Source organism: Vidua macroura, chromosome 10 (assembly GCF_024509145.1).
Source record: "Vidua macroura isolate BioBank_ID:100142 chromosome 10, ASM2450914v1, whole genome shotgun sequence".
NCBI classification, from domain to species: domain Eukaryota; kingdom Metazoa; phylum Chordata; class Aves; order Passeriformes; family Viduidae; genus Vidua; species Vidua macroura.
In genome coordinates, this window is record NC_071580.1 from 2,085,633 (window position 1) to 2,373,990 (window position 288,358).

Below are 288,358 nucleotides of genomic sequence, written 5' to 3' on the forward strand. Positions count from 1 at the left end.
ATTCTTGCAAAGCAATGTTTTTATGGCTGCTCTTTCGGAACAGTAACTAATTACGTTGAAAGGATTACTGCTGTCATTTTAAGAGCAGCAAAACGATGATAAAGTACAAAAATGGGGAGAGAGTTTGTGATTTGCAGTCTCAGAAGAGCAAATGGAATTAACTTGAAATAACTCTTTACATTGCTACAGTCAAAAATGGGCAGGGTGTGCTATTTCCACAGAAGCTGCAGACTTTATTTGGTTTGTTGCTTGATTTGCTCTCGCTCTGATTAAATTTGAATGTGGCTGTGCCTCTTACATAAGTAAATATTGCTCAGCAGAAGACCCACAGATGGTGGCCCCTTGTTAAAGGCTGGAAGATGCCGCTGTGCGGGTCTCAGGAAGGTTTCTAAGGGAGATAAAAGGGGATTTTTAAGGGATTCAAGGTGTTTTTCATGCTCAGTTTGAGCTGCAGGGTCCTTTGGCAGCTCTTTGCACACCTTGTGTGTGGGGTTTGGATGCTCTGCAGAGCCCAGTCCTTTATGGGCCCGGGCTATTCCCAATCCCAGTCTTTGCTGTTCTATTCCTCACTCTTTCCTGAGGAAAACCAGCGTGGATGGTGCCTTTGGACTTGGAGCCTGCCCTGCTCTGGTCCTGGTTCTGATTTTTGGTGGGGCAGGAATTAGAGATTCTTTCCATGGCAGGGACCAGATGGATTTGGGCTTGTGGCTGTTCTTCACTCGGCACCCTTGGGTTGTGACCTTCAACCTTCTCAAGAGGGGGATGTTTGCTGTGGCCAGAAAAGAGGGATTTTGCCTTCCAAAAACCTCCACAATTAGAGGAATTCTCCTCCTCTGTGCTGGACTTGTGTACCTGATGGATTTGGGGGTCTGATGGCTCCAGGTGGATTTGGATGCAGACTCAGAAGTGAATTTGAGGGTTATTCCAGCAGCTCCAGCAGGTGTGGCAACGTGCAACCTGCTCACCTGGAGGCTTTTGATTTTAATTCACACCTTCCTGAACAAAACTGAGCTCAAAGAAGTGAACAGATCCCATCAGCTTTTGAAGAAAGACCTTGAGAGCTTGTGAGGAGAATTAGGAGAAGATGAAAGAGGCAGCGTGGGGGGTGTTGAGATGGAGATGAACTGCAGGGCACTTCTCTAATTAGTTTAAGGAATTAATATTTTTTTCCTATTTATGAACTTTTAATATAAATCTGCGGCAACAGATCTGAGGGTCTGGAGGACTTTTTGGAATTTTTAGCTTCCTCCCCACCCTCCTTATATGTTTTAGGTCAAAAGGACACTTTTGTTCTATTTGGAGCAATGGCTTGGTGTTAGGATATAAAGGGATAATCATAATAATAAATACCTTGCTTAGAGCGTGCTCAGAGAGAGCCTTCCCAGGATTTTCTCAGGACCTTAGAGCTTGAATTGCCAGCTCTTCTCTGGAAGATTGCTCCATGGTCAAATGTACCCTGAAGGACAATGAATTTTTCATTGGGTTTTAAATGTTGTGGGTTTTTTTTTTTTCCTCCAACTTAAAACCATGCCTGATCACCAAACCATGCATCCTGTTGGACTGATTCATGCATAAAAATGCATTTTTAGCTGCATTTGCTACACTAAATGCATTTCCTTCCCCTCTTGCCAAAAGCTGATGCAGACCTGTGCTAAATGTTTTTCCAGGCAATAGAAACACTGCGATGATGCATAATTGTGAATAAAAACCATTATGTTAATATAATGGGTGTAAAGGCACTGGTTTGATTTGAGGAACCTGAGGGGGAAAAATCCATTTCAAAGAACTTGTGGCAGCGCTTGTTTGTGTGCAAGAACCTCATCAAAAATACTGCAGCTAATTACACCCTGTTTTGTGAGACTCCTACACTGGAATTGTTAAACTGCACCCTGGGCTGCACTGGGGGTGCTGCTTTTGTCATGTTCATGGAAAAATGGTGCATTTTGTTTTTTTTTCAAATGCATCAGACTGTCCCTGCTAAGATAATGCCAATGGAATGGGACCCTGTCAGGGGATAATGGCCCTGCCCTGGATGCTGTGGAGGGAAAGCTGGGACATTTATCAGAAATAAGCATTGAGGTGAAGTACAGACATTTATTTCCAAAGCCTTTTATCCTGTCCAAACTGTCTATAGGATGCTTTTCCCATATTTCCCCCCCCCCCCTTTAGCTGCATCTACACCAAGTGAGTGATGGGCAGGATTCTGGCATTTTGCTTTAATGGTGCTGCAGGATTTTGTGCTGCTGAAAAGCTGTGCCCTGGTTGGGTCAAAGAACAGATTCACAATTTGGGAATGGAAGATGCAACCATTTCTTGAGAAATCTGGGAATCACAGCAAGATTCCTGCTCGTGTGCAAGGGCTACTCAGTTTTCCATACAGGGGGAAGAGGTTGCCATGGAAAGAGGGCAGGGTCGGGTGGGATATTGGGAAGGAAGAGACAAAGAACTCGCAGGGTTTTAAGCAAAGTTTTTTGGGTTTCAGCCCAAAAATGGGGCTGCAAATGATGAAGGCAATCCCTGCGCCATTCCTGCCCTCCAGGACTGGGACATGGGCACGTCCCTCCTGGGGAAACGCCAAGCTGAGCGTGGGGTGTGGGGAGGAGAAGCAGCAGGATGGGGATCCTGGTGTCCCCCTGCGCTCTCCTGCTCCCGTGGGACATGGACCAGGGCTGGCCTTGGCTGGGCCAATGGCTGGACTCAGCCTTAGAGGGCTTTTCTTACCCAGACAACTCCATGGGTGCTGTTCCTCAGCCTCTCTGAAGTTCTTCAACCTCTCTGAGGTTCCTCAACCTCTCTGAGGTTCCTCAACTTCTCTGAAGTTCCTCAGCCTCTCTGAGGTTCCTCAGCCTCTCTGAAGTTCTTCAACTTCTCTGAGGTTCCTCAACCTCTCTGAGGTTCCTCAACCTCTCTGAGGTTCCTCAGCTTCTCTTAAGTTCCTCAACTTCTCTGAAGTTCTTCAACCTCTCTGAGGTTCCTCAACCTCTCTGAGGTTCCTCAGCTTCTCTTAAGTTCCTCAACTTCTCTGAAGTTCTTCAACCTCTCTGAGGTTCCTCAACCTCTCTGAGGTTCCTCAGCCTTTCTGAGGTTCCTCAGCTTCTCTGAGGTTCCTCAACTTCTCTGACGTTCCTCAACCTCTCTGAGGTTCCTCAGCCTCTCCGAGCTTGGCTCTGCAGTGAGCTTTTGAATTGTTTTCCAGGACATTCTGTGCTGACGTTTCTGTTGTTATTTCTCCCATGCTCTACCCCATTATCCAGCAAACTGCTGGAGATTTCCAGTGGGAAACTTCACCTGTGCCACTGGAGCTGCCTCTGGAGCAGCTGGCTGAGGAGATCCCACTGCGGCCGGACAAAGGGCTTTAAACTCTGAGTGGATTTATGGTGGATATTGGGATGAAATTCCTCCCTGGGAGGGTGGGGAGGGGCTGGGATGGAATTCCCAGAGCAGCTGTGGCTGCCCCTGGATCCCTGGCAGTGTCCAAGGCCAGGTTGGACAGGTCTTGGAGCAGTCTGGGACAGTGGAAGGTGTCCCTGCCCATGGCAAATCCTCCAAGATTGATTCCACTTGTCATGGAAAAGGGCAGCCCTGAGATTGGACCCAAAAAAAACCCAGCAATGAGAGACACTTGAACAAAATATTTAAAGATTAAGCCAAACCCATAAATAACCTTATTAAAACTATTTAATTAGTTAATTAATCCTTAAAAAATCTTATAACTAAAAATCTTAAGACCTTCTGAACTGTGTAGGGAAGATGTGATTCCTTCCTATATAAAAACAAGAAAAATAAATCACATCATCTAAACCAACTTGGTATTGTAAATGCAGGTGAACCTGGTGGGAAGAAATGCTGATGTCTGACTCCAGTTCAGGAGGCTGAATGATTTCTTTATTATAACTGCTATAATACATTAATATACTATTTAAAGGAGATACTAAGACTACAAACCTACTTTTCTAACTCCCATATCTAACTCACTCACAACTCGTGCGTCTCTCTGAGAGTCCAGCCACAGGTGGGTTGGATTGGATTGGGTTGGATTGGATTGGATTGGGTTGGATTGGCCATCAGGCCCAAACAATCCTCACCATGATCCAACTAAGCAACCACCCCAGGTAAACAATTCTCCAGGCACATTCCACATGGGGAAACAAGGAGCAGAAATAGAAATTGTTTTCTCTTTCTTCTCTCTGTGCACCTCTATGAAAAAATCCTGAGAGAGAGAAGAATGTGCCTACCACAAACTCAGAACTCTAATCGTCTCTAATGCCTTCAAAATTCCTTCACCAATCCTCACACTCCAGAGCTTTTGCTGTTCCAGGGGTGCCAGCAGCCCGGGATGGAGGGGGCACCTCCAGGCTTGGCACTGCTCCTTGTGCAGTGATCCCGAGGGCACTCGGGGTTTAATTGATGCTGTGAGGCCCCACAGGCCTTGTTGAGGTCAGCTCGAGGATCCCAGCTTGTTCCAGAGAGGATTGGATCAGACCCCAGCAGCTGAGAGGTTTTTATTTTCTCTGGTATGCACCTGCCAAGACTGGTGGAATAATGGGAAGAGGCTCCTTGACCCCAAACTCTGCTGCTGGCAGCATGCTTGGGAGGAGAGGGGTGAAAAATTTGCATTTACATGAGGTTTCCTGCTCATGAATGCATCACCCAGCAATTCTGGGTAGATAAGTGGTGGTGAGTGTTTATCTGGCCAGTGTACAGAGTGAGGAGTTACTGCTGGAAGGAAAAATAAGTGTAGGAAAAACGCAGGAATTTGGTAGGTGTGAGCAGTGCTGACTTTGGGAATAACTTTCAGCTCATCTGCTGCCCAGTTTGGGAAATATTGCCCGATGTGTGATGGACCCTGCAGCTCAGACCTCTGCCCCAAAGCCATTCCCATTTCTCCATGTGGGAAAAAGTGAGCCAGGGGTTGAACCTTGAGGAGAGCTGTGGATGGGGGGGGGGCACTGGGGTGACCTCACCTGGAGTCCCGTGAGCAGTTTTGGGCAATGGAAGAAAGAGATTTAACTGTTAGAGAGTGCCCAGAGGAGGTCGGTGAAGATGGCCAAGGGTCTTGAGGGGAAGCGGGATGAGGAGCACCTGAGGGCACTTGGAATGTTCAGCTGGAGAAGAGGAGACTGAGGGGAAACTCGTTGGGGTCTGCAGCTTGCTCGTGAGGGGAAGAGCAGGGACAGACACTGAATTCTCCTCTGGAATGGCTGGAGCTGTGCCAGGGGAGGTTTAGGTTGGATATCAGGGAAAGATTCTTCCCCCACAGGGTGTTCAGGCACTGGAACACCCAGTGTTCCTTTCAGGGAAGGAAAAAGATAAAATTAATAATTGATTATCGACTGTTCCCACCTCAGAGCAACGTGGGTGCAGCATCACAGCACGCAAAACCTGCCTTGTCCTCTCCCAGGCTGAAGAAATAGATTTTGTTTTCTCATTAATGAAATATTAATTGCGTGTTTATATTTTGGTGTGGCCTAAAGTGAATATTAGAGTGCCTATAAATAAAACATTGCCAACTTTAATACAGGACGGGGTTTTCTCACATTTGTCTTAAATGAGCTCATTATAGTGGAGAAGGTAATAAATATTTGATTCCGGGGCATGTTAATGAGGTGCTTGCTCGTGAATTCAAAGTGTTTAGCAGAATTTTCTCTCCCCTTCAAACATGTTATATAGTGCAAACATTTTGAATTATTTAATCAGGAGGATCTTTAAGCACTCCGGTGCTGTGTTTAAAAACCTAAACCCACAAAGCCACAGAAGCAATTAATGGCTGCAGCTTCCCAAACAGATGATAATTTGGTGAGTAATATTGTTTGTTTTCAGTTCAGGGTTTCCATGGAGGGCTTCCCTGCCTTTGGAGCTCTCCCTGCATGCAGTGTGGCACAGCAGTGCCAGGACATCCCTCTGGCTGCCCTGGTGTCTCCAGACCCTGGCAGGGGGCTCGGGGACCTTGGCACGAAGTCAAAACCACCTGTGGCTTCCATTTTAGCCCATGGGAAAAGCTGCCAACTCTGTGTGAGGAATTACAAGCCACAAGGGTTTGAGCAGTGTGGTAGTTGAATTAACACAGGGTGAAAAAGTGGAATTTTGGGGTTTTTACAATGGGGTTCAAGGGGACAAGATGGAGGGATTTGGGCATGTCCTGACTTCCTTCTCCTTCTCCTTGCCCTCCATGTCTCGCTGTGCTGGTGACACTTTTCTGATGGTTTAAGGCACAGACACACTGTCCAACATCAATGACAGACATTGGCACGTTATTGTAACCACGGCACACGGAGTTTTTGGTATAAAATGTGAACACTGCCCTGAGGGCAGACAGAATGCCATGGCCGAGCTGCTGGACAGAGCTCAGCAGGGCAGAGAGAGAATGTTCTAGAGAAGGGAAAATAAACAACCTTGAGAGGCTGATCCTGCACATTCAGACTCCTCCTGTCGCTGCTCGGGCTGGGGAATGAAGACTTTTACACTCTTGGGGTCATCCCCACACCCAGACCCCGAGACAGCAGTGGCACTCAGCCCGTGTGGGTACACTTCCAACAGGTTTTATTGGCATTTTTACCCACTGGGTTGTGCCATCAAGACTGTTTTAATACAGATGCAAACTGTGGGATTCACGTTTGCTGTTAAATCCATATTTCTCACCAGTCACCCCCACATTCTCGTGGAAATGCTGCAGGTGTTGGAGAGCAGAAGTGAAGTTGGGAGGGTCCAGCCTGGTGGAATTTGGTTTCTCTCCCTTGCAGTTCTTATTCTCTCTTCCTGGCCTGGTATGAAATTTACATATTGTAACACTCTGCGGTGGGTTGGGTCTGTTTAGGTTGTTGTAATTACACATATAATTATGATTATGCCTGGATTATGGAGGGAATTCCTCCCTGGGAGGGTGGCATGGAGGGCAGGAGCTGGGATGGGATTCCCAGAGCAGCTGTGGCTGCCCCTGGATCCCTGGCAGTGCCCAAGGCCAGGCTGGATGGGGCTTGGGGGCACCTGGGACAGTGGGAGGTGTCCCTGCCATGGCAGGGGTGGGATGGGATTTCAGGCCCCTTCCCACCCAAACCCCTCCATGGTTCTATAAAGATGCAACACCCCACTAAAAGTGGTGATCCCAAATATTTCTCCTCACGTGAACCTGTTGTTTAATTTAGCCACTACAGTAATGCCACATTTTTCCTCATTTCGTTCCCACTTTGCATCTCTGACAGTGAACTTTGGGGTGCTTCTGGTTCCTGCACTTCCCTCAAAGCCCCTCCAGTCGATGCAGAGGTGGGAGCAGCTCTGGAAGGGGTTGATGGTGATACCATCACTCGGTGGGCAAGTCCAGGGCTCAGCAAGAAGCAGATTCCTTTGGTTTGTGGTTTGTGGTTTGTGGCTGGGCATTAAAAGGGGAAAAAGGACTGCAGGAACTTCTATAATTCTTCTCATAATTTGGGTCATCTTCCTTCATCAAGGAAACCACGAGGGGAAAACCGCGGAACTCCGAGCAGATATTTTGGAACAGCATTTGAGAAAAATTCCTTTTATTAGGAAAGGAGGTGAACCTTGACGTGGTTTCACCACTTTTTAAAAAACAAATTCAATTCCTGCCTGCTGGCCCTGAGCTGGCAATTCCCTTGTTGGAAAAAGAGTGGGAATGTTGGGGAACACCTGGAATCAGGTCCTCAAAATGTCCCTACCAGCACCTTCCCATACCTGTCCTAAAAGGCTCTTCCCAGCTGCAACCATGGAAGCTCTGCCTCCAAACCATCGTGTTCCTTGCTAATGGCTGAGCTAGGGAAAAGGAATTGAAAAGCAGGAATGTCAAAAAAAAGGAGATTGCCAAAATCCTGAGGAGCTTTCATCTCCCTCAAAGCCAGGAGAAGCATGGACTTTTGAGGAAGGGATATCTGGAAAGTTGGGAGAGGTGAGAAATGTTTCCACTCTCGCTTTTTCTAGCTTGTAATTATCTGTTTTTTAAATTTATTTTCTTTCCCTTTCCTTTTCCTTTTCCCTTTCCCTTTCCCTTTCCCTTTCCCTTTCCCTTTCCCTTTCCCTTTCCCTTTCCCTTTCCCTTTCTCTCCTTCTCCTTCTCCTTCTCCTTCTCCTTCTCCTTCTCCTTCTCCTTCTCCTTCTCCTTCTCCTTCTCCTTCTCCTTCTCCTTCTCCTTCTCCTTCTCCTTCTCCTTCTCCTTCTCCTTCTCCTTCTCCTTCTCCTTCTCCTTCTCCTTCTCCTTCTCCTTCTCCTTCTCCTTCTCCTTCTCCTTCTCCTTCTCCTTCTCCTTCTCCTTCTCCTTCTCCTTCTCCTTCTCCTTCTCCTTCTCCTTCTCCTTCTCCTTCTCCTTCTCCTTCTCCTTCTCCTTCTCCTTCTCCTCCTTCTCCTTCTCCTTCTCCTTCTCCTTCTCCTTCTCCTTCTCCTTCTCCTTCTCCTTCTCCTTCTCCTTCTCCTTCTCCTTCTCCTTCTCCTTCTCCTTCTCCTTCTCCTTCTCCTTCTCCTTCTCCTTCTCCTTCTCCTCCTTCCCTTTCCCTTTCCCTTTCCCTTTCCCTTTCCCTTTCCCTTTCCCTTTCCCTTTCCCTTTCCCTTTCCCTTTCCCTTTCCCTTTCCCTTTTTCTTTTTTTTTTCTTTCCTTTTCTCAGATTTGCCACTTTTCCTCCAAGGAATTCATTCCCCAGGGAGCAGATAATGGAGAGGGGCCTGTCAAGGTATCCCAGTGCTGTTTCACCAGGCTTAATCTCAGTTTTAAACCACTTTTCCCTTCAGGAAATGGCTGCTGAAGCATTTTGAGCAACGCGGACTCAGCTTTTAAAGGGCATGAAAGTTAAAATGCAAAACTAAATTCAATTAAATATTAAATTTAAAGCCACTTGCACTGAAAACACTGAACTGTGAGGAAGCAAAGCCAGCTCTGGAAATTGAGGTGCTGAGGTGTGGGTCAAGATTCCAGAGTTTTTTCTTCCAGGAGCTGGGATCAGCCCTGATTTAGGAAATATTCAGGGTTCATCCCAGGAAAACAAGACCCTGACTTGCTAAAAATTAAGTAAATGAGGCTTAGTCTGGAATGTTTATTAGAATAATAACCAAAAAAAAAAAAAAAAAAGCCCCAAACCCAAGAAAACCCAAAAGATATTGCAGTGATGGATGGTTTTAATTAGAAGTAAGTAAAGGCCACTTTAAAAAAGCTTTAATTTCAAGCACTTTCTGTATTTTAGTGCTCCTGGAAGGCAAAGAATATTAATTCCTGGAGCAAGAATTGGAGAAGTAATTTGGCTTGGCTTTAATTTAGTAATGATACAATCTAGCTATAATTAAATGGGAGCAAAAAAAAAAATCTGGGGAACAAAATTCAGTTAATTTAGGTCCAAACTTGGTTTGTTCCTCTGTAGTTAATTTGCTTTTTAAATTGGGAAGCATCACCATTTTCAGGTAAATAGAAGTGCTATCAACAACCCATAAATTCCACAGTATTATTTAAGTAGTTTGTGAGGGAAAAAATGGTAGGAAAATCCTTAAATTAAGATTATCCTGGAACATAAACTTCTCTCTAGTTGAGAGGCCTGATTGTGACAAAAGTTAAACCGTTGTGATTTATGTTATTGACTTTGAGATTTGACTCTGTTGTTTTTTAAATAAGTGTTGCTAGATTAAATTTGACTTTTTTGATTTCCCAGTCCATGAAGATTGTTGATACGTTCAGAAACACAAAATCAAATTTCAAAACAATTTGCTAAATCTTCCACAATATCCTTGAAAAATAAAATTTTAAAGCTTGGAGGAGCCACGTTCAAATTCCTTTCTTTATGAAGGTAGAAAGATGCCCATCCACAGCAGACATTTCGTAATGAGAAATTATATTTATTAACTTTTAAAATGAGTCTCTGCATGCATCTGGATAATTTGGCTCTGTCAATATTGATCCCTGCTTTTTTTGTTGTTGATCCCTCTGGGAAATGGATTCTCTCTGTAATATTCCCGGGGCTGATGTTGGTTGTTGATTCTGCAGTTTTATTCCAGAATAAATAATGCTAATTTCATCTTTCTAAGAAGGAGGAGAAACTTCCTTAATCCCAGGCAGAGATAGAAATAGAAGTGACAGCTAAAAATAAAAATAAAAAAAAAAAAAAAGAAAATAAATTGGAATTTCCTGCCCTTCTCCAGCTCTTGGAATAGTGCTGGTGCTGAGGAGGGAGGGTAAGCCTGTGGCTCTTTGAAGAGCTTTATCAGTGCTCCTCAAAAATATCAAAGGAGAAACTTATTCCCTGCAAACAGAGTTGTGCTTGCAGCCTCTTGGGCTGGATCTGACACAGCTCCCGTGCACCATGAGGTGACTTCCTGAATATTCGGTGGAAAATGGCATTTTCAGGGATGACATCCTTTTTCTGAGGCCGTTTTTAACTTCCATGACCATTTTTCAGTTTTGTGTTAATTTTATTCTGAGGGCCGTGGGCTCCTCCTTGGCTCCTAGGCTGTAGCACAGTGGTAAACCCCAGTTTTAGGAGTTTAAATCCTACAAATTTCCATTGAACAAAGTTTAATTTTGCAGTGGTTGTGAGTGCCTCCAGTCGCAGAGTTTTGATGCCATGCCTCCCAAATTGGCAGCTTTTTGTTTGATGAAATGTTCAGCCCTGCTCATCCTCCTCTGATTACTCACTGTTATCTCCTTGGGTGAATTTGCTTCTTCTGGATGTCCTTTGGAATTAGTTATTTTGTTTAAAATGAGAGAAGAACAGGATCCTATTTCACCTGAACAGGTTTCTAAATTATTGAGAAAAAGGAATTTATGCAATTGTGTTTTCAGATCCCTCCTCCTGGTCATTTTAAAATGACTTTATAGTTGGTGTAGAAATACATTTTCAACAACTTCTGTAAAGAAATCCTCTTTTGTGTCTGTCTTAATTACTGGCTTATCTCTTATTTTTATTTTACTGCTCTTTCTATTTCATTCCCAATCCTCCATCCATCAAAAATCTTTCTAAACAGCTGAATAAAAAGTGCACATTTTTCTCCTGTTTAATGCAAGCCAGGCTGTGATGGCTGTGACATCTCTTACTAAGAGAGAACAAAGAAACCACTCAACTCCAAATAATCCAAGTCTGCCTTGTCAGAGCTGGGGTATGGGGCCTATTAAAGCTTTCTTGCAAAAGCAGTGGTGCTTAATCAAACTTACAGACCTTTGTGGGCCTGGTTCTGCATTGGCAGAAATAAAGAAAAAAAAAAAAAAAAGAAAATATTAAATAAAAATCTTTAGAAAATGTTCCAGTGCTGCCTCTGAGCTAGCATGAAATAATTCTGCAGCAGTTTCCTGTGATCATCTGCTGCTGAAGGAACCTGAGAGAGGCTGGACTGGCCAATTTTGGCAGATCATGGCAAAGGCTTTTCCTTCCCTTTGGCAGATGCTCAGGGAAGTGATTCCAAGAGCTCTTGATGGTTTTTTGGGATCCTGAGCCAAGCCTGCCCAGCACCATCAAGGTCGTAGGCTGCATTCAAAGAGCCAGGGAAGGATCCAAAGAGATTTGCAAAAATGTGGTTTATTTTGCATATCCAAGTGGGAATTTGGGAATGGGAATATGGATGTTGGCACCTCAGCCTGAAAGGACGGACCGTTAACGATCAGGTTTGCACCAGGGTTTTATTCCTGACATTTTAGTGCAGGTCTGATTTATGGGGTTTATTATTCCCCTTTAAGGGATGATGTGTCTGCATCCAAACCCAGGAGGTGCTCTGGGAGCTTAAAAAGAGGAAAGGGAAAATGCTTCCTTTTTTGGAAGCCCAATTAGGGGGATAAATGGCACAGATGACTTCACTGATTTGTGTTCCCTGTGATTTCTGGGATGAAACACAACCCACAGGCTGCTCCTCTGCTCCTCGGGGCTTTGGGTAGTTTACTGTTTGTGCCTGTAAAAACACAACAGGGAATACCTGAACATATGCTGGAGCTACATGGGAGCTGGGAAACATCAAATGCCTCTTCCTGAAGTGTTTGTGTGCAGAAGAAAAGAGCTCTGACTCTCTGATTTCCAAACCCTGTTGGAACACGATTTTGGAAAACACTTCACCAGAGGTGCTGCCTCTTAAATACCTGAATCATCCTAAAAATCATCCTGAAAATCTCTTCTTGTTCATTAAAACAAACTTCCCCCTCGATGGGTTCATCTGTCAGGGCAGGGCTCCACTGCCCACAGGGTTCCTTGGTTATTTAACGTTTCCTTCAATATTCGAGGAGGAAAATAAAAAAATAGATAAATAAAAAAGGGAAATGATTCCACAGCTCTTGCAGCTCTCATCTAATGAAACATTTTCCTGCAAAATATTGAAGTGCCAGCACTCAGGGAGCTCTGGGTAAGGATGGGCTGAGCACCTGAAGTGGTTCCTGCTGGGATGAGCTGATCCAGCCCAAATCCAGCGTTCCTGGGATCTGCGGATGAGCTCCTCAGGGATTCTCTGTCTGAATCCCTCTGAACAAAATGTTATTTAAAATATGATCCTAACAGGGAATCCGCCCAGTGATGGCTCCTGTGCTGAGCTGTAGTAAAATCCTCAAATGTTTTGGCTAAAAGGAGGAAGGTTTTCAAATTTATGGGAAATACTGGGTTCCTTTGGGATTTTGGGAAAGGGAAGCTTGCCTGAAATGACTGAAATTCTCTTTCCTTATGCTAAAAGGTGGAAATCTCAGAATTAATCTGATTCACAGAGAATTTCCAGAGTGAATTTTTTGTTTCTTGTTCAAGATATTTAGGGTAAATTTTAGATTTTAGATTAATTTTGAAATATCTGGATTAGATAGTTTGAATTTTATCCATTTTCATGGCTTTGCTGTTTCATTTCCGTTTAAGTGGATTTAATGATAAGAAATCCTTTAAAAATGATCTCAAGGTGTCTTTTAAGGACTCATTAATTAATTTCTTTGGCTTTTGAGATGTGACAGCCTTATTTGTGCATTTTCCTTGCTGCTGTGATAGTCTAGGAATGCTAAAAATGCTAAAACTAAATTACATCTCACTTTGCTCGGTTGACTTTGGCTCAATTGCTTTTATCAGCCAGCAGATGACACTTGCAGGTCATTTGTCCTCATTGGGATTCTGAAGTGGCTGAGCAATTTTTTATTCATTCTGGAAGTATTTATTTTAATGATATTTTTGCCTGTTTTACTGTGGTTTTCAGTAAAGGGCGTTATGTAGGCATTAAAACTAACAGACAGTTCAAAAGAGAAAAAGACCCAGTTTTATTCACACATCTGGTATTTATAGAATTCCAAATGTGACCGTGGATTGGAGGATGGAATTACCACCTCTCCAACCACACTGGTCCAAAGATCAACCAATCATTTCTCTCCACCCACAGAGAAATATGGAAACTATTCTATTTATACACGAAATTTGTGGGAATTCCGGCTCTCAAATATGTAAACATTATTAGAAGGCTAAAGAAATTTTATGAGAACTTTAAAACTTTGAAAAGAACTATAAAAGAAAACTTAACACTTTTAAAAATCAGGGCCACAAGTGACCAGTGTAATATTTATGGAACCCTCTGTGCCACTAAAGTTTCTCATTTGGTGGATGCAAAGTTTCTTCCACCAGTGGAATCCATCAAGATTCTGATGGCAAACATCACGTTTCTAAATCCAGCTGCAACTTAAGGGATAAAATTAACATATTTTGGCAGAGGTCGTGCTCTGAAAATTTCCTGTTTCTCTTATTAGCTAGATAATGAGTTTTTGTGGGATCTCAGACTGGTTTGGGTGGGAAAGGGACCTTAAAGGTTTCATTCCAGGCTGGCAGCAGATGGATCTGGGAGCAAGGAATGTTGGTTCAATCCAATTCCAGCCATGGAATCACAGAAGAGTTTGAGTTGGAATTGGCCTCTGGTGATTGTCTGCTCCAACCCCTCTGCATCCAGAGCATCTTACACAGGAGCACATCCAGGTGGGAATTTCCAATAAGAAAATCATGGAGAGCAAACAGCAAAACCTCATCAGCACCAAACTGCTCCTGTACATGGTGAAATTGTTGTTATAACAAAGTTCTCTTGGAGAGGCTGAGTAAAAACTGATTTTTATTTATGTTTTTTTCCAGATATTTGCTTTGGAAACCCTTCCCAGCCTGCAAATGGGAGCACTTCCCAAAGCTCCAGGAATGAGGCAGTCAGGTAAATTTTACTGGGGGATGAAATGGATGAATTTTGGCTTTGAAGCTGTGGGAGGAAAAGAAAAAGAACTCTTGTCAGACACCTGTAGTTCAAAGCCAATTCACATGCCCTGACTCTGCCTAAATCATCCTCATTTGCAATTCAGCTCTCAGGGATAAGGAGTTTCCTTCCATTTGGGCTCCACATGGGGTTCTCAGGAAAGGCTGAAGTCAGCTCAGAGAATCACTCGAGTTAATGCAGAAATGAGGCCCAGGGGTTCAAACGGAGCCACAGGACGCAGCTTTTGAGATGGAAAGGCAGGAGGCCAAAATCAGATTTAAAGGATATTTATTGGGGGGAATTGGGCCTTTATTAAAGATCTGCATTTCCAGATCACAGAGTGATTGCTGCTTTTTAAAGGGGCATTGAGCATGGAAGATTAGAGAGATTTTGGAATTTTTTGGGTGTGGTTTTTATATGTTAAAAGGAACGTGGAATCACAGAATGATTTTGGGCAGGAAGGGACATTAAAGCTCATCCCATTCCACCCCTGCCATGGCAGGGACACCTCCCACTGTCCCAGGCTGCTCCAAGCCCCGTCCAACCTGGCCTTGGACACTTTCAGGGATGGGGCAGCCACAGCTGCTCTGGGAATTCCATCCCATCTGGGAATTCCATCCCAGCCCCTCCCCACCCTCCCAGGGAGGAATTTCATCCCAATATCCACCATAAATCCACTCAGAGTTTAAAGCCCTTCGTCTGGCCGCAGTTGGATCTCCTCAGCCAGCTGCTCCAGAGGCAGCTCCAGTGGCACAGGTGAAGTTTCCCACTGGGAATCTCCAGCAGTTTTGCTGGATAATGGGGTAGAGCATGGGAGAAATAACAACAGAAACGTCAGCACAGAATGTCCTGGAAAACAATTCAAAAGCTCACTGCAGAGCCAAGCTCAGAGAGGCTGAGGAACCTCAGAGAGGCTGAGGAACCTCAGAGAGGCTGAGGAACCTCAGAGAGGTTGAAGAACTTCAGAGAGGCTGAGGAACCTCAGAGAAATTGAGGAACCTCAGAGAGGCTGAGAAACCTCAGAGAGGTTGAGGAACCTCAGAGAAATTGAGGAACCTCAGAGAGGCTGAGGAACCTCAAAGAGGTTGAGGAACCTCAAAGAGGTTGAAGAACCTCAGAGAAGTTGAAGAACCTCAGACAGGCTGAGGAACCTCAGAAAGGCTGAAGAACCTCAGAGAGGCTAAGGAACCTCAGAGAGGTTGAAGAACTTCAGAGAAGTTGAGGAACTTCAGAGAGGCTGAGGAACCTCAGAGAAGTTGAGGAACTTAAGAGAAGCTGAGGAACCTCAGAGAGGTTGAAGAACTTCAGAGAGGCTGAGGAACCTCAGAGAGGCTGAGGAACCTCAGAGAGGTTGAAGAACTTCAGAGAGGCTGAGGAACAGCACCCATGGAGTTGTCTGGGTAAGAAAAGCCCTCTAAGGCTGAGTCCAGCCATTGGCCCAGCCAAGGCCAGCCCTGGTCCATGTCCCACGGGAGCAGGAGAGCGCAGGGGGACACCAGGATCCCCATCCTGCTGCTTCTCCTCCCCACACCCCACGCTCAGCTTGGCGTTTCCCCAGGAGGGACGTGCCCATGTCCCAGTCCTGGAGGGCAGGAATGGCGCAGGGATTGCCTTCATCATTTGCAGCCCCATTTTTGGGCTGAAACCCAAAAAACTTTGCTTAAAACCCTGCGAGTTCTTTGTGTAATAGTTTGGAGCTCTGTCTTGGTGCTGGAGCTCGGCCTCTTGCACTCAGGGGAGTCTTTAAGGTACCAGGGCATTGAGAGAGGCTTGGGTTGAAACTTGTCAGGGGGAAATAACAACCTGCAATTGCTCAGCTTCCTGATTAAAAACCCACAACAGTGGCTGAGTGAGAGCAACGTTTTCTCAAGCATTAGCAATACTTTAATTCAACACTGCAGCAACAACAACAACAAAAAAGGATTTTATTGCTCTCTATTTTATGGATCATGAATTTAACTGAGCTAAATAGACAAAGTCCAGGTGAATAATGCTGCTTTAGTGAGCTGCTGACCACATTTCCTCCTGCATTTCACTAACGATTTATTTTTTGTTCTGCTTACTCAGCTTTTCACATTTTGACCTCCAAAGAACAGCAAGGAAACCGAGGCTCCGTTTGCCTTACAAGGTTTGGTGCACCTGCTCTGGTAGGTTTTTTCTCTTCTGAATGGATTTCAGTCAAACTTTGAAGAATATTTGTTTTTAGGGCCCACTTTGGTAGCTCTGTCAAATGAATTTGTTTATGATGGTCCCTGTTCCCTTTTCCTTTTCCTTTTCTTTTCCTTTTCCTTTTCCTTTTTCCTTTTCCTTTTCCTTTTTCCTTTTCCTTTTCCTTTTCCTTTTCCCCTCCCCTCCCCTTCCCTTTTTTCCTTTCCTTCCCTTTTTCCTTTCCTTTCCTTTCCTTTCCTTTCCTTTCCTTTCCTTTCCTTTCCTTTCCTTTCCTTTCCTTTCCTTTCCTTTCCTTTCCTTTCCTTTCCTTTCCTTTCCTTTCTTTCCTTTCCTTTCCTTTCCTTTCCTTTCCTTTCCTTTCCTTTCCTTTCCTTTTCCTTTCCTTTCCTTTTCCTTTCCTTTCCTTTCCTTTCCTTTCCTTTCCTTTCCTTTCCTTTCCTTTCCTTTCCTTTCCTTTCCTTTCCTTTCCTTTCCTTTCCTTTCCTTTCTTTCCTTTCCTTTCCTTTCCTTTCCTTTCCTTTCCTTTCCTTTCCTTTCCTTTCCTTTCCTTTCCTTTCCTTTCCTTTCCTTTCCTTTCCTTTCCTTCTCTCCTTTTCCCTTCCCCTTCCATCTCCCAGGATTTTGCCTTTTGGGGGGCACAGTATGGACAGCAAAATGTCTTCAAGTGGTTTCTTTGATGAAATGTTACCTCTGTTTCCCAGCCCTAAATTGAATAAATAATAAACCATAAAAATGGAATGACTGTAAAGCCAGTGCATGATTGGGTTTTTGGGATTTGGCTGCTCTTCCATCCCCGCTGTCCCTGCTCTGGAGCTGGGATGTTTGAGTGGTGATTCATGGCTCCATTACTGCCTTTACTCCTTCAAGAGCACCTGGAGGGAAAATGTTTCACCATTACCCTGAAGAGCTGAGCTGCTTTTTTGCGTAGTTCCAAATCTTCCATTTAATTCCACTTTAATTTAAATGTTTCCTGTTAACTTTCTACATTATTTTGTTGGCTTAAAAGAAGTTTCTTTGTTTTTTTTACCCTCTAAACTTCACCGAGGGAATGTGAAAGCTCCAGTTTTATTTTGTTCCGCTGTAACGTTTCCTTCCTGACATTAAATTATTTTGTTTATAGGAGTTGCCAAGTAAATTCAACTCCATGTTTCAGCTGGAAAAGGTGGCACATTCCTGGTGTGCAAAACACCCTGCTCCCACTTTTCCTGAGCAGTTCCCCAAAAGATGGAAACAGCCTTTTTTGGGGGTGGTGAAAATAATTAAGGCAACGTTTCTGTTGCATTAAAGTATTTTAATTTGGAGGGATCAGCTCCTTAACCAACATGTGGGGTAAATATCCCAAAAAGCCTCAAATTCTGTTCTTTTGCTGAGTCCTACCAGGAGATTTTGTGGTTTTCTGGGAGGGGAAGTGTGATGGGATGAGGTTGGTGGTTGTGTGTGCAGCTCACGGCTCAGTAATTCCACATCTCCCAAAATATTTTGGGAATATCAAACCTTGGAGGGGAAGATAATTGGATTAACTGCTCCCAGCTGCATTGTGTGCCTGGCTCCACTAAAATCAAAACTATTAACTCCCAAACTTTGGGAAATGGATCTGTTATTGCTAAAATTTTAAATGAATTAACGTTCAGTGACGTGTGAGGTCAGTTCCAATAAGAGCTCTTAAAAAGGGGGGAAAAGCCATGAGCAATCTTCATAATTTTGTAATTAACACACAGGATCTGAAACAAATTTAATCGTTTAAAGCTAAATTTTCATGAAGGAGCAAGAGAAAAGAGTGTCCCAGAGAATAGATCATTATTTCAATTTAAAATTTTTGATTTTGAGCGCTGGAAAACTTTCTGCACATTTCTATGCTCAAACCATTTCTGTGTTTTCACCTTAAATTTGGGCTGTTCAGGGAGGAAAGGGAAGAGGGAAAGGTGTGAGAACCCTGAAGGGAGTGGCTGTGGATGCACCAGAACATCTTTGAAGCCCTCAGGACACCTCCAGAAGGGTTTTATAGAGAAAACAAACCCCGTGGGATCCTTTTCTGTTGCTGTAAGGTAGAAAAATGATAAAAAAGGGCTTCATAAAATCAAGCCTGCTCTCCTAAAATCAGTGCCTGGCCTTGTCAGGCTGGCGCTTTGCAGGTTCCCATGTGAAAGCAATCCTGGTGTGAGCATTTCTTTAACACAGCAATCTATTCCTGGGTGAAAAAAACAACCAGCACCTGTATAAACTGCTTTTACACCGTTAGAAAAATGAAAACTCACAAACAACTTTTCAGCACGTGGTTTGAGTGACCAATGAATACAGAATAACAGCTTGTTATTAATTAATAAAGTAATTGGCAAGAAAGCTGCTGAGCAACTGCAGTCACCCACGAGTTCTGTAAAACTGGATAAAAATGTGAATAAAGAATGGGCTTTTCCCACCATGAAGAAAATGGAGTCCATGTGATTTATTCCCACACTTGTCCATGGAATATTTGGCTTTTCCCAGGAGTTTGTCTCCCATTCTGGCTATTCCTGTATCAGTCACAGCCAGGATTGCTCCGGGCCAGGGGATGAGGCTTGAGCTGCAAGGAACACACAGAGAAAATGTGTGGAAAATCACAGTGCCAGGGGTTTGTTCCTTGCTGGATTGAGATAAAGAGGAGCAGCAGCACTGACCAGACAGCCCTCGGGACATTTCTTGGTTTTTTTTCTTGAAATCTCCTTGCTTTACCATCATTATTATTATTATTTTATAAGGCACTAATGGCATTTAAAAATACTTTAAATTAAGAAATGTAAAGAAATCATTGTAGGAGGGACAAGAGGTAAAATGAATCGATAAAACTTTAAAATAAGTGAATATTTATAATGATTTTGCTGATAATACTGTTGCATTACTGGATGCAGTGACTGGAGTAATTAGTACAAGCTGCAAGTAAATTGGTGTGAAATAATAATGCTAAAAGATGGTTTTAATTGCTTTCATCTTCTATTAAAATGATTTTTCCAGGGGTATTCTGTGATTTCTTATTGAATCTTCCAGATTTATTTTACTTAAAATGAATGGTGTAATTTTAAAGAATTTAAATAATTCATTCCTATTTTGTGGGACACTCTTTCCTCCTGCTCTTTCATAAAATATTAGCTTGAAAAGCTTAAATTTGTTTAATATCCCTGCATGTTAATTAGGAAATGATGAAGATTTTCCAGGCAGAAGCATAAATTTTAAAATGGTGCTGAAGTCCTACCCACAGATAATAAATCCCAGTTATATCACCAATAATTGAGTATTAAAATTGATACTTTCAATCACTAATAAAGCAATAAATTTGGCACTGAGGCTGAAATAAGAACAACATTTCCTTCTTCTCTTTTGGTTTCATAGGGGTTTAATGAAATATTTGCATGGTGAGCTTCAGGTGCAATAATCCCATAAATCAGGTGGGGATTAGGAGAATAGGGGACAGATTTTAAGGCTAAATAGGAATTTCTTCCCTCCCTGGAAAATGGGATTTTGGGTTACCAGAGGTGCTCAGGAGTGTCTGTGCCCTGCTGAGGGTAAGGACAGGATGGTGCCAACCACAACGTGGTTTCCATGAGAAAATGGGACTTTTTGGAGTTTTTCATGGAAATATTTGAAGAACGACCCCAGAGGAGGCACCAGGATGATCTGAGGGGTGGAGCAGCTCTGCTGGGAGGAAAGGCTGGAGAACTGGGATTGTCCAGCCTGGAGAGGAGAAGCTTTGGGGTGACCTCACTGTGGCCTGGAGGAGCTGCAGGAAAGATGGAGAGAGACTTTGGAGAAGGGATGGAGGGACAGGACACAGGGAATGGCTTCAAATGGACAGAGAGCAGGGTTAGGTGGGATTTGGGAAGGAATTCCTGGCTGTGAGGATGAGGAGGGGACTAGGATGGGATTCCCAGAGCAGCTGTGGCTGCCCCTGGATCCCTGGCAGTGCCCAAGGCCAGGCTGGACATTGGGGTTGGAGCACCTGGGATAGTGGGAAGCGTCCCTGCCATGGCAGGGCTGGGATGGGATTTCAGGTTCCTTCCATCCCAAACCAATCCATGATTCTCTCATAAGAAGAATTCCCACTAGCCAGGCTCCAGTTTCACCAGTGCTTCACAATGTTCCATCCTATTTTGGTTTAAGGATTGTTTAAATGAATAAAACTTGAAAGCAATTGAACCAAAGCTGCGAGTGCTCCGAGTTGAACGGGGAGGTTTAAATTCAGCAAACATTCATGGAGCTCCTAAATTCCCCATTCCTTTTTTTTTTTCCTATTTCATTGTTTCCAGGCTTTTACAAACAGCAATTGTCACGCTGGTAATTACAGCACTGCAGATTTTCCAAATGCCCTTATTTTTTGTCCTTTTGCACTCGAGCACAGCCCTCATCCCTTCTCCTTTGGGATGTTATAACGTGGGAAAATTGGTCTGAAAGATTGCCCTGTTTTAAGGCATTTTCTGAAGCACCTCTAGTTTAAAAAAACATCATTTTGTGGGAATGACAGCTTGATGCTCTGTGAATATCCCTGCTCTCATCCCCCACCGCAGCAGCCTCCAGCAGTTTTATTTACCACGCACTCCCAAGGATTTTGGATTTTGTAGCCTGCAAGGACAGGTGGAAGCCAAGCTGGGATGCAGCACCCTCGTTTTTCCTTGAAATTTGGGAGAGCAAAGTGGTTTTTTTTTTTTCTTTTTGGGAGTCACAGAATTCTTTGGAAAGGATCTCTGGGATCCCTGAAATGCCACATCCACAGGGCTTTCAAATCCCTGCAGGGATGGGGAGTCCAGCCCTGCCCTGGGAAACTGTGCCAGGGCACAGTTTCTCCTTTCTGTGGAGAAATTTTCCATCATATCCAACCTAAACCTCCCCTGGCACAACTTGAGGTCATTTCCTCTTGTCCTATCACTGATTCCTGGGGAAAAACTGACCCCAACCTTCCTTCAGGTGATTGCAGAGAGAAATAAATTCCCTTCTGAGCCTCCTTTTCTCTTGGGATGCAGAATCTGTGTTTCCTTCAGGTTTTTTTTTTGGTTCCTTCAGGTTTTTCCAGCTTCCTTCAGGCTTTTCCAGGTTCCTGAAGGTTTTTTCAGGTTCCTTCAGGCTTTTCCAGGTTCCTTCAGACTTTTCCTTTAGGCTTTTCCAGGTTCCTTTAGGCTTTTCCAGGTTCCTTCAGATTTTTCCATGTTCCTTCTGGCTTTTTTAGGTTCCTTCAGGTTTTTCCAGCTTCCTTCAGGCTTTTCCAGGTTCCTGAAGGTTTTTCTGTGTTCCTTCAGGCTTTTCCTTCAGTCTTTTCCAGGTTCCTTTAGGCTTTTCCAGCTTCCTTCTGGCTTTTCCAGATTACTTTAGGTTTTTCCAGGTTCCTTGAGGTTTTTTGGGGTTCCTTCAGGCTTTTCTAGCTTCCTTCAGGTTTTTCCAGGTTCCTTCAGGCTTTTCCTTTAGGCTTTTCCAGGTTCCTTCAGGCTTTTCCAGGTTCCTTCAGGCTTTTCCAGGCTGGGATGCAAAGGCAGAAGTCTCTGAGAATGAATTATTCAGCACAAATCGTGCTCGAGGTCCATGGCTGCAGAGCTGCTGGCTTGACCCAACAGCCTCTGCAGTTCCTACAAATTATGTGAAAAATCAAACAGAAAAGCGTGATAGCTGGGGTTGACCAAAAGGTTGAAATTTCCCTTAAAAAATAAACAGGGAAACAGATTCAGAAGGGTGGGTTTGGCTGTGTCCATCCCTCAGAGGGAGGTGCCTGATCCTGCCTGATGTGGAATCTGGAAAAATAAATTGATCTCATTTGCTGCTTCTGAAAACAAAGCTGTGATTTATTCTAGTAAAGCTACTTAGAAATATTTGGAAAAAAAACCAAAAAAACAAACAAAACCTCATCAAACTTCATTATTGTACTGGGAAAAATGGCATTAAGAACGAGTTGATGGCTGAGAATTAAAGGTCTCATGGATTGATCCAACTTTCCTCCATGAGGGACATTCCCAGGGTGGTTGGCCCAGCTGAAGATCTCAAATGGGGCTTGAAGGATTTAATATTCTGCAAGATTCGTTATTTAATGTTTAATATGTCTTGAAATTGCCTTGTTTGTCATTTAAGAAGATGGCACATTGTTTTATTTCTCATTTTTTACCCTTTAGGTTGTGCCTTGGGAGATAAACTCTGCTCAGATCGCAGCAGAACAGCTCGGAATGGCTGGGTTGGTGTAATTAAAATCTGTGCTAAATTAACCTCATTAGCAGCTCTTTTCATATTTCTCCTTCCTATTAATAAGAGGTTAAATTTCCAGCAGATTACACTGGATTATCATGGGTAGAATACTTTAAAAAAAATGGCTTTGTTCTCTGTAAGTTCTTTTCCCCCACTTTTTTCCTGGTTATTTAACCACCAGTTGTTTTTCCCCGCTTTTTTTTTCTGGTCATTCAACCACCCTAAAAATGAGATTTGAACACGAAAGAAACAAAATTATGCACAAAGCAAGATTTTGATTCATATAGGACTCATATCCTGTTGGATTAATTCCTCCTTTTTTAGAACTTGTGTTTCTAAAACATTGCAGGCTCGCAGGTGACTTTTAAAATTTGCTTAAAAGAAGGAGGATTTTATACATTTACATTTTAAAAACAAAATCAGTTCCTAGCACAAGTGAAAAGCCAATTTTGTCCAGAATTTCTTGCACATGCAGCATCTAAAATAGCTGCACGAGGATGGAGCAAAGTTTAAATGCTTTTTTTTTTTCCCCCCCTCTGCTTCTTCACAGTTATATTTTTGAGCTCTCTGCTCTCTCTCTCTCCCCTGGAAAATTTTTGGGAAATGGAGGAGGGTAAAAAGTGATGAATTCCAGGTCGTGAGGGCACTGAGTTAAATACAGGCAGAGAGTTCTTCCTGAAATATTCTCCTGTTTTCCAGACAGATTGGTTATGGGGTGAGCTCAGGTTCTCAGGGGGATTTAGCAAGAATTAGGGATGCTTGAGAATTCCCAGCTGCTTCACTCAGGCAGGAATTATCAGTTTTTATGGCATTGCCATGGCTTCCTTCTCTGGAAGGTGTGGAGCAAGGAGCTGAATCTGCACCCCACAGCCTGCAGGAATTATTTATCCTCTGGAATTTGGTCTGAATTCTGTAGCCATTCCCGTGGTTTTGCCTTAGAGATTCTGTAATTATCCTGAATTAATATCAGCCCATTTAGGCACTAATGGCGTTAAGCAGCAGATGAAGTACAACCATTAATGGTAAACAAGCAAGAGGGGGGGGAAAAAGGGATTTATTCAATTCCCAGCATCCCAGTTTATCCATTCCTGGGTAATTCCCTGCTTCCACAGCCAGCAGAAAGCAAGGAATCATTTGACTTATTAATATAATGAAGATCAATGCAATCTGTGAGCACAAGGTTGAGGGAACAACATAATTACCCTTCATTTGTTGATGCAAGGAGCAGAATGGTTTCAATTAGTGCCTTAAATTGGGAAGGAGCTGGAAAGAAAGCGGGAGCTTTGCCTGGAGCTGGAATTTGTTCTGGGGGATTCTGTTGTGGGATTCTTTTCCTCCTTTAATGAGTAATGATGATGTGTCAGTGGTTGTGTTGAGCTTAATCAGGAAAGTAGAGGAAAAATATAGAGTGGGAACATTTGGATGTCCCAAAACACATAAACTTCCGATTTTTTTTTTTCCTGGATCCCTTCAGGAGAAGGTTTTGGGCTTTTGAAGGGGGAATAAAACCAGCAGCAGCTTGGTCTTGAGCAGAAGGTGCCAAAAAGCAACACTTTGCCAGCAGAAACCTCATTAATTTCTTATTTTCTCTGGCCATGGTGTCCTGTCCTTGCTGATTATCCAGGGAATGGCTGAGCCAGGCAGGTGTGCCTGGATCTGCCACATTTCCAAATTCCCTCTTCTTGCATTGTGGAGTGCTCAGCTCCTGAAGGGGAGAACCTGGAGCAGAAAGTCAGGGAAGAAACTTCCATTATTTCCTGTGGGTTTTTATTTGCCTCTCAATGATCCTGTTGATAAAAATGAGCTCCCTGCTCTGCTCCCCAGCAATACTGGTATTTTTGGGATTTTTCCATTAGGTTTGACATCCACACTTGGCCAATTCCATGCCCATTTTTGCCGGGATGTTTTCCTAATTAAAAGTACTCTCCAGAGGATGGCAGATCCCTGCCTGAGCCCTTTAGGATACCTAAAAAATTGTGAATTTTTGCATTTCGGGGAGGCTGCCTCAGCCTCTGTATTGTTTATCGTGAAATGGAGGTGCTTTTCTTTCCTTTCATGGTTTATTTTCTTCCCTTGCTTTCCTTGCAGGAAGCAGGAAATTCCGGGTGAAAGCAGCTGAAGTGAAAGAGCAGCTCTGACTCATTTGAACTGATCAGGACAGGGTAGGAGACAACATCTTCCCAAGTGGAGTTATTTACCAGCTTCATTCCAGGATTTCTTAAGAAACATGAAGATTTACCAAGGCCTTGGCAATGAAAAACAGGATTGAAGCTCACCCAGACCTTTGCACCCCAATATTGCCCAAACTGTGAGTATTGTTGATATTTCTAAATGTTTCTGTCTCTCTGGTTTTCCTCCCCAGAGGAAGGGAGTGCTCCGGGGGTTTTCCAGAACAATTCTCTGCTGTGTTTCCAGCTGTTAAATTTTGATTTTCCTCAGGGGTCTGGCAGGTGTGGGGATGAACACTGAGCACTGACCTCACTGCTCCCACCCACTGCAATCTCTGCGTTTACCAAGAGCCACGAAATTAATGCTGTTGGTTTTTATAACCCTGCCTTTGTCTAAATGTTAATTACCCTGATTATCTTGTCTCGGGCTGCTTAATTGTTGAACTGAAAGGCCATTTTATCCTGTCTCAGGCTGTCCTAGCTCATCCTCAGGGGCTGTGGAGAAGTTTTTGAATTATTTTGGGGCAATTTTTTGGTCAGAGTTTCACGTCGGAGTAGCTCAGAATTCCTCGGATCTGAAGGAAACTCTGAGGAAGATGGAGAGGAACTGGCAAGGGGAAAAGGCTTCAAACTGGCAGAAAGGAAATTTAGGTTAAATATGGAAGAAATTCATCCCTGTGAGGGTGGGGAGGGGCTGGGATGGAATTCCCAGAGCAGCTGTGCCTGCCCCTGGATCCCTGGAAGTGTCCAAGGCCAGCTTGGAGAACCTGAGGCAGAGGAAGGTGTCCCTGCCATGGCAGGGGTGGAGTAAAATGATTTTTAAGGTCCCTTCCAACCCAAATCATTCTGTGATTCCATGATCTTTTTAACATGGAAAAAAACCCACCCAAAAAAAAATCCCAAATCCTTCTAGTCTTCATTGTTGAATGCAAATTTAGAAAGCACCCATCACTCTGTAATCTGGAAATGCAGGTCTTTAATAAAGGCCCTAAATCCAAGAATAATTTATAATAAACTTTCTTCTGGCAGAACATTCCTACAACACACACAGCAATAATTTTCCTTAATCCCATATTGGAAGGGTTTCCTGCCTTTGGGATTTCTCCCGTGGGACTCTTCCTCTTGAAAAAGCTGATTTTGTTGATTTTTTTTTTTTCCCCCCCCGTAGCCTGATCAAAACAACTTTTCGATGTTTTCTTGCCGCATTAACAGGCTGAAATTGCTACTAAAAGTATCAGCCAATTAGCAACTCTTTAATCTCCTGCATTGTTTGTCACCACGGTGTGACAAAGTGACAGCCTGCCACGCTAATTAGCTGCCTTCTGCGAGGGGAAAATTGCTCTTGTTTGACAAATAATTCAAGTTGGAGAAGGACGAGGAAGTCTGAAAACAAAGTTATTCATGCAAAGACACATCAGAGCGCGCCCAGGGCTCAGGTAATTGGGGAGGGCAGGGAGGACCTCTCACCTTTCTGTAATAAATCAGAAAATTATTGAGTGGAAGGGATGAGGTGATTTTTAACAGCTTGAAATGAGCGCAGGGTTCAAAGTGTCGTTTCAGGAGCTTCACTCGATGCTGGGGAAAGTTGGGTTTCCAGAGGTTGTTGGTGTTTATTCAGCTTGAAAAGCATCCGAGCTGCTCCTGACCTCCCCTGTGAGCCTTTTAAAGGTGACTTTTCACCTCAGAATTCAGCGTTCCCATGGAAAACCCCAGGCCTGGAAAGAAGAAAGATTCAGGAACATCAGCAAGACAGAAGGGAGCTCCAGAGCTTCCCCCCAAAAGTGTTTCTTAAAGCTTCAGATGAGCCTAAATCAGTTTGTGTCCATGAGAAAACTGCTTTGGATCTGGTCACAGCCTGAATGAGGAGTCCTTGGAGCATTTGTTTTGGTGAAATGAGAAGTTCAAGGAGCTGAGCAAAAATATCCAACAGGAATCAGAGAGCAAATCATGAATTTTTTTTTTTTTTTTGTTGTTTGTATAGCAATCAAATTGCTTCTGTCATCTTTTCTCTTTTTTTTTTTTTTTTTGAGATAAAATGCAGCCAATTCAATGAAGTTTGATGTTTCCAGCTTTTTTTCAAACCTAAACTTCTTGCAAAAAAAAAAAAAAAAAAAAAATCTAGAAATTAATTGAGAAGAAAATAACCCCTAAACATCTGCAAAACTGATTCAGTGATTTTCAAACTTTAGGTGCTGGAATTTGAACTGAAAAAACGGCAAATAAAACAATTCTGATTTTGAATACTTGGTAAAAGAGGAGGAGTTTGTTTTTCTGGATTGAGCTCCTGTGCGAGGGCAGGTGAAACGCTGCATTCTCAGCTGAGCACTCCAGTCTGGAAAATTTGGGAAAAGCAGGATGGCATTCCCAGCAGAGCAACAAAAATGATGAAAGGGCTGAAGAGATTGATGGCTTGATGGGTGAAGAATTATTAAGGGAGCTTAAATCTGAATTTCTTGCCCATGGAAATGATGGATCCCAAACATTCCGGGAGCTCTCCTGAGTCAGTGATGGATTGGGAGGGATGAAGGAAGAGGATGAAAAGAGTGATGATCTGCTGGGGTAGCAGGAACAGCGATTTTGGATGAGATCAGCAGGATGGGAGCAGCATCTCCTCTCTGGCAGCTGATGCTCACAAAAAAAAAACCAAGGCAAAGAAATCTCCGTTGGATAATTATGGATTTATCTGTCTGAGGAGAGGAGTTTATAGCTTTAAGTCTGTGGATGGGAAGGTGGAAAGTAATTAGGAGAAAAGTAACTTTTAGACAAGGTTTGCTAATTTGTATGGCTGCAGAATCCTTGGTTAATTCACCAGATCTAACCAGGAATTTTAAGACTTTGGTGCCCAGCTCTGACAGATTTGGGATACAGCTGCTGGAAATTTGCTGTAAAACATTCCAGTACACACAGTGAAACCACAGCCTGATTGGGATTTGCACCAAAATGGATTTTGGGTGCCAAAATTTCAGTTTCTCTGCAGGTTGTCTCTGGATTGTGACATTTGGATCCTTAGAAGTCAACATCAAAACTCCCACGGACACCACTGAGGCCTGCATTCCCTGAAAAATAAAATGGGAATTTGCCCAAGTGGAAAGTGAGCAGAAACCCAAGGAGGAGTGTGGGAAATGGATTTGTAAAGAATTTTTCAGCTAATAAGCTGAAAACCATTTATAAAGTATTATAACCAAGAAATAAGTTCACTTCTGATGAAAGAGCATTAAGTTTTACATCTCTTGTGTCTCACTATTCAACGAGACTGGCAATAAAGTAAAATCTTTTAAAACACCTCTCAGTTACCCCATCTCCATAAAAACTTAGAGACCCAAGAAGGAGTTCAGGGATTTTTCCCTGCCAGCTGTGAGGATTTAACTGAAGCTGTTGGGCACAAGTGTCCTTGAGCTCAGAGACAAAAACCTCTGATGTATTTATGACTTTTTAATTATTTAATGAGTTCTGCTGCAGTCCTCACCCTCTTTTCTGATGAGCCCTGTAGGGTCAAGGCCTCCTAGTCCTGCTGGAGAAATACCTGGAGGTGCTGGAATTTCATCCAAATCCTGTAAATTGGATTAATTACTGGAAGAATCCACAAGCATCTCCAGTTTTAGCTGGAGCCACGCTCAAACGAAATTGTTTTTGTTCCTATTTCCCTTTCCCTGCGGGCAATCTGCGAGTGCATAATGTGAAATATCAGCAGGAACCGCTCCTCAGAGTTATTCAGGATTCTTTTCCAGCTTCTGCTCCCAATTTTCAGTCAATCACAGACCATAATAGGCTATTTGTCACCACGGATATCTGTATACATAAAAGATAAGTAGGTGCTGAATATCTGCTTTTACCAATGTTCCGAGCACTGCCAGTGATATATTATTTTCTTTTATCTCCTCTGTGTATCTCTGTAGCAGGGGAGTGTCTCTGGGTGTATCCCAGTGAAACAGGATGGATTTTAATCAACTGCTGGGAAAATGAGATATTACAGGAGGATGAGAACAGCTGCTTGATAAAAACACCCCTTTAAAAGTAAAATTCTGCAGCGTTCTGGGGTTTGGCACCGGTGTCAAGCGCTGAATAAAAATGGCATTAAAAACCATAATGGAGCTTCAGGTATTTTTCTCAGGGTAGAAAAATGAGGAGCCATTCCAGCCAAAAAGAGGCTTCTTGGGACATCCAAGGTGAAAATAGGAATGAATTCTCTAAAAGTGCTGTAAGTTAAAAAGGTGCAAAATGACTGTGAGAGAGAAACTTGTGTGCTGATGCTTAAGAAAATGCGCTTTTTTTTTTTTTTTTTTTTTTTTTATTTTTTGTAAAACATCTCTTTGTAAAAGCTGGGTTTGAGGGAAATGTTTTTTTGCTTCCATTCTCCTTAAGGAATCTGCTCTGGAGCTGGAAGGCTTCCAGTGCTTTCTAGAAAAAAACTACCCACAAAACGAAATAATGATGATTTGTTATTCTCATTTGGGGTTCAAAAGAAAAGGATGAATTCAGGAATGGAGCAGTTTCCAAGGTCTCTTTCCTGAATCCATGAAAATCTCTTTCCTTTAGGAGACATCACTGGCGAAATGAGGCTGTTGCCACCAAAGGTAAAAAGCAGATTTTCCTCTGTGTTTTTTGAGCATTCATGAAGAGTAATGAGTGTACTCCGGGCTGGATCGGTGCTCTGAATTCACCCCAACACAAAGACAACTTCCCCAGCTCCAGGGAAAACAAGAGTTTATTCCTCCAGCTGGATTTCCCATTTGTGTGAGGAGGAGAGGTCCCTGTTTGACACAGGAGCAGGGGAGAGGCTCAGGGAGGGCTCTCCCGCTGGAATTTGGCTCGGGACACTTCTCTGGAATTCTCCAGGAGAGCTGTCAACTCCACTTTCCCCTGGTGCAGTGAGAAGGACAAAAGCTCTGCGATAGAAGTTGGATTTTGTTTACCTTTGTGAGAGGCTCCAGGTGGTTCTGTTTGCTCCTGATAAGTCTGGGGAGTTTGAGCTGGGTGAGCCCAAAATCCTGGCTTTGGATACACAGGGATGGCTGTTTTCCCAAAGAATAATGCACATTTTGCATGCAGGGATGCTGAAAATGCTGTTTTGGAGGTGGGGATCGCAGCCTCTGCAGCCCAGGTTAAATTCAAGGAAATGAGTTTCTGGTTTGGGCCTAGTTTAAAATTCAGCATTTGGTCCACACAATTTGTGAAGATTTTTTTCATACCCAGATGTTTTTAACAATATCCCTGAGCTGTTTTGCTCTTCTTTCCAACTGTCCAATGCTTCCAGGTGCCTGCTGGCTGTAGGAGGAAACTTTTCCTTTTTAATTAAATCACTGAGATGGGAACTGAGGGCTATGAGCTCAGAAAGGATTTGTTTTCCTGGCAATCAAGATCATGGCCAGTCTGACAAAAGCTTAAGGAGGGTTTTAGGGATGCCAGCCTTATTTTTCTCATTCCCAGGAAGCCGAGAGAGTTATTTTTGGGAGGTGGATGCTTTCTGTGCTGTGGTTTTTTGGGTCTTTGCTCCCAATCCCGTGTGGGTTGAGGACACAAGGTTGTTACTGGAAAATTGATGGGCAAATCCACGGGTGGGTCGGGCAGATGTGGGGCTACACTCAGTTAGTGGGGCCTGAGGGTTCATAACTTAGCTCAGCTCCAGAAAAAAAAACAATCTATGGAAAAAGGCTAGGGAATGCACTGTGAGGGGAAGCTGATGCCTAAAGAGCAGAGGCTGGGCAGAGTTAAAGGAATAAAGCAGGGATTTATGAAAAGGCCTTCACAGGACACACCTTGGGCAGTACAGGAGCCCGGCTGTGGCTCTGCCCAAGATGGACCCTGAGTCCCGAGTTTTCACACTTTTACAAGTTTTGGTCCATTTCCACATTGGGGTTCAGTGCCCAATTCCAGCTCCAGGTGCTGCAGCCCCACCCTCCCAGGTTGCTCTCCTCCATTCCCTGCTGTTTGCACTTTTTGGGCTGGAGCTGCAGCCGTGTCCTTGGTTCTGGGGCTGGAAAAGGATTGTTGTGTGTGCCTGGGCTGTGAGGAGAGCTGCTGGCACTCTGTGTGGAGTTCAGGGTTATACACAGTTATAATTCAGTACAGAATCTGGAAAATACAAAGCTAAAACTGAAGGCATCACAGCAACGTGCTCGACACCCCACCTCGAAGGCCTCACCCCCAGCAGCTCCTTGCCCTGGTCCCCCCCAGCCGGGTGACCCCAGAAAACATCACTTTGAACAAAAGTCGAGCCCGGGCTGTGATTGCAGCCAGAAAAGTCCTGCCAGGTCCGTGGGAGCCCAAACTCCTCAGCACTGGAGATATGAAGCAGCAACAGCCCTCATTTCACCCTTGACAGAGTTCATCATTCCAGCGCAGCGTTCCCTCAGCAGGACACGACAGCAAAAAGGAAAAGAATTGTTTCTCCTTGTACAGCAACGCTCTGAGAAAAGGCCCCTGGGACTACTCCCAGCAAGCCCAATTTTCCCAACCATATCTAGGAAGAGTTTTACCATCTGCTTTTAGCACATCATTTATCCAACGGTTAGGCAGAGACGCAGGAATAAAAACCTGCTGCCCCCTCCTGGGGAAAGGTGCCTCTTAAAGAGGATTGGTGACCCCACTGCTCCCATTTGGTCTGGAATTATTGCTTGGATATTGGAAATTTTCCGTGCAGGAAGCAAAGAAGAGAGGCAACAAGAGCAGAAGTTGTTTTTCCTTCAGTTCTTGCTTTTTTCCCCTTTATCTAAAAGATTTGTTATTTAAGAGAGAATATATAAGAAAATTAAACTGAAGCTGTAAATTAAATTTTGTGACTTAGAGCAATGTAATATTTTTTATTGTATTTTACATGTTTAATAGTACCTTTGAAATAATAACTGACTTTATTTTGATATGTACAAACCCTTTAACAGACAGCAAAATCCAGGCTGCTGGGCAAGAGACAGAAGTGCCACATTTAAACTGATTGGCTACAAAGATGAAGAGAAAAATGGTCAGGAAGGTGAGAGGGGACAGAGAAGGGATTTAGGCAGCACATGATGGGTGGAAAGTGTTTTGTCAGGGCTCAGCTCTCAAACATTCCCACATCCCATCCATGTTTTAGGAATGCACAGAAAGATTTGCCCACAAAGGTGCAGCTGCAGTGCCAGGAGCACACAAATTTTCACTCGGGTACTTTCAGGGGGTTTTGTGGTTCAGGATGAGGAAAGTGAGGCCTGAGAGGCAGTGGCAAAGTCGTGGGTGCTGCTAAAGCTGGGTGGGAATTCAGGCAAAGGGGAATTTGGGGGTTTGGCAGTGACAGCCACAAAGTTACAGCAGCTCTGAAAAACCTGGTGTGAAAAATAGTGTCAGGAATGAGGGACCTGTGTCAGGAATGAGAGATCTGTGTCAGGAATGAGGGACCTGTGTCAGGAATGAGAGATCTGTGTCAGGAATGAGGGACCTGTGTCAGGAATGAGAGATCTGTGTCAGGAATGAGGGATCTCTGTCAGGAATGAGGGATGTGTGTCAGGAATGAGGGACCTGTGTCAGGAATGAGAGATCTCTGTGGTAGATGCTGGCGAACCCAATGGGAAGAAATGCTGATGTCTGACTTAGTTCAGAAGGCTGAATGATTTCTTTATTTATATAATTATAATTATGCTGTAATACATTAATATACTATATAAAAGAAGATACTGAAAACTACATGCTGCTTTCTCTATCATATCTAACTCCTTACAACTGGTGACCCTGTTCTCCAGAGTCCAGCCACAGGTGGGTTGGATTGGATTGGATTGGATTGGATTGGGTTGGATTGGATTGGATTGGATTGGATTGGGTTGGATTGGATTGGATTGGATTGGATTGGATTGGATTGGATTGGGTTGGATTGGATTGGGTTGGATTGGTTTGGCCATCAGGTTTAAACAATCCATGATCCAACCAAGTGATCACCCCAGGTAAACAATTTTCCAAGCACATTCCACATGGGAAAAACAAGGAGCAGAAATAGAAATTGTTTTCTCTTCCATTTCTCTCTGTGCACCTCTATGAAAAATCCTGAGAGAGAGAGAAATGTGCTTGCCACAGATCTCTGTCAGAAATTAGGAACCCACGTTAGGTATTAGGAACCTCTGTCAGGAATCAGGGATCTGTGGCAGAAATGAGGGATCTCGGTCAAGGAATGAGAGATCTGTGTCAGGAATCAGGGACCTGTGTCAGGAATCAGGGATCTGTGTCAGGAACCAGGGATCTGTGTCAGGAATCAGTGGATGTCCTGGCACTGCTGAGGCTCCTCCAGCCCTGGGGCACTTTTGGGTTCCTCACAAGGACCTGGAGGGGCTGGAGCGTGGCCAGGGAAGGGAATGGGGTTGGGAACGGGGCTGGAGAATCCTGAGGGAGCTGGGAAGGGGCTGAGCCTGGAGAAAAGGGGGATCAGGGGGGACTTGTGGTTCTGCACAGCTCTTGCCAGGAGGGGACAGCCGGGGGGATTTGGGATCTTATCCCAGGGAACAGGGACAGGAGGAGAGGGAACGGCCTCAGGCTGGAAAATAAGGAAAGGGGTGTCCAGCCCTGGCAGGGTGGAGTCCTCATCCCTGGAAGGATTTAACAGCCCTGTGGATGTGGCACTTGGGGACATGGATCAGAGCTGGCCTTGGCAGTGCTGGATAATGGATTTGATGATCTTAGAGGGTTTTTCCAACCTAAATAATTCCATCATTCCATGATTCCATGATGCTTAGAGTTTGTGAGAAACCCTGCACTAAACACTCCTTGATCCTCACTGGCTCATCCTGAGATATTTCTCTATTCCAGCTGTCAACTTCCAATCAACCTTTCCCAGCCCATATTTTTTTAACAGCTAAGTTGGAAAGAGAGGGAATCTTTTCGGTATAAAGATCACAAATCAAAATTGTATTTTAACAGCTTTGTCATTCCTTTGTTGAGCTTTTCCTTAGCAAAACTCCTTCTAGGCAGAGGAAGGAAAGGAGCAGGGCAGTGAAATTCCAGCACATTTTGATCCTTGAATTAGGAAGGGTTTTTCCCATTCCTGTCACCTCTGGCACTCGAGGGAAAGGGGATATGGAGAAGAACGTGGTGGGCATGAGAGGTAAGATGAAATACCCAGTCAAAATAATTCCAGATGCTGAGCTTGGCATTTCCAGAATTCCCTTGCCTCTTTCCTCCCCTTCCATAAGCAACACGGGCCTGAGTTCAGCATATTAAAAAGCGTCCACTCAGATAATTGCCCTTAATTATTAATTCTTTCCCATGATCAGCTTGGGTGGCAATGGTGCAGAAAAAGCCAAGCTTTGGGTATTTGCAATCTGCTGCAGTTTGGCACCTTCTGTGTTTACCCAAGACTGGAAAAAAAAAACAAAAAAAAACGACAAAACCAGCTGTTTTTTAAAAATTGTTTATTTTCTTCCAACTTTTCCAGTCACTTCCTTTAATGCACGCTCAGGCTTGAGATGCCCTGGAGTTGCCAGGCTCTCAAGAGCCCACATGGGCTGATGCAGCTGAATTTTACTGAATTGTTACTTTTTATTTGAAGCTTTACCAGCCCAACAACTTAGGAACTTTCTGGAACTCTCAGAAAGAAACTGCAGGTTAGTTTTAAACAAACGAGTCTTTGCTGCCTGGTGTAGAACAGCTCAGCAGCAGTGAATTTGCATTGAGATTATCCTTAAGGTAATTTAAATGCTTGGGAGCAGATCTGCCCCTCAGATATAGGTGGGACTTGGTGCCTTCTATTTGCCAAAGATCTGATTTTTAAATTTATTTTATTTATATTTATAAATATATAATATATAATATATAATATATAATATATAATATATAATATATAATATATAATATATAATATTATATATTGTATTATATAGGTTATAGCTATATAATATACAATATAAGATATATAATATATTATATAATTATATAATTATATAATTATATATTATATATATATTTATATATATATATTTTTTTTTTTTTTTATTACTTTTGGGATTTTTACCTTTGGAGCTGCTCCTTGCTTGGCTTTGACACCAGAACCAGCTCAGGGTTGGCTGTTTGGGGCTTTTATTCCTTGCAAATCCCTGCAGGACCCGGAATGTGCTGTGGGAATTGTTGCTCTTAGGTGAAATAGGAATTTAAGGAAAGGTTTAGGAGGCTCCAGGCTCGGGGAGGAATAAAATATGAACTAGAAAGAGCTGAGAATTTTCTCTGCGTGGCTGCAAATTTGAGCCTGTCAGTGCTGAGCAGCCTGGTAATTTTTGTGTGTTATCAAAGATGCTCATCCCAGCTTTTTGAAGTCACTTAAACTGATAAACTCTGCTTCTTACTCAGAGCACAAAACTGCCAACATCAATTTTGGACACCAGGGGAAGGAGGGAGTCGGAGTTTCGCTGGGGAAAAAATATTCTCTGCTGAAGATATCTCACATGCCAAGTTCTGGCTTACAGCAAAGGCTCAGGCCACTTGTGACCCTGTGGAAAATGTCCCTTAAAATGCTCATTTAAAGCACCAGTGTTTACAAAGTGACTTTGAGAAGGACTCAGAAGAAGCCCTGGGAGTTTGACCGCTGAAGGATTTAGGTCAGAGCCCATCTGGAGCCCAGTGGTTCCTGCATGGATGGAAAAAGTGGCTGCAGTGGGGCTGTTTCTGTAAGATCTTCAAAAATACTGCAAGTATTTCACATAAAAAAAGCTCTAATTGAGAGGGCTTTAAAAAGTAAAGTGCTGTGGTTAATAAACGATTACCAGAAAAATCAAGAGGTTTAAAATTATTCAAAGCAATTTGGCTTGAGAGAGATTTCCGTGTGAATTGATGTTATAAAATAAATTACATGAAATCTGTGGCAGATAAATTGTGCTAACTTAGTGCACAGCATTATTTTTTTTTGATTCTTTAAGTACCATAACAGCATCAGAAGTCTAAATAGGATTATAATTTTCCCGGATCATTCTTGATATTTGGATCATCTGACTGGGCCCATCTCCTTCCAAAGGGAGCAGCACACCCAGGGCACCAACGAATTTCTGCTTTTCACGGCTGTTCCAGGTTGTTTTGCTGTCTGAATAATTCAGCTTGGTGATGTAAACACAGGTTATTCCTGTGTTCCTGGCAGCTGGAATCTACACTGATCCCAGAGTGTCCCAGTGTGGAACAAGAACTGAAACATCCCTGATGGGAAGGTGCTCAGGAAAGGAAAACTTCTGTTAACACAATTTTGCACTTCACTCACGGAGGCAGCAAAATCCTGTACTGAAGGCACCTCCAAATCCGTGGCAAAACCAAGGAATTTAAGCTTAGCCTCCACATTTTGGAGGTGTTTATTTTCCCCCAAAGCCGTGTTAAAAGCAGGAGAGTGATAACACAATGTTCCAGGCAGAATTGCCACAGAACATTCGGAATGCTAATTACTGCAAAACTTATTTATATCCAGGTTTAACTTCCAAGGCTTGGTCCTTAACTCTGGAAAAGTAGCTGGGTTTGCTGCTTGGACATCTGAGTCCATCAGTTGGAATTTCAGCAGGTTCTCCTGGATTTCATAAATCAGAGTTTCCCCAGATGAAGGAATTTTGCCTGGGAACTGATGGAACTCGGGCACCTGAAGCTGCTCCTTAATTCTCTGTATCCCACCAGCTGCAGGGCTGGTCAGCTTAATGAAAGGAAAAGAAGGATTAATCAATCCATCCATATTTTTTACTTAATGAAATTTGTCAGTATTAATACATTCCCCAACAGTTCTAAAAGAGATTTGGCCCAAACAGAATCCCAAAATGTTGTTTCACATTTCTGAATGGCACCAGATGAATTTCCCAGTGTCCCAAACCTCAGGAGAGGATCTGTGGGATGTGTGGGAAAGCAGGAATCAGGAATATCATTGGGGCCAAATAAATAAATCCAACTAGAGCTGGAATGAGTCTCCACCACAGGAGTTGTGAGGGGAGGTGCAATGTCAGGGAAGAGAAGGAAGCAAACACCATTTTCCAGCTTCAAAGACACTGGAACTAATGTTGCAGGGACATTAATTAGATGGAAAAAAAAAATTTAAAAGGCTCAAAATACACTTGACAGAATCCCTTTAAACTAATATAGAGTTAGAGTCTGATAATGGCTTCTGGCTCCAAGAAGTTTCCAGGATTTTCTCTTTATTTAAGTCTTAAACTCCCCAAATTAAATGCAATTGGAAAATCAGTTATCGTGCTTTGCTTTATGCTCTTGCTAACTCAGCATCATTCCATGATCTTGTTTTCCAGCCTCCAAGTTTTCCCTCTCTGGCACTGCCACAAAGTTTTGTTAGGGCACAGCTGGGAGAATGATCCCTGTATTAAAGTGGGGGTTTAATTTCAGAATAATCTCACTTTAAACTGCATCAGAACGGCCTTGGAAATCTCCAAAGGAATTCACGGAAAGGCTGAGAATGGTTTTGCTCTTTTAGAGGCCGTGGAGCATCTCGGAGTTACGGCAACGAGCTGCAACACCTCCAGCCATAAACCTGTTTTTATTTGCAGGGAATATAGAAATGCTCAAAGTCAGAAAAAATAGAGGCAAAAAAACCACCCAAAACCCACCAAGCTAAAGTCAAATTAAATTTTATATTTGTGGGAGCAACATCGTGGAATGTGCAGGCCTGCCTCAGAAAACATCATGGATACAGCCTAAAAAAAGGGCTTTGCAGAGCAGCCTCTGGAAAACATGGATTAAAATAAGAGTATCACCATTCCCAAATATTCTTTTTTACATCAGGCTCGAGAGTATTTAAGGCTGTTTCTTGTGTACTCACTCTAATGGGGCTGCTAAGGAGGATGGAGCAGAATAATTAGAGATAAGGCACTTTTCAATTAACTGCTACCTGCTGCTGCCCAACAGTGGACATCAATTCCTGGCAGATAATTTTATCCTTGTGTTCCTTGAGAACCTTTGGACATCGTGTGCTTGACCTAAATTTTTAATGACATTATGAAGCCCTAGTTAAATATAAAAATAATGGTTTTGGAGCGCAGCTCTTTATTAAAGTTCCTTGGGCTGTGGTTTTTCCTGCATGCAGCTCAGCATGGGAATGTTTTTGTGTCCTGCTTTGGCTACAGAAATTCACTTTTAAACTCAGGCATGGACTGGCTGATGTAACCCATTGGAAACTGCTTTGGAGAGTGGGATGTAACCCAATTTTTTGTGTTTTTGACAAAAAATGAGGAGGTTAACACATCCAGAGGGATAAATTCTGGAGGGTGATGGAGGACAGGGCTGGTTTGGAGCAGAATCCTTGGGAAACATCTCCCAAACCCACATTTCCACCACTGCAAACAAAGGATTCCCACCAGATGGATGGAAGAGCAGGGAAAAATGAAAATTATGGAGAACTGGCCCAAACTTTTCAATTTGTCCTCCTTTTCTTGAAGTTTTGAGACTCTTTGTATGAATTTTTTTGCTGTGGGAGGTAAAGCAGGCCCCAGGCAAGTCTGAGCTGCAGGAGCAGCACTCGCCGACCTTGGCAGCAACACAAAGGTCAAGTTTAACTTTTCATCCAAGGACAGACTGAACAAGGACTGCAATGTATGAGGAGTAACAAGGATTTTATTTGCCATCTCTTGTGAGGATTTCTTCTTTTCATTCATTTCTCCCCTCAGAGAATATGCTGATTTCCCAGGAAACAGGTTCCCTTCACGAGGCCGCTGATTCCTGGTCACCCCTCAGGGAGAAGCAGCTGATGGCTGGAGTTTAAATGTGAATTTTATGGAAAAAAGACACAAAAAAGCAACAGATAATGGGAAAAACATGCTGTTAAATGCTTGTGCCATGATGTCCTGAACCTCTGCCTGCCTGGCTGAGCTCCAGGCATGGGAATCTCTGCTGGACATTGGCACTTTTGGGCTGTTCCTGCAGGGACATGGAATGGCTGGGGCTTCATTAGTCCTGAGGGGATTAGGACTGTGCAGGAACAGTTGTAATTCAGTTTTCTCTTATTTTCAAGCAGGAGATTTTTGTTATCTGCTGCTTTTTTTATTTACAGTGCAAACAGCATTGTTTCTTGCTTTTGATAATAACTGAGCTGATAAACTGATCTGCTTGGTTCAGCAGCCTGGGATAAAGGCCTGCAGGGAGGAAAGCTGGATAATATTTAAGGATTAGCTCGTCCCAGCTCAGGAGCACTGAATCCCAACAGGATTCAGCCAGGGAGGGTCCCAGCATTGGTGTTTTACAGCTTGGCTGATACAGAGGGACTTTGGATGAGGGATGGAGTGACAGGACACAGGGAATGGCTTCAAACTGGCAGAGGACAGGGCTGGAAGAGAAGAAGGAAGGAATTCCTCCCTGGGAGGGTGGGGAGGGACTGGAGTAGGATTCCCAGAGCAGCTGTGGCTGCCCCTGGATCCCTGGAAGTGTCCCAGGCCAGGCTGGACAGTGTTTGGAGCAGCCTGGGACAGTGGGAGGTGTCCCTGCCATGGCAGGGGTGGCACTGGATGGGCTTTGAGGCCCCTTCCAATCCAACCCCACAATGTTTCTCTGAGCTTGTGGAAGGAGTTATTGCCTTTTAATCAGCATTTTCTGCATGCAAACAAACACTTTAATGAAGTGGCAGTAGGTGCTAAGCCACAGCTTTGTGCAAAAGTGCCTAAATTATTTTTTTACCACATTTTAACCTGCATGAGGTTGTAGGGTTCAGATTGCTGAGCACAATAAACCACAAACTCACAATAAACTCCAAACCTCACGATAAACCACAAACTCACAATAAACTCCAAACCTCACAATAAACCACAAACTCACAATAAACTCCAAACCTCACGATAAACCACAAACACAGAATAATCTCCAAACCTCACGATAAACCACAAACTCTCAATAAATTCCAAACCTCATAGGAACCACAAGGTGAAGGTTTGGTAGCACCCATTTCCCAAGCAGTGGGAATACTCAGGTCTGTGACAGCAAATTAAAACCAGCTCTTAAGACAATGCTCTTTATTTCCTAATGAAACATTCTGGAATTGTGCATTTTCAAGGTTGTTTTGCCAAAGGCCTCCTGGAGCTGCACGTGCTGCTGCCTTGTCTTGCTTTTGTGCCTTCCTGAATTCCATGGAAAGCCAAGCCTGTCCCGCTGGCCCCTCGCTGACAGCACCTGTCAGTCTGTCACTGCAGCTCAGGGCAGGCAACGTGGAGCTGCATTTTGGCAGGGTTGAGCAGGAAAAGGGAAGGGAACAAATCTCGGTGTTTTGGTTTGAAAAGCCAGGTGTCTGCTAAGGAAGGAAGGAAGGAGCATCTCTTGAAATGGAAAATGCAAACCCCCTCCCTCCCTCTGAATTATTATCGTTTTGAAATTAAGGGGCTCTCAGGTAAAGATATGGGAGTAGGAATAACAGTTCTTGACTAGGAAAAAATAAAATTAAAATACAAATGCAGCAATACAAACCAGCACTGGCAGAGTCAGAGCAGGCCCTGGCAGGCTGTGGGTCAGGGTGGTGGCAGCAGTGCCATTCCATGGGGGCTCAGCCCTCCTGCAGTGCCAGCTGTGCTTCTGCTGGAGCAGGATCCTGGACAAGGCTGGAGTTTTCCTCTGGAGCTCCAGGGCTGCTGGAGATGGGCCTGGGCTTCCTCTGGGAATGCAGTGGGCAGAAAGCTGCTCCTCTGGGAATGCAGTGGGGCAGAAAGCTGCTCCTCTGGGAATGCAGTGGGGCAGAAAGCTGCTCCTCTGGGAATGCCCTGGGCAAAGGCTGCTGTGGTGTTCCCAAGGTCAGATTGTATCCAGGTAGGAATGCTTGGCTCCTCCCCTGGGCGGAGCCTCTCCTCATGGGATGATGGAATTTTCTCAGCCATGCAGGGACACTCGCTGGCCATGAACAGAAGATAATTAATAATTAATGGCCCATGAACAGGAGATATCTCCTGGAGGGAGGATTGGCTGTGGGAGAGATAAAGAAAAGTGCCCCATGAACAGCAGAGAACTGCCCCAGCTCTGACAGATGGGGACAGAACAACAGCCCCAGTTCCACCTTTCAGCCTGAGACTCTGGGGCACCTGCTCTGCACGTGGAGGGGTGGGATTGGTATCGCTGCAAATGAACCCAAAGTGCTGCTCCAAGGCAGCCCTGAACCAGTGCTGGAGCGCTCAGCAAAGCTGCTCAGGGTCTTCGTGGGTTTTCTGACTTTTCCTGTTTTTTTTTGTTGGTTTTTTTTTTTTTTTTCCTCCATTGGGAATATTCCCATGTGAACACCCCAGAAGTGAAGAGAGTCATGTAAATGGAAAAATGGAATCACAGGATGGTTTGGGTTGGCAGGGAAGTTAAAGATCACCTCATTTCCTGCCATGGGGACACTTTGCTCTGTCCCAGGCTGCTCCAAGCCCTGTCCAGCCTGGCCCTGGACACTCCCAGGGATCCAGGGGCAGCCACAGCTTCTCTGGGAATTCCATCCCAGCCCCTCCCCACCCTCACAGGGAGGAATTTCTTCTGTATTAACCAAAATTTCCTTTCCGTTTGAAGCCTTTCCCCCTTGCAGTGTCTCTTCTGCTCCTTTCCATCTTCCTCATCGTTTCATTTGGATCCTGGAAGGAACCATCCCTCTGGGAATGTGCATTCCTGGCTGATTAATTGGCATTAACCCAACTCCTCCTGGTGACCCTGCAGAGAGAGCAACAAGTGCTCCTTTAATCCCCAGAGATTCCATTTGCCTTAGAAGGACTCTTAAAAGGATTAAGGATTAATTGTGAGATATTTCTAAATTTTTTTTTTCTCCTCGGATAAAAAGGTTTATTATTGTTCTGGGTATGTAAATGGAGAGAAAACATCTTTTCTGCAGAGGTAAAAGATTAAATGGATTGAAAGCAAACACTCCAGATACTTTTTTGGGGTTTTTTTTGGGAAAATGTGTGGTATCTCTCTCTGCTTGTGTTTGGAATCTGAGCAGACATAATTCCAATGATTATTCCTCAGTGCCTTGCATGCTCAATGAAGCCTGGGAGAAAACAATTTACAGTTTCATCTTCATTTCTATTGTAAATCTTCCCTTGGTTTCAGTCTTATTTCACTCAGGTGAAGGGAGAAGGAAGTGGGAGAGCTCTCCATGAATCCTGCAGTGTCTGGGGTGGGATGTGACTGCCCAGACCTCCTGCAAGCCGCTGGGGAAGTGGGGATTTAACGGGAATTTCAGCATCCCAGGTGGTTCTTGCCCTGCTGATGGGCCAGGGTTTAGGAAGTCTCTTAATAAAATTAGGGATATCATCTTTAAATACAGACAAAATGAGAGAAAACAGAGTGGAGGGAAGGGAGAAACAGCAGAGAAATTCCAGCTGAGCAGAGCACATCCTACATGGATTATTTTCAGAGATTTAGGTTTCAAATTCAATTTAGTTCTTTTATTTCCGGAAATTATTTGTTATAAACCTGTTACTGCTCATTCTGACACAGAATTTTGTAGAACCATAGCATACAATCCACCTGTGGTGGGTTTGTTTTCAATTAGGGCTGAATTTATCAATCAAACTGGACTTTTTTCAGTCTGGAATGTTCTGATCTTGCTCCCCCTCCATGGAAGTTGTGGTAAATTGAGAGGTGATTTTGCATCAACAGCTGAATGTCAGGACCTGGGGCACATCCTGACTCCCAGATCTTCCATGTGGTCACAACTTTGATTTAGTTTTCTATTTATTTCCTTCTAAAACACAGCTCCCTTATTAAATATTGAGACTTTTTTTCTTTAAACTTTATAAATATCTCAAGATCAGCCCTTCAGCTTTTCTGCCTTCTTAAATTTTTCTCAGCTGTGCCTTGCCAGGAAACCCAAACTTAATTCCTGAGCAGTTTGGTGTTAAAACCCCATCATTTTTTCTGCAAACCCACAATTTCCAACTCCTGATTTCTGCTAAAGTAAAAAAAATAAAATAAAATTTCTGGTAAAATAAAGAATCTGAGCAACTCTAATTCCCCTGGGGTTCATCCTGTTGGGAGAGGGATGAGGAGGGTGACGGCACAGCCAGACCTGCATCCCACTGGAGGAACTGGATTTTACAGTAAACCCCAAGAATTCATTGTGTAAACAGCTCGTATTTATAAATCTCCAGATTTATTTACTATGAAATGGCTTTGCTGGTGTTTCAGTTTGCCAATAATTCAGTGTTGAACGATACAAACACCTCTCCAAGCATTTCCACCGTGAGCAGGAGCTGCGGTTTTGAGGAATTTGTGAGGGGAAAAATTCCTGAAATGCAGTGTGTGAACACAAGATGGCACTTGAACCCCAAGGACCCAACAGCAGCACTTTATTTATATTTCTTTTTGAAAAAACATGAGAAATTATCAAAAAACAAGGGCTCATCTTGTCTGATTTGAAGGATTTAATATAAAACTACAGAACTTGTGTGAGCTGGGAACTGAAACTGCTTGGAAGGGGAAATGCAGCTCCAGCATATTTTTTCAAGGTAAATTTAGAATCTCTCTACTTGAAAATAAACAAGGCAAAACTCTGGGAAGTTAACAGGGGAAAACCCCCAAATTTCCTGCAAAATGTAGGACAAAAAAAAGGGAAATATTCACCTCTTCCCATTTAAAGTGGCAGGATTTGAATGATAAAGTAATAACCTGATCTCACACAAAAATTTAACTCCCAATAAAAGAGGAAAAGTGGATGGTGGTGCTTTCACATCAGCATTGAGTTATGTCATGCTCACCTATTACAATAAAAAGACAGGAAAAAAAAAAAAAAAAGAAAAAAAAAAAAGGAAATTCCAGTTCCAAAATTGCTGTGCAATTGTTGCTCCTCAGCAAAATTGCTGTGCTGGAAATTTGATTGGGCTCTAACTTCCCAACAATTATGAAAAGAATTCTGCATTTTTATTAGGCCTTGTCAGTGATGGAAGGATTTACTGCTGGGTTGTGAGAGAGGGGGAGACATGGTAAAGATCCTTAAAGTTCTCACCATAGGGGGAAACAGTGATTGTCCTTATCCTAATTAAACAAAAGGGAAAGAAAAGAGGAAAAAAGGAGGAGGAACGGGGAAAAGGAGGCAGGAAAAAAAGAAAAAAGGAATACTCTGAACTACAAAAGCTCTTCTTGTCAGGGTAAAAATCTGATTTGAAATTATGATTATATATAAGAATATTATGCAATATACTCTCTCTATATACTTATATATATATAATATAATATTATATTATGCAATGTAGTCTATATATTTATATCCATTTAAATTATATAATATGTTTTATATATGTATATATTAATTTATTCAATCATCAGCACCCCCACAAAAATTCAAATCCCAAGTCTATTAATTCATTCCCAAAATTGTCACAAATCTCAGCACCCATTTTGTAATTCCAGGATGGCAAAATTAAAATGAATGAGAAGTAAAAAATAGGCAAAGAATTGGGAATTTTTTCCCTGAAGGCAGAAAGTTGACCATAAATCCTATTAATTCTGCATTAAATCCTACCTTGATATTCAATGTAAGACCTAAACATTCATTTACAGCAATAAAATTTAGGGAATTAGGGAAGAAAACTTCCTTTTCTCCTTCACTCTTTCCTATTTGAAAAGAAAAAAAAAGTCCCATTTTTTAAATGGGCCCTTGAATTGAAACCAGAACGATTGGCTTTAATAAAAATGGTATTTTGAAAGAGAATGACTCAAAACAATAAGATAAAGACTCATGGAATGACTTTTTATAGAATATGGAATTTTTTAAGTCTTAGAACCACTTACAGAAAAGAAAGACAAATGCTGGGGGAATCAGGGAGTTCTTTTTTAATGGTTTTTCTTGTTTCCTCCATTCCCAGAGGAAAACTGAATCCTGGTCTCATCTGCACCTTCCAAAAAATCCCAGCCCAGTTTGGGAAGCAAACACTAAAAGCACTCTGCTTGTGTGCCACGTGGAAAAGGATGAGAAATCACCACTGGATTTTTCCCTGGGAGAACTGGAGCAGCAGGGATGACACAGCCCCGGTCTGGGGTTGATTTCCATAAAGACAGGGAGCTCTGGCTGCTTGATTAAACCAAACTTTTGTATGGATTGTTCTCAGCTTGGAGGTGTTTTTCCAGGTTATGATCTTATTGCTAGCAATTTTCCTTTTCCTTTTTTTTTTTTTTTAATTCCCTTGGGATTTGTACACACTGCAGCTGCTGACACAGGGAAAGGCAAACCCTGCCATCATTTCCCTCCTCCAGCTTTTCATCCTCTTCTCCTCACCAACTTTATACTCACTGGAAAGTGTCATTATTATATGGAACCATGGAATAGTTTGGGTTGGAAAGTATGGGAATAAATCACATGGACTCCATTTGCTTCATGGTGGGAAAAGCCCATTCTTTATTCACGTTTTTATCCAGTTTTACAGAACTCGTGGGTGACTCCAGTTGCTCAGCAGCTTTCTTGCCAATTACTTTATTAGTTAAAAACAAGCTGTTATTCTGTATTCATTTGTCACTCAAACCCCGGGGTGCACGTGCTGAAAAGTTGTTTGTGAGGGATAGTTTTCATTTTTCTAACGGTGTAAAAGCAGTTTATACAGGTGCTGGTTGTTTTTTCCCCAGGAATAGATTGTTGTGTTAAAGAAATGCTCACACCAGGATTGCTTTCACATGGGAACTTGCAGAGGGCTACCTTGACTTAGAAGAAAGGACAGGCCAGCCAGAGCAGGCCTGATTTTATAAGGCTTTTCTTCATAATTTTTCTACCTTACTGCAACAGGAAAAGACCTTAAAAAATTCCAGTTCCATGGGTAGGAACTTTCCACTATCCCAGGTTGCTCCAAGCCCTTCCAACCTGGCCTTGGACACTCAATAATAATATTATATTATTATATTACCCCAAAAAACAACAATTCTGGCCCAAAATGAGGTCCCAGATTGTCCCTCTTGGGTGTTCCCATGGAGATGGAGTTCATGGTGGTTGGGAAAACTGGGATACAGGTGGGATATCTGCAGGAATTCCCGGGAACAGGGCAGGCTGTGCCCCAAATGAGGGAGAGCCTGGGACTGTGCTGGGTTATTTCTGTCCCTATTCAGGATTCCTTTTGTTTGAGGCAGGCAGAGCTCCTGCTGGAGACAATGGGAATTTCTGGCAGCAGGGAATGCTGAGCAGGGCCCTCCCTGGGTAAACTGCAGCTCTTTTATTCCAGCCCCGAGCTGGGTGCCACCGATATTATCAGGAATATAAAGAGCTGTTCTTTCAATTACAACCTCGATTTAAAAACCCCACATTTAGCTGGAATATCAGCACTTTTCCCTCTCTCTGGCCACAGGTATCCCTGGCAGATTGGGAGTCCCAGGGGTGCTGGGTCCCCATCCCTTCTCCCCAGGCCTGCTGAAGTCATTCCTGGGAGCAGCCTCGTGGAGATTTGCTGCCAAACCTTTCCAGTCTGATCCTCGATGATCCAAGCCCGGTCAAGAGCCCTCTTCACATGAAATATTTGCTGCTCCAGATGGCAAAGCCTGAGCCCGAGCCAACAGCAGGGTAAAAATACATTTATTTCCATGGCCAGCCCTCAGCCAGCCCAGCTCCCTGCGTTTGTCATGGACAAGAGGTTTCCTCCACAATGCTCCAAATTCATGCAGGGAGCACATGGATAAAAACGTCCTGATTTATTCCAGTGTCCCCGTCAGGCAGCACAATCCATGCTGGGGGTCAGGGAATGGGCACCAAGCTGGGGCTGGGCTCTCAGTTTGTCTATTGCTCTCCATCCTCAGATGCTCTGGTATCTTTTATAACTTTCCTTCATCTCACGGAAAAATTCCAGATTAGGATTTGTTTATCGCCCCCCCTTTCAAGTCTGATTTAGAAAATGATCATTCCCTTTGTGCTGCTGCTCCTTCCCAGGAAAATGAAGGAGTGTGAGGGTGTGGGGACCAAGGGTAGAGCTCCTTCCTGCTGCCACCTTCCCTGCCTGCAGAACAACCTGGAATTTCCTCCGCAGACAGCGGGATCCGAGCTGGAATGGCACGGAGGGAGCAGCATCCCAATCTCTGGGGAGCCCAAAGGAACAATCAGAGCTGGAAACTGACTTTTAACAGAGTGAACACAGTGATGAGGAGGCATTTTTGCATAATTAGGAGAACACCAGCAAATTTTCTTCCTGACACCACATTTTCCATCACTCCAGTTGTTGGGATGAGCAGGAGGTTTTTCTGCTTAGCAAATACCTTCAGCCTTCTGTGGAATAAACATTTTCTGTGTGAGAGGAGGGAAAATGGATTCTCCTCACAGAGAGAAACTTTGCAGGATTTTTCTTGTGCTTCCTGCATTATCCTTCCTGCTGGAATTATGGATGAGGAGTAAGGAGCTCATACTGGTAACAGGAAAATACAGCCCTGGAATCAGTCCAGGCTTCTCTTTCTAACTTTACCATTCTACCCTCAAATCCACAATGTAAACAAAAAGAATATTTAACTTCACATGTGTGGATTGCAGTGATGTCCCTCAAAAATACCAAATCCAGGTGGGAGAGGGGTGTTGTGCTCAGATATCCAATGTTACAATTTAAAGGGGATCAGGCCTGGGGGAGTACAAGGATCATGGAATCATGGAAGAACCATGGAATGATGGAAACCAGAAGGGTTTGGGGTGGGAGGGACCTCAAAGTTCATCCAGTTCCATGGGCAGGGACACCTTCCACTATCCCAGGTTGCTCCAAACCTTCCAACCTGGCCTTGGACACTTCCAGGGGTGTTGAAATCCTTGAGTTTGCCTGAAGCTGGAGGGTGGTGTGGGTGTGATTCCTCCTTCAATGGTTCCATTCAGACTCTCATTGCAGTTTGAGCATATTTTTGCTGACTGTGGCATCTTCTTTGGCACACGATGTGCCTGGGAAGCTGCAAAGCTCCCAGTCCCCAATTTTAGGTCATTCTCAATATCTTGCAACACTGGAGCCTTTGAGTTTGACATTTTTCCCAACCCTCCTGCCCAGACAAAGATTGAATTTCCCAACACGTCACCCCATGGCGATGCCCTCACAATTCCCCTGTGCTGCTTTGTCAAAACCCCTTTCACTTCCAGAGGTAAAATACCTGATAGCCACATTTATCAAAATATTCTCCAGGTTTGGGTTTTTTTTTCCCCCTAAAAATGTTATTTCCACCGTCTGTCCCTTTTTAATGAAAAGTGGCAAGCAGCTGTTGGAATGTAATAACATCCCAAACCACTGCTTTCATGCATCAGTGTGTGCAGGCATAGGGAGAGCTTTAATGGAATAAAAAATATTCCTAGGAAATGGACTCTCAGGCTCCAGTTATGAGAAAATGTAAAATTACATCCGCATTTTAACAAGAAAAAACAACTTTTTCTCTTCTTATCTTTGTGATGGTTTTTCTTAATGCCATGGGAAGCTGTATTTTATTTTGTTCCAAGAAGTAATTTGGGTCAGGAGTCATCCAGATGCTCAGATAAATCAAAATAATAATAAGATTTCTTATTATATTGCTTTCTACAAGGGCAGGTTCATATTTTTCTCTGATATTTCTATATTTTATGGAATTATTTGGGTTGGAAGGGACCTTAAAGCCCATCCAGCCCCACCCCTGCCATGGCAGGGACACCTCCCACTGTCCCAGGTGCTCCAAGCCCTGTCCAACCTGGCCTTGGGCACTGCCAGGGATCCAGGGGCAGCCCCAGCTGCTCTGGGAATTCCATCCCAGCCCCTCCTCAATTCCTTGCCAAGATTCAATTTAAATCTGGTTTTGAAGATCTCCCATTGGAAAGATTTCTCCCCCATGAAGCTGCAATAATTTTCTTTGGAATTGTGACGGTTGCAAAGAAGAAAACAACATCAACAACAACAAAAAAAGCAGCTTTTCAAATGATCAGGACAAATTCTCTGATTAACCTCACCATGCTGATCCCCCCTGCAAATTTCATTAATGGTTTTTCTGAGACTGGTTTAAATTCACCATCAGAAATGAGAATACTTCCCCGAAACAGGAAAACAACTCCGATTTCTGAGGAAGCTTGAGCCCCTTTAACTTGCTCTGCGTCTCCCAGGTGCTGAGGAAGCACCTGAGTGGTGGCATTTCACATCCCAGGGACAAGAGCAGGATTCCCAGACAAACCCAGGGAAATTGTGCTGCTCTCCTGCAGTCACCACCCTGTAATGGGAAGCAGAATTAGTGCCCAAATTAGCTGAAATTAATCTGGTGCTAACGTCCCTGGGCTGATTTAGCCAATAGATGCAACTCAGGGATCGCTCACCATTAATGCAACAAAACTGGGGTTTAATGCAAGGTGAGAAAGGCTCTGCATTTCCAGTTCCCTGCAACTGAGGCCTAATTAAATTTCTTTAATGCGGCCAGAAATTAAAGGGGAGCCTCATTAGTGGTTTTTGAGGGGGAGGTGGAGTTTGAGGTCAGGGCAGGAAGGGTTTTGTGCTTCCAGCCCCAGCTCTCAGCTGGTGTTATAGGGTTAAAAAGTGGCAGAGGTGTGAAAAGTGAATTATTTCACTTAGAGAAATGCCAGATTTTGATCTGGTCCAGGAGGGTAAGTTGTGATAATTTTCCAGCACTTTTGGAGTATTCCGCGATAAACTTGGTTAATATGTATATTTATTAGCATGTGTATATTTATTACTTCTCACATATATTTATATTTTAAAATAATCTTAGAAAATGTTTAAAATAACATTTAGATTATAAAATAGAATTTATGTAAAATTATTAGAATTATATTTTATGTATAATAAAAAATTTCAAATAGAAGTTATATAAATATAAATATATAAAAATAATATGCATCATATATTAGTTTCATGGTAATTATATTATAAAATAGAAATAATTAAAAAATAACATTTTATATTATGTTAATGTGCATATTTATTGCTTTTTAAAGTGGTGCTAATTCAAGCATCTCGTTTATATTTCAACTGTTATTTAAATGTGCCATTTTAAAATGTTGTGGTTCTACAATCCAGCCTATCCCATGGGAAAAACAACATTAATCCTTCTATCCCAAATCTGGTGCCTCATTAACACAGGAATTCTGCTCTGAGAGAAAGTGACCTTACCAGGAAGGCCACAAAGTTGGGGTTTTACTCTGGACCTCACTTAAAAAGGAATCTTTTATAAAACATACAAAGCTTACTGATTTTTTGGTGAGTGAGGATTTCCTTGGAACCACAAATTGTGATTAACTACGTTTAATCACCTGTAAGGTGCTTTCCTTAATTAAAATACGATTGTAAACAGATTTTGAATGTTCATTTTCAGTTTGGAGCTCAGTTATTGACCTGAAACAGAGTAACCAATGTGGGAAACCAAGCAGGGAATGTCCCTTTGATTTCCTGGTTTCTGGCAATACTCTGCATTAATTACCATGGAAAATGGGTTGTTTCATTACTTTCATCATAAAGAAAAATACCCCAAATTTAAATAATAATCCTGAGGCTCAATTAAGGTAAAAAATGGGGGTATTGCCCTCCCAATACACAATTTAAGTTTATTCTTAAATTCTGACTCATCTCCTGCATCAGCTGCTTAATATTTTGGTTTTTCAAGTGCAATCCTTCCATATTTCCTTCTCACATCTGACCTTTTGCATTTTTATTGTGTTTTAATAACACCTGGAGTGTTGGAGTAGAAACTTTAATAAGGGGACGGTGGAAATGATTTTCCTCTCCTCTTTCTTGTTCTGTTTAATTTCCTTAATGCTATAAGGGGTAAGTCTTAGAAAATGCTGTAATTAATTATTGAGTGAGTCATGAGCTGTTTCATTTAGGGCTTGAGGTGATGGTGTGGTTGGGGTAGACTCTGCAAGCTCTGGGGCTCCTTTTCCACAATAATTTTAAGGAGTTGTCTGTAACTTCTGGAGAGATTCATTGCAGATCCAAAATATCCCGAGCATTCAGTGACTTTTTTCTTTAGGAAGCTGTGGTTCAAGAAAAATACAGTGGATATTTTCAGATATTTTCAGGGAAACGGAAGAGTCTCCCTGGAAGCATTTGGAAAACTTTGGGTTGTTCAGGGTGCTGATTTCCTGCCGATTTTAAGTCTCAATTCTCAAATTTTGGTAAAAAAGGATAGAAAAGGTGTGGAAATATTGGATTATTTCTGGGCAGAGAGAATGGAATGGGAGGAGAGCAGCCAAGTCCATCCCTTGGACAGGGTTAAAAGCTGTTGATCCCATTTTTTTCACTCGTCCCAGCAAATCTTTGCTCAGGAACAATCTCGGTTACAAACAGTTAGGGCCAGTATGGGGAATTGTGTGGATAATCCTAATTAATATCTGAAATTAGCACTGTAGGATTTCACAGGCTACAAATACAAAGAAATTATTCTCCTTATCCCTAAAGGAAAGCCCAGCTCTATATTCCCTCCCCAGACACCTCAGGCCCACTAAAATGATTTTACTGTTAATCAACATTATTTACAATTATTTCCCTTAAATCTGTGGCTTTCTGGGGTAATTTTTGAGGGAAAAAAAAAAAAAAAGGTCAAGTTGGAGACAATTGCAGCAAAACTTTCTCCATGTGTCCCCAGCCAGCAAGAGGCTCTCCAGGTAAGGCATAATGAGCTATCTGAATCTTTTGGAATTAATAAATACTCCTGGAGCAGCCTTTCTGTAAGGCCAGAGATGGCTCTCCAGATATCCAGGAGGGAAGATTGATGGGCCATGCAGATGCTTGTGCCATTAAAAAGACCTTCAGAAAGAAACAAGCAGGACTGCTCAAAGTGTTGTTTTAAATTAATGCCTGACTTTGAAAACAAATTGATGCCCCCCTGAGATAATTGGAAGAGTTAGAAAACAATCAGGGGAGAACAAATTGAGACTTTGGGATGGACAAAAACTCCAGATAAAGGAAGTCTCTAAATTCTGCTTCCAGAGGGTGAAAGACATTTTCCTATCTGAGGGTGTTTTTTTTTGGTTTTTTTTTTTTTTTTTTTTTTTTTTTTTTTTTTTTTTTTTTTTTTTTTTTTTTCTTCAATTTCCTTAATTTATTTTTTCTCCTTCAGAGGACAAGCCTTGCCTTTGGCATGGGTGGGACAGAAAGGAATGTTCTGGATGAGGATTAAGGAGGGAGGTGGGGCAGGATCTTTCCCAGGTACCCACACCAGGAACTTTGTTATAAACATGTGGTACAAGGGCAGGGAAGTGTTGGCAGTCAGGGAAGTTGGGAATGTTGTGGTTTAGGACAAGTGGGAATTGCTTTAAAAATGACCAACTACAACGTGTTTCCCATGCGAAAATGGGACTTTTTGGAGTTTTTCATGGAAATATTTGAAGAATGACCCCAGAGGAGGCACCAGGATGATCTGAGGGGTGGAGCAGCTCTGCTGGGAGGAAAGGCTGGAGAACTGGGATTGTCCAGCCTAGAGAGGAGAAGCTTTGGGGTGACCTCACTGTGGCCTGGAGGAGCTGCAGGAAAGATGGAGAGAGACTTTGGAGAAGGGATGGAGGGACAGGACACAGGGAACGGCTTCAAATGGACAGAGAGCAGGGTTAGATGGGATTTGGGAAGGAATTCCTGGCTGTGAGGATGAGGAGGGACTGGGATGGAATTCCCAGAGCAGCTGTGGCTGCCCCTGGATCCCTGGAAGTGCCCAAGGCCAGGTTGGACATTGGGGTTGGAGCACCTGGGATGGTGGGAGGTGTCCCTGCCATGGCAGGGGTGGGGTTGATGCCTTTTTTCTGGGGCTACCTAAAACCAGAGGCCAGACAGAGTGAAGGGAATAAAAAGCAGTTCTGTTTATTGAAGAGCCTTCAGGTACATTCAGGGCAGACCAGGCCCAAAATGGACCATGAGTCACAGGGACTCATTGTCCCTGTTTCACACTTTTGTAAATTTGTAAAATTTTGTAAAAAAGTGTTTCACGCTTTTGTAAATTTGTAAAATTTTGTAAAAAAGTGTTTCACACTTTTATAAATTTGGTCCATTTGCATATTGGGAGTTAATCTCCCAATTCCAGCTTCAGGTGATGAAGTCATTGACCCCCAGTTTGCTCCCCCAGCTCACTTTTGTTCCCATCTCTCTGGCCTGAGGCACTGAGGTGTCCTTGACTGCCAGGCCTGGAGAGGAATTGTTGTGTCTGCCCCAAATGGGGAAGCAGCAGCTGACACTGGGTGTGGAGTTCAGAGTTACACACCAAAGAACTGCAGGGTTACACATGGATGGAAAATAGAAAAGCTCAAATCCTGAGGCATCGAGATGGGATTTAAGGTCCTTCCAACCCAAACATTCCTGGGATTGTGGCTTTGGGGATGTTGTGCCCCACATTCCAGCTGTTCCCAGCTCCTTCCCACCCTCCTGGCTGTCAGAGCCCCATTTTCCTTCAAACCAGGCCCAAATCTGATTCCTGGGGCACTGCCTGAACAGATCAGCCACCCCATCAGGCAACTCCTTCAATAATTAGGGCCACTTCTTGTGCACACCGTGGTTTCGTGGCTCTCCTCTCAGTATGAAATGTCAGCCTGATGGAGTTGTCTCTTCAGGTTTTATAATTAATGATTAATGACTGATATTCTCCTGTTCATAAAGCTGAATTTTCCCAGTTAACTGTTAAAGATTGCCACTGAGTGCACTGTTGCGATAGACTCTTGTCTAATCTAATATCAAAATGATTAAAAAAAACCCAACCAACCCAAACCCAACTCCATTCCACGACCTTGTAATTTTGAAATATTTTGATAAACCTCTCTCTGTCACTGACAGCTAGGGTATGATTAGCTTAATCCTGATATTTTATGACAATAAAATTCCCATTTAATTTTTTTCTGTGTCAATACAAGCTCTCATCACCACCAAAATTTGCTTCTGGGCAAATCCTTTCATGCAATAAATAAACTCTCGGGGTGAACTTGTGAGCTATTTTATCATGACTGCCAATAATCATTATGGAATCAAATATTTACATGCCAGGGTGGCATTTAAATAAATGCAGCGCTACTAAAATGTCAGTTTATTCCAGCAGGAGGGGAAGGATTATAAATCTTCCACAGGAACTGGGATTTCTTTCCACTTCTCAAGTTCTCACTTTTGTCACTTTTGTGGGATGAAAAATCTGGGGCATTCCCAGTATCCCACGGGCTCTGCAGGTGCCCCGTCCTTTCCCAACTCCAAGTTTAACATTTTCCAGGTTTTATTTCTTTGCAAAACGAAATGTTTGTCTCAGCTCAGGCTGAGATTTGAGAGCATCAGCGCTTTTAAAAGTCTGAGGGTTACCTGAGGCAGGGCCCGATGGAAAGGGAATATTTTCATTTATCCTCTACAGTAACAGCAAATTTCATTTCTGTACTAATTTAACCCCCCCCCAAAAAAGAGGGAGCATGCACTTTAACCTGGCCTTCAGCTCTTGGAGAGGCCTGGCGTGGTTTTTATGGATTTACAATGGGTGAAAAACAATTTTCCAGGCTGCGAATGTCCTTGGAAGGGGGAGCTGAGAGTGTGCTGGAGGCATGAAGGCAGCTTAAAATCAGGGTGCTCCAGGAAATAGCCTAAAAAATGTGTCAGGGGACTGCTAAGGAGTTGTGCTGAGTAATCCCCACAAAAGCAGTATGAACTACTTGTGTGCTTATTTCTAAATGCATTTTTTTGCATCCACCCCACCACCTTGGGGGAATAGTTTAATTTCCTATTTAATTTCAGCCATTGCAAACGCCTGGAGGTTGTTCCAAATTATGGAGGTTGTTCCAAATTATGGAGTAAAAGTTACGGGTTTTATTCCATGCTGGGCGTGGGCTTCACTGAGTTAAACCTGCTGGAAAGTCACAGTTCAGCAGGGCAGGAGCTGGGGCTTGTCTGGCTCTGAGAGGTGGGGAGGGTTTTGTGTCGGTCTTGGTTTGAAAAGCCAGGTGTCTGCTAAGGAAGGCAGGAGCCTCTCTTGAAGTGGAAAATGCAAAGCCCCTTCCTCCCTCTGAATTTTTATAATTTAATTTAAAATTTTTAAATAATTTTAATTTAATTAAATTAAGGGTCTCTCAGGCAAAGATATAGGAATAGGAATAACAGTTCTTTACTAGGAAAAAATAAAATTAAAATACAAATGCAGCAATACAAACCAGCACTGGCAGAGTCAGAGCAGGCCCTGGCAGCCTGTGGGTCAGGGTGTGGCAGCAGTGCCATTCCATGGGGGCTCAGCCCTCCTGCAGTGCCAGCTGTGCTTCTGCTGGAGCAGGATCCTGGACAAGGCTGGAGTTTTCCTCTGGAGCTCCAGGGCTGGTGTGGATGGGCCTGGGCTCCCTCTGGGAATGCAGTGGGGCAGAAAGCTGCTCCTCTGGGAATGCAGTGGGGCAGAAAGCTGCTCCTTTGGGAATGCAGTGGGGCAGAAAGCTGCTCCTCTGGGAATGCAGTGGGGCAGAAAGCTGCTCCTCTGGGAATGCAGTGGGGCAGAAAGCTGCTCCTCTGGGAATGCCCTGGGCAAAGGCTGCTGTGCTGTTCCAAAGTCAGATTGTATCCAGGTAGGAATGCTTGGCTCCTCCCCTGGGCGCAGCATCTCCCCATGGGATGATGGAATTTTCTCAGCCATGCAGGGACACTCACTGGCCATGAACAGAAGATAATTAATAATTAATAGCCCATTAACAGGAGATATCTCCTGGAGGGAAGATTAAAAATGGGAGAGATAAAGAAAAGTGCCCAAAGAGCAGCAGAGAACTGCCCCAGCTCTGACAGAACACACAGCCCCACTGACATCTTTCTACCCAAGACAGGGTCTCTTGCAGAGTTATCTCCGTGTAAAACAGCTCCTGGGGAATTCCTGATTATTTGGGAGGAATTCAAACAAAACCGAGGCTCAAAATTCTGCCTCTGGGCTTGTACAGATGATGGTTTCTGGAGTTTGCTGCTTTTCTGTAGCCAGTACTAATATTAATGCTTATATTCTAATTATAACCCCAAATTCTGAACCTCCTGGCTTCAGAAATACAATACATTGCATTATACACAGCAATTCCACTGCCTTTTGATGAATTTAGGGTAACTGCAGTTTTTACAAGTTTGACCTTGTGTCAAGGCATTGAAACTGAAAATTTGTCTCTCTTCAAGGTTCTTTTTCCTTCTACGAACTTTTTTTTTTTTTTTTTTTTTTTAATGATGTAAGGAGAATGAAATCAGGGTGGGTTTCTCATGTGGGAATGAAAACATGAACTAAAACCTGGATAATCAGAGCTTAGAAATCCCAATGAAGCTGCTATGTGAGTACACATTTCATTTGCTTAAAAAGTTCTGGCTTTCTGTTTTTCTTAAAGAAAATACAATTTTAAAATATCTGAAATGCAATATCAGAGAGTTTTCTTAGCTCTTTATGAAAGGAGAAGTACAAAACTCTTTTTTTTTTTTTACTTCTAGCATTCTTCTGTTATGAAATGTTAGGATGAGCTCAGTGACAAAATAAGAGGGAACTGCTCTTGCAAAAAAAAAAAAAAGGTCAGCTTGAAACATTTTCATCATCCAGGAAGGCAAAATAAATGGCAGTATCCTGATGCCTCCATTAGGCAAAATCTGATTTTTGTCACTGCCAGCACAGGTTAAGCACCTTGATCAGTGGAGAATCTTCCTGGGGTCAAGAAAAGCTTTTTCTTCCACATTTTATTGTGGCAGCTCTGTGCTCCTGAGTGCTCCAGTGCCACAGGAAATGATGTGAGGAAATGGTGGGGCAAAAATCCTCTGGAAACGGAAGTGGCTGCTGTGACACCACTTCTGAAGGCACAATGCAGCCATGAGCATTTTTAAAGTTGCAAAAATCTGTATCTGGAGAGCTGGGAGATCCAACTTCCCTGGATAAATCCCTCACAGCACAAGATATGATCTTCCTTGGGCCTTGTCAAGGCTGGAAACAGCGTTTCCTGACCCGAAGTGACAATTTTATTGTGTGTTCTGGATTAATGAGTCCTCTCAGATCGTTTAAATAAACAGATGCTGTCTGCTAGGATGGCTGAGAGCATTTGTTAGTGGTAAATGATTTAAATCCATCCTTGATGGAATAGTTCCTTGGAATGTGGGCTGGGAATATTCGTGGCAGGAAGGGCCGGCAAGAGGAGCAGCTCCAATGGAAGGGGAAGGAAAGTAAATAGAATTAGTGTTTAATGATTTATTAATGGTTTATAAATACCTGAACTAGATTGTTAGGCTTGTATCAATGGCTGGAGGCAGTTAAAGGAGCCAGGACTGTGGATTTGGATTAATGCTGGGAATTCCTGCCTTGGGAGCTGCTTCCAGTAACCCAGGGGACCACAGGGCTGGGGCTGGGGAGCAGAAACTCCTCCAGAAGTGGTGTGGTGTGTCCTGCAGCCTCAGGAGTCACAGAACTGTGGAATTTCAGGTTGGAAAAGTCCTCTGGGACTGGGTCCAGCCACTGCCCCAGCTCTGGCATCCTCACCACTCACCAAATCCCCAAGTGCAGCATCTCTGTGGCTTTTCCATCCCTCCGGGAGTGGGGACTCCACCACTTTCCAGGCAGACTTTTGCAATCTGATGCCATGAGAAGGCAGAGGTGTTTCACAGAAGCTCCTGCAGATGATCCGTGTGTCTTCATTAAGGGGAGAACAGCTCAGGCAGTTGCCTGCACGTTGGGCACTGGCTTCCTGAAATAGAAATCCTGCTTTTCCTGTTGTTGCTCCTTTGGATAATTCCACAGCACTGGAAATTCCTCCCAGGCCAACTAAACAATCAGAAGAGTAACCTGGAGTTAATGAAACACCTCAGTGATGTCCCACTCCCCCGGAAATGTGCAGTAAAAACGGCCCTGCAGCGTTTGCTCCTGGAGGATAGAATGGCTTCGATTTTTCAGACGCTTTGCAGAGCATGAGGTGACCCAGAGAGGCTGAGGCACAGAATAAAACACCACCAATTAGGGTGTGTGGGTTGCTTAACGAAGTGAAGTTTCCAGCTTACATGAGGTGGTTCTTGCAGGCCCCAGCAGCAGCGTGAGGCAGGGGCTGACTCAGAGCCTGAGTCACTGCTGATGTCTGACCCATCCCACAGCGAAATATCCAGGATCCAGTGCCTTCCAGCACACCATCCCAACTCTCTTTGCCTCCTGGTCAAGCAGCCCTTAAGTAATTAATTTCTTCTTGGTCTCCACTGGCAGAGTGGGGACCATTTCCATTAAACCCAAAAGGTTTGGATTGATAGAGACCTTTACAACTCATCAAATTCCACCCCTTCCACTACCCCAGGCTGCTCCAAGCTGGCCTTGGGCACTCCCAGGGATCCAGGGGCAGCCAGGGCCTCACCTCCCTCCCAGGGAACAATTCCTGCCCAGTGTTTAATCTAAATCTCTTACCAAGTGGTCACTATTTAATTTTAATTTACTGGCAGGGATAAGCTTGGTACGTGGTGCTTGACCTGGTGAGTGCAGGGTTTTTATTATATTTAGCATTATATTTAGCATTATATTTAGCATTATATTTATTTGGCATTATATTTTTTATTATTACATTTATCATTATAGCATTTTTATTATCTTTATTATAATATCGTTATTATTTTATTATAATATCTTTCATTATTATGTTATTATACTTATCACTAATTCTTATTATTATATTTATCACTATATCATTTTTATTACATTTATCACTATATTTTTATTACATTTATCATCATATTTTATTATATTTATCACTTTATCATTTTATTACATTTATCACTATATTTTTATTACATTTATCATCATATTTTTATTACATCTATCACTATATTTTATTATATTTATCATTATAATATTTTTATTATTATATTTATTCAGCTCACACCTTTTTGCCTAACAACCAGTGCAAATCAGTGTAAATCAAATTAATCAGACATAAAGAGGCCAGACACGGGAAGGGCTGTGAAGAGGATGGATGTGTTGTGAGTGGCTCTGGACTCTGTTTGTTGGAGACGCTTGAACAAAACTCAGATTCCTTAGGATTTTCCAGGGAAAACATGGTTTTCCTGAGTTTGGTGAGTGCAGTGAAGAGCAGCCCCACCCCAATTTCCAACCCTCACTCCCACCCCAGTCAGCTGTGCAGGGTCAGGAGCTGGACTCGATGATCCATGTGGATCCCTTCCAACTGAGGATTTTCTGCAATTCCAGGAGCCCGTTCTGAGCAGTTTCCTGGTTCCTGCTCAGTCTGTTCTCCCCTCAGCACGTGCCAGAGCTGCAGATGAGCCCAAATCCCTCGGGATTCAGCCTGACACCACCTGGAGCATGCCAAGGGGAATAATGCAGACAGATTTGGTTGGGATGAATGGTTGGGACCATCCCAGGATCCCTCTCCCTGTGCCGCTTCCCTGGATTTTGACTGCACGCTCTCCAGCCCAAGCTGCATCCCGCAAGGAAGGTTGACTTCAACATTTTATTGGTGTCATAAATTTTGGCAACTAAGAGCTGAGTGAGTCAGCAGCTGCCGTTAGGGAGGGGAAAAAACCCCTCTGAGAGAATTCCCTTTGAACACTGACTTGGATCGTGATGTTTTAAAAATAGAATTAGTTCTGGTCATTTTTCTATACGGAGTAAATATAAAGCCTAAGGCATGAGGCAATTTTTGGATTTTTTTTTTGGCAAAACTCTTGATCTGATCTGAGGAATGTGTGGGTATTGTCCTGTTGGATGCAAATCCAGCTGCTTGCACTGAGGAATTCCCCACTGATGCAAGCAGACAGTGGATTTATCCCAGGGAATAAGGTCCTACAGCAGAATTTAGGGAATGATGAGCTGTGCAAACACCTTGGTGGGTGATTTAGGCACTCCTTGGTGCTGCAGATGTTCCAGTGGGATGAATCCATGTAATTTGTCTGAAGGAATAAGCAGGAATCTGGTTCAAACCTCCCTGACAAAATGGTTGTCAAAGGTAAAATAATCCTATTGATTACCAGGGATGAGGGAAAAATTGATTTTTAAACATCTCCAGTGTGATTTGGAGAGATTGGCATTGAGTAATTTGTATTCAACATAAAAATGGGGAGGATAAATAAGAAACCTCTCTAGACCAATTACCCAGGTTCCATTTTTGGCCTGTGATAAATTCCAGGTTACTCTTCAGGAAAAATACAGTTTATGGAGCTGTAATAGATGAGTAAGGCTGGATTAAAAAACCCTTCCTGCACCTTCTCTGGGCTGGGAGGCTGAAGAAAATTCAGCTCATTCTGGGTGTATTTCCATTTAAAAAACAGATGTGCCCTGAGGAGAGGCTGCCTGGATGTGTTGCTGTGGTTATCATGGAATGTGTCTGACAGAAATATTCCTGTGTTTGTGCCTAATTGCTGGAGCTAACTTCTGATGGGAATCTGAGCCATAGCTGCCCTGAAATATCCACGGAAAATGCCTCAGAGGGCAAAAAACTTAAGCACAGCTTTTAGAAATTTGACTATTTATTTATTTTTCTGTGAGGAATCAACAATTTCTGAAGTGCTTTCATTTTTCTAATTTGGTTTTCCAAAATTGTGAAGGAATGGGGATGAAAGCCGTGCTCTAGCCAGCTCTAATATAAATAAGGCTGTAAAATGCAACTATTTTTGAAGCAAACTCTTCATTTTTTTTTTGTACAGAGCAGGTTGGTTTTGAGCACGGCGACAACTTGATCCTCTCATCAGCAAAAATGTTGTCAAAACATTCACGGCAGGCAAATCTGGCACTGCTCATTTCCAGCCAGCCCTGAAAGGTCAAGGGCTGAATCTACAGCTAAAAAAGAAATAGCTAAACAGCAAATATTGAGTGTGTTTCTCTCACAGAGAGGGGGACACGAGCTCATGTTGGATAAACACAAATCTCTGGGAGTTGTGGTGTTGATGCATTGAGAAGGCTGAGCTGGAGCAGAGGCTGGGCAGAGTCACAGAATAAAGCAGGGATTCATTCAAAGGATCTCCTCCATGGATCCACCTTGGGCAGCACCAGAGCCCAGCCAGGGCTGCAGCCAAGAGGAACCAAAATGGTCCCAAAATGCACGAGCGCTCCCAGGGGCTCTCACTGGGATCAGCTCTGCTCCATTTGCACCTTGCAGTTCATTGTCCCATTCCAGCTTTAGCCCAGGCACTCCCATCCTACTTGTTTTTCTCTCTCCAGCCCACGCTGTTTGTGCTCCTGGGCCTGAGGTTTGGATCATTTGTCCTTGGTGCCCAGCTGGAGCAGGAATTGTTTTGTCTCCCTGCTCTGTGCAGAGAGCTCACCATCCCATAATATGAAGCCCAGACCCACACACCAAAGCAGCAGAGAATCTGAGAAATAGAAAAGCTGAAACCTGAGGTATCAGTGTCAGATCAGGCTTGCCCATCAAATTGTGTTGTGTCACATCCCATAATGTGACATGACAGCCCCACTTCATGTGTCACAGCACGGTGACACTCCTGGGGTGGCTGAAAATGTCGTTTTTAACCAAAGTTTGGGAAACTCTGCTTTGAGAGGGGCAGTGTGGGATGAGGGAGAAAGGAAACCAAAGAAATGTTGGTTGGCTCAGGTTTTAATAGCAGGGTGCAGAGGTGAAGTTTTTCTTTTTAGATTCTTTCTCTGGTTTAAATTGGGTTAGAACTTCCCAAGTTAGACTTGAGATCTGTAAGGACAGAGACTGGGTTGGGCACTGAAGGTGGGCAGTGAAAGGAGATGACAATGGCAACCCTTGGCAAATGGAAGGAAAGCTTGGGAAGATTCTTCATGAATCTGGAGAGGGTTTGTGGTGGGAGTAAAGAATGGAAACTTCCACAGCCTCAGCTTGAACTTTTTGGGGTTTTCATCCCCTTTTAAATCACTCTGAGAACTTTCATTTCTCCTCTGTTGAGCCTCCAATGCATCACTTGGACTCTGATATTGAGGGAAATTTCCCAAACGCTCCTGATCACGTACAGTTACAATAAATACATGGATGGAGCTGGAAGTTTGATTTTCTCTTTGTTTCTTTGGATTTTATAACTCATTAAACTCCAACCCGACGTCCTTCACTTACATCAATTTTACTGCAGTCTTTACTGAGCTTGCCTTTATTGATTCCAGTGGAGTTCAACAGGCATAAAAAAATGAAACTAAAAGGAGAATCAATTCCACATTAATTAGCCAGCACACATGATTTTATGCTGCTTAATGACTCTTGTAATCATCTACAACTGTACCAAAGCGAGCAGCAGTCGGAGCCAGGCAGAGCTGGACAGGAACAAAACCCTCCAGCAGTGAATTCCCACAATTTGGACCCTTTAGAGAGTGCAGTGTTTGCCATAAAATCAGATCTAGATTAGAAATGGTGGCAGGGAAGGAGAGATTAGAAATTAATGAGCTCGGGCTGGGGTTTTTTCCCCAGTAAAAAATCCCATGGAATTTTTTACCCAGTCCCTTCCTGAATTCCTCAGTTTGGGAAGGACTTGCAGGATAAAACTCTTGGGCCCTCCCCTAAATACCACTGAAGAAAGGGAAAGATTATTTACAGCCCATTTTAGTGATTCCTATGCTTGTTTATTTATTTACATTTGACTTTTCAAACCAGTGCAACACTGTGGAAGGTTTTGCACTGCAGGAAGAGCCTCAGGGTTCACACCCAGGAGCAGTGGGGGTTGAAACTGTGGTGTCTAAAAACCTTTGGACCTGGGTCTGTAACCAAATCAGTGCTTTTACACCAAAATCACGGCAGAGGGGAGGCTTCTGCCTTTGTCTCTTGGATGGCATTTCCCCTTATCTGTGCCCTGATGATTATTTTATTTGAGGACTAGCCTTCATTATTTACTTTATAATTCTAAAATTACTTTTTATATCAGTCACTCCTTCTTCCCTTAGTGCTGTAGGACTCACTTAACCCTAGGCTTGGCCTCTGGCTTAGTGAATAGATAAGGAAATGTCTTTCAAGCATTTTCCATGCCGTGCTGTTCAGACCACACCTGGAATCCACAGCTGAGGATGCTGTTTCACTGTGTTGGGCACACTCCCATCTAAGGGCTCCTGCTCTGGGATCTTTTTGTGGGAAATGATCCAGGATTATTGCCTGCAGGGATGTTTAATTTCTGGCTGCAGAGTAGGTGGGATTCAGTATTAAACAGAACTTAATTCCCATGTCTGTAGGCTTAAGTAGAAATACAGTGAGTGAGTGGATTTTGTTCTGAAATGGACATTCCTGAATGCCTGTAAAACCACAATCCCTTTTCTGTTTAATATTTACCTCTCCTTTACCCCAGGACCACAATGGAAATGATTGCTTGGCTACAGATGACATTATGATCTGTCTTTGCTGTACTTTTTCCCCCTTTAACTGTGCATTTACACATGAATGGGCCATTGGTTCTAAATGGTAAGGAGATCACAGTGAATTATATTCACTTTAGTGATACAGTGTCAAACTCAATCTAGGAGAAAATTCCACATCCTTTCAAATGGAGGGAACCATTTTAATTTGGATCGTCAGCAGCTGAACTTTCCCTTTCAGATTTCCACTGGTGGCACAAGTGGATGGGGCTGGGAGCTTCAGACACAAAAATCAGACTTCTCGGAAAGCCAGGGTTAGTCTGGGGGCTTAAATAATACAAAAGAATCTGCTTTTCAGTATCAAATATTTAAATAGAAAGGAAACTGATGTGCTTGATTGCAGGAAAAACTGAGAAAGTTGATGCCCAGAGAATTTATCAGCAGGACAAATTAAGAAAATTGTTGCTGAAAGTATTTTTCTAGCAGCTCTGTGCTGTTATCTCATCTCAACACTGCCCTGGCTCTGATTATTTATGTGTGACTGAGCTTCTCAAGGCATCAGGTTCAGATAAATATCGTGTTCATGTGGGTGCATTGTTCCCTCAGAGCTCCTGTTTGTCCTGGAGGCTTTCACATCCCTTCTGCAAGGACTAAATATCTGATTATTCAACACCTGGGTGACCTCGTGGAAAGGAATGGGCTCCTTTGTACTTAGGGGAAATTTATTTATGGACTTTCCTGGATCGGGATTTTTAGCTGTGAGGTGGATAAGAAATAAATGTAGGACTGCTTGAAGTTTATTTTGTCACAGCAGAAGCAGTTGGATGATGCTGTCAGGTGTGACCCTTGCTGGCTGCAGCCTGTGCCAGTCCTCATCACCCTCCCAGGCAGGAATTCCTTCCCAAAATCCCACCTAGCCCTGCCCTCTGGCAGTTTCAAGCCACTCCTCTTGTGCTGTTGCTCCAGACCCTTGTGGAGTGGAACTGTGAGGGAGAAGGGACTTATTGGGAAATTCCAGGCAGAGGAAGTGGGAAAAGACTTGGAAATGGGAGATGGGAGATGGGGAGAACCAGGAGAAAGAGCCCCGTGGCAGTCAGAGCTATAAAATGTTACCCTGATTTTTAAAAGTGGTAAGTTTTCTTTTATAGTTCTTTTGGAAGTTTTAAAGTTCTCATAAAACTTCTTCAGCCTTCTGATAATGTTTACATATATGAGAGTCAGAGTTCTCACACAATTTAATGTATAAATAGAATAGTTTACATATTTCTCTGTGGGTGGAGAGAAATGATTGATTGATCTTTGGACCAGTGTGGTTGGAGAGGTGGTAATTCCATCCTCCAATCCACGGTCACCTTTGGAATTCTATAAATACCAGATGTTTGAACAAAACTAAGTCTTTTTCTCTTTTGAACTTACCCAGCTTTTGTGTGCTCATTTCATGTCCAATAGCGACAATAAAACAGGGAAATAAATGATTATTTTTCTGGAAGTTCTGTCAGGAAAAGGGATTTGCCCCCACTGCACAGTCCTTTGCTGCTCTGCTCAGGTTCAGAGGTGAAGTTTTAAATTTTAAATTAGTTCTAAGGTTTAAATTGGGTTAGAACTTCCCACTACAGGACTCTGGTGTTATCCATGGGGCTGTGAAGCAGGATAATAAACCAGGCTGGGATAAAGATTTGATTTCCATGTGCCCTGGAGCCCCATTTAAGCACAGAGGCTCTTCCAAAGCTCTCACAGGGGGATGAACCACCCTGGGTGGAGGGCAGGAACATCCCCCACACCCCTCATCCCACAGGCTGAATGTCCTTCCCTGCAATTTTGGAGGCTGAAATGAATCCCCACGTTTGATGGGCTCACATCCAGCTCTCCTCTCTGATTCCTCCTTGACTCCACAGCCCTGCCAACAGCAAGAGGAGAAAACCCCACAAGTTTAATTGTGGGATCAATTCTGTCACTTTAATTCCCGTTTTTCCCCAGTGGTTTTGGGGATGTGTCACTCCAGTGGCTCCCCACAGCAGGGAACACAAAGTTTTTCTGTGCCCATGGATTGCTTGGACGTGGTTTGTGGTGTGGGGAGCTGGGCTGTGGCACGGCTCCAAACCTTCATCCCATTGATTTTGGCTGCTCTGGCTCAGAGCAGCTCCGTGGAGGAGCTGGTTTCATTTTCATTCCTGGTTTTGGGAATTGATTTAACATCAGACAGCAAAACCCCAACTTTATTTTATCTGGATTGCTGCTAGTCTAACAAGTAACTGCAGCACTCATTAAAAGTATCCTAACCCCAAATACTCCCACTTTTAGTGCCCTAATTCTGATGTTTTTTCAATTTATCCCGTTTTGGTATTTTCAGAATAACCTGCAGCCCACTGGCTGTGGGGTGAAGGAGAAAACCACTTTTCCATTTTAATAGAATTATTGATCTTTGTGCTGTTGCTATAAATCCATTTATCCACTGCAACAACATATTCATAAAGACTTCTTAATTTTAAGCCTCTTCTTTTTGCCTTCATTTAAATGTCACGACCGAGTGATTTATCAGGGAGGAATTTCAGCAGCAAAATTAGACTGTGGTACCACCTCAAGAAACAATACATCAAAGACAACCAGCACACTTTATTTTTTTTTTTTTTCATCCCTGCAACTTCATTATCTGTCAAAATCTATTAGGAGTTTGTTTTCTCCTTATAGTTAAGGACTAAACAGTAAGGACTAAGAGATTTTTATCTTTTCCACACTTCAGAATGTCTATTTATCATTATCTTCACAACATTCTGGACAAGGCGTCTAAAAATGTCTCCTAGTGTTTGTCTGAGCTCATTGTTGGGAGGCATTAATGACATTTCACTAATAGGAAAAAATTTCAGTAATTAACTGTGCTATTAGAAGATTTCCTATGCATTAATAATTTTTTTTTAAATATGGAAAAAGGGTATTTTTGTGCTCAAAACTTCAGCAAAATATACATCAGGTGAACTAAATACACCAGGAATGTTGGCATTGCCTGACGCAGTGAATGGGATGTGATGATCCTCGTGGATAACAGGAAAATAGAGAGGAAATTGGGCAAATAAGAACATTTTGGGAACCTCTGAACATGGTGTTGACAAATACACACATTTCTGTGAGTCACCAAGGTGATTTCGCCCCAGATTTGCCATTTTTCTATGATCTTGTAAACTTTCAATAGGCTCAATGTTCTTTATAGCTATAATTATCTGAATTTGTGCCTGAAATTATAAATCCTCAGTGTGAGGGGATAATTCTACAGCCCAGCATTGGATGGCCTTGGAAAATTCTGTTTTAGCCACTGGCTGCTGTTTATTTTGTCCCTTTATTTTCCCTTCACTGTGGTATTATCACTGCAGTGGTATCACTGTAGTTTTAGGAAAGGCTTCTATTTCTGAACTTAGGGAAAAAAAAAGGGAAAATAGGTTATTAAAATGGATTTTGAGGACCTGGAAGGCTCTAGTAGCCAGTTGTGAATTTAGGAGAAATATTGTGGTGTTGGGTATAGTTCAGCACTGTTAGGGGAGTCCTAATTTATCATAATATGTGTTTAGGATGATTTAAGACTGCAGGAACCCTAAACAGGGATGGATTTGTGTGTCATGGAATTTTCTGCCAGGGCTGGTCTCTACCTCTGAAGGCATCACAGGAAAAGGGATGGTTTAGGGACAGAGCTGTTGGATTGGGCCTTTCTCAGCCCAACAGACTCCTTTCCATGCTTTATTCCAGAAAAGGAAGCAAACACTTCTGCTTCTCATTTATTCACTGCAGGAGATTTGATCAGCTTTGTATTATTCAGTGAATCTTGATTTAGGCTTCTTTGGAAGCATAGACAGAAGTTTTTGTGTGCTTTAAGACAGCACAGGCAGAGATTGAAATACCCTGTGATGGAAAACTCAGCTTGAGAGTTGTTTGATCGAGGATAAGGGGAATGGTCCCTAAGGAGAACATTTTGGTATTGTTGATTATTTGTGCTCCTGAAAGGCGGCAGGAAGGGAGAAGTTCAATAGAAATATTTTATTTTTAAAATTCTGATCCATGTTCTGGATGTGACCTTTCTCAGCAGATTGGTTAAGAGTGAACATAATTCATGGAAAGCGAGTCTCTTCTGCTGAACACGGAATTTTTTTGGCAGTCAATTCCGTGTCTGTGTGGTCGTGACTTTTCCTGCCTAAATTCCCACACCATTCCCAACTGATGAACTAAAACCATTCAACTCATAAAAAAAGGCACAATTATGCAAGAAATCTCAATCAATTATGCATGAGGATAAATATATTAAATGGAAGCACTTTGGATGAGCTGTGAGCCAGTTAGGGACGTGTTTGGTGCCAGTGTTGGAGATCCACATCCATGACAAACAATGCAATCTGCTACGTTGGGAATGGATGGATTTGCATCCCATTATCACTTTCTGTTGAAGAGTCAATCTCATTTTCTGCTGTTTGAGGAACTCCGGGGTGTGATGTGTAAACATGGTGAAATTTAATCAGATGGCATTAGGTTTGCAGAAGTAAACAAAGCTCGGCAATAATCATGGGATATTATGGATTTCTGATTATTGCCATCATTTAAATTCAGTCTGATGCTGTGGAGCTCATTGCTGAAGAGAAATTGGGGATTTATTCCGTGAGGGGTTATTCAAGCTTGGGATAAATCCTGTGTCTGTTCTAGAGAGGATCTGGTGAGGAAATCAGGGCAAACTGGACGTGTTCCTGGTAGGCACAAAGTGGGGGACTCAAGTACACCTGGAATTCGTGCCAACTTCCAAAGAACATCGTGGATTGATTCGATCTGACACTCACACACCTTGCACTGCTCCTCTCCAAAGACTGGCAGGAAATGGGGCTGGGAGAGAGCTTTTCTCCTGCCCAAATTTTTAATTGAGGTGTAATAACTCTCTTCCACAATCAGAGATTTTTTCCCAGCTCCATCCAGTGTTTGCTCCTGGGGTAAATGTAGGTGGCCACTAGTGAAGTGAAGGGAAAAAAGAATACAAACAGAGGATTTTTAAAATTTTATTGTTTAATTACATATTCAGGCACAATGTTAAGAATTTTGGAGTACCTACAAGGGAATTTAAAGGTTATCCCACATGCAGTGAAGTGCAGGAAGGGGAGAGAGCTGGAGAGGCACTGGGGACAAGGGATTCAGGGACAGGACAGAGGGAATGGCTTCCACTGCCAGAGGGCAGGGATGGGTGGGAGATTGGGGAGGAATTCTTCCTTGTGAGGGTGGGGAGGGGCTGGGATGGGATTCCCAGAGCAGCTGGGGCTGCCCCTGGATCCCTGGCAGTGCCCAAGGCCAGGTTGGACACTGGGGCTGGAGCAGCCTGGGACAGTGGGAGGTGTCTCTGCCATGGCAGGGGTGGCACTGGGTGGGCTTTAAGGTCCTTCCAACCCAACCCATTCTGTGATTCCAGGCAGGGAGAAAAGCCCCTCAGTGGCTCAATTCCATATTTTGGAGTGGTTTTATTTCCACTGAGCAGAAGAGAGGTGCATTCCAAGGAGTATTTCAGTTTGTCTGCAATGAGTATAGAATGAACAGAAATGCGTGGATTGATTTTCATTGTGGCAGAGAAAAACCCAAATTCTGAGTTACTGCAAAAACCTTGCAGCTTAAGGCACTGCAAGAGAGCTATTCTTGCTCTAGTTTCACTGGTTTGTGTGTTTTAGCTGAAGTTCTGCTTGGTACTTTTGAGAAAGAAGCAGGGCTTGTGCCTCTGTAATGCAAAAGAGAAGTAGGCTGTTCATCATTGTCCTCAGAAGAAGTTTATTTTAATGCTAGGTTGATTTTTCTGCATGTTATATAAAGTCCTTTTTCTTTTTTTTTTATTTTCAAGAACTACCAATGTGAAAATATTCCGTGAATTGAGAGACTGAAATATTTAACCCATTTTTAGAGAACAAAGTAAAATTTGAAGAAAATCCCTTACCTGTTGGAAGTAAATTCATTCATGCCTCTGATTTAAAGCTGTAATTTTGATGTAACCTTTGATTTTTGGGAATTGAAGCATGGAGGGGGTTTGGATGGTAAAATATTTGCTATTAAACTCAACATGATGGTGTTTAACTGCTGAGCACTGATGGAGGTACTACAGTACGCACAGGGTTGTTTTCTGAAGTTTGGAGCAGGAATTTAAATCATTGATCCCAACGATCCCAGGAGGCTGCTGGGAGCCAAAGGAGCCAGGTTGATCATCCCAGGGCACAGGGGATGTGGTGCTGCCCAGTAGCTGCGTTTCTCCCCATGTGATGTCTTTTCATCAGAAGATGGCAGCAGAATCTTGTTAACTGCAACTCTGGCTCTCCTCACACATTTCCATCGGCAGGGGCTGTGGGATGCTGGGCAGGGTCTGCTGGAGCCAGCTTTGACCCCATTTCCTTCTCCAGCCACCCCAGACAGAGCCTGATGAGGTAGATAAGATGGGCTGGATGCTCTCCCTCCCTTCATTTCACAGGGCAGCTGCTGGAAAGGTGCTTCCAGAGTCACTCTCTTCGTGCTGGATGGGAAAAACAGATCCCAAAAATGTCCTTAGCCCGTAGCCAGGCTCTGCTCCGTGGGGCCCAGCAGCAGGAGGAGAGGCAATGGGCAGAAATGGATGCACAGGGAGTTCCACCAGAACGTGAGGAAAACCATCTTTACTGTGGGCACAGAGGGGTGTGGAGTGTCCCTCACTGGGATATTCCAGACTCCTCTTGTGCAGACTGAGCTAGAGCAGAGGCTGGGCAGAGTCACAGAATAAAGCAGGGATTCATTCAAAGGATCTCCTCCATGGATCCACCTTGGGCAGCACCAGAGCCCAGCCAGGGCTGCACCCAAGAGGAACCAAAATGGTCCCAAAATGCACGAGCGCTCCCGGGGGCTCTCACTGGGATCAGCTCTGCTCCATTTGCACCTTGCAGTTCATTGTCCCATTCCAGCTTTAGCCCAGGCACTCCCATCCTGCTTGTTTTTCTCTCTCCAGCCCACGCTGTTTGTGCTCTTGGGGCTGAGATTTGGATCATTTGTCCTTGGTGCCCAGCTGGAGCAGGAATTGTTTTGTCTCCCTGCTCTGTGCAGAGAGCTCACCATCCCATAATATGAAGCCCAGACCCACAGACTAAAGCAGCACAGAATGTGAGAAATAGAAAAGCTGAAACCTGAGGCATCACCTCTGGACACAGCCCTGTGCCACGTGCTCTGGGATGGCCCTGCTGCAGTGGGGAGGTGGCGCCTGTGACAACCTGTGGGCTCTCCCAGCCTGACCCATCCTGGGATGCCAGGACCACGTGGAAGCTCCTCTCACCCAGTTGGGGGCACTGGTGGAGCTGGGAATGCTCCGCTCTGGGGACCCCAGCCGTGGCCAAGGCCCTCTGTGACACCCTGAGGGTGACATCCTTGGCCACGGGGGGGAAGGCCCAGCTCCGTTTTGTGTCACTTGGCTGCACCAGCCGTGTTTTGGGTGGTCTCTCTTTGCTGGGATCACTTGGGATGGACTTTTCCTGTGGGGTGACCACCTGTGGGGTGTGGGTGGTCCCCTGTCCCTGCCCTTGCCCCTGCTGAGCGCTGGGCTCCCCGCGAGGGGTTCCGGAGCCAAACCTCAGATTTTTACCTCCACATTGCCTCTGCTTTCCAGCCACCAACCTTTGCTTTGCTCCAACAGTGCTGAATTTTGCATTTTGGTGTCTGTCCCCTCAGTTTCTGGGCGCTGCAAAGGCCCTGCTGAGGAGCTGAGGTTCAGCTGGAGTCAGCCCCACGTGTTTGCTGGTTGCTTTAATCTCTTTAATCTTCCCTTGGCTCCCAGTTGCTTTCTGGGAGCTGAGTGCTCCTCTTGGAGCTCAGGCTTTCCTGGAGGGCTTTGGCTGCACGCTGATGTCTGTCTTTCTATAGAAAGAACATATCCAGGGGCACCTTTCCTTTCTCTTCCCAAAGAAAATGCTGTCTGCACGGCTCTTCCTCTGCTGCTGCCACACAGAAGTGACATATGTTTTTAGATATTTTAATAGGAAGTAATATTTGTGTACAATAATGCCTAGCAGCATCTGAAATATCATCATATGTAATTCATACAGGAGGCATGAGTTGGGCCCAAAATATCTTCTTTCTTTTTTTTTTTTTTCTCTTTTTTTTTTTTTTTAACCAAAATGGTCTTAGTTTAACTTCAAAATAGGCATTGAATTTCTCTATGGCATTCTGGGTATTTTCTTGCTAAAGAAGTGTCTGTAATTTCTGATCTGTAATTAGAACCCAATTTAATAATTACATGTCCTGCAAGGAAATGTTTCTTGAGCGGGGCTTTGTTCTTATGCAGCTGCTGGAAGCACAAAGATGGGGATTATAAGAAATAGTTCAGATGAAAACGAACTGGTGAGGGCAAAGTACCTTCAGAAGTGATCAGAGCTGCTGAAGGATGAGTGGAGTTGATCAAATTCACTTTTTATCATATATAGTGTGGAGATGTACATCTCATAAGCATGCATGGCTTAAATCACTCTGGATGCAGAAAGATTAATTTTTGTGAGTGCTAATGACAAATTTTTATATGAAATTTAGCAGATCAAAGGAACTGTTTGAATGGCTTGTCTTTCCTCTGGGAAATTCCATCATAAAAAAAGCTAAACTAAAAATTCCACAGGAGTTTTCCTAGGGTTTCTTTCCACGAAAACCTTTATCAAGCATATTATTAACTTAAGGCTAATTCAGAATCATTCTAGCCTTAAACATGAATAATTTCAGACTGACCTGATGACAGGTTCAAATTCTTTCCTAAACTATGAAGCTTAGCTAAAGGATCATATACTCATTTCATTAACTTCTTCTTCCAGGCAATATTGTACCTTGGAAATGACTTAATTAGTTGAAATTCATGGCAAAGGTATTTTGGAAAGCTGCCTGGACCAGGAGATGTGTGCAATACGGATCTGTATTTCTAGTTTGTGCTGGATGAATTGATCATATAAAAGGGTTTATTTCTTGGGAAGATCTTCAGGGAATGCTGAGGAGTTTAAAATCTATGGAAATGGCCAATTTCCATAATTGTTGGAGAAAATTGCAGAGCTGATTCCAGATCTCCCTACGAGCTGTGCTCCCCTGCTGTGCTGTAGTGTTGATAAAAGGGGACAGCTTTGGGCTCAGGTGATTGGGAAAGGGCAAACAATTTCCATTAAGAAATTCAGCTGGTTTCATTTTTTAGCTTAATTATAGAGTCATTAAGGTTGGAAAAGCTTTCCAAGACCATCGAGTCCCAGCTGTGCCCGATGCCCACCTTGTCCCCATTCCAGAGCTCTGAGTGCCACATCCAGGAATTCCTTGGGCACCTCCAGGGATGGGCACTCCAAACCTCCCTGGGCAGCTCCTTCCAAAGCCTGACCACCCTTTCCATGGGGAAATTCCTCCTGATTTCCATCCTGAACCACCCCTGGCACAGCTGGAGCCTCTGTCCCCTTGTGCTGCCAGATGGTCACTGATTTCCTCCACAAAACATTCCTCAGTGTCATTCCTCATCTGACTGGTGATGATGAGGATGTTGGTCACAGCTGGCCCAGGCAGGTGGTGCAGTTCCAGGCAGATGTTTGCAGCTGTAAAGCACAGCTGGACACAGCCCCACATGTGCCTGGGCAAGAAAGCAGCTCAGCAGAGGATTTCCAGGTAGGCAGAGAAGTGTGCTGGAAACTCTCTTGAAGGACTTGTGCTTAAATGTGGTCTGAAATATTAATGTGACCTCCTTTTCAGGCCAGGGGGCCTTCTGTAGCACGTCCATATGTTGGAGTCCCTGGGGAGGCTCAGGCTGGGTCTGGATGAACATGACAGTGTTGAGATGTTTGACCTCCAGCACTGAGATGAGTCCAGGCTCTGGCACTTTCCTCCTTTGTCATTTCTTCCTCAGCTTTTCCAGAAGGACATGTGAACTAGGACAGTCAGGTTTGATTTTTTACCTCCTATCATGGGCTGAGGAGTCAAATGTACCTGTTCCTACTCTTCAAAAGATTAAACAGAGCTTGCTTGAAATAAAAAGCAGCAGCCCAAGCTGATAAATCCAAGAGGATGTTCCTGTCCTCCATCATTAAAGATGGATGTGCTCAGTCTGATTCTCCCTGGGATGGGAATTTGTTATTGGGCCTCTGCTTGGACTTCCAGGGATTGTAGGCTCATGGCATGTTACCAATCCAGGTCTTCCTGCAGAGATTCCTTCAATTTCAGAGACAGACCCACCACCTCCAGCACTTTTTGGGCTTTTCCTGGTGTGTTCCATGGCAAAGGGCTGCGTGAGCCTGGTGCTCTGTCCAGCTGCGTAGGGGATCTCCTGCAGAACTTGGGATCTTGGCAAAAAGGGGAGGCTGGTGTGACTTTATGGGGGTGTCCGTGGTGTCCTCTGCAGGTCTGGCCCTGGAGAACTGACTGTGACACTTGGGGTTGCTCTTGGTACGGATCAAACCCCACCCAGCCCTTCCTTGTCCAAATAAATTGACTCTGAAGTGCTTTAGGTGTAGTTGGTCACCTCCAGCGTGGCTTTTGAAGCAGATTTTGGTTTAGCTGGAGCCACCTTGGGAAAATTCCAGCCTTTTCCCAGCCCCAAAACAGAGTTGCAGGTGGGTTGTGAGGACAGGAATTTGTCACATCAGGCACCTGCAACACCAGCACGCGGCGACATTTTCGTGGCACTGCAGGAAAATCCTGAGGGATTTGGAGGAGGAATCTCCTCCTCCCTGCTGACAGCCAAATTGCAGAGTGCCGTGGCTAATTGCACGCTCCAAGCGTCTCCAACATTGCAATTCCATGTAAAAAATTGCCATCCTTGCCCTGGGAACATCACAAAGCCGTGCTCAGCAGTCGAGGCATTTTATACCTCTCAATGAACAAAAAGAGTTGCTTGTCCCCAAAAAGATGATGAATATGGAGTGCTACAACAGAGTGTTTTGGTCCTGTGAGAAGATTGATGGATTTGGTGGTTTTTTTTCTCTCCCTACAACCAAGTTCTATTCAAAATCCTCCCATTCAGCACCTCCTGAGAATTAATTGAGCTGCTTTCTGTGCCTTGGACTTATTTGCATATTTCAGCCTCCCCTTTCTCAAACCATTTAAAAACCCAGTCACTCTGGGAATCACAACATCCAAAGGCTGGGAATCCACCAGGTAAACACTCCGGTGTTATTTCCATGGAAATATTTCATTTTATTGTAATTGAGCAAGAATTAGGATAATTTTTAATAGTGACATATGGCAATTACCACTCAAAACATTTCTGAGAGACTTCTGAGTTGTTTATACCATTGCTGGAAGTGTTGTAAAAACAATGTGAAACTCCTCAGGAATTGGATTATTTGTTTCTATCCAGGGGATAATTTCCTGCAGCAGAAGTAAACTATTAAATTAATCACGCCATATTTAAAGGGCAGCATTTGCATTGGTCTGACCAATGAATCATAACCAACAATTCCCTTTTTATAGCTGAAAGGAGAGGAGAACACACAAAATATTAGGAAATGATCCATAAACAGCTCTCTCCTACAAATGACAGCTGTACATTGGAATTTTTCATTTAGGAGAACCAAAAAACAAATCCCAGCTTGGTGAAGGCCCCTGGAAAAGTCCTGGCCCTTGTTCTCTTTTGTGAGTAAATTTCATTTCCTGTTTGCAAATTCCTTTTTAGGGATGGAAAAGGAAAGGGATGGCTGGTGTGGTGTCCCAGACTGTGGCTTGGGTCTTAGTGGGTTTTTCGTGGCATTTGGGTTGTTTTTAATGAATTCAGCACTTGTGCCTCTTGGGAAAATCTGGTTATTTCAGCATTAAAAAGAATTAATGTGTGGAATTCTTTCCCAAGTAGTCACGTGAGAATGGCTATGAACATTAACCACATCAATTATAGCTGAAGGATTCTTAATCCAATGGGCTCAGACCACGAACTCCTTAAATTCTGCCATAAATTCTGAGGTTGCCATGAATTATTGCCGTTATTTTCATGAGCTGGTGTTGGCAGCAGCGTGAGAGATGTTCTGCTTCTCCCAGTGACTCACTCCTGGCCTCAAGCGAAGCACTTAAAGTGTCCATGGCTCACCTGAAAAAGGGACAGCAGCGCTTTTCTCCGAGGTGGAACTGGTGCCAGCCCTCCTGAATCAATGTCTGAGAGGTGCCTGAAGTTCCCAAAATAAAAGATGCCTTCAAACAATTCAGCATTGCCAGGGTAAATCATAATTCCTTGCAGTTGATGCAAAAGGAGTTTGAGGTACTGCAGTCACCTTCTGTCAAGCGCAGAGAATTCCCAGGTTTCCTAAAAATATTGAAGGGATAATTGATTATAATTTTTTTTTTTTTTTTTTTTTTTTTTTTTTTAGTTAATGCTGGAATCAAAGGAAGCTGACAGCCTGAATTTGTTCTATCAGAGACAGTTTCCAGCTCTGAAGTCACTCAGTGTCACCTCTGGGAGAAATGATGGCTTTTAGTGACAAATCTTCGCATGCTCCTGGTCATGGAAATGCTGCTTTTGGTGAGCACAGCTGCCCAAACTTCCTCTCCAAAGCCCCTGAGGCTTGCTGGTCCCCTCTGAAGGTGACAGTGGCTCTGGTGAAAACACCTCCAGATGTTCCAAGGGATGCAGCAGGAGGCAGGGAATTCCCACTGGGATGGAAGGAATGGTGCTAAGGAAGAGTTTTCTGAGCAGAGCCACCAACCCTCCTGCTCCTGCTTGATTCCTTTGGCAGAAAATAGGATTGTTTGGGGTTCAGATAAATCAGATCTTGGCTGTCTCCTGGCTGGCTGCTTCTGTGGGGATGTGGCATTGGAGAAGCTCTTCCCTACGCTCTCCCTGAAGGTGTCCAAGCCTTTTGTGGCTTCCCAAATCAGTGCTGTGCAGTTTTGTACCAGTTCCCAAACAGCACTTAAGAGTCCAGGTTTCAATATTCTGCTTTTTGATCGTTTCTGGTTTACTTTGGGTTTTTTTTTTTTTTTTTGTGTTTGTTTTGTTCCATGCACCTCCTGGGGAAGGTGAAGAGCGATTATGGCACAATCAGATTGGCGCTGATGGCACCAAAGAACAGCTCAACTCTCAACTTTCCTGCTTCAAAAAAAAAATGACCTAAAAAGTCAGGCTAAGATTTTCTGTGGATAATCTCCAGCATCAGTTAAAGAACCAAATTCTTAAAAGCAGAATACAGGGAGAATTAAAAAAAAAATCCTCTTTTTTGCTAAGTGAGTGAGATAAATAGAATTATAGAGTGGTTTGGGTTGGGAGAGACCATCAGGACCATCTCGCTCCAAACCCCTGGACACCTTCCACTATCCCAGGTTGCTCCAAGCTTCATCCAACCTGGCCTTGGGCACTTCCAGGGATCCAGGGGCAGCCACAGCTTCTCTGGGCACCCTGTGCCAGGGCCTGCCCACCCTCCCAGGGAGGAATTCCTTCCCAGTATCCCACCCATCCCTGCCCTCTGGCAGTGGGAAGCCATTCCCTGTGTGCTGTCCCTCCATCCCTTGTCCCCTGTCCCTCTCCTGGAGCCCCTTCAGGCCCTGCAAGGGGCTCTGAGCCCTCCCTGGAGCCTTTTCTCCTCCAGGCTGATCAATCCCAGCTCTCCATAGGTGAGGTGCTGTCAGTCATTGCTCATTCCCAACACGACACCAAGGTCTGTTCCCAGCACAGGCACTATCAGATGTTCATCCCAATATTCTTATCCACCCGTAGGACTTTTTAATAATCCTTTGGAAAGGAATATTGCACCTCTCCACAGAAGACCAGGAAAGTCCTTGAGATAAGGCCTAAAATGCACTGAACAGACTTTCCAGAGGTGCTGCTTCCCATCCCAGGTTAGCTGAGAGAGCTTTCCCAGATCCAGGGCAGACCAGAGATGCTCTGCCAGGCAGGAGAGCTGAGACTCCTCACTGGAAATTCCTGTGCGGAGTTAACCCAGCACATAAACTCTCCTTGTCTCTTCCAATAAAACATGAGAACCACCTCAGATTCTGTTAAATCCCTGCCTTGGGATGAGAGCAGCCACCTGATTCCAATAACCCTTGATCAGGATCATGCATGCCCAGAGAGTGTCTGAGGAGAAAAACTGTATTATTGGTAAAACTAGAATTAAAAAAAAAAAAATAGAATATAGAGCATTGCATTCCCCCCCCACCCCCAGATTAATATTTTTGAATTGTTTTTACCCTCCTTACCTTTCCTTCCAACTTTCTGAAATCCTTTTGGCTTTTTAATTATGCTCCAAATCCTCCCGACTGCATCAGCAAAAAGTGGCCTTTGGTGTTTGCCTCTCGTGGAGCTGGGGAGAAGCCAGACTCTGTCACTTGTGGAGGTAACACTTCTGGCAGAGCTTAAGACAGAATCCTGAAATATCGAATAATTGACATTCTTAGTTGCAAGAGGAGATTTTTTGTCGATAGGAGGTGGCTGCTCTGTTTGATGATTGTGGAGTGTCTGACCAGGGAGCAAATCCATGTCTGGGGCCCTGCTGGAGAAGCTGGTGCAGATGGAAGGTGGGATGCAGACCTGGAAGGCAGGGATTTTATTCAGCAGAGGGGACAGGGGCAGCAAAATTTGGCTGAAATTGAAAATTAGGGCGTTATTTAAATGTTTTCATATGTATAAAATTGGTTTAGTGCATAAAAACATTGTGGGAAGCAATGCAAGGGGACAGTGAGAGCTGGAAGATGAGCACAGGGAGGGATTGAAAGGAATAAAACAGAACTGGTGGTGGGTCAGTATTTGTAACAGAAATTATTTAAATTTGGATTAATTACATTCATTTTGGATAAAATATATCTCAGCCTGCTAAGCAAACATTGTTCATATGAAAATCTGAATGTCATTTGACTGGAAATGCTGATAAATTTGTTTGGTCCAACCCCATTTCTCTACAAAGAACTAATTTGGATTCTCAATCCATATTTCTTGCTGTTTAATTTCATGTATCATAGGAAAAGCCATTTTTATTACAGATGACTTCCTGGTATTTGGATTCTTTTAATTCAAAAATATATTTTTATATTTCAGGTGTTGATCAAGCACACCCCACTCCTGAGCAGAAAAGCAGAATTTAAAAGGAATTTTCAGGTGATTTTTGCCTACTTATAGACTGCATGGAGCTATTTAACTGGGAGGCAAACAGATGAGCTGAATAATTAATAAAGTCAGTTTTTCCTGGCCAACTTTCTTAAGGCACTGCCTGCAAAACTTTGCCTTTGAGGGCTGACTTTGTCTTGCAGAGGAGCTGTTTACTGAGCCCTTTTCAAGCTGCTGTCGGCGCCTTTGACACAAACAGGGCTGGATTGATCCAGCCTGTCCTGGGTGCCCAGGGCTGATCTAAATTCACCTGAAACCCCACTGAATGAACAGAATATCCACGTTGTGACACCAAATTCCCATGGAAAAGCTGGAATTGCCTCTGGATTTTGTCAGCCCATAAAAAGGCACCACAAGCAGGAAGTGGCTGGGTGTGAGTTGGGACTCAATCGCTGCTGGTTGAAATTATTGGGACAGGTTTTGTGCAAAGCCTGCCCCTCCCAAAAAAATTACTCTTTTTTTTTTTTAATATTATTCTTATTTTGTATTTTTAACATGCCCTTGATGTATGCCAAAGGGCTGGAGGTGTAAAACTATTGGAATTCATTCCTCCCCTTGCAGAGCAGATTCTCCCTCTGAGCATCCCTCCAATCCTCCCTCCCAGCATCCCGAAAATCCCACAGATTGTGGATGATAGGACACCGAGAATCCTGGAGTGGCTCGATGGGATTGAAAAGCAAACATCAGCTTAAACAGCAGCTCTGAGCAATAGATTGATTTCCAAAGGGGACAAAATAGATCTTTTTATACAATCTCAGGCTCCTTGTTTGGTATTTAAACCCATTTTCCAATAATTGAAAAATCAACTTGAGGGGATTCACTCTCATGTGCACAGGAGGTTTCACACAGCCCAGCTGGCTTGGGCTCATTCCTGGGCTCCAGATCTTGTCCCAGCTGGGGAGGAAATCCTTCACAATCCTTTCTGATTGCCAGAAACGATGAGGCAAAGTCCTGACAGAGTAGCTGAGGGAAGATAACAGCAGTGCAGCTCAAACTGGGAGACAAGGCTGGAAAAGGAACACAGGGACAGCGTGGAGTCTCTTACAAGAGCATTGACCAAAAATATTTCGTGCCCCCCATGTTCCTGGAGGCTTAAAATGCTTTGGCAGGGAAATAGGAGCAGATTTGATCAAAAGTCTGAAAGGTGGAAAGTGGCAAAAGACAAACTAGGAAATCACAGGGTGATTTTGGTTGGAAAAGCCCTCCAGGATCATCGAGTCCAAGCTGTGCCCAATCCCAACCCTGTCACCCTGCCCAGTCCAGTCACTCCTTGGACGCCTCCAGGGATGGGAACTCCAAACCTCTCTAGGCAGTCCTTGAAGGGGAAAAAAAACCCAATTAGAACAGCTTAGAAAACCACAAATCCCCTTGAATTGTGAAAGTGAGCAGATGGCATGAAGTCCTTGTGTCCTGCCTTTTCTGCAGGGAACCTTTCTCACCTGAGACCTCTTCATGATGTCCTCACTTTTCTGTCACCTGTCCCTTCCAAATCTGCTGTAGATGAGCAGTGGCCCTTAATTTTAGCTTTTTTCTGATGTAGCAAAGGGGAAAGGCAGAGAAAAGGCTGGGGAAGTTCCAAATTGATCTGGAAATAACGCACAGAAACATTTCCAGAGGAGAACTTGCCTCCCAAATTCTGTGTGTTAATTCCCCACTCCCGCGTTTCCTCTTTAACTCGCGAACTGCATTTCCCGTCAGCCGTGATTCTCTTTGGGAAAGCTTTGAAACAGGCAGAGAAAAGCCTCTTTTCCCTATTTGCTCCCAAATCAAGGCAGTTTGGAGGAGACAGAAGGGGATTCAATTTAGCCAACTCAGCTCGTGCAGCAGACGTCAAAGCACGGAGTTCGTTTGCCATCAGCCTTCGTGGAGGAAAGTTTGCTCTCAAAATCCACTGAAGAAAACAACCTTGCTTGTGTAACAAGCCTCGTTGGCTGCTGGATTTTCAAGCAGATGCCTCCTTTCCTCAGATCAAATAGTTGAAATATCATCCCTCTCCAGGTAAAGGGAATAAAAACTTCATTGTCTGCATCTTTTTCAAATACAGCTGAAAAGCGCTTCGGGTTCTGCGTGGGCTTTTTTTTCCCCCTGCGTTTTCAGATCACTGCCTGTGCTGCTCTGGCACTCCCAGGATCAGTGATAACAAGCAGGTCTAGATAAGACATCCAAATTTCTTTTTGCTGGGAGTTATGACTTGGTAGAGCTGCAGTGCTCCCAGGATGTTCACTGGTACATATTCATTTATGGAGCATTTTTATTTATTTATTTGTCTTTATGGAAAAACAGAGTGTATTTATAAAAAAAAAAAACAACAAAACAACAAAACTTTCAGGGAGGATTTCTAAAAACTAACGCAGTTTTGTGCCTTTTGCAGTGATTTGACAGTTTTGGACTGCTGTATTTACACAGTTGATTCATGACCTTTCATGAGGTTGGACTTGATGATTTCCGAGGTCTTTTCCAGCCTAAATAACTCCGTGATTTTGTCATCTGTGGGGCTCTTTGCTGAGTAAAGGAGCTCCAGGTCTTAAATCCCATCCTTCATTTCCTGTGCTTTAATCACCTGTGACCTGGAGTGATTCAGTGTCACTTAAGAAAGAAAAGGTGCTTTATAAATAAATTATTTTCCTCCCTAGAGTCCCAAAACATTGGTTTCACATCCCATTATCAACACAGGGTCGTGCTGTCCAAAAGACTTTTAAGGCACCCTGAATTCTGTGTGTTTTTATTATAAAGATAATGAAGTGCAGTTCTTTCAGCTAATATTGTTTGCAGGGAGTCACTCCAGTAAATTATTGGGGAATAATTTCCTTTCAAACGGAGGTAAAACACAACCCAAAGAGATTTCATTTGTGTCATTGAAGCCCGTTTGAAGGTGTTATCTCCACAGGTTTTATTGGAAAAGGGGGAGTTGTTGTTGCACCTGGAGGATGGTGGTTGTGCTCTCCAAGCCCTGGCTCAGGAATTGGGCTGAACTCTGGATTTGGGAAGAGTCAGACAGGTAAGGTAAGTGAAGCTAAAGCTGAAGGAGTGTGGACATGAAGGTCCAAACAAAATCCAGCCCTCAGGGAATGAGTTATTAGCATGGAGGTTGGTTTTGCTAAAAGCCAAACCACTGCTGTACGTTTTCATCCTCGAATAATTAATTTTTTTCTAATATTAAAATTCAACAAACCAAATCCTCTGGTGTGACCCATAAAATTTAAGGTAATGGAGAGCATGGAGACAGATGAAGATTTATTGGGCTGCTGGTTTGGCTGGGAGCTCCAACACCTCTGCAGGAACCCATCTGACTCTGGCTCGTGGGGGAAGCATCCCAAGTGTGGAAAAATTTGCATGCAAGAAAATTAATTGCTGGCTGTGGCCTTCCTGAGCTTCCCCTGAGAGGTTCAGCGAGCTCTGGGCTGTGGGACTTGAGTGAAAATCACTGGGAGAATTTTCTCTGCTGGGGAAACGTCCACACGAACCCAACAAACACCAGGAGCTCTTGGAAATCTGCCTCTCTGGGCCTGTCTCACTTGAACGCAGTTGGAAGGTAAAAACAAACTTCAAAATGTCCAAATAATCCTAAAAGCTTCTCAGTGCAGAGCCCCCAGATTCTTGATATAACAAAATTCACACTGGATGTTAAAGCCCAGGAACTGATTTATAGTTGCATTAAATCCAGGGCTGTCCTGGAACAGAAATCCAAGGAATAGACACTTTCTGCAGGCTGTAATTGCAAGGATTTTCTCCTTCTGTCTTTTTGGAAGTAAAATGAATTTTGGAGGTAATTTTGTAAATGTTTCAATTAATTTTTCCCTTGTACAAGTTGATTTTAAACTTACCCAAGTTAATTATTACACATATAAACGTTTGAAACCTTTCACTACACCAGGCTGCTCAGTTAAGTTGGATAATCATATTTCTAAAATGTTTTTAGCATGTCACATTGTAGTCAACAATTACTGAGTGGCTTTGCCATGGTCAAGCGCCACAAACTGGTAGCACAAACAAAAATTTCCTAAATTCATCTACAAATGCATTGTCCTGAAAAAGTAGGCTAAAACCCAAGGCCATTTGTACATGAGAAGGTTCCCTACCGGAGCTGCTAGATCACTATTAATTTATTTGACAGCTTTTAGGCTGAGTTCAGATATTAGAGCTGTCATTGTAAAATACTTCCATTTTTCCTTCAACGCTGCTTTGAGATGCTGCTGCTTTGAAGCTGTGTCAAAGTAGCTCTGAATCAGGAGAAACTTTCCATTTTATTTTTTTTTTTTTTTTTTTTGTAAGTTGAAAGTCTGAAGAGCCTCAATATGCTGTATAAAATTGTTCTGAGGATCGAACCTCCTCCTATGGTACCCTGGAGCATTCAGTCACTTTCAATAAATCTCTTTTAATAATTTCTCACTTGTCCTTATTATTACTAACAGCCAGAGCATCTCAAGGCAATGTCAGAGTAAAGGCTTTGGCTGCATGCAGGAGGAAGGCTTATTTGAAAGTTAACATGAAGGAAAAGTAATCCAAATGTGAACTTTTTGGCAGAAAGTGGCTGGTTTTTTTTGTTGTTTTTTTTTTGCATGAATTTACAGATGGTGTCGATTCTGTCAAAAAAGTCTCAGTTCCTTTGATTTAAGAAGTTGTGTTACAGGGTAAGGATGTTGAGAATGGAGTTTGGGAGGTCTGTTTTTCTCGTTTTTAAAGCTTTGCTTTGATTAGTTTTCTTTCATTATCTCTGGAAAAGCTGTGTTCAGCATCTGCTGGGAATATCTGCCATTAAATAATTCCTGAGATATGGATTTGGGCTACTTGACTGTCTCCTCATCTTTTAACAAAAATAATCAACCACAGCTTTCCATTAAAAGCATCCTGTGAGTTTGGGGAAGGCTTTTCATCTGCTTTATCTTGAGTTAATTGTAACCCCCTTTATTGATCCCCACGATGTGGACGAAGAATCCCAACTGGACAATGCTCCCTTTGTCTTCAGCTGGATGTCAGACTGATTTCCGATGGATTTATCCAGGGAGTGATAAAAACCAAATTCCAAGTGATTATCTGAATTAATAAATGTAATTCCCCATGTGGAGTGAGCTGGATCGAAGCAAAACCTTGACCAACAAATCTTTCAGCACCTCTTGTGCTACTCCCAAGCTTTCTCCTTCCAGCAATCTCGTTCTTGTGGCTCTGTGATCCAAACTGCATTCTCTGCCCCAAAACCGATTTCCTCATGAGCTTTTTGTTTGAAAATGTGGCAGCTGAAGGGACCCCCCCGACCAAGGCACTGCCTCACCCTTGAGCCAACGTGAAAAGATTTAATCTCAGGACTACCCCGCTACTGAACGTGCACTTCCTTCCCTGAAAACGTTCCCAATTCCCACTGAAGCCATATCATCCTGCAGGAGGTGATGCTTCTTGTATCACCTTCCTTGTTTGATAAGGAAGGACAAAATCAGGAAGAAAACATTCATTTCTTTGTGGTTTTGTGCTTTTTTGTTGTTGTTGTAGGACTGCCAGGAAGAGTTTTCAAACAAGGTTTGGGGAGGGCGAGCGAGGCCAATTCTCTCTTTATGGTTGTTTTTTTTCCCTCATAAACCAACCCTCAGCTTTGCTACCAGTCTATCATGGAGGAGATTTAATCTCTATAAAGCTCTTGACAACTGCAGTGATAATTTCAGCCTCCCAGTTTATGAGATTATAAAAGGCACTTTTCCCTCACCAGAGTGAAGAGCTGGGTTTAGCCAAGCTGCAGTCGATGATTCAGACCATTCATTTTGTGCCTGAGAGAGATCCTGAAGCCTGGCAGTGCCTTGTGACCGAGTTATGTGGTGTGGTTTGCAAAAAAGAACCAATTTTATAGGAATCACTGGTCCTGTAACACAATGAAAAGGATCTTTTCAAAGTGTAGCTTTCAAAATACACCCATAAAACAGTGCTGGTGGTTACAGGGTGACAGGAGCATGGGCAGAGTAATCCCTAGGCTGCATTTAATGTAAAATAATAGAGTTTTTAGGAGATTGGGACAGAAAACAGAAGTTTTTTTACCTACAATGAGCCTTTTAATGGAGCACAACGGAATTTGGAGGTCAGCCTCTTCTCCCAGGGGATAGCACAAGGGCAAATGGCCTCAAGGGAAGGTTCAGGATGGAGTTTAGGAAAAGATTTCTTCACTGAATGGGTGATTATGCATTGGAAGGGGGCCATGGTGGAATCACCAGCCCTGGAAGGGTTCAACAATGAGCAGATGTGGCACTTTGTGATGTGATTGATTGACAAGGTGGTGTTTGGCCAAGTCTGGACTTGATCTTGGAGATCTTTTCCAACCTTAGCGAGTCCACGAGTTCTCGGAGCCTGGGAGCTCCGTGGCTGTTCCTTGCAGCCAGAGGTGTTGGTGCAGAGCAGGGGAGCCCTCACCGTGCCTGGTGAGGGACACAGGGTCAGCTCTGTCACCCTCGGCAGCTGGGCCAACATTCCCAGCAGCCATTCCTGGGAGCAGGAGGAGAACAGCAGTGACTGCGGAGGTCATGGAGCAGAACCTGTTTTTCTCTGCTCCTGTCAGTCCTTGGTGCTTCCGAGGGGAAAAGTGCCATTATTGGACACGAAATGAGTGCACAGAAGCTTGGTGAGTTTAAGAGAGAAGAAGACTTAATTTTATTTCTGACTTTGTAATATATATAATTCCAAAAGTGACAGAGGATGGAATTGCCACCTCTCCAACCACATTGGTCAAACCAACAGCCCATCAATTCTCTCCTCCCACAAAGAACCATGCAAAACTATCATTATTTACATGGGCAGTGCGTGAGAGCTCCAGTAGAAATATGTAAACATCAGAAGGCATAGAAAACTTTTAAGAGAACTTCAAAACTTTCAAAATAACTATAAAAGAAAACTTAACACTTTTAAAAATCAGGGCAACAGAAAAGAGCTGGGAAAGAGCAGAGCCTGACTCTTGAGCCACCGGTTTTGCTTCCCTTCCTGGGGTTCTGGGTGAAGCTCTTGGATCTTCCAGAGTTTTTGATTCAGAGGTCTGAGGAGTAAAAGCAGGAATCTCATTCTGAGGCCTCAGGAGGGAGGGCATCAATGCACAGCCCTTTTCTGTGCCCACACGTGAAACCAGGAGGAAAGAAGTTGTGCTTCCTGGTCGGTCAAACTTGGCTGAATCTGGTGGAGGACTCCAAAGGGAAGAGGGGAGTGCTCCAAAGGGAAGAGGGGAGTGCTCCAAAGGGAAGAGGGAATATCTGTGGGACTGCCTGCTTCTCAGTTTCTCAGCAATCAGGGTAAGAAGACATCAGTTCTCCCCTCAGGGTATCGATTTCCTGAGGGGAAGGTGAAGTCTGAGGTTTGGGTCCTTTCCTGGGTGGTCGCACTCCAGCCCATGATGAGAACAGACAGAGGAGGCTGGGAAGGCTCCCAGAAGGTCCAGAGGTAGAACTGGAGTCCTGACAACGCTGCAGATGCTCCAGAAACATGACAATAGAAACAGATAAATCTTTTAATTAAATATTTCACATATCAGTCGTAATTACTTCCAATTAGCACTAATGAAGTAAGGACGGTGCAAACAAGCAATATAATCTGGTGATAAGCATTTTTTAATTAATATGAATGGCATGGATGGCACTAATTGACTCAGTTTGGGTTTGATTTTCTTTTTAATTCTTTGGTGTTGAAAGAGTCTCTTTTATTTTTTTGAGCTCCTTTTCCTCTCTTTCTCTTTCCTTTCCTTTCCTCCACTGCAGCATTTTTTGCTACTTGGAATTAAAGTATTTTGAGTATCTTAAGCTCAATTTTATCCAAGAATGTTTACTGTCTCAAGTTTACATTTTATGTATTTTATATAGTGATGAAATTAAATCCCTGCCTCATCTCCATCGCTGCAGTTCCCATTATTAACAATACCACTGAAAATTGGATGTTTGTGAGGCATTTTCCAAAAGCAAATGCACCATGCAGGAAGGAGATAAGTTCAAATGCCAAACCCATCAAACCAAATTTCAAATCTTCTCATACTCTCAAATATTGACATTCCTTATCAATATTTAAGATTCTTTTTAGGAATCCCAGACACAGAATATTTAGTAGATTACTCTGATGAGGAATCCAAAGGAGAGTGTGAGCTGCTACATTAAAGACAAACATTGATTTAAAATATTGTATATTTTTTTTTTTTTGGTGCAGCCTCATTTAGTCTTTTAAAAGCCATCAGAGAGGATAATTCCATCATGCCCAGGATCCAAGGCTGATCCAGATCCTTTGCTCTCCCTGGAACCTGTGACCATCAAGAACATTTCAACATCAGCCCTTGCATAGGAGACTGCAACTCTTTCCATTCCGAAAATTTCATATTTTTAAGACACATTAGGAGACAGTGCTTGAAGAGAGGAAAAATAAATGAAAGCATAAAAGTGAGTAACAATTATTTTCTCTGCCCATTTGAGGTGAGCAGCGAGCAGTCATTAGCCTCATAAATCACCAAGTGTCCAATTTTGGGAGCAACAATTCAAGGAATTTCAGCCAGCAAAATGAACTAGGAGAGAGCAGCGGTTTTATGAAACATTTCCAAGACAGATTGTGTGGTTAACTGGCAAATTGGGGAGTCTATAAATAAAATATGGAAGGAGCAGCCAACTACGAGCTCCTTGTTTTACACACAGCTTGTCCCCATCAGTAAATCTGTTTTAAAAGCTGCTGGGTGGTTGATAAGAATTGTATTTTCTCTTTGAAATGATATCGTGTCATCCCAGCACCCAATCTCCTTGTGCTGGTGGCGTTATTGGGTGATTTGTTATAATAAATGTATTTGCTGCTCACTTTATGCTTGTAAGGACACATTTTCCTCTTGGTGGAGGTAATTAGACCTGAAATTCTCTCTCTGAGTGACAGCTTCTCCACAGCTCAGGAAGTGCTGAGGTACCACTAAGGATGAATTTCATCTTGTCATAAAAAATTGCTAAAAGTACTTTATTTTGCAGGAGGCTCACAAATCCCATCTACCTAAATGAAACTAGGCTGGCGAAGAGGTGGAAAATTACCTGGAATTTGTGATTTTTTTTTTTTTTTTAATACTATGAAACTTTTTGCTCGTTTTCCCTCATGGGTTTGATTAAGTTTTGCTGAGAAACTTAAGGAGGGAACTCAGCCCTTCTTTTTTTTTTTTTTTCCTGGAAGGGTTCAACAGCATCCTTGTCTCTCTTCATTAAAGCCAAATTTTACATGCTATTAAAGCTGAGTTTGTTTGCTGCTGGTCTTTAATATGGGCAAGAAAAAAGCTGCAAAACCAGGCCAAAAAAAAAAAAAAAAAAAAAAGACTTAGCAACAAAAATCAGATTTAGGCAGAACAGAAGATCTTAGACAACCTGCCCAATTAAAATTACATTTAAAGAAGGCATTTGAAGCTGAGAGAATGGAGACTTTGAGTTACAAAACAACCCAACTCCTTGAGAAGAACACAAAGCTGCAAAATTAAGGATCAATCCAAACTGGGACAGGGTTTTCCAAAGCCTTCCCTCTTCACTGAGCTGCTAGAGCCTATTTCAGGAGTCCTGCGGATTTTCCTCACACAGTGGATGGCCCAGGCCTGAACCTGGAAACAATGCCCAGCAGAAATAGCAGAAATTATTGCTGTTAATTCCGCACCATTGAGGCTGTTCCATGATCCAGGTTCAGCTGAGCAGGGCCAGGAACTGGATTTCCATTTGGGGTTTGTGCCATAGCTCAGCCCTGTCAATGAGGGATGGAGATCAGGAACTTCCCAGAGTCATCCCAAGCTGGGAATTAAAGGATCCTGAACAGCTTTAATGTTGCTTAAAAAGTGCTGGTTAATTGGGAGTATCCTTAATAATAATAGTAGCAATTTGGGTGTCCTTATTACACCCAAATGGGAGGTTTTGGGAACGTGATCCAAGGATAAAGGGCCAATTCCCAACATTTTTAGGTAGGAAAACTTAAATCTGACAGGCTCAGCTGAGGTCAAGTTCTAGGTGGAGGAATTAAGAGCCTCAACAAAAAGAGAAATTTGAAACCTTAAAGAAGAGAGAAATTAAAAGGTTTTAAAAAGAGAAATTTGAAGGATTAAAGAAGAGACAAATTTAAAGGCTTTAAAAAGAGAAGTTTAGGCTGTTTAATAGATGTCTCCTTTGGATTTTGGAGCCCTGTGCTTCCAGAGGGCCCTGTTCCCTGTCCCTGCAGTTGGTGGGATGCTCCCAAATGAGCGTGGCCCAGGTGCAGCCCACTCTGAGCTGGGTTTTTGGAGGCTGCTCCCTGCTCCTGGCACAGCAGCTGGATCACCCAGCACAGCATTTAACTGCAGCTGGAGCTTGGATTTGCCTTTCACCCATGAGCCAGGAGCTGCAGCCCCATCCAAACCTCATGGATGAGAGCCCATGGGCAGAGCAGGAGTCTCCCTGGCCCTGCTCCACTGCAGCAGGATCAGGGCTGGAGCCAGAGCAGCTGCTGCCCTGGCTGGCTTGGAGGCAGCACTGACTTTATCCCTCTCCCCACCCGTTATTCCCAAAACCTCAGCACTCCGTGTTAACAGGCAGCTCCGTGCTGGTGCTGCAAATGCTGTGCAGGAACATGAAAACAGATTTGGAAATAGAGCATCTGCTCTCAGGGCTAGAGAGGAGTTGCCAAGCGTGAACTCTCTTTTCCTGTGTGGCTTGAAATTCCATGGAGTCAGTGGTTTGAAGGGATCATTGAGTCACAGAATGGAAGGGCCTTAAAGATCATCAAATTTCACCCCTGCCATGGCAGGGACAACTTCCACTGTCCCAGGCTGCTCCAAGCTGTGTCCAACCTGGCCTTGGGCACTTCCAGGGATCCAGGGGCAGCCACAGCTGCTCTGGGAATTCCATTCCAGACCCTCTCCACCCTCCCAGGGAACAATTTCTTCCTAATATTTAATTTAAATCTACCCTGCTTGCTCTTAAAGCCATTTCCCCTCATCCTACAACTGCGTGCCCTTGTAAAAAGTCCTTTTCCAGTGGAAAGAAACAGGAGAAAGCAGATGAAAGTGTCAAACAGGAATATATTTCAATTTGATTACATTGCCCTTACACTGGCAATGTATTTATATGTGCACTGTTAGAGGAAGGGCACTGCAACTCCAGAGTGATTTTACTTTTGTAAAAAAATCTCCATTTACTCCAGTAGGAGGGAAATTCTGCACTGCTGCAGCTCTATGGCGCCGTGTCAGTGTTATTTGGGAATTTCTGCAGGGGTTTATTCCTATAGAATCTGAGTGGCAGAGTTTGTGTAGCTCTGCCAGCCACCCCTCAGAATTCCAGAATTTTATATCATAAAATAAAAACCCACCTTCAGCTGCTCACCATATTTCTCCCAGAGAATACCAGAATTTCTCCCAGAAATTTCTCCCAGCTCTCCTACAACCAGACCTTTCCCAAAGTCTCTCAGGCTTGCAGAAAACAGGATGGATTTAGATCCAGAGGACCTGAGGTGTTGGTTCCAGCCTTTTCTTCTGACAGGGATTGGGATTTGCCCCATCCTGGCCTGGAGTGTCTCACTTAAACCTTCCCTGGGGAGGCACTGTTTTGGGCTGGAAATGCAAGCTGTGCCTGGGGCTGTGTGTTCTGTCCCCATCTGTCAGAGCTGGGGCAGTTCTCTGCTGTTCATGGGGCACTTTTCTTTATCTCTCCCACAGCCAATCCTCCCTCCAGGAGATATCTCCTGTTCATGGGCTATTAATTATTAATTATCTTCTGTCCATGGCCAGTGAGTGTCCCTGCATGGCTGAGAAAATTCCATCATTCCATGGGGAGAGGCTCCGCTCAGGGGAGGAGCCAAGCATTCCTACCTGGATACAATCTGACCTTGGGAACAGCACAGCAGCCTTTGCCCAGGGCATTCCCAGAGGAGCAGCTTTCTGCCCCACTGCATTCCCAGAGGAGCAGCTTTCTGCCCCACTGCATTCCCAGAGGAGCAGCTTTCTGCCCCACTGCATTCCCAGAGGAGCAGCTTTCTGCCCCACTGCATTCCCAGAGGGAGCCCAGGCCCATCTCCAGCAGCCCTGGAGCTCCAGAGGAAAACTCCAGCCTTGTCCAGGATCCTGCTCCAGCAGAAGCACAGCTGGCACTGCAGGAGGGCTGAGCCCCCATGGAATGGCACTGCTGCCACCACTCTGACCCACAGGTTGCCAGGGCCTGCTCTGACTCTGCCACTGCTGGTTTGTATTGCTGCATTTGTATTTTAATTTTATTTTTTCCTAGTAAAGAACTCTTATTCCCATATCTTTGCCTGAGAGCTCCTTAATTTCAAAATTATAATAATTCAGAGGGAGGGGGTTTGCATTCTCAGTTTTCAGAAGAGGCTTCTGCCTTCCTTAGCAAACACCTGGCTTTTCAAATTAAGACAGGCAGCACAAGATTTTTGTGCAGACCCAGCTTGGAAAATGGATCTGGGAGGTCACCCTGTGATGCTTTTTGCCACCTCCAAAACGAGAAAACAAACACCTTCATTTCCTGCCACTTCAGTCCAGAGTTTTGCCCTGAACCCCTGCGATCTCCTGGGGTCAAACCAGGTAACCAGGAACCGGGGTGTCAAAAGTGCAGCGCGAAATTTCAGATAACTTTTAATTAATCTAATTAAAATTAATTGCTTCTGCTTCTTTGGAGAGTCTGGACCGGGATGAGCATTTCCATCTTCCACATGCAGCCCTTCATCTCTGCTCGTGTGCTTTGAAGTGAGTTTTTCCAGCTCTGCCATCAGCTGAGAGGTCTATATTAAGTAAGTGGAGAAGCTCTGCTTGTCTCTCACATCCCAGGATGTTTGGCTGAATTTCAGCATCACAGCTTCAGTAGGAAATGATTCATTTAAGGGGAGATGCAATAAAAAAGGTAAAATGTGTGAACGCTCTCAGGTATTTTTACTTTCCTCTTTAATGACTGTTCTAATATGACCATTGACTCTTTATTTTTTTCCCCTATTAACAGATTTTTTTATTAATTTGAGGTCAAATGGAGTGAAAACCCAATGTGTTTAATATTGTATCTCTATTTGTGTTTAAGTAAAACTCTGACTTATTTAAAAATAAGGCTGTTCCAAAGGACTGACAGCTGCTCCAGCTCCCATTAAACTCTTTGGAAAGGCTCAATCCTGGCTGAGGACAGGATTATCTGTGCTGGTGTCCATCAAAAATCAGAGTTTGCCACGAGTTCCCCTGGGAGCTGTGCAGTTCCACAAGCAGGAGCTGATTCCTGTCACATCTGGGCAGTTGTTGAAGGCACAATCCTGATCTTGGAGGGGAATTATTGTCAGCCAGCTGCCCCAGAGTGCCTCTCACAGGATGGAATTATGGAAATAACAATAATCCACCATCTACACGCCTTAATTATCATTGTTTCACCTTTTAATTATTGAAAGGTTTGATGACAAGATATTCCTTAACATTTACTAAAGTGAAAATTGTTGGGATGAGACACAATAATTGAAAATATTCATGTTGCTCTCATTGCATTTATTTAATTGTCTTGTTTCTTTATTTGGGTTATTACAAAAGGGGGGAAAAAATCTGTTTTTAAAGGCATCTTCTTTTGCCAGCCAATATTTCACCCTCAGTGGTCCTGCAGTGAATGAATTATTGGGGACTTATGAACATATTAATCATCTCCATGGAAACAGTTTGCAATTTCACAGCGCAGGAGTTTGACTTCCCTGCATGACAATGAAAAAAAAGGAAGGATCTGAAAAAGAAGAAGCTGAGGAGAGATGAAAACCCCTCCAAATTTAGACTCAAATTTAGCAATAGCCACTCCTGCTCTGGGAGAGGAATCAGCATTTGCAGTGCCCCCAAGACCTTTGGAATTTGCAGCCAATTCAGGTCATGGATCCTTCAAAAGACTCAACATGCCCTCCATGCAGGGCTTTGTAAAGGGAGTTAATTCCTTTTTTTTTTTTCACCTGCAATGGTGTTATTTAAGGAATCAGCTCTCTGGGATGTGTTTGGCAGTGGTTTGAACGTGGAGACCTCAGTAAACCAGAGAGATTTTGCACTGAGGAAAAGGTGTTGGGTGCGAGGCTGAGTGCAAGTGTGGATCAATAACACAAATATCAGGGGCTTGGGGAAAGAGAGGGAAAGGAACTAATGAAACTTTAAAGCCATTCTGTAATACAGCAAAACTCAGAGACAGAGGAAAACCAGGAGCACAAACAGACAATTTTTTAAACTGTGATCTACTGGAATATTGGAGCTTTGTTGGAACACTGGTGGCTTCCTCCAACAGGTCCATGTCCCTCCTGTGGGAACCCAGAGCAGGATACAGCACCTGCTCCTGCTAAACCTCCTGAGATCCCATGGAATTCCCAGTTATTCCACTTAGATCCAAGCTTTTATCCTTAAACACGCCCTGCAGAGTGTCAGGAGGGGCTCTATGTGCCAGGAATTCCAGGGGTGCCTGGAATTCCCAAACTCTGTAGGAATTCCCTCTGTTATCCCTCCCATCTGTGGGATCTGTGCTGCAGACCAGGAGCAGCTGCTGCCCCTTGGGGAGGAGGTGCTGTGGGAAGGGAATTTAGCAGAGAAGGAAGGGAGAGAGGAGGGAAAGATGAAGCAGAGTTGTTTATTGGGGTGTGGAATCCATGTAATCCATGGATTGATGGACACAAAAGGATTGGATATTCCTGCAGGCCTGTTCCTGGGAATGGGACAATTGCTGCTTTCCAGGTAAGGAGTTTGGTTTGGTTTTTTTGTGTTTTTTTTTTTTTTTTTTTTTTTTTTTTTTTTTTGGTTTGGGTTTTGTTTGTTTGTTTGTTTTTGAGTTTTTGTTTGTGGAGTTTTTTGTGTGTGGGTTTTTTTTTTTTTTTTTTTTTTTTTTTTTTTTTTTTTTTTTGTTTGTTTTTTGTTTTTTGTTTTTTTTTTCCTGGAAAAATGTTTCTCTGAGCAGGAGATTGAGAGATTGAGGATATTTTCCCCCCTCTCTGGGATGTTACTGCCTGGTGGCTGCTGCAGGAGGGATGTCCTGCCCGGGGCTGCTAAATTCAGTTATTCCAGTGGCTCTCAGCATTCCCAGGCTCTGTGCCAGGAGATCCTGGAGCCTCCTGGGTCTCTGTGTGAGCTATCAGACAGGAGCTGGGTGCTGCTTTCTCCTCTGCTGTGGGAAGGAGGTTTCCCTTTTGTGGTTTCCCACCAAATTTTGCCTTTCCTGGGCTGGAAGGAGCTGTAGGAAGGGGGCTGGAGGTGGAGCAGTGGCCTGGTGATAAAAAGTGTTACCTGCACGTGCAGTGTTCTTGTCACTCAGCTTTGTGATGAGGCAGAGAAAGGAAAATGAGGGAAAAAAACCCATGATCAGGATGTAGAAAAAGCCTCATGTGGACACAGTAAAGTGCAGAGCAGTCCCTTGCTGGGTTCTTTTTCATGGAAAAATGCCTATAACAGCAAAGCCACTGCCTTTATTTTTCTTCTGCACTTATTCCCAGCTGGGAGCTTTCAGGCACTGCACATGCAGTGAGAATCAGAAGAATTGACTCCTTCCCAATACAATTCCCTTCCTTTAGGTCCCCAAAATTGGGAAATAAGTCTCCTCAAGTCCTGGTGGAGCAACATTTAACTTTGGAGGCTTCAGAGCACAAGTTCAGCTTGGGCCATGGCTGCTGGGCCCAGGGGAGCCCTCCTGGCTCAACATCACAGCATCCAACTTCTCCCTCTGATGTTTGGAGAAACATTTGCTCTTCCTGCTTTAAGTGGGACTGGACCATCTGGTGGTTCCACAAAAATCATCTGTGCCATAGAAGATTTCCTAATAAATGGAGAGTTCTTCTGAAGAGAAGGAGATGGGACAGGCATGAGGTGTTTTGCTCAGAGGTGGATTGAATTCCCTTGGCTTGTCAGCTGCTGGAGGATCAGCCTCTTGTCCCATGAATGAAGAATTTGCTAATTATGAACAGTGTAGGAGCAGGGGAAAAAAATGACTGAAAAAATTCGGTATTTTGAATTCCTGAGGAATATTTGAGGACTTATTTGAGGCTCTTGGCTTAATGTTTCAAAAGCCACTGGCAATTTGTGGCATCTTGCTGCCATTGATCTTTGGGAATCTATTTTTTGGGATTAGCCTGCTAAAATCTCCTGCCCTATGAACCTATTTCAGTAGAGTGGGTATTTCTGTAGCATCTTTAATATATTTCCTCAAGCTGCCCAGTAACTGGATGTGCTGTGATGCTTTTCTCTGTGAGTGGTAATGGAGAAATATTTATCTGGAAGTCCTTCTGATTTCACCTCTTGTTTATGCAGATGTTTTACCTCAGTTTAGGCTGGGGGAAATAATCTGTAATGCACTTTACTTGCCAGCTTTGTCTAGCAATTTGTAGATCTCTTTGGAGATTTCTGTGTCATGTTTTCGGTGTTTTAGCACGAGGAAATTCCACATGAAGTTAGGAGGAATTGGCCTATATCAGCCAGAGCAGCTGCTGTGATGAAGGCAGGCAGAGAGATGAGAGAAGAATTTTGCTGAGGTGAATGGTTAATATGCTTTTGTGATAATAAGGGGCTTATTTATGCTGCATTAATATTTTGTACCACTGCTGTCTGCTTTAATGTTTAATCTCTCTGCTGAAAGCAATGAGAAGCCCTTTTTAGCACAGTGGTTTTTGCTGTGCTGGGAGGGACAGGGCAGCTTTTCCTGAGCCTGGAGAACTCGGGGAGAGCTTTGGGGCTGGGATTTGGCACCTCTGTTCAGCCCTGCTGTGGCTCCTGGGCATTGCTGGGGCCTCATCCCAGCTCCTCACCAGCAGGAGCAGCTCTTGGGATCATGCAGGGAGCAGGAGCAAGTCTCACACTGGATCACAGATTAACCACGGGCTTGGGGGTGGGTTTTGCTGCCCTGCTGGCTCATGTGCAAGGGCATCTATTGGAATGAATCACATGGACTCCATTTTCTTCATGGTGGGAAAGGCCCATTCTTTATTCACATTTTTATCCAGTTTTACAGACCTCGTGGGTGACTCCTATTGCTGAGCAGCTTTCTTGCCAATTACTTTATTGGTCAGTAGCAAGTTGTTATTCTGTATTCATTGGTCACTCAAACCCCGGGGTGCACGTCCCTGGTTGTGTTTCCAGGGCTGCTTTTCCTCTGTGTTTCCCTATTTTGACAGTCCTGGGCAAAAACTCATGTCTTGAACTGCATTTAGTAAATTTACAATCGATACAAACTTATCTTTTTAAAGAGACTTTCCTTTTCCCTTGCTTTAACTGTGTTAAACTCTGCACATTTTCCTGTGTTGAACCTCAGTGCCTGCCTCCCTTGCCAAAGGGACTTTGCATTCCTTGACAGGGCTCAAATATTTGTTCTTTAGGAATTAGGTGGACTTCATTTGGACTTGCCATTTAGTTTGTAATACCAAGAGAACTCGATTTTACAGACTAATCAGGCAGTTGTGTATTTAGCTCTACCTTGGTGCTGCAGCTTTTGGGAGCTGATGGTGCCCTGAGGCACAGATGGGATCCTTCCTCTAAGGAAAATAGGAAAAAAAAAAAAAGCCCAGTTCTTCTTTCTGAGGTCTTGAATCTGTAAAAAAAACCCACATTTTTTGGGTCTATTAACATAGATTTCTTTTAGGAACTGGGAATAAGGAAAAAGCTACCACAGAACAGAGGGGAATTGGAAAAGCTTGTCAAGAGGGTTGAAGAGGGGAAGACTTTCCAAGTCTTCCAAGAAGGATTTAAGGTGGCATCTGAAAGAGTGCTGCTCTCATAATGTGATTAAAAAGCAGTTTGCACCTGGTATTTAAAGAAAAAAGAAGGGAGCTGGGGATTAAAAAGAACTGAGGCAAGGGAACAAGAAACCCAGGAATAACCTTGTGTTTGGGGAGCAAGAACCCAGGAATAACCTTGTTTTTGGGGGTGCTTTTACAGCAAATCCCAGGATGGGTCAGGTTGGAAGGGCCCACAGTGATGTCCTGGTGCCACCTCCCTGCTCAGGCAGGGTGATGGCACAGGATTGTGTCCAGAGGGCTGTGGGATATCCCCAGAGAGGGAGAGTCCATGAATTGGAGCCTTAAATGAGCTGGCAAAACTGCAGACCAGAGCAAAGCCAGCTGTGCTGGAGGTGTGGGATCTAAACCCCAAACCAGAGCAAAGCCAGCTGTGCTGGAGGTGTGGGATGTAAAACCCCAAACCAGAGCAAAGCCAGCTGTGCTGGAGGGATGTAAACCCCAAACCAGAGCAAAGCCAGCTGTGCTGGAGGTGTGGGATGTAAAACCCCAAACCAGAGCAAAGCCAGTGTAAACCCCAAACCAGAGCAAATCCAGCTGTGCTGGAGGGATCTAAACCCCAAACCAGAGCAAATCCAGCTGTGCTGGAGGGATGTAAACCCCAAACCAGAGCAAATCCAGCTGTGCTGGAGGTGTGGGATCTAAACCCCAAAGCAGAGCAAAGCCAGCTGTGCTGGAGGTCTGGGATGTGTCTTTCGGGTGTCCTGCAAATCTGGGAGTTCAGACTGTCCCACTTGTCTGCTCAAGAGTCACAGACCATAAAGTTGATTCCCCCAGAAACCCTGGAGTTCCTTCAGAGAAGGGTGATGAGAACCTTCAGCCTCCTCGTGATTTTAGCTGCGTGCTCAGAGCCCTTTGTCATGAGGGAGCTGCTTCTGGATGTCTGCTCAAGAGGGGTGAAGTAGTTGGGTATTTTTAGCTCTTTTCCGTGCCTGTGGTTTTTTATATGCTAATCTGTTTGTTTCTTTCCAGTCTTTGGAATATTCATTCCACAACATCTAAAATTTGACACCTGCTGTAGCTTGTATTATCACTTTCACCCTCAGAAACCCAGAAATTATTAAGGTGGAGTAATTGCTATCCTATTATATAATAACTACTTTAATCCAGCAATCATAACGTGATTTGAAATGAACCCTTTTGTGCCATTGATTTTGCAATAATTACTGTTATATTGTACTTCTGCAAGAGTTATTCTCAGTTAACCACTTGAAAATAATACGCTCTACTTATTGAAAAAAATAAATCTGATTATCCCCCAAAGCTCGATGTTCTTTCTCCATCTGTGCCTCAATTGTCTGCTGGTGACCTGAGATGCTCAAACAGGCTCCTTTCTGTAACTACTCCAGGAAATATCTGTGGGCCAAATACCTCCTTCCAAGCAGCCTTTTTTAGTGGGGGTTTTTCCCTCCGAACCAGGGATGTGGTCACTGTTCAGCCAGGGTGGGCCTGACAGTTGTTTTATCAGGAAAGAGTGACAAAGACTCAAGGAAAATACAGGATTTTTTTTTCCTCTTCCTGCTTCCAAAATCTGATTTTCATTTGTCTCGCTATATACATAAACATTTCTAATAAAACCATCAAATTTGGTCAAATGAGGTTTTGTCCCTTTGAAACACGGCTGATCTGGAAGGAGGTGCTGTCCATATTTAAAGAGATGAAGAAAAATGTCCTGTGGTTGTTGGTTATCCATGGGAGCACTGCCATTTTCAGTGTTTTGTCCTTCTGGATTTCTAAATTCTTGTTGGGAGAGGGGCTTTTTCAATAGGGAAATTGTGGAAAAATTGTACATTTTCAGCTTTTTCTGATTTCATGGAAGCTGTGGTGTGGCCTCTTCCCTCCTGTGTTGCAGAATGGAGAGGAGGGAAGATGTTTGACATTTATTTCCTTTGTATCTTTCCTTGCTGGGAGAGCAGGGATGAGTTTGGCTCCTTTAGTTACTCACAAACCTTTGTTGAAGAGATCAGAGGTGTGACATTCTCTGTCTGAAAGTTAATGAAACATTGATAAATTAAAAAAAATACAGTGGAAACAATGTCAGAACTCTAATATTTTCCCCAAACATGCATTTATCTGGGGCTAATACCCAGAATGAGTGAACAGCTTTGTGTCATGGAAGACCCAAAATGAAATCCCAGCTGTTCTTTGAGTCACCTTTGTAGTGGCTACAGAAGAGATTTGTTAAAAAGAGATCTCAGTTTTCCAGATTTGATTCTACATGGACAAGATTGTCACATCTTTTCAAGGCTGCTCTTTTCAGGGAGCTCCAGAATATGGGTCAGCAAACTTGAGAGCACATGAGCAGGCTGATAAAGCAGAAGTGAAAGACTCGCTAATGTGTCAAGTATTGATGTTGCTGCAAGCTTTCCCTTGTCTCCTGGTCCGTGAGTAAATAATTCACCAAACTCCTGTTAGTCCTCGTGGTGATACTGAAGGGTTTTTTCATTAATTTATACATTTCATCTGGGAGGAGTTGCTGATGATTTCAGAGCTGTGGTGGTGGGGTGTGTGTTCCTTCCTTGGGTCTGTCCAGTTTTGCGTAAGTGGTTTCCTTCGCTTTTTTGAGGTGTGCAGATCTGCTGTTGGCTCTTCCTGAGAGGTCAGGCTGGAAATTCAAGTGATTGAGCAAAATACAGCGTATTTTAAAGCACAGCTCCAATTGTTAAAGAAATGGGAGCTGAATCATGATTGAAAGTGCAAGGGAAATGCTGATGGAGTCTCACTTCTACTTTTCCTCCTGCGTGCAACAAAAGAAAGCGATATCAATCTCATCCAAACCCATAATCCTTTTATAGACCTACACCTTCCCCCTTACTGCTGCAGCACCGGGGTGATGTTTTTAGGACACTTCAATCCCCCCGTGAATTTGGGATCCATGGGGCGTTGACATTCCCACCCAGTCCGTGGGAAGTCCGCAGTGGCTGCTCCTCCTCCGTGTGCTCTGTCTCTCTGGAATGTGGTCAGCGGCACGGAGGGAGGTCCAAAAGCCTTCCCACTTTTTGTCCTGTTTATCCCTGCGTGGCCCAGGTCGCTGCCAGAGGCAGGCAGGGTATTTATAGCTGGAATGTTTGATGCTCGTGTCGCCTTCCCGAGGCCATGTCTGATTCCTTCGGGTTCAGCGGGCTCCATGAGACTTCTCCTGGTTTTTGTGCTGCAGGCACAGCTCCCCGAGTCAGTGCCAGCCTTCCCTTGGTGCTCGCAGTGGATTTTCCTTTAAAATATGCATTGCCCTTTGGATTTTGTGTAGGATCAGCACCTCCTGCGTCTGGCGCCCTGAGGAAGTTCAAGGAATGGCTCGTTTTGGATCTTCATCCCCTTGTTTCTTTCCCAAAGCCCTTCCACTGAATTAACCATGGAATTATTTATAGCAGCCCTTTTTGAGCCAGGCCAGCCTCCAGCGCTCAGGAATTATTGCAGAGCTGCTAGGAATCTGTGTGGTGGGAACTCTCTGGATTTGGGAGAGGTGGGAAGCACAGGGATATCTGTCCTTCAGTGCTCCCCTGGAGCCAAACCCTGGGATGGAGATAAGCCCTTTTTGGCGTGTCCTCACTGACCCTTCCTGCTGGATTTTCTGCTTTTCCAAAGGAAAGAGTGCAAACTGCCTCATGGGAATTTCTTGGGTGTCAGGGTTTTTTTTTTTTTTTTTTTCCCCTTAAAAAAATACATCCATTAAGTGAAAGTGTCTGGGCCAAATGGGTTCATTGGTGTTCAGAATTTAATTTAAATTCGTGTTTGTTCAATCTTCCCATGAAGACAATGAATTCAAGTTTCAATGCACTCTGGAAGCCAAGGATCACATCCTGTTTTCCTTTTGTCCCTGTCATATTCCTCACTAATTTCCTTGACTTTAATCACCATTTCAGTCCTTTCCTTGGGTTTTATTTCACTTGTCAGGAAAAGGAGAAAACCAGCTTCCCATTATTCTGTTGATTCCTGAAAATTGTGGGAGATAGGTAATAAATAGGCTTTAGGATAAGGAATTTCTTCTTTTTCCATGGATAGATAGGAAGAGGTTGATGTGTTTGGGTTTTTAATCTTCCTTTTTTGCTTTACTTTCTTTTTACTTTATCCTGATGCTTTTTTCTCTTTTCCTGCCAGAACTTTGGAATTTCTTGTGCTGGTGCCAACATATTTAGGCTCAAGTTTAACAAGAATTAAGTGTTAATTTGGTAATGGAGACAAAGACCTACTGAAGCCCAAACTTGATGAAAGGAGTTGTTGGTGACCAGGGAGGATCAGGGCCCTCAGGGCAGTGGGAATTGATGATTTTTGGCCAAGACAGGTTCTCCCAGGCCATCTCCACCTTTGAAATGCACCGGTTTCCTCATCCCAAATCCTGGAATTGCATTCATCAGCCTCCTGTACCTTGCCCATTTTTTTTTCTTCAGCAGTGCCCAGAAGCATCTCTGGAATAATCATGTTCAAAATTCATTGCTTTGTGTTTTTTTACTTCAACCCTGAAGTGCTGAGACAGCTCAATGTGTCTGGAGCCACTCTCTGAATCCCAATCATTCCAACATCTGACCCATGACTTGGTCAGCATTTATCTCTCCAATGTTTTTGCAAGGAAAAGTTGTCTCTAACTCTATTCTAGGCAAGGTTTACAAGGTCTCATGATTAAAAATGCATTTTTATGCTGTTTCCAAAACACCACTTTCATTTTATTGCTAAAGTGGTATAAATTCCACGGTGAGCACTCTATGAAATGCTATTTATAGAAGAAATAAATGTAGCTGCAGCACTGTGCTGGGGTTTGCTGGCTCAAGATGAGCTGTATTTTATACCTGGCAATTATGCACAGAAAAGCAAGAGGGAAAAAAAATGCTGTTTGAAATGATTGTGGGCTTTGTGTGTCCCTGTGAACATCCAGCAGTGGCTGGTGAGACCCGCCAGGATGATCTGAACTAAAAAAATCAGGGTGGCAGTAACAAATTGTCCTTTTCTGCTGCCTCTGTAATTCAGTGAACCATTATTGCTGCAATGGGGATTCCAGAGGAGGCTGCAGCCTTTGCTGGGAAAGTGGGCTTGGAGATATTCCTGGAATGATTTAGGGGCTGAACTCTGAGTCAAGTAGAGGAACCAGAGATTTCCACCTTGATCCTGTCTCCTGAGCACGTGGAAGCACCTGAGGAGAGGAAGCAGCCTTGGGTTGCACCAGATTAGGTTGAATAGAAGGAAAAATTCCTCTTGTCTACTGGAATAAATCACATGGACTCCATTTGCTTCATGGTGGGAAAAGCCCATTCTTTATTCACATTTTTATCCAGTTTTACAGAACTCGTGGGTGACTCCAGTTGCTCAGCAGCTTTCTTGCCAATTACTTTATTAGTTAAAAACAAGTTGTTATTCTGTGTTGGTTGGTCACTCAAACCCCGGGGTGCACGTGCTGAAAAGTTGTTTGTGAGGGATAGTTTTCACTTTTCTAACGGTGTAAAGCAGTTTATACAGGTGCTGGTTGTTTTTCACCCAGGAATAGATTGTTGTGTTAAAGAACTGCTCACACCAGGATTGCTTTCACATGGGAACTTGCAGAGGGCTACCTTGACAAGGCCAGGCACTGATTCCAGGAGAGCTGGATTGATTTTATGAAGCCTTTTTTTATCATTTTTCTACCTTACAGCAGCACTTGTCCAGCCCCAGCAGAGCTTCCCAGGGCAGTGGTGGAATCCCCATCCCCGGAGGGATGGAAAAGCCACCAGGATGTGGCACTTGGGGACAGGGGTGCGTGTTTGGATTGTGGATTGTGGAGGCTTTTCCCACCCAAATGAATCCATGATTGCCTCAGCAAACCGGAATTTTGCTCCAAGGAGCGCTAAAATTCCAGCTGGATTGGGCTCAGGTCTGGGCTGCAGGAGATGTGCAGAGCAGGGCATACAATGCTTCTGTCACAAGGGGATATTTTATTTCCTTCCACCTTAGGTTCAGAATTTGGTGCTGTACCAAAGCATTTGCCCCTTAGTGACAATTCCCCTTTAACATTAAATGGATTTTCTTTATATATGGAAACAAATCCATCTTTTTCATGTCTTCAGTGAAACCACACAACATCCAGAGCACTGGAGAGCAATTTAAATTTAAAGTCATTTTCTTAAGTGAAATCATGCAAAATTTTGGAGAGCAATTTAAAGTCAGTAGGTTTGGGAGTTACTGGGCAATGACTTGTATGGTTTGATACAGGTTAGGAAAGAGAAGAACTTAATTTTGGGAGATTTCTTGCAAATCTTGAAATGATAATTTGAATAAGCTCATGAAAACAATGCCTGAATCTTCCTCTTCAGTATATTAATATATATAGAAGTATATCTGAACACTGTTTTTAATTTAAAAATTCTTGTCCTATTATTCTCGCTCATTTAATGTGGTTTTTATGACGAGGCTGTAGGACTTCTGCTGCACTTGGGAAATCAAAGAAAACAAGGGTTTGGGAGTGTGGGGAGCCAGCCTTGTCCCAAGAACACCACCCTGGTGTCTGAGAAGTTTCGGTGCAGCCAGGTTTTATTTGAACGTGCAAAATGTGACATCATGTGTGGAGGAAGGTTTTAAAAGCAAATTAAATTATGGCAGCTGCTTTTATAGTCACTTAATGCACAAGGTAACTATTTGTACATGTCTTGTTGAAGGAGAAGAATCCATTAAAATACAATTTTCTCTTTATTTCCTTAAAAAAAAATATATCTTTATTTCAATGGCAGATTTGCTGCAAAAAAAGGAAAAGCCATGCTCTAAAGAGAGCCTCTGTTCCCAGGGACTGGAGGTCAGGTGTGGAAAAATCCCTCTGGAGAGGATGGGTGAGAAACTTCCATGGAAGTCAGGTGGCAACAACTTCAAGCCAATAAATCCCCTGTTAAACTCCCCAAACTCGCCTGTCAAACCCTTGAACTTAATTTTTTGAACGCATGTTTAATGCAAAAATAAATCTCTCTTCAGAGAGTAGCAAACTTGCCAGACTGAGTTAGACACATGCAGCTGGGCCAGACTGGTTGAATATTTAATAAGCTGGCACCAGATTTTTGGTCTTGTTTGATTTTTTTTTTAATTATTTTTAATTTTATTTTTTTCCTGCTATAAAAAAAAAACCAAAAAAAACAAACCAAACCCACATCCTGTTGTCTGAGGAAGGAGGAGAATTGAGGCTCGAGTACTTTGCAAGTTTTTATCTTCACCTCAGTGTCTTAAACATGTTTTTGGATTGCCTGTGCTGAAAAGGAATGTGATGTCAGAAATTATTTGTTAAAACTTCTCTCAGCTGCTCAAAACAGGAGTAATCTTTGATAAAATTTTGAAGAACATCTGTCATCTGTACTTTGGTGGCTGGCAAAACTGATGTTATTTATTTTTTTAATTTAAATTGATGCTCTTTGGGATCCTGATGAAGCATGAATTATCCTGCCTTTGAATCAAGCCAATTTAGTGCAAAAATAGTGCAAAAATAAAGCACATTAGGAGGGAGTGCAGCCACTGGGACTGATGAGTGGAAAATGGAGATATTGGACAGGCAGCCTGGGAGTTTTGGGAGTGGGATAAATGCAGTTGTAGCATCTGAGGGGAGAAGCCAAGGGTTATTTACTGCTGGCTGGATTTATCTGGGGTGTTTCCCTGTGAATTGGGCTCGATAAATGTGTTATTTTTAAAGAGCCCCCAGGGCCTTTGGGATGTGGAGAAAATGGGGAGGATGATCAAATTAAAAGTGGAGCTGTGACATAAAGTGGATAAATGTTAGGATTGGGTGACATAGCCATAAATAAGTGCTGGTAATTCCTCCTGACGTGCTCCGTACAGATATTTTACCCAGCTCTCCTGAGAAGCAGTTACAAGTTCCCTGGAGTGTGGTTCGGTGCAGGCTGTGAATAGGTTTCTTTTTTTATTTGGCCATTTATATTTCCTGCATTTCTGGGGTTTTCTGCTTTAACACAGAAAAGGAAAACATACAAAACGCTTGGTTTGGGAAGGCTGCTGAGGTGCAAAGCCTGGCCTCAACGTGTGGCAGAGGGATGAACTTTTATAAGAGTTTTCCTCACCAAGAGTGGTGTCAAACATTGGCCCAGCTGCCCAGGGCAGTGCTCTGTTGGAACCCTGCTTCTGAGAATTTCGGACTTTCTGTGCTGCCAGGCACTGACCCCCAGGAGAACTCTGCACTGACCTGAGGCCGTGGAGAAGCTTCCAAAACGGAATGATGGAACTGGGATTGTGGGTGTGGAGTTTGAACAGAAGTGTGTGACATCACAGGGTGAAAACTCAGAGTTTAAGGGTTTAGAATATGGTAATATATATAAAGTAAGATGGAGGTTTTAGCGTGGTGGCTGGTCCTTCTTCTTCACCTTCTTCTTCACCTTCTCCTTCTCCTTCTCCTTCACCTTCTCCTTCACCTTCACCTTCTCCTTCTCCTTCTCCTTCACCTTCTCCTTCACCTTCACCTTCTCCTTCACCTTCTCCTTCACCTTCTTCTTCACCTTCCTCTTCACCTTCTTCTTCTTCACCTGTTTGGGTGGTTTTGTGTAATTGGATAAAAAGCCCCCATTGTGGGGCACGGGTTGTTGGTTATTGGGTAAAAAGTAGAAATAATTTAGGTGTAATTTCTTAATTGGACAGTTTATCCTTAAAAGGCCTTGTAGAGAGAGAGATGGGGCTCCATTTTTCGTTTGTCGGAGTGAAGTGCTGCAGAACTCAGGGTTTGTGAGACTGTGGCATGGAAAAGAACTAACAAACAGCTGAGTCTGAGCGAGAAATACAGTCTCGAACACTTTCCATCCTGACCCTGACCAAGGCAGAAAAAGCAGATAAAGAACCGCCAGTGTTCCCATTCCTGGAGGGATCTAAAAGCCACCAGGATGTGGGACATGGGGCAGGGGTGGCCTTGGCAGCGCTGGGAATGGCTGGATGTGATGGTCTTGGAGATTTTTTCCAAGTTTTCTAAATGATACTGTGGTTTTGCTCTTTGTCCCTTCCTCAGGGACAGCTGGCTGCACCTCAGGGGGAAAAAGAAATAATTATTATTTTTTTTGCAGTTATGGTGGTGATGAACATTTAATTTATAAATTCCAGCCTGTGGCCAAGCTCCATGCAAGGAACAGGATAAAAAAAAGAAAGGAGTAATTATGTTCCCTAATGGTTGAAATTCTTCTCTGGAGCCTTCTCTAGGATAACTTTTGAAGTTGGGATTTTCTTCCTAAATTCTTGGAGGAAAAATTGGAATTGGTCAGGAATCTTGGATTGGGAGTTAAGCCAACTGGAAATGCATTAGGTCAAGTCTCCAATTATTCAGGAAGAGAAGGAAACACCAGAATATTTCTGGGGTTTTTGTGGCATGAATTAATCATCACATAAAAATTCTCCCTTTATTTATCTTTTTTTTCTGTGGAGTGAAACTTGGATGTATATTTTTGTGGGTGACAGATGTTGGAATAAATTTTTGAAGAGGTGAAAATACAAAATGTCTTGGCTTAATTTCCAAAATTGGTCAGCTTGGTGTGAATTCTTCTGCTTTTTTCTGTAGTAAATGTCTACTTTTGGGCTCTAAGGTATTGTGGTGGGAAGGGGAGAATGCACTGAGAAATTCAAACTATATTGCAAATCTTATCTAGATGGAATTGAATTATTCACCCTGACACAGCAGAAAATGCAGGGATATCACCTCAGGATGTGTGATTAGGCTGAGGTATTTTTCATCACAATATCTTGTTTTTTGATGGAGTACAAGCAATCAGAAATTGCTCTGTATTTTGTAAACGGCTGCATTTCCTATTCCACACTTTTGGTCTGCAGTATTTTTAACACCACAGACTTTTTACAACATAGAAAACTGAGAATATTTTTTTTTTTTTTCCTGCGTTTGTGAGACTTCTCCCCTCTCAAAATCACAAAACTCAATTTTCTATCAGAACCACTGAAGTCACAAATGAAGACTGATCCTCTCTCTGAACTCCCCTTCTGGTGAGCCACGACGTGGGGTTGGCACAATCTGTTCCTCAAACAGGGAAAAGCTGGAGAACAAAGCTTGGTTTGATGAAGAATCCAGCTGGATGCGACTGTGGATCGTTGGAATAATTTTAATTTAGTAATGCTAATGAATCTTCTCCCTCGTCCTGGGCTTTTTTTGGTGGGAGGGTTGGAAATTAAGGGAAGCAGATATTGGAATTACCCAGCAATCAGGCTTCATAATCGCCACCCAGCAGAGGATTTTATTTCAGCAGCAAACAGGAAATATTCAGGACAGTGGCATTAATATTTTTGCTTTGAGACAGGCCCAAATTAACCAATTCTAGGCATATAAGAAACTAAAAATCACAGATACCCAGAGCATTTGCTGCAGCCCAGATGACGAATTCTAAGCTCAAGGTAGGATCCTTACAGATATTTCACAGAATTCACAGAATCACCGGGTTGGAAGAGAACTTCAAGATCATCGAGTCCAGCCCAGCCCCAACACCTCAACTAAACCAAGTGCCACATCCAGTCTGTCGTTTTTACTCCTTTTTTTCTTTTTTTTTTTTTAGGCTCCTTCCATCTGAAAACTTTTGGAATTGGGAACTTAATATGGATTTTTGTTGTTGTGTTTGGCTTGCAAGGAAATTTTTTTATGTACTTAAGTGAAAGAAAACTTTGTGAGTCCATGTGCTCCGAATAAACCAAAGACTTCTAGGGACAGAAAAATGGCAGTTTGAATCAGAACTCACATCTGTTGATGGAACTCTTTTGTCACTTGTGTGGGGTTTTGTTGGGTTTTTTGCTGTTTTATTTCCCCGCTCAGCTTGGAGCGGGTGCAGATGGGGAGAAGCGTGGCTCTTTCTGATAATGACTGTGTGGATCCTTCCCACAAGAGCAGCGAGGAGAGGCTGGGAGATGAGACAGAAAGGGTTGAGGGGCAGCCTCGTGGCAGGGTTTGTTCTCCCTGGCTTTTAGAGTCAGTTGCAATATGTGATTATATTTTCTCTCGTAGAACTTTAAAACTACTCTGGGCGCTGCATTTTCATTTTTATTTCTCCTTTTACTCCAGTCGTGTTCTTGGAGTGCTTGACTACTTTTTTTTTTTCCCTTCATTTATTTTTCTGGAAATGGTTCAAAAGACATTTAGAGGAGTTAATGAGACAATTTGCAATTTATCTTGGTGGGTTTTTTTTTTCCTTTTGGGGGCGATCCAAAGCCATTTGGAGGCAATAGAATGGTCTCAGTGACTCTGAGGAGCTGTGGGTGAGGCCCTTGATGAGAATTGTTGTGAGTCTATTGACAATTAGGTGATGTCTCCATATGTGAAATGATAAAATACAAGTGTAAATGTTATAGCTCAGAATGTTTTAGTGCTGCTTTGCAGCTCTGTTTTTGCAGCACGCTGCAGATACTCTGGTGGGGCCCAAACAGTGTTTGGGTGCAGGAACCACTTTAAAACAACCAGAGGCTGCTGGAATGATCAAAACTGGTCCCAAAAAAAAAAGAAAAATAAGAAAGGAAGATCAAACCCAGTTTTTTTTACTCCAATGGGGGTGTTGGAAATAAGGGGAGCAAGGCTCCTTTTGGGTCAGTGTTGGGTCAGTGTTGGGTCAGTTGTAAGGCCCCTTCAGAGCGGTGCTTAATGCACATTAATTATACATTAACACATTTCTGTGATGCCAGAGCAGAGGGTAAATATGGATACGAGGGAAGAAACTGAGATAAAAGACGAGTGGAGAGGAGAATTGAAATTGGTCTCCCTGGTAAACAAGGCTCAAAGTCACCCCCTGTATTTGCTGCCTGCTGAAGGTGGGGAGGGAGATGGGCGTTTGTACCTGTGTCAATATTGGCACTTTAAAAATGGAAGATAAACCAGAACTGAGCTGGGGTTTTTTTCCCTCTGGGTCTGCAGCTGTGCTGCTGAGGAGTTTTGGGAAGGGCTCACCTTCCCAAAAGGTGTGGGTGTTTCCCTGGCACGCAGCAATGATCCCAGTGCAGATCCACGAGTGTGTTCCCAACACCTCCTGGAGCAGCATCACAGGAGAGGTAGGCACAGGGGCAGATGTACAGCCTGGGTGTTGGAGCCCTGGGGGCTGAGAACTTTAGACTTTCTGTGCTGACAGACTCTGATCCCAAAAATTGGAAATCTTTGGCTCAGTGAAAATGGATTTTTGCAAAATATTTGATTTTCCTGGGTCAAAAATTTCTAATTCTTGAGGTTCATAGGGTGCTTCAGGGAAAAATTTGGTCCAGACACCTCATCCCTCACCTGGGAACTGTTCCAGATCCACGTTTGAACCAGTCCATCCCTCTTTTCACAGGCAGCAGCCCCAGGGAAGCTCTGACAAAGCAGGTCAGGAAGGTGCTGCAGCACCTGGTCATTGGCAGCATCCTCGATGAGCAGTGCCTGGAAACTCCCCCAGACTGGAATTTTCTCAAAGTGCAGCTGGTTTATTTACTAGGGTGGCTTTGCTCCGATCTGAAGTGGCTGTAAATGCAATTTTACTTTTGTCTCATTAACGATTTTCTATTTTATCTTTAACTGACAAAGCAATCGAGGTTTGTGGATCTTATGTCTACACTTGGGCTTCTTTAATCATAGAATCATGGAATGATTTGGGTTGGAAGGGACCTTAAAGCCCATCCAGTGCCACCCCTGCCATGGGCAGGGACACCTTTCACCATCCCAGGTTGCTCCAAGCCCTGTCCAACCTGGCCTTGAACTCTAAATTTACTTTTGGAGTCAATCCATACAAGTTTGGTTATCTTTCACTTAATAAGGTTTCAATGTGGGGTGGAGGCAAATGTGAGACCCCCACCCCTGTGCACATATTAAATGTTTGGTCCTCTCTCTTCATGCTAAGAAAAGTTGTACATTTCTCAAGCAGATCTGAGAGCAGCCAGCTCATCCTACCATCACAAACCTCAAGTTTATCAGAAATAAAAGGAAATGACTCTCCTGATATAATTTTCCCCCCCCTCCCCCAAAGTAGCATCCAGGTGCTGACTAATATCTGGCCGTGGCTGCGATGGCTTTGGTGGGAAGTATGAATTCTTTATGTCACCTCAGGGGGCTGCATAACAGCTTTATCAGATAATTACAGTGCTGGAAACAATGTGTGATGTGTGCTGTGGTGTGGGGATTTGGGATGCACCCCGTCTCCCAGGGCTCTTGGCATTAATATCTTCTCTCCCCTCATCCATTTCAAACAGCACAGCACGAGCTGGAGCAGATGGAGGTGCCTTGTCCCCTTTGTCCCAGCCCAAATCCCAGCCCTTGCTGTTGTCCCCTGGCGCTCTGAGGAGAGCTCTGTGCTACAGGCACTGCTCCAGCACTTGGGAAAGGTCATCCCTGCCTCTTCCAAGGACATCTGACAGGATCAGGGACTCTCTGCTCCTCTGAGGGAGGGACTGAGTGGTGGATGGCACATCCAGACTCAGGGGAGGCTTTGGTGGAGTTCGGCACCCTTGGTGCTGGAATGAAAGCTCAGGGTCCTTTTTGAATAGAATCCACTTATTTTCTGTGGAGATTTTTGGGTTTAGGATGCAAACCACGAGGCTCCTGAGCAGCCTCAGGGACGCTGCTTCATTCTGGGAAGGCTGAGTCACAGTTCCTAAATGTGACAAGTTAATATTAACAATAAGGGGGGTCAGAAGCAGGAGGGAAGAAGCTGAAAATCTGGGAAGTTCTCTCTTAACCTTTTCAGGCTGGTAACACAACTCCTTGTAGGATGAACCAGTCTTTATTAGAGGGCCTGAAATCCAACCTTAAATTCAGTGTTTGGCTGAAGTTAAACCTTCTGCTGTAGAACTCCCCAGGGGCTGGAAAACTTCTTTTCCAAGGGGGTGGAAAAAGTGGACAGGGACCTTTTGACCACCCTCTCCAGCCACTCCTTGCTCCTCTGTGCCCTCCGTGTGACTGAGCCAGGTGCGAAGGTTTCGTCAGGCGGGATCCTGGGTGCTGAACTTTGTACAGAATTCCTCATTTTTGGCTCATCAAAGGCCTCTGAGAACAGAAGACGATGCTAATCATGTGTTTGTGCACTTAGAAATATCAACTCATCGACTTGCAGAGCCAGAAGATGGAGGAAAACCTGGAGGAGCGAAATATAAAATTCTCTTCCATCATCAAAGTAGCAGCATCAAGCCATGACCTCTCTGTGTTCAGACACGCTGCAAGCCAGAAGCAGAATTTAAATGGGCCTGGCCTCCGTGCTGCTTAAAAAGGGAGAGAAAAACAAGTAAAAAATTACTTTTACCAACTTTCCAAACCCAGCTCAAAGCTGCTCTGTGGAAAAATGTAGGCAGGGGTTGCTTTTCACTGATTTTTGCCTTTTATCTCCATATGTACCAGTGTCCAGGTGTCCAAGACCTGAAAAACACCTTGGAACCCTCCTCAGTGCCACCCTCAGCCTCCTGAAACGACCCAAATGCACCTTCTGCAAGGGAATATTTAATTTTTTTTTTTTTTTTTTTCTGGAGATAATCATAGCTTCTGCAGGAATTTTGTAGGAGCCATGGGGATATTTGATGTTTAAACTAGAAACTCCTCCTAGAAACAGCAAACTGGTGACATCTTGAATTTCTTGGCTGACTCTTCAAGGACATGGTGTGGCCTCTCTGCTGGGAGTTCCAAGTGTCACTTGTCTCCATACCTGCACTTCAACACGTCCCCTGACATGGAAATGATGAGCCACAAGCTGTCCCATCAGTCTGTCTGAACATTTAACATCACAGGCTGCTCAGCCCAGGGTCTTCACAGAGAGCAAAATCCAAGGGCTTCGTGGTATGGACAGTCATTTCCTGCTAGATGTATAATTTATTCTAGTCAGGTCAGGCTGTGTTCCTTACATAACAGCTCAGCCTAGAAAAAAGGAAATTTATTGAAAATTTTTGCACCTTCTATAAAGTTAATGAATGAATTAAAGGAGGTGTTTTACTGCAGCACAAGATATTCAGCTGTGATTATGCATCGTGGCTGTGATGTGAAGTAAATAGACTTAAGCTGTTTGGACATCAGGAAATTTGGGAATTGGGTGTTCCTATATATCCTTCCCATAGGCCTGGATTATTCCTGTTAGTCACATTCATATGTATGTATCTATATCTATTTTATATATATATATATATATATATATATATATATATATATATATATATATATAAAATAATGGGACTCTTTGTTCTTTTAGTCAATCCTTGCAGCTGTATAAAGATTTATATATATATCCAACTAATTTTAGGAGTTAATTTCTACTCTGGAAGTGTCCTGAAGCACTGACTGCACAATTTACAAAGCTCATCAGGAAAGAACATGGCACAGACCATCCTTCCTGTGGGAGGCATCTGAAAATGAGGGATTTTTTGAGGAATCTCTCTGTTCAAATCTCTGTGTCCTACCCCAAAATGTTTTGTGAAGTTAAGGGTTTTTATAAAATCAAGGAGATAAATCAAAATTTAGGATAGCAGTGGCTGCTATGACCTTTCATTTGGGGAAAATGGTTGAGCTCCCAGTCCTCATTTTTTAAAAAAGCCTGGAGTTATTTTCCTTGGGGAAGGACAAATTTTCAGTCGCACATCATCAAATATTGAATATATTTGCTGCTTATGTAAAGGAGCATTTTAGCCTGGTGAGAGAGAGGAGATTAAAACAAGCAGGCTGCATCCCTAAATTCAATTGTTTTCCTGGGAGATGCCACTCAGCCTGGCAAGAGATTGACACTGTGTCAACTCTGCTTCTCTCAAATTGCCCTCAAACGAGGTGCCCTCTAAATCCGTCCCCGAAAACCGCGGCGGCCGAGGCGCCACCTGATGAAATTAGGGAATTAAATTTCTGGGAAAGTCTTATGCGAGCGCAGGGAGCCCTTTTCCAATGGGGTCATTTGTTTGAACGTTAAATTAAGCAATCTCCCCTCCCCAGAGCTCTGAGAAGCGCTGGAAGGGGCCGGCAGTGAATCTTCTGCTCCCTCTGGAGGGAAGCACCTTTGCTTTTCCTGTTGGCTCCCCACTCCATCATTGACCGCTTGGCCACGGGTGTATCCGCAGTAAAGTGACAAATTTAGGAGGATGTTGTTCCTGCAGGTAAAGTTAGCTCCGTGTCACAGGTCTTGGGATAAATGGTGGCACCCGGTGAGGAGGTGGCGGCTCCCGCCTCGGGCAGTCGCGGTTTGACGGCGCTAACGGGGAATTTGATGGGAATTTGATGATGGCTGGGAGCAAACGCAGTCAACAGCCAGGAGATCCTGCTGAAACCTCGTTTTCCTCTCCGTCCTTTATCAGGCTGGACACTGCCAGGAGAGGGGTGGGGATCAGATCCAGATTAGACCCCAGGGTTCTCTTATCACCTCCAACGCTGTCACAGCAAAACGCTCCAGCCCACCCGGCAGGGCAAGCCCAGCATTAGAATTTAATATAAAAAGTGGGATCAGAAAAATGATAAAATGCTTGTGCTCCTTGGAAATATCCTTTTCTTTCCTGGCCTGTCTCCTTGCGTGCAGGTCATGTGAGACTCTTGGGTTTGGCAAAAAGTAAAAATATGTGAACAGCAGCAGGGTGGCACAGCCTGGAAGCTGGGGATCCTTAGGGCTTTAGGAGTAGAAAGGAATTATTTGCCTTAATTATTAAAACGTGAGCACCACTGTTTGCTGGTTGGTTGATGAAACTTTCCAAAGGTTAGTAAGTAACAGCAATGTACGTTTTAATAACAGGCTTTTGCACATGGGGATGTGCAGGATCCAAAATACAGATTATTTTCATAATAAATTTGACATTAAAAATTTTACATAATAATGCAATGGGGCTAAGGGGATCCTGATTTTGGGCATTGGTGGATGAATTTTAAGAAAAATAATAAGGAAGTCAAATATCTTGGATGAGGAATTTGGCCATATTTCCTCAGCTTGAGGAGTATTTTTATCCTTTTCCCCTCTGCCCTAAAAATTTTAACCAGATTTTGGGTTTTCAAGGCTGGAAAAACACAGGAAGAGCGTGATATTATTTGATTTTTGCGTGTGAACTCTGTGTGGTCTTAGCAGCCATTTAGGGCTGCAATTTCATTTAATTTATACCCAAATCTCTGGTACTTGATGAGTGTAAAGCTGGTGATGAGCTCTGAAGAACAAATATCTGAAGGGTGTTTCTGAGGAGCGTTTCCTTTCCAAAAAGTGCTGCCAATTAGCTTTAGGAGCAGGGAAAGAATGACAGCCTGGAGAATGCCGTGTCTGAGGCAGATCTGGCTGGGCTTTAAAGAAATGCAAACAGGTAGGAATTAAAATTAGCAGCCAAAAGTCAAACTCCCCTGGTGTGGTGCTGTGGGTGAAATCAAAACCTCGGGAGTTAATGACGCCTTTTGGTGGTGTTTTCGTCAAGTGTAATGTTTGTGGAGGATAGACTTTGTTTTTTAGTGATTAACCATCAACAATTCATGGAAATGAGACCTTGAGGTGTAAATACACAGGTAATTTCAGGTGTTTTTGTTGCTGAAACCCAAATTTTTCTATTCTTGCACTCGGAGAGGAGCTGTGATTTTCGCCAGTGTAAATTCCCGAAGTCGATGACGCCGTGCTGGAGAGCTGCATTTCCCTTCTAGGGCACACATGGGGCTTTTGACCAAGAATGCTAAAAATCAAATCAAGTTTTCAGCCCCTTGGGGTGTTACAGGGATTCTTTAAGCTCAGCTCAAAGCCTCTGTAGGTGTTGGTGGTGGCCTTGGTGCCAAAAGTCCCCTACAGGTGGCAAAGGTCCCAGGAGGCTCCTGACCTGGTGGGATGCTCCCTCCTGAATAATCCCTTAGCTCTGATCTTTGCAAAAGACCCCAAAAATCATGGAAAAAGTGGATTTCAGGCAGCAGGGATCAGAAGTTTGAGTGTCCTTCCCAAAAGCAGGGTTCTTGAGCACTGTGAAAATCTGGTGTTCCCTCTTGGACGTGATGACTTGTGCAGATATGTTGTGAAGATTCTGCTATTTTTAATTGATTTTAAAGGGACTTTAGTTCATCCACGAAAATGAAAAATCTCCTGTAGCAGCAGCATCTACAAATTTGTTTTCATGTTTGTTTTGAACTTTGCTTCACATCAGAAAACCCCCAACTTCTGAAGGGAAATATTTGCAAGAGAGCAAGAACTGGAAAATCCATTTGGTTTAAAATAGGTGATAATTATTATTAATTTTATTATTATGATTTAGGCTTGACAAGTTCTGTTACACAAACCTGCCTCCGCTTGGATTTTAACCACTTAAATGATTGGGAAAAATTGTGGTCCAAGTGGCTAAAAAAAAATACCCTAAAGACCCAGTGCTTCATTCCATATTAACTGATGTTTCTTACTGTGAAAAGTGAGTTCTCTCTTAGCAAAATGTCTTTTCTGTTCTGCCAGGCAATTTAAAATTAAAGCTTGACAGGCCATGCTAATGAAATAAAGCAATAAACATTTTCTGACAGGTGCAAAATACAGCCCTTGTTCGATAAGATGATATTTGGGGGAAAAATTTGCTTGGTAAATCTAATTTGTGTCAGCTCAATATTGGCTTGAGCATCAAATTCTAATTTATTGAAAGCACCAGCAAATACTAGAACCATTTGTTTAGCACAAAGCATTCAATCTATAAGGACCAACTCCATGAAATTTAATTTTCTGAGCCAAAAAAGACAATCAAAGTAGGAAAAGCAGGAAACCCACCCCCTCATGTTGGAATAAAGGGAGCTGCAACTTTAGAGGGTGAAAATATTTGATTTGCCATGAAAAAAAGGGGAAAACCTCTATGAAATGAAAAAATCTGTCAGATTTTTAAAGCTGTGGCTGATTTTTAATTCTGTTTTCCCTCTTTTCAGTGGAAACACTGATATTCCAACCTTTTCCTGGCCGCTCTTGCAGAGGTTTTTATGGATTGACAAGGAAACGTTGAGCAGTTGGGATGAGATGAGCTTTAAGGTCCTTTCCAACCCAATCCATTCTGTAATTCCATGATCCTCCAGTGTTTAAATCTCCACCAGTTTCCCCAGTTTGCCATTCTCAAAGCTGACTGGGATGGGGATAAATTCGGGAGGGAATTTCCCTCCCATCTATTTAATATTGGAGTGTAATATTGGACCTGCTGAAGTGGTGACTGCTGCATTCAAATGATGGAATTCCAAATATCCCAGCTTTATTATGATAATAATTTTTATTATATCCCCATTTTGGTTTATTTTTTGAGGGGAATATTTAAGGAACCTCAGTGAAAACCAGGAGCAATCATCTCTCCCAAGGTCTCAGGTCTTGGATCGGATTCCTGTAAAATTGTTGATTGAAAATCAGAGATTCTTAGCATCTTTTGGGGGGACTGGAAGTCCTGTAAGTATTTTGGCCTTCACTCTTTGACTTGCAGAAATATAACATTTTTTCCCCTAATAATTGCAGAAATTGAACATTTTTTTCCTCTTTACAATGATCTAATTGGATGAAACAATTATAGATTAATCTGGCTGCTAATTAAGCATGAGTCTGGGTTTATAATGAGTTTCCTTATTGGATATTGCACAAGGCTGGAAGATTTTGGGAATTTCTTTATGCTGCCATTCCCAAACTCATCAGCACCTGGCATCTCCTGCTGTGGTGGTACAACAGAGGATTTGGGACAGATCCAGTGTGGAAATTCTTCACCTTCCCAGAGGGTGGAGTGATGAGGTTTAAACACCCAGATCGCTCAAATCAGCAGGGTTAGATCGAATTAAAAATGAGATTTCAGTGGAATTAGGATTTTAGCTGTTTCAATTCCCTTTGGGGTGCAGCAGGTGAGGAGCTGAGGGCGATGCTGGATCGTGAGGAGCAGCTGTGCCTCCCCTGCACAGGAAAACTGGACATCCAAACCTCTCCTGCCCCCAAAATTTCCTGTAAGCCACTGTCTCCACTGGGGAAATGCATCCTGAAATATCAGCAAGGCTGGGAATTGTGCTGCCTGGCAAAGTGATGTGGAAAGATCTAAAATCCATGGAGGTTATTAAGCAATCCTTCTGCTGTTATGGCTTTTGGGGATTGCTTCTATTTACTCCTTGAACAATTTTTTGGGTTCATTTTTTTTTTTCCCCCTCAAGTAAGTGTGAGGGGAATATTTCTCAATTTTATCTGTCGAGAGCTCATCCAAGCCCATAAAAATCCTCCAGAAAAGAGGAAAAAATCCATATGGCATATTTATAGCCAATTATTTTCCTGATTCTTCCTTTCTTCAACTCACAAGTTTTATGGGAGCTTCATCTTTATCCATTTTACACTCCAGCAAGCTTTGCAAATAAATACTGAAGGTTAAGAAGAGTTGCTGATTTATCCTTAAACCCAGCTTGAGAGGAGCTGTGGCTCTGGGGCTGTCTGGATCCCATGGACCCATATTAAATTAGCAGCTCATTCCTCGTGTCCTGCTCATTTGTACCTTTTAACCACGGAGTTCTGAGGTGGCCGAAACCTGCACAGGTATAAAAATAAAAATTGCCCGTATTAGTCAAGTTTTTTTTTTGTTATTTTTCTCATCAAAACTGAACCTCACGGCGCTGCAGCTGCACTCAGAAATCCAGACCAGGCACAACTCACGAGAGGTTATTTTTGGGAATGTTTTGCTTATTAAATTTTTCTGCAGGATGGGGGAAGAGGCTTCTCATCCTCTGCCAAAAACCTCTCGTTATTATGTGGCTTTTGCACTGCAGAGTTTTTCCAGCCACGTGCTCCACTCTTACCAGCAATTGCAAACTGCCACCTCTTGATTTTTTGGGAGCCTCCTTTCCAGTTGGATCTTTGGGACAATTGTCTTCATTCTCGGTATTTTTTGACCTGAAGCTGTTTAGCTCTGAAATCCACATGGAAATGTTTTTGATGGGTATTGTTCTTACCAGCAGCACCTGAATATCTGCATTAAAACCTGGCTTAGTCCAGGGATTAAGGAAAATTATTGTGGATGAAAGGGATAAGGAAAGGATTATTTTTCCATCTGTAGCCTGGTTAATTATATCATGTTTGGTACTTAAATGTACTTTTTTGGATTTCAGGATGTCTTTGTTGAATTAAAACAATATTTTTTTTCCATCCTTGGAAGTGTCCAAGGCCAGGCTGGATGGAGTTTGGAGCACCCTGGTCTAGTGGAATGGGCTGGAATGAGGTGGTCTTTAAGATTTCTTCCAATCCCAAGTCATTCTATGTTTTTATTGTTTTCAAATCTCAAAGTATATCTTTATTATTGCCCTGAATCCCTGAACAAAAATGTCCACATATTCTATTCCAAAATATCCACGTGTCCATTCCTGAGTTGGAAATTTTCTGTGCAATGGATTTTAAAAATATTTTCATAAAAGTAGCTTAAACTGTTGGCATCATTTAGGGAATAGCGCTGATAATGGAGCCCAGATTGATATATTTATATATTTTATTAAAATTTATTAAATTAATAAATTAAATTAAATATAAATTAAAACTATTTTTAAATTATATTATATATATTAATATATATAAGTATATATTAAAATTTATTTTAAATATTCTATATTTATAAATATAGAACTGATTTTTGGAGCTCAAATAACATCTCCTTGGCCACAGGAGGCTGTGTGATTGTTTTCAATATATTTCCACTGATTTTTTTTCTCTCCAGTGCCCAAAATGAGATTGTACCCAGGTGGGGGCTGACCCCTTCTCCCAGGTAAAAGTGACTGGATGAGAGGAGATTGTGCCAGGGTAGATTTAGATTGGATGCCAGGGAAAATTCCTTCACTTTTGGTGTAGATTTGGCCGTGTAATTCCTGCTTCTTTTGTGTAAAAACCCTCAAAACCAAGTAAAATTCCATTGGGGTTTGTTAATTTTGGGTTTTTTAATCCTTTAAAAAACGAAGGTGCCAACGAGACCTACACAGCCACACGTGAAATTTCATAAATATTTCCAGGGAGTAATTTTGAGCAAGTCAAGTGCAGAAGTTTCTCTCTGATGCACATCTGAGGTGAAGGTGTCTATTTAAGAAAGGATAAATCTGGATGCCATGGTGATGGGAAGCTTTATATAGTCTAAAAGGATAATTGCATTACTTGGAATTTTCCTGGGCTGGGGCAGGTCTGTAATTTGGGTTCCACAGAGCTGATGGATCGAATTAGCAATGACATTATTTGGTAGAAATAACCTTCAATATTTTACTTTTTAAAGCAGCCACGTGATTTGCCACCAACTTTGCACCGCTGAGGTCGTTCTGCTCCTCGTTCCTTGGTTCTCCCTTTGGGACAAGTTGACTTTGGATCCACTTCTGAGTCTCTTTGGATCTTTTTTCCCCCCCAGCAACAAGGGACAGGATGAGAGGAAAAAGCCTCAAGTTGTACCAGGGGAGGTTTGGGTTGGATATTAGGGAAAAATTCTTCATTGAAAGCTCGGTCAAGGTTTCATGAGCTTAAATTAAGACTTTTCACCAAAAATGTCTTTTTTTTAACTGAGATAAATCAAACCAAATCCTGTATTCAGCAACCAGCAGGTCCAGGTGGGTTGAATGAGCAAATTCATTAAAATAATTGAACTTTTAGTAAATTTGCCTTGTATTTTTAATCCATTTTTTTTACTTCTCCTTTGTTATATGGTGACCTCTTGATGCATTCATTATTTCATTCTAAGTGCTCTTTTTATCACTCTAAATTCACTCTTCTATTATCTTATTATAGAAATCTTAACAGGTGAATATTTCTTGGATGGGTAAGAAAAATTGAATTAAAAATAGGAACATAATTTTCAATAATTTTTCTTTCATCACATTTTTTTACTGTTTATCTTAATCCCCATTCTCTTGCCATATTATGATTATTTTTGTATAGATTGATCACATCCAGAGTTAGATATTTGAATATATTTGAAATATATTTGAAATTGGGCAACAGGAAGTGTTGACTTGATGTGTCTACAAAAAATGGGAAATCCAGATGTGCTGAGCAAATTCTCATGTAAATCTTTAGTAAAAAAATTGTTTTTATGAGAAATTCTTCAAGATCTCACTCACAATAATTTAATGCATTTTGGGGGTTTCATGACCTACATCTGAAAAGGAAATTTCCAATACAGAGAGAGAACTTTCTTAACTTTTGGTAAAATCTCTCATAATCTGTGCAAGGAATATAATCTTTAATTTTATAGTTGTCCCCATCAACATCCTCTTGATGCTGTCATTTGGAAGTGGAATATTCCTTCCCATGTGATATTTGTGGATAATCACAGAAATTGTTTAAGGAAAGTAATTTTCTTGTAGATGTAAATTTTTTATATCAGATAATTAACAGCTCTTTGAATGATAGAACAGTGAAGCAGGAAATTTAATTCTCATTTAGAAGTTGGATTGAACACAGGAATCCTGAGGGCCAGAAACATTTATGGGTTTTTTTTTTTTTAGTTTGATTTGCGAGCTTGTGCCACCCACTCATTAAAATCCGTGGATTTTCAACTGATTTCCTTCAAATATTTTTTTTTCCAGAGGTTGAAGACGTTTTGGGAGGGAGGGATAATTCAGATATTGTGTCCCCAGCCCCCTCCTGGACTGCAGTGTTCAATCACAAGGTGGCACTTCTGCCTCACAGATGAGTTTTTTCCTCACTTGCTTTCGGTCCAGCTCCCAAAAATCCCAATCGGTGCCTCCTGCCTCAATCCCCCTTTCCTTTTTCCTAGGAATAAACATTCCTTACATCTCTGGAGAAGGGCTTCGAAATATGACCACAGGTTTTAACTCCAATTCAGCCCTGGAATGACAACAGGGTAAAACCAGAAATAGGAGTGGGATTGTAAATCTTCATTTTCCCTTCCTGCCCTGAACTTTCCCTAAAATTATTTAGGTCAGTGAGGCACTAAAACTGCTCTTATTGCTATTTTCAAATGTTGGTCGTGAACAAATGATCTCTTATTTTATCAGAATTTTATTGTTTCTTACATAATTTTGATTTAAAGCTCACAGCCTGTTCCCATCTCCCAGTAAGGTGCTGGGGGTCAAGTTGAGATATTCCAATAATTGTGTTCTTTTATTTGTGAGTCCAGGTATGAAATAACTTCTGGAATGAGCTTTCACACTTGCCTCGATTATTGAAGACCCAAGTTTTGTTCCTCTCCTTGCCTTGGGAATATTTTATGGCTTGAAGAGGGTTTGTCCCAGGAAACACCTGAGGGAGGAGGAAAACTCTTGTTTTTCCCTCCTGTTGACAATGCTGGATATTCTGAGTCCTTTAGAGGATTTATTCCTGCAAATCCCTGGGTTTGCTCAGGTGTTTGCTCTGAGTGGAGCTGGGCAGGTCCCTCGGGCTCTTTATGGGATTGGGAATTCCTTGGGCAGGTGGAAGTTGAGCTGCAGGTGCTGGAAAAGCTGTAATAAATCCCAATTTCTTAACTGAAATTAAAATTTTCAATTCCCTTATTAATATTTCTATTTTCCTTTACTTTATATTGCTCCAACAGGCTGTTCCTGTTGGCTGCCCAGCACGCCAGGATTAATATTTCTGTAAACCTGAGGTCTTTATTCTACCTGGCTTTTATTTTTTTCCATTATCACTTACCATTATCCTCATTGGTAGGCAAAGAAAAAAGCCATTCCGACCTTCCTGAAGACTTTTTAAAAACTCCTTAAATAATGATAATAATTCTTAGCTTAAAAAGGATCATTTTTAAAGGGTAGGGGCTTGGATCTTTTTGGAAAGTTTAAGGGCAGGTTGGCTGGAGCTTTGGATGATCTGGGATAGTGGAAAATGTCCCTGCCCTTACTTAATATTGATATTATTTCCTTTATTTTATATTTCTGTTGCTCCTTTTCCTCATGTCCCTCCTCTCCCTGTTCCTCACCTAAATTCCATTCCCCCCTGCTGGAGCCTGTGGGTAAATCTCCCCTGGATCTCTGGGAGCAGATACAGACCCCAGGTAATTCCTAATGAAAATAATTAACAATGTCCAACTGCACCATTTCTGTTCCTTAGAGACATCCAACTCCATGAAGAGTTTGATGGGAAAACAGGGATCTTGTAGCTCAAAAACTCTTTGATTTGTGGGTTTGTTTTTTTTTTTTTTATGTTTTTCAGGCACTTTTCCTTCATTTTCAGAATAAATCAGGTGATTTTAAAGCAGTGTTAATCTAAACAAAGATATATTATTATTTATATTTATACACAAAATATAATTCAATCTCACCACGGCACTGGATGCCAATTAACGTTTTTCCCATACTCATTTCCTGACCTATCTTAGGTTTTTCCTTGTTTTACCTGTGAATTCCTTCTTATTTTATTGTATTTGAATGACTTTTTGCTGAGCCCTGGCAATCAGAAATCCCTTTGCTACAGAGCTGATGCTTCAGGTAGGTCAGCAAATAATCCAAATACCCAGATGGGTTCCCCAGGAAGGGTTGGACCTCCTTTGGAGGGCAAGAAAGACCTGAGATTTGTCTCAGCTCTTAATAAAAAATTGAGTTAATTTTCTTTTTTCCTTAATTTTTTTTTCCTGAATTTTTCTTTTTTTTTCTGATTTTTTTTTTTCTGAATTTTTCTTTTTTTTTTTTTTTTTTCCTCCTCGTCTCTTAACACAAAAATAAAATTGTATTTTTAGCTTTAAACGTGGCTCTGAGGTGGAGGGGATGTGGTAATTCTGCTTTCTCATGCATCTGCTCCCTCTGCTAAATCAAAGGAATTGACATTTAAATTGGTTTAAGCCTTGCTTAAGTTCAATTTTTACCAGGTGATGTCAGGATAAACATTTGATTAGATCATGAAGAATGAAGGATCCAGACAGCAAGAGGAGCAGTCATGGAATTGTTTGTTTTCCTGGAGAATTTCTAGGGATTATTTTCCTTCTCAGGCTAAAATCCTGGCCGAGTGTGGATCTGGGCCTAAAAGGCTCCAAACTGCTTCAGCAGATTGAAGAATTTGATCCCAAATTAAAGGAGATTTAATTTAAGAATTTCTTTAATCTGCTTTTTAATTTTGGATAATGACTCAGAGAATTTCAGTGCTGTGATAAGTTGGATTGTTGATTTTTTTTTTTTGGGTTTTTTAAACCTGTAATTTTGGGCCTTTTTAATCCCTAGCCCAGGGTTTGAATAACTGCTGTGTGTGTTTGGTTATCCCTGTCCCAGGATTTAAATAATGACTGGGTGTGCACACTTCAGTTCTGAAATGGATGCCACAGAGAGGTGCAGACTGTGAAAATCAGAGCAGAATTCTTGGTATTTTTCTCAGGAAAACATCCCCAAGTCTGGAATGTGGCTCCCCTTTCTCTGTTTTCAGCCCTTCACATGCTTGTGAAATGCTGGGAAATATTAACTGACCTTTTTTTATATATGGAAAAAAAAGCAGATTTTTCACCCAGACACCCAATTTCCATTGATTTTTACATTATTTGGTTCTATTAGGTTTTGCTGTTTGTTTGTCCTCAATGTAGCATTGGATAAAGATTTATTTATTTCCTCAAATTCTTATTTTTCCTATGGAAAGGTTGCATCCAAACCTTTACTTTTAAGTCTTTTTTTAAAAGTCCTGAATCTCCACCAGTCAGAACAAATAAACAGAATATCCAAGAACATTTTGCTGGCATCCCATGGAGTTATGGAGGGGACTTTATTTTCCTGATTTGTGTTGTGTGGCAAAATTCTTGGTCTGTTTTCCTCATGGTTTTCTTGAAATGTGGATCACGTGGGATTTTTTTTTTTTTTTTTTTTTTTTTTTTTCCCCTATTTCTTGGTCTAACATATGCTCTGCTCCACATTTTCCAGGGTTAATTGTCAGCCTGGAGACACGTGGAGCAAGGAGCTGAGAAGAAATCCGATCGTGCCAGATGGTTCCAAAAGTTGTGCTGGAAACATTTGGGATTTTGGAAATCCTTGCTGATCCCTGTTTGGCTCCCAGCAAATGGTGGTGGGGAGCACCAGAGAGGAACTTCTGCCGTCCAGCAAATGCAGCTTAGTGCCAAATTTATTTTGCAAATGTGAATTCCTGTTGCCGTCACACGAGGATGAGTTGGGAGGGTCACGGACGTGGACAGAAATAGCAACAAGTGAATTTTTCCCGTGGGAAAAAATGCTCATTAAAACCTTGAGGAGGATTAATTACTTGCACTGAAGGGTTTGGGTTGGAAGGGACATTAAAACCTTAAAATTAAGGTGTCCCTGTCGATGGGCAGGGACACTTCCCACTGTCCCAGGGTGCTCAAAGCCTGGAAAAGAGAAATTTCTGTCCTTGCAGTGCCTGAGGAGATGGAGAGGGACAGGACACAGGGAATGGCTTCAAATGAACAGAAATTAGGGCTGGATGGGATTTTGGGAAGGAATTCCTGGCTGGGAGGGTGGGCAGGGGCTGGGATGGGATTCCCAGAGCAGCTGTGGCTGCCCCTGGATCCCTGGAAGTGCCCAAGGCCAGGTTGGACATTGGGGCTTGGAGCACCTGGGATGGTGGAAGTGTCCCTGCCATGGCAGGGGTGGCACGGGGTGATTTTTAACGTCCCCTCCCATTTTGGGATCAGAAACACCCCTAGATATTGTAATCACTCAGCTTCGATCGCTTTGGCAAAATTTCCTGGAATTTCTGCCCCACAGTCAGGAGTGAAATAATGTTTTGGAGCTCATCAGGAGGGCCTGGTCTGCTGGAGCAGAGCTGGGCCCTCCTGGGGGCTGCTCTGGGAGCTTTCCCCCTTTCCAAAGCAGGTTTTGGAACACTAATCCCTGCAGCCCTGCTCTCCCTTGCCTGCGCCATGAGGAAATCATGCCTTTGGCACGTGGAATTTCATAACGTGGCTTCTCCTTGTGTGCAGATAAACCTTGGATAGGGCTGAGATTCTGCTTCTCCTTCACTTTACCGAGCAAATCAGGACGGCAGAGCCACAACTGGCTTTTGTTTTCCAGTCCCTTTGAACAAGTGATTTTATTGCTACTTGAACAGGAATTTTGGAGGATGAGGGGGTTGCTTGGCAACTAAACTGCAGTGTTTGCACTGGTAGCTGCTGGGAGAGCAGAGTTTTCTCTGGTTTTTCATTTGTTGCTCACACAGGACGTGGTGCTGCTCCTCCAGCCTGTTCTGTCCTGCCCTGGAGCCCGAAGGGGACTCCTGGGAATTCCTGCCCCTTCTCAGGGCTTTGCAAACTGGTTTTGGTGAAATTCTCAACCTGTGGAGGTGCTAAAGCAAAAAAATGTGTCTGTGGTTCATGGAATCACAGGTTTGGGTTTTGGGTTGGGAGGGATCTTAAATTCACCTCGTTCCCCCCTCTGCCATGGGCAGGGACATTTTCCACTATCCCAGATCATCCAAAGCTCCAGCCAACCTGGCCTTAAACTTTCCAAAAGAAAGATCCAAGCCCCTACCCTTTAAAAGTGATCCTTTTTAAGCTAAGCATTATTATCATTATATAAGGAGTTTTTAAAAAGTCTTCAGGAAGGGTGGAATGACTTTTTTCTTTGCCTACCAATAAGGATAATAATAAATGATAATGGAAAAAAAAAAAAAAGAAAAAAAGTCAGGTAGAATGAAGGCCTCAGGTTTACAGGAATATTAATCCTGATGGGCATGGCAGCCGACAGGAACATCCTTCAGCAGCCCCTGTGTTTTATTTCATTTTTAACTGAGTCTTAAGGTGACAATCTAGCTTTTATTAATGGCAACTCCAGCTAATCTGCTGATTTTTTTTTATTTATTTTTTTTTTTTGGTTTTTTTTTGAATTGAGAGAAGGCAGAATGTATCCCCAGATTAGTCATGCTCCATGATATAATGTGCACACAAAGGGCTATGTTTTATTCATTGCTGATATGCAAAGTGTATTTCCAAATAGAAACTTTCTTCCAGACCTCCTACGGCACCGTGTCTAACACCAGTTTGTACAAATGCTCTCTTGAGAACACCTGGTTTAAAAAAGAGGGGGAAAAAAAAAACCCAAAAATCCTTTCCTTTTGCTATATGGACATGCTTGGGATGCTTAGAAATTATTTATCCTGTCCAGATGCTAAAAATGAATGAAAATTGAAAGGAAAAAGAAAAAAAAAAAAAAAAAAAAAAAAAGATTTACTGGAAAGGACAAAGGTTTTTCTAACCTCTGTTCACTCCTGAAATATTTTGTGCAAAGAGCTTGGCAAAAACTTCCTTATTATCAACAATATGGGATATCAACAATCAACTTTTAAGGGACACAAACTACAGGAGGCCTGGAAATGTGGCATGAGGGGATGGGTTTTTAGGATTCCCCCAGAGGTGCCCAAGCTAAAGAGCTGAATCCTTGTCCCTCAAGTCATGTTTTAAGAGGAAAAGGAAACATTTCTGTTCCTTTTCAGATAATGGTGTGTGAGCCCTACTTGGAGAACTTGGAGAACTTTTATCTCAGGCAGCACAACCTGGGAATGATCTCCAGGACGAGAGAGCTTTGGAACATCTGGAAACCATCCTGGATCCAGGCAGAAATTGCAGGAAAATCTTCATGGATGGAAGTGTGATGCAGGCAAGGAGAGCTCAGAGCCCTTCCAGGGCCTGGAGGGGCTCCAGGAGAGGGACTGGGGGACAAGGGCTGGAGGGACAGGACACGGGGAATGGCTTTAAACTGGGAAAGCGGAGATTGGGCTGAGATCTTGGGAAGGAATTCCTGGCCGGGATGGAATTCCCAGATTTGCTGTGGCTGCCCCTGGATCCCTGGAAGTGTCCAAGGGGCTCCTTCCCCTCTGTTTTCCACATGAACCTTTGCATCCACAGGCTGCAAACTGAAAGCAGCACTTGGAGTGAAGTTTTGGGATCTTCACCTCACCAGCTTTCTCAGCTGCGAGCGAGAACATAAGCAGGGAGGAAATTTTTCCCTCTGAAAAAAATCATCAAGACCTTTAATATTGAATTTACACCCCAAATACTGCCATGGGTGGGGGGAAAAAAAGCAATTTTTGTGGGGGAAAAAAGCAATCAAATCAAGGCAAAATGAGGAGTTTTGTTGCACACACAGCCAGGCTGCAGTTTATGGGGAAGGTCTCATCATGTGGGACCTCAGCTTTGCCCCTGAGCCTGGAAAAAATCATATTTTCCATTTCCCAGCCAAGCATTCCAGCATGGAAGGAATTAGGGAGGGGAGCTGATTCCCACCTCCCACTTGACCCAAATTGGGCTCACCCCATCCCAAGGCCGGGGTTGTGGAAGGAATATTCCACATTTGACCTTCACCAGCGAGGTCAGAAAAAAGACAAAAGCATCAGCTGGAACTGAGCTCCAAGGATGCAAAAACCAGCAGGAACCACAGCTCCTATAAATGAAACATGAGGAGCCTTGTATGAAAATGTGATAATCTCGTGTCACCAGGCTCCTGCCACCAGCTGGGGGTGTAGGTGTTGTCTTAGGTGAGTAGGAACAGAGATTTTAAAAATAACATCTCCAAAGAATGGGCCTGGAGGGAGGAGAGCTGCTTTATTTTTTTTTCCCCCACCAGCCAAGCCCCTAAACTGCATAAAATATTTGCCAGAGCGTGTAGTTGATGTGAGTACAAGATTTCAGGAAGCTGGAGTGGTTTTCCCACTTGTTTTGTAGCTGTTTTTTTACCTTGTAGCAAGAGGAAATGTAGAGAATTCTGAATTTAAGGGAGGAAATGCTCAGTGCTCTCCACTCGACACATTCCCTGTGTCCTGTCCTCCATCCCTTTGTCCCAAATCCCTCTCCAGCTCGCCTGGAGTCCATTCAGGCACTGGAGAGGGCTCTGAGGTCTCCTTGCCTCAGTTAATGAAGATTTCCCTGCAGTTTCTGCCTGGATCCAGAAGGGTTTCCAGATGTTCCAAATGCTCTCTCATCCTGGGGGATTAATGGGGAAAAAAAAAATAGGATTTTAAGTGTCTGCACCGACTTGGAAAATATCTTAACCACGATCATTTTTATCTCGGTGCTTTTTAATTGCCCACAGCCAGACGAGCCACGCCCGTCGTGTAAAAATTGTGCCAAAATGTAGAAAACACATTGAAATGCTCTTAAAATTAAAATATTAATTATTTTAGTATTTCAATTTAATTATTTTAAATTATTTTAATATTTTCATTTAAATTATTTTAATATTAACAGCTTCAGGTTTTTCAAGAAAATTCTGATTTTTTGGCTCTCCAGCTGAAGGTGATGTTTTGTCACCCTCACCTTGCAGCACTCCGGGAGTGAGATAATAATTTCAGTAACTAAATTAATAATTTCTTAAATTAATAATTTCACTAATTAACCATAACCATTTTTATCTCTGGGCTTTTAATTGCCCACAGATAGATGAGCCACGCCCGCCGTGTGAAAATTGTGCCAAAATGTAGAAAACACATTGAAATGTTCTTAAAATAAAAATATTTATTATTTTAGTATTTTAATTTATTTAGTTTTAAGTTTTTTTAATTATTTTAATGATTTTATTTTAATTATTTTAATATGAACAGCTTCAGGTTTTTCAAGAAAATTCTGATTTTTTGGCCTTCCAGCTGAAGGTGATGCTTTGTCCCCCTCACCTTGCAGCACTCCGTGAGTGAGATAATAATTTCAGTAACTAAATTAATAATTTCTTAACTTAATAATTTCACTAATTAACCATAACCATTTTTATCTCTGTGCTTTTAATTGCCCACAGCCAGACGAGCCACGCCTGCCGTGTGAAAATTGTGCCAAAATGTAGAAAACACATTGAAATGCTCTTAAAATTAAAATATTTATTATTTTAGTATTTTAATTTATTGAATTTTAAGTAATTTTTAATTATTTTAATAATTTTAATTATTTTAATATGAACAGCTCCAAGTTTTTCAAGAAAATTCTCATTTTTTTGGCCTTCCAGCTGAAGGTGATGCTTTGTCACCCTCACCTGGGGCTCCTTGCAGCACTCCGGGAATGAGGTAATAATTTCAGGAATTAATTAATAATTTCTTAAATTAATAATTTCACTAATTAACCATAACCATTTTTATCTCTGTGCTTTAAATTTAATTTTAAATTTATTTTAATTTTTACTTTATTTTATTTTATTCTATTTTTATTTTATTGTATTTATTCTATTGTTTATTTTATTCTATTATCTTTTATTTTGTAATTTTATATTTATTTATATATATTATTTATTATTATTTATGTTTTATTTTATATATAAATAATATATTTATATATTTATATCTATATAAATATATTTATATACTATATAAACTTATATATTTATATACTTATATATTTATTTATATATAAATTTATATACTATATACTTTATATACTATATATTTTATATATAGTATTTATATACTATATATTATTATTTATATTTATTTTATATACATTTATTTATATTTATTTATTTTTATTTTAATTTTTCATTTTTCTTTTTCTTTTTTTTTAATTTTATTTTATTCCCCAGGACCCACATGGTTGGTACTTTGGCAACCTACAACACTTTTGCTGTCACTGCTGGAATTTTCACCCTGGCAGCCAAAAACTGGGAAATCTTTGTAATCTCGAGCTCCCTGATTTGATTTGTTCCAGTTCTGACTCAGAAGTGCTGACTGGCCCTGGAGAATATTCCCAGTGATCCAATCAGGGCAGGGAAAATCTGATTATCCTGGAAAAACAGAAATTCTCCCAGGATGGGCCAGAGATGCTGAGCTCACCTGTTTCCCTCATGCTCCATAAGAACAAAGCCTTGAAATTCAAATTATTCTGTAAAAATAAGGACCAAAAAAATTCAATTTTTTTTTTCTGGAAAAATCTGGACCTGGCTGGTGTTTTAATTTTAAGGGAATTTCAGTGTGTTTTGTCCATTTTGCCATAATTTTTACTGGCGCAATGGGAATGACTTGCCTGGGTGTGCTGATAAAAATGATTTTGGTTAAATATTTTCTAAGTCAGTACAGACACCTAAAATCCTATTTTTTTTTTTTTCCCATTAAACCCAGCCTGGACTCTACTGCTGCTCTGTACTGCAAGAAAAATCCCCGAAAATTCACATTAAATTTAACTGTGGCGTTTCCATAGCGATGATGTTTAGCACAAAAATAGCTGAAACATTTTGACACTGATTCCAAGCCTGTGGTTCATAACATCTCTCTTTTAAGTATGGAAATAAATCCCTCATTCCCACCACAAAAACCACGGGATGAAATATGGGAAGGTGAAAGAATTTGTCTCTAATTTAAGATAATTAAAGGCAACTTCTCCACAAATTGGAAACGGAACTTATCTTGTTAAATCAAAGATGAGTTGAAAGGAACATTGTAATATGAATTTGACTCTAATTGAAAATAATTAACCCTAAATTCTCTGCAAATTGGAAGGTGAAACGTTGCTCGTTACATCAAAGATGAGCTAAAATGAAAATCCTAATTTAAATTTCCACAAATGGGTTGGGTGTTCATAGGTCTGGAGGGAAGAGAGAATTCCACTCAATAGAGATGTTTGAATTTTGTGTTAGAAGCCAAAAACGTTGATTTTTGGATCATTTCCTTCATTGGCAAGGACTGCAGGAAGAGTTTCAGAATAATTTCAAGTGTTTCTGGAGGTGAAGCAAAATGATCTCCCTGTTCAGGCTCCTGAGCTGAGATTTTTTGGGTTTCATCCTGGAAGAGGAGCCAGATCTGATAAACGTGGTGGAGCTGAAAGTTCGGAGATCCCAACGTCGTTCCACAGGAAATTTAGTTTGGGTTGTTGGCTCTGCCTGGTGGATTTTAGCAAAGTGGAGCTGGAATAAAGAGGTGAAGGAAATCCAGAGGTTGAAAATTAGGGGATAATGGAAATTTTTGTTTTAGTGGGGGAAGAAGTGAAGCTGCAGGATGGGGATGTTGTTGGAAGGGCTGTGCTCAGAGCAAAGCATCTCGTGCCTGGAATCTGGGAGGTGTCCAGGGCATGGAAAATCCTTCCAGCTGTGGAGCAGGGCCTGCAGTGCTTGGACACCCAGGAAATTCCAGCAGGACTGACTGGGAACTCAGGGAAAACCTTGCCTTTGATGGGATCCAAGCCAAGACTGGGGAGGATCTTTGAATCCTGGAATGGTTTAGGTTGGAAGGGACCTTAAGGTCCCAACACTCTCCTAAACTTCTCTTGGTTTGGGATTGTAAATTCTGCTCTGTAGGTACTTCCTGGTACACTTGAAGGAGAATAATTCAAATTAATAATAATTAATATGATGAATTATTATTATTTTTTTTGTTATTTATTTGTGAACCCTGCTTGGAGAACTTTTCTGTCAGGAGGCATGAGCAGCAGAACCTGGGAATGATCTCCAGGATGAGAGAGCTTTGGAACATCTGGAAACCCTTCTGGATCCAGGCAGAAATTGCCTGAATATTTATAGATAAATATTTAATATTTCTTAAGTAATAAATAACATTATAATTAATAATTCAAACCTGTGGAACTGAGATTTAAAAAAAGAAAAAATAGAAACCCCAGTGATGATGGGAAAGGGGGCAGGTGACCACATGTGGAAAATGGACGCGCTGAGATTCCGGAGGTTGGGAACAAAAACTCTGAATTAGTGAAATATTCCCTGCAAATTTTACCTGGAATCCATCATTCCTATGCCCCTGGCTGAAATTTAACATGTAAATATTCAAGCCATTTCCTCCAGGTGCAAATCCAGAGGGAATTCTTGGGATGGCTGCAGTGGGGCGTCTCCGGGAAGAGCTGTTTCATTTGCTTGCATTCATACGCTCTGTCTTTGTGCCAAGCACTATTCCAGACCTTGGCACGCTGCTTCCAGGGATTTTCCGTTCAGGAATAATGCCATGTCCCTCAAAACCCCTCTGTTCCTGCAAAAAATCTATGGATTACAGGTAATTTTGGCCCAGGAGCAACAGGAATGTTCTTCCTTTTGGGTGCAAGAGCACTTCCATAATTCAGATTTTTGCATCGTTGTATTCCAAACAAAAAAGTTTTTCCAGGAAAATCTCTGTTCTTCCTTTGGAGCTCTATGTTCTAATTCAAGCTCACGTCCTGCTGGGCACAAATTCCGCCAAAACTTGAAATTAAATTATTTTGGCTTTGGGAAATGCAGAAAATCAAGTGATTAGTGGGTTGTGGGACTCATTAAGATGTTTGATTTTCATTCCCGGTGAATCTCAGCACCTCTACATCCATGAAATGAATGGAGGGATAGCCAAGGAAAGATAAAAATGGGATCTTTCTAAGGGATCTTCGGGATCTCTCCTCAGAAACACTTCAAAGGAGCAAAGCGATGGGATTTGGGCTGGAAATCTGATTTTTGAGGAACAGCTGCTGGGAATGGCTGTGCCTCTTGGCTGGAGACTTGAGGCACCCACGGGAGGTAGGAAAAGAATTTCCAGGAGTATTTCCTGAGTTTTCAGAGTGATCTCCAGAAATCTGGCAGTGCTGGTGTCTCCTTGGAGCCACTCATCATCCCAGACTCCTCTTTTTGGGGGGTCCCAGCTCTGCCTCAGTGAGGAACCTCGCTGTGCTTTAGACCCCCCACTGCTGACACGCAAAAAAAATAGTAAAAAGGTCTAAAAAAGAAGGTATTGAACAGGTAAATCCTTGGAATAACTGCCGGGAGACGAAAATCAAACCTTAACCAGCACCTTTAAATGGATATTTACAGAGAGAACTGAAATATTTGTTTGTACTTTGTCATCCTGTAAAATGCTGTTATTTGCCACCAAAAAAAAGATAAAATAGATTTAAAACAGCTGTTTTAGACTGTGGTGAGTTCTAGTTTTGGTTTTTTTTTTTTTTTTTTTTTTTTGCTGCCTGTCCTGATTTCCTTCATTTCAGTGACTCAGAAATGAGTTCTTTACTCTTTTTGTAAAGAACTCACCAGAGGTGACACCGATGCTTTGGAGGCTCCAGATAATCACAGGGAACTTATTTGGGGACTGATGGGGAAGTTGTTAAGCGGCTGTGCTTGACTTCCACCGAAAATCAGCCTTAATTAAAAGATAATTATTTGAAATTGTCCCGATCCTTCGGCAACAATATTAGAAACACGGAAGGGGGAAGCGAAGGGATTGATTTCAAATGAGATCCAGGCAATTAAAAGAAGGGTTGGAAATGGAATTCTCCTGGAACAGGGGGTGGGAAAGGCAGGGTCAGGTAAATTTCCTGAGAAAATTTCTGGGATCCAGACTAATTCCTGTGATTTGGAATGACTGGAGCAGGGATATTGGTTCAGTGGCTGCTTCTCACCAAGCTCAGCCATAAGGAATCAATCGATCAATTAATAATCAATTCATGCCGTCAATAATTCTTGCAATCCATCTTTGCAGCCACTGAAAAAATGGGAATTTGTCCCTGTTCTTCCTGTGCTGAAGTCACAAAGAAGCGATTTCTGGAACCTTGTTAAAACTTTTAAAGGCGATTTATTATTGTTAACTCTAATAAATATAAATATATTTAATTATATATTTAAATATAAATATATTTAATAGTATATTTAAGTATGCATACATTTAGGTGTACATTTAAATATACATATATTTAATATTAAATATAAATATATATATATATATATAAAATATAAATATTAAATATATTTACATATATTTAAATGTACACCTAAATGTATGCATACTTAAATATACTATTTAATATATGTATAATATATACATATATTTAAATGTATATTTAAACATAAAAATATATTTATTTAATGCTTAAATAAAAGTTATGAAACTTGTGCTGATATCAATGGCAGATAAAAATAAAATGTAAATTAAATTATTGGCCTGTGTGGCTGTCCTCTGCCTCATGCCATTAAAAACTGACGTAAAAGCATCCAATATTCTTCTGCTTTTCTGTTAAAATCACTGTAAAAGCAAAAATAACAAAGCTGTAAGGGGGGATTTTAAGATGTTTTACAGACACTTTTCCTTGCTGTAAGATTTTTGGAATGCATTTCTCTTTTTCACATTGTCTTGGTGATATTATTTCAGGCCCATGTCAGAAAAAAATGTGAATATTCACATATATTAAACATATAAATTCACATATGTGAATATATGTATATTCACAAATATTAGAGTGTATACATATATTGATGGGGGAAAAAATGGGAATTTTCCCTGTGATGACTGCAAGTAATTTGTGTTAATTTGCAGCTCCTGCCTCAATAATTCACCTGAATTATTGAATTACTCACCTGAATTATTGAGCTGAGCCTTCAGTGTGGCAGAGGAAAGCCTGGGATGTTCCTGCTCTTCCCCTTCCTGGTGGATCCTGGGACCTGGAACCCTTTGAAATGATATAATTATCAGGGAATAATGAGGTAGCTTCGTTTTCTCTTCAGCTCTAAAGAACAAACAAAGGAAGGAGGGGAGAGGGCAATCCAGAACATGAATTTTTAATTTTTTTTTTTTTTTCCTTGCTCAGCCTGAGGGAGGTGAAGGAAAATCCCAGGAGCCCCAAACAAGGGATGGTGTTTCTCCATCCCTGTGCTGATCAGGGCCCTGTACAAGGAAAAATTCCTCATTTTCAGGACACGTGTCCAATTCTTTTCCAGAGCAGGACGTAAAAGCAAATTCAGCTCCCCCTGAGCAGCTACAGCAAAAAAGTGACTGAGTTAGACCCTGAAATTGAAATTCTTCAGGGATTTTCGGGTGTTTTCCCTGCCCACATTGGCAAGTACCAAAATCCAAAGGCTCCCACCTGAGAAATCTTAACCCAGCTGGGCTTCCCAGAAAGGTGATGGATGCCCCCGGCCTGCTGGAGTTTATGAAGGGTTTGGAAAATGCCCTCCACAGGCTTTAACTTTTGGTCAGGCAGCTGGGTTAGACAATAAACTATTTTATATAATTTTATATCCTTTTCCCATCCCTAAGAACGAGGATGAGGTGAATTGCAATGGCTGTGAGCTCTAAAACTTGCTGTCCCTAATTTCTGTGGTTGCTTTAGCATTATTTCTGTATGCTCTGATCAGGGATTGGCAGCAATCAGTTAAATCTTTATATTATTTGTGCAAGATTTGAACCTTCCAGTACCTTAAGGATGCTTGTAAAAAGGACTTTTGATACAGACAAGGATTTTAAGAGAGGCAGATTAAATGTTAGGAAGGAGTTCTTTACGGAGGGTGCCCAAACAGTGGAACAGGTTGCCCAGAGAAGCTGGGAATGTCAATTAAATGATATTTAATTAGCAGATGGAAGTGCATGACAGAGGGAAAAACCTCATGGAATGAAAGCTTTTCCCTTGTCCTTCCCTGGAGTGGTTTCTGGGTCCCTGATTCCTTCAGTGCCTTCCCTGCAGTGCTGGGTGAGCTCTGCTTGGTGCTCCTGCGAAACAGGAGATTTCTAGTGATTAAAATGGCCCAATAACATTTAATTTTTAGCTCAGTCTACAAAGCAGAGCTTTATTTTTACAGGTATTTAACCAAGGGAAAGCTCAGAGCTCTGCATTTGAGCTTCAGGGAGAGGAAAAAATGTTTCACACAAGTTCAACAAATACCCTGATGTTGTTTGGAGAAAAGTTCCCGGTTCAACAGGTAAGTTATTTTTTTTTCTCCAAAAATAAAAATACCTTTTTAATTGCACTAATCTAGCATGATTGCTTTTATTTTGGAGCATCGTGATGATGAACCACGCTGAGATAATTGGCTTGAATAAATTGAATAGTCCCTACCTGTGCAAATAAAAGATGCAAAAATTGGATATATTCTGAACATGTGGTGCTCAGGCAGGAGGGAAAGACTTCCAGGGATGCTGAGGACCAAGATTAGTGCTCATCATCTGCAGTTATTACAATTGCTTTTAAAATCTGCTTTTAAAATTTAAATTCACATGGAAAATGGATTATTTTAAAAAGAATCCACTGAGTCAAGTCTGGAATAACTTCTGAAGATTGCGCAGTTCTCCTGGTTTGTTTCAGCTGTTTGGGAATATGTGTGGGAGAGTTATTGGAGACAGCACTGCTGACTTGTAGTCTGTGGTCATTTTCTCCTGAAAGTTTTCATTTTGTGTGCGTTTAAGACAATTTCAGGGAATTTAAGCACAAGGTTTTAATACAATTTTAAAAATTTCTTTTGCCTATTTTTTTTTTTCCAGGAGAACAAGTTGTCAAGGATTTTTGGAGACACTTTTTTCTTGTTGCTATGAAGATGGCTGTAAAGATTTTGCAGAGAAGTCAAAGCAGCTTTTCCTGACTGAGGTAAAACTGATCGTGTCCAGGTGCTTCTCTTGGTGTCCTGAACACCTTCCTCATGGGAGCAAACAGCTCCAGACTCATCTTTGCAAGGGAGGCTCCCACAATTTCAGTAAAGAGGGAAAAGCTGCAGAAGTTCCTGACCAGTTTTCAGTGGAGGCAAAGGGGAGTGTCCTGGTTTCAGCTGTGTTTGAATCACACCACGAGCAGGCTTTGTTTCTTATTTTTTATAATCAGAATGGCTTGGCTTGGAAGGGATTTTAAAGCCCATCCCATTTCACTATCCCAGGTTGCTCCAAGCTCCATCCAGCCTGACCTTGGACACTTCCAGGGATGGGTTATAATGTAGAATTTTATAGGTATTCCCTTGTGGAGCCAAAACCTTAAAGCCCTGAAATTTCAGACTGTGGAGAAGGTTTGTGTTGTACTCAACCTCCCCAAGAGGATCAGAGCTCTCCTGGGGCTTTCCCAGCTGCACTCTCCAAGGAGCTGGGAAGGGAGGGATGCCTGGAACAGAGGCTGGGCAGAGTTAAAGGAATAAAGCAGGGATTTATGAAAAGGCCTTTACAGGACACACCTTGGGCAGTGCAAGAACCCGGCCATGGCTCTGCCCAAGATGGACCCTGAGTCCTGAGTTTTCACACTTTTATAAGTTTTGGTCCATTTCCATCTTGGGGTTCACTGTCCAATTCCAGCTCCAGGTGCTGCAGTCCCACCCTCCCAGTTTGCTCTCCTCCATTCCCTGCTGTTTGCACTTTTTGGGGCTGGAGCTGCAGCCGTGTCCTTGGTTCTGGGGCTGGAAAAGGATTGTTGTGTGTGCCTGGGCTGTGAGGAGAGCTGCTGGCACTCTGTGTGGTGTTCAGAGTCACACACTGAGGCAGTGCAGAGTCTGGAAAACACGAAAGCTAAAACTGAAGGCTTCAGAGGCAGAGCTCAGACAAGGCCAGGTTGCCCTTGCAGGAGGCCAAGAGGTCTCTGGCAGAGGAAGGAAGGGGCTCCCAGGTGGGCAGAGCACCAGGGACACAAGCAGGGTGGGGATGGAGCAAAGGGCAAGTCCCAGCCTGGAGCTGCTGCATCCCCCCCAGCCCTTCCCGGCAGCAGGAATCCCTTCCCTGTGTGCAGCTGGCTCCTTGTTTCCCTCTGTGCCAGCAGCAGTTTGTGTTGTACAAGCACAAGGATATTTTTTCTCCTGGCACCCACTGTGGAGGCAGAGCCTCATCACCAATTCCCACATCACATCCCTGCTGCTCCGGCCTCTTGCTCCTCAGGATTTGAGCTTTTCTATTTTCCATCCATGTGTAGCCCTGCAGTTCTTTGGTGTGTAACTCTGAACTCCACACCCAGTGTCAGCTGCTGCTTCCCCATTTGGGGCAGACACAACAATTCCTCTCCAGGCCTGGCAGTCAAGGACACCTCAGTGCCTCAGGCCAGAGAGATGGGAACAAAAGTGAGCTGGGGGAGCAAACTGGGGGTCAATGACTTCATCACCTGAAGCTGGAATTGGGACATTAACCCCCAATATGCAAACGGACCAAACTCATAAAAGTGTGAAACCTGTGACCCGTGGTCCATTTTGGGCCTGGTCTGCCCCAAATGTACCTGAAGGCCCTTCAATAAACAGAACTGCTTTTTATTCCCTTCACTCTGTCTGGCCTCTGGTTTTAGGTAGCCCCAAAAGGCATCACAGGCACAGGACTCCTTCCTCCTCCCTCCCAGTCAGTTGTGGTTTAATGTCAAACTGGATTATGGAATTGAAGAAGAACTCTTGCAGGGTGATCATCAGAAATATGAAAGCATAATTGGAAGTGAAAGATTGGAGTTCAATCTTGGAGGTAATTAATTATCGTTGCATAAGCACACTGTATGTACAACTACTTAAATCACTTTATCTAAGCTGTATCATTAATATTAGAAATATTTGGGTAGGAGACAGCAAAATTGCTGTACTTAGCATAAAGTTAATGAGTTAAACTACTATTATACCCAGAAAAAAAATTCTCAGAAGATGACAAATTATTGGTATTAAGGAGAGTGGGTATTTTTATAATTATTTTTCTTTGCACAGTGCAGCGGAGTTGAGAGATTCATAATAGATTTTTAAAACAATAAAGAGAAAATTTAAATACTTCCCAGAAATCAGGTAAGGCTGCCATGTGGTTATGTGATAAATGAGGGCTGAAAGCAGAGCTATCCTGAGCCAGCAGGAAAGATTAGACTGAAACAGCTGAGATAGAAAACACTGGAAAAGGCATGGAAGGATGAAGAGGGATGAGTGAGAGTGGTGTGGGAAATGAAAGGGCAGGAGTAGGATTCAGGATGGATGGCAAAGATCCTCCTGGACTGGGCGTGAGGCTCACACAGCAGCAGTGTCACCTGCCCAGGGGCAGGGGAGGATGAAGAGCTTCAGCCTGGGACAGCTGAACAAGTTGTTCCAGCTCTCTGGAGAAATATGGATGTGCTTGGGGTACTTGGGTCTGTGAAGAGATGAATTTGTGTAGCAGAGCAGCTGTGCTCCCTTTCCCACAGACAGTGGATGTGGTTGAGCATTTTGGAGATGTTGGGATACCTTGACTCCAGAGTCATGGACTTGTGGCAGCGAGTCCAGAGGAGGCACCAGGATGATCAGAGGGATGGAACAGCTCTGCTGTGGGGAAAGGCTGGAGAAATGGGATTGTCCAGCCTGCAGGGGAGGAGCTTTCAGGGTGAACTAATTGTGGCCTGCAGGGAGCTACAAGAAAGATGGAGAGAGACTTTGGACAAGGGCAGGCAATGACAGGGAAAGAGGGAATGGCTTCAAATTGGAAGAGGGTAGGTTTGGATAAAATATGAGGGAGGAATTGTTCCCTGGGAGGGTGGGCAGGCCCTGGCACAGGTGCCCAGAGCTGCTCTGGCTGCCCCTGGATCCCTGGCAGTGCCCAAGGCCAGCCTGGACAGGGCTTGGAGCAGCCTGGGACAGTGGGAGGTGTCCCTGCCCATGGCAGGGTGCTGGAAAAAAAGGACATTTAAGGATCCTTCCACCCCAAACCATTTATGATTCTAGGAAGAAAAACACGAACTTTGCAGTTTCAGTCCCACTCCAGAGTTTGTGGATCCCTCTGGGCTCTGCCAGAGTTGCTCACTTCCAGTTTCTCCCTCAAAGCCATGGAATATCCGTGTGCCAGCTGAAGGCTCCACAACCGTGTGCCATTGCATCAGAGGAGCAGGAGAGGCACTGAAATAAATGATTTTTTAATTTGATGTGCTCATTGTTTGAAAGCTGAGAATCGTTTTCCTCTTTATTCAGCAGTGAGCTTTTTTTTTCCCCGGCTTTTCAGACCAAATGAATAAAGAGCTGTAACAAATATTGAAGGCTTAGAATTCATAAAGCAGTGCATAAAAGTATCTCTCCCACTTTATAAATCATATTGTCTATTTGAAAGATTTTGCTTTAATGACTGGAAATAAATTGGAGGCTGAGGTGTTTTTCAAGGAGCTGTGAAGAACAAAATAGCTGTGGAAAACTCTGCAGCAGTTAAATGTACCGAGAGGAGAAGAATTGATTGAGAACCCCAAATGCACGACACTCTCCTTCAAATCAATTAAGAAATTGCTGGAAATGTCATAATTAATGACAAGTGGGAATAGTGCAGTTGCAGGAAAGGTGTTTTATGCAGATTGAATTATTCCAGGGGTGCTCTTTCCTTCCAATTCCCTTCTCCAGGTGTTGTGTGCATGGACATCAGTCAGTGGGATTGATGGCAGTGCCCAGCAGCTCCAGCGGGGGATGGCTGTGGATGCAGAGATCAAACCCATCAAAGCTCTGCATGACACCACGGTGGGATGGACCGTGAGCATCTGAAGGTTGGTTGAACACACTTCTCACCTCAGGGATGGTTTTTCTTCCTGTTAAAAGGGTTAAAAACTTGTTGGGATCAGGCTGTTCACAGCTCCGTTCCTCACCACACGGTTTTGTTTCAGTAAATGACCTCAAACTTTGATTTCTGCAAACAATTGTGTGGCCTGAGCATCTGTGGGTGCTTTAGACAAGAGCTACTCAGAGGGGTGGCATCTTCTGCCTGCTGCATGGGACTAATTCAAAACATGCCACTTCTCTCACCTTCAGTCTCCCAACCAGGCTGCTGCTCTTGAAACCTCTCCACTGAAATAATTCCTCCTGTAATGTGTCCCCTCACCGGTTTCCATGGCAAAGAGTGAGCACCTGCTCTTGCACCGATTCACTGGTGTGTAATTTCCCCTGAGAGTGTTGTCCCTGGAATGTGGCAGCCTCCTCTTTGTCCTGAAGGATTGTGTTTGGATAGAGCATCCTCAGGGTTTAATTGCAGCTTGTTCTTAGACCTGGCTCAACAGCCCTCCAGCTTTGGATTGAAGGAAAGGGGCACCAGGCAAAGGAGACAAATCAAGGCTGTGCATGCAGAGAGAAGAGTACCCAAAAACACTCTGAAAGTAAAAGCTCTGAGCTTTTAAGGAGCTGGTTTTTGGTTGGGTGTTGTTTTTTTTTCAAGGTTGCTGTCAATAACAGCTAAATTAAGGTAGGCCTCAAGTTCGCCCTCATGGTGCCAAAATGAAGGCACATCAAAGTAAATCTTCAATATAGTTTGCTTAACAGTCTTTTAGGATTTATTTTGCTGTTTGTATTTCCAGTTTCTGGCTGGCTGTTTCCTTGCTTCGTTAATTTAATGAGGAATTGGTGCTGTGGGAAGTAAGAAATGTGTTGACCAAGCAGTTCTGCGCTCGTTTTTTTTTTTGTGGAAGGAAATCCCAAGGTGAGAAGCAGATCCCCATAAACAAGAAGACATTATAGAGGAAGTTAAACTGATGATCATGGTTTCGCCAAGTCTGTTTGGGGCTGTCAGTGGGTTTTGCTTGGCTGTAACACAGTTAAAGGAGGCACAGCTCAAAATACTCTAATTGAGCCTATTAATTAACAGGAAATGATGCCCTGTAGCTTAATGGGTCATGGGAGGTGGAGCAGAGGCACAACCTGGCAGTACCCAATTAGGTCAAGCAGCAGGTTTTTCATTTCCTTGTTTTGGGCAACCTTTAAAAGAGGCTGGGAATGAAGACCCTTGGAATTGCTGTCATCAGGAGCTGCAATTTGGGGCAATGCAAGGAACTGGGTGCCATCAACAAAATTATTACTGGTAAAGAGGGGTTTGGCTCTTAGGATGGATTCTGGGGAACTGCAGAGTAGGTGAAGAGAGAATTGAGGTTATGGCAGTGAGAACCATTAAACCAGGGCTGTCTGCCAAGACCTCCCCCTGTAAGAGAGCAGGGAGAGAATTGTCTGCACTGGGAGATGTTCCCATGGATCTGCTGGAGGCTTAAACCCTGAAACACCCAGTCATTGCAAACCTGTCCTCGCCACACCTGAGAAAGATCCTGAACAACTAAACTGAAAAAAAAAAAATAATTAAAAAGCAAGAAAAAGCTAATTTTAGCTCAGCCTCTGAGACTAACATGGGACAGAATAAACCCAGCATATTCAGAAGTGCCTGAGGCTTTTCCAGTGCACGGAGAATGCCTGATGCAGTTTGGAAATTCAGCAGATTCTGCTCTCCCATTGCTGTTATCACTCCAAAGATAACCCAGCTCCTCCCTATCTCTTTCCTGATGTTAGTTCTGATAAGTGCACGTTTCTTTTTATGGCCTAAACCACTTTCAGAAGCATTGGCCTTTGAAAAATTGATATATTTTTAACCATGTAACAGAAGAGAGACAATCCCAGTGGACTGCACACGTGGGATCTGCATCTACTCCACGCAGAACCCACTCAATCAATAACCAGAAAGAATGGGGAGTTTTTCTGGTTTTTATGTCTTTTGAAAAGGGGGAAGAGAGAACTGTGAGTGAGGAGTAAATAACTCCTGAATTTTAGAGATGGACTTGTTGGATGTCAGCAAAACCTGTGCCCTATGAGTTTCTTTAAATAATACCCACTTTGGAGGAAAAAAAAAGTATCAAAACACAAAAAACCTGGCCTAGTAGCTGTGATTGTGTACTGTAAACAAGGATTAACAGTTAAAACAAAGCATGAGGCAGTTGGGGTGTCCCTCAGAGCCCCATTCCTGGGAGGACTTTTCCACCATCTCCTTCCCCATCCTAAGGGCAGTAAGGGGATAAAGAATTCACCATCTCTCTTCCCTAACCTATGTCCTTTTTCTCTTCCAAATACCAGTCAAAATTCAAAACTACCTGGAAAGTCAAGAGAGGTTTTCACCTGCTCTCAGGATTCTTTTTTTGGGTTTGGTATTTCTATTGATTAATTTATTAAACCTCAATTCAGCTCCTGCAAATGCTTTAAGTTTTGGATACTTCTACTTTTTGCATTTGTAGCCAGCAGCAGGAATATCCAGAAAACCTCAATATTTGCACAAAGAGTGGAAGGAGCAGAAGTGGCTGCAGGGAGGAACAAAGGGCTCATCCTCTGCCAGGCTTTGTAGCAGCCACTTCCATGGATGGCTCCATGCAGGCAAAATCGTGGAAATGTAGGAATAATTTCTTTGTGGAAAGGGCTGTAAAAGATTGGATCAGGCTGTCCAGGGAATGGTGGAGTCACCATCCCTGGATATATTCCAAAAACACGGGGATGTGGCACTTGAGGGCATGGTTTAGTGGTGACCACTGTGGTGGTGGGCTGGTGGTTGGACTTAAAGTTCTTAAAGGTCTTGTCCAGAATTACCAATTCTCTGCTTTTACAATCCTCTGAAAATATTTCAGATCTAGCATTGAAAAAAAATCTGGTTTTGCTCAAGAAATAAGGATTGGCGCAAAGTATGATTTGGTTTTGGTCACCTCCACTAGTTCATGAGCCATATTTTTGGTTAGGGCAAGGGAGAAACTTTTTTCAAAGTTTATGATGAAACTCAGCTTCATGTTTAATACCAGACAGAAATCTCATTTCTATTGGGTTTTCTGTGTTGGAAAAGGATTCACAGGTCTGAAATCAACACAAAAAATGCTACTTGGCATTTTTTCCCTGTTGATTTCAATAGATAGTGGATTTAGCTCAGCCTTTCCCATCAGAAACCAACTCTCTCAGTCGTTTCAGACAAAAAGCAATGACCTGTTCTTAAACCCAAAGTCAGTCTTGTTCTGATGTCATTTCAGGGGGTAGAACAGAACACCTGCACTCATCTCCCCACTCTGCTTTGGGTCTGGAATGTTCCTTCTGAGTGATTCCTGTCAATTATCCCTGGCCTGCCTTGGCTGACTCACAAAATGCTGGGAAAAACACAAAAGCCTTGTGAGTAATGGTATTGATGGGAACCCAGAGCAAGTGATGATGTCTGGGAAATAAAGCCGTGCATTCAAATCTCCTTAGAAAGTTTGGGAAAGGACACAGGAACTGCATAACTTTTATATTGTTAGAGAGGGATGTGCTCTGTTCTTTTATTTATTCCTGCAAAATCACATCTTCTCTTGGAATTATATTGACTGGGTGGTTATTTAAATCTGTAGTATTTCAACATTTTGAGTCCTTTTTTGTAATTATATTTTTCTTCCATCCATTGTCATTTGTTTGTACTTGGTCAGGCTCTTCCCTTTGTTTGGATTTTATATTATTTTATATTCTTTTCCCCAAGAGAGTTGTTATATCTGGTTTTATTTTCTTGCCTATTGTTTTCCCGAGCTAATCTCCTTGTTTTCCTTCATTTTGTTGTTCTCTTTGCCATTTAGACTCATTGTGTGTGTCTTTACTTCCAAGCCTGCATTGATCTCATTTTGCTGGGGAAGAATTGCTCCTTTTGGCTGCAGTTTGAAGCTGTATCTATTTTTGCTGATACTTTTTATTACCATGACAAATCCTTTTATTTAAGGGCATCTTGTTAAGACAGCATCTTGTTTTTGTTGCTTCTTGTCTTCAGTGGGTTTAAGGCTTCTCTGCCAATTTTGCTCATGAATTTTGTATTGTCCACTTCCAGCATTAGAGAGTGTGCAGGCCCTTTCCCATGACATTTCTCCCTAATTTTTCTTCAGATGCATCTTTTTTTTTTTGGCCCTGAATTCCCTGCTGCTGGAATTTTGGCCCTGCAGGGATGGAAGGTGTGTTAATTCAGCTGTTCCATGCACAGGGTGCAGTTTTCCTCTTTATATTTAATACCAATGGTTAAAGCAGCCCTTTTGCATTTGTGGGGGGCTGTTACTTGGTAAGTGGGTCCTGTACAGGTTCCCTGCTCCTGCAGTTCAGCTGGACTTTGGAATCAGTTGGACAGTTGGGATCAGACCCTTTTAGGTGGAATTAGCACGTCTTTGTAATTGCAATGTCCTTAATCCTTGGAACTCTTACACATCCCATTGGACTGGTCATGGGAATTCGGTTTTCCTGCCAATCTCCCACACAGAGAGACATTGAATTGCTTTTTAAAAAATTTCATCTATAATTTCTCTTTGAAGAGGAGGACTCCAGGAGCCCAAGAAGGAGCTGAAGTCTGTGAGTGCTCTGTCAGGAGTGAAAAGGTTTTTCTCTCACAGATGACAGGAGAAGGGTCCATTCATGGCAGTCCCTTCAGAAAAAAAAAAAACAAACATTAATTAACACTTGTCATCTGTGCCAGTCACAGGGAATTCCCACAGTGACAGGTCTTTGCACAGATTCCCATTTTGTCCTTTAACAACTGGACCGTGAATTCTAATTTTACCAGGACAGAAAATGGTATCAGTGTCTATGCCAGGTTTTGAAAGGCATCAAAACGAGCAGGGAAGTGTCTGCAGAGCCCTGGGAGAACCCAGGTGCTCCTCTCAGGACAAGGGGCACTGCTCTGACAAGCAGCAACAAGTCATTAATTACAAACAGCTAATTGGCCTCTTAGGGCAAGCTTGAGGATCATAATCCAAAAAAAGAAAAAGAAAGCCCAAACAATTTGTTGGTGATTGGCTGCAGTGAGGGAATTAATAACTGAATGCCTGAATGACAATAGAAAACAATAGCTGGCTTTCATTCTGTAAAATATTTCTGATTAATGAGATGATGGTGGCTATGAGTATCCACTGAGTAATCCTGCACATAGGAGTAGCTGCTGCCTCAGTTAGAATCACAGAACCACAGAATATCCTGAGTGGGAAGGGCCCCACAGGGATCATCCAGTCCAAGTTCTGGCCCTGCACAGGGCACCCCAAAAATCCCACCCTGTGCCTGAGAGTTACGAAAGAGAAATAGTCTGGGAAGTTTTACACAGGTCTGGCATTAACACTGACATAATTTGAAATCCAACAAAAACACTTCCCGTTTCCGAGTAGATCAGAATGATTTAACCCCACATCTATGGGACGTGCTTTCCTTTGACACCACCAATGCAAATCCCAGCAATTCCTGAGGCAATTTCCCCCTGTTGGAGTTGATCCCGTTTCTCTCCTTGGTTTCGGGGAGGTGCCAGTGTCCTCTCGCAGCAGATCCTGGCTGAGCTTCAGCTCTGGGAGAAGGAGCTACTCCAGTTGACACTCGACTTAATTATCCTTGTGGCTTCACATGCAGTGCCTTTTCCCCCCAGACAGCTTGGTCAGGCCTGGGTTTTGGAATGCCTCCAGCTCTCGTTTCAATCCATAATGTGCAGCTGAGCATATGCTTTAGGATCTCTTAAAGAACAAGCGTAGCATGAAGGCTGAAATGAGGCGTGGACGTGTCTGCTAATTAGAGCAGCAGAGCAGGGAGCTGGAAACGAGCTGGGAATCAGCTCCTCTGCGCCAGTGATCTCCCTCACCTGCTGAAATTCATATTTTGGGACTCAAGGGAATTGCACTAAAAAACTGTGGGGATTGCATTAAAAAACGTTGTGATTTATGTGAACTTCAGGCAGGGGTCGTGACTGGGAGGGGAGAGACCCTCAAAAGAGCAACAAAGCTCTCCTGAGGGATTTTCCTGAGTGCAGGGGGAATCCTGCCCAGAGGGCAATGAAGATGGTGTAGCAGGATGAGAAACTTTTCTTCAAGTATAATTGTCACGTGAATTTCTGCTGCATGACTTCCCAGTATCCTCCTGGTTGCTCAGGGCCTGTATCCGTGCTGGATCTTTCCCACTGGCGCTCTGATTCCACACGGTGCCTTCCACACACCTGATAAAACACCGAGTTGCTCTGCGAGGCCTCTGATGCTGAATTTGATATCCAGATATTTCCTACTTTATCAGCAAACCCACCCCTAGCTCAGATACCAGCACTTCCTCCAGCTCGTGGCTTCGCTGCTCCTTTCTGATTATCTCCCAATTTCCAAGTTTCACCAACTTTGTCATATTCCACCAGATAGCAGCTTCCTGCTCGATATTTTAGCGTGTTCTGGTGCTGAGATTGTGGTAAGCTGCACACCTTGTGTTTGTCAGTCACCAGTTCAGTGCTGCCTGCCTCAATTGATGGACTTTTATCTCGTGGAATTTGCTTTATCTCAACAGCCCTTCCTCTCCTCCTTTTCCAAGAGCAGCCTGGCTTTTCCAAGAAAGCCTGGCTGCTGCTCTCCCATAAAAAAAATGTTTATACATCAATCCAGGTGAGATGAGAATTTAGCCTTAACATCTGTGCAAGTGCTGCGTGTGCTGATGTTCAGGGGATGGATAAAAGTTTGGCCTGTGGAGTCTTTGCTCCTTTATTAAATGTTCGGACTCAGATGTTTTAGTTCTTATCTATGTCACAGTCTCATAAGTTGTGAGTTCTGCAGTACTTGACTTTAACAGGCTAAAAATGGAGCCATGTCTCTCTCTCTCTCCAAGGCCTTTTAAGGGTAAACTGTCCAATTAAGAAATGACACCTAAATTATTTTTACTTATAACCCAATAACCAACCACCCATGGCCCTCAATGTGGACTTTTTATCCAATTACACAAAACCACCCAAACCCATGGAGAAGGAGGAGAAGGAAGAACCAGCCTCCACCCTAAAACCTCCATCTTGCTTTATATATATTACCATATTCTAAACCCTTAAACTCTGAGTTTTCCACCCTGTGATATCACACATTTCTATTCAAACTCCACCCCCACAATCCCAGTTCCATCATTCCATTTTGGAAGCTTCTCCAGGGCCTCAGGTCAATGCTGTCTTCTCTTGGGGGGTCAGTGTCTGGCAGCACAGAAAGTCCGAAATTCTCAGCAACCAGAGCTCCAATATGGACCTGCTCAAATAAATACTCATTCTATTAAAGCAAGATTTACAGGGCTGGATCTGTGGCATGAAAGTGCTGAACTTACCCCATAATATTCTGTGCTGAACTTGCCCCATAAAATTCCTGGAAGGCTTCGCCTTGTCTGTCCTGCTTGGATTTGTGAGCTTGTGTGCCTGTGTTAAACTTCTTTTTGCAGCTGCTATTGCTAGTTTGGCTTTTTAAATCTGATTTTATTGTGCTGTAAACTCCTTTCTCTCTTCTGGAAAGTAATTTCACTTCCCTCTGTGTGAGGAATGTGGTAAAAAACTTACAACTATTAAGTAAAAAAAAATATAGAGAGTTTTGTTTGCCTCCAGCCTGGCTTTTTATTTTACCTCTGGAAGCTTTTGGCAATGTCCGTGGCCTGGGAAGTGATGCTTGTTTTGCAAGCTTTCCAATTAAGCAGCTTTTCTTCATCAAATTCTGCTCTCGAGGACTTTTAGCATCTGCTGGCTCAGAGGAAAAGGTTCTCAGTAAAAATCCTAATTTCAGAAGTACTTTTTAATCACAGCGTGCAAGTTTTTATAGGATATTTCAGATTTTCACCCCAAACTCTGACCTGTATTTTGAGAGATAATTAAGCTCAGTCTCAGCCTTAAAACACCTGGGGAATAAAGGGATTTATCCAAACTTCTGGCTACTCTGAGATGGAAAAATGCCTCTTTTAAAACACTGAAAGTTGAAAAAGCCACAAGAATCCATGGAGGAATAGCAGGAAAATTGTCTTCTCCTCCATTTCATGTTTATTTTATGGGAACTTTCCATGGCTGAATAAATTACAGGGACTCTTACATCCTAAATGACAGTTTTTGGCTGGCGTTAAAGTTTTTCAGTTTTTCCTACAGGTTTTGAAGCTCCAACCTTGGGAATTACCACAAGAGACCAGGGAAAATGGGATTAATTTGGTGAGTGGCACAAATCAAGCTCTGTAAAAAAAATGCTGGTGGGTTTTATTTGGACCCAATGCTGTTGTCTTTTAAATTATTATTTTTATTATTATCATTACTCTATTAAATGTTATTAATAATTTTAATATTTTTCATTATTATTGTATTATTCTTCTACTATCATCATTCTAATTATTCTCATTATTATTAATTCTGAGCAGAGAATCTGCTCCATTCACCAGATCAGGATTACATTCTTTGTACAATATTTTCTCTGCATTTTTTCATTTTCAGCTCCAAGTTTTCAAGCCAGCTCTAGGTAAAACCTGGAATATTCATGAGGAATGTGGTGTCAGCCATAGAGAACTGAGGTAGAGCCACATTTAAATCAATTAAACCTTGACCTGGACAGGCAATTAATGTCTTTATTTATTGATGATACTGAAGAAAAGGTTAAAAAATATAAATGTTGGAATACCTAAAAACAAACCCAAACCCAAAAACAAACAAACAAAAGAATTAAAGATTAAAATCGCCACCAAAACCAAGTAAATGCAAGCAATATTTCATATTTTTAATATTAAAAGCCATTTATTTCAAATTATTCACAGAAAATATTAATATGTGATTCAACTCTCCTTAAATATCCATTTGGGTTGATTATAAAAAACAAAATCCATGTTTTTTCAGTGGTTTTTCTGCAGCAAAAGCGTATTGGGAACACTTGAAAATCTGTTTTTCTTTTTGTTCTGCCTCATTTATTTGTTGTTTTCAGCCCAAGGTTTCAGTTGAGCACTGCAAAGTGTCAGAGGTGGTTAAAGAACATTATTGATTCCAAAACTGCTGAAAGACAGAACAAGTTTGGGACGAAGGGATCATTTTTCTGCACGGTGAAGGTTTCTCAGCCTCCAGTTTTGTTCCAGGGTGACTGGGTTGAAATGAGTTTTTAATGAGTTGAGGGAAGTGCTAAACAATAGCAGTAAGAAAGAGCAGATTTTATAAGATTTAAGAACAAAAAGAGGGAGCTTTTGTAAAATTTTGGAGTAAAAAGAGGTAGATTTTATAAAATTCCTCAGGGGCAAAAATAATAAGAGGCAGATTTTATAAATGAATTCAGGTTTTCTTGGCTGAACAGGAAAAGTTGTTGGCTTGATCTACAGGAATTACATGAAATGGTAGGAAAATCCAAGTTAAAACAGGCAGAATTATTGAGGTTAGCAAAGAGTTAATGGATTTGGAAAGGAAAAAATTATTTGACAGTGCTGGGTACAAAACCAAACAAGGATTTTTGCCTATTTTAATGCTGCTTGGAAAAAACAAACAAAGGATTAAGTGGCTTTTAAATTAGAGGATGGAAGTAATACCTCAATTATTATTTGAGAATTTGGGACTCCATGAGAGGAGCTGTTGAAATGTGAAATAACTGAAAAATTGATTTTAGTGGTGTCTGTGGTACAAAGGGAAGTTTCTTGTGTTTGTTGTGTTCCATATTTTAGGAATCAGCAAAAGTAGAATCGGTACAAGGATATGCTTGTGGGAGATTTCCCAGATTTAGGTTGGAAACAGATTTGGAATTCCAGTGTTTAAAACCCACCCTTGAATCTTGAAGCAGCAAATATTCCTGGGATCACAAAGAGCCAGGAAAGGGCTCCTTTCTCCTCGTTTTCTGGTCTCATCCATCTCTTCCAGCAGCTGCCTCAACGTCCCTGACCCAGGTGATTTCCACCTGCACCAGGTTTTTTTTGGAGTACAGTTCATGAAGGGTTGGAGAAGGGCTCTAAAACCAAGCCCAACCATTGGCTCAGTTCACCACCAAGTCCCCAAGAGCCACATCCTGAACAGTTCCAGGGATGGGCATTCCACCTGAGCAACCTTCTAGTGGAGAAATTTTTCCTGACATTTCATCCAAACTCTCCAGCTCAGTCTTGAGGAGCATTTGGGAGAGATCCCCATTGGATCAAGCTTCTCCATGAAGTCACCTGCTTATATCTGATGCAGGTGTGGGTATTTTTTACCCAATTTATCATATTTCTTTTTTTAAAAAAAGATGTTTATTTTGATGAGAAAGCAAAGAGGTCACGTTTCTTGAGCTGTTCCATCTATTCCCTCTCTTTATTCCTGCTCTGTGGTGGGATTGCTCCTCGGGTGAGCTGGCAAAAGGAGATTCCATGATTTCTGAAGGCTCCCTAACACCTCCTGAGGACAATGCTGTGTGGTTTTGCTTACCTGGCTTCCAGACTTACCAATCAATAAGTCCTGGCTCGTGTCTGGGTATTTTCTGCTCCTTCAGAGCTGTCATTTCTCACGCTGCATTTAAAAATTGGCTTTTTCCAAAGCCATTTCTTGGAGTGGTTGGGGTTGAACGTCGCTATTTAAGATCAACCCTTGAAAGAAATCAGGTTTAAACTCGAAGTGAAAAATGCTTTTTCTGAAACACAGCGGGCTGAGATCTGACAGTGCCTTCAGCTGCTATTTTCAGTCTCTTCTCAAAGTTTTTTATGCTTCATCCTGAACTCTCCCTAGAGACTTGGTAAAGCAAATGTGGAAAATGCCACTGTGCTCTTTATAAATGTAGAGTAGAAGTGTTTCAAACCCCAAAGTTTATCTGTCAGCATCAGGAAAAGCTACATTTCATACACTGAGTATGATTTGTTTCTCAGTGACAGCTCTTGTTCAGATCATTTTGTTGTAATTTTGACTGGGTTGAGCGAATATTCTTTACTTTTCGTGAAATTTTGGGTCGTTTTACGCATCCCTGGTATTTTTCCTAAGGGAGCAGCTGTTATAAAAAACTTTATTGTTATGTGGAGTTTTCTCTTGGTGTCTTTGTTTCTTTTTGCAGAATCACCTGATTTTAGAATAAGGGAAAGGAAATGGATATACACTAAAACTTCTGCCACTGATTATGTTCTCCTTGGCCTCTTCTCTCCTATTTTTTGCCAACCAAATTCCAAGGACTTTCCATCAATGCATTAAAAATTTGGGTGGTATTGTCCTGCATCCCAGCAGATCCCTTGGGAATATGACTCCACCTGGAGGGCTCTGGGTGTGGGGATGGATTCAGAGGGTTTATAGTGTTTAATGGAGCAAATCTAAGTCTTTTATTCCCTTGGAGGATTTGAAAACTTAATATAAACAATGAAATAACGACAAGTTGAGTTTCACCTGCCCCTTGCCCATCCAATCTCTAAGATATCCACGACATAAAAAAACTGAGAGTCTTTGCTCTTGAGCTGCCTTTCCAAAGGGATTAATCTGATTTATTCCACTGAATCTCTGAGTTTGCATTCAAAGACATCCCGTGTTTTGGGAGGGGTGTAAAAGTGTGGAAGATATTTCATTGTGGTGTCTCCTCCCAGCTAAATCAACTCACTGAGTTATATTTGGCAGAGTGTGATGCTCCTGAACTCGGGAACAAATCTGTCTGTGCTTTCAGGGGGGCTCAGGAATGATGAAAACTGATGCCCTGAATGCATTTTGTTTGGTTTTGTGCTCTCTGGCTTCATAAACTCTTGAAAATTGCTATAAATACAGTCAGGCACAGCGCAGCGAGAACCAGAGGAAAGCGTAAACCTCTCCTCTGGATTTTCCAGTTCCGTGCACATTGTGTTTGAAATGCTCCTTTAAAATGTGGATTACTCGTTGTGTTCCTGTAACCCTCCAAACATGACAGGAGACCAGGGACTCTGGGGGCTTGTCACCCCCATTTGGGACATCAGCAGGCTGAGGGAGAGGAGCCTAAAGGGTGAAGGCAAATATTTAGCTGTGTAAAAAGAAGCATTTTGACCCTTTCATGTGTCAGTTCATCCTGTCCATGGCGAAGGAACGCACCTGACAAAAAAGCTGAATTTAATTGTCCCATGTTGTTACTGTCAGATAAAAATAACCTTTTTGTTGTTGCAGCTGCCAGGACTCAGCTGATAAAAGATGTCTGGATTCACTTCATCATCCCTATTCTGGAGCCACAGAAGTGAGGCAACACTTCATCTTCTCTGAAGGGTGGAAAACAGAACTCAAAGCCTCCAAGTTTGGTGTGGTTTAATTATTGGGAAGCTGTTCCCTGCCCCATTTGGATAAAATCAGAGAATAGGGGACAGAATTTTTGGAATATTTGCTAAACTCTGCGGGGCTGGATCTCTTCTGGAATTGAGACATCATTCTAAAAAATAAGGGATATAATCTTCTCTGTAGGCTTGTGTTTCTTGAAAATTAAGGTGCAATTCTTATCTTCTGTGGGCAGAACTGTCCTGAAGCCCTAAAATAATAGAAGTACTTTGAATACAGTTAGGTTTCAGGCAAAAAAAAAAAAAAAGAATAAGAAATGTACTAAAATGATGGGTAAAAATTATTCTTCCCCTCATTTCCATCAGGGCTTCCTTTTGACATTTGGCTCTCTGATTATTTTCTGAAATAAAAAAAAAATATCCATATGCTGGTCTGCACAACTTTGAGGTCACTTTTCCTTGGTGGGTTTGACGTTCCAGGCACGAATTGGACTTTTGTGAGTATTAGAGCACATCATGAGAATTAGATCAAGGCTTATTGAGCCTTTCAGAGTGCCCTTCCACTGCCAGTGGAGATCAGCATGGACAAGCTCTACCAAGGGCTGCAATTTCTGTAATGGGTGTGGAGGAGGAAATCGATGACAACCTCTGGCTGTCCTCTGGCACCACCAACAAAGTCTCTGCCTTCCCTCCACCATGCAAGACTCAGATATTTATTAAGTAAGAGCTCCTTATCACTTGGAACCTTTTATTTTGCTATAGAAACTTCTTGAAAGTCAGTTTTTTTCTGTTAATTGGGTTCTATCTACTGCTGGGGTGGAGTTGTTTTTCCTAGGAAATACAAATAATATTTATCAGTGATTTAAAATTGCATCTATTGTTATTTCCACAGATTTCCTTCATGGCCACCTCCCTTTTTGATTGTGTATATTTGTGTAATCTTCAAAAAACGATTCTGTAGGTAAATGATGACGACCATAAAAAAATTATTCTTCAGGACCAACTTCTGCTTTAAGTCCTGTAAATCCATGAACTCTCCGGGACACATTGGGTGGTGGCCACCACAATTCCTTAAAACTTTTAACCTCCAAAGTGATTTCTCACCTGGTGATCTCCAGTGGTTTAAAATGCAAGTTATTTACGTGTGTTTAGTCTCACAGGATTAAGACCTGAAATGATAAATCCCAAATTCCAAATGCAATTTAATAGTATTGCTGAAAAATTGCTTCCATTCTTTAAAATGTCCTGAAAAAATAGAACCAAATTCTCCAAGTGGCCTAAACAAGAGACAGAACTGTGCTGAAAAAAAAAAAATGAAAGGAAAATAAAAAAATTATTTTGGCCAAGCACAAATCAGAGCCTCCAGGGCTCGTGTGGGACTCCCTGTCCCTGACAGTGATGCTTCCCTACTTTTCTCTGTGGGAAAGGGAGGACTGAGAGGATTTTAATCCTTTCCCTTCTGATCCCAGGGCATGCTGGAAGAGATTACCCCAATCCCTTAACAGACATGAAATTTTACTTCCATGTAAAAATCCCATATATTTTAGCAGGCCTCAGGAGCACCAGAGCTCATTCCTTCAGTGGAGAGAAGTCAACTTCTTTAAACAGCTGATGCTTTGATCTGACTTGCAGATAAAAGAGGGATAAACAAGCACTTCCCAGCATTTTCCCTCCATTCTTGCAGCAAGAATCAGGCATTGTCTGGGAACAGCAGATCTATTGCTCAGCCCGATGTATTTGAATAAACAACACATTAAAAAGATCTGTTTATCTGTTTGCCTTCTCCCCTCCTCAAAACCAAACTGAATTTTAATGCATGCCTGAATTAAAAAAAAAAAATATATGGAGCAGTTAGAGTTATTATTTTTAAAAGATGGACAAATGCTTGTGAATCTTGCATAGATATTAATAAATAATAATATTAAATGAGTAGCACCCTCTTTTCTTGTCTAATGTTCTGGTTTTTGTTCTGTGCCTGCTGCTATAAATCATGCAGGATGTTCCTCCAGCTCCTGAGACACCCAGAAGAGGCTTTTGCTGGGTCATGAGTTTAGGAATTTGCTTTTTCTTTTTGCCCGAAACGTCCGGTTTACATGCTCACCTTCATCCCAGGTGAGAACTGACAGGATGAAAACATGATTATCTTTGAAGCTGTGCTTGGTTATTTGTACAGGAGCCATTTGTTGTATGCCCTGATTGGAAAAGTTGGGTATTGCCAACTGCAGGGAGCTGGGAGTGCTGGAATGACACGCTCAGCAAGGGAAAAAGTGTTTGTGGCAATAAAAACGTGAAGGTTGGGCTCTGACTGCTTCCCTGTGTGCAGAAGGGAGGCGAGGGATGGGGTGGGAAGGGCGAGGCTGTTGCAGTGGAATAATCCGAGGGGTTCATTTGCACAGGGGCCGTGAAAGCGGAATTTGAACGGGCTCAGGGAAATAAATCGGGATTTCTGCTGCAGAAACGTGTGGGAAATGTGGGGGTTCAGCCCAGCTGCCTGCAGAAATATCAAATGCAGCACTCTGTTGGTGAAGGAGAGGGTGGCCGTGGCCTCCCTGGGGGTGGCACTGGCAGGGAGGTGAAGCTGCTGCACCCGCAGGGTGAGCTGAAGGTTATGGGAATAAATCACACGGGACTCCATTTTCTTCATGGTGGAAAATGCCCATTCTTTATTCACATAACTCCTTTTTATCCAGTTTTATCTAACGGTGTAAAAGCAGTTTATACAAGTGCAAGTTGTTTTTTTTTTTTTTTTTCCCAGGAATAGATTGTTGTGTTAAAGAAATGCTCACACCAGGATTGCTTTCACATGGGAACTTGCAGAGGGCTACCTTGACTTAGAAGAAATGACAGGCCAGCCAGAGCAGGCCTGATTTTATAAGGCTTTTCTTTATCATTTTTCTACCTTACTGCAACAAGAGGTGCCATGGCCAAGGCAAGGGAGTCACTTGTTGGTCAGTGATTGTGGTCTGACCGAGGCCAATGGTTCAGAACTGTGGGAAACTTGTGTTAAAACAAATAAATTTCTCTTTTCAGGACACTTATTGCATGTATTTTTTCTCTCTTTGGAGGCATTTTACAGAAATTGTTGTGCTGTGACAAAACGAGAGCTGCCATATATCAAACAAGGTCCTTTGGTTTCCTTTTCTGTTTGTTGGTTTATGTTTTGAGGTTGCTGTGACCTCCACACACACCTAAAAAAATTCTTTGGCAGCTTTCTCTTCCCTGCATGTGTTGTCCCAGCCACGATCCCAAATTTTGTGTTCCTTTGCCCCATGTTCCTTTGTTCCCCTCAGTCCTGGCACCACGAGGCTTCTGTCCCACAGGACCTGGCTCTGGGAATAGCTGGATATCCACGAAAACCTCTTTCATCTTGACTTGGGAAGAAAAGACTGGAGAGGATTGGGGCAGGAAGCATCTTGGATTGAAAGCAAAGGAAAGGGTTTCATTCCTAGTGGCTGCAATAATTAGTTGTGTTTATCTTTACAGTCAGCTCTTCAAGTTTCATCTTGGATCAAGCAAAATAAGCCAGGCTTTCATTTGATATTATCTTTTCAATTGTAGTTCTTGATAGCCTTGTGTTTATTCATTCCATGTAATTTCAGGACACAACATAACGGAAAAAGCGCTCTTGTTGGCAGCTTCTGTTGAACTTAATGTCTCTTTACTAAATTCAATTTAGGATTTACTCCACTTCAAGCATTTTGCACCCAGAATTTCATATTGTGGCAAACTTCTCATTTTGGTGATACAGACATTTCCCTTGTTAGCTGCAGCCCGTGGTTTTTATGTTTTGATGGAATGAATCAGTCTAGAGGCCAAAAATTCTGCTTTTGGGTTCCATTCCAGTTCATGCCTAAGGAATAAATTTACAGCTGCACAAAATGCAAACCAACAACACCAGAGGAAAGGTTTTAATTCCCAGGAGCTGGAGGAAATGTGGCAGGGCAGCCTTGTCCCTGATTTTCACATGTCTCAGCTGAAAGGCACAAGGGGATCTGGAGCAAACTCAAAGCAGGGATAACTCAGGGAATGAGCACTTGGATCCTTTCTATTCCAAAATGCCCAGCATGTAAAATTCAAACTATTTTTTTATACAAAATTTAATGTTATTGCTGAAAATTAATATTAAATTATTTTATTATTATTTAAAATATTATTATTTAAAAGTCCCTAATCGGATGCAGACAAGGAGTGGGAGGAGAGGTGATCATTCTGCTTGGTTCAAAGAGGAGGTTTTCCTGAAATTCCCATTTATTAAATGGACACAAAGGATATCTTGAAATTTGCAGTGGATCCCTTGCTGGTGCCATAGAATATTTCCTACAGTTCTGCACCTGTGCTTTTAATTTCCACTGCACCCTTCAGGAGTTTAAGACAACAATTCACCTCCAAAACTTAGGGAAAAATTAGAATAAAAATTAGAATAGCAAGGATGAAAACAGCAGGTGTAGAAAAACTAAATCCACACTATCCCTCCCTGCCCCCTCAAAATATCCCTTACTCTCCAACAGACAAAAACAAGACCTGTTTGCCTCAGGAATAATTTCAGTATTAACGAGAGCGTAACTGTACCTTTCAAATAATTTTTATTCCGTGGTCGGAAAAGTCTTTTGGGTGTGAATTTTCTCCCAGCTGCAGCCTTTCCATCAGTGGGATCTTTTATAGGATTTCTCTCAGCCCTGAGCTGGGATGGATGAGTCAATGTGTTTGCGGTTGGATGGGAGTGGGCCTGCAGGAAATGGGATGTGAAACATCCACACGGAGAAACAGGGCTGGGAAACGACTGCAAAACCCAACAGTTGCTCCTCTCAGACCAAAACACAGGTTCCACACCAAACTCCACAAATATCACAGCTGCCACAAGCTGTGGAAGCAAAGATTCCCACGTGGAGAGGTTTAGATTGAAATTTCAGGGAAAATTCCTGCAGGAATTTTTTCAGGAAAAATTCTCAAGCCCTGGCACAGCTCTCCAAGGCAGAGATGGAGTTCCCATCCCTGGAGGGATTTAAAAGTTGTGGAAATGTGGGTTAGGGGTGCCCTTGGCAGTTCTGGTTCACTTGATGATCTTAGAGGGCTTTTCTGACCTTAATCATTCCCATTCTGTGAGGTAAAACAGCCCTGGACAGACTCCAGCCGTGAGGAAAATGCCTTTTTGACAGTTGTGAGGATATGAAACAGCAACAGAAATTTAAACCCTTTAATAAAATGCTTTCCAAAGGACTTTTTGGGAATTTCATCCCCAGTTTGGGCCCAGTGAGGCTTTGGGAGGTGGGAGCAGAAAAAGAATTATTTTGGATAATTGACTCACATGGAAATGATGCACAAGTCTGGAAATAATTTCTTCCTAAAACAAATCATTTCAGAGTGTGAATTCAGAACACAGCAAAGATTGGTGGCTTTCCTTGGTAATTTGTTTAGTTTGGTTTATTTTGCCAGAAATTTCCATCCATACATTTGAGGACAAAACTGTACCTCTGGGAACTTCAGGTACAATGCAGAGAAAAATGAATTTTTAAATGGGAAATAATAATAGTAATGCATCATTACTGACTACCCCGGTGCAAATTTATAGCAGCTTCATTTTTAGCCATTAATAAACAGGCTAAATATTAACATTAATTTCCCTGGAATATTGGTTATTATATTATTGAGTTATTAATGAATTATATTATTGAATTGTATCCTGAACACCCAGCATGCTAAATGTGGTATTTAATTGTAAATTACCGCCTCATTTCTCCATAGTTTTAAAACACAATCAATATTTCACAGTTTTTGTGGTTTATATCTCATACTCTGGGTTTTTCACCACCTATTTCTGAAAACTTTCTTTTGCTAGAACCCTGTTGTTCACTGCTTCACTCGAAATCAGGATTTTGATGAAACATGTAAGAACTAAAAATGGGAGGGTAAGAGTTTAATGCTTCTTGAAATGCTGTGTAATGCTTGGAGGAATCCCATCACTTGTACCAGGAGCCCTCATGCATGATCCCAGAATGGGTTTTTTTAATATGGGAACAGTTAGAATGGGTTTTTTATGTGGGAAAAGTAAGGTATGGAATAGCTGCTTCATTCCAGGCACATTGGCTTTTTGTGGAATGACAAACCGATTACCTCTGACTGCTGAAAGTAGGATTTAAACGTGCTGAACAAATTGGCTTTTAATATTTCCCTATTTATATAAATGTATATCACCTTAAAGTATGGGATTTCCATTTGGGATAATGTTAATGGAAAAGTTCAGCTTCACAGGCAACGGGATGGAAAAAGCCGTCGGGTTTCAGCCTTTGGGGATGTGTAAAACTCATCAAACTGGGCCACAGAATGAGCACCTGGAATACGAGCTGCAGATCTGATCCTTGTGGGCCTGGAAAACAGGAAATTGAGTGTGGGGAGGGATTGAATTCTGAGCTTGAAAATCAATTCTGGATCTGCATAAGGGGGTCTAGAACCAAATAAATCACCTGAAGGCCGCGGCTCTCCGCAGCTCTGCTGTTGCTGTGGGGTGACCCTGCTGGGGTGGGGGTGTGGGATGGGTTCGTGGTCCTGGAGCAGTTCCCAGCTCTTGGCAGGAGTCCCCAGACCACACATCAGCTCCGTGCTTGTTATCCTCTCCCCCATTCCATCGTGTGTGGAAAGGGAATTGAGGGACTTCAGTGGGAAGGGGTGAGATGGGATCTGGTGAGGGATTGATCCCAGCCCAGCACACGGGGTCTCAGCAAGGTCGTGGAATGGTTTGGGTTGGAAGGGACTTTAAATCCCATCCAGTGCCACCCTGCCATGGCAGGGACACCTCCCACTGTCCCATCCAGCCTGGCCTTGGGCACTGCCAGGGATCCAGGGGCAGCCACAGCTGCTCTGGGAATTCCATCCCAGCCCCTCCCCACCCTCCCAGCCAGAAATTCCTTCCCAATATCCCATTCATCCCTGCCCTCTTTTGGTTAGAAGTCTGGAAATTTGACACAATTTACCCTTAGATTTTCATCTAAAGAATATTCTGAGGAGTGGAGATCCCAGTAGCAGGAATATTGGGGGAGCGGGAGAAGGAAGAGCAGTTTGTGCAGCTCAGACCTCAGTAATCTTCATTTTTTCCTTCTTCCTTAAGCAATTACAGAGCTGAGGTCTCTGGAGGAGCAGAAAGGAATAAAGAAGAAGGGGAAAGGAGATGGTTGTAGTCATAAAAGTTGCAGGAGAGGCATGACTTGTTTTATTGATGTGAAATTCCCTGGATGCCCAAGTGGCTTCACTTCTTAGGAGAAATCTCGGCGATGTTTCAGAAGGGGATATTCTAAATGAAATGATCCATCTGTAAAGTGCTAAAAATACATTTCCTCTCTGGTGAGTTCTTTAACTTTGAGGCTTCTGGCTTTGGGAAATTACGTTTGAAGCTCCTGTTGTCTGCACCACTTCTGTGGGAGCTCTGTTCCTCAAAATTGGGGGATTATGAGGGAAAGCAATATTTTTCTTGGTTTTCCATTTTGCAGGAAAGGTTGTTCCTGTTGTTCTGCCACTTCAGGATCTGCTTCCCCAGGAACACAGACATGGAAAGCTGTGCTGACACAGCGAGGAGACCTGGCTGTTGTTGCAGAGGTGTTGATGTTGTGAGACTTTATTGGAAATCTGGGAAAATTCATGTCGTCTCTGACTAAGATCTGTCCCCAGGGAGTACAAACTAATTCTGAGAAAGAGAGGGAAAACAGAACACCCCAAAGATGTTCAGAACATCTCAGCAATTTCCTGCATTTCCCCAAACACCAGCATATTTTAGGATGCACTTTAACACTGCTTTTCCCCTCCAGAAAAACCAAGCTTCCTTTTTTTTTTTTTTTCCCCAGGTAAGCTCTTAGAAGTTTCCTTGTTTTGATTTTCTGTATAAAATAAATATCCCTATATTCTAACACAGCCTTTCAACAGAAATGGAGAAATGGATACAGTGGCACTGAGGGAGGATCCTTCTCTTTTAAGAAGCTTCAATTCCCTTTCTGAAGCCACTGGGACTTCAATCATCCTCATGGGGACACTCATGGTCTAATCTGCACTGGGACATCACGAGGGTTAAGCTACCCTTCAAAAAAACCTCTCTTCCCACTGATGGGAGCCCTGTGCTCCTGAAAGGTGGCAAATAATCCTTAAATAAAGATTTCTTGCTTGTCCCAGGTTCCTGCTGGCTCAGTCACAGCAGAGGAATTTCTAACTGGGAAAATCTGACTTTCCTCTGTTGTCTCCCCTTCTCTCACAAACATTATCTCCCAAACAGGAATTTCTCTTTCATTTTGCCATTATGGCAGATCAAGGAGATGTTTTTCATTTCATAACCACATCCCTGAGGACAGAGAGCCAATAGTGAGCTTGAATTCCCTAAAGCAATTTCCTTTGATACCCTCTTCTCCTTCTACTGGTGCAATCTAAAGTTGGAGATGGATAAAAGCTACTCTGCTACAAGTTCATCTCCTGCCTGGGCAGGAGCTATTCTCTGTAGTTTATTTCTGATGTTTTGACCAATTTGTTATTTCAAAGTTCATTGTATCTGTCTGTTAGGAAATAGGAGTTTCTCCTCTTATCCATCCAAAATTTTTGTTCTCCTCATTTCATTTTCTTCCTCCCTCCTCCTATTTCTATTTTCTTGCAGCTCAAAAGTAGACAATGGCACACCTTTAACACTCACAGGGAAGAACCTTTCTGCAAAAATAACAAATGGAGAAGCTTCATGTAAATTTTTACTTCTAAATCTTTAGACAAGATAAATCTGGGTGTGAAACATAAGACTGCTGGAGGAAAGAGCAGGCCGATGCTGCTGGTGGCCCTTGAACTGCTCTAAGATAGTCTCTGCCTGAGGAGTGGGAGAGAAATTCATCTGACAACCATTGACTTCTCTGTGGGTTTTGTAGGGCTCTTTTTTTTTTTTTTGGTTGTGTGTAACAAACATTTGCTGCCACTGTAGTTTCAGCAAGCTCCATGATACGATGCAGAAGCCAGAAGTGCAGGAGTGTTTTGGGCAATTCTGCTTTCTCCTTTCAATGTCACTCACGGGGTTGGGAGCCATCAAACCCACAGAGACAGGTCCTGACCATGCTGGGAGGGATCAGCATTGATCCTCCTGGAAAAGGGAGTTGTAGGAAAGGCCCCCAGCCTCGAGCCTTCACCTGAGTCCCTTTGGGAAGGAGCAGAGCTGCCTCAGGCACATGGTGGGTATGGGAAGCCACCAGAACTGTGAAGAGGCAGGAGCAGGTTAATAAGCACTGAGAGAGGGAGGGGGCAGAAATCAAAGCACAAAAGAAATTTCTCAGTCTCTCCTGCAGTCCTTTGGCTCCAGCCTTAGCTCTGCTTGGCCTCCCCTTTCCCCAGTCTATTCATAGCTCTGTATTTAACACTTGTGTTTGCTTTAAAAACCCGAAGTACATCAAGGCTAAACAGAAGCATCTCTGCTTTGTTGTCTCTCACAAAGGCTGCAGCTGAGAGTCCTCACTCCCTGGTACCTCCAGACACTAATTACAGATGTCAAACGAGGTGTGGGCTGCCACCACCACCATCAGAGGAGAGTTGGCTTTGATGTCTCACACCTTCCTTGCGCTGACTGAAGTCGCTGCCAGAGGTGCAAGACATCCTAATCCCTCCCTGTCTCCCTGCCTGTTTATCTCTGGGAAGCTTTCCAGGTAAAATATGGGAGTGAAACAGTGCACTGGTGGTACTGATGCCTCAGGTTTCAGCTTTCATATTTTTCAGATTCTGTGCTGCTTTATTGTGTGTGTCTGGGCTTCATATTATGGGATGGTGAGCTCTCTGCACAGAGCAGGGAGACAAAACAATTCCTGCTCCAGCTGGGCACCAAGGACAAATGATCCAAAGCTCAGGCCCAGGAGCACAAACAGCGTGGGCTGGAGAGAGAAAAACAAGCAGGATGGGAGTGCCTGGGCTAAAGCTGGAATGGGACAATGAACTGCAAGGTGCAAATGGAGCAGAGCTGATCCCAGTGAGAGCCCCCGGGAGCGCTCGTGCATTTTGGGACCATTTTGGTTCATCTTGGGTGCAGCCCTGGCTGGGCTCTGGTGCTGCCCAGGGTGGATCCATGGAAGAGATCCTTTGAATGAATCCCTGCTTTATTCTGTGACTCTGCTCTAGGGCAGCCTTCTCAAGGCATCAATACCCTCCTAGCTTTGAGGTTCTGCTTTTATAAAGTTTATACAGCTGCTCAACCATTCCTGTTCCAAGCCACCTCTGACCTAAAGTCAGATGCACACACAGCTTTTACTTAAAGGCATTTTGCTATTTTAGTTCAATAACAACTCTGATAAATCTTTTTATTCTTGTGGAAGAGAAAACCTTGATGCTTAAAGTAAATTTCATAATTTTTTTCACTAATTTTTTAAAAAAATATTATATTCTATAAAACTTCTGCATTGATCTCCCTAAAGGAGGTTGTGGTGAGGAGGGGCTCAGCCTCTTCTCCCAGTAAACCAGTGACTGGACAGTGGGAAATGGCCTCACGTTGTGTCAGGCTGGGTATTAGGAAGATTTTTTTGCACTGGAAGGGTGGTTAAGCTTTGGAACTCCCCATCCCCGGAAAAGTTCAAGAGGTTGCAACTTTTCAGTCTGGTTTAGGGCAGGGTGGTGATCAGCCAAAGGTTGGACTTGATCTTGGAGGTATTTTTCAACTTTAATTTCATTTAATGTTATGATTCTATGATCTGCTTCTTTTGAGAGCTCACAATACTGATGTTGCTGACACGGTGCTCACTGAAATTCCCTCTCCCTCTGCTTTGTCCTTCCCTGCATTCCTTCCCTCTGCTCTCTCTCTGATGTGTGATCAACACCCCAATTCCATGGGCAGATTTTCTCATCCCCTGCTTGTGGGGATTACAAGTCCAGGAACTTTGAGATTCCAGCTCGTACATTCCTCCAGGAGGAGCCTTTCATTGAACCCTCTGCTCTCCTGTAAAATCACAAATAATAACTCGTCCACAAAATATTCCTGCTTGGAATTGAACCAGAAGCAGGGATGCAAAATATCCCCCTGTATCTGGGGAAAACTCCGTGTCCTGAGGAAGCCTTGGGGCCGTCCATGTGGGATATGTTTATGGGAGACTGAGTTTTCCTGAAACCTTCAGGAAATGTGTCTTGTAGTAAACAGGTTTCAAAGAGACAGAGCTGCCACAATTTCAGCTTTGAGCAGGGAACACTGTAAATATAAATTGCTGTTCTAAAATGCAGTAATTGTGATTTCCAGGAGTTTAACTTTCCTATTTTATCCTGCTGTTTATAACCAACCAAGAGCTGGAGTGATATAAAAATACATAGATTCACTCAAATGCTCGCTAATACACTGTTTAATTCAAATTGTCCTTAAATAGCTTCCTAAATTCTATTTCATTTTGTTATTTTTCGATTTATTGCTGCTTTAGTTCATAAAGCTGCTGGATTCCAAAATCTGAATTACAGCCCCTCTCTTTTTTTTTTACTACAATAAGTTGTATACAAGTATTCTTGATTACTTTCCTTTAGTTCCTCGTGAAATAATAAAGTAACAGCTTTTTATGCTCTATTTAAATTTTGAGTGCCAGCCAAGCTCCGTCTCTCCTTGTTTTATCATCCATTTAAAGTGAGTTTTGCAATCAGCTCTGCCCTGCACATCATAAAGCCTCCCCTCACTATCTGTGCTGATAACTCCAGAGATCTTCCAGGCTGGGAAATTGTTGGTCATGCTTCCCTGGCTCTGCTTCCCCCAAAAATCCAGCCCTTAGGAAATTCACATTCCCTGATCCCGAGATTATACAGATTCCAGGAGCAGATGGTTCCGTGGAATTTCCAAGGTCAGTGTTCAAGGAGGTTGGAAAACTTCCACTGAACATCTACATGCTCCACAACCTCAATAACTTCTCTCTCTGATAAATTTATTTGGTTGATTCTTGGGCTCTTTTTCTCCCTGAATGGTCTCTTACTTTTCAATAAAAGCCCTAAAAGGAGAAGATTTAGTTTTAACTCCTAATATTAACTCAAAACAAGACTCCTGTTGGTTTAAAAAGACCTTTCACCCTTCTCAGGGCTCCTCACGATGCCAGTGTTTGTTCTTCTGGCACCATCCAACCCAAACTTGATAGCACTTTCAATTCAAGTCATACGAGGTGAAAAATAAAGCAGAGTGACTCTGGATATCAAATTATGGCTGTGATGATTCAAAGGATGGGGTGAAAATTGCAGAAGTCAAAGTAACCGTGTTCAAAACCCTTGCATGACAGGAGAAACCTGTTCCCCCTCAGCAATCTTCTCTCCTGACAAATGTCTGAGAAATTAAAAGCAAACAAATAGATGGAAAGCTAAAATGCCCCCTCACAAATGCTATTTTTGGTTATATTCCCTCATCAGTAACAGGCTGATATTATAAATGAAAAAAGTGGATTATTGCTATGAAAATAATCTCTGCAGAGGAGGCATGGAGCTCCATTCAGCTCCAAGAAATGGTGCTTGACTGGGGCTGTAAAATGAACAGGCAGCAGCAGGGAGAACACAGCACTGGGAGCTGGGTTATTATGCTCAGATTTGAGCATGAGCAAGGAGTAAGATGCAAAATGTGATTCCTAAACATCTCCAGAAGCCTGTGCTCTTAAAATGGATTTATTTTAGGAGACACTGCAATGTCTGTATCCCCACAGCGACTCACTAACCCTCTTATTACACTTCAATATTATTATATAGGAGTTTTATTCATAACAATTTTATTTTTCCTGTGTTTTCTGAGATGCTTCCATGTCAAAAATTACCTCACTTTCAATATTGTAGTTGATACTTAAATTCTGTCTTTTTCTCCAGGCTTTGTCTTTTAAAGAGCAGCTCAAAAATTTGTCATCAGACTGCTGCAATAACGCTGAACAGATATGAAAATGCTCCTCCTGATCTTTTCTTCTACCAGCACTTGCAGCAAATCTGCCTTTTCAAGGTCATTTCCCTCCTTGTTTAGACACCCAAACCTTGTTAACAGACCCTGATTTCCAGGAGTTTAACTTTCCTATTTTATCCTTCTGTTTATACCCAACCAAGAGCTGGGGCGATATAAAAATATGTAGATTCACTCAAACGCTCACTAATACACTGTTTAATTCAAATGGTCCTTAAATAGCTTCCTAAATTCTATTTCATGTGGGATTTTGGTTGCTTTTCTCTCTGTCCCAGCATGGTTTTGCCTGGGTTTACCCACCTGAGGACACGAAATCCATTCTAAGGCACAGCAAGGGCTGAACCTCCTCTGCAGGGCCAGGCTCAAAACGCTTCGAGCGAGGGAGTTTTGCTGGAACTCCGAAACGTTCAGTGCCTGCTCCGAGTGTTCCTCTTGCTCGGGTTGGTTTCATCCTTCCCCTTTTGTGTGTTTTTGTTTGAAGGGAAGGTCAGGGAGCCGCTGGTGTCCCAGCAGAGCAGAGGGAGCTGCCGCGAGAGCGCGGCTGGAGCGCCGGAGGCCGCCTGAAAGGGAACTTCTGACGGGAACAAAGGCAGCTGGAAGGACCCAGAGGTTCAAGCCACAACCCTTTGGAAAGAAGAGGTCAGATGAAGGTTTCGAATCGTGTGTGGTTTTCTCCTGGCTTTGATGGAAAGTTCTTTTCCAGCCCAGCTGGAAGAAAGGGCTTGGAGTGAGGGGAGGGTTTGCAGCAGCGCTGATTTTTCTGCTTTCTCATCGGAGGATTGCACATTCTGCAGCAGCCCCAGCCTTTTATTTGGCTGCTCAGAAATCTGTGGAGAGGAGAGTAAATTATCTCCTTCAATGACAAATCGACTGTGTGGGCAAAGTGCACACACAGAAAAATAATTATAAAGAATAAAAATTAAAACTTCACCTCTGAAGATTTCCTCCTTCCTTCCTCTTCCAGCCCGGGGAAGGCTGAGGTGGAGCTGCCTGGGACACCTCAGAGCCCTCACTTTGGTTGGTTCTCACTCTGTGGAGCTCCACAAAGCTTCACTTTGTGGTGCTCTGAGCACAGAAAATGTGGAGAGGTGAGGTTTTCTTTGAGCTGGGCACCTGAGGGGACTCCACGACACACAGGGAAGCAGCAGCACTTGGAATCTTTATAAGTAAAACAATGGATCTGGAGAAACACGCCAAATAGTCCCCCTTTTGATTTAAAAATTCAAATCATGGAATGCTTTGGGTTGGAAGGGATCTTAAAGGTGTCATTCCAACCCCCTGCCAGGATTTGTTTCACCTGGTTTCATGTTTCTGATGAACTCCTTCCTATCCTGGTGAACAGAGCTTGTGAAATGAATTCAGGTTTTCAGCCCTTATTTAGATTTACTCAAATTTTACATAGTTTCATGGAGTTTTTTTCCCTTTTTCCTGCTCTGTTTCCCTCCTAGACTTGTGTGCTCAGTTGAAGTTCATGGGGCTGTTGTGAGACTGCAAATGTAGAAGCTGTAGAAATTTTAAAAATCATTAATGACACTTTTAAAACAGAAAAACACCCCATAATCTGAATAAATAACCACCCCCTGCCATGGGCAGGAGCACTTCCCACCCTCCAGGCTGCTCCAAGCCCCGTCCAAGCTGGCCTTGGACATTTCCAGGGATGGGCACCTTGTGCCAGTCCCTCCCCAACCTCACAGGGAACAATTTCTTCCTAATATCCCGTCTAACCCTGCTCTCTTTTGGTTTGAAGCCGTTCTCACTTATCCTGTCATGTAAGAAAAAAAAAAATATCTACGGACCATTCGCAATTTCCATTTCTTTACCTTTTCTCCCTTATTTTTTTTGGCAGCACGGTTGCAGAAGGGTGATACTCTGACATTCTGCAAAGGACAGCAATTGGATTTTTTGCTGCTTCTAAATTGATTTGGGTTTCAAACATGACTCAACAGACATACAAATCTTACTTAAACTTGTCAGATCCAGAATAAAATGTATCAGTTGATACAGAGTAACATTTTTAACTGAGATGTTTGATTTGCAAAAATGTTCTTGCTTCCAGCTTTTTTTTTCCCACATGAACTGTAAAAGGAGTAGTTTTGGACATGTCCTTACATATCTGAGTGGCCAATGATTGCCTTGATTGCTTTACCAGAGCAAAGGATGACATAATTAAATAATGAGGCTTTAAATGTTTATATTTTGTAAATGCAAGGATGAGGCTTCAATTATTAAATTCAAATCAATAACACAGAGTATCTGCATTACAAAATTCTGAAGGCTGACAATGTTCCTGGAATGAGGCTGGATCAAAACACAAAAACTGAGAGAAACTGTAAAAAATTTTATAAAAAACATGTGGACCAAGAGCTGATTGCTTTTGAACCAGTGCAAGGTAAGCAGAGTTATCCCAAAATCCACTCAAACTTCCAAATCCATTCTGTTTGCTGCCTCAGAGTCCTGGAATGGTTTGGGTTGGAAGGGAATATTAAAGGCCATCCCATTCCACTCTCTCCATGGGCAGGGACACCTTCCACTAGCCCAGGTTGCTCCAAGCCCCATCCAACCTGGCCTTGAATATTTCCAGGACTGGGGCCTCCCTGCCCTTCCTGAGCAAACCAGAAAGGTTTTTTCCCACTTTTTTTCCCCACTCTCAAAGACTTGGTTTTTATTTTATCTAAAGTCAAGGCTATGGAGTCACCACTGGTGCTTTTTGTGATGGCTTTCTGGTCTGCACTGAAATTATAAATTTTAATTAGTGAAGTGAAGAACAGTTGCAGCAGCACAGATCCATAACCCTGCTGAGGCTGATCAATGTCTGGGGGTGGTGGAAGAGGTGGGTTCAGTTCCCCACCAGCTTGGGGAAAATAAAATGTAAATCCATACGTCAGCACCAGAAATCTTGAGGAGAACTTGGTGTTCTTAATGTCTGAAATGCCCCAAACCATGTGAATGAGCAGCAATGACCTGGTTCTGTGAAAAAAAACAAACAAACAAAAAAAAAAAAAAAACAAAAACAAAAAAACCCAAAAAAACCAAAAAACCAAAACTGTACAGAAAAACCTATTCAAGCTGTTTTAATTGATTGCTCAGTCACCTGCAAATGATGCCCCTGGCTATGAAATGCAAATTGGCCTCGAAATATTTTTGTTCCTGTGAGGAGAACGAGGTCTGGTGTACTTGGAATCTCAATAAGCTTGGCTTGAGGAGCCTTTCCTCTGCACACAGTTATTTATACAATGTGAACAGATAGATTATTGTATAAATTTTATATTTTAAATGGAGTTGTAGCATCTATTTGTATCATTCCCTTGGTGTCCATGGCAGGAAGAGTGGGAAACTAGAGACAGGACTCTGCCACCATTTATTTTCCAGATTGTCCCCTCAGATCCTGGGACATTTGCTGCATGCTTGAGCTTTTGGGGTATTTTCTCCAACCATACCTTAAGTTATCTAAATGATAATGGTTTTCCTTCTTCCTTTGAGAGACAACCCAATATTATAATCTAATTTCACAATCTAATATGCCACTGTCAAGGAGCTATTTCCCTTTTAGCTGTACTCCCTTATGTTATCCTACATAATTTCCCCACTTCAGCTCATTCATCATCTATATGCAGTTTATGCACCTATTTACTCATTACTTAGCTAAATTTTTCACCCTTAACTCATCCTTCAGTCTTCAAGTATTTACCCTAAAGGTTTATGGCAGCTCAGAATGTGATTTGATTGCTAGTGAAGAAGACAGATTAATTTTTTTCTGATTTATGTCACCGTAATTATATTAGAACATTACCTGTCTTATTTATCCAGTGTCAGTGCATGCAGAATTATGAAAAAAGTACAGAAATGGGTCTGTTGGGCTTGTGTTGCACTTTGGGCAGAAGTTGGTAATCTGAAGTGACATCCAGCTGAGAAGCAGCAAAGAGCATTGGGCCGGAATTGCTGTGCCTGGGCAAAATCCTATTTCCTTCTTTGTACTCTGGTTATTGGAGAGGCAGAGGAATAATTTTGGTCTGTGGGGCAGAACCCAAAAAGTTTGTAAATACGGATTTCTGAGTACAGGTGTGTGTGGACATGTGGATGGTGAAGAGAGCTGGTGCTGCTTTGAGAGAATGAGTCAAGCCCAACCAGCAAATAACAACAATCAGCGTTTTTCACATCTTTGACTTAATATTTCTGCATTCCTTTTGCTTCACTTGGGAAAACAGACCCGGTCTGCATTTTGTTACTTCAGAGCTGCTCAAAGGGCTCTGTTGGTGTGAATGCTCTGCTCTGGCTCTGTGCTCCTGCCCTATCCCAGCCCTGTTAGAGGAAATCTTTGTTATTGACCCCAGCGGCGGGTGAGCTGCCACAGGGCCGTGCTGAGCAGCCCAGTTTATTGATATTATTCATGCTGAGCAGCCCAGTTTATTGATATTATTCATGCTCTTGGAGCAGAGGGACTCCTGTGCAGCTGGCTGCTGAAGGAGGCGCGTCCAAACCTCAGCTCTGGTGGTCCGGGGTGTGCTCAGGAAAGGGAAGATGTGATTTCTTTGGAACTCTGCAAATCTTTATTCCTGGCTGGGAGCAAGTGTCTGGGGGGAGTGGTGTGTGGGCCAGTGTTGGATGTGTTGCTGAAACCCCAGCCTGAGTCTCGGGGGATGAAGGGAGGGAGCTTCTGTCAGTTCTTTCTGATCTTAAATCATGTTTTTTAAGACATGAGGCAGTTTTAATAATTCCCTAAGAATTAGGTAGAAATTGGGTAGAAATTGGGTAGAAAGAGCTGGAAAGTGCATGATGGGGCCATATAACATCTTAACTTTTCAGGCAAAGGGAGACACTTTCTCCCACAGGTGTCTTTTTGCTGGGTTTCCCTTTCCACGAGCGTTATTCCACATTTTTTTTTTTTACCTCTGCCAGAATCCAGCAGCTCCTGGAGCTTTTTCCAGCCTTCAGCTCCTCTTGGCACCTTTCAAACTCTGCAGGAGCCCGAGACTTTTGGGTTTGTCACCATCCCCAAGGTGCCAAACCCATCCCATGGCAGAGCCCACCCCTCCAAGCAAAGGCACTGACCTTCTCCTCAAATATAACAATTTTCTTCCATAAACCACCGAGGGAACAAATGGCTGGAATTCGCATCAAAAAAAAGCACAGAGGGGAAAATCAAATTTCAATGACTGCCCTCATTAGAACTTTAAAACTCTGGCATTGTGCTACCTATATTTATTTATCCCTCTTTATTCCTCCTTGCAGTTGTTGCGCGTTCTCGTTGTTTCAGTGTTTTCGTGGCTGGCTCAGTTCAGTTTTGTGTTGCAGTTGTTCCCTGTGGTTTTAGGGTTTTTTCTTCTCTTTTCTGTGCAGCTCCTTGTGCTGAGAAAAGCATCACCTGCTGCTCTCTGCTCACTCACCTGGGCTGAACGGGGAGAAATAAGGTTAAAAAAGGGAAAGGTTGTAAAACTTCGCAGGTTTGGTACTAAAACATCACCCCTGACAGCTGGATTTCAATTCTGGACAGTGCTTCAATTCATTTACTTATTTATGTGTTGATTTTCAAACCAGAAATTGCCCTGCCAAGCTCCCAGCTGACTAGAACTGTGACTTTCCCTTCCCAAAAACAGTAAATAAAAAGGAGAACATCGTGTCAGCACTGTCAGTCTTGTCCCTTATAAATTCTAACACCATACTTAAAGGAAAATCCAAGAGGGATGCGGGCCATTATGTGAAAAGTGAGTTTAATTTCATATTTTTTTTTCCCCCCACAGAAAAAGTTGTTGAGGAGAGTGAATGTTGTGGGGCTGAACAGAAAAACGTTCTTCAGGGATGGACACATAGATTTCAGATTAATTTATTCCCTCTTTTTTTTTTTTATTTAGAAGAGGATGAATTAAACCTATCACAGAATGTTGGCCACAAACATTTTTCTAGGATATCTTCAGGAAGAAAGAAAAGAATTTAAAAGGTAAGTGAGAACAAATTATAGCTATAGTTTAGTTTTTCTATCTTTTAGAGGAGACTGCACCAGAAATAAATATGTTTAAACAGTTTCCAAGGCAGTGACAGTAAAAGTTCAAAGATTCAGAAATAACTGAGCTACTTTTACATATTTGCACTTTTAGTCCAGATTTTTCATTTGTCTGAGTTAAAATAGCCTTAAAGTTGTTCCTTTAGTACAAAGCTTTTTATATGTCTTTAGGTAAGATCTTTATCTTCTCAATTTGGAGGTTTTGATCCCTTGTAAAACATTGGCTATAAATGAGAAAATATGGTCCTTTCAATGGTGACCTGGGAAGGGAACTTTATAATGCCCTGTTAAACTTCTGATCCTGAAATTTCTAAAAAGAAAGATAAATAAGAGAGCTGGGGAGTGCAAATAAAAGAGTGAGAGGTTTATGCTGCTGGCTGCCAGGAATGCTGAAAGCATTCAGGTTGGAGGGAAGGAACGACAATAAAGCACCAGGCTGCAAATCCATGCAGGGATTTCGTGGGAAGTACAGGGACTAATTATTCTTGTCAGGCTTCAAATGTAAATGAAGGTGTTGTGGGGGTGAATCTCAGAAGCTCAGACTGGTTTGGGTTGGGAGGGACAATGAACTCATCAAATTCCTCCCCTGCCATGGCAGGGACACCTCCCACTGTCCCAGGCTGCTCCAATCCCTGTCCAAACTGGCCTTGGGCACTGCCAGGGATCCAGGGGCAGCCACAGCTGCTCTGGGCTCCTCCCCACCCTCCCAGCCAGGAATTCCTTCCCAATATCCCAGGGAATTCCACTACACCATGAGGCAACAGAAAAGGGCAGACCTTGATACTTCCTGTTCCAGAACTGTGTCTCCACTTATCCAGAGTTTGGTGTGTGGGGATGCCGTTGGTTAATTGATTTTTTTGATGGAGTTTTGTTGTTCGTGGATAAGTGGGAATGGCTCCCACTGCCAGAGGGCAGGGATTGATGGGATTTTGGGAAGGAATTCCTCCTTGTCAGGTGGGCAGGCCCTGGCACAGGGTGCCCAGAGCAGCTGTGGCTGCCCCTGGATCCCTGGCAGTGCCCAAGGCCAGGCTGGACACTGGGGCTTGGAGCAGCCTGGGATGGTGGAAGGTGTCCCTGCCATGGCAGGGGTGGCACTGGATGATCCTTAATGTCCCTTCCAGCCCAAGCCATTCCATGATTTTAAGCTGCCCACTTTCAGTAATAAGATTAGGTCAAGTTTCAAGGTAGAGAAATTACTTTTTTAGAAGCAATGGTTGCAGAAATTAAAATAATTTGGTTTTGTGCCTTTAAATGAATTTTTAATATTCCATCTCTTAATTAAGAAGGGCAGAAAAAAAGGAATTCTTCAGGGGAAAGCCTGGAGATATGGTTTGATATTTTAAAAGTGCTCAAAAATTTAGACAGCTTAATAAAGTAATAAAGCAGAAAATGTATTCCCTCTGTTCCCATTTATTTTCTTTATCTTCCACAATCTTGGGACCCTCCAAAGTTTCCAGGGAAGGTGTAGGAGCAGTGACCAAACTTTTCCTGGTTACCTTCAGTGGCTCAGCAGTGATCCACGGCCCTGGGCATCTCTAAATCATGGACTGGGAGCAATAAAAGCTGCAGGATAACACATTTAAAAGTTACTTTGTGGAAATGATGATTGCTGAGTCTTGCAGCAATATTCACAGGAATTGTCTCTTGACTTGGATTGAGTCAATTAAAGCGACTTAATTAGTGCAGTTAGTAATCATCTGCTAAAATTACAGACATTCTTTTGTGCCTGGGTTTGTCTGTTTTAGTAACATTTTAAACCATTTTTAAAAAATGACCCTGTGCAGATGAATTTGGTTAAGCATTTTCTTTAAGTTGCTTTTGCACTGAAGGCAAATTTAAAAATATTAATATCTGAGACTTCTTACAGCAATATAATTCCTATTTTTCTACATTTTTATGGTTCCTGCTTTGATTCCTTGTTGCCCCTCATGGTTAAATCTTCTAAACTCTGAGACTTGCATCCATTTCCCATGTCTTTTTTTGTTTGTTTTCCCAGTTAATTTATTAATCACGAAAGGCCATCAACTTTCCTTACGGGAAATGTCATTTAGTGCACCAGACTGAACTCTTAGATTGCACTTTGGTTTTGAAGTAACCTGTTCCCTTTTGGAAGGAGCTACAGGACAAGGAAAACTGATAGACCCAAATTAAACATAAATCCTGGGGAAAAAAAGGCAGTGGGAGAAGCAGAGCCTGTGAATTCCCTCTGGAAGAACCATGCCAAAGGGACAACAGGCTCCAGACCTGTTGTCCATAAGTAATAAGTTGTCCATAACTCCAAAAGTTACTTTTTTGGGCTGTTAACTTATGGTATTGTTGTTTCTTCCTGTGAAATTGGTGGGAGGGACTTTGAATCATTACAGGAAACTCAGTCCTGTAACAAAGCTTTGGGATATTCATCCCTCTTAAGTTCCATAAACATCACAAGATGTTTTCACAGAATTCACAGAATTCCTGAAGAGACCTTGAAGATCATCGAGTCCAACCCAGACCCAACTCCTCACTAAACCCTGGCACCCAGTGCCACATCCAGGCTTTGTTAAACACACCCAGGGATGGTGACTCCACCACCTCCCCGGGCAGCCATTCCAGAACTTTATCACTCTTTCTGTAAAAAACTTTCTCCTAATTTCCAACCTAAATTTCCCTTGGTGCAGCTTGAGGCTGTGTGCTCTGGTTCTGTCAGTTCCTGGAGAAAGAGCCCAACCCCACCTGGCCACAGCCACCTCTCAGGAGCTGCAGAGAGTGCTGAGGTCACCCCTGAGTCTCCTTTTCTCCAGGCTGAGCACCCCCAGCTCCCTCAGTGCTTCCTCACAGGGTTTGTGTTCCCAGCCCTTCTCCAGCTTCATTCCCCCTCTGGATACACTCGAGCATCTCAATGTCCTTCCCAAACGGAGGGGTTTTCTCACTTAGCAGGGATTCTCATTGTCTCCAAGCTGGATGTTTATATCCAGTGTGGCACCTGGAACATCTCCAGGGCAATTTTTGCTTAGGAGCTGATTGCCCAGCTCACAAAGCGCTGTGAAGGACGTGGCTCGTGTTTAGTTCTGGAGCTGGTTCTGCCACGGCAAATCCCTCTCGTTTTGACTTGCTCCTGTTTGTCAAGCAAGTGGCAATCCAAAATATTGAGAGAATTATTTTCAAGCCGAGTGTTTGTTTTGCCAGTATTGAAAAAAAAGCAGGGGAAAAGCAGAGATATTATCCTGTGACAATGCATCCTTTTATACCTGAGAGTATTGATTCACAGCAGAGCCATTTGCAGCTCTTCACACGCCTCAAAAATTGTTTACAAGAACAAGGAAACACTGCCAGGCTGCTCTGTGAAATCCCGAGGAGTTTTTTTTCCTATGAAAATCATTCCCTGTTCAGGATGGGGTGGGTGGAAGGTGGCTTTGAACAATCTCTGTGTTCCTGCTTTGCAGGTCCTGTCAATAAAACCAGACCAGATTTATAGACTGAGTGCACAGCCCAGGAAAGCACTGGAATGCTCAGCAGGGAATGAGATCACCAGAAACGAGCCCAGGAACATCCAGAGCTCACAGGAGAGGACGCAGAAGGTGCTCCAAAGGGTGATAGGACAAGGGGAAATGGCCTTAAGATAAAGGAGGGGATGTTTTGGTTGGATATTGGGAAGAAATTCCACCCTGTGAGGGTAGGGAGGTGCCCAGAGCAGCTGTGGCTGCCCCTGGATCCCTGGAAGTGCCCAAGACCAGGCAGGACAGGGCTTGGAGTGACCTGGGACAGCGGAAATTGTCCCTGCCCATGGCAGGAGGTGGAATTGGATGATTTTAAGGTCCTTTCCAGCCCACCCCTCCTGTGATTTTGTGATTCTCTGTCCTTCAGGGAGGAGTTTTGCTTCCTGGAGTTCCCATCATATTTAGTGTCAATTTGTTCAAAACTGAGACCCTTAAATCTCTCACTGGGCGTGGAGTTGTCTTCAGCTGGGGAGATTCTGCTCTCAGCAGCGTGGCTGGATCCAGAGTAGCCAGGCTGAAGCCAATCAGATATTTCAGATTTATTTGGTCTTCAAATTCTACATCTGAATTTAAGTCCAGATTCATTGCATAAACCCAAACGAAATGTGGTTTAAATGCACCCATTTGCTCTCTACATCTGTATTTTTATGATTCAAGTATTTCTCAGCTTTAAATAATATAGAAGCGTACAGAACGTGCCCCTTATGTTTCATTGGCTTTATCCAGGCACCTGCATGGCCTTGACCTTGGAGAAAATGCCAGTAAACGTTTAATAAATGCACAGGCCAGCCTGAACTGTAAGAATTGTTCCAATACATGGATCAATAGCACGTGTTGGAATGCTGTTATTAAATAGAGAGCTGCCTCAGTAATGAAAAAAACACATCAACTTTCTATGAAAAGCTGTTTTTTAGAGGCAGAGTGAGCCATAGATCAAGCTTTGACAAATTCTGCTGCTGTTGAATGGATTAATTTTTTGCTATCAGCCCCTGTTCCACCTGTAAGAGAGAAAAGAAAGGAATTTGTGCAACAAAAGAGATTTAAGAGGAGGTGAAGGAAGGCACAGCTCCAAACAGCAATGTTTTGATTCAGAAGCCTGAGCACTGGTGCATCATAAATTGTAAAATGTGTTTATTTCTACTCAATGATAATTCCTGTTTTAGGAGAAAAAGGCTTTCTTTTCTGTTTCTGACAATCTGGAAAAAAATTCAAATCCTGCTGTCTTTTTGCAGACAAAATTCCATTAATTTGCAATTCTGTGAAATTTCATGTCTTCACAAAAAGCAAATAAATGGTAAAATATTAAAATTTGAAATTTCAGTGCCTCTCCAGCTGTTTTGTCCCAACAGCACACGGTTATGGAGCCTTCAGCTGGCACTTGGATATTCCAGGTGTGAGGGAAAACTTGGAAGTGAGCAACTCTGGCAGAGCCCAGAGGGATCCACAAACTCTGGAGTGGGACTGAAACTGCAAAGTTCGTGTTTTTCTTCCTAGAATCATAAATGGTTTGGGGTGGAAGGATCCTTAAAGGTCCTTTTTTTCCAGCACCCTTCCATGGGCAGGGACACCTCCCACTGTCCCAGGCTGCTCCAAGTCCTGTCCAGCCTGGCCTTGGGCACTGCCAGGGATCCAGGGGCAGCCACAGCTGCTCTGGGAATTCCATCCCAGCCCCTCCCCACCCTCCCAGGGAACAATTCTTAATTCCCAGTGTCCCATCCATCCCTGCCCTCTGGCAGTGGGAGCCACTCCCTGGGTCCTGTCCCTCCAGCCCTTTCTCTCCATCTCTCCTGCAGCTCCTTCAGGCACTGGAAGGCCCCAGTGAGGTCACCCCAAAGCTTCTCCTGTCCAGGTGAGCAATCCCATTTCTCCAGGCTTTCCTCCCAGCAGAGCTGCTCCATCCCTCTGCTCATCCTGGTGCCTCCTCTGGGCTCCCTCCAGCAGCTCCTGTGCTGGGGACCCCAGCTCTGCGGGTGAGGGTCCCAAAAATCAACGATCAAATTTAATCAATTACCAAAATCATTTTCAAGATTGATTGTCCTGGTTGGGGCCTTCCTGCCCACTTGGCAAAAGGAAAAGAAGCGTGTTTGGGATGTAAACCAATAAAATGCTGCGTGCTCCCAGTCCTGCTGAGAATGATGTCACAGCACAGGACAATGCATTCCAAACAATACCTGATGTTAAATGATTCATCCACTCCTGCGTGACCCCACTGGCAGTGACCTCAGTGGGGCTTTGGCTGCTCTTTTGTGCTGCCTCCCTGCTCTGTCACCCTGACACTTCCCAGGCGTCCCTGGCAAGGAGGGCAGCACCAAATGTTCTCTGTGAGGCAATTCCACTCCACAGGTGAATTAATCAGCATTTTTCCAGTGGTTTCCTGACGTGTCCACCTCCAAAGGGAGATCAGTTAAAATTCCTCCTGTCCCGCTGTCCATCAGCTGTGGAAAATGGAACTATCTTTGTGCCTCTCTTTGGAAAATTTGGCCATCAGTCAATGGTGTTTCCATGGCAAATCCAACCTCAGAAATCCCCAAAGTGCACCAGCTAAGCATGCAGCCCAAAATATCTCCCAAAATGTGAAATATGATGCTAAGATTATGTCAACAAATCCAGGACAGGGGATAACTCTTCCTATAGAGTAACTGTATTATATAAGCAGCCATGAAAACCTTGGAAACACAAGATATTTGAAATCTCATTTGATAGAGATGATTTGTGCTGAAGCACAATTTCTCCCAAAGAAATGTGGATCTAATTTGCCAACTGTGATTTGAAAGAAGAAATATATATATATATTGATTTTTTTTTTCAGTTTTTATTTTTGGCCCTCGTGGGATGGATTTTACACGAGAGCAGGGAAGTTTGTGGGCCTCAAGTTTGGGCAACTTTTTGGGGGCTCCCCTGATAGGGGAGACCCTCCTGGGGCAGTTCTGTGTCAGGAACCAGAGACACATTGGACTTTTTTGGTTTTCAGCTTCTGTTTATTGTTATCTTATCAAAACTTCAGCACTGTCTGCACCAGACTCTGCGTGAAGGAAAAACAGCACAAAAATGGCAACGACCTCGTGTTGCAAGGCTTTTCAATCTAATCAAAAACTGAGCTGCCCAATTAAGAAGTGGCACTTAAATTATTTTCCTTTCTACCCCAATAACCGACCCCTAAAGACCCACAATGTGGATTTTTCTGCCCAATTACAAGATACCACCCAAACCCAAGAAGAAAGAGGAAGAAGAAGAAAGAAGAAGGGAACTCGAGACAACACTCTGTATCCTCCATCTTGAACCCATCTATAACATCCTAAAAATCCTAAAACCTGAATTTCTCACCCCTGTGACACACTGCACTGCTCTCCACAATCTATTTCACACTTGTGTGGTTTCTGGTTCACCTTGAGGCTTTGGAAGTTTTCTCCCTGAACGAGGGTCAGAGTCAGTGCTGCCCTGGGGGCCAGGACACCCCAGAGCAGACAGAGAAATATTCCAGTGCCCTGGGTTTCCACATGGACAAAGAATAAAATACTCAGTTCTTCTCCCACAGTTCATTGAAATTCCCTGTAGGAAGAGATGTTCCATTCCCTAGATGTGACATCCCCATGCAGCCCCAAATGGTTTAAAGTCCTGTATTATATTGTAGGTTATGAACTATCTTTTAAAAAACACTAAATTTAAGAGGAGTTTAGCAAATTTTGGCAAGGTGTCCTCAAAGCTGTCTCCTCCCTTCAGTACTTTGAGGCTTTATTTGTATTAATAAAGGTATTACTTTACAACACAATGAAAATATTTGACAAAAAACCCCAAAATATTGAATAATACTTTTCCTTATTATCTTTTTCCTGTATTTTCCAACAGCTGGAGAGGCTTTTGGAGTGGTGTTTCCCAAATTTTGCTGCATGAAGCCATGAAAAATAAAAGTCCAAGTGTTTCTCACAGGTTTTGTGATTCTCACTGGAGTCAAAAGAAGCCGCCTAACTAAAAGTGAGTATTTTCCTTCGTGGGACATGAGAATACAGTTTCTAAGCCAGAATTTTTTTTGGAAATTGTTGTGATCTGAAGCTGTTCAGGGCACAGTGGTGCTGAGCTTTGTCCTTGCAATCTGTTTTTTTTAATAACACAATTTTAGAGCCTCGTGAGCTTCCCGTTGTCACCAAGTCCAAGGAAGACATGAAAAATCTGGATAGGGATGAGCAGGGAAGGATTCATGGACCAGGAAGCCCATGGGAAATCTCTGGCTGTTTTATTCCAAGGACTTAAGGCTCATTCTGTACCTCCTCACAAAGGTGGTGTCCAGCACTCCAAGGTGTTTTCTTTGCAATCATGTATTAATGAAAAGGAATTCATATTTATTACTTTTTTTGGGCTGTAACTTATGGTATTGGTGTTTCTTCCTGTCATTTTCTACTGTTCTCTGTGGAGGCCAGTGCTAAAAACCAACAAATATTTGCAGCTTTTCCTCAGAAATTCTCTTTAAAGTTTGTTTTTTCCCAGACCCTGCCAGTTAATCCAGTGACACAAACACTTCATTGTTCTCCTTGGATGTTGAAGCTTTAGTTTAAAAACAGTGGTTCTGTTTGAAATCAAAGTCAAATATTTTTATTTTCAATCTGAATCAAAAAGTATTTTTCTGCTGTTCAAAATCTAAAGAAAAATCCTCTTTACAGTGTTTTGCAGATGCCACTGAAGTCAGAATCATTCCCTAAATTTGCTGTTGCAAACTCTCCACCTTTCTCAGTTACAGGACAGATAAACACAGGCTGAGGGGCTGTTTCCCTGCCATTTTTCATGGTGTTTTCCCCCTTTATTTGGATTCCATGATATGATATATGAAGTGAAATCAATAATTCCCACTTTTCGGGTTAAGGACAAAGCTGAATAAATAATTCATAAGTCGTTGGATCAATGTGATTTCAGAGAACATCCAGCAGCAGAGACCAGTTTTCTCAGATACCCCCATTATTTGAAATTATCTGACAATTGTCTTGGGTAAATCTTTAAGTCTTGATATTGACCAGAACTAATTTGAAATAAGCACTTGCTGTTTGTGCTCTGCTACTTCTTTGTGACCTGCCAGCTCTGAGTCACCTTGTGCTGCCTGATTGGATCAGCAGCAAACCCTTGATGAAAAAGCCTTAAAAAAAAACAGAATTCCAGACTGGTTTGGGTTGGAAGGGACGTTAAAACCCATCCAGTTCCACCCCTGCCATGGGCAGGGACACCTTCCTAGACTGGGTTGCTCCAAGCTGGCCTTGGACACTTCCAGGGATGGGACAACCACAACCTCCCTGATCCACACACCCTTCCTTGAGTGGAAGAAATATCCGCACCCGTCGTAGTTGAGATGGAGACAATACAAAGCAGCACGCTCCATTTTCAGAAGGCTTCAAACAGTTTTTATTCTGGCATGCATGCTTTTTATTCATTCTTACAAAGCTCATATGTTTACACATTACTCGTTGGTCACGAGAGACAAACAAAGTGCTCATTGGGATTGACAGTTGCAGGTTTCTCTTATTTATCCTTCTCTCTTGGTTTCTATGTCAACGACCTTGGTAGAAAATTCTTTCAGGGGTAAACATGGATCCCCTTACCAAACTTCTCTCTGGCTCACAGAAATCCCTGTAAAACCTCTTCCACACACGCCATTAAGAAGAGTGCAGCACTTTCCCAGAGATTTTTTTTTAAGGAGAGATCGTCTGGAGTCGAAATCCCTTCTCCTTCCCATTTTTTATTGGCACTGTGGAAACAACGGCTGCGAAGGCATTCATCTTCCTGCAGCCTCTTTTTAAGGATTCGCTCTGGAACGTGTAACACATTTATCTCCCAGTCCCATGGGGCTGATCCGAGCGCTCTCGGAATCAATGCAACAATTCCTGGTGTTTTCAGGGAAAGTGGAAATGTACTAAAAGGATGTTGGGGCACGTTCAAATCGCAGAGATTTCTTGCAAGGTAAAGTTCAGCACGGTGTCTGTGCTGGCGGAAATCGAAATGTTTTTATTCAGAAACTGAATGCAAAGATGGAGGAACAGTAAAAAGAGACATTAATCAAAATTTTTCTGATATTCAGGCTTCACTTGCTGTTTCCATGGTAGGTTTCTGATATCTGCTTCCACACATAAGTCCTGTCCATATCACATATTTTGTGATAAGGGTTATCTTACCCACCGAAAAACCAGCTGATAATGCCTTTCCCAGTCCATTTTATGGAGCATGGAATTTAGTCCTATGAATTTCTCAGCCATGTTTTCTATTTTAAGTTGTTTTAGCTATAGGTTGATTTGTTTCTAGTGCTGTTAACAGCTGGTACATCTCTGAAATCTTATTTTTGTCATTTATTCTTCCAGGTCTGACTCCTGCCAGGATCACACTGGGACAACAGCTCCCATGTGCAGCTAAAAAATACTCAGTCATTAAATCAGTCATCTTTGCTCATGTGCAAATCTACTTTTTTAACTTCTCCCAAAACTCTTAAAATCTGTATTTGCTGCAATATTTACATGTAAAAGAGGGGCCAGGGTGCTGATGCACTCTGAGCACTTCATCATCCTTCTGGACTCTATTTTCTTGCTTTCTGTACTCCATTCACGTATTTTGTCTTCAATTTTGGAGGTAAATTCCTGGCTGGGGAACTTCCCTAGGAAGAGATGTAATTCCTCATGTCCCTGCTCCATGAACAAAGCTGCAGGCGCTGTATTTATACAGATTATAGCTGATTTTATATGTCCTTATGTAATGCATTCTAACAGATTTAAGCTGGGGGAGCATTTTGTAACTTCTGTATGGGAGCTTCATCATCAAATCCTATTTGTTTTTCAGATTTTGGTTCTAATTCCCATGAATCCCTTTACAAAATGTCCTTTTCTTCAAGGAATAATGTCAAACAACTTTTCTGATCGCTGGGTATTGTTTCTCCTGGAACATGATGGATTCCTCTGAGGTAGGATTTGTCAAGTTTTTACATCTCCTTTCGTGGTCACGACTGAGAGTATTACAAGTGTTTGGATTTTTGGATGCTTTGTCCTGAAATCTTTCCTTATTAGCAAACTCAAGGAGGTTTTGTTAAGTAGGGACAGCAGATAACTAATTTTGGGACAAAAGAGAACTAATTTTGAACTCTTGAGTGTGCATAAATCTTGGATATCCCAGGCTGTTCTACCCACAAATCGTTTTGTCAGTTATTTCAAAAGCAAAAATGATTTTTAAAGCAAAGCCATGATGGTCAAGAATTAAGACATCCCCATACAACAGCAAAAAATTATTTTGACAGATTATTGCAGTCCCTGTTTGAAATAATTAATAAATCCTTGGTATAATCAGTTTGCAAATATTCTTGGAAGACTCTGCTGCTCTAACTGCCCAGGGAGGGATCTGCTCTGTAAATAAGATTTTACCATTCCTCCATCTCCATTTCCAGTCCATAAAATCGAGACTTCCCATGGAGGAACGGCCCAGTTACCAACAGCTTCATTTTGCATAATTGGGTTCTCTGGTGCTGCAATAAGAGCTCCCATTAAATCCTAGCCAGGCTGACTGGCACAAGAGTGAGAGTGGAGAGCAGAAGTGAATCCTGGAGCACTGACATCCCCAAAAGCACCTCTGTGGCGCTGGTCAGCACTAAGACAGTGGGAAATGTAGTTATGCAGAGATGATCCAGATGTCCTGTCATTGGAACTGTTCCCACTGCCTTGGTTTGTGGGTGGATTTTAGAGCTACGCTGATGCAAAGCCACTAAAACTGGTGAAGTTCTCCATGTGGGATGTGGGAATTAGACCCGTGGTAGAGCAATATCCATAACCACTGACTTAAACCAACCGCTTGGGTAGTCGGGATTGAATTTTGAATTCAAAGGATGAACTGTTTTTTGGTCTACACTTTCTTACTAGTTTGGATGGTGTATAAAACCAGTATATAAGTGTGTATGAAACCAATATAATCCAAATAATCTGTGTTAAACTGGTTTTACTCCCTCTGTTGCCTGTTATGGCCATGTCCTAGAATTATGGGACTCATCCCAACAATTATATCATCCTTCCTGCCCAGAGCATGCTGTGCTTATTACAAACCTTTGGTTTCTCTGGTACTTTGAATATTTTAAACTTTTTTTTTTCCGAATGCCCAAACAGTTTTCAGATCATTCTATCTTCTCACTCTGCAACTGCAATGATATTTCAGAGAGCAGTAATAACCTACATTTTAGAGTTTATCCTTTTCCTCTCAGAAAACACGATTAAAACTCTGTTCTCTCAGTTCTGAAGACTTAATTTATTTGTCTTTCACAGGCAGATTATTTAAAGTCTTCTAATATTCAAATGTAAATAATCAAACCTAAGGCCTATTTGCTGTAGATCTTAAAACAAAATCTCTGTTCTTTAAATCTTTGTTTCCAAGAGAGAAAAGAACCTTATGCCAAAAAGAGAGAAAAAAAAAAAAAAGGAAAAAAAAGAAAAATCATTTGCAGTTCATCTTTTGGATAAGACTATTACAAAGCTATTGGAAGCAAAAAGCCAACCTACAAAAAATGCACATTGTATTGCCTCAGATATAGAAGTATGAATTACAGGATTTGAGTCTTATTTATTTTCCAGAACTGCTTAAGAACATTCAATCCCGTGTTAAAAAGTAGTCACTTGCTTCTTTGTTCATGGGTGTGTTGTTGAAGCACTTGAGGGTTTTTGCTGGGTGGGTTTTTTTACCTAAACTTTAGCAAAGCAGAAGAGGAAAGTAGAGCACTGCAGCAGAGTGAGGCCTCAGAGAGGAGAAAACAACCCTCAGCCAGCAGGGATGGAGAGGGACAGGGATGGGGCTGGGACAGGGATGGGGCTGTGACAGGGATGGGGCAGGGACAGGGATGGGGATGTGACAGGGATGGGGCAGGGACAGGGATGGGGTTGTGACAGGGATGGGGCTGTGACAGGGATGGAGCAGGGAAAGGGATGGAGATGTGACAGGGATGGAGATGTGACAGGGATGGAGATGTGACAGGGATGGGGCTGTGAGAGGGATGGAGCAGGGACAGGGATGGGGCTGTGAGAGGGATGGAGCAGGGACAGGGATGGAGAGGTGACAGGGATGGGGCGGGGACAGGGATGGGGCAGGGACAGGGATGGGGCTGGGACAGGGATGGGGCAGGGACAGGGATGGAGAGGGACAGGGATGGAGCAGGGACAGGGATGGAGAGGGACAGGGAAGGGGCAAGGACAGGGATGGGGCTGTGACAGGGATGGGGCTGGGACAGGGATGGGGCTGTGACAGGGATGGAGCAGGGACAGGGATGGGGCAGGGACAGGGATGGAGAGGGACAGGGATGGAGCAGGGACAGGGATGGAGAGGGACAGGGAAGGGGCAGGGACAGGGATGGAGAGGGACAGGGTTGGGATTGTGACAGGGATGGGGCAGGGACAGGGATGGAGCAGGGAAAGGGATGGAGATGTGACAGGGATGGAGATGTGACAGGGATGGAGATGTGACAGGGATGGGGCTGGGACAGGGATGGAGCAGGGACAGGGATGGGGCTGTGAGAGGGATGGAGCAGGGACAGGGATGGGGCTGTGAGAGGGATGGAGCAGGGACAGGGATGGAGAGGTGACAGGGATGGGGCGGGGACAGGGATGGAGCAGGGACAGGGATGGGGCTGTGACAGGGATGGGGCAGGGACAGGGATGGAGATGGGACAGGGATGGGGCTGGGACAGGGATGGGGCAGGGACAGGGATGGAGATGTGACAGGGATGGAGCAGGGACAGGGATGGGGCAGGGACAGGGATGGAGATGTGACAGGGATGGAGCAGGGACAGGGTTGGAGCAGGGACAGGGTTGGAGAGGGACAGGGATGGAGCAGGGACAGGGATGGGGCTGTGACAACAATGCACCTGTGACAGGGACGGAACTGAGTCAGGGATGGAGCTGCATGAAGGATGGAGCTGTGCTGGAGAAGGAGCCATGTCAGGCTCCAGTTTTTAGGACTGGGATGTTTGAACTTCCGTATGGATCTATGGAGGTATGGCCCCCATAATGTTTCGGAGAAGCCGGTGAAGAATGGTGCTGAATGTTCCTTTTCCATCTTGTTGTTCCTTCCTTTTTTAATTGTTTGTTATCTTCAGAGTGGATGAAATCTTTGGAGAGGATCAGCACACGGAGGAGTTTGTTATCTCTCTTTAACCCTGTGAAAACACCTCCATTCTGAACAAAGCCACCTTGCCTTTGATGTCTGTGGGAGTCTGGGGAAAACAGGAGTGGGTGAGGCACCGGAGCAGAGCTGCTCCCTTTGGAAGTGTGAATCCTTCAAACAAAACCTCGGGACATTGTTTTAAATGCTGAAAACAAAGCAGAGCCCTGATAGGGCACATTGCTTTGTGGAGTTAATTTGGGGAGTTCGCAGATGTTTGATGGATGAACAGAAATCCTTTATTGGAATATTACTGTGGAGATGATTCACTTTTACACCCCCCACAGAGGAGGATTCTTGTCACAAAATTTCACATCCCAGATATTTGATAAAAGCAGGGACATCGTGAGTGCCCACAGATGAAGCAGCTCCAAAATACTTTTTCTTTTTGGAGTCCACTATTGTAAGAAGAAGTTTGAGGGTTTTTTCAAATATTGTACCTTTGAATCATGATTAAATTATAGTCTGATCATAGACTGAACATGAGGATGTTGGTGAAATAACCTATGGATCATGCAAGGATACTCATCCAGATGCCTTACATAGGTCTGGCTGTGCCATCTCTGGAATTTAATTTGAAATCTTAACTTTACCTAGAATTCTTCACAGTAATGTTAATGGTTACTATAAGCACAAGCTCATTTCACTGACAGCAAGAAGTTTGGCTTCTCTATATATTTCCTTTTATCTAAAGCAAAGTATTTTTTGAAATCATCTTAGAAATTCCTTGTGTGAAGTAGCTCCTGGCAAAGATAAAACAAAGGTGCAGTTTTGTTATGTTTAACAAGCAGAGAAATGCTTTATAAGTATGAAGAAATGATTAATGAATTTCTATTATTTTAAATGTGTCTAATTATGAGGAGAAATGGCAGAACAGACTGACATTTTCTCTTTATATTAAGTCAAAACTTAAGTTTTAAAGATTCATTTTCACGTGGAACTGGCTTTAAAATGATGTTTTAATTCCTTGAGTTTAATTGTGGCTGTATAAATATTTGAATTTGATCTCTGCTGGAGAGGCCGAGGTCCAGGACAGTGGTGATACAGGCGAGGTGACCCTGAAAGAGAGGGGAAAGCCAGCACAGAAGCTTTAACTCCTCTCACAAGTTCAGACACATTTACAAATAATTATTTTCAGCATCTTCCTGCTGCATCCAAATCTGTCAGATCAGCCTCTTCTCAGTCTGTGTGGAATCACATCGCTCCTGCTCCGAGGTGAAGCCTCATTAGCCTTCACAAAACAATATCAACAGGAAATGTCTGGGATGATGGGACTGGAGAGGTGCAAAACTGCTGGTGGAAACACAGATACCTGACAAGCCATTAATGAGATCATTAAAAACAGGCAAAAATTCAATTTCATCTGAAAATACGAGACTTGTAAAGTGCTGAAAAATACATCAAAAAGCTGTTACATAGCTAAAAATGCTCAGGGAGTTTTGCATCCTAATGTGGGGCATTGACTGACACGCAAGTGAAGGAAAAACATCAGTATTAAATCAAATGGAATGGCAGGCTGTAACTTCTCCCAGCCGTGGGAATTGTAATTGAATTTCATGTGGGAATTGTAGAAGTATTTCAATGGAGGTGCACAAAAATCCCCTTAGGGAGACAGAGGTGCAGAGGCTGCAGGTTTGCTCATGCCCAAAGCTACAGCAAGAGTGGAAATGCAGCCTTGGTAAAGGTATTCCTCAATGGATTTTATATTAGTCAGGAATTATATTTTTGGAAATATTTCTGTAAGTGTTTGAGGCCAGGCTGGACAGGGCTTGGAGCAGCCTGGTCTATGGAAGGTCCCATGGCAGGGGTGGAACTGGGTGGGCTTTAAGTTCCTTCAAACCCAAACCATTCTGGGATTTATGATAAGATTTTATGAAGTTCTTAGGAAATTTATCAGGTTTAAATGATCTGGAGTGTGACAAAGGGATCCCTAATGCAAATACTTTAGATTAATGAATTTCTCATACAGAACCATGGAAAAATTTGGGTTTGAAGAGACCTTAAAGCTCATCTCATTCCAGCCCTGTGCCGTGGGTGGTTGGTGGTGCTCAGTGTGGAATTCCAGGTGGGTGGAAGGTGGGAATCAGCTCGTGTGCAGCTCATTCCCATCCCAAGGGACAGTCTCAGGCTCTGCATCCATCAGCCCCGTTCGATGCCCGCCTTGTCCGTAATCTCTTGGCAGACTCCTGCAGCTAATCTTCCCATTGATTTTGGCTTAGGAACACCTGGAGCTGTTCAATCCCTAATAAAATCTGAGGATCTCAGTTTTTGAGCCATTTAACTCATTTGGAGGCAGAGCTTATTTATTTTCTGAGGAGCAATCAAAGAGCTCCACTCGCTCCTGAGTAAAGGCGTCGGACGGACGAGTGAAAACCGAGCCAAAATCCATCCAACCACACTGAGCCCCAGCCTTGCAACTGGAATCTTTTGGGCTACCATGCATCTGCCTAGTTTTTTTTTTTTTTTTCCCTCCTTTTCCTTCTCTTCTGGTTTATTTTCCCAGTTTAACTTTGGAGAAAAAATCTGTTTCTCTTCCTAACCTTGTGTTTCAGGACACATTATTGACATAATCAATACTGCACCACAAATCCCGATGGATCCGGGTCGGAAGGAATGCCAAACTTTCTGATTGCCTTTCCCATTGTTTTTCTGGCTTCCCCTTCTGTTATTTTCTCCACCCTATGCCAGATCCAGATGTTTTGTCCAGGACTCCTGGCGGGTTTGCTGAGGAGAAGCCAAGGTGAGACAAAGCAATAGGTGCAAGTTTTGGGGGATCGGGTGTGCAGATGGGGTCACCCTCCTGTATCCCATGCCAGATTCCCTGGAATCCTGCTCAGTTCTTCAGGAAAGGCAGAAATTACCAAACAACCAAGGCATTTCAACAGGAAAAAAATCCAGGAACTTTTGTCTCAGAAATCGTTACTGGGATGGAGAAAAGGCTGAGATGTGGAAATGGAAAAAAAACATGGGGAAAGTTAACATTTCCAGATATTTATCTACCTTTATTTATATTATTTACCTTAAATAATGACAATATTTTAGTAAAAATAATGTTTTATTTAATTGTGAGTTCCTTGCAGAAAGCCTCTAATATTTCATTGCATAACTGATAAGCCTAAATCTCTGTCAGATAATGTCTCACTTTTCTATTTATTTAAATGATGAAAGATGGATGTTTTATGACTAAGATGATTTAATGACTTTTTCTTTCACGTTTTCTTAACCAGGATGACATTTAGACAAGGGAAAGGAAAAAAAAAAGTCAGACCAGCCATCAATAAATGGTTTTATTGGTTAAATTTTAATGTTATTTTTAAGCAAATAATGAATTACTTTGACTAATAACTGCAGAGCCAGACATGATTCATTCCATAATTAGCTTGACAGTCGCCATCAATCCTGTCATTTTTTTTCAGCTGATTATAAAATCTTGTCTCCTTTTCCCACACAACATCTTCCCAAGTTGCACCCCATGAAACAGGAGGCTCCTGAGGAATCTCCAAGCAAATCTTTGGCAATTACAGTTCTCCAGCCACTGGGGGTGAGCACCCAGCCCTGAGACTGAGCCTGGAGCAAAAATGTGGGGAATATTGAGAATATTGACAGTCTGTGAGAGCTTTCAGCCTGGGTCAGGGCTGGTTTTGTAGGAGAGTTAAATCTGGAAGCTTCAGATGGGAATCAGTCTCTCCCAGGGAACCCAGCCCAGCCAAATCACCTGCAGGGGTTGAGCACCTCTGGGGGACTGAGGTGACATCACACAGCCTTTAATCACGGGTCTGAGGAGAAGAAATCACCTTGGATGAGAAGCTTTGACATGGGAGATTCCTCACATGAAGAATCCAAATGAAGAGGCTTTCCCACCTTTCAGCAGAACAACTCAGTATTGGCAGGATAAGAGAAGATGGCCCCAGGCTGTGCCAGGGAGGTTCAGGATGGAGATCGGGAAGAATTTATTAATGGAAAGGGTGGTCAGGCATTGGAAGGGAGGCTGAAGTCTCCACCCCTGGAGGTGTCCAAGGAATGCCTGGACGTGGCACTCAGTACTCTGGGATCAGTCACAGGTTGGACTCGATGATCCTGGAGGACTTTTCCAGCCTAAATAATTCCATACTTCCATACCCAGAAATAATGTTGAAGATGTGGGGATTTGTGCATTTGGGAAAATCATTGCAACTCTTTCATTAATTTACTTTTATTTTATGAAAATGCATCCACATCCAGTGAGATGCCGCAACTCCTGTAGATAAAATGCATTATCTCCCTTTGCTCATACTCCCAGGGAGAAATCCTTGGAACCTTCCCGGGTTTCCCACAGCAGCTTGCAAAGCGTTGATCCCACAGATGTGTCAGAGAATAAACATCTATTTTCCAATTAAAAAAAAAAAAAAAAAAGAGTGCAAACATATTGGTGTGTGTTAATAGCATTTAACACCTGAGTTTGGCAGCGGTGCTGCTGTTGGGAAGCCAACTCTCAGTGCTCCCTCTGCAAGAAGAAACTCCTCTTGTAACAAGTGGCTCACAATCCTCACGGTGTTTTTATTCTGCACTTCACCCTTGTGCTTGCTGACAGATTTAGAGCGCTTTGTGGAAGCAATAATTGGCCTGGAAATACAGCTGGCAGGCTTCCCCAGGAAGGAGCAGGAATTGCACTGCCTGAGGTCTCTCATGAGCTGCTAAAACCGACGGAAGGTGGCACCAGGACTGCCGTGTCCTTCCAGGAATGCTGGGAGCATGTGGCCCTCTCCACCCTCCCGGGAGCTTTGTGGGACCTGCTGCAGGTGATTTACAGAGCTCTGGAATGCCAGGACACAGGGAATGGCCTCATGTGACAGAGAGGAGGTTCAGATGGGATGCTGGGAGGGAATTCTTGCCTGTGCGGGTGGTGGGAGCCTGGCACAGGGTGCCCAGAGAAGCTGTGGCTGCCCAATCCCTGCCCCATCCCAGGCTGGATGAGGTTTGGAACATGTTGGTCTATGGAAGGTGATTCCATGATGAGCTGAGAAATCTGGGGTGTCCTTTGGGGCAGAGGAGGGTCCAGAGAAGCTGAGCTGATGCACCTCCATGGAGGGATGCCCAGCATGGAGTCCATCCTGCAGCACTTCCCATTCTTTGTCGGGAAAGAACTTGTCAGGACAGACTTGTCCACTGGGAAAGACATCCCGCTGGGTTTTTTGGGTTGTTTTATTTGGATTCTGGGGGGTTGTTGTTGTCATCGTGTTGCTTTGGTTTTTTTTAATTTCAAACTGTCTCTATCCTCTCAAAACCATACCATCTCTTTTCATGAATTCATAGAAGGATGCTTCAGGAATTGAATGCAACGGGGTCATATTCTGGCTGTAAATATTAATGCTTAAGCCTGGATTTGGAGATGCCTCCTGAAATAAAACCAGAAAACTGCACTTTTGGAAGAGTTGTTAATAATACAGAAGGAGTAAAATCTGTCCCACTTTATTTATATCGAATGTTCCTATCTGAAGAAATATTTCTGAAGAAATTCAAAGATCCTGGAAGAAACCATAAATAGGTAATATTTAGATTTATTGTCGGTTGTATGGAATTGATACCTAAGAAACTAAAAAGCTTTATCTGTGCAAACATCAGATCTTTTTGAAGTGAAGAGAGATTGGATAGAAGTCAGCGGGAGGATAAAAATAGAATTATTATGTAAAATTGTTTTGGAAGGAAAATGAAGTGCTTTTGCATCCCAGACATCCCAGTTTGTTCCGTTCACTGTGGTTCTCTTTCCTCTGGAAAAAAAGAAAAAAAATAAATCTGATTATATTCCTTATGCCTGTTTTCACTCACGGAAGGTAATTTTAGGAAATTAATTTCCCTCATTAGGTTGTATAACTCAATACTAATTTACTGAAATGATCTTAGAAAGGAGAGGTAGGCTCATCTTTAGATATTAAAGTGTTTCAGTCGAGAATCCCTGGAACTTTATTATTTCTGTCAGCTTGGGGAATTTGGTTAAGGTCTGCTTTGAAGGATGGGCTATGAAATCCCTAATAAACATCTCTGCCCTGGAACGCTGAGATGCTTTAAGGCTGCTCTAATATTCCTCTCACAGATGTGCTACTGAATGAATCAAAACTCAGCTTATACCCTTAAGTCAGGCCCCGTCTCAAACCCAGACTAAAAGCCCCCATTCAGGGAAGTAATTTATGAAATATAATTTGTCCTGAAGTGCTTCTGAAACCGCTATCCCTGTAACTAAAGCATAATTAAATAATAAAACCCCGGAACCAATCCAGATGGTCTTTTTGGTAATTTGATACTTTTCAGAAGGAAATAAACAAGAGAAATTACACTTGGACTCTCTGGGAGTGGATCTTGCTTAGTAAAATCTGTGTATTAAATTATAATATAATTACTTTTGTGTGGAAAATACAGATATTCCAATAGCTGGTTCAGGCAGTAAAACTATACTAAATTAAAACAGAAATAAGAATTTATATTTTATTCAAGCCAGCAATACCAAATCCATTCCCTCCTTAAATTTCAGTGTAAAAGGTTTTTTCCATAACAACATAACAAAAAAAACCACAAAAACCCAAAAAACCACCAAACCAAAACAAAAAAAAAACCCATAAAACCAGATATTATCACCACTATAAGGCAGGGGAATGACAGGTTAAAACTTGAGGTCTAAAAGTCAGTATCAAAGTGGAGAAATTGATTAACGATCTTAAAATGCAGGAAATAATGACAAAGCTTCAAGAAAAGCAGGTTTTGCTGAATATGATTTTCAGTGGAAGAAAAGAAGCCACAAGTGGAGAGCAGAACATTAAATAAATATAAGTGAGGAGAACTGGGAATAGAAAAAAAGTGCAAGACAAGTTGGTGTGTTCCATAAAACATGAACAAATGCTTAGCAACATTTTACAGTTAAAAAGAGAGATTTTGTTGAGCATGTACAGGTCAGGGATGTCTGTCCCTGTGCATTTGAAATCTGCAGCAGAGATGGGCAAGAAATTTATGTATTTGTTACATCCATTCACAAATACATTTGTATAAGGACAAAAAAACTCCCAAATTCAACTTACTAGACAGAAAAAAAGAGAAATAAACACTGAATGTTTGGGTTTTTAAAGCCTTTAGTTGGACCACGATTTTAACCAAAGGGTTTTTTAGTGATATTTTGAGGGATTCTGTTGCTGCCTCATTGTTAATCTTCAATCTGGGCTGAAAAACTCAAATAAAAATATCGTTTTGCGTATTTGCTGCTTTAACTAACACATCCAGCTTCCTTCTAATCTCTTACCTTGCTTTTGGCTGCTTCATAAATACATAAAAGCTTGCCTTGAACATTTTAGCATTTAGTTGTTAAAGCAGCCAGAGAGATAAAAGAAAGTTAAAGGGCATGCAAAGATTGATTTATGGCGTTTCCCAGCATTTGGATGACAAAGTTTGACCATTCTGAGGAATAAATCAATTTGCAGGCACTGTGGCCAGCGAGCTGAGGCTGGAGCTGAAACTGCTCCACTGGGAAATGTGCTCAGAGATAAAAGGAGTCATTTTTCTTATTTTGTGTGGAGAAACATGGAAGGGATTTTTAGAGACCAGGAGATATGCAAAAATTTACCAGGAAAATGAGAAGGGAGAAGAGAACGTGTTCTCTTCTAGTTCTGGTCTAGTTCTAAAATTTCCCAGTTACCATTCTAAAGATGTTTCCCATTGTTTAGAATTTAAAGTGAAACATGCACATCAATTACAAAAACTGGGTTATTTAGAAATTAGGACAAGGTTTCATATTTATTGGTCTCTACTGTATTTTAATTTTAAAGGAATTCTGGGTTCCTAATGAAGAGTCCCATGATTAATGATTGGAATTGATAATCTCAGAGGTAATGATTCTATGAAGTGAGGAGCACCGTGAGAAGCTGAAGGGCATCCCTTGCTGCTACTGGAACCAAGAGGAATTGACATGAGATGCTGTGGAGCTTCTCCTGTTTGCTCTCCAAGGTCCCAAAGTGTCCCTGGAAGGAGTGTCCTGGAGAAGGTTTGGAAATCTGGTGAGTGCATCATAACATGAGCGGAAATTTTCCTCTTTTTCATCCTCTCACGTTTTCTCCTTCCCTTTTGATTCACCAAGAATCCCTAAACAATTGCAGATATTCCTAAATTTCCCCAGAGTAGTTTCCTGCCCTTATCAAGACTTTGTCACGGAAATGAAGAGTTTAATCCACCGTAATCACATCTCAAATGGCAACCACTCCATCTCCTCAACCTTTGGAGCATTCTGTGGTGGGGTGGACTGGAGATTCTCCCCTCCTGCAGCCTCAGCAGCCTGGAAGGAGGGGAATGGGGATGCAAATCCAGCATTTCAAAGTTCAAGGTGGTTAGTCAGGCTGCGGGCTGTCCTGCCCACTTGTTAAACCAGGCACGGAGACTTCTTTTCTGTTGCTTTATCATCATGAATCAAACCTGGAAAAGACCAAACTCGGGAACGGCACAAATCAATTTGTGTGGTTCTGGCTGTAACGAGAGAGACAAAAAGCGAGGGGGGCCTTTTTTATCCTGCTTTCCATTTCAGCTGAGTGTGTGCTGCTAATTGAAACCCATCTCCTGGGCTCCAGCGGGGGCTGTTCCAGACTGGAGCAGGGGGAACCAAGGTAATGTCTGCTTGGATTTGTAAAGCTTTAACCTGCCTCAGACAGTAGATGAGCCCTTTCATTGCACAAGATCCATGGGAGCATTTACAAATGAGCTTCCACATGTTAGAATGCTCTTACAGCCTGGTGGAAGAGCCTGGATAAAGTCTGGAGAAAGGAATCTTGGAAGGAAGGAATCTAGGAAGGAAGGAAGGCTGGCTCTGGGAAAAGGAGCCACCACTCTCCTCCCTACAGCAGCTCAGGTTTGCTTCTCTCCTTGGGATAGATCCCTGTATTCCTCTGAGAATAACATTTGGTGATTTCACAGGCTGCTCCTCTCTGATTTCACAGAATTCCAGAATGGTTTGCATTGGAAGGAACCATAAAGTTCATCCCATCCCACCCCTGCCATGGCAGGGACACCTTCCACTACCTCAGGTTGCTCCAAGCCCTGTCCAGCCTGGCCTTGGACACTGCCAGGGATCCAGGGGCAGCCACAGCTGCTCTGGGAAACCTGAAATACCAACACAGGAATTATTTGAACCCTGATGCAGAAAGAGTTTTCAGGGTAAGTGGTGGTGCTCAGAGTGAAGGGTTAAAGACCAATGTCCTCTGCATCTCAGTCTAAACACTAACAGCACAAAACATCAAAGTTATGCTCACAAAAAACTGTCTGGCTGCTATTTCTAAAAGCCCACTGAAACATTCTGACTTCAGTTCTACAAATATTTCTCTCCTGATGTGTACATGGAGTTCATTAGTGACTGTCTGGGAGTAAAACCTTGAATATTTATCCATAGCCTAAAGCCCAGTAGTCACATTCAGTGAAATCATCTCGTAACTGTGCACTGGTTGTGGTTGCCCACATAATTGGGAGAGATGGTGAAGTACTTAAGTGCTTCTAGTGAGCTTTGTGTCAAAGGTATTTCAGCAGGAATTTGTCTTTGGTGTTGTTACAGACCCGGCTGGAGCCCCTTTTTAGAACACAGCCCTCATTTCAGCAGAGATGAAGAAATCTCTCTGATCATTCCCCCTCTGAGAGGAGATTTCCTGGGTTAATTGTACAAACAATGACATTTTGAGAAATTAGAGGGTTTGGCCATTCCAAAAATATTCTGAGGATATTTTGCTTCCAGAGCTTGACCTAAAAAGTGCTGAACTTGCTGTGTTGCAATGCCATTTCTTTGGGAATTTTTAGTGCAGTTTGGAGTCTGGATGTCTGATTCCAGCATGGCCTGTCAATGCTCCAGGAGAGGGGTATTCTTTTCTCTCTCCAAACGCATTCCAGCTGAATTAAAGAAAGCCAGCTTATACCTCCAGCATGAAAACCATCGATACTCAAAATCAGGGAAATTCCTTTTCATGTTCCACTAAAACTTCGAGTCCTAATGGGAGCTGCAGTGGCACAAAACGAAAATGATCCCATTTATTCTAGATAATTTCAGAACGAATGCAGTCAGCATATTTAAATATATTTAAAAGAAGGTGATTTCAAAAGCAGAACTCCCTCCTAGCAAAATATTGTTTGGTGCAAGATGATCCTGCTTGGGTGGAGCCTTGTGGGTGTCTTAGAAATGTTACCATCCCAAGATGTTTACAATTTCTTTATCAGGTGCTTTTCATGTCTGGAAGGGGCGTGTGACACTTATTTTTAGGTTCTGTCCTTTTCTTTCTCTCCTTGCAGCTCCCCCAATATCGGTGTTTCCTTAGAAACCCTGGCTGTCAGCTGGCATCACAAAAATCTGAGATGACACCGAGCTGGCTTTTGGGGGAGGTGATTCTTGTGCAAACAACGTGTTTTCTATTGCTGGCAAAACTCTTGGCTTTAATCCTCATCCTGAAAACAATAATTTCAAGATTTAGGAGAGGGAGGGGCCCTTCTGTGCTTCCCTTTGCATTCCTGGTTGAGGACGAGGATTACTCCGAGGAAAAGCTCATTGCTATGCAGAGGTGGAACCTTTTTAAGCCCTAGGTTGATGCAGGATGGATGTGTTGTCATGAGAGCTGCATGCAGGGCTTGCATAACTCTTTGGAGGTGTTTATGTACGAGCTCTCCCAAGGGTGATGTTTTATCAAACCTTATTACAAAAGTGCTCCTCTCTGCAAGCCACCGAACGCTCCGGGAGCATTAAAATGCAGAGTTGTGTCTGGTCAAGGATAAGCAGAGGCTGTGTTTCATATTCATGGCAGGGATAACTCCTAGAAATTTCCAGAAGATTTTATAGGAGCTGCAGCTATCCTGTGCTGTGGCCACCTACGGGGATTAGAATCCCAGAATGGTTTGGGTTGGAAGGGAGCTTAAAGCTCATCCAGTGCCACCCCTGCCATGGCAGGGACACCTTCCACTGTCCCAGGCTGCTCCAAGCCCTTTCCAACCCAGCCTTGGACACTGCCAGGGATCCAGAAACCCCTGCCACATCCAGGGGTTTCTGCTCTATCTTTTAGTTCTTCCTCTAACAAAAAATCAGAAAGAATCAGAGGGAAAGACTTAAGGAAAGGTCACTCTGCTGAGCTGCTTTGAAACTCAGATAAAAGAACAGGGATAATCCCATTACAGATGCTTTAATTCAATCCTACAAACACTGGAGCCTTCCCTGCCCTCAGGAAGTTTTTGAGCTGCAGGAGAAAGTGCTGGTGGCACCTTGAGCTTGGGCACAAGAGAAAAGGAATGGGATGCTGATAATGACTGTGTGGACATGGAGATACTGAGAAAGGACATCCCATTCCAGGGTGACCCTAAACCTCACCTAAAGGGAATTGCAGCTTTATAGACCTGAGATTTTATTTATTTTTGGTTAATTTGGGCAGCGAAGCTCTGCCAGCCCTGGTGGGAGGGGGCACTTGGTGCCTTCTCTTGCTTGAAACCTCTGAGGCCAGGAGGAGAGTTTTATTTTCTGTTTGCAGAGTTCAATTCTTCTCTCTCTGGAATCACAAACCTCAATTCTTTTATGAGCCACAGCTCCAGGGCCTGCAGCACAAAATCTCTGCCAGTGTTACTGGGTCAGGTCTGCTGTCCTCTATTTATGTTTATTTTATAACTGAGCAAGAAGGGTCAGGTTTGGTCTGTGGCAAAAGTCATTTTTCTGTGAGCAGACTTTGATGGACTGAGATACAAAAGGTGATCAAGTTATCACTTTGAAAAAGTCTCTTGTTAGAGTACAAATATTATGAATTCATTCCTTTTTTTTTTTTTTTTTTTTTGCCCTGAATTAAAACCCAAGTGCAGCTATCTTTGGTTCCCTTGTCTGACACGGCTTTGCCAGTCTGTAAATTTTCTTTCAAATTAGCAGCCCAAGTTTTCTTATCAACCCTTAGCCAGTTGCAATTACTGTCACTCTTTTCAGCACAGTTAATAGGTTTGTGCCAACCAAACTGAAACTTTTGTCAGGAATTGTGATTTTCTGAGTGCCCTGAAGTCGCTGATATTGTTTTAAACATAAGAGCTTTTTTAGACATGGGAGTGACAGGCAAAGGCAAACTTTGTTCTCTGACTTCCCAAATTGCACTGGACAATGCAGCAAAAGCTGAGGCTGTGAAGGATTAGTTTTTCTCTCATTTTTGTGAGAGATTATATATATATATATATATATATATATATATATATATATATATATATATTTTTTTTTTTTTAAAGAATACAATTTGAAGTAGAATAAACAGTACATGCACAAAACAGCTTTTGAAAAATGTGTGGTACAAATGTAGGGTCTTTTGGGAATCAGTGTGATGCATCTAAAGTGCTGTTGAAAATGTTAATTAGTCCCATGTATCCAGTACAAAGGAGAACATTTTTGTAATTAAGAAATATCTAGAACTAAGAAGAAAATAGATAAATAGATTCAGATGCCAGGCAGCTGGACTTGCCTTGCTGTGTTTTCTCACTAATATTTTTGGGAAAGGATCTCTTATGGGAAAGAATCCTATAGAGGTGCAGGCATTTCTTCTGACAAGAAAGGTGGTTTCAGCTCTTTTCTGATGGAAGCATCACTAAGGGTACTTCACATCTCTTCCTGCTGTTTCCTGCCAGTGAATATTTGGACATTTACCAATTTGGGGGCTTTTGAGGTCATGGGAAAGGGATGTCTAACGCCTCTGGGGAGCTCAGCTGCTGTGTAACCCAGGAAAGTTTGGGGTGGGAACCCTTGTCCATAAGGCTGAGCCAGGCCTTGCCCTTTGCATGGGAAAAAAAAAAAGAGGGTTTATGAGGGATTTTTTTTGGAAAAAGCGCAAGTTTGCCTGATCTAAGAAGAACATCCTTGATATGGGACAGTGAGGCTGAAGAAGTGAGGCCTCCTCTGCCTCTTTGCTGCTTTTCTCTATTCAGCTGTGGGAGGAGGGAGTTTTTTGTTTGCTGAACACATATTTATATACAACACTGGGAGGGGAGGGGGATTTTTGTGTTTTTCCAAGCTTTTTTTGCTCCAAATGAGCCAGAGCAGCAGTGAGACCTCTCAGTGGCAGCACTCAGGGCAGAGTGGGAGAACAGCCCTCAGACCATCTGCCCATCGTGTCCTTCCCCTGGCAGTGGCCAGGAACAGATGTCCAGGGCCAGAATTTAACAACTGGGCACACTCTGAGAGAGAATTCCTCTGGAAATCCTCTCCAATAATCTGCTCTTCAAGGATTTTCTGGAAGTGGCAGCTACGTCACAGCCTCTAACAGCCCTCAGTGGGCCTTCCTGCTGCAAAGTCTGCCTCGTTATCCCCTTGCACAGCGGGATGGGATGATTTGAGTGAGCAGAAATTCATTCCTTTTTCATGCTGGTTAGGCCACCTCCAAAGCATTCCGATGGGATTTATCCTGATTTGACAAAACTGAGGCAATGTTGCAGCCAGACCTCCCAATCCTCATTACTGGGGTGTCCCTAAATAGGTGTTTGCTACCAGGGCTCAGCCTCCAAAGGATAAAGGACAAGAGTTGCTGCAAAGAAAGATGCTCCAAACTGCTAAAAATACATTGTTCTGGGGTTTGGAGTCACATTCATGCTTCCAACAGAGAAATTAATTTGGTTGTCCCCGACAGAGCCTTTGCTCCCTGTGGGTTTCTCCACAGAACTGTTTCTTCAGGGGACAATTAAAACCCACAGTGCTGGGAGTGAGGGAGAAGGGGATGGACACAGTGTAATAATAGCAGGGCCTCAAATGCTCCTTTCATTACTTCCTTCTCTTCAGATCTCCTTCCTGGCCTGTCTCCTTGTTTGTTTTTGTTTTCCATCAGCAGGATCCAGTCTCTTTCTGAATATATTTCCCTGAGTATCTTGCTGGAAATAGCCCACATTTGATCCTACACAAAATGTTTTCATGGGGACCGAAATCCAGCTGAGTGAAGGACATTGAATCTAAAATATATATTTATAAAAACCAAATAAACTAAAGAACAACCTCCCCCCAGCAAACCCAACCCTCAGGAATAAAAGTTCCTGCTGATACCCTGTTTTTCCCTGTTTTCCTTCCCTTCACTCTTAGTTTTATCTAATGCAGAGTAGACAGCAATGAATTCAGGATCAGGCTCCCACTGTTCCTGTAGAACCATCAAAAATATTTGTTCCAAAATTTTTGCAGGGTATTGTAGGTTATTAAGAGTAAAACACATGAGAAGTTTTTGGAAGTCTGCTTTGCCCCAGGAGAGGGGAGCCCACACCAGGAAGCTGCCCAGCCTTGGAGGAGGATTTCCATCTCACTCTGCTACTCCAACTCTTTAAAAAACCCCATTCTGCTGGCTTTTTAATTCCTGATTTTAAGACAGGCCTTGGGTGAACAATTCTTCCAGAAAAAAAAGAAATCTTTGCAACTTGAAGCATAAGATTTTTACCCTTGTGTGTTCCTTTACACCTTTCTCCCTGAAAACCTGTGTGATTGCCCTTCCTGAGCTTCCTGTGGTCCCAACCACTTCCTGTGCAAGTCTTCCTCTACCACCTCAGCCTAATTAATTCCTGGGATATTTCCCATGAAAACATCAGCACTGGGTTATCCAGATTGTTCTTCAGAACTCAGTGCCAGCTTTTCCTCGGGGTGGCAGACCCTGAAACGTTCTGGTGGCTGTAGGGGCTGTTCATTTATAATTTTTCTGCTGTTTGCATTTATAGGTAGAAATGCTTGCATTTTTTTTTTTTTCTTTGTGTTTTCTTGGGTTTTTCGTTGCCAAAATCCAGCATCAGTGGCTACATCAAATGAAGCTGATTGAGGCTGGTGAAGTGTGCTTGGCTTGCATTTTAATGGGAATATTCAACCCACAGATGGGCTTGGAGAGAGGTCACCTAAGTTCAAGTGAGAATTTCCGTGCAGATTCATAGATTTTTGAAGGCCAGATGGCACCACTATGATCATCTTGTGTGATCTCCTGCAGAACACAGGCCGTGGAATTGCACCCATTCACTCCCACCTCAAGCACAGCGTTTTCCCTGCAGATGTTTGACTTCTCCTCTGTCAGGCCCAAATTTGAGCTGACCTCAGTATATCAGTGATGTGATGCTGACATCAGTGCTGTTAATAACCCAGATTATGGGAACATTTAAGAGAAAAGCTTGCAAGGTCTCCCCTGGAATCTTGTTGGCTTGGTTGCAATTCCTATTTCTATTTTTTTTTTTTTTAATTATTTGCTGTAAGATGGATAGAGCTGTATGGTTGTTTTCAGGAGTGTTTAGTAAGAACTCCAGAGGGAGGATCTGACAGCCTTGCTCTGTGATGGATTGGAATGTCAGATCAGCATATGGTGAAAGGAGGGAAAAGGCAAGAGGGACAGCCAAACCAGAGCTCTTTTTTGAAACACCCTGGAAATTGGGTTGGTGACTAAATAAAGCTTTCTCGCCACCAAAAGTACAGCAACAACAGCAAAAAATTTGATCTGAAAATAAGTCCCTTTTTTTTTTTTAGAAAATCATCACATTTTCCTTGTTCACTTTGGGTGATTGTTATATTTCCCAGCAGGATTTTTCACTTTCCTGGAAAAACAATGAAGCTATGAAACTTTTTCCAAAAAAAAACCAAACCCATTTTTGATGCTTCCCAGCATTGCTTTGTCAGCCAGCCAGGACAAACATTGCGTGACATACTGTGAGCCCAGTTCCCTGCTTTTTGTTCCCCCAAAAAGGCATTTTTTCCTTGGAATTGTCTTATTTGGTCCGACAGGAGCTCGGCATGTGAATAAAACATCCTGGGACATGAGTAATGATTGCAGACTCAGATGTTCTGCATGGAGCTGGTTTGAAGTAGGAATAAATAAAAAAATAAGAGGGCAAATATCGTTAATTTTGCAGTTTCGTGTTCATTTTGCAGTGTTGGCTGAAGTGAGTTGTCTTGGAGCTGGCTCAGAGCTGGGAATTCCAAATTTCAAGTTGTCACACCTTGAGATTGGGGTGTTTCAGCAGGAGGTGAAATGGGCAATGATTGGATGGCAAATAGGGAGAGGAGTTGTGCAGGAAGGATGAATATTGGCAGGAAAAGGGGTGATACAGATCTTAAAAGGTGTTTTGGAGATCGGTCACCAAGATTTCTCCTCATTTCTTCTCCCCCCAGGGAGAGCGTTGGACTGCGTTTAAAGGTGTGGAAGGAGTAAGCAAAACCCACCCCTGCAGCTTCAGCTGGAAGAGGGATCCAACCAAATCCTGTTGTAGTCATGCATCCTCTCCCAGCTTCCTCTATCCACAATCCTGGAACTGTTCAGGTTGGAAAAGCCCTCTGATGTCATCAAGTCCAGCCTGTGACCGATCCTCACCTTGTCACCAGGCCAGAGCCCTGAGAGCCACATCCAGGCCTTCCACAGACACCTCCAGGGGTGAGGACTCCAAACCTCCTTGGGAAGCCCATTCCAATGCCCGACCACCTTTATTCTTCCACGGAGAAATTCCTCCTGATGTGCGTATGAACACGTAGATTGTGGCCTGCCTTTGTTTTCTCGTAACTTTCAGGGAACGAGCGCTAAAAGCAATAAATAAATAAATGCACAGAACTCCACAAAGCAGATCCTCAAACGTAGAACATGTGGAGGACGTAATTGGGGACAGTGTGGGAAGGGACAGATTCCAGGTGGAGATCTTCAGAGACAAACAACAAACCTTTCCTGACCGTGGCCAGAAACACCTCGGCGTTCCTCACTTTCTTCCAGGTCAAAACAACTTTAATTTGCAATTCACTGAATCATCTGCAGGGTCTGGGAGCAGTCTGTGTGCGGGAAGGACGTGCCACGGGAGGGAGGAAGAAAATCCTCGGTGCTATCCCGCAGTGCTTACAGCTCCTGACAGGATGGCTTTTAGGAATGAAGGTTTCGACGTGGCTTAGCACACGCACGCTGTAATTTGTCTGTCAGCTCTCTGAAAGTTCATTGGCATTGTCAAGTCGTGTTTAACTCAGTGGGGAAATACGGATTTCATCCCTGGTGATTTCACGGAGTGCTTTGATAGCCTGAAGGTTTCCCATTAGAACCAGGGCCTCCCATCTCCTCCCCACCTCCTTGGGAATTACTGCGCCCCTTCGGAGGACTTCAGCGTGCAAAGGACCCAAAATGAATCGGGAATGATTCTTTCAAACTGTGGGTCCTGTTTGAAAGGATTAAACGTCTGATTGTGCAGGAACACCTGCAGGCCTGGAACCTCTCTGGATATCTGTGTGAGTAGGGGTTCATAAAGCCAAAAGAAGGGCACGGACAAAAATCAGAGTTTTCCTTGGTAGAAGATTGCACGTGCCAAATGTTAACGGAGAACTCCACTTGCTGTGCTGGGGCATGTCCAGAGAAGTATGACAGGAATATTTTGGCGCTTTTCTTCCCCTTTTCATTTTTAAAGAAGAGTAGGGAACTCTTTGCAGCACTGTACCTGCTGGGCTTGGTCCAATTCCAACAGAAAATCTCCACATCCTTTGAAGAGCCCAGGCCAGAGGTGCCTCTGCCTTTCCACAGCTGTTGCAGGCTTCAGATGAAGACCAATAAACCTTCTGTATCTGGAGAACATTTAATTTTCCATGCTTAGCCATTTATTTAAAGGTGTTTCCAGACAACATTAACAAAAACAAAAGCTGACAGATTAAAAGGAACTCTTCGTTTTGGAGGTGTGCTCCGAGCTAAAATAATTCTTGGTGCTGATCCTCCATTCAGGTTCAAACCCGAGCTGTGCAAAACACTCTCTCTGTGTGGGTTTGGATGGGTAAATATTCCATGCAAAAATAAGAGTGTTTATAGCAAAACAGTCTTTATTATTTCTTTTCCACTCTTCTGCCATGCTGTGGTTTTTTAAAATCTGATTACATGAGCACATATGTCATTTTACCTGGTGAGGGAAAAGGCAATTTTTATAAACAAAATTTAGTGCATTTCTTTGTGGTACAAATGAGCATAATTACAGTAAAACACTGCTTTTAAGAGTGTTCAGCTGCTGTCAGCCTGCCTGACCCACAGCAGAACTGGATACACGTTCTGTTCCTGGAAAAATAGACAGGGGACGTGGGTTCTGTTGGGTACAGCTATAAGACAACTTTTAACCATCAGAAAACAAACTTTTAATTGTCCGAAGCCAACTTTTAACCCTCAGAAGCCAACTTTTAACCCTCAGAAGCCAAAGGGCACCATGCTGACGTTGATTTTCAATCTGCAGCTGGGTTAACAAATTGGAGGGTGGAAAGAATGGAGAAATGCATTCTGTTCCTAGAAAAATAGACAGGAGATGTGGGTTTGGTTGGGTACAGCTTGAAGACAACTTTTAACCATCAGGAAACAACTTTTAACCATCAGAAGCCAACGTTTAACCCTCAGAAACCAACTTTTAGCCATCAGAAGCCATAGGGCACCATGTTGACATTGATTTTCAATCTGAAGCTGGGTTAACAAGTTGGAGGAGGGGAGGAATGGAGATGACTTTTCTGCTGACTGCACAGAACTGGCTGTTTGCTAAACTCCGAGGGTGGATTATTCCCACGTGTTTCTGCCTTGTTGTTTGGCCTGGGCAGAGCTGGCTGTGCAATATGGGCTGTGCCAGTCTGGATCAGTGTCAACGTTCAATCTCCGGTGCTGCTCGTCTGGAACACCAAGTGCTCTTTGATAGCACTGAAATGTCCTGATCTGCCGCAGGTTTGAGGGGATCCCACCCTGACAAGCTGTCACAGCATCCCAGGAGAGGGGGAGGAAAGGTGTGTGAGGATGTGACAGACACGAGGACTCCTCCTGAAACCCCTCGGGGCAGGAGCAGGTGCCGCAGGTGGAACACTGGAACTGGAAATTTCCTCCCAGGCTTCTCCAGCACCTCAGCAAAGCTTTGCCAGGACGTGGAGAACGTTTGTTCAGCTCCACTTTGTTGTTCCACTCTCACTCCAATCCCTTTCCAGAATTCAAGAGTGGCAAGAACTCTGAGCAAAATTCTGTGACCATCTTGGTAAAGCCTCCATAATTAACATTTGTCCTTACAGATACAATAACTCCCTGTAATGCAGACATAAATATTCCATTTAAATCGGCACCTGAATTCTGGGGATGAGTGGTGTAAACTTTAATTACATTTCACCAGTGCATTTCCCTCATAATCCCTTATTTTTCATTAGACACAAAATAACATTTCTGCTCATTTTGGATAGGGTTTGTTTTTTTTTTTTTTTCTCTTTGCTTTGGTCTGTTTAAATACAAAAGAATGTGAACAAGTAGAGGAAAGCCTGTTGACTTAGACAAATTAAATATGCACAGAGTAATTCATACAGAAAGTTTAATTTTTTTCCCTCTGTCTCAATAAAGATATGATAATTTTTTGAATCAAAGTCTTAAGCTTCATACTGCTACCATCTCTTCAGGAAAACAAATGCTAGATTCATTTGAAAGTTATTATTTAACATGTTACAAGGATTAATCTCTCAGCTGTTATTGAAAGCTCATGTCGTTGGGTTTTAGTAATTCAAAGAAATATAAATAAAATTGAATTTGATGAGGGTTTCTACTGATGGAATACAGACTTTGCTTTCCAATCAGGATTTACCTACTAATCTCATTTTTCCATGTAGGAAAACACAGCTGAGTTTGGGCAGAAATGGAACTTGAGTTTTATTCTGAAGGTGATCCCCGTGAGTAGAAACATCACCTTGAACTGGCTCATGGAATTCATACAAGAGATGGAGGGACAGGACAAAGGGAATGGCTTCCCATGGCCAGGGGGCAGGAAGAGATGGGATCTGGGGAAGGAATTGTTCCCTGGGAGGCTGAGGAGGGGCTGGGATGGAATTCCCAGAGCAGCTGTGGCTACCCCTGGATCCTTGGCAGTGCCCCAAGCCAGGCTGGGACTTGGAGCAGCCTGGGACAGTGGGATGTGTCCCTGCCATGGCAGGGGTGGGATGGGATTTAAGATCCTTTCCACCCAAACCATTCTGTGATTCCGTGATTCCCTGAGATAAAACTTAAGCTGTTGTCTAAAACGATAAATCAAAAGTTCAGGCTTGAAGCAGAAATTTCTGTCATTTCTGAAAATAGACTCAACAGTTTAACGTTGCATGTTTGGTTGCTTCCAATTGACAGATCCTTTTTCTCTCCCTCCATTTATTGAATATTATCTCTCCATTCTGCCTGTCGTGGCGGTACCTGAAATGTTGTGATACGCAGGCTTTGGCAGCATTATTGACTTAAAAAGTTCCTGTGTCCTTCACATTCCCTTGTGTTCAACTCCCCAGATAAGTTCATGGTTATATTCTATAGATCTGATCCAATTTTTATTTCAACAACAAGATATTGCTTGGAAGGAAATATACCCTGCTCTCTATCTTTAGGAATTACCTATATTTGTTAAAATCTGAGCCTAACTATTTTTCACAGTTAGGCTGATGGGACTTGATGCCTTTCTGAGGGGAAAAAACCTGAGAAATATTGCCCAGAAAAACAAATCATTAGATGTGATAAGCCAGGAGGAACAGATTTCCTGATAATTTGTCTTAATTATCTTTGGGTGGTTTTTTTTTTTTAAACTTTGGGCTACTTGTTTCTATTGGAAGTAAAAATAATCCCTCTGTCGTCCTTGGGTATTCCCAAAAGCCAAGAAAGTCTTTTCCATCTATTTCCCCTCATCTCCCCAGCCCCTGCAGCCAAGCTGCCTTCCAAAATATAATTAATTTATGGTCTGTGCCCCAAGGAGGAAAAACTGAGCGCTCATCAGTGCTAGCACTTCAGTGCATTATTTTTGGGCATTTTATTGTGTTTATTCCAATACCCATGGCAAACAAACCTGGATTCTTTGCCCTTCATTTCCTCCTTGAACATAATAAATCAAATTCTGGCACTGATCATATTACAACCACTTTTTCTGATGGTAATTCAGACTAAAAAGGGCCTGATTTTGGTGCTCCCAGTGTAGCTGGTTGGGAGGGAAGTGGGTATCCACTGAAATAACAAAATACAAAATATAATGCTCAGAAATTTGCTCTGTTCTAAAAGAAAAGCTCAGTTTTATGTGTTTTAAAGTGCTTTGTGATGCAGAGTTTCTGCACAGGGCAACAAAATCTGCACAATTCTTGGTCCAGTTCATGCCACACTTTTTTACTTGCTTGGGAACCTGAATTTCAGCTCCTTATCTGAGAGTCTCAAACTTTGTGGGCAGTGGCAGAGCAAAATTCCCATTGCCAGCAGCCCCTGTTGTAACTGTCTGCACTATTTTAGAAATTCCAGGTAAGTTTGTGAGTAATTTTAGTTTTACAGGGACTGAAAGGCTGTTTTTTTCCAAAATGGTGAATATTGGTCCCAATTTTGCCCAGAGATTTTTATTCATTTTATTCCTTTTTAATTTGGCATTCTATTTTCTCTTCCTGTTCTAAACTGAGCTGTCAAAAACCAGTGTAGTGTCTGGGAGCTGTGCAGGGAGAAGGGAAATAAGTCACATTTTTGTGTTCTTTTATCTCCTTAATTTACCAGGAGACTCAGCCTGACCCAGGAGTTCAACAGGGAGAAAATACATTTAAAGAGCAACACCGGAAAAGAACGAAAAGAGTGAATAGTTATGAAATGTGATATTTTGGTGGATAAGACTAAAATTATCTATATATTCTATACAGTCAATCAGACATATTAAATAGCTGAGTGCTGGTGAATTGTGGTGACATCATGAAGGGGGTAGGGAAATTCTTAGCCCAAAATGACAGAACTTCATGTCCCTAAAACTTGGGAAATTCTCCTTACAGAGGACGTCTGAAGTCATCTGCATGAAACTGATGTTTGTTTTTCACAATGAAATGTGGTATTTTCTTACTTTGTCCTCTGAATACCAGGAAACTTTGTTGTTGCTGTTTGTAATTAATAATTCTTGGCATTTTTGCTGCACATTTTACTGGCTATATTTATAGAACTGAATTTAATTCGACCTCACATTAGGAATACAAATATATTAAATCCCCAAGTCATGGTTCTTCTTATTTTTTTTTTTTTAACTCCTCACATGCATTTAGTAAAAGCTACATTTCCAAAATTCCCATCTGTTCTGCATTTAAATCCAGCTAATTTTACACTGATTGACAAGGCTATAAAAGGACGTTTTTGGGGAGATGATAGGTTTGGGAGCTGCACTGAAAATTCCCACGTGGAGGCATTCTGAAGTTTTCCCATGGAAACTCTGTGTGGGAGTCAGGGGGATACAAACACACACAAAAAAAGTGTGCTCTGGCTGTCACCTGTGTGGTGTCAGAAAGGCTTTGGGGTTTTTGTGTGTTTATCCACGCTGGAGGAAATGTGAGTGTGGGGAGGGGTCAATAATCCCAAGTAATGCCACAGCTCTGCAGGAGCCCTGGATCAGCAGCGGTTCCTCAGGGCTCTGCTCTTGGCTTGAAGGGGAGCTGGAGGGATCCCAGAGAGCTGTGGATGGCTCCATAGGCCCTTATGGGATCAGAGAATCCCAGAATCCCAGAACCACTGAGGTTGGAAAAGCCCTCCAAGGTCCTCAAGTGCCCGATGCCCACCTTGTCCCCAGCCCAGAGCTCTGAGTGCCACCTCCAGCCCTTCCTTGGACATCTCCAGGGATGGGCACTCCAAACCTCCCTGGGCAGCCCCTTCCAATGTTTATTCATCCTTTCCATGGGGAAATTCCTGCTGATTCCACCCTGACCTCCCCTGGCCCAGCCTGAGGCCGTTCCCTCTCCTCCTGTCCCTGTCCCCTGGGATAAGATCCCAAATCCCCCCGGCTGTCCCCTCCTGTCAGGAGCTGTGCAGAGCCACAAGGTCCCCCTGATCCCCCTTTTCTCCAGGCTGAGCCCCTTCCCAGCCTCTTCTGGTGCTCCAGACCCTTCCTCAGCTCTGACCCCTTTATTCCTACCCATATTTCCATGGAGAGCATCATATCCAAGGGATGATGGATTTAGCAGTTGAGCTTCAACAGTAAATTCTGGGCACCAGCAAACACCTTGGATTTGAACCTTAAATGCTGAAATTTTGTCTAAAAATAGCCGTGGTGCAAGATGAGCCACTCAGTTTCTTTTTAATATATCACCCACTTTTAAAAATAATTTATTTTATGTTTCTTTGTCCTTTCTGTTCTTCCTTTTTTTTTTTTTTTTTTTTTTTAAATCTACATAAGCCACTTTTACTCTAGACAGGGAAGAGGAGAGCTTGTATTTTAAATAGATTTATGTATGAGCAGGGCTATTTTTGAGAGAATCTGTGAGAAACATTATCTGAAAATTTTGATAGAATTGGAAGGAAAATTGAACACAGAAAAAGGTCAAACAAAAAGCAGACAATTTCTTAATTGTATTCTTAACAAGGGTAATTAAGCACTGGAACAGATTATTAATGGATGTGGTTCATGCAGCATCAGATATGAGGAGCCTTAAAATAAGATTGAATCTCTTCCTAAAATGCCTGATCTAATTTCAGCACAAGTTATTGGGTTAGATGAAGGCACCAAGAAATAAAATCCCAATCTGTGACACAGGAGAAATGTTCACAGTATTTCTGATGGCCCTGGAATGTCTGATTCTGGAAAAATCCACCAGGAGAAAATCCAATTGTTCTTCTAATGTGAAATGTGAGTATAATCACGTTAAAAAATTAACACATTGTCTAGACCATAGAATAATATTGGCTTTGTGGGTTTCTTTTTTTAATTTTTTATTTGTTCTTTTGAAGATTGTAGATAAAAAGGATCAATCTGTATTTTATATTTCCCGATTTCACAGTGTTGATGTGATCCTCGTTGATCACATCAACAAGGAATTCCTGGCTGTGGATCCCAGGTGTTTGTAGGGAGTTTTAGATCATCTTAATGGGATTTTGAGGATTCACTTTTAACACAGGGGGAGGAAACAAAGAGTTCAAATGTTCCTCAGATGCTGCCACAGATCCATGTCATGGCCATCCTGCCATTCCCTGTACTTCAGTGAAATTTGGGGCTGCATGGGATGCTCCAGCACCATTTAGCCCTTGTGGGAACAGGTAAATGTGGGAATGATGTGTTCTGGTTTTCCATGGATGGAAATCCCCCTGTCCTTCAGTGAAATCAGGGTGCACAGGATGCAATCCTGGATTTTGGAGCACCATTTAGCCCTTGTTGGAACAGGTAAATGTGGGAATGATGTGTTCTGGAAATAGTTTTCCACGGGTGGAATGGTTCATCCCCCTGTCCTCCAGGAGAATGCACAGGATGCAATCCAGGGCCATCATTTAGCTCTTGTGGGAGCAGATAAATCTGGGAATGATGTGTTCAGGGAATGAAGTGTCTTTCCATGGATGGACTGGTTCATTGCCTCTCCAGTGAAATTTGGGGGTGCATGGGATGCAATCCAGGAGAATCCTTCAGCCCTTAGAGGAAAAGCTCAATCTGGGAATGATGCCTTCTGGAAATGGTTTTCCATGGATGGAATGGTTCATCCTCTGTCCTCCAGGGGAATGCAAGGATCCAATCCAGGAGCATCATTTAGCCCTCGTGGAAGAAATTAAATCTGGGAATTAATTTCTTTTGTTCGGGAATGAAGTGCCTTTCCATGGATGAACTGGCTCATCCATCCCCCTGTCCTTCAGGGAAACTTTGGTGCACAGGATGCAATCCAGGAGCATCATTAAACTCTTGTGGGAACGGGTAAATCTGGGAATGATGTGTTCAGGGAATTAAGTGGTTTTCCATGGATCCCCCTGTCCTTCTGGGGAGTGCACAGGATACAATCCAGGGTCATCACTGAGACCTTGTGGGAACAAGGAAATCTGGGAATGAGGTGTTCCAGGAATGAAGATGTTTCTCATGGGTGGAATGGTTCATCCCCCTGTCCTCCAGGGGAGTGCACAGGATGCAATCCAGGGCCATAATTTACTCTTTGTGGGAACAGCAAAACCTGGGAATGAAGTGCCTTTCCCTGGATGGAATGGTTCCTCTCCCCCAGGCAGCAACCGGAGCTCTGCTCTCGATGGGGAATGTCAAGCACCTCCCAAGATAATTAATCTCCCCCAAACTCCTGTCTAATTAAATGAGTTGCAGTTCACAGAGCGGTGTCAGCAAGGACCAAAACATTGGCTGAGCTCTGTGGGGAGCCTTAAATCAGGGAAGAGCACCGTGAATGACCGCTGGAAGTCAATCCAAAGGCCGCTCTGAATTTCGGATTAACATTCCTAGTCACTCCTCATTGCCCTAAAAAACAACTTCACCCCTCAACTCTGAGAGTGAGTGAATGCTCGTGGTCCCTGCGCCAGGGATGGGTGGGAGCTGGACCCTTCTGCCAGTGGTATTCCCAATTTCCAGGCAGCAGAAATACGGGATCTTTCCTCTCATTCCCAGGAAATTGCACTTCACTCTTTCAGCGCTCTTTAATTTTGCTGTCGCCGGTTCTGGGAAGTGTAAATTCTTCAGTTTGGTGGATTTGATGCTATGAAGTCTTGTAACTGATAATTAGACTGGATGTTTACAACCCCTGGCTCCACGTTTTCAGCCAGTTCTTTCCCTCAGAACTCCATGAGGGTCTCAGTGCGATAACAAGAGCAGCTTTCCAAATAATGCAACTTCTGGCTGAACGAGACTTTGATTTTAGCCTTTCTTAGAACCAGGGTTACAAAAATATTTCCTTTTTTTCCTTGTAGCCTTTAATTTATACAAGAACCCTTAATAACCAGTGCTTAGCCACCAGGAGGCTGCATTTATTTAAATCAATATCTAATTAGCTTCCTTTCACTCCAGAAATTTAAGGAATTTAAGCAATTAAGTTTGGGCAATGATATCCTCCTGCTTGCTTTTGTTTCTGCTTGACTAAATTTTTGCCTGTAATTGAGAATTTCTAGACCCCAAAATCACATAGATTTCTGTCGTTTGTTGGTCTACTTGTGTATTTTTAAGGATTTTTTGAAGGATTTTGGGGTGCAAGAATCTTTCCTCTTGACTTTCCTTTTTTCCAACTAGTGGAAAATGAAATTAAAGGATAAGAAGAGTGATTTTTATGGATTCACAACACAATGCGAAGGTGAAAATTCCTCTTAATTCTACCTTGAAATTGCTTTGATTAAAAGGTAAAAATTTCTTCTCTGCAAAGGAATATTTGTAAAATGTAGAGATTCCGATTCATAGGCAAATCAGAACATTTGAGGAACTTTTTCAGACGGGGACAGAGAAATCCCTTTGAGGAACTTTTTGTGGTAGGGACAGGGAAATCCATCCTATGATACTTTATGTATTTGAAACAATTAATTTTTAAACCGTTTAATAGATTAAAATCATCTTTCTTTTTTTTTTTTTTTTTTTACAAGCAGGACCTGAAAAGTAAAATTGATAAAAATCAGTTTCCCCCTTTCAATAGAAATATTAAATATATGAAAAATCAGAGCTGGGACAAAATAATTCTCCTGTGTTCTTTGTAAAGAACCTGAAAGGCCTCACAACAGAGACCTGTTAGGAGAGGTGATTCCCTGCATGGGGATTTGTGGGAATCACAATTTTCCAGGAAAAAAAAATGGAAGTGCTGTTTTTTTTTTTTTTTTTTAAATCCATGAAAAAATGAGCAACCATTTTGGGCGGACCAGAACAGCTGATACACTCCTGCCAACCTCGTTTCTTTATATAAGTGGTTTATTTATATATGGAAATGTTTGCAAATCCTCGACACCGAAAACACCCTGTAAGCAACGGAATTTACAGGAAATCAAAGAATTCCTGGAGCTGCCAAAGAAACTGCAGAACCAGAGATCCCCACTGCAGGAGGCCCCTGGTTTGGAGTTTTGGGATTGTTTTAGGAGTTTTCAGGTTCTGATATTAAAAACTGAGGTTAATGGTTGGACTTGATGACCTTAGAAGGTTTTCCCAACCTGGTTGATTCTGTGATTCTATGATTTTGGGGTGGCACATAGGGAATATGCAGGACAAAAAAAATCTCTGAGCAGATTTATTTTCTGCCAGTTTTCAGGACCTTTTCCCCGAGTAAACTCATCATGAAAATGGTGCATTGTGGATGGATATCGCTGGATTTAATTCGCACCTTTGACAGGAAAAGTGGCTGCCTGTTGTATTCCAGGACAGAGAATGGTTCAGAGCAAACATCCCAGAAGGAATTTCACATTCTTACAGCACTGTCAACCTGAAATTGGACTTTCTAGGACTTGGAAATCCCATTCACACAGAGATATCAATTGTAATAAATAATCTCTTGGCTCGCTTTATTCCTATTCACCTTATTCAGCGTTATTGAATTAAGGAAATATAAAAATAACCCACTCGCTGAATGTCTCTGGGTATGTATTTGTCATTCATGTCGGTACAAAAATAGCTCGATTTTCTGGTGTGACTTTTATTTTTCTCCCCCAAAAACTTGAGAACAGATTTTTTGAGCTGCCTGGAAAAAAAAAAAAAGTTGCCTCAGAGATGACATTTCAAAGATCCAACCCAATAAATCAAGATATTGTGGCCGTTTGCCTGTATTTCTAAGCTCGTTGTTGGAAACAACAGCCTGATAATTGTGGCTGCTCATGCCATTAATGAAGCAAAGCCATCTGAAGCTGGGATTTTGCAATCTTTTCTGCATATGAATAGTCTGAAGTTCAATGTAATCTGATGATCAAGACCCACTCGAAGCATTTGATTGTGCGAGTTGGTTTTTTTTGTGCCATGGTTTTCGGCTCCCTTTGACTCCCAAGTGGCTGGAGCGTCGTGAATCACAAGTGGGGGAGAGCAGCTAAATGGGGAAAGAGAAGCAAATAGATAAAACAGAGAAGAGTTTTGGATTCTCTCTCCTCTATCCCAGCTCTGGGCACACAATGGCAGCTCCTGACTTGAGGAACGGGAGGGGAAAGCGTTGGGGTTTCCAACAATCCGCTGATATTTTAAATGTGAGTTTGGAGGGTAACTCAGGTTTGCCCAATGCTGCTGTTGTGGGTTTTGGATGCTCCACGCCCAGGGTTTTTGGGGTGTTTGGGGCAGAGTCTGACCCTCTGCTGCTATCCCAAATTTTTTGGTTCATCCAAATCCAGCAGTGTCAATCCATGCAGAGCAAGGTAAGGTGACCTTGAAGAGCATCAGGAGCACGCACAGGTCCTTGCTTGATGCTGATAATAAAAAAAAGGAGAAAAATCTCCTCCTGATCAATGCCACACCCCACAATTTCATTTTTTTTTGCTCTTTTCTGTCTAGGCAGGGAGGTTTGGAAGTGTGGTTTGATGGCAGCCCTCAACAGAAACTGATCATAGGAAAGTATTTTTAATATGGGCAGGCAAGAATGAGCCAAATCAAATGTAAAGAACTTTTTTTTTAGCTTAACCTGCCTCAATAGAAATGGCAGATTCACCTCCAGCACTAATGAGTGAATCCATTCCAACCTCACTTGATTTTCTCACGATTTCCCACAGGAAAAATACACAGAATATCCTAAATACAAATATATGGAAGTGGAACTTGATGATCCCACGTGTCCATTCCAACTTGAGGTGTTCTGTGATTTATGAAACAAAGGCTGCAGGTAAAAAAAAATAATTTTAAAAATAATCCTGCCACTAAATTAAAGCAACACTGCAGGTGTTTTCTGTCTTGTTTGGGATTAGAGCAAGGTTGGTCCAGTTGGGTCTGTAGTCTATCAGTTCTTGGTGGCTTTTTATAATTCCTGGTTTTCAGATGTATTTATCCATGCCACACTGAGAAATTGCTGGTGGGGACATGAAATTGAGACTCAGGTTGTTCTTTTTTAATATGGAAAGTGTTTGAATAGCCCATTTGATTGAAAAAATCCATTATTTCCTAGTCATTCTCTTTCTTGAATATGTATTTCCCCAAAACACTTCAGAAGTGTTCCTTTCACCAGGATTTTGAGGTGAAAATAAATATTAAGGGTTTGGAGCTGGCCAACAAGCTGAAAAATCTATTTCTGAACCAGCTTTGTGTACAAGATGCTCAAAATAAGAGAGAAAGCAGGATGGAGACTTCATTCCTACCTGAAGGATAAAGCCCAGCTCTTCCAGAGCCATGAGAAATATAATTATTAAAAACCACTAATGAGGCAACTCAGGTGGCACAACAAACTCACCTGTGTCTTATCTCTGTGTTTAGCAAAGAGATTTTTTTTTTCTGGAAAGAATTGTTAAAAGTAATGTTAAGACGGGGAAAAAAAAGAAATATTTGCTGCACAAATTCTCCGCTTTCAGCTTTATTTTCATTTACAGCTGAGTATAAAATGCAGCTATTTTGACTTTGTAGTATTTCACGTCTCGTTTCAGCGGTTTTAAAAATTGATTGAAGGCAGCCAAGAATTGGACTTTTCCCTCTTCTCTTGTTCCGTGGTGCTTGGTTTTATGTGGCACCTATTCCACTAAAAAGGCACAGAGGAGGCTAAACAGCAAAATAAAAGCCTGCCATGCTCTACTAAATCTTATTACCCAAACCAGAATCATTTGAATGTTTTAAAAGTTTTATCTGTTGGGTCCCCGTGGGAGGGGAATGTCGGGTTGGTGGCGGATTTATTTTCCCTAAATTTCTGAATTTCAATCAGGTTTGCTCTAATAGCTGTCAGCTGACCTGATTAAAGCCTACCTCTCCTCAAGTTGATTTAAATCAATTTGGCTGCCACACAGCAAGCTGAAATCCGTGCTGGCCATCTGCTACGTGAAATTAATTTATTTTGGAGAACTTTAATTCAATTACCAGGCCCATATTCTGTGGCAGGTGTAGGAGACAAATCCATATTTCAGGTTCCTATGTGGGTTCTGGTGTAGGCAACTGAGGAGTGAGAGGAGGGCTTGGGTAATATGAAGGGAGTAAGACAGGATTTCCCTGAAAGCTTTAATTACAGTTTCAAAGCAGAAGGTTTAAACAGGCTTTGGAATCAGGAATATTTAAAATACTCATATTGTGACCTCGCAAATTGCTGCTGGTGTTGCACACAACGCTAGAAATTATATAAATACTGTGACTCGGTTAACATTTCAAATCTCTGACTCACAAATTACCATGAAAATGGGGAATATTTCAGGATCAAATGAGGCCTTTACCCATTTCTTGGCTTGGGGTTGCAGATCTGGAAGGCCAAAGTGGCAGAGCCAGATCACGTGTGGCTTTTGTGTGGTGTTGGGAGCCCTCTTGTCACATCTGTCAGCTGTTGGAGGAGCTGCACTCCATGGATCCGCTGGCATCCAGGGTGTGACTGCCCCCATCCAACAGGAAAACGTGGAATTGGGTTTAAAAGTTCAAACCAGCTCCTGGAAAACATGGAATTGGGGTTTAAAAGTTCAAACCTGCTCCTGGAAAATGTGGAATTGGGATTTAAAAGTTCAAACCAGCTCCTGGAAAATGTGGAATTGGGGTTCAAAAGTTCAAACCATCTCCTGGAAAACGTGGAATTGGGGTTTAAAAGTTTAAACCAGCTCCTGGAAAACATGGAATTGAGTTTGTTTAAAAGTTCAAACCTTCTCCTGGAAAACATGGAATTGGGTTTAAAAGTTCAAACCTGCTCCTGGAAAACGTGGAATTGGGGTTTAAAAGTTCAAACCAGCTCCTGGAAAACGTGGAATTGGGGTTTAGAAGTTTAAACCAGCTCCTGGAAAACATGGAATTGAGTTTGTTTAAAAGTTCAAACCTGCTCCTGGAAAATGTGGAATTGGGATTTAAAAGTTCAAACCAGCTCCTGGAAAATGTGGAATTGAGTTTGTTTAAAAGTTCAAACCTGCTCCTGGGCTGCTCCTTGAAAACGTGGAGTTGAGTTTGTTCAAAAGTTCAAACCAGCTCCTGGAAAACTTGGAGTTGGGGTTTAAAAGTTCAAACCTGCTCCTGGAAAACATGGAATTGGGGTTTAAAAGTTCAAACCTGCTCCTGGAAAATGTGGAATTGGGGTTTAAAAGTTCAAACCTGCTCCTGGGCTGCTCCTGGAAAACGTGGAGTTGAGTTTGTTCAAAAGTTCAAACCAGCTCCTGGAAAACGTGGAATTGTGTTTGTTTAAAAGTTCAAACCAGCTCCTGGAAAACATGGATCTTGGAGAGCTTTTTATCCTGAGATTCTTTACCTCTCTACCTCAATTATCTTGAGATTCTTTTCATGCATCTTAAAGGAAAACTTCTGGTTTTCCTCCAAACTTTAATTTCCTTCAAACTTTAGTTTTTCTTTCAGGCAGCTCAAAGCTGAATTGGTTTCGAAGAGAAAGGAAGAAAATATTTTTCCAAACTCATGTAAATCTGTTTATTGAGAAAATGATAGATTTTTACTCTTAATCCTAATTTGGGAGGAAACATATCCCAAATATCACTACAATAAACCCATTTCTTGCCCAGCTCTACTCAACCTGCAGATTTATTTCACTACAAATTCAGTTACCTTCTCCTGAAAGGTCAGATAAAAATTTTTATTACTGGCCTGACATTTTATTAAAGTCCTGTTTTACTGTGTATAGGAAGAGAAGTGGTGGTGTGGGAATGCACAAGAGTGGACAGGGGAGTTCTGCCAGGTTCCAGCTACTGGATCTGCATCTCTGAGCCTCATCAGCATAGTAAATATCTTTTTCTCAGCTCAGTTTCTGGCAATAAAATGGTTCTTAAGTTTCCATAGGGTTGGTGGTTTGGGTGTTTTTAGGAGATTTTTTTTGTTGATTTTTTTTGTTTGTTTGTTTTTGTTTTTCTTTTTGTTTGTTTGTTGGCTTTTTTGTTTGTTTGTTTTTGTTTTTTTAGGTTTTTGTTTGTTTGTTTGTTTTTTGTTTTTTTTTTTTTTTTTTTTTGTTTGTTTTCTGGGGTCTTTTTAAAAGTATTTTTTAGTCCTCCTGTTGATCTGGATTTTCAGGAATAACCATCAGTCGTGCTGCCACATCCTCCTCCTGCCACCAGCATGACCTGGAGAGTCCCTGAGGGGCACCCAGCTCTGGAAAGCAGCAGGAGCTGGGAATTCCTGCTCCGAAGAGCAGCAGAAATGAGGAATTCCTACTCTGAAAAGCAGCAGAGTGAGGAGTTACTGCTCTGAGTAGCAGCAGGAGTGAGGAGTTACTACAACCACCCCGAGCATGAGCAGCTTGCCCCAGTTTTCAGCCACCTTTGCTTCATTAAGGCAATTCCATCAGAATTAAAGGAAGAGTTAGTGCCTGCTTTAAGGGCCTATAATCAAAATTAATGAGTTTCATCTCTCAGAACCATTAGATTGTTAATCAGGACATGGGGAGTTCAATAAAGGGGGTTGACAAAGATTTATGGTGTTACCAAAATGGAAAAGAAGAGAGACAAATTTAAGAAATGAATAAATATTGGTGGGTTTCCGTGTTTGCCACCCCTTTAGGGGAAAAAAAAACCCATAAATCCATCACTGCCCTACAGGCAGAGTGGGATTTGTTTCACCTGGTTTCATGTTTTTGACGAACTCGTTCATATTCTGGTGAACAGAGGTTGTGAAATGCATTCAGGTTTTCGCCCCTCATTAAGATTTACTCAAATTTTAAATAGTTTCATAGGTTTTTTCCCCCTTTTCATGCCTTGTTTCCCTCCTACACTTGTGTGCTCAGCTGAAGTTCATGAGGCTGTTGTGAGGACACAAATGTAGAAGCTGTAGAAATCTTAAAAATCATTAATTATACATTTTAAGCAGAGAAAAAACCCCAGAATCTGAAAAAAATAACCACCCCTGCCATGGCAGGGACACCTTCCACTGTCCCAGGTGCTCCAAGCCCTGTCCAACCTGGCCTTGGACACTTCCAGGGATCCAGGGGCAGCCACAGCTGCTCTGGAAAATCCATTCCTTTTTGCCAAATTCCAGCATCTTCAAACTCTACTTGGGCCAGTCCATCCTTATTTCCCACTGTTCACTTTACATGCAACACAAAGACTGTGGAAGTTCTAATAAAAGGGGAATTTTCTAAGGGCTAAAAGCAATTTTGCCATTGCAAAGTATTCACCAGCTCCCATTAAATATTTTCTCTTTTTAATTGCAAATGACAGCTCAGAATGGCTCTGTTTTTACTGCACTTTGGAACATATTAATTTTTTCCCTTCAGGGGAAGAAATGAATTTTTCCCCTCCAATCAAATATAATCTAGAGCATTTAAATAATTCCTTTCCCAAACAGATTTTTCAGTCCTGCCTATGAATGAAAACAGAGATTTATTATTTGTGCTCAATTTTTAAGGTTTTTTTTTTTCTTCTTCTTTGATTTTGAGCTTAGATTTTTGCAATGGAAATGAAGTGATTTTTCAATGCAATTAAGAAATTCCAGTTTTCCCAGCACATTTCTCACTAATGTCTATCCATTCATCTACAAGGAAGGAATACAGAACTGACTGAGAGAATACAGAGCTGTGTTCAACTTATTTCTGGTTGATAAAATCACAGGTCTCCAGGTCCTGTTGTGATTGCAGGACTGAATATCTGCTTTTATTTCAGTTTAGTGTTTTAGAGGAAGAAAGTCACAATTTCTTGTCAGCAGCAAGTTGTAATTATATGTATTTATATTTAAACTTTCCAGATCCCACTCATTAACATTTCCTTGGCACAGGCACAGTTTATATTTTGATGTAGCCCTTTTGTGGAAAGGTTGTAAGGGCTCTGGTAATCTTTGACTTGCTGGTGTTTCCTCTTCAGAAAATGCTGGGGCTGCATCAAAACAGAAAGAGGAGAGAGAGGAGAGGAGAGGAGAGGAGAGGAGAGGAGAGGAGAGGAGAGGAGAGGAGAGGAGAGGAGAGGAGAGGAGAGGAGAGAAGAGAAGAGAAGAGAAGAGAAGAGAAGAGAAGAGAAGAGAAGAGAAGAGAAGAGAAGAGAAGAGAAGAGAAGAGAAGAGAAGAGAAGAGAAGAGAAGAGAAGAGAAGAGAAGAGAAGAGAAGAGAAGAGAAGAGAAGAGAAGAGAAGAGAAGAGAAGAGAAGAGAAGAGAAGAGAAGAGAAGAGAAGAGAAGAGAAGAGAAGAGAAGAGAAGAGAAGAGAAGAGAAGAGAAGAGAAGAGAAGAGAAGAGAAGAGAAGAGAAGAGGAGCCTGAACTCTGGGTTTTAGTTTATTCAGCTAAACAATCTCATTCCATCATAGTAACACTGATTTAACCCAATAAAATCAACAAAAGCCATTAACAGCTCAAGCATTGATGCTGTAACTGCTCCTTGATGCTCAGAAAACTTCTGCTGAAGGCACCTCTGGAGAACATCTGGCCAAACCTTCTGCTCAAGCCAGGGCTGAAACAAAGTCAGATTTCGCTTCACAGTTGGGCCAGGCTGCTCAGAGCCTTGGTCACACAAGTTTGGAACATTTTCCAAGCAAATAAAGACACTCCACACATCTCTCTTCCACGCTGAGCTCTGCAGGGACGTCACTTTTCTCTCTGCTTCCCAAAGATGGGAAAGCACAGCTGGAAGTACTGCCCTGGGCTGAATTCTCCACCTTTCCCTTCTTCCCCATTGAAAATAAAATTGTCATACACAATTTTAAGTAGCAGTAAAAATAATTCTATTGTCGTGACAGTGACTATTCTAATTATGGCTTAATTAGAAGAAAATCAAGGGGGATACTTTGAAAGACACTTTTTCCTCAGAGAGAGGAATTTTATTTGCTTGATTTTTCCTTCGTCCCCAACTCCTCCCTGTGTTGTTTGAAGCTGCAAAGAAAATAAAAAGATTTTAGGGAAAAATATATTTAGGTGCATTTTGGAATTTAATTCTGACCACTGAAAGGTTATTTTTATCAAGGTGGATTTCTTCAGTGGGACCCATTAGTGGAGCTGGGTATAATTAATGGTTCACCAAATATCCCACAGCCTGATCTTTCCTGTGGTTTTCTTGTTCAGGTTTCCTTTTGTTTGAAAAGCAAGGAATCTCCTGGCTTTAAAAATATCTGGTAAAATTCCCTTCTGTAGATCCCAGCCTTGCAGACTGATCTTTGCTTCCTGCAAAGAGAAGAACCGTCCTGCTCCATTTCTGCTCCTGGTGGGCTCATCCAAAACTCAGCATTTTGGGGCTGTTTGCTTGTACAATTCCATCTCAGAATCATGGAATGGTTGGGAAAGAAGAGTTCATCCAGTTCCAACCCCCTGCAAGGGCAAGGACACTTCCACCAGAGCAGGTTGCTCCACCTTGGTGATTTCAAAGCTTTTCTCCTTTCCAACATCCAGAACATTCCCTGGGCACGATCTTCTCCTGTCATCCAAACAACGATGTTCATTGGAGCATCCAGACTTCAGATCTCCACTGAGAAAGGAAAAAACGCTGTTCCAAATTCTGCTGAGCTCTCCTTGGGTGGTGCTGTCCCCAAAATCCACGTGTGGCCACAGCCACCTGGCTGCAGATGGCTGCTGCTCCTAATTGCTGCAGGTTTTACCATGAGCTAATTGCCTGCTCAGAGCCCGTTGTGTAAAGCAGGAGAAGTAATGGCCCATGAGACATTAGAGGTGATTAGGAAAAATAAAGTTCCGTGCAAGACTGAGATGTTGGCTGCCTGGAAGTTATTTCTTCACTTAAATTCCAGCAGCTTGGGTGGGCAGGAGGATACAGCAAGAAAATTAAAAGTGGAGTGGTTAAGCTGCTACTCAGCCTGAGTTAGCAAATTAAGAACGAGACAAATCAACAAAAAACTCCTCCAGATTATATTTGATAAATAAATAGGAAAAAAAAAAAAAAAAAGCAGGTGAAGACCTGATAGAAAATGCAAAAGATGCAGAGTGAATTTTTTGCTACTTCAAATAGAGATAATTACTGGAAAGCTGGAGTAGGGAATGTGGGTTTGGTGGTGCTGTTGACCTGGGATTTTTCACACAGGATCTCAGCAGCTTGGAAATATCCTAGCAGTCAAGAAGTCAAATTAAAAAAATGGTTCTTGAAGGGGGAAAAAAAATAAAAAATGGTGATCACATTAAATCAAAATTGACTTTCATTCTGGTCAGAGTATGGCTACATGATGATACATTAATGTTTCATAGAGAAATTTGCTTAAAAGCACATGAACATATGAAGGGTAAGTGGAGCATCTGAGGCTGAAGAGGCTGCAAAAATATTGCAGTAAAAAAATCTCTTTGAGTAAATTATTAAAAGTATGTAGGAATTATGAAACAATGCAGTGTTTTAATAACCACGCTGAGCCTCAAACCTTTTCAGATCTAGGCTGGAATTTGGGTCCAATGAGGATTTAAAAGGACCCCATGTCTAGGGGGGCAGCAGGCACCCACAGTGCTCTGGGAAGCTCCTCCCCAGGGATTGATTAAACACAGATGATCTGTTCTTTCTTTTGAGAGTTCTTGATCTATCCTACAATAAAATCTAATTGTACATTTTCATTTTAAATGACAGATAGTCATGATCCTGTCAGAGCTTTCCATTGGGAAACCTAATTTTTAGTTTTGAAATAGCGAAATAATGCTAGAGACAAGTCTTAGAGGAATGAATTTGCACGTCAACATCCTCATATCTGCCAGCCTCTAACTTTAGGGGAACTTTGGGTCAGGCTTTGGATTGAAAAGTGGAGTTTTTTTGAGCAAAAGTATTGTGTGATATAAACCAGAAATCTTCCAACCTAGTCTTTTAAATTCTGGAGGGTTCATGTTTAAAGAAATGCTTTGCTGTCAGCAGACAAATACTGAAATAATTGTTCTCTAGGGGATGACAAACACCCGTTAAAATGCAGACACACATCCAGTTCTTCATTTTTAGAGCACACTAAAAGTTTGATACACTGGGGACTGGCAGATTGATCAGGGAATCTGGAGGTTGGACAACAAACAATTGCTCATTTCTGTCTACAGCAGCTGAACCCAAGCTTTGAGGTGAGAATGATTCAGTGGCAGAAAAGGTTCTGATTCGCCCCCATTTTACAACATCTCCTGATGCTGAAAAGGTTCTGAGGGAGGAATGGGGTAGTGCAGGAGAGGCTCCTGTTGATGCCTTGTGCAGGCTGCCCTAGAGCAGAGGCTGGGCAGAGTCACAGAATAAAGCAGGGATTCATTCCAAGGATCTCCTCCATGGATCCACCTTGGGCAGCACCAGAGCCCAGCCAGGGCTGCACCCAAGAGGAACCAAAATGGTCCCAAAATGCACGAGCGCTCCCGGGGGCTCTCCCTGGGATCAGCTCTGCTCCATTTGCACCTTGCAGTTCATTGTCCCATTCCAGCTTTAGCCCAGACACTCCCATCCTGCTTGTTTTTCTCTCTCCAGCCCACGCTGTTTGTGCTCCTGGGCCTGAGCTTTGGATCATTTGTCCTTGGTGCCCAGCTGGAGCAGGAATTGTTTTGTCTCCCTGCTCTGTGCAGAGAGCTCACCATCCCATAATGTGAAGTTCAGAACTGCACACTAAAGCAGCACAGAATGTGAAAAGTATACAAGCTGAAACCTGAGGCTTCATGGTAGCACTGGTGAGGTTCCCAAAAATGCAATAGCAATTGTGCCAGTCTGCCAGAAAAGGGGTGAGGTCAATCAGCTGGGATGACCCAGCCCTGGCGTGGCTGCGAGGGGCAGAGGGAGGGGTCCAGGCCCAGCTGGGGTTAGGCTGGGTTTAGGTTTAAGCTTAGATTTAAGAGGCAGGAGGAGTAGTTTGGCTTTTGCTTTCACAGAATAATTTAGGCTGGAAAAGGCCTCTAAAATATTTTAGTCCAACAACTCTGGTACTGCTGAGCCCTCCACTCAACCATGTCCCCAAGTGCCACATCTCCTGGAGAAGGTAGGGAAGGAGGTGTTCTTGATTGTCATATTTGTGATGGTTAAAATAATGCTTTTTATAGCTTTTTGTCCTCCTTTGTATTGATGTTAGTGAGCGTTTGTCCCCTTTTGTGTCACAGAGATTCTGAGTAGCTTTGGCAATGCATTAGGTGTCCTTTAAGGTGTTAAAAACAGCAGAATTTGTGTTTTCAACAGTGTTTTGGCCCAAATCTTTTCAGAGGAGCTGGTTTTTAGGTACTCTGGCTAATGAAGTGTCCTTTGATAATTAATTTGTCAGATTCAATTTATGGTTTCATAGAAAAAAAAATAATGTTGAATGTCAGGCTTTGGTGAAAAATTCAGGGTGAGTCAGTTCAGACAATGCTGCTAAAAATAGTAAAAAATTAATGTTGGGGGTTCAGCCAGAACTGCTGGATTAATGAATTTTGGGACTGGATTGGGTGGTGCAGGAGGTGGTTGGGTTGTAAATATTTGTGATATCTGAGCACGAGACCCACTTCTCTTTGGGTGAACCTGTTTGGGGATAATTCCACCCCAGGGCTTGACCTCCCTGCCTGAACAATAATTAGTGGGGCTAATTGTACAGAGAAAAGATGGGCTTTGCATTCCTTGGTCTCAAGTCTGTTGGAAAATCAGGGAAATAACTTTTAGTAAAAATGAGCATTGATGGGAGAGGTTTGCTGATCACTGGGATGATTCAAGGACTTGGTTTTCTGTGCCCAGGCACCACAAAAAGGGACAGAAAAAATATATCAGGCAGCAAATTAGACGCTGAGGATTTCTGGAGCAATCTTGGTGCTATAATTCTGATAAGCAGGGAATTCTGATATTTTTAAGGAAGAGAATTCCAAAATTCCAAAATTGTCCAACTGCAATGGAGTTGTGACAGCTTGAAGTCAAGTAAAACTTGTTCCCTGTGCTCCCTGTTTTCAGGAATGTTAATTAGGAGTTAACTGGTGTGGAAGGTTGGATTTTCTGGGATTTTTGGTGATTCTCTCTGGAGATGAGGGTATTAATAAGCCTCTGCCTGGGTGTTGGTTACTATGACACCATTAATAAGGACAGGCTGTTTCTATGGCAGACATGCAGAATGTTTTAGGTGTAAAGATGGCTCCAAGACAAAAAAAAAAAATCTCTTATTTTCTCTTGATAACAGCACAAATGAAAGCTGTCATTAGAAGGTTATTAAAGCTTTATGGCTTTAATAAATTATTTTCCTTTTGCTGTTTAGGGCTGGAGGTGTTTGGGTCCATGTGGTTTAAGGAATGTTGCCTGGAAATTCAGTTTGGTTTAGAGTTCCTCCTCAGACTCATCCAGGATATTATTCCAAGCTGTATGCAAGTGCTAATCCTTCTTTATGAACAAGAATAAAACAGAGTTTAGGCTGAAGGCTAACCTGAGCTGCTGGCAGGGCTTTTTTGGGATGGGTTGCATCACATTTGCTCCCACTGGAATGCTGCAGTTTTCTGCAAAGAAATGGAAAGTGCTGGCTACTCTGCATGATTCCAGGGAACTGCCAATCCTAAGGGGAATTAAAATGCATTTGTGCATGTGTTCACATAATTTTTAAATCCTCTGGGAGCCTTGTTTTCCTGCTGACTCCATCTCCCATCCCTCCTCAGGCGTGCCACCACAGGCTGTGGGCAAAGGACAAAATCTGTGCTGGCCCCCGGCGCCTCTTTTGTCATGAAATTCCCAGAAAATCATTGCCACTTTTGGTTTGTTGCTTTATTCCCAGCGTGCATTTTTGCCTTTGCCATCCATTTTTACCAACCCCAGTGCTTTGCCTGGAGGAGACATCCTTGGGGAGCCGCTTTTATTTATAGGGTCAGGATGTGAGACAGCGACCAAATCTTGTCCTGGACGCTCCGGTGGTGCCTTTGGGCTGCCTGTGAGGAGGGAAGCGGAGCTAAAAGCAGGAGATGGAATCTCCCAGCTCCCATCCATCACTAGATGGCACGCTGGGAGTGGGAATGTGCCCGGGCTGGGCTCATCCGTGCAGGGCTGGGTTAATTGGTGCAGACACTCAGGAACCGAGCAGCGACAGGCGGCTCACCCGCTCGCAGCCCCGGTGCAAGGGACAAAAGCTGAGCAGACAATTAACTGGGAGCAGACGTGTGTGGCACAGCTCCTGGCTGGCTGGGTGGCACGGCCACCCGGGAATGTTTGCTGTTAAAACATGAAGGGAATCTCTGGTTTCTTTTTTCTTTTTTTTTTTTTTTTTTTTTTTTTTTTTGTATTATTATTTTTATATCACTTATATTTAATGCGGGTGTTACAGCCACCTAACAGCAGCAGCAAAATTCAATTTTTTGTTCACTATCAGAAATGCCTTCCTAGAGCCGCAGCAAAGAGGCATAAGTGGCACCTTATGTTATTTATATGATAGAATTCTAAGAATTGCACTTAGAATCAGACACAAAACGAGCTCTTGGAGAGTTTGGAATGGCAGCAGCCAAGCTCCTGCTCTCCGTGTCCCCAGTGGCATCAGAAACCTGCTCTGCCTTATGTCAAGGGGGAATTCCTGCTTGTACAATCCCACCACAATTTTAGGTCCTGAAATAGGATCTGCTGGTTTTACTGCCCCTTCTGAGGGTGCTGCTGGTTGATCCCCCTCTCCTGCATGCCCAGACTTTGCTGCTCAGGCTGCTGCCTCTGCAATCAGAGCTGTCCTCAGTGCTTCTGCATCAGCTGGTGTTTGCTGCCACTGGGAAGAAAAGGAAAAAAATGAGGGAAAAATAAACCCAATCCAAACAAATTAAATCCTGTGGCCAACCCACACTCATTCACAGAAAGTGCAGTCATGGAATTGTGGATTTGGGGTTGGAAGAGGTCTTAAAAATCACCAAGTTCCAGGCCCTGCCATGGCAGGGACACCTCCCACTGTCCCAGGCTGCTCCCAGCCCTGTCCAGCCTGGCCTTGGGCACTGCCAGGGATCCAGGGGCAGCCACAGCTGCTCTGGGCACCTGTGCCAGGGCCTGCCCACCCTCATGTCATGGAATTTTTTCCCTGTTTGGAGCCATTCCCTTCTGTCCTATCCAAGATCCTGTTCAATCTTCTCTTTAATTCTAACCATGATACAGTTGTGCTGGGAATTTCCGCAGGGATAACACAGAGTGATGGGAATTTCAGCAAACTGGGATTTAAACCTCACTGTTTAGATCTGAGCTCTTGGGGACTGATCACCAACTTCCTCCATGCTTTCCATGGGGTTCTCCCCACCTCTATTTGATGAATTATTGCACCTTCACTGACACCATTTTTGTGTTTTGGATTCAAACCCCTCTGAGAGCTGCGCTGACTGTCCGTGGCATTTTTGGGGTGCTATGGTGGGAAAATGAGGAAATCTTGGCTAATTGCCTTTAGGAGGAGCAAATGGGTGATGAAAGGAGCACTGATCCCTGTGCCAGTGGCTGTTGCTCCTCGGAGCTGAGGATATTGGTGATGCCTTCAGCTTAAAGGTGGTGAAGGAGTTGCTGTGTCATTCCAAGGAATGTGACAACTCCCAGTTTGGCCAAACGCCTGCAATCCCCCCCGGAGGTGATTCAGACACAGATAAATCTTTGATAGAGACCCAATTTCATTGATATTTTATATCTTCCTGCTGCTGGATATGCTTGAGTCAGCTCAGTGACAATCCTAAACTCCAATATCACGGGAAGATCAAGGGACAAGAGAGAACTTTGGAGTCTGGGCTGTTTCTGTGCACACTTGTCACGAGAACAGCGGGATGCCCTCGACTGCAGATGCCACTAAGAGCTCCAAAAAGGCATCGCATCTTGTCTCTCTTGTAGGCAGCTGGATCAACAAATCCTTTGAAAAATATATCCACGGCATCCGTGGGGCTTCTGACAGGCTTTGGGAGTTTGATCACCCTGGGAAGAAAACCCCAGCTCTGGAGTTAACAAAGGAACAAGCGAAGCCCCAGATTACCTGGGATGCTACAAAATCCAGATTTTGATATAAGGAGAGGAAATCAAACCTATTTGTATAAATGTGATGCTCCTCTGAAGTGTTACTTCCTTTCAGAGAGTTAGTTCTTCAAAATTCCCAAGAAAATAAGGGAATGCAGCTTTTGTAGGAGGGCAGAGTGACAAGAAAAAGCCAGTTCACGCTTTTAGGAGGGTGCTGGATGAATGTCTTCAAATTCCAATATATTTTAGAGAAGCAAAGAGTTTCTGCAGGAAAAAGTTGAGGTCCAACTCTCCTTTCTGTCCCTGTCAGACTCCTATTAATATTAATAAGTTTTCGGGGGTGTTTTTAAAGGGAATAATATTAAAGCAATGTTCAGATATTGCTTACTGGGTTTTATTGTGGGAGGTTTGAAATGGCATCACACCATTAGATAAAATAAAGGGTAATCACGTTCTCATGGAATGATTTGGGTTGGGAGAGGCTTTAGGGATCACCTCGTTCCAGCCTGTGCCAGGTCTTCACCTCCCACACAGGGAATTGTTTTTTCTTAATATCTAATCTAAATTCAGATTCTTTCAGTTGGAAGCCATTCCATCATCCATAACCCCTAATCTATTCCATGCACATGGACTGTCCATCTGAGGTATGTATAGCCTAGAAAAAATTAGGGATTTTAAAATTTTCTTGTTTCCCCTCCAATTTTATCATGCTTTGATCATCATAGAAGCTTTTTGAGCAGTTTTTGAGCTGGATTTGGAAAAGGTGTAAAAGTAGGGATTGGTCTTACGTTAATTTTTTTTTTTGTCATTGTGCATCTTCATGTTCATACACGGGAATATTTTCTCTCTGCCAGTGATCTCCCCCATTGGATCATCCTTAGACCATTGAGGAAACCCTGGTTTTTAATCAAATCCTCAATTCTAAACAGGGATCAAGATCTATTCATATCCAGTAAGGTTTTTTAATATTAAAAATAATCAAACGTGTGTTGGCAGAGCAACTCCTCCTCCTTCTCCTGCTGCTCCAGGACTGCTGACCTGCAGAGCCAGGAGAATATTCCTTAAATGAGAGATTTCATTATGTCCCTGGCAATTCCAAATTCCTGCTCAACTGGGTGCACTGGAAAGCTTCAGCTGCAATCCATCACTTTATTGCTTTAACCTTCTGCAGCTGATTTTGAAATGTTAACATTTAATGTGGTTATGGAGTTACTGCTTCCCCTGCTGGGTGAAACCTCTCGAGTGGGGTCAGGTGTGTTTGTTTAATCCTGGCTTTTATAGCCAGCCATGGGTGGGACAGTGGGAGTCTGCCTGCTGGGGTAACTGCTGATTTTTGTTTGGGATTCAGCTTCTGGCCCTGTGCTTTCTTAATTCCAGGTTCACAACCCTAACAGGGAGGATGTGGGGAGAAGGAAATTCTGAAAAAGCATATTAATTAAGATTTTAATTTGCTGGGAGACACACAGACTTTCCCTCCCAATACATTCAGTGGGAACAGTGCATGTCACCATAAATATGGTGCTGTGCTGGGGTGAGCTGTTATTGGTCATTGCACATAAAAACTGGAATAAAGACACTTTAATTCCATATCTTTTGTGTTCCCAACCTTTTCTCCACGAGTTGTGCATCCCAACAGGAAGGATCCTGTGTCCATCACAATACATAGAACATGCCTTGGCTTTTCTCCTGCAGCACTGCTGGAAAATAAGAATTGATGATTTTTTAAAATACTGATCTGTCCTACTTTAGTGAAATATTGGGAAAAGCCCCATGTGGATTTCAGGGTGGATACTTTACTCTGGCCATAACTTATTTAATGCCTAGCCCATGAGATATTTGCATGCCAATACAGCAGTGCTGTGGTTTTGGTGCTGGATGATCTTGGACAGAGCATAAAAGGGGACTCTGGTGGAAAGAATAGAGAAATACAACTTTTCCTGTACTGGCCTCTTCTGGATGGATGCATATTCCAAAGTCAGGAAGTTCATCCCTGGAGCACTTGTTGTTCCTTGGTATTAAAGGCTGAGAAATGATCTCCACAAAGTGGGATACCTGCAACTGGAAAATATTTCATTTTGGTATCGATAGCTCTAAGTGGAATATAAGATGATAGATCAGGCAGTGATCATTTTGTTTTAGACCTGCAATTCAGAGGATTGTTTTTTCCTGAAAAATGATGAATATATTGAAAAATGAAGAATAAAAGGAAGAAGTGATTATTTTAACTTGGAGTTTAACACATAATTTATACCCTCATTTGAAGCTGTATCATCTCCCGCATAATTCCTATGAGCTGCTCTTTTATTGAGAAGTATTGCTGCTATCAGTGCCACTTTTATCTTAGAATCTTTTTATACAATGCAAAGCTGGGAAGAAAAATGTATTCTTTCCTTCAGTCACTCATCCCTGTAAACCCCAAAGACAAACAGCTGAAATTCCTGGGGGTGAGGCAGAATCATTTATCACTCCAAATTCTGGAACACAGAGCCTGGGAGATCAGGCTGAATGTTGAGAGACAACTGACATTCCACTCCAGGAAAAAAGGAAGGGAAGGGTGGGATTTACTGCAGAGCTTTCACTGTGGAAAACAAAATAACAAACCCAAAAGAAAACAAAACAAAACAAAACAAAACAAAAAAAAAAAAAACCAAAAACCCACACAAAAACCAAAAACAAAGCAAAACCCCCAAAACCCAAAACAACCCAGGTGAAAAACATCATGTTACAGAAGTAGAGGAGAGATGAGATTTATCTGGGATTACTTCTTTTAAAATCCTAGGTGAGCTGAAATAATTCTTGAGAAGTGGGTTAGGGGCTGTTAAGTTTTATTTAATAACCCTCAGTACAATAACCAGCTCTGATCCAGCAGCTCACATGGAGGCACCTCAAGGCAATGATATTTTTTCACCCCTTTGTTATGGATAAGAGAATTAAGGGAGGGAAAGGTGAAGCTGGGTGGCAGCAAGAGTCAGAAAAGGAGCCCTGAGGGTTTTCCAGTGTAGCTTCCCTGAACTTGTGTAATTAGGAGAGGTCACTTTATTGTGTAAGTAATAATTTAGTTCACTCTGGAGTCATTGTTTGGCGTGCAGGGTGGTGAAAGCTGATCCTTGCATGGATGTTTTCCCAGTCCTCTGGTTCCTGTGCTGGCTGGGGGGGAATAAATGGTCAGTGATCAAGTATGGTATTAAATTATTTAACTCCAATTCATCTTTGAAATATGCACCTGCATCTCCAGGAAGGAAACAGCTCCTTTTCAGATGACCAGATATCTTTTGGGATGGTTTCAGTTCTTGAACTGACATGGGCATTCCTGGCTTTTTTCCTCTCCACTCATCCAAGTTCTCTCAGTCCTGCCTGGCTGCAGAGCCACGAGATCTCCCAAACTCATCTGTATTAACCCAAAACAGTGCTGAAATCTTTTGTTCTGTCTCCTCTTGGAGTTAATGCTCTCCCAGCTGATTCTTTGATTTTCAAGCTGTTCTTTTCACTCTCTGAGATGCAGCTGTTGCACTTGGGGGTGATTTTTAGGAACTGCTTCGGTTTCCTAATGCAGGCTGTGAATTTTGAAGTGCTCTGCCCTTGCTGCACCAGTGGTCCCTGCTTTGATCTGGTTAAACTCCTGAGAGGGGAGCCCTGGGGCTTTCCTCACTAAAGGGAAAGAAATGTGGATTATTCCTTGAGGTAAAAACACAAACCCCACGCCGTTGTCTTTGAAATGTGTTGGGTGAGGAAAGTGTGCAAGGTTAGTGCAGCCCTGGGGCGACAGCAGCGTCTGCTCCACATCCACACGAGTTTGGCATTGTGGGGTTTTGAACAAAGAGCTGCTGCCAGCAGAGCCCTGAGCAGCTCTTCCCAAAACCTCTGGGATGCTGGTGTCGGAGTCCAGGACATCCCTCTGGCTGCCCCGGGTGCCTCGAGACCCTGGCAGGGGGCTCGGGGACCTTGGCAAGAAGTCAAAAACACCTGTGGCTTTGATTTTAGCCCATGGGAAAAGCTGCCAACTTTGTGTGAGGAGTTACAAGCCACAAGGGTTTGAGTAGTGTAATAGGGGGATTGACACAGGTGGAAAAGTAGAATTTTGGGGTTTTTTAGAATGTAATTCAGGGGTACAAGATGGAGGAATCTGGGCGTGTCTTAGCCTTTTTCTCCTTCTTCTTGTCCTCCGTGTCTTGGTGTGATGGTGACACTTTTCTATTGGTCTAGGATAGGGACACACTGTCCAACACAGATCTTAGGCATTGGTACAGGAACTGTAAATGTGGTACACGTAATTTTGGGTATAAAATGTGGGAGACGCCCGGGGCTCGGGGCAGACTGCCATGGCTTCTGTACCAGGTGGACCTTGGCAGATCAGAGAGAAAATATTATAGATAAGAAAAAATAAACAACCTTGAGAACTCAGCTTCACGTGTTCCAGACCTTTTCTTTGGCTGCCAGGCTAGGGGAACAAGGACTTTCACATGCTGGGAGCTGCAGGAATTAACACAGCCAAATGAGCACCTCTGAGCGGGGTTGTCTTTGAGGGGAGAACGATTTGATTTCCAGCTGGAAGGAGGGAAGGGCTGGGGAAGGCGTTTTGGAGTGGTGGGGCTGGACTCTGAAGGTTTGGGGTGGGTTCTGCTGATTTTTTGGTGGGGTTGTGCTTATTTTTGGCGTGGTCCAGACCCTGTGCAGTGCTCTCCTCTTGTTTGATTTTCCTCCGTGGGATCATTGCAATGCCAAAAATCTTCAAAACAGCTCTGTGTTTTCATAGGATCATGGAATCCCAGGTGGCTTGGATGGATGGAAGGGACTGATTTGGTCTTATCTTTCCAACTATAATTACACTTGTAATAAAATTATTGATATATCAGGGAAACACTCTATTAGCAATAATTTTATGCCTTTAAACTTTCAGCTTCCTATGTCGCAGTGTTAGATGAGGTGTCCTCAAGACCTAGTCCTAAAAATCCAACGTATTTTAGTGACTTAAGGATGAGATTTTGTCCGTGAATTGTATTTCAGTAATGTCTGCGACTTTTAAATATCTTGGGCCAATATCTCAATTATGGTACAAGATATCTGCCCTTACCTTGCTGTTGTGTTGAGTTTTTTTGAGCATGTGACAGCCGTGGCTGTGACAAAATCCCTTCTTGGAGTTCTCTGGACCAATCCATATCTTCCCAGGAAAGGTATGGTGCTATAAATTCCACGCTATTAAATAGATTCTAAATCCCTTGGCTGACAGGGATCACCAGGAAGCCTTTGGAGAGCAAATGTGGATGTGCAGGCAGTTGTGGAGCCAGTTCCTGTTGAAAAATGAAGTGCCAGACCTTTAATCATAATCTTTAATGCCATGTCCAGCTTCAGGTTAATTATTCAGAGCTCTTGGAATCAATTTTGGAATGATGCGCACACACTCAGCAAAACACTTCAATCAAATCCAGGGCTATACATGTGTGCTTGAACAACTTAATAAGTGGATTTTTTTTTTGTAGAAATATTCTGTATTCTTGAAGTCAGGTGCTTAATTGAAGGGGGAGGTTGTTAGGGAGAAACAAGAGGGAAATTTAGGGCATTCCTAAAAGGGAATTTCTTTTCCTTGAGCAGTGGCAGTGGGACTGAACACAACTTGGCCAAAACTTCCAATGAAAAATGTTAAATTTACTTAATTTAGGTATTGTTGAGAGCATTCCTTGGTGATGGGGGTGGGTGCTTTGGTTTTTGGGTTTATTTGTGTGGGTTTGCAGTTTTTCTCTCGGTGGTTTTGAGTTTTTTGGGGAGTTTTTCCCCACATTTTAATAAATGGCTGGGGTTTTTGGGATGGATGGGTTTTGAGTCATTTGTAGCAGTCACCTGCTGGTGCACGGGGCATTTTCCCCACAGCCAGTGGTAAATGGGAACTGCTCTCCAGAAATGTGATTTCAAACTCCTGACGTTGAGTGATTCCCCCCAGGAATGACCTGGAAAGTGAACAACTAAAACCCCACTGCAGGTGGATGATGGAAAGGTTGAAATGCACCTTCCACAGCCATGAAAACCCAAAACCATTCAGAAAAATAAGTACATTTGAGCCTGATTACTTGAAGTGGTGCATCCTAGAGGCACGTGGATGTGTGTGGGTTTGTTCCATATATTTTTAATCCCCTATAATATCCAGAGCACTTCATGGAGTGTTGGGATTCCATCACAGGACTGTGAATGTAGTTGTACATTTAAACAAATTAAGTCTATAATTCCCTAGCAGAGCAATAGTTTCTTTTTTTTTTTTTTTTTAAATAGATTTGAATTTGGTAATTTTTCTACAGTTTTTTTATTTGCTTTTACCTTTGTGGCAAAATCCCGGGGGAATTAATTAAACTGAGTTAGGAGAGGAATGTCATCCTTTGCAGGATATGTTTTGTTGTATTGTCCCAAACCCAGGGTTATTTTGACAGAGGAATAATGGAGATAGCCATGATTTAAAGAACAGGAGGAATTCCTGACAGGAATGGAGATCTGTCCTTGTTGGGAGCCAGCCTGGGGCACTTGATCATGGGTATTGATTCAGCACATCAAAATTTGTTGTAGGAAATGTAATTTATGCTGCGACCTTCAGACAGCTCTCAGCTGAAATGGAAAAACATGATCCTTACAGATGGGTCTGCTTATCACTGGCTCCAAGGAAATGCAGGATGGATGGAGGAATTCAAGCAGGCTGGAAGGACTTTCCAGTGGAAAAAACATATGGAAATATCTGTTCTGTAGGCACTGCTATGCATAAAATTTTGCCATAAAACTCCTTTGATAGAAGATTTGCATCTCCCAGACAGTAAAAAACTCTTCCTTCTTCCCGTTTTCAATTCTATTTTATTATTTTCATTATAGATGTGAGGTATGGTTAATTTTGTTTTGGTTTAGGCCAGTTGCAGGTCTGGGGATGGTGTAGATGCTTGGGGAAGGTGCACAGGAACAGGATTTGAAAGGTTGTTTCTACTGGAAGAGTTAAAGAAGTATTTAAAGGAACAGAGTGATGAGAAAGGATTGGGAATGGGATAAACTTCACTGTAAAGGCAAGGAAAGGAGCAGGAACTCCTATTCCCAGTTAGTTTCAGAAAAGTAACTTGGTAGGGAACTTTTAGCAGGATGGCCTGAAGTATCTGTGTAGGATCCCAGAAGGGTTTGGGATGGAGGGAGCCTTCAACACCAGCCCACCCCACCCCTGCCATGGCAGGGACACCTCCCACTGCCCCAGGCTGCTCCAAGTCCTGTCCAGCCTGGCCTTGGGCACTGCCAGGGATCCAGGGGCAGCCCCAGCTGCTCTGCCCACCCTCACAGGGAACAATTCCCACCCAAAATCCCACCCAAACCTCTCCTCTGTCAGTTCAAAACCATTCCCCCTGTCCTATCCATACCAGGATGCTGTGTCCAGTTTTGCTCCTCTGCTGCTCAAGAGAGAGGAAAATCTACAGGAGAGCCAGAGGAGGGGTATCAGGATGATTAGAGAGTTTGGGAACTTGACACACGAATAAAGATTTAAGGAGCTCAAGAAGTTTATCCTTGTAGTATCAACAACGTGACAGAGGGGGAAATGAAGTTTGTTCCTCAGTAAGGATTTGAATCAGAGGCACCAGGTACAGCCTGGATCAGAGAAAAATCTGAGTGGTTAGAAGCGGGAGGAGAAAGGGAAAAAAAGAGAAGGAAAGAAATATTAACCACTGGAGTAAACTTTCCAGGGAGGTGTAGGGCTGTTCCTTGCTGAGATGCTCACGGCTGGACAGGGACCTGGATGGGGCAGGAGCCACCGTGGTGGGCACAGTGATCTCCACAGCTCCCTGTGGTTTGGGGTCTCCTGCAGCCCACAGTCTCTGCTCTGGGGTCACCCACAGCAAAGTTTTGCAGCACAGGAGGTTTTTCTTCTCCTCCCACCCCTCCCCACAGTTCTTGTTACAAGCTTCGGGGTAAAAGCGGTTCAGAGTCGCTTGCGATGTGGTTTTCCGTACATTAAAATGTTTAAGGAGTTTAAAAGTGCAGTTTTCTAAAAACAGACACCCTCAGGCTTCTGCTTGAGGAGCTGGAGACAGGAATTCTGTTTCAAAGCTGCTTCAGATGCTTGATGGTTGTATCAGAAAATGCTCCTGCTTATGCAGGGCTGGTGCCTGCGGTGGATTCGAGCAGCCAAGTGCCTCCAGCCTTTGTGTCTGTTGGATTTGGAACATTACAAGTTTTCTTTTGGAGTATTTGTGTACAAGGCTGCAGTGTCTGGAAACTCAAGAATTGGTATTATTAAAGATATTTCCCTTCCTCTGCTTTTGGTAGGGATGTAGATGCAGTTTTCAGTTTTGTTGGAGTTGAAACCCCCTCGGTTTGGGGTTTTTCTTTTCCCCTGAAATGACAAGAGTAATCAGCACTGTGCATTTGAATTGCTCTGGAATTAAATTTCAAGTGGAACAGCATGGTAGCTATTTCATTATCTCGGAATTTATTCCAGAATTAGGAACCAACGTTTTCAAATTTCATTTCCTTGTATAGCTTCTTGAGCCAGCCCTTGTCTGTGACAGGCTGAGCTCCAGCAGGAACGGGTTTAATTTATTAATTGGAGGCAGCAGGCGTCGAAAGGTTCTGCATTTGGGCACGAACACATCTATATTTGCATACCTTAACTAGAACAAATGGATGTCAGTGCTCAGCCCTGGATTTTCAAAGGAGCTCAGGAAGTTACTTGTCTCTTTGAAAACCCTAAACTTCAGAGGAAATATTTTTTTTAAATTATTTTTGCGGCGACTCTGTAGTTTCATAACCATCAAGAAGAAATACTGATTAACTCAAGTTCAGTGACTCTGTCCTTCCTTAGCCCAGCTCCTTGGAGTTATCTTGGAGATTTTGTTCTGTTTTGTGTCCTAAGTTTGTCAATTCTTCTTCAGCAACATTTCTGAAATCCTGTCCTCTCTAAACAAATGCCCAGCATCTTATCTGCTATCGAGGCTGTTGGGGCTTCATCTCCCATCCTTTATCTCTTATCCCTTCCAGTCCTCTTGGAAGCTGCTGGATCCTTGCTGTTGTCTCTGGCAGTGACAGCCCCATCAATTCTCTATCCCTTCACTGGTCCCTTTTCTTCCTCCTGCATCAAGATAAACTTTTATTTTTGTTTCTGAAGACATTCTCTTTGTTTTCTCTCTGCTGTCAGCACCTATCACGCTGTCCTCTTGCTGCTGGCTCTGCTCATGTGGATGGTTCCAGACCCTCAGCACAGGCTCCTGAGTCCATCCCTCCTTGTTTCAGGCTCAGTTTCCTGTCCTCGGCCCTCTCCTGCTCTGCAGGGGCCAGAGCTTGCTTCAAAATTATAAAAATAATTTTTATTAACCAGTGGTTAAGGTTGTCCAGCTTGATTTAGCCCTCACCAAAGTGAACACGGGCAGCCACCCACCTTCCCAGCCCGAGGGTGTGCGCTGGGGACTGCAGACTCCCACCACGACTCTCCTCTGGCACATTTAGGACGTGTCATCCTCTGCTAGGGCATGGAAAATGCCAAGGAAAGCTTGGTGGTGGCGTAGGGAATGCTGCCTTCCCCAGCCAGGTGCTGGGAGGATGATGGTTCCTGCTGCCCAGGAATGCAGCCAATCCATTTTGTGAACCTTGGCTATGTGAGCTGAAGTTTGATTTTATCACTGTTTCACTGCTGGTTTTGTTGCAGCACTTCTGTGCACAGGCCTCAGTCCTTTATTCCTGGTGAATTTGTTGTTGTGACTGTGGTTAAAAGTTTCTTCACTTCTCATCTCACTTGCCCGAAAAAAGCTGTTTTTTCCAATTGAGAGACTGGTTTCTGTTGCCCTGATTTTTAAAAGTATTATGTCTTCTTTTATGGTTCTTTTAAAAGTCTTAAAGTTCTCATAAAGCTTCTTTAGCCTTCTGATGTTTACATATTTCTACTGGAGTTCTCACGCACTGTTCATGTAAATAATGATTGTTTTGCATTCTTCTTTGTGAGAGGAGAGAATTGATGGACCAGTGTGGTTGGAGAGGTGGCAATTCCATCCTCCAGTCCACTGTCACTTTTGGAATTCTATATATTGTGAGGTCAGAAATAAAATAGGCTCTTTTTCTCTCTTGAACTCACCAAGCTTCTGTGTGCTCATTTCGTGTCCAATAACGACAGGTTTCATCTCTGATGAGAACAGTCCCAGACTGGTCAGGGATCTGATTGATGCAGAATTTGGAATCTTAAGCCTGGCAAGTACTGAACACTTTTGGTTCCTGACCCTTTTGCTGTCTTTGTGCCTCACTCCCTGTGGGCTCAACATAAACCTTCTACTGGGGAAGAATCCTCCTCTTATTTTCACTGCTCACACTTAAGAAACCTTTTGCTCTCTCCAGCACAGCCTGGGAAAGATATTTAGAGGACAAGTTCTGGTTTTGAACATTCCCAATTTCTTAACCCCCTTCCAAGGGCAAACAGCTGTTTGCAATAGCTGAGGATAACACCTAAATGAGCAATCTGGTTTGTCCAAAAAAACCCCACACGGCTTCTCAAAACCAGCATGGCCTAAAAGGAAATGGAGTCATGCAGGATAATTAACATCCCTTGGATATGTGAGTGTGCAAAGGTGCATTTGATCCCATTCCTGTAAAGACCTGATTACATTATGCTAATGAGAGTTTTCGGAGCTGCATTGTTGTTACGGGAAAGCTCCTTTTGAATTCAGCACAGCAATAATTCGCTTCCTTTGATCAGAAGAAATGTCAATTACATTCATATTTGAGCTGGAGATCATATAAGCAAGCCCAGTCCTTTCAGTAGGGCATGGTTAACACAAAAAAAGTAATTAAAGCACATCAATGGCATTTCTCAGAAAGCATGGGTAGGGGCTAACAACAAAGTACAGAATAATGCTCCTCATTATTCTCTAGGTTAATAAAAGGTATTTTTACATCAGCTTGGTGGTTGTCCACATATTCAAAACACTTTCCTCCCTGGCAATGTCAGATATTCTTCCTTTTCCACCCTGTCCAAGAGGAGGTTCCTCTGGGAACTGAACTTCTACTAAACCAAGTACCCAGGAATCTTCAGAGTTCAATGTCACCTGTGAATTGTCAGGTTATTGAACAGGAAAGTGGGCAGGGTTATAACATTGAGTAAAATAGCAAATATATTTCATACCGTGGCTTCCTAAGAGAAGAGCCTGGTAGGAGGACATGGTCAAGTTCTTGGCCTGTGTGCAGCAGGTGGGAAATTTTGAATTATGCTGTTGGGGAACTGAATTGTTCTTGTTTCTTCAGGTGTTTTTTTGTGTTCAGTTAAAAATAAATGGGCTAAATCAGGGTCAAGAGTTTCTATCTGTCCAGGCTGGTGTGAAAACAGCTCTCAAGAACTCACTGCAACCATCTAGTGAAGGATGAAAAGATTTTATAGGTCTTTATTCTGCCCCACAGTGATGCTCATGTGTGGGTGGAGAATTGTGGGTGTTGTGTGTGACGAGGAACAGCTGAATTAGGGAAGAGGGAGGACCTGTTTTTTCCTCTGTTCCTCAGTCCCACCACATAGAATGGGCTCAGGAATGATAGGTTTGGATTTTTTTTGGCTGTAATCTGGCTGCACAGAAGTCCCTGGATTCATTTCTGCAACACTCTCAAGCATGGGGTGTGGTTTTGGAGCTGTCCTGAGCAGGATCAGGAGCTGGAGTTTGAACCTTGTGGGTCCCAGCTCAGGATATTCCGTGATTCCCTAGATCAGTGTCTGTGTCATGGTAATGAAAGTGGTTAAAATGAGCTGGAAAAGTTACTGGTGAAGAAACTATGCTGAATTGGGAGCTACCAAATATGTGTAAATTGATGGGTGGTGCAGTAACTACACTGTGCAAATTCCTAAGGAAAATATTCCTAAAAAGAACCAATTTCAAGGACAATAGTTAACCACTTCTAGGACAGGTTTATCATCCAGGACATGGAATACACTGACTTAAGTCTTGATCTGAGCAGTTGTATGGCAAGAAAATAGGGAAAATATTCCCTCCTCTCCCCGGCAAAGCATTTGATGCATTCCACGCACTCTGCTAAACAACTTTTCGAGGCACAGCAATAGGTAGGGTTTTTTTATAAATGCTTGGTCTCCAAATGCATGGACAGAACTGGTTTACCGGGCTCTAGCGGGAAGGATCCATGAGGAAAAACCAGGAGTGTGTTATTCCAAGGCAATTGTTTCAGCGCACAGTGCGTCTATCTCAGCGAGCAGACGCTGCTTTGTGTCACTGGCCAAAATTGTCATGGTCTGCTTCAGCAGGCAGACTTGCAGAATAATAAACAAGATTTCTGTATGTGTGACTGCAGCAAATACTTGTTGACGGTGAGTGCTGTATTTCTTTCAGAGGTCCTGCCAGCTTTAATTAACTCGGGTTTATTCTGAACCGCGCCGAGATTACGAAGTTGTTTGCAATCTATTTGTGTTGTAATACACAACCCAGAACATCTCTCCCCGTGTCTCCCTGACTGCAAACCTGTCCTCTGCCTTTCCACAAGTGAGTTTGAACCCTGGCCATCCTCTCTGCTCCATTTAGCTCCTGCTTTTTTAGCCCAGGTTTGGGGACACTCGCTGGGTTTGAGCAGTTGGGGAGAGGGCGATTGCCTGCCAGGCTGCCTGTGCTTGTCAGAGCCAGCAGCCATCAAAATCTCAGGATTTCTTTTCAGATGTGCTCGTATCATATTTTAGAGTTTTTCCACATCACCTGCTCCTCTTGCCTTTGCTCTGTGAGCACCTGGGGGCTCTGATTCAAGGACTGGAATCTCCTCGAGGCTGGAGGTGCCTCCAGCTGTTGCTGTGCAGTGCTTGGAGCAGGGGCTGGATCCTGGGTGTGCTTTGGCTATGTGAACTCGGCTGTAATTGCACAAGAGTTGTCCAAAACCACATTTGCAGATCTTCCATAAGGCTCCAGCACAAATTCTGCCAGTGTTTCACCATTCATTGCTTTACCCTGCTAGGACAGGCAGCCAGGCTCTGCCAGGGATGCTGCTGCACCTCCTCCTGCTGCTCCCACCCTGATATCACTCTGCTTGCAGAAATCTCCTCAAAATTTAAGTTCTGGGTTAATGAAACAGAGCAAAGCCTGCTCTCCCTGGCAGCACAACTGGCCAAGATGACAGTTCCCACTCTGGCTGGGACGGAGATTGATGCTTGTGTGCTGTAGAGGAAAAAAGCTCCAGTAATGCTGGGAGAGAAGGGAAAACACAGGGACAATGGAAATGGAGGATAAGCGCTGCTGCCAAGTTGATTAGATGATCCTGTTGGATTGGTTGGGACATGATTTGTTTTTCTTTTTCAGGGGAAGAGAAAAGCAAAGTTCTTCCCACCCCTGCTTTGCGTAGTTTATAGTGTAGGGAAATTGGTTTCTAATGCAGATGTATTTTAACTCACCCCTTCAGCTTTCAGTACTGAAACCCATAATTATCTGTAAGGAAATGTTTTCATGACAACGGGGCCAGGCTGTGATTTACCCAGGAGGTGGTGTCACCACCTCTCCAGGGGCACTGAGAGCTGTGGTTTCTTGTTCTCTGTGGAAAGGAGGAGTTTTACCTTGTGCCCTTGTAATACCTCTTCATCCCTCTGCTGCCCTCCTGCCCACACTGCCATCCTCCCACCCCTGCAAGAGAAATCTGCCCCATCCAGCGGGAGAAGTGCTGGGAAGAGCTGAGCTGTGGCCAAAATAGTGCTGGAAAGGTGATTTTCAGTTTAGTGCAGAGCTCTCCTTCATTGCTGCTGCTGCTCCAAGCTGGCCTGGGTCAAGTGTTCCACTTAACAGTGGAGAGCCTCAGTGCTGGGAGCAGCCCCAGGAATGGTCCTGCTGTGGGGATAAAAGCCCTCAGCACGCAGTTACTCAGCGTGGGTGGAAATGGAGAGCTCCAGGCTTTTAAAAACAAACATTTCTGGCCCAGCAAGCCAGAGACAGCCCAGCCAAGGAGCCACCTGCTCCTGCTCTTGTTTGAAGTGGAACTTGGGTCTCCTCTCGTGTCACAAATGCTTTGCCTCACTGCCAGCTATCAAATACTAAAATTATTTTATATAATGGAGCCCTTTGTGCTCCTCTGAAGGACCAGCAGGGCTATAATCATTGCCTGAAGGGCTTTAAAATTTCAAGCATTTTTGCTCGATAGCTCTGGGAGGTTTTTCTTTGAAAGAAGTCCTGTGCCAGGGGAGCTGCTCTCCTCTCCACGAGCAGGAGCGCAGGAACTCCTTGTGACACTAATGGCAGCTGTGCCCGCATGAGGTCCCACTAAGAGATTCCACAGAGCAAAGCTGAGCCTCCACAACACAAAATGCAATGGGAAAAAGGTGAAATTGTAAAGAGCCTCCTTCTGATCTTGCCCAAGATCAATTTTAAAGCGATTGAAAGTCGGAAATTGCCGTAGATTCGCTCTTTGTGGCAAAAGCAGTTTGTTTCTTGGATTTCTTTCCCTTTCCTGTAGTCGGCCTCCCTCCCTCTGCTCAGAGGCTGCTCGGGTCCTTCTGGTTCATCACCCAAACGTGCCCTGAGGGCAGGCTGCTGTCACCTCCCGAGCTCCCCTGGCCACTGCTGCCAGGCCCCATCCATCAAGTGAACAGGTTGGAGGAAAACAGGAGCTGCCAGCCTGAAATAAATCACAGCTCTGAGCAGCACCAGCTTCTCGCTCCTGCTTCTCCTGCCTCATCCCTGCCTGAAAGCTTCCCAGCTCTTGGCATGGCTCTGGAAGGAGCTTGGCTTTAGTGCTGAGACTTTTTTTGGCTTTTCCCTGCCAAACAGGCTGGGAATGGTGGGACTGTGGGATCTGGGCCTGCTCAGACCATGGAGACAATGCCTTGTGTTACTGGGTCATCCCTGCGCCAGCTGGGAATTCAAGGTTGGAAGGTGCCCAACCCCAGGCACTTGGAAAAAGTGGCAGTATTGATTTTATTATTTTATTTATTTCTATTAGCTGCTCCCAAGTCAGATAGCAGATTCCATGTCATTCCATGTGTGATCCACATCCAGAGAACAGCGTGAATGTTGTCCCTTTCCCTGATTGAGGAATACCAAGGCTTCTGTGCTGTGGTGGGATTTCTGGGATACAATTTAGTTTGCTCATGACTGAGATGCCTAATGAAGGGAACACTGATGAATGTAGTTATGAAAGGTAGTAAACAAAAACGTGGAAAATAAATCAAATTTGTTGGTTTTGCAGTTGTTGGGCATCAGAAAGTCAGTGGTACAAGACCTAGAAAATGTAAATGAAGGGTGGAAGAGGAGGCTTTCCCTTCCTGCTAAAAAATAAAAAAAGTAGGAGAAAAGAGACTTGGAGTTTTGAAAGCATGCTGTGTTTGATGAATCACAACCACTCTCTTGAATGACTTGACTTAAAGGTACCAGTGCATTGCAAGTTTAATTCCTCTGGTTTGAAACCTTTCTTGAAGCTGTTTTGCTTCAAGGAACACTCAGTGAGTCTGGACAGGATGGAATGGAATGATGAATGGCTCTGTAAACATCCCTGATCATGGTGCACAAACATGGAAACGCTCATGGATTGCCTCGATGGAGGAGAACCAGGAGCTCCTTGGAGCTGGGGCTTGGGAAATGCAGGGTGTGGATGTGTGAGCAGAGCTGCTGTCAACAAAAAGACAATTGAAGTAATTTTTTAATTTCAAAACAATTTTGCATTTCTAACATTGAATTCTAGACATCTAACTTAAACCCATGCCTGCTTCGTTCCTTTTTTCACGTTTTTATTTGTTTTGTAAGATTCGTTTCACTCATTTTTTACCCCACTAAAAGGTGAACTCATGGTTAGCACAATACCCTTAATTTTCTCCTTTTCATTTCTCCTTTTTATAGCGCACCTTGGGACGCCTCTTTGCTCCACACCTTAATTTTAATCATGCACTGAGAGCAGCCTTTGTGTTATTCAGTCAATCTTGGTGGAATTAAAAAATGGAAATTGTTATTTGTCCTAGATGGCTCCATTTCCTGGGGAGCCCATTTGAGATGCAAACACGCCAGGCTTCACTTCCCAGTTTGTAAAGCGAGACTTCCAGGTGTGTCAGGATTACACATGGAGCATTAGGAGGTTTAAAATGTTTTTCCTGTCAGGACGGGAGTCACGGCAATTTCAGGCATTTGATGCAACGCCCCATCCCATGCTCGCTCTAATGGAGGTCGTTATAATGCCTGTTTTGGAAGTGGTGTTATTGATGAGCTGCAGCTCTGCAGAACCCAGATTGCCTTTCCAGTCTGCTTTCTGCTCACAAGTTGTTTTCTCGGTGGGAAATAAATTGTTTTCACTGTGGGAAATGTTGGTTGTTTACTAATAAGTTGTTTTCTCGCTGGGAATAGATTTTGAATGTTAAGATGGAAGATGGGGTTTTGCTTTGTGCTGGTGAAGGAAATACAATAAGCCTCAAGTCCTTCAGCTATGAGGACTTTTTAAACAGAAGATTTACGATGTCATGTGTCAGTCTTGCACCTCATCGGGTTTTACGAGGTCACAGGGAATTGCATCTTGGCAGTCACTCAGAACTGAAGGAATTGTGGTCAAGCAGGCTGCCTGTTGATGGAAGAGGAGCGTGGATTTCTCTGGAACTTGTGCTCATCTGCACCTTTTCCAGGGGAAGATCTGTGTCTTTGATCTGTGTCTTTTCTTTTTTTTTTTTGTTTCATTTCTATCATGGAAGCACAAAGGTTGGAAAAGATCCCCAAAGCTGAGTCCAACCTGTGACTGATCCTCACCTTGTCAACCAGACCAGTGTTTGTAGGTGGAACAGTCCTGAAATCCCCCCACAGTGCAGCTGGATGTGGTGTGGGGATTTGTTTCCTTCACAGCAAACCTCCCTGGATTCATTAAAACTCCAACAAAATCCCTCCTTGTGTGGTGGGAACATTGGATTGACATTTTCTTCTGGAGGTGTTTGGACAGAACGAGCTCTGACTGAAATATGTTCGGTGGAAGAAGGGTTTCATAGCTGGAAAAATGGGATTGAATGGAAAAATAGTCAGAAATTATTTTGCCTCCTATATGTTTCTTCAAATTTTGTTTCTATAGGTCAAAGCAACTTTTTGATGACGTGTTTTTATGTGAGACTTCATCCTAGAATTCATAGAATTGTTGTAGAATAATTTGTGTTGGAATGGGACCTCAAAATTCATCTCATTCCAACCCCCTGCCATGAGTAGGGACACCTTCCACTAGACCAGGGCATGGTATTCAGGAGGAATTTCTTCATGGAAAGGGTTGTTAAACATTGGCAGCGGCTGCCCAGGGAGGTTTGGAGTCCCCATCCCTGGAGGTGGCACTCAGGGTTCTGGGCTGGGGACAAGGAGGGGATCAGCACAGGCTGGGCTTGATGGCCCTGGAGGGCTTTTCCAACCAAAATATTTCTGTGATAGCAGTGAAGTAAAAAAGACCCAATCCAGTCCAGGGAATGCGTCTTTCTTTCTTGGACCAGGGATATGTTGGATATTAGGGAATATTTCTTCACCAAAACAGTTGTCAAGCATTGGAACAGACTGCCAGGGCAGCAGAGGAGTCACCATGCCTGGAAGTGTTCCAAAAAAATGTGTGGATGTGGTGATTTTGGACACAATTTAGCAGTGCTGGTTTAATGGTTGGATTTAATCTTGGAGGCCTTTTCCAGCCTTAATGATTCCATGATTCTGGGAAATATTAAAGGAAGTTTGATACACGTTTTCTGTAACATTTCTGTTCAGGTGAAAGATGAGATTTGTGTGTTTTCAGGAGGTTTTGAATGTGTTAATAATTTTCTGTTGATCAAATGGGGTAAAACTACTGGAGAGGGCTTTTCTGAGGGAGGAACAAGCTGGTTTTCCAGCAGCCAGAACTGGGATGTGCAAACACACTCTACACTTGGACATGTATGGCTCAAAGATGTTTTAAATGGGGAGAAAAAAACAGATTATTTTACCTGGGGGGAAATTGTTTGACTGAGTAGAATACATATTCCCCCAAAAATGGGCTACATGATCCCCATTTCCTTTACTGGAACACTCCCAGAAAAATAAGGGATGTCAAAAATTTGAGATTTTGTGTCTATTGGAGAATTTGCATAGAGTAACTGCAGTTCCTGCTGTAATTCATTGGCTGCCTTCTGTGAACACAGATGTGAGCCCTTGGTGCTCTCCATAAATTCAAAGAATGACTGCAAAAGGATACATCTAAAAAATAAAATAAAAAAAAAAGCAGAGGAAACCAAGGAAAAATCTGGGCAGGGGGTGAAGGGTTTGCCAGATGTGCAGAAGAGAAGTCACAGCAATGAAAGGAAGCAGCTGCTGGAGGGTGGGATCTTCCTTCCAGGCTGGGAGAAAGTTCTTGGGGTCAGCTCAGGGCCTTGCTGGGCCACCAGAAACTTCTCCTTGATTCCCGAATCATGGAATCATTCAGGTTGGAAAAGCCCTCCAAGATTTTGGTGTTGAACCATTCCCTAGCACTGCCAATCCCACCAGTGCCCCGTGTCCCCAGGTGCCACACCCACACAGCTCTGAAATCCCACCAGGGATGTTGGGAAAGGAAGAATTTTGGAGGGAAAGGATATTTAAGTGCTTGGAGTAGCAATTCAGATTTGGGTATGTAAAAGGAAGTCCAGGATCTCTGTGTGGCAAAATGGAATTTGAATTTGTTTTCCAAACTGAGCCATACAAAATTCTTCTCTCAACCACAGGATGCAAAGGAAATGGTTTAGGTCACTTTCCTTTTGGGTTGGTTTTTTTTTTTCCTTTTTTTTTGAATTTTATTTAAAAAAAATTATTTGGGTTTCTAAATTGTATTTTATTTTGTCTCCATCCTTGCAGCTCTTTGCCTTTTTTGGAAACTCCTGTGTTTCCATTCAGTTGTCTGTTCTCTAGAGCCAAGAGTCCTGGAATTACAGAACTCTTTAGGCTGGAAAAGCCCTCTGAGTCCAACCTTTAACCCAGCACTGCCAACCTGTGTCCCTCACTGCCACCACTCGTTTTCTACCCAGTTTTGGTGGCTTTCCTCAGGTTTTTCTCCATCCACTCCGTATTTTAACAAATTGGGATGCCCAAAATGCAGCTCAGTGCTCCAGGTGATGACTCCCCAGGGACACAGGGAGAGGGAACATCCTTATCTCTCCTTCCCCCTTGCTTTTGATATCAGTTTAGATCTGTCTGATAAAAAGCTGTCACCACCTAAAGCCACCACACTGGGGCTGGAGGGAGGGGCACATGCTGGCATTTGGATGCCAGTAAATATTTAGAAAGGTAAAAGGGCTAAAATGGGAATTTTGTGGTGTTGGAGCAGAGGAACAGATGGATTTCTGCTGTGGTTTCATTTAGGTTAAGGGAAATCTAATTAACAAAAATTACAGCATAGAGTCTGGAATTAGTGCTGTATTCACAGAAACTATGATTTTTACATTAAAAAAGGTAATTATCTGTTCCTGTGAAGCAATAGAGGAGACATAAGAGCTGTCAGAGGGCATTTGGTGTATTTTACTATGGAATTTTATTGCTAAATCTAATTATAATAATGATTTTTTTTTTCAGTGATGGTGAGGCTGAGGGGATTGCTTCTGAAATGAGGAGCAGTGATTCCTATTTAGCAGTCTTCCAAGGAATTCATCAGGGCTTCTTAGGCTTTGTTTTGTGGGCATAGCTGGGAAAAATAATCCAAGTGGATTTTTCAAATGGGTTATTTGAATTGAGTTTTGAATTGTAGACAACCAGAGATTGAGAATTCAAGTCTTAAATTGGCCTTAGAGACAAATTAAGCAAAACTGAAATAAAGCTTTAATTCTGAATGTCTGAGAGGCTCCATAGTTGTTAAGGCAATTTTAACTAATCCCCTTTAAGTTGATATTCCCAGTTAATTTGGATTTATATCTCAGTGTCGCTGTGCTGACAAACCCTGATATAAAATCCATGTTAAAATGAGCTTTTTGTAGGGATAAAGTGGAATTTTGTTGTGCATCTCAATGGAATGGTACCGCTTTGCTGAAATCCAGAGTGTTTTCCCTCTTGCTGTAATTGTGACAAGGCAAATATTTGTGCTTTGGATGACCAATTTTAATTTCTAATTAATTGATTATTCAGGGGTGTTCTTGAAATTTTTTCTTTTCTCTGGAACAAGCCTTACCTTTGTCAGGCAAAATTTAAAACTCTATAATTTTACTGGGACCCTGAACATTTTTTAATTTAAAAATGTGGCTTTGTACATTCAGAGATTGCATCATGTACAAAACTTTATAAACATCCCCGTAAAAACGATTTACAGAACTTTATAAATAATACACCTTGAGAAACAATTTACGAACACGTTTAAAAATCACTCTGGAGGAGAGGCGTGGTCTGAAAAGCTGGAGAGAAAAGCTCAGCTTGTGCTCGTGCTGGGTCTGAGCCTGTTCAGCAAGAGCAGAGTCACGTCCTGGGTGGCATTTAATGATTTTGTCATTGTTCTGACATTGCTCTCACCGTTGTTTGTTTATCCAACCTGCCTGAGGCGCCGGAGCTCGTTGGGAGCTTTGACAACCAAAGTTCTTCCCAGGAACAGATTTGGAGCCAGGCAGGGCTCATGGGCTGGCTGGGCTCTGTGACAAAGGATGATCCATGGGGATGAGCTTCCCCGTTTATATTTCTGTGGAGATGGTCAAGGTGATGGAATGAGCTCGGAAATATCCGTAACGGCTCATCGGGGATCTAAAGACCTTCGTGCTTAAAGATTTTTCAGTTCATTAAGAAATCCAAGTGAGTAAAAGTTAACTACTCAATAATCACTGAGTTCTGAAGACAATTTGCCATCAGATTAGGTTGGATATTGAGAGGGAAGGACTCTCTCACACTTGAACTCCTATAAAAGCACGTTTGAGGGACGTTTTTCCTCCCCTGGTGAGCAGCACATGTTCAGATTTATCCAGGTGATGTTTCCACCCTGGAATATCAGCCGTGTGCCCTAGAAAAAGCTTGCCAATCATCTCCCCACTTGATCTTTGGAGTTAAATTGGGAAGTGCTATTTTCCCTGGGTTTCATGTGGAAGGGAGGCAAGGGAGCTCAAGGATGTGAGATGGCTCCCATGGGTTTGGCCGGCTCTTTGAATCCTCTGAAATTCCAACATCTCTTCAATGGAAGAGTTTGATCACGAGAAGAGGAAATTCATTCTTCTCATTGATCATGAGAAGAGAAAATTCAGGGTCAAATATTTTTGCAGCTCAAGCTGCATTTGCGGCAATTTCAGGATGAAGCTGTTTGACTTTGGCACAGTCTCTTAAGGTGTGGTAAATTTGGCAATTTTCCTAAATTTAGACTAACAGGGCTTCAATATCTTGGAATAAACTTCACATCTTAAATATTTACAGCTGTTGTTAACACCTGAGTAACTGAGCTGCTACTGCCTGAACAAAATTAAATGTCAGCTAAAACAAGAGTTACTGTTTAATGGCATGAAAGAAACTGAACTGTGGCTCATGAATTTCTGATTTTAGAAGATTTAGTTGTTACCCCTCCATTATTTATTGTCACTTTTTTGATATTATATTGGAATTTCCTTCTCACCCAACTATATTTTTACTTCAATTCTTAGCCTTGTTTTTCACATAATAAACTTCATTAGTGAGTAGGATTTAGCCTGAATTTTTATGTAGCTTATCCAAACTGAAGCACATCAACCACGAGCCTCTAAAAACGCTGGAATGGGAATGTTTACAGACTTCTGACAAATACTGAGCTGTTGATTGCAGAGAGATTTTTATGAGTGAGTAGCAAATGTTTCTGGAGAGATCATTTACAGCGAGGCTGCTCTGATTGAGTTATTTGCTGCATTTCTGTGTTGATTTTTAAAATTTTTTTTTATTATTGTTGTTTGTTTTCTCCAAGGGAAGTCACAATAAAAGATGAGTCTGAAAATAGGCCTCGTGTCTGGTGGTAATGGATGCACTGCTATAAATAGTGTGATTTCTGGGGGCTTTTTGGATGTCACAGTGAAATCAATCTTGGGATAATTATGCTGCTCTGAAGAAGCTGGAGCATCAGCTTAGTCCTTTATGTGTGAATATACAGGAGTGACTTTACTGATAGTACAATAATTGGACATTATGAAAACTGTTCAGCATCATCCCTAAGTGTGGAAGTGCCTGCAAGTGTAACAAACTCAGATTTGATCTGATATCAGCAGCTTTTTCATAGGTGGGGGTCCTTCTTTGCCTCTATCACCAGTAATGTAAGAAAATTTCATCGTAATGCAAGCAGCAATCAAAAAGTCTTAATATTTTTGTTTCCTTCCAAAGGGAAATGAAGTGTGAATGACATATTTGGTCCCATTTTACCAGTGCATTTGTTAGAAATGTTTTCTTCTTAAATGGTTTTAGGAGGGTGCTCTTCTTATCTGTGATCTGAGTCTTGTGTGTCTCATGTAAGATTTTTACATCAAAACAATTATTAAATAAGAAAGAGTTTTTTTGGTTAAAAAAACCCCCAATAATCCTGGATTAAATTTTGAATCTGAATCTCTTAGGACTAAGAAAGTACTCACCCAAAAAGACCAGTAACATTCATGTTAATATTTGTTTTAAAGGGAGGATAGTTTTGGGAACTCCAGGTAAATTCCTCCACTAAAAATACGGGAAGAAGTTTTGTTTTCCTGTTCAGCTTGGCTCTGGAATGTGGTGCTAACAGAGAGAAAAGAGATTCCTTGTTAATACTTTGTAATTATTTTCTAGTTCTGCACCAAGGATATTGGGTTTTCATTGTACAAGGCAGTTGTACATAAAAAGCTGGAAAAGATAATGGAATGACTGGAAAGAAAATCATCTTGTGGATGTTTTTAAGTCCTTCCCATGGTTGGCATTGTGGGGGTTGCTCCTTGGGCCAGTCTGGCTGATGTCACTCAAATATTTGGGTGCCTCCCAGGAGCAGTAGTCAGTGATTTTACAGTAGAGAAACTGTTAATCCATTTCCCTGCCTTATGTGCACACAGACTTTATGTGCATATGGATCCAAGGAGAGTGAAGATTTCAAGAGAAAGCTCAAAAATGACATTTCTTGCACCTTCATGGCTATTAAAATAAGAGCATTTGAGTCCAGTCCTATCCACAGACAAGTTATAAATAGGTTCCAGCGAGAAAATTATTTGTCGCCAGCAATTATTAAAAACTTTCCAGTTAAATCCAAGTTATAACCTCCTCCTTAAAAACAGAGAGGCCTGAATTATTATTTTAGGTTTCATCTGGGTCATTTTCAAACATGAATAAAACATTTCCCTTGCACAAATCATTCATCTCCATGAAGCCTTCAGGAAGGGTTGCAGAAATGACCAGCAGAGGTGAAGATGTTCATGCAGATTTCGTGGTGATGGAAAAGCTTTTTTAGAAACAAGGGGGGAAAGCAGAATGTGAGAAGAAATCCATCAAGGGAGGGGGGAGAAATGAAGTGCTTTACTCAAATGGCACCACGACTGAATTAGTCAGGGGCTGAAGGTTTATTTCCAACAAAATATGTTCACCCAGCTATTAAGAGTGTCCTCATGAGGAATTCCTGCTGTGTGGGACATCAGTCACAGGCCAATCTCCTGGCTTGTATTGAAATTGCTGGGTGAAAAGGTGATTTCGAGTCCCCAGTGATTGTTACTGGATTATACATCAGGGCAGAGTGAAATGGCAAAGCTTTATTGTCTGACACTGCATTGCAAAATTGGTATTAGCTTAAATCACGTTGGTTGGTCATAAATCAGAGACACGCGGGTAAAAAATGAATATACACAAGCCTTTATTGCTGTGGCTTTGTTTGTGGCTTTTTCCACTAATTCCTGCTTAAAATTCAGCTCTGGCTGCTGGAAAAGCAATCCCAAACCCATCAGTAGCTGTAAGGACCTGATAGGAGCAGTGATTTGGGGGAGCTGCTGCAAATATTTGTGGGTGGGCGCTGGCTCCGCAAAAATCACAGAGGAATAATTTGCAAATAGAAAATTTAACTGCAAAGCTCATCTCTGGGTGCTTAATTCCTTGATCTGATGGGGAGTAAATCAGAAAGTTGGACACTTGGACTCTTCCAAGGATGGGGCAGCCACAGCTTCTCTGGGCACCCTGTGCCACGGCCTCCCCACCCTCACAGGGAGGAATTTCTTCCCAAAATCCCATCAATCCCTGCCCTCTGGCAGTGGGAAGCCATTCCCTGTGTCCTGACACTCCATGAAAAATAAAACTTTACCAAAAAATCAGTTCACCAATGGCATCACAACCCAGCAAAACTTTGGCTAACTGAAGACACAGGCCCAGAGCCAGGAGCCTTCCTCTGGGTCTGTAGCTTTTCCTGGCTAATATTTAATGGTTTTTAAGCAGAAACAAAGTAAGAAAAATAAGTTTATGAAGGAAGATTTAATTATTTTTTTTTCCTTTTACATTTTAATTTCTTGGGATATCTGGTTAAAATTCAAGAGTCCTCTCAGATTTTTATGTATTTACTTTTGTAGTCACCGTGCAGGTTTTGGCCTGTAAGAATGGGGTTCCACACCTGACTACAGTAATGAGTCATAAAGTCCACATAGAAATGATTTTAAAAATCCCCTTGCTATTAATTGGAGTGATATTATTGCTCTGTATGTAATTTCATTTGGGCTTTGGAGGATTAATTTACTGGAAGTGTCTGAATTGCAACAGAAATGCTGATTGTACTGAAATTACCTTAAATGAGTCAGGCAAAAATGGGTTTTTACAGTCAAGCTCCTTCTGCTCCTTTTCTTTTTCTTTGAAAGTTTCCCCTGCTTTTCTACTTGCTTGGTCCTTATAAAAATATTCAAGTTCTACTTGCTTCTTGGAGATCTGGAAAGTCTTAATCCAGCACAATTTGATTTTAAATGCTCAGCTACACTCTGGGTTTGCAATTGGTATCTAAATATCTGTGAAGTGAAAATTTGGGGGTAGGAAGTGGAGTCAATTCCATGGGAATGAGCTGAACTGGGAACCACCTACGAGCACCAACCTCTGGTCTTGATTCTCCCTAGTTTTTTTTAGCCATTATTCCAGAAACTTCAACACTTCAACAATCTGTGGTGCCTCTGTGTTCCACAAATCAATTTTGGTTTGTATTCGTGACTTTTTGCTCCAATATGTGTCAGTAGTGATGACAGATTTCTGGGATACAAGGATCTGCCGGCCATCCTGAGGTATTCCAAGGTTTTTTTTTAGTGTGATGGGGAAGTGCTTCCCTATTATTATTGGCTCAGCTGGCAAAACCAAATCAGTTTTACAGCTGCAGCCTGAAATCTTAATTCAAGCCCCTGGTTCCAAGCAGAGTTTTTGACATTTCTGTTCTTCCCGGTGTCAGTTTTTGGGTAATTGCTGCGTGTTTATGGAAGCGTTGGTTTGGAAAACCCGGGAAGCTGGAGTCCATAGCAGCCAATTAACACTAGTTAACAGCTGTTCAAAGGGATAATTGCCTGATGTTAGCATCACCTAACGTTATTTTTAATGCTAATTCTGCCCAATTTACTCCCCCAAAACACGGGTATGTTTCCAAACGTGACAACTGCAATATTTGTGCTCCTGCCAGCTGCACACTGGAGCTGGAGGATTTTGTGGCTCTGCTGGTAAAATCAGAGCTGAATGTTCCTTGCTGAAGGACCCTCTCCCGAATGGAGATGTTGTGGTGTCACATTTATCCTCTTCTCCCCGGGAATTTCCTGGTAGGATTGGAAAGCCAGAAGGAAACAAGCCACAAAAACTACCACAGCCCAGCAGATAGCTCATTTTTTGTTAGTTTTTTTTCTAGAAAATTGGGACTACAGAGTAATTCCCACCCTTTTTAATGAACTTTACGCTGTATCCATAGTCCTGTTCACTCAAACTTGCTTGGAGAATTACAAGATTACATCTATAATTTTTCTTTTAAATCCAGCCTCTTGATTTCTGTGAATTCCAGAAATGTGGTTTTAATTTTTTTTTTTTTTTTTTAAGATTTATTTGCTCCATAACCTCCCGCTAACAGCAGCCTAAATTTTACCACTTCATATAAATGACTCGTTCCTCAGCTTCTCTACAGTTGTACAAAATGAATAAAGCAGCATAAATTACCCATTTAGGAAAGGTCTTATTGAATGTTAACATTTTCCATCCAGGATCAAATTGAAATAATTGCCTGAAAGGAAAACGCCTAAAACAAATGATGGGTCTTGAAAATAGAAATCATAGTTTCAAACAGAAATAGAAAGAGAGCCCTTCAGAAACTGTGGTAAATGAATGGTTGGTTTAGGTGGGAAGTGGGGATTTATTAGCTTGGGTAGATTGTGATGAAAGATACCTGTGAAAATAATTGGTCTCATTTTGGGAAAATCAGGCAGTCCATTAAAACTGCTGTACACCATGATCACAGGAATACTAATTTGGCTCGTGAGTTCCTGGGATTTTTAGCACTCCCTGGACCAGTGTAAATTCCAGCCAAGAGAAGATAATTCAGGTCACCCAGAGTCTTTTGTTGGTGCATCTCTGCATCCCCAGGAAGATTCCTGTGTGGGAATGATGGGAATCCCTCTGAGCCCCTGGGAGCCTCTCCTGAGGTTCCAAGTGCAGGCAGGGAGATATCAAGAATTAATGTGGCGTATTTACAATTAATTTTGGGGTAAAATTAGACAGAAAATGGAGTTTAACTTCCCAAACAGTGCCTGAGCAACGCCCAGCCCATGTACAGAGCAGGATGTGAGTTGTGTGAGTTTTTGAGGCAGAAAAGCAGAGCTGGAAACACCAGTTAGGACACAGGGAAATAAAATTCTCCTTTTTGCCTTTAAAGATGGAAAAATAATTCAGAGAGATAAAAATACATCTCTGGTTTGTGCTTTGTTTTTAGGACAGAAAGAGGTAAAATAATCACTATTATGGATAATAGAAGTTGGGGTGGAAATGCTTCATTGGTAGCAATTCATTTCTGTAGGTTTGATAGAGACAGGAAAATAGTTTTAATCTTTTCAATCATGATTGATATCAATCATCTAAACATGCAATTACCCAGGTATACAATTAATCAAAACACTGAGATGAACAGAGTATCATTATTTAATTTCACCAATAAATGCCTCGACAGAATCTGCTCTTGAAAGATTTTTTCCAACACTGGCTTCAGAATTGGTTTCAAAATAAGAAATGATCTCCCATGTGGAGTCATTTGTGAAAGTGCTGCTGGTTTGGAGTGTGGGAATAGTGGGAATGGTGAAGCTTGTGGGTGTTGCATCTCCTGCAGCAAAGAAGGAACATGAACCTGTGGAGCCAGCCAGAAAAATGTACATAGGGAAAGTCCAAGTGAAGGCATAGTGGGTGAAGATGAAAATGTTGCACACTTTTCTGCACATTTTTGCACTTCCTATTCTTATAATAAACTAGATTCCCTTTCCCAGCCGGGTCAGGAAGTCTCAGCACTGTGGATACCAACCTATCCTGACAGTAAAGACACCTGGAAATGCAGAACTGCAAACCTTCCTAACACTGATTTATAGATCCTCGGGCCTGTTCATTCTCACCAAACAAAAGGGGTTTGTTGCCCTTCCAGTTTTTGAGCTCTGCTGTGGCTGGGCAGGTGAGATTTGTTGTTCTTGGTGCCAGGGAGAGAATTGTCGGTGTGTAAAATGAACAGTGAACAAAGAATGACTTTGCTTGGTGTGATTTTTGTGAAGCAATTTGATGGCTTTTGAGGATTCTCTGTCATCCTTGAAGCATCACTTTCTGTGAGAGTATTTGATTTTGATGTTCATATTTTCAGAGCCCAGTCTGAGCTTATACTTTCCCCTCTGCTCCTCTCCCCCCCTAATCTGGAGTGCTGCTAGGATTTCCCATGGCCTTCTGTTTATGAAATGCAGAGCAAATCTGAATCTTTCATCAAAATTGAGTTGTGCCTTATCTCTCTTTCCTCTGCATCTGGTGGATTTGCAGGTGAGCATATTTCTTTCCTGGGTAGTGTAGAAATGGGAAGGGTTTTATTTTTAGTGAAAATCAGATTAATTCCAGTGTAAGGCCAGCTCGTATCTCTAATGTAAAAAGTGAACCTAGGATGGAACTGATTTCTGGTTTTGCTATAAACAGCACCATAAAATAGAGATGAAATTGAGAAGGGTGAAGTGCCTACATGAAAATATCTCAGTGTGTGTGTAATGGCTTCCAGGGGTCTGAGATAAATATACATGACTAATAGGAAATATTCCCAAATTCCAGCAAAAAACCTCCCTGAGCAGGATTACAACACAAGGGACAATTCTACAGCCATGTCTGAAGGACCAAACAAAGGAAACTCTTTGAAAAGGAGGAAAAGGAGTTGTGACTGCAGCCTTCATTTCCTGGAGGTGTCCCAAACTTTGATCCTATCCCATCCCCCTGGCTCTCTCCCAGCCCTGCTTGGACAGGGTGATGTGACAACTCCCAAAGGTTCCATCCAGCCTAAAGCATTTTGTGATTCTGGGCAAGACTTGAGGTGACAATGGGGTGGGTCAGTGGTGACTTCCCTAAAAAACTCCAGTGATTGTGGCAAAGGAAAATACTGACAGAAATTGCAGCTGCTTTCAGGTGTTTGAATATAAACTCCACTGTTTTCCAGGCTAGTAATGCAGTTCTATAATATTTTCAGTAATGGTGCTTTTGAAAGTGATTTTTGAATGAATAAAGGTCTTTTAGGTCATGAGACTTGTTATCCAAATGAAAATTTCCTTTCAAATCAAACTTTACCCTCCTGGTCACGCCAGCTCCTGTCCTTCGTGTGCTCCTTACTCAAGGAGTGGCATCTGTGGCAGGAAACTAAAGAGTCTATTACACAGTGAGGGGAAAAAAAAACCAAAACCAAACTGAATTTAGCTCAGCATTCAAAAAGGCAGTTGCCTGGAAGGTCCTGCTCCCCTCTGAAGGCCCAGAGAGCCCGAGGCAGCTCCATTTGTCACTGCAGCAATCGGCAGAACGTGGAACTGGCTGGCAGGCTGGGAGGGGAGCGAGGAGGTGACGGATGGTGGTGGCCCTGGGCTGGACCAGGAACCCCCCAGAGGGAGCTGGGCTGGATCCTGCTGGGGGCTCGGGGGGCTCTCCAGGGTCCCATTCCCAGGAAAACCTGTGGATATTCCATAATGAGTGAACTGAAGGCAAAGCTGAATGTGGCAACTGCTGAGGCTGGATCTTTTCCTTAACTGATTTTCTTGGGGGCAAAAAGAGGTATGGGAGAGGAGCTGCTGTAGCTTAAAAGCTGAGCTGAGGGGTGGAACCCCTCAATTTTTTTCAAGTTGAAGAGTGTGGAGTCCTTTTCTCTCCTCCACAGTGTCACCAGAGAGGAAAGTCACCTGATGGAGGCAGGGGCACTTCAGTCAATCTCTCACCTTAAAAGGTGGTGATATTCACAAATTTAACATCCCATGGTATGTTAAATTAGTTAATAAGTTTTGTAATAGCAGGGTGTTTACAACACAAAAAGATGTTTAAAGCAAATACTGACCAAAGTTTTAATATGGGTTTAATCCAGACCTGAAATTTCATTTCTGCTTTGCCCCTCCAAGTGTATCAGAGGGAAGCTGGGATTCCTCACTGGAACACTGGGTTATTCCTGCAGTGCTGGCTGGGAAATGAAATGGGCTTTCTCCAAACTCATTTCCCAAGTTGAGTTTCGTGCAGGGCATGGTCAGAAGCACACTGGAGCTGGAAGAGGACAGGCAGGAGCGTGGAGGGACCACCTGCTCTGCTTCAGTCCAGTCTGGAGCCGAGGAAGCGCAGATTAATTGTACATGTGTTTAACATGAGAGCAGGAATAACGGACCTGGCGGAGCTCACCAGCTTCAGGGCCGGGACAGAAGACAGGAATCAAAGAATTCCAAGCTTAGAGCTGGGATATGATGCTTTCAGGACAGCTGCAAGTGAATTGCTGTGATTTTTCCAGCCTTGAAATTTCAAAGGATGGAGGGGGAAGTCCAGTTCAATGGTAAAAAATCCAGAGAGGTGGCCTTGCCTCTTGCTCTGATGGCTGGCAGTGCTAGGGTTTGTTGGAATTGCTTAAAATTGAGGGAATGATGAAAGTGAGTTATTTCAGAGCCTGGAAATGCTGCAAAGCCACAGCATTTTGATTCTTTGTCAAAGAGCACTGCAAGTCTGAGTGTTATTGGTAAAAACAGCACAAGAAAATGATGGTTGAGGCTGTGGCCTTTTCTGTACACCAATGCATCAAACAAGGTATTTCCCTTTGGGTGAAAAAACACTGTTTTTAATAGAGTGGAGGAGAACCTCTGGAAGCTGTGCCTGGCACAGCCTTCATTAAATGCTGTTTTTAGACTGATAACTTCAGTGTTGCAACCTGTATTTTGTATTTCTGATAATGCTAGAACAGGAATATTAAACATCTCTATATTCTGCCCTTTGCCTCGACAGATGTCTTGGCCAGGATTAAATTAATTGCTAAATGTCTTTTCCTGCCTGACAGCTGGGATTTTGAGGCTTCAGAGGTAAATAGGTTTTGAAGCAATCCAATAATAGGCTTACAAGGCTGAGAGGCAACAGAGCTGAAAAGTGAAAAATCAAGAGGCTGGACCATTAATACCTCCTTGAAAAGTTAATCAGCCCATGACAACAGGCTGGAGTCCAAAGAGTGCCTGTGTTGAGGGGTTTGGCAGGTCAGTTTTTTGCCCCAGGTTTGGAATATTTATGTAGTTATGTGTTGTGTGGTAGAGATTTGTAGTTAATTAACTTTGTAATAACGTTGTGAGGCGATCTGAGCAGGTTTTCCTCAAGAGAAGGGGTGAATGTCCTCAAAGTGCTCCTCCAAGTTTGATTGGAGGTCATTGCCTAGCAGATGTTGTCTTGTATACCCCAAATTTAGGTTTTTTTTCCTGTTTTTAATGGTTCAGTGCCGAGGCACGATGGAGTTGCTGACTCCAAACAGCCACAGAGGATAATTCCAAAGGGTGAGAAGGCTGAGGGTGGCTCTTCCAAGCCTTTTCAAGGAAAATCTCATTGTTGGTGGCCATGATTTCAGTGGGGACAAGAGGAAAAACAGAACATCAGAAGGTCCTTGGTGGCTTTGGGCACCAAAGGCTGCAGAAGTCGAGGTGGTGCTGGAGACAGGGCAGAGATTTGGGGTTGTATCAGAGAAGAAAAGTGATGGGGAGGGTTAAAAGATTAAGGATGGATGGAGAAGGAAGAACTTGGGGATGACAAATCCACGTTTTTGTTATTCAAACAAAAGTAACATTGCTGAAAGCCTCCAAAGCATTTCACACCAACTGGTAAAACACCAGTGCCCATCTGCAAAAGGGGCTGCTGGAGGTTTGTTTTCCTGTTGCCTGTCTCCATGGTGATTTAGTTTCCTGAGGGCTGAAATCCATTTGTTTAATTACAGTCTTTCATTTTAATACGGCGGTGGCTCTGCGTCCCTAATTGCTCTGGCTGGTGTGCAGATGTAGAGAGACCTTTTCCCATGAAATGGCTCAAAAATTCTGGGGGTGTTCCCAAAGAAAACATTAACATCTGGAGCAGAGTAATACTAAGGATATTAAAGCTTCAAATGAAATATTTCACTTTAAAGCACGCACCTGACCATGAGGAATGTGGGCAGGAGGGTGTCTGGGAGCTTGGCAGTTTAACAGATGCCACTGAAGTGTGCAAAAGTGCAAATTTAAGCCAATCTGGGCTTTTTTTGGTACAAATTCAGGGACATTTGTGCCATTGAATTCCTTCCGTGTGGGTAGAGCAGCCATAAATTTCCATGGAGAGTGGGAACTTCCAGCCTTACTGGTGCTGGGAACTCATTTTTACCCCCACCCACCACTTTTGCCACCTGCAAGTCACCTGTAATGAAAGACTTTGGGGGAAAATGGGATTTGCAGGGATGGGCTGTGGGGTGAGCAGGAGCAGGGATGGATGGAGCTGATGGAGACTCTGGAATTATGATGGATCCTGCCTCCTTTAGGAGGAGAAATGTCTTGGTAAACACATTCCTGTTCTGTTACCAGCTCCTAAATGGTTTCTTCAAGGACTCCTCTTTGCAGGAATTGCAGATGAATTCCCGAAAAATGGGAATTAACCTCTGATTTGGATAGAGCAGTGTCATGAGGGAAAGAGTAGGAACAAGCTCTGGGAGCGCTGCCCCTGAAGGAGGAGATTGTAAAATTTATTATGATTATTCTCAAGTCCTGTCATTTCCATGGTCTGGTGACTTCCTTTTTATTTGAATAACTTGCCAGGTGAATCTCTACTTATGCAATTTATCATGTCCTTCTATGGAAAATACTGGTAATTCTGGAAAACAGCCTTCAAAAGGAAGGAATCAGCATTGTGAATCTTAATTGATTCATAATTAAGTGTGGATTAGTTGCTATACCCAGAATAATTCATCTGGTTTCAAGTATGGTTTAAGATTTTTTTTTTTTAAATAGGAAAAATCATGAAGGAACTCTTTCTTTTGGGATTTCTGAATCCTATTATGTTTTCTTTGGTAATTTCTACCTTCTTGGACCTTTTCTGTGAATATCCAGCTTGGATGGGGCTTGGGACAGTGGAAGGTGTCCTGCCCATGGCAGGGGGTTGGAATGAGATGATCTTTCAGGTCCCTTCCAACCCAGACCAGTCTGTGATTCCATGATAGCATTGGGAATGCTACAAAAATGGAGTATTGGAGGTAAAACTAAAGGAATCAACAATTGAAATGTTATGATGATGAATTATTGGCTTTCTTTTCTGGATTTGTGTCCATTTGACGACGTTGAACACAGTGCAGTGTGGCAGGCACATTCTTCTCTCTCTCAGGATTTTTCATAGAGGTGCACAGAGAGAAATGAAAGAGAAAACAATTTCTATTTCTGCTCCTTGTTTTTCCCATGTGGAATGTGTTTGGAGAATTGTTTACCTGGGGTGGTTGCTTGGTTGGATTCTGGTGAGGATTGTTTGGGCCTGATGGCCAATCCAATCCAATCCAATCCAATCCAATCCAATCCAATCCAACCCAATCCAATCCAACCCAATCCAATCCAATCCAATCCAATCCAACCCAACCCAATCCAACCCAACCCAGCCCAATCCAATCCAACCCATCTGTGGCTGGACTCTCAGAGATGCATGAGTTGTGAGTGAGTTAGAGATGGGAGTTAGAAAAGTAGGTTTGTAGTTTTAGTGTCTCCTTTAAATAGTATATTAATGTATTATAGCATAGTTACAATAAAGAAATCATTCATCCTTCTGAACTGGAGTCAGACATCAGCATTTCTTCCCACTGGTTCACCTGCATTTATGCTAGTGTGGCTCTCTTTAGACAGATTTTGTGCCATATTGAATTCCCAAGGAACCCAGCTGTGCCCTCAGCTCTCCGGGGAGGGGTCTGGGGGGCTTTGAGCTCCCTGTTTGTGCAGCTGTGATCCCCCAGAGCCCTGAAGTTGCAGGGGCTGTGCCTCAATCAGTGTCAGTGGGGCTGAACTCGACACTTTGCAGTGGATAAATTCCATTTCCAGACCTTGATGTGTTTTCCCTTCACACCCCACCTTTCCCGCTGGTTTTTCCTGACTCCTGCTCCAGAGGCCTGATCCTCTCTCCTGTCTGGGATCCAAACACCTCTCTTGGCCACGTGAGCTCTGCAGGTTGTGCTTGTCTTGCTGGTGCCTTCCAGGGAGGGAGACAAATGAGGAACAGAGACCAGGCAGCAGCCACAGAGGTCAGGAAACATTTGTTTTCCTTCAGGCAGGAGCAGCTGCGTCCCCAGCACTGGACAAAATCTCCTGGAAAGCTCCTTCTGGCTGGTGTGCATCCCATGGTTTCACATGGTTGTGCTGAGAGCAGGAGGTGGAGCCCCACTTCATTAACCCCTTGGAAATGAAGGAAGGGAAAAGCAACACCCATTTTTTTACGCAGAGATGCTGCTGATGCAGAATCCCGGATTCATTTAGGTTGGAACAGCCCTCCAAGATCGAGTCCAATGCCCACCTTGTCCCCAGCCCAGAGCTCTGAGTGCCACCTCCAGGGACGGGCACTCCAAACCTCCCTGGGCAGCCCCTGACAGTCTTTAAAAATCCTTTCAAGGAAGAAATTCTTCCTGATGTCCAACCTGAACCTCCTCTGGTGCATTTTGAGGCTGCACAAGAGGGGAAAATTAAGCCCAGCCTGAAGCCATGAGTTATTCCAGAGTGGAGAGCAGATATGTGTGAGTTACTTGTGGCAATTAAAAATGTAGTCCAGCCCTATTTGTTTTTTTTTTTCCTGTGGAATTTGGCCTAAAACTGTAATCCCCATCCTTAATTTCCCCTTTAGCTCTGCCTCATGAGCTAAACATTGATGTGCCTGGGTTTGATTTCATTGTGCTATTAGGAGACTGCAAGAAAAACGGGGTGCCTTTGAATTTTCTTCAACAAAATGCCAACTTTTCCCAGTTATCCCGTGCTTTTCTCCAAGGTTTCTGCTAGTTGGGCCTCCAGCTCTGTGACAGGCAGCATCTGCTGCCAGCCTGGAGCTCTGGGTGGGCTGCCTGGGGAGCAGGTAGTGCCATTCCCTCGCCCTGCTGGGAGGGAGATTCAATTCTGGCCATCTGGCTGCTGTCTCTTAAGAGCAGAGAAAGAAGTCAAAGACCTGAGAATTGGCAGCTGGAGGGGCTGAGGAGTGGATGTGTGACTGTGCGTGGAAAATGGACTTTTCAGAGCTGCTTTCTGTGCTAACCAGAGGATTTATTTTTTTTTTTTTTTCCAGGTAGAGGGTTTTGTTTTGAGTTTTTCACCAGCTGCTGTGGAATATTTGGGTTTTACATTATTTTGGCCGAAAGAGGAAGCTGTGTTTCCTTTTCTTGATGTATAGTTGCACATTCTGTTTTAAAAATTGCAGAGGAAAACCCTGCCTTGTACTGATTGAAGTGTTTCTCTTTTCTGTATGAGAACATGCAGAATTCCACATTTTGATGCTACATTTCATTCCAGTGGATCCTCTATTAGGCTGTATCAGATGGAAATGGAGGGCATTGAGAAAAATTAGTGGTTTTTTTTTTTTTAGGGTAAAGCAGGTGGAGCATGACTTAGCCAGGCCCAGGGCACTGATGCAGGTAAATCATGCAGATAAATGATAATTCCCCTGTCCATCAATTAATAAGAGGCATTTCCCCTCCATTTCAAGCTTTGATTGGGTAGCTTAGACTTACAAATCAAAACTAGTTTCTACCACTGTCAATTATGATAATAGACCTTTGTCTTTTGCCTCTTCACAGATCAGTGGCAATTTATCATCCGCTTAATTACATACAAAAAAATTCTGTTCAGCCTTGAGTTAACCAGGAAAGCACATCCTTCCCTTTGATCCTGAGGATACGAGCTGCAGGCGGGAATTTTCCCTGCCTTCTCCTGCCTCAAAGCCAGACCTCACCTCATGACTCACTTGCTTGAAATGAGCACTGCTTAAACAAAAGAGAAATTAAGTCAGGAGGCCCATGTGAGGATGATTCACAATTCATATTAAAAATTGCCTCGTCATTTAGTGATATCAAACCAACGTGCATCCAGATCTTTTTGGCTTCAAACACTTCCCTGGTGAATAATGGCATCGTTCCAGCTTTGCACTTCTTTTACTCTGCAATTTCCAGGGCAGATGTGCCTGGAGGAAAAGCTGCTGCTGAGCTCCGTGCTCTGGGGTTTTGCTAATTAAAGGTTACCAAATGCTGGTTAGAAAGTTCACGAGAAGAGACAAAAAGCTTTTCTGGGCAGTGGGAGAGGGATGTGAGAACTGGGATGGGATTCTATAGGGACAGTGGGGGCCAGGTCTGGGTGATCCCACTGCAGATCCCAGTCTGAGGTCACGTCTGGAAGCTGAGGGACTGAGGGAAGCAATGGGAGTGATGCCTTGTGCAGGCTGAGCTGGAGCAGAGGCTGGGCAGAGTCACAGAATAAAGCAAGGATTCATTCAAAGGATCTCCTCCATGGATCCACCTTGGGCAGCACCAGAGCCCAGCCAGGGCTGCACCCAAGAGGAACCAAAATGGTCCCAAAATGCACGAGCGCTCCCGGGGGCTCTCACTGGGATCAGCTCTGCTCCATTTGCACCTTGCAGTTCATTGTCCCATTCCAGCTTTAGCCCAGGCACTCCCATCCTGCTTGTTTTTCTCTCTCCAGCCCACGCTGTTTGTGCTCCTGGGCCTGAGGTTTGGATCATTTGTCCTTGGTGCCCAGCTGGAGCAGGAATTGTTTTGTCTCCCTGCTCTGTGCAGAGAGCTCAGCATCCCCTGATGCGAAGCTCAGAAGTGCACACTAAAGCAGCACAGAATGTGAAACAATATAAAAGCTAACACTTAAGGCATCAGGAGGACCTTTGGAGAGTGCTGTATCCATGGATGCAAGCACAGCATCCTGGAGTATCCACCTCCATCTTCCCAGTGTCCTCAGGTGTGTTCAGTGCACGCATTTTCTCCTTACACTGCTCCTACACACCTGTGCTCACTGCGTGTTCACTGCTGGAGAAATTACCTGGATGTGTCAGTGCAAACATTCCTGAAAATTCCCTTTGTCCTTTCCAAATGTCCCTGCTGTGCTGTGACGTGCCCCTTGGTGCAGACAATGGATGTGTTGAGTCTCTAGATTTTACAGAAGCCTGAATCCTGGCACCATTTTCCGTATGAGACTGGAAACTCAGATTTTCTGAGGAATCGAACCCCATAGCAGTCTCTGTGGAAGGGAAACTTTTCCCATTTAGCTCAAGCTGGAACTGCAGAAAGTGCTGGGAAACTTTTCTCATTTAGCTCAAGCTGGAAGTGCAAGGAGTGGCCAAATGCCAGCTCGTAAACACCAGAGGTACCAAGTGAATAAAACCCACCCCGAAGCAGAGAGGATGTGGAATTACAGAGCCAGGCACACCCAGGAGCTCTGGGGCTGCAGGGAAGATGGACAGGAGCTGAGTGCCTCCCCCAGAGCCCACAGCACTGAATTTTACAGGCCTTGTGTAATGCAAGGGTTTAGTAGAATGTAAACCAGGGAATGGCTCCTTGGAGAATGGGAAGGGAGATGCAAAGTGCCTTGATGTGAACAGATTAAAATCAGCCCATTGGCCTGCCAGCAAATACTAATTTTATAGCTGCTGTTAAAAGGAAACATATATGATACAGATTTCTACATGAATCTAGTTTTAAGTGGGTTTATTCAGTAGCAGACAGTAGGCAGGGTTTACTTCTGACTCGAGGTCAACAAAGGCCTTCAGCTTAGTTTAACACAAAGAAAAAAAGGAAAGCTTTGTAATTTAAGTGGTTATTTCGTGTTAGAGAGTGTCCAGGGAAGAAAATGGATGTGGGGAAGGGGCTGGAGCACCAGGAGAGGCTGAGGGAGCTGGAAAAGGGCTCAGCCTGGAGAAAAGGGGGATCAGAGGGACCTTGTGGACAGCTGGGGGGGTCGGGCTCTGCTCCCAGGGAACAGGGACAGGAGGAGAGGGAACAGCCTCAGGCTGGGCTGGGAGAGGCACAGGGTGGAATCAGCAGGAATTTCTGAGTGGAAAGGGTTGTTAAGCATGGAACAGACTGTCCAGGGAGCTTTGGAGTCCCCATCCCTGGAGGTGTCCCAGGAGTGACTGGACAATGCTCTGGTGGGGATCGATCACAGCTTGGACTCAATCTGGGAGATCTTTTCCAAGCTGAATATTTCTCTGTGCTCCCTGTGGATGAGGCTGTCCAGACAGACCCTGGGCTCTGTTGTCTCAGCCCAACTGGCTTCAAGTCCTGCTCAAAGTGAACATTGACTTCAGGAGCAGCCGCTGTGCGCCCTCCCTTCACAGGGATGGGCACCCTGCCCATTTCTGATGAAATATGAAAGCCCCAATCTCGTATTCATGGCTGCTGGAAGTTACTCAGCAGCAGTCTTCAAACACACCCCTGCAGACGCCTCACTCTACAATTCCTGTGACAGGGAATGACATGCAAACATCCTGGAAAATGAAGTATTTGTGTTAATTATTGAAGAGAGACATTCCAAGTGACAGACTGGATGAATGCCTCCGGCCCTGTGGTGAGGAAAAGGAGACTTAGGGAAGCTCTGGGAAATATTTAACTCTGGAAGTTGTAGTTGTTCCAACCCCCTGCTATGGTTCCACTGTCCCAGGCTGTTCCAAACCCTGTCCAACCTGGCCTTGGACACTTCCAGGGATCCAGGGTGGCCACAGCTGCTCTGGGAATCCCATCCCAGCCCCTCCCCACCCTCACAGAGAACAATTCTTTCCTAATATCCAACCTAAGTCCTCATTTAGTTTAAAAATATTCCCCTTTCCTGTCTCTATCTCCTCATGGAAAATTCTCTCTCTCTTTTTTACGAGCCCTGTTCAGATCCTGGAGGCCACACTAAGAGATCCTTGGATTCTTCTCTTTTCCAGGCTGGACAACCCCAGCTCTCTCTCCCAGCCTGTCTCCAGACCAAAGGTGCTCCAGGCCTAAAAAATCACCCCACTAAGGTCATTCCTGTCAGTCCGTGGGGTCTGTGCTGCATTTATGAATATTGGAGTTTGGGCTGTCCTTCCAGCTGCTCTGAGGGTGTTTATCCCCACATTTCAATGAGAATCCTCATGGAAACACAGAAGTGAACAAACCTCCCCAGTTCTCCTTTCCAAATTCAGGTAACAATAAGGGAAGAAGCTTTTGTTTCAAAGGTCTTATCAGCTGCTATTCAAACTCTTTACAAATAATTCTATGCTTTTTAAGTTTCATACCTTTTTTATTCCACCAGGCTGCAATATTCCCAGAAATAATTTAAAAAATCAGAGCAGGGAAATCTCATACGGCAAAGTTTCCAACTCTTGCAGCTCCTTTTTTTGAACTTACTTGAAAATCTCCCCTCTCACACCACTACAGCTCCTCCCTGACACGATCTGCAGCATCTTTCATGTCATCCTGCTCTGTGGCAAAGACCAAGTTGTGTCTTCCAGGGAAGGAAACATCCACTGGACATGAGAACACTTTCAGGCTTTTGTAGGAATTCAACAATATCAGGAACACGGGAAGCTGCCATAAGGAATGTGATTTTCAGACTTCTTCTGCTTCAGTGCTTTGAGTGAATTTGTTGCCCTAATTTGATTTGTTATGTGCTTGGTGTAGTTTGAAGCCTGGTTCTCAACAATTGGAGAAATACTGAGGCCATGTTAGGTAATTTGCTGCTTTAATTTCAAAATATAACTTCTTTTCTCTGCTGGTGTTCAGTGATAAACATCGATATCGTCATCAAGACCACTCACAAGATAGTGGGGTGTGTGTGATAATAATTTAAATTTTATAGGATTTATATGGAAAATTGATTGAGGGATGACACTGTACAAAATTAGCCTGAATATTTACTTTGTGTTTTCTAATTAAGCAGTTTTTAATGCTGAATGAAAGCAATGAAAAATTCCTCTACAGAAATTTTTATCAATATTCACTGTCAGTTTTTCTTCCTGAATTTTCTTCCTGAGTATTAGAACTAAATCAATATTTTTGATTGTCCAAGGAACTATAAATATATATATATTTTATATAAGCCCACTAATGCAAGTGCCAGAATTTGTGTGGTTGTTCTCTCTAAAAGCAACCTGATAATTTGATTTATTTCGAGTTTTTCAAGGAACTGAAGTTCCTTCATTCTTCATTCTTGAAAATGTGTGTGTTTCTACATCCCTAAATAGAAATTCTATGTGTTTATGACTCAAATGCATTTTTTTAGTCACTGTCTATTTAAAAAAGGAAACAAACCCAGATGTTTGGTGTCCTGGGCATCCATTGTTGATATTTTATTGCACTTGTGGAGGCAATAAAAATGTTTATAAAAAAAATGCATTTGCAACTTCCCACACTGATAATTTTTGGGGAAGTGTTCTGCTACCTGGCCTGGTGATATTAATTTATAGATATCCAGAAAAAAACATGATGGTGCAGGATTTGGAGATATTTAAATATTAGAGCTTTTTTAGGCTGAAGTGGTGGAACATACCCTGGTTCCTGTTATCCAGAGGAATTTTAGCAGATGTGAGGGATTTATTGTGGCCACAGAAATCATGTGGGTTTCAAGGTGATGCTTTTCATTTATTTCAATAAAAATAAGGTTTCCCAAAGGATCCAGGCTGACCCAGGAGAATGAAATGCTGGATTTTCTCAGCCACGAGCACAGACTGTGCCAGGAAAACCTTTCTCCACACCAATGTTTCCATGGGTTGGAAGCTGCTGTGTGCACTTGGACTCTGTCAGGAATTTTAGCTCCCAGGGAGGTCTCTGTGTGTTTGAAATGCCTTTCATAAAAGCAATTCCATATATTTTTTTTTAATGTCCCCAAATCCCACATTTGTCAGTCCTAAAACTTTTACAATTCCTGGGCATTCTGTGAACACCAGCTTTTAGTGGAGTCTCCTATGGGACATTCCCATCTGTGGCTTTCTCAGGACATCCCTAAACCCCCAAATTTGAGTTTGTACTGAATGCAGTGGGAGATGAGAAGATTCCCTGGTTGGATGGCTGATTCCTTGTACCCCTAAACCCCCAAATTTGAGTTTGTACTGAATGCAGTGAGAGATGAGAAGATTCCCTGGTTGGATGGCTGATTCCTTGTGTTTGGGAGTTCCAGTAGTGAACAGTTCAACTCCACCTGCCTGAATTTCCCTTTTGTGTCTTTAACATGAATCATTATTAATTTTTAACTTATGCCTTCCTTTTGTGACCGAGTAATTACTGAAAATCATGGAATCATGGAAGGGTTTGGGTTGGAAGGGACCTTAAAGATCACCTTGATCCAACCCCCTGCCATGGGCAGGGAACTTTCCACTGGACCAGGTTGCTCCAAGCCCCATCCAATCCGATTTCCATTCTAATCAGTATCAATCTCAATTTTTCCATATCCAGGGAATTACTGGAATCCCAACAAAAGGATCAGTCTTTACTCACTTTTCTTCCTTTCCCATTGTTCAAAAGCTCTTCAGTGCTGTGCTGGCTTTCAATAAGGAATGAAGCTCCAATTGTCTGTGAGTAGCTGATATATCAATTTAAATATATTTGGCCATTAATTAAGTCCCCTTCTTTTTGCATGCAAATGGATTTCTCTCCAGGGAATTAATTACAGAACAAATTTCAAGCTAATCTATCTTTGCAGTCCAATGCAATATTGTGCTATAAAACACACTCTCAAAATGAAGCTGCTCCCATTTAATGAATTGCTATCAAATTTTTCTAAACAATCTGGCACAATCCAGTTAAACAAAACCAGGAATCTGCCTGAAACTGACTTCTCAACATCCCAGTGCAGTGCAGTGGCTCTGGTTGATAGGATTGCACAGGGATTTGGGAGAAGAGCTCATGGATTCAGAGATGGTTGCATGGGTTTTTTAAATGGCATATTGAAATCTGGATTTAATTGGGATTTTTTTATATTGTTGACTGTAATAGTAATTTCTCCATAGAAACAGATTAAAGCCCATGCTCATAATTTTCTTTTTTTTTTAATGCTACCATAGCCATCTTCTAAAAACTAAATCTTCCAATAATTCTTCTATTCAAACTGACAATGATTATTTTTCTCAGGACATGAATATCCTTTCTAGAGGAATTCCTCCTCTCCTGGAATGAGGACTAATTTTAAAAAGTTATCCATGTACTTATATTTAGTAATGTCAGGAATAGTTAGGCTGGGTGAGACTTTACTTTCTGACTCATCCACCTTTCTTTAAAGGCAGGGAAAACTGTTTGTGTGTCCTAGATTGATACCAAAGCCACCCCATTCTTGGCAGGAATCTTATGCTCTGGAAGGAAATTGGGATGAGCGTGTGTCACACTGCGACACGAAATAACTCACAGAAGCAGGCTAGATGTAAAAGGAAAGAAAAAGAACCCAAAAAAAGCAAATTTTATTTTCTGACTGCACTATATATACAATAGCAAAAGTGACAGTGGATTGGAGGGTGAAACTGCCACCTCTCCAACCACACTGGTCAAACCAACAGCCCATGGATTCTCTCCTCCCACAAAGAAGAATGCAAAACAATCATTATTTACATGAACATGTGTGAGAAAACTCAGTTGAAATATGTAAATATCAGAAGGCATAGGAACTTTTAGAAGGACTTTAAAACTCTCGAAAGAACAGGATGACAAGTGTGTATTTTTTATTTCTTTTGAAATATTATGGCATTGTCTAATAGTGATTATTGGTGTGGGGACCTCAGTGGTGCAGGGCTGGTGCAAAGCCCTTCCAAGCCCCAGCAATGCCAGCAGACATTCCCATTCTCCTCCTGCCAAGCCCAAAGGATGAGGAAATATCAGAGCTGCTGCTCTGGAGGGATGACAGCATGAACATCCCAAGTCAGTGCAGTCCCTTCTGTCGCAATCTGGATGTGTCTGAGCTCACTGGAAAACCTTTTCCCCCATCTGATTTATTTTGGCTCTGAGCATTGACCTTTAGGCAACTTTATCAAGTGGAATCACTTTCCATTTGCTGCTGCTTTTTAACAGCTTTCTGTTTTACTTGTGTTTTCCTCCCTGGCAAAGGTTAAGTGGAGGTGACCCCAATTGCATTTCCCTCATTCCCCACTTCACTCTGTCCTGGCACCTCTCTCCTCCAAGGCAGGATTTATCATTGCTGATCTCATTTAGTTTGGGTAATAACACAGGATCTGCTCATCCATTTCCTTCCCTATCACCTCCCCAGCTCCAAACCCGTGTCCTCTGTCACTCTATTATCACTCCTGGAACAGCTCAAAGTGAGTGACTAAAAGATTTGTTTGTAAATGGGTGCTTAAAGCTGTTTTGCAGCACAGTTCATGGCAATTCAGCACTCACAGTTTTTTGTGGAGCTTCTTTCACGTGGGAGTTCATGGAGTTACTTCTGCTGACCACTTTCACTTACTAATTTGTGGTTTTTATCTGCCTGGAGAAGAGGAGGTTGTGTGGAGACTGCAGAGCAGCCTTCCAGTGTCTGAAGGGGCTTAGACAGACTGACTATTCATCAAAAACTTGTTGTGGGAAAAGGGGGAATGGATTTAACCAAAAGAGGAGAATTTTAAGTTGGAGACATGGATGACATTCTTCCCTGCGAGGGTGGCACAGGGTGTCCAGAGGAGCTGTGGCTGCTCCTGGATCTCTGGAAGTGCTCAAGGCCAGGTTGGATGGGGCTGGGAGCAGCCTGGCACAGTGGAAGGGGGTGGGAATAGATGATCTTTAAGGTCCTTCCAACCCAAAACCATTCTGGGATTTTATGATTAACATAAACGAGTTAATAGCACCTGATAGCAATGCTCAGTTTGTCCAGCTGTGCTCGCTGTCCCTTGTTCCAACAGCTGAAAAGTTTCAGATTTATTTCTCCTACTTTGAGGATAGTTTTCTTTTTCTTATCAGTACAAAAGCAAAGTGAAATCCTGCACTTATTTCTGCTGTGAGGCAAAACTACCTTGAGCCTACATGGAAAACCCTGAAGGGTCCAGGGTATGCTCTGCACTCACCTTGGGGCAGTATACTTTAAGCACCTTCAGATAGAAGTGATATCTAAAAGAACAAAAATAAAAATTCTACATCTGCTTTAGCCTTGAAGACAGACAGGCTCAGAGAACATCAGGAGCTGTAATAAAGCTGGAATTTTTAGTAGTTATCTGGAGAAGTGAAAAGGTTGAAAGGACAGAGCAGGAGATGGTGCCCTGGTGAGGGAAAAATAGTTTTTCTCCAGGACATGTTTAGTGTGTTGTGACCCCAGGAAACTGTGGAAAAGCAACTGAAATGCAGCTTAGCATTGTGGTTGTGATATAAACCAGAAAATAATACTATTAAAATATGGATCTGTGTGAATAAATGCATATATACAGACAAATGCATGTATATGCACGTATTTATTTGCCTGAAGGGGATTGGAATGGAGATGAAACTGCTCAGATGCTGCTCACCAAACATAAACAGAGTGAAAAGGAGGTTTTGGGCTTTGCAGGCACAGGAGGAATTTGCAACTACAGCTCTGCGAGGTCTGATTTTTCAGCTCTTGGACTCTTTGACAATTTTATAGCTGTGGCCTCTGAGAAAATGTATGAAAAGGTCATTTTGCAAAGCTGGAAAGTGAAAAGTGAAAACAGTGAGGGGACAGATTGAGATGGGCAACAGTCAGCAAACAGAATCATGGATTGTTTAGGCTGGAAAAACCCTCTCAGATCGAGCCCAGCCATGGCCTCAACATTTCCAGCTCCTGCACTGACCCCACACCCACACATTTTTGAACCCTCCCAGGGATGGTGATTCCACTCCTGCCCTGGGCAGCCCTTCCAGTGCCTGACACTCCTTTCAGTGTAGAATTTTTCCTTAATATCCAACCCAAACCTCTCCTGGCACAACTTTTCCTCTTGTTTTATCTCCCATTCCCTGGGAGGAAAGACCGACCCCCACCTGGCTGCGTGTCAGCTTTGACACTCGCACACATGACTCTCCTCAGCAGCTGGAAATCTTTATTTTCCTTCTCTTTTTCCTCATTTCAAGTCATGGTGCAGCAGGAGGAAGGAATGAAGAGGTGCTAAACAGAGCAGCCCAGCAGGGAGCAGAGGGATGGACCGAGGTCCACAGTGTGACCACAGGCAAATGATGCCAATCAGAGCTCAGAGCTTCTCCTGTTTAGGAAATAAACTGCTCTGGCAAGTCGAAAAATGAAACAGAACACAGCAAACCCGAAGGATATTTTCTAAGCAGAAAGTGGACTGGCGGGCATTGGGTAGAAAGTAATTGTATTTTCATTTTTAAATGGAATAATGAAGTTGTGTGCCTCCAAAAATATGAGAATTACCTCCTCGTGCATAAGTGGGCAGTCTAAATAAGACTGAGAATTTTGTAAAAATTTCAATTTTAAGCACAGCTTCTTAAAACTGGATATTAAAAAGTCTGAGAGTATGCATTGTTTTTGTGAGAGTTTGGGTTGTTTGTGGTGAGTCTTGGGTGTGAAGGACTTTGTTTCTTTAGATGAGAACCTTCTAGAAGAAATGAGGTTGGCTGCAGAGCAACTGCTGCATAAAATCATTTTCATATGAAATTTATTTGTCCTGTTCATGAAATTTGGTTTCTAAGGCCTGCTTCTAATTAAAAAGTCTGTCAGAAATTTTACTGAATATCTAATTGCTAAAATCAAAAATATGTGCATGCAGCCACCACTGATTCCAACCTCACCAAAGTTTTAATTATAATTGGTGGAGCTTAACCAGAATTGCCATATCTGTCCTTGATTTGCAAGAGCAATTTTGGCCAAAAAGAGGTGGTATAGGTAAAATATCTAATTTGGATGGAAAGACCAATGTGCTTTTAATTTGTCTGCTTTGAAAGCAAAGTAAAATTTTCATAATTTCTTTACAGAGAAACAATGAGAGATCCCTAAGAAATTTTTTAAAGGAATTTTAAAAGAAAATTTTAAAATTTAAAAGAATTTTAAAAAGAAAATAATACACTTAACTCCAGCTTTCCCTCAAGGAATGCTTTTTAACATATTCTTTCAAAATACATACCTGCATTTAATTTATTTAAAAGACCTCTTTGATTTTCCACTCTTTCCCTTTGGAGGAACTTCAACCATGAATGATAAATCAGGATGTTGAAAAGTTTTCTTACCACTTTTAGACCTGAAGGATAATGGAGGTTTCAAGAAACAATACCAAAAGCTACTTGAAAGGCAGAATTAAAAATAAATAAAAGAAAAAAGATGAGAGGGAACCTCCCCTGTGGGTTTATGTCCTTTTGATTTATCTGGAAGAAAAGCTGAGTTTTTGTGACAGGAGGGAGAAGGGCTTTAAGTGCCTCCTGTTAACCTTGGGATATTCTGAATTTTCAGTGGTGAGTGCATGGGATAAAACATAAGAACTTGTTGGGTGATAAAAAAAATCTGCTTTTCCTTTTAGTCACTGCTGGACTTTGTCTTCTTTCTCCTTGTGGTTTTCATCAATAAATGCAAGATGGAATTTCTCCCGGAATGAAGTCATCCTGCAATGAATTGGGGTTTGGGTGCTTTAAGGATATTTGTGCAATGAGTGAGGTATTTGTAGGATTTACCTGTGCTTTATAGGGACATAACTGCTACAAAGGAGCATCCTAAATTTACAGCTGATGAGGAGCAGCATCCCTAAACACCCTCACAGCCGAGCCATTCCAAGCTATTTCCTCCCAACTTCGCAACTTTAAATCTCCCCTTTGCCCTCCCACGGGCTGGAACTTGGTGCTGCCTTTTTGGCTCTGTGTCCATCACCTTTGGGTGGCTGGCTCAGGGCAGAGCAGGATTCCCTGTGGGACATTCCCTGGATGCAAAGCCCATTCCTGCCCTGCCTGGTTTCCCTTCTGGGAAACCCAGATCCCTGGGCCAGGGATCCCGGCCGTGTCGGGCTGGCAGCTCACGCCGAGCATCCCCCACCTCTCTGCCCTTTCCCAGAGCTCCTCAGAAAGACTCATTTTATTCTAATAAAAGGCAGATGACATTTCCAGCAACCCTTTCCAAGCAGATTCCCTGCAGGGAACTTCAGGAGGTTTGATCTAGGCCTTGTCAGTTTTTGCTCTCTTTTGCATCTTCTTTGACCACTTGCCCCTAATTTGGTTGGCCCCCAGTGGTGTCCAAGGAAGGTTTTTTGTGACAGCTGTGCTGCTGCTGTCCCTTGGCTCCTTGTCCAAACACTTGGCTGCACTTTTGCTTCAATGGAAGCCACAAATGAACTAATTTGCATCTCACACTAATTATATTATTTGGCATAATGGAATGTCCGAGTGCTTTCACTCCTAAATCAAACCGTGCTCCTCCAGGTGAGAGAGATTGTGCTGCACGTTAGAAATGCTGGCTGTGCCCCACTCCTGAGTTCTGGCATTTGGGAAATCAAACCTGAGAGCCCTCAAATTTCCAACAGAGGCTCACTGATGCTTTTGACTCCCTCTCCCATCGTGTCAGCCTTGCCAAACTTCAGACTTGCTAATCAGGGCAAAGGATTTTCTTTCCTCTGGCTGAATTTTATTTGCTGTCCTGACATGTAAAATTCATCTCCTGCCCCGATGCACCTCTAGTTTCACATAAAGACTCCAGAAGCCAACATTTCTGCCATTTCAGACTAACAGGCCTTTGTCTGTGAAATTTTTGGCTTCAGTTTGCACGCAGTGAGAACCCAAGGAGAGAATTGCTTGTTAGCCATCACCCTCATCAGTAATTACAGTATTTTAGTTTGCATGCTGATGCAATTGATTAGATTTGAAGAACTTTAGGACTAAATTCAGAATCTCCAAGTATCCGAGAACTACTTTAAGATTCTCTCCCAGTTTTGATTTGTTGTTTGAACTCGTCTTCCCTTTCCTCATCCATATGTTGGATGCTCCTTGTTTCCTTCCCACCTTTCAAATTATTCAGGCATAAGAATTGAATACCATTATGGCTCAGCTACAAGAGTTTTACATTAGCCAAAATATGAAAAACAGATTTATAGTAGTTCCTATAAAGCCAGAGATGGTAAATTGTATTGACGTGTAGTGTTTAGGGAAATCTTTCTTTACCACTGTCCATTTGTGCAATGTAAACTGATTCTTTTGCTCCCCTCTCACGAGAGCATGTTCCATTCAGGGAAATACATTAAGGTTTAAATTATTCAGCGTGCTTTGCTTTGAATGCTCTGAAATCATATTCAAATCTAGCAAATAAATCCCTCCTTATGCATTAACAATGGAATAAATAGGAGTGTTTTGCCAACAGAAATTATTCTTCATCTGGATTTTCCTGTTTGCTCGGTTTTGACTTGTCAGAGGAAAGTGGGACTCTGAGTTTTCTCTGCATCCCAGCTTCTGTTTGGGTGTGACTCTTTACCCTGACCTGGGGAAGATTTTGTGCCAGGATGTTTTTCCTCCTCTCCTTTCTTAACAATGTGTGTTGTTGTGAAGGACTTGCTGATGGAAGAGAACAATACACAGGATTTGTGACATGAACTTTATAGTGGACTCAACAGCACTCTCCAGAGTAATGGGAAAAATTTTGAAGGCAGCTCTGCCTGAAGACAACTTCTGTTGTTGTCTGAATAAGTGTCAAAAAACCTGAGGAGATGTGACACTCATGATAGGTGTGATGGTCAAAGGTTGGACTTCATGATATCAGAGTTTTTTTCCAAACCTGCATGATTCTTTAAGCAGTTTCTTCTCTAAAAGCCTCAAATATTACAGAAATTCTAGGAAACGAGTAACATCCCCAGAACTCCTCATGGTAGCATCACATCTGTGATGGATTTCTCATTAAAATGGATTGGTTTTATTGGAGAAAGTGCTACAGAACAAAAGGCAGGGCAGGGTGAGGGGTGAAATCTCCTGAGCTGCTGGACCAGTCCACCATGGCTTTGGACCTCAGCCTTCAGCTGTAGACATAAAGATTTCATGGGCAATTCTGGATTTTATGGAAATAGCTCAAGTTTGGAATAGATTAAGAGCAAGAGAAGGTTTTTCTGGGAATCCTTGCAGACTTGTGACCAGGAGATATTTGACTTTCAGCCCCTGTGTTAACAAAGCCTAAACAGAGAGCTGTGGCCTGGGAATGGGGGTGATTTATGACCTGCTAAATTTAAGGAAGAATTTTTGGGGTTTTCACTGCAGATGTGTTTATTCCATGGACAGAAATCCTGGGATTCCTAAGATGAGGATGGTGGAGCTTGGAGTGCTCTGCATGTCACAGAATTCACTAAAATTACTCCCAACTGCTTTAGTGCCTTCTTTTCCTCCTTTCCATCTGAACAAAATTCGCTGCCCTAGAGTCTCAAAAACTGGCGTTTTCCTGTGTAGAATGAACTTCCACTGCAGAGAAGAGGTGACACCTCTGCCTCATTGGTGTTAAACAGATTGTTTGATGTATCTACCTTCATTTCCTTGAGCCTCTTACTGTCAGCTTTTATCCTTCTCTGGCCTTCTGACAGTTTATGCAGAGTTTCAAAGCTAATAATATCTGCTAGAAATCATATGCTGTGCTTCAAATCACTCCAGAACAGGTCGGAATTCAGCTGGAAAATTGAGGAGAGTCTGTTAACTTTATGCAACCTCTTAACTATCTTCCTAAAAGAGTAAAATGTATGTTGTTTTTATGGGAAATCTTTGTACAACATTTCACGTCCCTTCCAGGATCAGAGTAAGAGCTTGTTCTGCTTCGTAATTCCGTAATAATCCATGGATTTTCAGTCAGATAAATGAATCCAAGTTGTGGAGAAGTCTGGTGGTGTCTCAGGAGTGTGGGAGTCTTTGGAAGAAAGTGAATGGAAGGAAATTTGGGGTAGGATTGGAGTGTTTGAGGTTTGGCGTTGGAGCAGCCCTGGGCAGGGTGTGATAACCCTTGTCTGCAGGAAAAAATTACTTGGGCTAAACATTTTTGTTCCATGTGTCCATTTAGTATGGAATGGATTTTATTCCCTTTACCACTGCTGGTAAACCTGCTGGATATTCAGGATATGATTCTTCACTTCTTTCCATTGCCATGCAAAGAAAGCCTCCCTGCAAGGGTGTGTTTGTGGAGGAAACAGAACTTTGCAATCCCTCTCCTCATAAATGTGCCTTTAACACAACAATCTTAAAATCCCAGAATGGTTTGGATTGGAAGGGACCTTAAATCCCATCCAGTGCCACCCCTGCCAAGGGCAGGGAGCCCTTCCACTATCCCAGGTTTTTCCAAGCCCTGTCCAGCCTGGCACAACCTTGGGCACTTCCAGGGATCCAAGGGCAGCCACAGCTGCTCTGGGAACTCCATCCCAGCCCCTCCCCACCCTCACAGCCAGGAATTCCTTCCCAAATCCCATCTAAACCTGCCCTCTGGCTGTGGGAAGCTGTTCCCCTTTGTCAAAAGTCCCCCCCTGCTCTTTATTTCACCTGCTGGCTGTGGCTGTGCCAGCTGTGGTCAGCACTGCTCCTCTGCTCCTCGGGATGCATTTATGCTTTTTAATTCAAATTATTTTTGATGCTTTCTACTTTTTAAGCGGCAAGCTTGTGTTGGCAGAGGGAAATGGGGAGCTGAGTATGAACCACATTAAAGCAGAATCCTTCCCAGAAGAGTGGAAAGATTCCAGGACTATCATTTCCAGTTGGAGCAAAGCATCCCCCAAGCACTGTGGGGACAGTGAGGAGAGGGATGGGAAATAACAGGAGGGTTGTTTAATGCAGTAACAAATGAGACATGAGGAGATCCAGCTGGTGATGGATCTAAATCCCTGGAGATGGAGATGAGCAGGACAGCCCAGGACACCAATTTATTTGTGGCTGTGCGTGTCCATTCCATGGATTTATGGTTGGGATTGTCCCCCAGCACCAGAGCTGGATGGGGTGGGAATTACTGCTTCCAGGGGAAAAACTGCCTGCCAGAAGTGTGAAAAATCACTCTGTGGGATTAAAGACAGCCCAGCAGCTTTTCTCTGGCTTTGCTGTTATTGCTGGAGAGAGGCTTTTTCCTCTTTTGTTTAATTCTTCCTGGCAAACTGGATTCAGCAGCGGCCTCTGGATGTGTTCGCTGTGGGGTTCTGGGATTGCATTTTGGGTTTATCTTGATTACTGCACCTCCCCTGAGTCACTTCTGTGTCTTGTTGCTTCCAGTCCTGCCTCTGCTGTGTGTTGGGAAGTTCCTTTTTATCTCTTGGCCAGCTTTAATGCTCTGTCTTTATAAAATATTAGAAAGGAGAGGGATTTAAGGGACAGGGCTGCTTTGCCACCCTGCTGTCCCCATCTCTGCTGCCCTGTAGGGAAGAATTTGTCTTATTTTGAGATGGTTTGCTCATTTAGGGAAGGAGAACCCTTGCATTTGGTTCCAGTTCCCTATTTTTGTAGAGATTTTGTGTTTAATTTCCAGCTGAGCATCTGGGTCACATCAAGGAAAGTAAGACACAAACTCCTCTGGGGAGCTTGGCCTGAGCACGGCACTGCTCAGCTCCCTCTTCCTTCCAAAGAAATTCCATTACCCCGTTCCAAAGGGTGCTGTGGGAATAAATGCATGGGAACTTTTGGGATTTTCTGGTGCTGCAGCAGCTGAGCAGTGCAGGAGAGCAGAACTGGCCTTTAGATGTTTGTGCCTCAGCTTAGGTCCTCTAAGAGATCCCTCGGAATGAGGAATTCCCATCATTCTTTTCTTTGTGAACAGCATTTTCTTTTTCTTTTTTTTGTTCCTTTTCCATGTCTTGCCTTTACTTTCCCACTGCCCCTGTTAATTGTCCATTTCCACCATGCCTTGTTGAATCTACTGGGAAATTCTTGGGCTTTTTTTTTATATTTACTGAGCAATAAATTGTTTATTCGGCCATTTGATCAGTGTCCATTCTTTGATCAGTATTGATCCTTTGATCATTTGATATCTTTTACATTCAGGGGTGTCAAAATGATATTTACAAAATCAGCATGCTGAGCTTCAGACTCCCACCACAATTTGGTTTTCTGGTCAGAGTTTCTCTTCTACTGTGACAACCATTTATTAACTCTTTTGGTCATTAGCAGCCTTTTCTGAGTAAAATATTTTCAAAATACTCCCGCTGGTCTAAAATTTCTTCCCCATGAGAGGCTTCAGAAGATTCAGTTTGTAGAGGGGAAGACACAAGTGGTTATAGGGGAGAGGACAGGAGAGATCAAGCTTGAGTAAATCCACAGCTTAAATCATCTCCAATTTAACACTGGAGGAGTTGAGGAGGCAGGTAAAAGTGAAAAATAAATTAAAAATAGAAGAAACCGATTAAACTTGGTTATAATATAACCCAAACTCAATATTTCAGTTCTTTGCCATCCCTGGCTGCTGGGTCCACACTGAGCACAAAACTCCAGCTCGTGTTCCCTCTCCAGAGCCTGGTGCACCCACTCCCAGGAGCAGGAAAGCAGCAGGTTGCTGCTCCAAACGCTCTGGCTTCTATTTCAGCCCCTCAATAAATAAAAGAGACACTCTGAGTTTATTACAATCTCACTCTTTTGGTAATTATTGATTTTGGAAGTGCAGACAACTTCAAAATTTACCAACTTTCAATTCAAAACATTCATCTTCCATTTGTTTTTGTTTTTTTTTCCTTCAGTTTCTACAGCTTTAAAACATCTCCAGTTTGCTATAAACTCATTTTCTTAATAGATACCATTTTAATTACTTTTGATAAGGAAGAAATCCTCAGGCTCAGTAGTAAAACCTAATTCCTTCCTTAGTGAAAAACCTGATTATTCATTACCAGCTCCAGTCACCTGCAGAATTTTGGGGGCAGGCAGCCCAGCCCAGGCTCCCCAGTCCTTTTTCCTGTGGAAAAAGATGGTTTTCCTTGTAAAACCCAGTGGGAGCAGGAGGTTTAGTCCAGACTAAGCCACATTTCTTGAGTGCAGTCGGGGCAGTGTCACAGCAAGCCCAGAGTCCCGTGGCTCTTCAATGTCTCAGTGAATAACAAAACCTCATTTCAGTTTCCTTCATGTCCAAAACTGCACAAGAGCCTCTCTCACTGAGCTGCTGAGGGAATTTGCCAACAGCCCAACAGCCATGAAAAGGAAAAAAATCTCGAAGTGTGTGTCATATTTGTAGATGACTTTTATTTTGTTCAAATACACGACAAGTCTTTCCAAATATTGTCTGTAGGTTACAGGCTGCTCCCTCTTCAATATTGCCACGGCTGTGAATTGCACCTTGTGGGTTTTTCCTAGTCCATTCACTGCTGTGGGCACTGAGATTGATGCATTTTCTGATTTTTTTTTTTTTTTTTATTAAGTCTGGAATATGTTGGCCTTCCTCAGGTTCTTATCCTGACAATCTGGTCTCTGTCCTTTTGTTTCCAGAGTGTCCCAAATTGCTCATAGCCATAGAGATATCACTTTGCTTGCTCTTCTCTCCTGTATTTATTCTTTCTTTAGGGCACTACTGTTGATGCTCACAGGTTTTAGTGTCACATTTTTACTGACAACTCCCAAATCTATTTTTCTGTCTCTGCCCACTGACCCTGTCCTGGCTCTCCCTTTGCTGTGCCTGATTGCTTTCATGACATTTCTGGTCTGAATTGATGCCATCAACTTTCTCAAGCTGAGCTGTAGCTTAAAGAGCTGTCTCAGTATTACTTTTATATCTGTATTTCTTTTTTTTTTTCAGTTGACTTTGGTGGATGCAGCAAAATCTCTCATGATTTCCTCTAAGATCTGTAACTAATATCAATAAATTATTAGTACTTTGTCATGGAAGTCTTAATAGCAATCAGTGTTTAATAAACTTACAATCCTCATAATCAAATTAATGAAAATAGGCAACTGGAATTTCTTCAGTGGATAAGGATGTTGATCTGTTTAAAATGTGTGTCTGTTTAGAAGGGCAGTTCAGTATAAAACTTTAAATAATAAAATTCAGGAAATCTTTATGGGCGCATGAACCAAGCCCCCAAATTTGCCTGCCCAGCAGATTCTGTGTGTGCCACATCCCCCTGGGCAGCTGTGACCTAAAAGAGAAGTGGCACCCTCAGAACCCCCAGAAATTCCTGAAAATACAGAAAGCACCTGCAGAGAACATCTCAGGAGAGCTCGTTTGGAATTGTATTGCTGGAAATTCAAAGCACTGACCAATAAACCCAGGATCCATAAAAATGAGTGGAAATTACTGTCCTGGAGGATTGGCTCCAAGAATGGGAGGCTTCAGGGAATGACAAGGTCTGGTTTTTGGGAATTCGTGCAGAGTCATTCAGAAAGACTGAGAAGTCTGATGAATGCTTCTTTCTAAACTGTTTTTCTTTTAAAAACTCCACAGATTTAGTTTGTAATGCTGAGGTGATTAAATCCAAGTTCTATTTTATGCTTTCCTGTGTGGTTTAAACAAATTTTCTTTACATTTTTCACCTTTGCTTCAGTCTTCACCCTTATCTTCTCCTCTGCTGCTCTCTCCTCTGTCTCTAAAGCCTGTAACAGAATTCCTTATCTCATCAGCCCCTCTCTCTGCTGTGACTTCTGAGAAGAAAAGGTTGATCCAATATTTATACCCTTTGCTTCCATAGTAATTTGCTCCTTCTGGGGCTTCTCTCTGGCTTCCCAACTCTGGGATTAACATCCAACTCCTTTTGGAACACTTCCTTAGACTCCCATTGTACTTCTCAACATCCAAGTTCAGGACTCAATCCGGGCTTTAAGGTATTTGAACACGATCTGCAAAGCAGCTTCAAATCAATATCACCCCAAACCAGGAAGCTTTATTACTCAAAGAATTATGCTTAAAATTAAGCGTTTAGAGGGGAAAGGAATCAGGCTGGAGAGGCAGGAGTTCAGGGTGGTTTAATCCTGTTATTCTGAGGAGAGCTGGAGGGCAGATGTGGTGCCCTGCAAGAACTGACCTTGTTATCCTCCTGAAAACCTGGAGAGGTGACGTGAGGGCAGAGGGCTGGGAGGCAGGGGGAAAACCTCTTCACGCCTGGAAATAACCACAGAAAAGCTTTTATTCCTCCAGTGAATGTCACTGCTTGGGAGCAGTTCCTGCAGGGACAAAGGGAAAAAGTGACTTTTGACCTGGGCAGAGAGTGATGGGAAAATGGGGAATGGTTTTCAAGCAAAAGAGGAGAGATTTGGATGGGATTTGGGAAGGAATTGTTCCCTGGGAGGGTGGGGAGGTTCTGGCACAGGGTGCCCAGAGCAGCTGTGGCTGCCCCTGGATCCCTGGCAGTGCCCAAGGCCAGGTTGGACTTTGGGGTTTGGAGCAGCCTGGGACAGTGGGAGGTGTCCCTGCCATGGCAGGGGTGGCACTGGATGGGCTTGAGGTCCTCCCAACCCAAACCTTTTCAGTGATTCCATGATTTCTATGATCCAGCTTTCATCCTTTTGGACTGGACATTGACCAGCCATCCAAATGTACAACAATTAAGCCACTTCTGCTTGGTTTGGGCAAGCAAACTGGAAATGTCCCCAAATGGTAACAAAATTAGTTCCGTTCATCTCAGCATCAATTACTTCACCAGCGTGCTTAACCCTTTCCTTCCTCTGAGATAAGTTATCCCCCCTCAATCTTAACTTCCCATTAATTTCCACTTCATGGTTCCCAGCAACACACCAAACACTTGGCTGCTGGGCAGATTCCAAACTGATGGCAATTGTTTGTAAGCCCGTGGAATTTCATTAAACCTCTTTTAAGCGCCTCGGAAAGTGACGACTGGAAATGATCTAAACAAAACATTTACAAACGGGCACATAAATCTGGTTTGGGGCCGGGCTCTTTGCAATGCTGGGCTCGACTCTGTGCAAAGGCAGCTTCCAGCACAGCCTGCCTCTGATAATTGCATTTTGCCTTAAAAAACTCAAATGGGACGGATGCTTATTTTTAATTATGTTAATGCTTCCTTTTTTTTGATGCATCCCACTAATGCTGTGCATGGAGGGATGCTTGGCTTTTATATTCCATGGAGAAGTGGAACATCTCCATGCTCAGAATTAGGGACAGTTAAAAGGAGGAGCAAATTTTTGTACTTTTTTTGTGTAAAATTTGGGGCACATTTCAAACCCGTTTTATCCTCGTGAGATTTCTCCAAGGGAATTGAATTTATTGTACATCAGAGGGGGTGGTTTATATTCAATCAGCAGTTTCCACTCTAGGTTTTGTTCATGTGAGATATGTCACTGTTGTGTGTGGGAATATGGGAAATATGGGATATCAGAGTGTGACAGGAGACAGGGAATGGCTTCCCAGTGTCAGAGGGCAGGGATGGATGGGAATTTGGGAAGGAATTCCTCCCTGGGAGAGTGGGCAGGCCCTGGCACAGGTGCCCAGAGCAGCTGTGGCTGCCCCTGGATCCCTGGCAGTGCCCAAGACCAGGCTGGACAGGGCTTGGAGCAGCCTGGGATGGTGGAAGGTGTTCCTGGGACAGGAACTGGATGAGCTTTAAGGTCCCTTCCAAGCCATTCAGTGATTCCATGATTTTAAGGGCCTGGATCTAACCAAAAATCTCTATTTTCCATCTCCATTTGTCTTTGTCTGACAAATTTTTGAAGCCGAGGGAGTTCAGGTTAGACACACTTCTACTAATGGGCTTTTTGACAGTTTTTTAAATGCTTTCCTAAAAAAAAAAAAAAAAAAAAGAAAAAGAAGAAACAAACCCAGTAGAGCAGGATAATGCCAGGGATTTATTAATGTAAATTGGCTTTCTGGGTTCAAATTAACTTCTCAGAAATGTCACAAGACAGTCACAAGTGAAAAGCAGCTCTGTCCCAGTTAGACAGAATTTGCTCTTGGTTGTTATATTTTAGGACAGAAAAAAAAAAAAAGGACATTTAAATCCCTCATTTTAAGACACAGAGTAAGAAAAATCAGTCTTTCAAAATCATTCATAACCCTTTCCATCCAAAGGAAATGAAAAGGAACACAAACTTTCTCTTGTTAAAATCACTTTTAACTTGATTTGTGATAATGGAAAACTCTATTGACCAGTTCAAGCTGAGGGCTTGGAAGGAATGCTGGGATCTCCATCCTGGCCTATTTTTATCCCCTACTAAGTTTATTTTTAGCTGAAGTTGAATTTTGCTGTTGTGTCTTCTGCAGCCTTTTTATTGTTATTATTTCAGGTGTGAAAATCCCTAAATATTAGGACAATGAAATCCATAATAAAGAGGAAATGCAGTGATTTCCAAATGATTTTCCAGCGCAACAGAGAGTAATATTTAGGATGAGTAGGAAGTTACTCATGGGTGTATCTGCCAGAGTTTTGCTCTTTGTTTTTAGCACGTGGCACTCTTTGTATTCTTTTGAGGTTTGTGAGTATTAACTGAGAAGCTGGGTGGTAAGATAAAAAGACTGTTCTCTATCTCTTGTAAAAAAATTCCTTGAAAATTTCTGCAATGCCGTGAAACTCCAGGGAGTTCCTGCACCAGAGAGTGCAAAAAAAAAAAAAAAAAAAAATGGGTTAAAATGTTTTGTTAAATAGCCATGAATACTCCTCTGTTTGTTATATGTGTTATTAAATAATTTTTATAACGTATTCACAGGGGGGAAAAAAACTTGTGCCATTCCCCAGTTTTGATGGGATTCCTCGGGGCACAGCAATGCAGAGTGGTTTATCTCATTATCTCATTAGACCTGGGCTTATATCAGCAGCAATTTGGATTAAACCAACGTGCTCCCTGAATCAAGAATGGCTTCAGCAAATGCTGAATTTAAAAAGCCATCTTGGCTTTGGTTATTTTTCTTGGCTTGGGTAAAAATTACTCTCAGTTAAGAAAAGGGTTTTTCTCTCCTTTCACCCTGGAGATTAGGAAGAGCCTAATCCTGGAGTGTGCTGAAGCTGGGAAGGACCTCAGGCCACTTTTGGGGCAGCGGTTCCAGGTAGAATCCAGCAAATGCCTGAACATCTTTTTGATTTATCCCATGTGAGTGGGAAAAAGGGAAATATTGCCTGCTGCTAATGCTTGTCACTCACCTGCCACATCCCTCTCTTGCTTCCAGCACTGCTGATCCCTTCTGCCCCTCATCCCTCCCCTCTGGATGAAGTCACTGTAGCTCCATCCATGCTGGGATGCAGAGGTTAAATGGGAATGCTTTGGCTGGCTGTCAAAAGCAAATTTCCTTCCAAGAGGCAGCTCTTCAATGCACCTTGGGAAGGAGTTGTTGCTCATCTCTGTGGCTGATGATGGGCAGTGCTTAACACAGCTGCTGGAACGTGTTTGGCGTTGGTTTTTTTTTTTGTCCTTACACGGAGGGAATTTTCATCTTTCCACAGCTGAGAGCTCTGTGGCAGCACACGGTGAACTCACACAACCTCCTATCCCTGTCTGCTGGCGATTCATTGCTGACAAAAATGCTCCGATGTGCCAACACCGGCAGTGAGCACAAAGAACAAAATGTGTTTACCCTTTTAGTGTGTTTTATCAGCTCTATTGATTTCTTGATAGAACGTCCCCAAGATCTCTCTGTTACAGAGCAGAGCAGCCTCACGTGTTCCAGAGGCTTTTTCCCATGTGCCCAACTGGGAAAAATCCCAGAGCCTGGGAGGGCTAAATCCTGATTTCAGGCACTCTGTAGGGAAGGAAAGCAGCTTGGTGTTGTGTGTCTACAGGCAAAACACTTGGAAATGTGATTATTGCTGCCCCTTCCAGGGGCTTGGAGCAACCTGGGATAGTGGAAAGTGTCCCTGTGTCTTGGTTTGAAAAGCCAGGTGTCTGCTAAGGAAGGCAGGAGCCTCTCCTGAAATGGAAAATGTAAACCCCCTCCCTCCCTCTGAATTATTATAACTTTGAAATTACGGGGCTCTCAGGCAAAGACATGGGAATAGGAATAAGAGTTCTTTATTTGGAAAAAAAAAAAAAATACAAATGCAGCAATACAAACCAGCGCTGGCAGAGTCAGAGCAGGCCCTGGCAGCCTGTGGGTCAGGGTGGTGGCAGCAGTGCCATTCCATGGCCCTCCTGCAGTGCCGGCTGTGCTTCTGCTGGAGCAGGATCCTGGACAAGGCTGGAGTTTTCCTCTGGAGCTCCAGGGCTGGTGGAGATGGGCCTGGGCTCCCTCTGGGAATGCAGTGGGGCAGAAAGCTGCTCCTCTGGGAATGCAGTGGGCAAAGGCTGCTGTGCTGTTCCCAAGGTCAGATTGGATCCAGGTAGGAATGCTTGGCTCCTCCCCTGGGCGGAGCCTCTCCTCATGGGATGATGGAATTTTCTCAGCCATGCAGGGACACTCACTGGCCATGAGCAGAAGATAATTAATAATTAATAGCCCATGAACAGGAGATATCTCCTGGAGGGAGGATTGGCTGTGGGAGAGATAAAGAAAAGTGCCCCATGAACAGCAGAGAACTGCCCCAGCTCTGACAGATGGGGACAGAACACACAGCCCCAGGCACAGCTTTGCATTTCCAGCCCAAGCTATGTCAGGGATTTGGAAAAGTTGAATTTGAAGGTCCATTCCAACCCAAACCATTCCATGGTGTCGTGTGTATGCTTTGCTTGTTCACCCCTGATTATATATAAAATGGTGATCCTTATGTTGTTTAAATGCTGAACTATGAAAGATTGTGTAAACCTAAAGGAAGTTTCACCAAATAACCAATTAGATGGATCAACTGTGGATGTTGTAATAGTATTTTTAGATTTTATGACATTTTCCTGCCAAGTAACTCACACTGGGTATAGCACAATTTGTCAAATGTCTCTTACAGGAATTAAAGGGTATCAGGAGTATTGCAAAATCTCTATGAATTATCAAATTATAGCTCCCATCATCAAAAGCAGCTTCCTTGGAGGTAGAAAGAAAACAGCTGGACAGACAGCATTTTGGAGGGGAAAAAAGCAGATGTTTTGTCTCATGACAGGAAGCTCAAGAGAGCTCAAACTTCTGTTAAATCTTTCTGAGCCCTGAGTGCTGGTAATGAAGCTGAGAACTTCACTTTTGAGCCAAAGATTGCATTTGATCCACATTTCTTCAAACGTGCTCCTTTGTTACAAATATCTACTCCTGGCCCCTGTGACCATTAAAAAAAAAAAAAGAGCTTAAAATTCTCCAACATAACTTTTTGCTGCTCTCTTTTTCTTTGTTGCTGAAGATTTGCAGTAGCAAAATATCAAGTTCCAACTTTCATAAACATAAGGATTGGAGGGATTTTTGGCGGGGGGATTTTTTTACAAAGGTCTCTTTAGGCTTCTGCTTTTTGGTGCAACAAAAAAAAACAAACCAACTTTCAAAATCCTGGAGAAATTTGCTGAAAAGGCAACTTTTAGGGTTTGTGATTTTTAAGGGCAGCATTTTTAATTTAGCAACTTGCATGGCAAAAAGAAACCACCAAGTCAAATATATTTAAAATTGCGAGAGGTTAAATATATTTAAAATTCAGAGATTTAGTCTTTTGAATTTCTGTCTACAATGGATCTCTTTAGGGACCGTTATCATAACTGTTGAGAACTCTCATTTCACGAGTAGGAGTCTGATATTTCCTTTTTATGCAACTCCTTTTTTTGCTTTGGTGGCTCAGGATCAGGCTCTGAGATGGGAGATAGGAGCCCTGTGATAGAGGGTTATTTTTGTCAATAGCAATCCTGGGTAATGAGATGTATCTCTTGGTTTCATTTGAATTTTAGAAGACGTTTCAAGTTATTTTTAAAAACTTTATCACGACTGTCTGAATGGAAAGATAAGCCAGAAAGGATGTGGAAACTTTTAGAAACTCTGCTTTGGAGATGGATGAGATAAAGGGTCTGAGTGTAAGTGGGAGAATGAGGAACTGGTAATATAAATATAGATATAAATATGGATATAAATATAAATATGGATATGAATATAAATATAATTATGTATATAAATATAATTATATATATAAATAGAAATAAACATAAATATGCAGGTAATTAGAGTATTAATGATTTCAGCAATTCTTGCTGCAATATGAGAAAAAGATATATTTTTTCACACCTCATTTCAGTTCTGCCAGCTCATGGCTCCCCTGGAAGAAGAGCAGGGAGAGAAGGGATCATTCACTGCTCACTTCCATTGAGGAGATGTGCTTGGTGTCAGCTGGTTCTGGGTTTGGGAAAGGACAATTTTCTCTCTAAATCCTCAGCTGGGAATACTCACTGAGCACTTTTAACTGGGTTTTTGTCACTGTTTTAAGGATGACAGATAAACCATTGTCCTTAGTGTGAAAACAATTGATATCACTGGGAGTTTTCTTCAATTTTCACTTAAATTTCTGCTAAAAATAATTTTTTGTGCTCCATTGGGGCCACTGGAGCTGCTGGTGGCTGCTGGCCCGTGGGACACTTTCATTTAAGTGAGAATTAATTTAATTTTCATTTCACTTTTCATTTTTTCATGCAGCAGCTGTGGAAAACATGGGAGAGGGTGTTAATCCCTGATTTTACTGAGAGGTGACAGTGTTTGTACAGGAGAGGGGATGCAAAGATCCCCAGCACAAAGGAATAAAAAGACAGGCATGGACGGCAGCACAGAACCCACCTGGGCTGTGCCATGATGGAAATGTCTGCTGGCTCCTCTGCCTGATTAGCAGGGAGGTTTGGATATCAGGAAAGGTTCTTCCCCCAGAGGGTGGTGGGCACTGCCCAGGCTCCCCAGGGAATGTCCCAGAGCTCCAGGAGAGTTGGGACACCACTCCCAGGGATGCCCAGGGTGGGACTGCTGGGTCTGTGCAGGGACAGAACATGGGATGATCCCTGGGTGTTGTCCCTTTGCCCTCAGGATATTCCGTGTTTTTTACAGACAGCAACAAAACTGATTTATTCATGGATTGAGCTGCAGCAGAGGTCAGTTTAGTTAAAGCATGAGACTAAAGAATGGTTTTCCTAGCCCAGCCTTGCTCTGGGCTCCCTCCTGCCTGGGTCTGACCAGCAGCTGGACCCATCTCCATGTGCCAGTTGATGTAAGGAAGGATCCAGCGGGTTATTAATAACCCCAGACCTGTCAGACATTAAGCCCACAGTCAGTAATGAGCACACCCTTCCTGGCAGACTCTCTTGCACAAAAAAACCAACCCCAAACCCCTCCGTATATTAAATATACACTTGAGAAACACGACCTAGCAGCGCTCCAGTTGCAGGCATATGCTGCTGAGAATATGCAGCAATTTCAGACTCAATCATATGTTCTCCAAGGAAACCCACTGACACCTAATTAGGGAAAAGATTACAAATGATAATGACAACCTAATGAATTACAGAACCTTCGTGACTTATTAGCACAGCTTCCTGCTCCGCAGCAAGAGACTTGGATGGGATGTGAGGAGAGCTTTGAGTGGCACTGGCTGGTGGCTTCCAAGGGAGGCCACGGGGTGATGCCTTGTGCAGGCTGAGCTGGAGCAGAGGCTGGGCAGTGTCACAGAATAAAGCAGGGATTGATTCAAAGGATCTCCTCCATGGATCCACCTTGGGCAGCACCAGAGCCCAGCCAGGGCTGCACCCAAGAGGAACCAAAATGGTCCCAAAATGCACGAGCGCTCCCGGGGGCTCTCACTGGGATCAGCTCTGCTCCATTTGCACCTTGCAGTTCATTGTCCCATTCCAGCTTTAGCCCAGGCACTCCCATCCTGCTTGTTTTTCTCTCTCCAGCCCACGTTGTTTGTGCTCTTGGGCCTGAGATTTGGATCATTTGTCCTTGGTGCCCAGCTGGAGCAGGAATTGTTTTGTCTCCCTGCTCTGTGCAGAGAGCTCACCATCCCATAATATGAAGTTCAGACTCACACACTAAAGCAGCTCAGAATGTGAAAAACAGAAAAGCTGAAACCTGAGGCATCAGGGGAATTACAGACTGGGTACTTCTGGTTTTATCAGGATGGCACAAGTTCTTGTGCCTGCTGTGGGTTTTATAAAATTAGTGCCAAAAAGATCCTGATTATGGCATTTCCTAAGCCTTTGCCATCTCCCTTGGTACCATGGTGTCTGCTTTTCCAGTTATTACATTTCCATGATCCCACATTTTCCTTTTAGCCCTAATTCATTCCATTACCTTTCCTGCCATGACCTACAGGTTGAGAACACACAAATAAAATTACAAAGGAAAGGAATTCTGGAGTTTGATAAAGCCAAGATCACACTTCCTATCACTGCTCTTCCTCCCCTTTACCATTCATTGGGTTTCAGGCATGGACAAGACCATGCTGTAATAATTGTAGATAAAATGTAGATAAAAATCTCAGTGTCCTCTCTTCAGTCACAAAAGTACTGTTGATTTTAATGAAATCATGTTTAACCCCTGGTATGCCCCCAAATGCCACAGGGGTGACGCAGGCAGAACTCTGTAATTCTATAATTATCTCCTAGAGATAGTCCTAAATTCACTGCTGACTGGAAAAGTTGGGTTTCAGTTTGAACAGCTTAGCCAGGATTTCCTTAAGTCTTGCTAAGCTTTATTCACTTCTTGTATAACTCAGCAATATCTTGGTAGAATTAGATACTTTGGTTTTCAAACTGGAATTTGTTTCAACCAAAAAAACGACACAGGTGAGGTTAGAAAGAAAAGGAGAAGCCTTTGCCTAAAAGACAAAACAATATCCAAGGAATAATTTTCCTCCCAATAGGGTATTATGGCTAAGCAGACAAGAAATGTAATGAACACACAGTAAATTAAAAGAAATCTTGTGTTTGTTCACCTCATTCAAAGTCAATTTAAACCTGATGTGTTTTACCCACAGGAGGAGAAAAAGTTGTTTGTCACTGGCATCAAATGCAAGACCTCGGGTCATTTTAAAAGAGGTGAAACAAAAAAATTTCATGAAACCAGTACATTGAGCACTAGCAAAATATCAAATATCTGTGTGTGGATCTGTAGAGTTGTCGGCAATGCTCTGGATTTCACTCTCCATGGAAACGAACATTTTTATTTTTTTTTATAAAAATTGAACCCTGAAGTCTCCTTTTCAATGAAATGTCACTCTCCTCTTGTGGAAATAAACCTTTGCAGGAAAACAATGTCCTGTGAGCCCTCCCTCTCCCTGATTTCTCTTAGGAGTGGGAGGAAAACATTTTGCCCAATCCCATTTTTAAGTTTAGTTTTGCCACTTGATTCCTGGGAAGTACTTGGCAGGTACTTTTTTATCATTATTCTTCCCTGACAGCTGGGAGCTTCACCTGGATTGTAGGGCTTGTCCTCGTCTTCCCAAATCCAGAGTGACTTGTACAATTCCTGGCTCTGGGAACCCTGCATTTTGTAATAATTATTGATTCCTACTTGAATTCTCTTATGGATTAGTGGGAATTAAGGAGCTGGCCCAGTATCTGGAGACAACCCACAGTGGAACAGACTGGCAGCAAAGAGAGCAAAGAGAGATCTGATATAGAAAAAGGGATTGTCACAGGCTTATTCTGGGAACATTAAAAAAAAAATTAATCTTCAGAAATCTGTTCCAGATTCTTTACCATACCTAAATTCCTAAAAAAAAAAAAAAAAAAAAAAAAAAAAAAAATCTGTGTGCTCCTCCGGAGCCTCTTGGAGCCATTGGTGAGATAATTGCTTCCAGTTGTGACTTTTAAAAATACCTTTGAATTTCTTTTACGATATATAAATCTAGCTTAGAGAATGGTGCTTCCAATATCTTTCATGTAGATTTTAGATCAAATACTTCAAATAAAAATAATTTGGAAATTTGGAAATTTGAGGTTTAAAATCAATGTCATTGTGGGATGGTTAGAACCATGCATCCAAGTGTTGGGCTGTGTATA